General features: G+C 42.5%; 10 protein-coding genes, 1 long non-coding RNA gene and 1 pseudogene across 17 annotated transcripts; 4 read left to right on the forward strand and 8 right to left on the reverse strand.

Moving 5' to 3' along the window:
* Positions 1-31,387: 31,387 nt before the first annotated feature.
* On the reverse strand, positions 31,388-33,747 carry foxg1a (forkhead box G1a). The gene has a single exon (XM_029688676.2). It carries the CDS (start codon positions 33,579-33,581, stop codon positions 32,343-32,345), a length of 1,239 nt encoding a protein of 412 aa, XP_029544536.1. The 5' UTR covers positions 33,582-33,747; the 3' UTR covers positions 31,388-32,342.
* A 7,062-nt stretch (positions 33,748-40,809) lies between these two features.
* Positions 40,810-105,373, reverse strand: sptbn5 (spectrin, beta, non-erythrocytic 5). The gene is given in 72 exon segments (XM_029687779.2): positions 40,810-42,342; positions 42,595-42,866; positions 43,078-43,197; positions 43,387-43,478; positions 43,594-43,677; positions 43,841-43,909; positions 44,043-44,137; positions 44,140-44,782; positions 44,973-45,080; positions 45,347-45,523; positions 45,744-45,933; positions 46,167-46,384; positions 46,561-46,716; positions 46,936-47,112; positions 47,418-47,622; positions 47,869-48,065; positions 48,242-48,454; positions 48,641-48,827; positions 49,117-49,373; positions 50,896-51,033; positions 51,263-51,409; positions 52,848-52,938; positions 53,083-53,255; positions 53,380-53,457; positions 53,624-53,812; positions 53,990-54,152; positions 55,231-55,352; positions 55,484-55,597; positions 57,820-57,934; positions 58,147-58,265; positions 58,407-58,502; positions 58,871-59,062; positions 59,274-59,429; positions 60,101-60,292; positions 61,712-61,816; positions 61,994-62,143; positions 62,372-62,575; positions 62,832-63,011; positions 63,451-63,561; positions 65,548-65,662; positions 65,921-66,066; positions 66,246-66,378; positions 66,532-66,689; positions 69,655-69,771; positions 70,031-70,231; positions 70,451-70,637; positions 77,411-77,637; positions 77,994-78,158; positions 78,598-78,768; positions 78,855-78,954; positions 79,096-79,235; positions 79,402-79,648; positions 82,748-83,035; positions 83,179-83,433; positions 83,653-83,783; positions 83,977-84,129; positions 84,433-84,645; positions 85,010-85,146; positions 85,287-85,458; positions 86,119-86,325; positions 86,710-86,910; positions 87,240-87,393; positions 90,428-90,651; positions 90,743-90,881; positions 91,390-91,610; positions 91,853-92,266; positions 95,045-95,273; positions 95,502-95,659; positions 97,333-97,449; positions 97,861-98,028; positions 102,548-102,683; positions 105,294-105,373. Coding segments are annotated over 71 exon segments (12,246 nt in total). The 5' UTR covers positions 102,662-102,683; positions 105,294-105,373; the 3' UTR covers positions 40,810-42,193.
* Positions 105,374-110,071: 4,698 nt separating this feature from the next.
* On the reverse strand, positions 110,072-136,933 carry ehd4 (EH-domain containing 4). The gene is made up of 6 exons (XM_029687780.2): positions 136,632-136,933; positions 131,675-131,851; positions 121,389-121,486; positions 113,413-113,825; positions 112,306-112,470; positions 110,072-111,326 (listed from the first exon to the last, which is right to left on the reverse strand). The coding sequence occupies exons 1-6, from the start codon at positions 136,859-136,861 to the stop codon at positions 110,769-110,771; spliced, it is 1,641 nt and encodes a 546-aa protein (XP_029543640.1). The 5' UTR covers positions 136,862-136,933; the 3' UTR covers positions 110,072-110,768.
* Positions 136,651-137,012, forward strand: LOC115146029 (uncharacterized). Its single transcript, XR_003866084.2, has 2 exons — positions 136,651-136,738; positions 136,926-137,012. It is a non-coding gene; the product is annotated as an uncharacterized LOC115146029 (long non-coding RNA).
* Positions 137,013-140,072: 3,060 nt separating this feature from the next.
* traf3 (TNF receptor-associated factor 3) lies at positions 140,073-161,265 on the reverse strand. 2 transcript variants are annotated; one of them, XM_029687781.2, is made up of 12 exons: positions 161,151-161,264; positions 160,927-160,972; positions 157,932-158,206; positions 157,624-157,675; positions 156,882-156,986; positions 156,457-156,621; positions 154,368-154,448; positions 154,097-154,171; positions 153,757-153,849; positions 152,668-152,808; positions 145,032-145,206; positions 140,073-144,722 (listed from the first exon to the last, which is right to left on the reverse strand). In XM_029687781.2, the coding sequence occupies exons 3-12, from the start codon at positions 158,201-158,203 to the stop codon at positions 144,160-144,162; spliced, it is 1,722 nt and encodes a 573-aa protein (XP_029543641.1). In that variant the 5' UTR covers positions 158,204-158,206; positions 160,927-160,972; positions 161,151-161,264; the 3' UTR covers positions 140,073-144,159. The 2 variants fall into 2 exon arrangements, with proteins under 2 accessions (XP_029543641.1, XP_064860229.1); XM_065004157.1 differs by having other exon boundaries at positions 160,927-161,265.
* Positions 161,266-162,033: 768 nt separating this feature from the next.
* rcor1 (REST corepressor 1) lies at positions 162,034-172,379 on the reverse strand. Its single transcript, XM_065004158.1, has 12 exons — positions 171,514-172,379; positions 171,357-171,412; positions 170,564-170,644; positions 167,801-168,015; positions 167,483-167,601; positions 167,238-167,316; positions 167,103-167,156; positions 166,774-166,980; positions 166,490-166,567; positions 165,446-165,503; positions 165,006-165,253; positions 162,034-164,154 (listed from the first exon to the last, which is right to left on the reverse strand). The coding sequence occupies exons 1-12, from the start codon at positions 171,663-171,665 to the stop codon at positions 164,113-164,115; spliced, it is 1,389 nt and encodes a 462-aa protein (XP_064860230.1). The 5' UTR covers positions 171,666-172,379; the 3' UTR covers positions 162,034-164,112.
* A 3,740-nt stretch (positions 172,380-176,119) lies between these two features.
* Positions 176,120-177,650, forward strand: ankrd9 (ankyrin repeat domain 9). Its single transcript, XM_029687785.2, has one exon. It carries the CDS (start codon positions 176,486-176,488, stop codon positions 177,356-177,358), a length of 873 nt encoding a protein of 290 aa, XP_029543645.2. The 5' UTR covers positions 176,120-176,485; the 3' UTR covers positions 177,359-177,650.
* Positions 177,651-178,126: 476 nt separating this feature from the next.
* tecpr2 (tectonin beta-propeller repeat containing 2) lies at positions 178,127-211,759 on the reverse strand. 2 transcript variants are annotated; one of them, XM_029687784.2, is made up of 20 exons: positions 211,523-211,759; positions 208,272-208,517; positions 207,966-208,094; positions 207,532-207,663; positions 207,225-207,382; positions 206,675-206,981; positions 206,028-206,160; positions 205,358-205,834; positions 201,820-202,556; positions 201,389-201,572; positions 200,971-201,144; positions 198,689-198,869; positions 198,182-198,323; positions 194,476-194,716; positions 193,297-193,386; positions 192,860-193,093; positions 182,350-182,498; positions 181,077-181,218; positions 180,696-180,845; positions 178,127-180,179 (listed from the first exon to the last, which is right to left on the reverse strand). In XM_029687784.2, the coding sequence occupies exons 2-20, from the start codon at positions 208,491-208,493 to the stop codon at positions 180,028-180,030; spliced, it is 4,134 nt and encodes a 1,377-aa protein (XP_029543644.1). In that variant the 5' UTR covers positions 208,494-208,517; positions 211,523-211,759; the 3' UTR covers positions 178,127-180,027. The 2 variants fall into 2 exon arrangements, with proteins under 2 accessions (XP_029543644.1, XP_029543643.1); XM_029687783.2 differs by lacking the exon at positions 211,523-211,759 and adding an exon at positions 209,656-209,834.
* Positions 211,760-217,861: 6,102 nt separating this feature from the next.
* LOC115146036 (uncharacterized) lies at positions 217,862-223,453 on the forward strand. 2 transcript variants are annotated; one of them, XM_029687786.2, is made up of 8 exons: positions 217,862-218,982; positions 219,158-220,090; positions 220,372-220,614; positions 220,824-220,916; positions 221,105-221,254; positions 221,496-221,606; positions 221,742-221,835; positions 221,940-223,453. In XM_029687786.2, exons 1-8 carry the CDS (start codon positions 218,143-218,145, stop codon positions 222,998-223,000), a joined length of 3,525 nt encoding a protein of 1,174 aa, XP_029543646.1. In that variant the 5' UTR covers positions 217,862-218,142; the 3' UTR covers positions 223,001-223,453. The 2 variants fall into 2 exon arrangements, with proteins under 2 accessions (XP_029543646.1, XP_029543647.1); XM_029687787.1 differs by having other exon boundaries at positions 217,865-218,982; positions 219,161-220,090.
* A 5,122-nt stretch (positions 223,454-228,575) lies between these two features.
* On the reverse strand, positions 228,576-236,274 carry LOC115146771 (ADP-ribosylhydrolase ARH3-like; annotated as a pseudogene).
* A 5,444-nt stretch (positions 236,275-241,718) lies between these two features.
* LOC115146037 (zinc finger MYM-type protein 4-like) lies at positions 241,719-257,561 on the forward strand. 3 transcript variants are annotated; one of them, XM_029687790.2, is made up of 26 exons: positions 241,725-242,015; positions 243,437-243,923; positions 244,223-244,306; positions 244,458-244,507; positions 244,690-244,854; positions 244,991-245,358; positions 245,531-245,708; positions 245,840-246,052; positions 246,335-246,482; positions 246,795-246,910; positions 248,820-249,185; positions 249,357-249,507; positions 249,643-249,803; positions 250,096-250,258; positions 250,402-250,518; positions 250,638-250,829; positions 251,186-251,331; positions 251,593-251,722; positions 251,983-252,159; positions 253,131-253,225; positions 253,470-253,626; positions 254,163-254,314; positions 254,604-254,718; positions 256,030-256,263; positions 256,419-256,551; positions 256,733-257,561. In XM_029687790.2, exons 1-26 carry the CDS (start codon positions 241,980-241,982, stop codon positions 256,962-256,964), a joined length of 4,566 nt encoding a protein of 1,521 aa, XP_029543650.1. In that variant the 5' UTR covers positions 241,725-241,979; the 3' UTR covers positions 256,965-257,561. The 3 variants fall into 3 exon arrangements, with proteins under 3 accessions (XP_029543652.1, XP_029543650.1, XP_029543651.1); XM_029687791.2 differs by lacking the exon at positions 243,437-243,923 and having other exon boundaries at positions 241,727-242,015; XM_029687792.2 differs by lacking the exons at positions 254,163-254,314; positions 254,604-254,718; positions 256,030-256,263; positions 256,419-256,551; positions 256,733-257,561 and adding an exon at positions 253,943-254,156 and having other exon boundaries at positions 241,719-242,015.
* Positions 257,562-269,254: 11,693 nt separating this feature from the next.
* On the reverse strand, positions 269,255-273,576 carry LOC115146038 (gap junction beta-4 protein-like). Of its 2 annotated transcripts, none has more exons than XM_029687793.2 (2): positions 272,244-272,517; positions 269,255-270,912 (listed from the first exon to the last, which is right to left on the reverse strand). In XM_029687793.2, exons 1-2 carry the CDS (start codon positions 272,319-272,321, stop codon positions 270,094-270,096), a joined length of 897 nt encoding a protein of 298 aa, XP_029543653.2. In that variant the 5' UTR covers positions 272,322-272,517; the 3' UTR covers positions 269,255-270,093. The 2 variants fall into 2 exon arrangements, with proteins under 2 accessions (XP_029543653.2, XP_029543654.2); XM_029687794.2 differs by lacking the exon at positions 272,244-272,517 and adding an exon at positions 273,477-273,576 and having other exon boundaries at positions 269,284-270,912.
* Between the last annotated feature and the right edge of the window lie 13,105 nt (positions 273,577-286,681).

Here is a 286,681-nt window from a genome sequence, read left to right on the forward strand (position 1 = left end):
GGTCACCAGGCTGCTCGTTATGGCGCACACCTGTCCCCATCGTTACGGCACCTGCTCGTCATCAGACTCACCTGGACTCCATCACCTCCCTGATTCCCTTCCTTATACAGTATATGTCACTCCCTTTGGTTCCTTCCTCAAGCGTTATTGTTTCCGTTCCTTTGTCATGTCTGTGCATTCGTGGTTTCTTGTTTTGTATTATGTTGTGTTTGTTTATTTATTTAAACACTCACTCCCTGAACTTGCTTCCCGACTCTCAGCGCACATCGTTACAGGTATTAAAAAATATTCTGCTAATTTGTAAAATTATGTAGAATTGCATGAAATGTTTATGAAAGGCTTTTTTTTTCTTGGATCTGCAAATATGATGATAGATTCATGCAATTATTTAACTGTAAAGGAGATCTTTCCACCCCTACTCTTGTCCACGGTGGTCTGCGAACCCACAACCTTCTGGCCCGCAGCCCTGTGCGCAATCAAAATCCCTGCATTGCTATGTAATGCTTACAGGACAAATAACAGTTACGAAAACTGCTTATTTAAGGCTCTGTACTGTCAAAGAAGTGAGGTGTTCTCTGCTATCCAGTTTGTTTATATTATTATTTTGGGTAAAGGGGAGGGTCATTTGTTATTTTTGTTTTTTTTGTTTTTTTCCCAAGTGTTCAGTGAGGATTTAGGTCAAATATATTTTGCTGAAGGGAGGGCCATTCATTTTCATTTCAGAGAGATTACATTTTCTCCATGTAATCCTTATTATAAATAACGTTCACTCCCGTATGGATATAATTAGCCTAATTAGTCATTTCACCGGTCATCCACAACAGTTCTCCATATCAAAACAGCTACGCATCTACTGACCAACAGATTTAAACAGTTCTCGTAAACTGTAAAACAAGGTCTATTACCTCTCTCTCTATTTCTCTCTTCTTTCTCTCACTCACTTTTTCCCCCTCTTTTTAATCCCCTTCTCTTTCTCTCTTTTCCATTGAGACGAGCTCCCTCTCTCTATGTAGGAAGAGAGAGGGAGAAGGAGCGGGGACTTACATGTTTCTGCTAATGAGCGAGAGCAGGGAGAAATAAAAGAAAGACATCTCAGATAGGGCTGTTGCCCTCAGGCCGTTTCACTCAGACCCTGGAGGAAGTGTGCTTTCATTTGAATGCATCCATCCTCAGATCACACTATCCTTTCACCTTCCCGGGTTGAGGGTGGAAAGGCTGAGGCTATGGATGCTCTGTGCCCCAAACGGCTAGAGTCCCCTCTCCCCTCTCCTTCCCCCCCCAAACAAAGCAGACAAAGCTCCCGGCTGCACTTCCCCACCCCTCTCTGACCCAGACAATGCAGGTAGATGAAACGTCACACATTCACAGTCCCAACCTTTACCACTTGAAGGTCAAGCCCTCCTAAGCCATTCATTCCCTGAAGTTAACAGCAATTACCTAGTAATGAACAGATTTACCAACAAAACCAATTAATCGCATAGGAAATGCCCTAACAGAGCATGAAAGGCCAGCAGTTAGACTCACACAATCAACAGCCATTGCTGGCTTTGCACTCCGACAGAGAAAGGAATACTGGAGTCGTGGAAGAGTGTAAATTAGCTCTCTTCTTCTTTCCCCTGCTTTTCTCAAAAAGCCGATGGAACACCTTTCTAGTTTACACTACAGATAATGAGCTAGTCTATACAAGGCTCTCAAACGTAGAATAAATAGGTTTGTTTTTTAATGCCGTATGACTCGTAAAAATAACATAGAACCTTTAAATGTCAAATATATGGGTGAGTTCCCTCAAACAATAGAAAATATGGAATGTATAAACAATTCTCTTTTACACAGAACAAAAATGTAAACGCAACATGTAACGTGTTGGTCCCATGTTTCATGAGCTGACATAAAAGATCCAGGAAATGTTCCATTCGCACAAAAAGAGTATTATCTCAAATTTTGTGGACAAATTTGTTTACATCCCTGTTAGAGACCATTTCTTCTTGGCCAAGACAATCCATCCACCTGGCAGGTGTAGGCCACTCTAAAATGTGCAGTTTTGTCACATAACACAATGCCACAGATGTCTCATGTTTTGAGGGAGCGTTAAATTTAAATTTTGACTGCAGGAATGTCCACCAGAACTGTTGCCAGAGAATCGAATGTTAATTTCTCTACCATAAGCCGCCTTCAACGTTGTTTTAGAGAATTTGGCAATATGTCCAACCGGCCTCACAACCTCAGACCATGTATATGGCATTGTGTGGGTGAGTGGCTTGCTAATGTCAATGTTGTGAACAGAGTGCCCTACAGTATGGTGGCGGTGGGGTTATGGTATAGGCAGGCATAAGGTACGGACAACGAGCACAATTGCATTTTATCCATGGCATTTTCAATGCTCAGAGATACCATGACGAGATCCTGAGGTCCATTCTTGTGCTATTCATCCATCAACTCATGTTTCAGCATGATAATGCACGGCCCCAATGATCTGTACACAGTTCCTGGAAGCTGAAAATGTCCCAGTTGTTCCATGGCCTTTATACTCACCAGACATGCCACCACCCATTGAGCATGTTTGGGATGCTCTGGATTGACGTGTACGACAGCGCGTTCCAGTTCCTGCCAATATCCAGCAACTTCGCACAGCCATTGAAGAGGAGTGGGACAACATTCTACAGGCCAAAAGCCTGATGCAAAGGAGATGTGTCACACTGCGTGAGACAAATGGTGGTCACACTAGATACTGACTGGATTTCTGATCCACACCCCTACCTATTCTTTAAGCTATCTGTGAATAACAGATGCATATCTGTATTCCCAGTCATGTGAAATCCATAGATTAGGGCCTAATAAATGTATTTCAATTGAATGATTTCCTTATATGAACTGTAACTCAGTAAACATATTTTGCTCATTTTTGGAGCAAAAAAGAGTTTACAATGTCTGATCAACAGTGTGATTTGTGTTTTATATTTTTATGTTTCACCTTTATTTAGTCAGGGGAGTCCCATTGAGACCAAGGTTTCTTTTTTGAGGGAGTCCTGTATTACAAGACCAAACAATTACACAGGCCCTAGGAAATACACAAAGAAAGATATGCAAATATATATATATATATATATATATTCATTTACATTTACATTTAAGTCATTTAGCAGACGCTCTTATCCAGAGCGACTTACAATAATTACTCTAGACATCAAATATATTTTAGTCAGATAAAAAAGAAAACTATTCATGAGGATTTCTCTTTGTAACCATTAAGATATTTCCTAAAATACAGGGGCAGGTAGTTTTAGATAGTGGCTAGACAAGATCCACCACAGATGTGAGTCAATATTTGCTGATATCTTTAACTCGTTGACAATTATGGCTCCCTTCTCCAGTAATCTAAATGGGGTATCCTGATGGTGATAACATGTTTTATATTCATGACAAATGTATTTTCCTAATAAGTACTGCTTATTGTCTTCTTTTAGGTAAAGTACATCTAGCAGGCAAAACAACATTTTTTCTTCACATTCTTGGTTTTATTTGAAGATTTAAAAAAATAAAAACAACATCAGAAAGCAAAACGGTGTGACTTGCAGTTTTAAACTCCTGTTTCTATCTCTATTGTCTCTGCCACAGAGCTCAGTCCATCCTCTCCCTGTAGAATCACCAGGTTGCTGTGTGTTTTGTGCTCCCTTACCACAATGCACTTATCATTAGAATCTGAGACAACTATCTCAATGACATTCTCATTTAGCTGGATCTGGCCCAAATCCTGTTCCAACCCTTCCTCTATTACCACAGAAGATATGGCATTATCATGATACGAGTCATAGGTGCTGACAACAACCTCCCCTGAGTTAGGCATGGCTAAGTCTTCGATGGCCTGAACATACACAACTGTCTGACTCTCCATGTTCTCTTCAGTGACATCAACCCATGGCTTGACCTCTGTCTTGCGAGGGGTCTTTCTAGGTCTGCCTCTAGCAGGGGCAGAGTGGCTAGACTCCAGAGCTGCCAGAGCGTCAGCTAGCTCCCCAGATGTCCGATCTTCTCTCTTTTTATGGGAGAGCTGGTGGCGAACCAAGCTCTGCATTAGCGTGTAGCTAGCACCACATGCCTGACATTTGTAGGGCTTCTCCTCTAGGTGGGACTTCATGTGCCGTCGTAGCTTGGTGGCCATGGTGTAGGCCTTCCCACACACCTCACACTTGTGAGGTCTCTCCCCTGTGTGTAAACGTTCGTGGGCCCGCAAGGTGTGGGGGTCCCGCAAGGCTTTGCCACATATAGGGCAGAGGTAGACTTCCCCTGTGTGTGATATGAGGTGTCTGCGGAGTTCAGGCACCTGTGAGAAGTACTGATTACAATGGTTACACTTGTAAGGCTTTTCCCCCTCAGTGAAGATGTATTAACAGCCCCAAACCATGATGCTCCCTCCACCATACTTTACAGTAGGGATGAGGTTTTGATGTTGGTATGCTGTGCCTCTTTTTCTCCACGCTTACTGTTGTGTGTTCCTTCCAAACAACTCGACTGTAGTTTCATCTGTCCACAGAATATTTTGCAAGTAGCACTGTGGAACATCCAGGTGCACTTTTTGCAAACTTCAGACGTGCAGCAATGTTTTTTTTGGACAGCAGTGGCTTCTTCCGTGCTGTCCTCCCATGAACACCATTCTTGTTTAGTGTTTTACGTATCGTAGACTCGTCAACAGAGATGTTAGTATGTTCCAGAGATTTCTGTAAGTCTTTAGCTGACACTCTAGGATTCTTCTTAACCTCATTGAGCATTCTGCGCTGTGCTCTTGCATTTATCTTTGCAGAACGGCCACTCCAAGGGAGAGTAGCAACAGTACTGAACTCTCCGTTTATAGACAATTTCTCTTACAGTGGGCTGATGAACATCAAGGCTTTTAGAGATACTTATGTATCCCTTTCCAGCTTTATGCAAGGCAACAATTCTTAATTTAAGGTCTTCTGAGATCTGTTTTGTTCGAGGCATGGTTCTTGTGAATAGCAAACTCAAATTTTGTGAGTGTTTTTTATAGGGCAATGCAGCTCTAACCAACATCTCCAATATCGTCTCATTGATTGAACTCCAGGTTAGCTGCCTCCTGACTCCAATTAGCTTTTGGAGAAGTCATTAGCCTCGGGGTTCACATAGTTTTTCCAACCTACACTGTGAATGTTTCAATTATGTATTCAATATTGACAAGAAAAATACAATATTAGTGTGTTATTAGTTTAAGCACACTATGTTTGTCTATTGTTGTGACTTTTAAAATTTCATGACCAATTTATTCAGAAATCCAGGTAATTCCAAAGGGTTCACATACTTTATCTTGCCACTGTATCTATGGCAGATCTAAGGCAGAATACTCTGGTTATCTTCCACCATATGCCCGGTACCTAAAAATTTGAACCCCACATTAAAAGGCTGATTATTTCCCAGCTAAAAAAGGAGGTGTGCTCTTACACAGAAACCCCTCCAGTTTCCGTACAAGTAGCACAGGGGTGTTAATCACTACTGCACTGTGCCTACCACCCACGTGAAGAATCCCAGGACATAATGACAAAGCAAAAACAGGTTTTTAGAATTGTAGCAAATGTATTAAAAATGAAAAAATGAAATAACTTATTTACATAAGTATTCAGACCCTTTGCTATGAGCCTCGAAATTGAGTTAGGGTGCATCCTGTTTCCATTGATCATCCTTGAGATGTTTCTACAACTTGATTGGAGTCCACCTGCGGTAAATTACATTTTAATAAACAATTATTATTATTATTATTATTATTGTTTCTTTTTTCTTTATTTTTTTCCTAACCCTACTATGCCTCCCCTAATTGGAGTAAAATAATGGACAACAATACTTAGGCCTATACAAACTATATACATTTTACAGACACTGTATATTTTACATTAGTTGTCTTTTTTTATTTGTTTTTATTTGTTGTTAGTCTCACCCTTCAGCTACACATCTATATCTGAAAACCATCCCGTTTTTATTTCTAATTGCCATATATTTTTTAAATGTGCTGTAACGTTTCACAAAAGTTCTGAACCTTTGTTTTCTCATAGTTTCTACAGATTCATCTATGATCTATGCTTCCTATTCTTAAGTTTCATTTGTTGCATCTTTTACTTTTGGATTTGTACACCAGCTTCAAACAGCTGAAAATACAATATTTTTGATTATATTTCACAGCGGTTTAGATGGTACAATGATTCTCTACACAATGACTGCTTGTTCTGTCACATTAACTGAAATTAGGTAAATTATTAGAATTTTTGCAAGCTGGCAAAGGTCGGAGCGTTTTCTGCATATTGCACCTTTAAACCAGAGGCAACAGTCACATAATACAATTTGCTTAAAGGGATACTGCGTGATTTTGCCAATGTGGCCCTTTACTTACTTTCCCAGAGTCAGATGAACTCATTGAAATGCCATTTTTATGTCTCTGTGTCCAGTATGAAGGACGTTGGAGGTAGTTTTATGAGCCAATACTAACTAGCTAACATGTTAGCAGATGCCAATAGACTTCCAGTCAGGAAACCCATAGACTGCCAGTCATTGTGCTAACGTTAGTTAGCAATTGCGCTAGCCCTAGTTAGCAAATTCTTTCAAACTGCATGCAGAGACATGCAAATGGTGTCGACGAGTTCATCAGACCTAAAGTATTCCTTTAATAGCCAATGTGTATTATCTAACATTACTATTAAAATAGCACTCACTTAGAAGATTGGTCATTGTTTTCAAGTTGCAAGCTCTATCCCATAAAACCATCACTGAAAAACAGATATTTACATCATCTTCTGTGGTTTGGTAACTTTCCTCGACGGAGTCTGGCTGGATGGAAGACGACGCAAAGTTTGGAAAATGTCTAAATATACGGGGGGCCATCTCGCGACTCCGCCTTCAACTGCAAGGGGGCGATGCTATTCCACTGCGTTGTGGACGTCCCCATTGAAATGCATGTAATCCGGCGCACCGTAATGGAGTGATTATGGGTAATGTGAACGAGGCTTGAAGCGGCAGCACCCACAGTGGATCAGCACATATGTTTTTATTGATTACTACACCAAGGGATGGTACACTTCATGCTAACATCATGCTTTCATTTGTATTTGGAGCTCATTCCTCGTTTTTAAGTTAGAATGTTAGCAAGCTAAATGTCCCTTACCTTTTATTTGTCCAGTGCATTCGGAAAGTATTCAGACACCTTCGCTTTTTCCAAATCTTGTTATATTACAGCTTTATTCTAAAATGGAATACTTTTTCCCCACATCAATCTACACACAAAACCCCATAATGACAAAGCGAAAACAGGTGTTTAGAAATTGTTGATTTTTTTTTATATATACCTTTTTAGATAAGTATTCAGACCCTTCGCTATGATATTCGAAATTGAGCTCAGGTGCATCCTGTTTCTATTGACCATACTTGAGATGTTTCTACAACTTCGTCCATATGTGCTAAATTCAATTGATTGGACATGATTTGGAAAGGCACAAACCTGTCTATATAAGGTCCCACAGTTGACAGTGCATGTCAGAGCAAAAACCAAGTAATGAGGTTGAAGGAACTGTCCGCAGAGCTCCGAGACAGGATTTTGTCGAGGCACAGATCTGGGGAAGAGAATGACAAACATCTCTGCAGCACTCCATCAATAAGGCCTTTATGGTAGAGTGGCCAGACAGAAGCCACTCCTCAGTAAAAAGCACATGACAGCCCACTTGGAGTTTGCCAAAAGGCACCTAAAGGACTCTCAGAGCATGAGAAACAAGATTCTCTAGTTTGATGAAACTAAGATTGAACTCTTTGGCCTGAATGCCAAGCGTCACGTCTGGAGGAACCTGGCACCGTCCGTACGGTGAAGCATGGTGGTGGCAGCATCATGCTGTGGGATGTTTTTCAGCGGCAGGGACTGGGAGACTAGTCAGGATCGAATGATAGATGAACGGAGCAAAGTACAGAGAGATCCTTGATGAAAACCTGCTCCAGAGTGCTCAGGACCTCAGACTGGGGCGAAGATTCTCCTTCCTTTAGGACAACAACCCTAAGCACACAGCCAAGACAACGCAGGAGTGGCTTTGGGACAAGTCTCTGAATGAGTGGCCCAGCCAGAGCCCGGACTTGAACCCGATCTAACATTTATGGAGAGACCTGAAAATAGCTGTGCAGCAACGGTCCCCTTCCAACCTGACAGAGCTTGAGGTGTGCCAGCTTGTAGCGTCATACCTAAGAAGACCTGAGACGTTAATCGCTGCCAAAGGTGCTTCAACAAAGTACTGAGGGTCTGAATAAAGTACAAAGTAAAGGGTCTGAATACTTATGTGATATTTCAGTTTGACATTTTTTTTATAACTTTGCAAACATTTCTAAAAAACGGTTTTTGCTTTGTCATTATGGGCTATTGTGTGTGGATTGAAGAGGGGGAAAAAACAATTTAAGCAATTTTAGAATAAGGCTGTAACGTCACAAAATGTGAAAAGAGTTAAGGGGTCTGAATACTTTCCGAATGCACTGTATTCCAGAGGAGGCTGGTGGTAGGAACTATAGGAGGACAGATTCTTTGTAATGGCTGGAATGGAATCAATGGAACGGTACCAAACACATCAAACATATGGAAACCACATGTTTTACTACTTTCCATGTATTCCATTCCAGTCATTGCAATGAGCCCATACTCCTATAGTTCCTCCCACCAGCCTCCTCTGTTGTGTACATATGTGTGTATATTCCCTGTGATTGCATAGAATGCTTCTTTAATCCTTTGTACTGTAACCGACAAGTTTGACAACATGCACCACTGTGTAAAAGAAACTGTTAATTTTTCAAGCCTCACACACAAGTCAAATTGAGTTTCAAACAGTAGTGTAAAATACTACTTAAGTATTTTTTGGGGTATCTGTACTTTATTATTTATATTTTTGACTACTTTTACTTTACTACATTCTAAAGAAAATATTGTACATTTTCCTCCCTACATTGTCCCTACATTTTCCCTGACCAAAAGTACTTGTTACATTTTGAATGCTTAGCAGGACCGAACATTTTTTATTTTTTATTTTACCTTTATTTTACTAGGCAAGTCAGTTAAGAACACATTCTTATTTTCAATGACGGCCTAGGAACAGTGGGTTAACTGCCAGTTCAGGGGCAGAACGACTGATTTGTACCTTGTCAGCTCGGGGATTCAAACTTGCAACCTTTCGGTTACTAGTCCAACGCTCTAACCACTAGGCTACCCTGCCGCCCCAAAATGGTCAAATTCACAAACTTATCAGAGAACACAGGTCATCCCTACTGCTGCTGGCCTGGCGGACTCACTTAACACAAATGCATCTTTTGTTAATAATGTCGGAGTGTGTTGGAGTGTGCCCTGGCTATCCATACATTTTTTTTTTAAGAAAATGGTGCCGTCTGCTTTACTTAATATAAGGAATTTTTAATTATTTATATTTTTACTTTTGATATTTAAGTATATTTGAGCAATTCCATTTACTTTTTATACTTTTAAGTATATTTAAAACCAAATACTTTTAGACTTTTACTCAAGTAGTATTTTTCTAGCTGACTTTCACTTTTACTTGAGTAAGTTTCTATGAGGGTACATATACTTTTACTCAAGTATGACAATTGAGGATTTTTTCCACCACTGGTTTCAAAGCTCCTGCTTGCAATATCTACCAGAGTGGGAGGTTCTTCAGTGATTCAATGTGGTCATATATTTCCCAGGAGACGACAGTCTCCACAATACTTTGCTAGCATCACCGATGTTGCCAAAACACCTGTCTACAGTGCAGGACGAACAAGTGAGACAAGTGACTAATTGATGTTGTGTGGTTAAGTGACCTGAAAGACAACATGTGTTTGAATGACTGAGAGGTAAGCTCTGTCTGTGGTCTTCAATGAAATTGAGAATGTGTTGTTACGGTTCAACTCAGTCTCGATAAGCACTCCAGTATGTATAGTCAGAGCACATACAGTACAGTTTGTCTGCCTATATAGTGTAGCTAAGGATAGTATCAACAAAACATCTCCAACAGAATAGTATATACCTTGTTGGTTCCCAGTCATTTTGTAGGAGGATGAGGGGCACAGTGAGGGCATGACATACTGTTAATATGCAGCATGGCTGATCCTCAGTCGAGAGAGAGAGAGAGAGAGAGAGAGAGAGAGAGAGAGAGAGAGAGAGAGAGAGATTAGAGTGAGAGAGGGATAGGGGGAAGATGGTAAAGCACAGGGGATTGTGTGCAAAGAGAAAAATGTGTGCAAATATCAAAAATGGAAAGTAGCACACACTCATATCCTCAGCTCCCATGGGGGGGGGGGGGGGGGGCTCTGTTCACCAGTGTCAATTTATTCAGACGTTGCTTCTGTTGCCTCAATTCATAAAGGAGATTGGTGCTGCAGAAATATAGTGAGAAAAGAAGAAGGAAGCATTGAGAAGACGCATCATCCACTTTAACCAAAACACACAACCAGAAACCAGACAGGCGACAGAAAAGAATCCTTGAATGTGGTGAACGTTGCTTTGTTGTAGCTACAATGAAATACCATAGGCATTATCAGATTGTATTCAAACAGAAAACAGTTGTCCAGTTGAGGGAACTATTTATAGGTTTTTACATGTATAATCCTGATTTAATCCTGATTTGAAGTTCAGTTTACTGGTTGGGATTCAAATGTGAACTAGCTGTGAAGAGAACAACGAATCCTGATATTGCCAACCACAGAAAGTTCACGTGGATCACGGCCAAGAGGTAAGGATCACACGGTAAGTACATAGGTCACACATTTAAAACTCTCACACTGACGTTAACCAACAGTCTGTTGTGAGATTGTTGTCAGTATGCGGTGCGGTTTGGTTAAATAAAGAGTTTAACCATAACTCTAATATCAGCTTGGTTAAGGAGATTGATTGAAAATACTCTGATTCTGGGTTAAATTTGAGGAGAAATATGAAGTGAAATGTGTATAAATGTAAACCGTTCACTGGGGACAGAAAGAAGCTTAAGGGAAAAGAACACAAAGGTTGATGAGAACAGGTGCTAAATATATACAGTATATTTTATATTGTCATACACCAGTCTTATCCTAACTTTTTATGGCAGTGTTACTGTTTAAGCAGGAACGTCATGTCCTGATGAAATGTATTTGATGATCCCCATTTCACACATTCCAATTAGATGGAATGTTTGAAATCACTTACGTTGTGTTTAGGGAAGATACGTTATGTTCAACTGCTAATAGTATTTTCATATCAAGTTGATGGCTGGCTGCATACGAATTGTGTCACGAATGACGAACTTCTGGCTTTTAAAACTGAAATAACAACATCAACATTTGTCTCTTCCTGGAGAACAGATCATGAAATTGACTCCTCTCCTGGTATGGTGAACTTTCCTCCTATCATTACCTAATCTCTAACATACAAACGTTTTGTATCACACTTCACCCAGTGTAAGATTCCCTCACCATGTCCCTTACGTATCCTCCTCCTGGGGATCTCTCCCATTCATCTCTTTCTTAACACACATCTCTTACCAACATTCTGTTCCCTTCTATCAACAGCCACTTGTTCAACCAATTATGAAAGCAATATGTCACTGATTGCTCAGTGCACCCTAGCCTCCCATATCTCTTTCAACCCCTGCACTGCCACACACACACACACACGCACACGCACACGCACACGCACACGCACACACACACGCACACACACACACACACACACATACAGAAACCTTGGCTTGACCCGAGGTGTGCCCTGTTGGCAATATCCAACTGTGTTTACATGGAAAGTTCAAGTTGAGGAGTCTAAATCTGTTGGAGCTGGGGGTTCGGTTGACGTTTGTTCGCTGGTTTAAACTCTAATGCCCAGCAGTTATCCTCACTGAAAAGCAATTGGAATTTCAGTTTACTTCCTAAATTGACTGAACTGAAATGGAATTGACGCCAACCCTGATGCTCACCAGTGTTTGAAGTCAGGAAGATACCATTTTAAGCCCCCTTGAAAGAGATCCTGGCGAGGGGTGTGACTTCTGATCTCTTAGTCAAGACATTAGGCTGACCTCATCACCTCTACCTCGACTAAGCTTCAGGATGCACCCTGACCCAATCCTCTTCAGTGGACCACGGTAGCTCACACAAAGGCCTTTAAATCTACAAGGGAGGGACACCCCTGTGTTATGGTATAGCAGTAATTCTTAGGTGACTTTATCAGAGTCACTCTCTAAGCAAACACTTACAGTACACTTAAGGGTAAAGGAAGTGAGATAAAGTAGATGGAAATGAATGAGACATACAGTCTGTAGTGTAGCTAGCTTATGTCAGTCTGAAAGGGGATATGCCTGGCTAATGAAAAGCTATGTAAAGGTGCTGTCTTTATCCACAGCCCAGCTGGGTTTTGTCTATCCCTCTATTAGCTCCCTTGACTTCCTCCACTCTCTGCACTTCGCAATAAAATAATTCCCTAGCTGCGTAATTCTTCGTCGTCTTCCATTCATCATTTAGGTTGCTAACCCTTGAAAATGCTAAAATAGTTGTCCAGTCAAACACATGATCAGTTCTGCAGCTAGCTAACTTCCAGGAACTTGGTTGTGATCTGTACATGTTTAAAGAAGGGAGGAATAGGCCCTATAGCCTTCAAGGTAGAATGAACACCAGCTGGTTAACTGCAATTTCAACACTTCACAGGGAGGTTCACAAGGGGCTTATCATATATTTACAGACTGACAATCCACAGTTATCAACCTTAAACTACATATTTACAACAATTAAAACAATTTGATGCCTTTCGGGAAAGACGGTTGATAAAATATTTTGAGATGTTTTGTCAGGTTCAAAGCTTCATCATATACTTTCACTGACAGGTACACTATATAAACAAAAGTATGTGGACACCCCTTTAAATTAGTGGATTCGGCTACTTCAGCCACACCTGTTGCTGACAGGTGTATAAAATCAATAACACCGCCATGCAATCTCCATAGACAAACATTAGCAGTAGAGTGGCCTTACTGAGGAGCTCAGTGACTTTCAACGTGGCACTGTCATAGGATGCCACCTTTCCAACAAGTCAGTTCGTCAAATTTCTTCCTGCTGGAGCTTCCCCGGTCAACTATAAGAGCTGTTATTGTGAAGTGGAACGTCTAGGAACAACAACGACTCAGCCGCGAAATAGTAGGCCACACAAGCTCACAGAACGGGACCACCGAGTTCTGAAGTGTGTAGCGCGTAAAAATTGTCTGTCCTCAGTTGCAACACTTACTACCGAGTTCCAAACTGCATCTGGAAGCAACGTCAGCACAAAAACTACTCATCGGGAGCTTCATGAAATGGGTTTCCATGGCCGAGCAGCTGCACACAAGCCTAAGATCACCATGTGCAATGCCAAGCGATGGCTGGAGTGGTGTAAAGCTCGCAGCCATTGGACACTGGAGCAGCATAAATGCATTCTCTGGAGTGATGAATCACGCTTCACCATCTGGCAATCAGACGGACAAGTATGGGTTGGATGGATGCCAGGAGAACGCTACCTGCCCGAATGCATAGTGTCGTTTTCATCGTGCGGGCTATGCCCCTTATTTCCAGTGAAGGGAAATCTTTACATACAATGACATTCTAGAAGATTCTGTACTTCCAACTTGGTGGCATCAGCTTTGGGAAGGCCCTTTCCTGTTTCTGCATGACAATGCCCCTGTGCACAAAGTGAGGTCCATACAGTTTGTTGAGATCAGTGTGGAAGAACTGGCCTGCACAGAGCCTGACCTCAACCCCATTGAACACCTATGGGATGAATTGGAACACCGACTGCAAACCAATCTTTATCGCCCAACATAAGTGCCCAACCTCACTAATGCTCTTCTGGCTGAATGGAAGCAAGTCCCCAAAGTAATGTTCCAACATCTAGTGGAAAGCCTTCACAGAAGAAGGCTGTTATAGAAGCAATGGGGGGGACCAACTCCCTATTAATGCACGTGATTTTGGAATGACATCTTCGACAAGCAAACTTTTGGTCATGTAGTGTATTTCCATTGTGGTGAGGGCCCTCGTGATTGGTGCCTACTCTGGATGAGAGAGGGATTTGTGAGAGGAGGAGGAGGAGCAGAGTCATAGGTCAATCTCCCAGCCACCAAAAGCCTCTTAGTTAAGTAAAAGCTGAGCCGCTGTAGCCGGTACAGTAACCGGATCACTGGGAACGTGGGCAAATGTGTGAAGGCAGCACAAGAAAATGAACACACTACAAGATTGAAATTAAGTTCCACTTACAACTAGAATATTGTCTAGTTGCATAAATGAAATTCTACTACGAACCTGCATATTTTCTTGCTCCATAGTTCCTCAGAGGGACTATATTTGTATTTTAAAAATCGACTCCAAAGCATTTCCATGTGCTAAAATGCCCTTCAACCGGTTATAAACAATCCTAAAGTACTTCAAAGAATTAGAGGGGAAAAATCTACTCAACATCCCTTGACAAAGTCCCCAGTTGTTCCGGAATTGGTATTGTCCTAATACTTACAAGCCAATTGTAGCACCCAGTTAACAATTTCACAGGATAGATAACTCCCGAAACATGATAAAATTACAGATTTTCAACAATGGCATGTAAGACATTTCTCTGCAGCAATTTCATGACAGCTGAAAGCCTAAAATGATGTTAATGTGTGCTCCACTCTGCCCTCTTCACTCACACAGAGATGTATAAAATGGAGCGTAACAATACAAAATGTCTCTAATGGCGTTCTGAAATAGCACAACATATTTATCTTTAAAAAGATATTTCATGTCAGATGTACTGCTCTGTTCAATCTCCATAGATGTCAAAGCCTTCAGAACGGCATCAGCATTCTCCATATGGGTTACCTACTACCAGAGTCAAGTGAATTTTCAAGAAATACCTAATAACCCCAAGTAGATGGAATGTATTAATGTGATAGAAGGACATTCTGCACCTGATCAATCATGTAGTTTGTGTAGAAGTATTGCTGTTTGTTACTCTACTAAAGAATAAACCATGAAGACAAAAAAAGGTTATTTGGCATATTCTTTATTCCTCATCTGTCAAGAACACTACCTGTACAAGCGACCTTTCGATAGAGGTCATACAAAGTCTACAATGCACATCATAATCACGAGGAAGGATAATGATACTGTGCATGTCCCAGACTGGTACATTGGCTCCTCACTCACTGCTCAACAATAAAACAAAGTCAAACATTGTATTGAAGAAAGGAATTTTACATAAGGTCAAACGAAAGTGAGTATCATTCCTAATTTTGGTTGCTTCACAAATAGTACCCTATTCCCTATACGGAGCACTATTTCTGACCAGGGCCTTTAGGGGAAAAAGGTGCCATTTGGGACACGTCTATCTGTTGAGAACATGTGTGGTGGTCTTCTCTACACAATGACTTTTCCATGACCTCAAAGGTGGACCCTGTTGAGTTTCCCTTTAAACACAGATTAGTCTGAAAACATACACACGTGGCTGAAGCTGTATATCTAATCACATCTGGTTCAGATAAAGATCCTTCCTGTTCTGTTCCCCGCTCCTCTCCTTTCCTCCTTCTAGCTGTGTGAACCACTGGGAAGCTTTGCCCCCAGTCAGAAGTGATAGCTCAATGCAGCCAGGAGGTTGACATATGAGAACATTCCAGGTTGCGCTGCACTGCAAGTGAAAGGAACAGATTAAGATAGTGAGATGACTATGGTGTGACTTGCTGTGCCGCAAGAGCCTCGTGTTTTCAGGGGGGAAATAATTGTACCACGGAGGGTGGAAGAATTATGTATTATAGTAGTACAATACGAAAACTTTTGTGTTTTTATCTTAGATCGTGACAGATAGGGAAAGGCTGCATGGTTGTCAAATGGAATCAAGGCCTCGGTGTTGATACAGGAATTAAGTTTTGACAGAGTTGGCCTGTAGTGTAGCTGAAGAGAGACATACTTTTATCACAGTATTGTGTTACTGCACAGCATGAACACACACGCACACATGCACGCACACACACACGCACACATGCACACACGCACGCACGCACACACACACACACGCGTACACACACACACACAAGCACACACGCACACACGCACGCACGCACGCACACACACACACGCACACACACACACGCACACATGCACACACACACGCACACACGCACACACGCACACACGTACACACGCACACACACACACAGGCCTACTGATAGACCAAGGAAATTCATGCTCTCCCTCTCCTCGCTGTATGGGATCTGAAATCAAATCACCATGGTGTTTGTCAGGGCTATTTGTACTCCAGCCAGACCAAGACAAATCATTGGGGTACTGAGTAGCCATGCGTATTGTAGAGACCTGTTTTCCCCTCTCTTTTCCCTCTCTTTTTTACGAGTCGTCAATCACGGAAGCAGCACAACTCTGTAAGTGTGGGGCTGCCAGCTACCACAACGGGCAAGAGCAGGTTGCCATGGCAGCCACAGTTGGAGGAAGGCTGTAGATTGGCAGGAAAAGCGTGTCAACAATTGCCCTGTTGCAGCGCGAGAGAGAGTGAGAGCGAGAGAGAGCGAGAGAGAGAGCTAGAGAGAGCGAGAGAGAGAGAGAGAGAGAGAGAGAGAGAGAGAGAGATGAGCCTCTTTCTAACCTAGCGCTCCATGCAGCCCCATGCTGTTTAATAATATCCATTTACTGCTCACAGATTGATCTGGAGATGTGGAGTAGAAAAAAACAACATTCTCCTTTCTCTTTCTCCGAGCTTCTCACAACAAATGTAACTGCTGCAATTTATGCACAAAGGCAGTCTCGTCTCAGATATAAAGGAGACTGCGGGCACCGGCATCGACGGCACTCAAAGGGTTGGTGGGAGGCTGGAGAAATGTTGCAGTGTTGAGTTTGAAAACAAATGAAGCAGCATCAAAGTAAACATCTCAACATTATGTTGGAGGCAAGGTAGTGAGAATAAATTAGAAGTATATGATTACTGTACAGTAATACACGGGCTTCCTATTATGGGCACCGTAGAAAATGGGCCTATATCTAAGTCTGACGCTAATAGGCCTTTATTGTCAGCAATAAAACACTAACACTCATGACCAGAGAGAGTAAATGAAATGGAGATTAGTATGCAAGTTTAATGAATGATTAAAAAGGAATTAGCATGAATAGTCTAACAACAATGCACACTTGGTCACGGCAGATTCAATATCACCGTAATCAATATATAATCAACCCATTGTCTATCCATCACATTATCCCAGCCTTTTACTAAGACAGATGGGAGAAATTTGTTTGTCAGAATATTCAGGTAATAATAATAACAGCGGCATTGTGTGACTCTAGTCCATGGTGCACAATTAAATTCAAATTGCTGGCAAGAAAAGAAAAACAGATCAGTGCTGAAATGTTGGAGCTAAAAAAACGGAAATGTCCCTATTGGAGAATAACAACTGAAATGTCCCTATTGGAGAATAACAACTGAAATGTCCCTATTGGAGAATAACAACTGAAATGTCCCTATTCGCAGCAATCATTCCAAATCTTTACACCTGATAACCAAAGTGGGTGGATTTTCTTTGTATGCAGACAAGTAGAGCTTATTTTCTGTACAACTCGCCTCTGTCTGGACACTCCCGCCTGAAACTGTGAATTTGCTGTCATCAGTCTAATCAGGATGCCATTGATTTTACTCTGCAGTAGTGCTGCTGTGGCTGACTAATAGCTAGCTGTCTGTGCTGCTGCCTGCTGCAATTGACCATTGTCACTGTCACAGTCAGCCTACAACCACGCTTTGCTGATGCACTCAGTCTCTATCTCTCCAAAACAAACAAAAAAGAAAAGAGAAAATATTTATTCACAGACTAAACAAAACAGGACTTTATTTGAGCATCATTACAAACCCCAGTTTGTGGTAAGTATATCATTAAAAACTGTGATACTGTAAATAAATACATGCATAGATTTCCCAGGTCTTCCTTCCTTCACGATGATGACACAGAGGTGATCAATGAATGAAAAGTGGTTGGTGGTTGGCGTGGAGCCCATGCGACTGGGTGGGTGGATGAGCAGGGAGAATCATGGCTGGCGCTGGCTCTGCTTTGTGATGAGGAATTGATCTGGTGTAAAAGCCCCGTGAGAGGCTCAGAGGTCTCCCACCAGCCAGAGACCTGCCAGCGCTCAGCAGGGCTGCTGTTTGTTTGTTCAACTCCCACCATTCCAAGTAGATAATTGGCCTGTAAAATTGGTGGCAGGGGCATCCCAGGTTCCATGTTCAACTCAGCTGGTGGGGTCTACATCCCTTTTGATTTTCACAAATTTCAGAAACCTTCACAGCGAGACCACCAACCCTAAAAAAAAAAATGTTTCTGTTGTTGCGTTTTCAGGTGGCAGTACCTGGCAGTACCTGGGGAGCAAGGGAGATGGGGGAGATGGAGGGGACTCCAGAAAAGCTCATTATTGACAAGAAAGTAACATTGGGAGCTGTACTGGAGGACTGGCAGACATGACAACAGTGACAAGGCTTAATGTGTTGCACTGGGTATTGGGGAAAACAGCAAATGTCATCCCATGTGAATTTGATCATCCTCTACACAACATGTTCACTAATTTCACAATCAGCTATGAGTTGTTGTGAGCTGCAGCTGGGGGTCTCATCCTTGGACTATTACCACCTGGCCTCGTTGTATTCTGCCTTACTGATATGAAGTAGTAGTAATGCATCATTTGCATTACAGTTGAAATAATCCACCATGGAATAAATACTGAAACAAACATGACAACATTAAAGAAACATAGCACATGTATTTAGGTCAAACACGTTTGAGAAAACAAACACAAAATTAAATTACCCCAAAAGGAGTGTTTGGATTCACCCACTGTAAATAAAATAAAAAAGAGAAGAAGGTGTATTAAATGTTTATTGAATCTGTTATCAACATTCAAAATGAGACAGTCCTGGCAAGGTGTCAAAAGGCACAGAGCAAGACAAAAAAAAGCAGAGGGGATTTTTGACCCTAAAAAAACACAGACAGATCCATCTGGAACAAAGGGCTGGAACCTGAATCCGCACAAACTTCAACTCCACAGACCCACCTTGACCTTAGGAAAAGATTGTATGCAAAATGTTAACTACAATACCAGCAACACTGTTCATAATCAAGTGTTTGTCAATGTTTATTCCCCTTAGTCCTCTGAACATGTTTGGAAAGGTCTCAGACAGCTCAAACCACTGTTCGGGGATCCCAGGGGCTGAGAGCTTTTAAGCACACAGAGGAGTCTGTTTATAGCCACAGTCTCTTTTCTGTCAGCAAACTTGAGGAAAAGTTGGGGAAACACAGCTAGTAACCCAGGAGCTCCATGCGATGTCTCCGAGGGGTTACATCATCATCTAAATACCATATAGTGACATCACATATGTTTGAAGCTCTGTATGCAACATGGTATCATTAGAAAACGTACAAATTCTAATAGCTACTCATTTTATTACTGTCAGAAGCTGGCATATTGTTATTGATGTGCAATTATTTATAGAAGCTGACGTATAATGTTAATGAATGTAAATAATAGATAGCTTCTTGAATCAAAAATGAAACAGAATAGAGAAATCATCTGTAAGTCACATTAAACAATCACGCGTTTCATTATGTATCCATAATATTCCTTTAAATATGAATATAAATGGCACCTACGAAAATACACGTTCGCACTCTCACATTTGCTGAATATTAGATCAGCTTGTCTTCGGAAGCAGGAAATTCCTTTATTCTCAAACACATCTCCACTTTGTAGAACGCTTCTTTTGTTTTCTTTTTTTTGCAGACAGCAATTTAATCAAACTGTGACTTCGTGCCCCACTATTTGCAAATTATATAGCACCTCTAAAACATAAAGGCAAAACATTTCACAAACAAGTTACATGGACCTTGATTACAACAGTAAACATTCTCAGCATGGGTGAGCAACACATCATGGGGCGGATGCAGTCTACTGCTGCTCCCACTGCTAGAGAGGCTGGGAGGAAGACAATAACAAACCTAAGGAGTTGTATTGGCTCTGCACTAGACTACTGTCAAAACCATAAAACCTCCTTTGATTGTTTTGGAAGGGGAGAGGTAAATAGAATCACAGGATGATGATGTTGATGTTTAAAGTGACTTTGAATTGCAGTGTTTTGTAAAGGGCAGTACAGTAGCACATCCAGCAGCACAATGTTGGTGGATGAATGGTAATTCAAATTGGCAAGACATTATTTGAAGAATTAGGTGAAGTTTTTTTTTTTTTCAACGACAAAAAGAGATTGTCATGTTTAGAGATGGTTATCTTTATTTTTATGGGAATCATGGCTGGAAGGACCCAACTGATAACCTAGCTCTGTTGTTATTGTTGTCAAGGTAACATTAGTGTATGTTTAGGATACCCTCAGGAGCCTCATGTGTGTAAAGTTACCAAAACTAACAGACCTGCACATCTGTGGATTTCTTGTCGTTTTCCCAACAGTGCAGATCTAGTTAGCGACTAGCCTGACTGACAGGGGAGAAGGTAACATTAAAACAAAGCTCAGGGGGATGGCATTGTTAGAGCACAGGGCCACTATTCTGTTTAAATAGAAGAAGAAAATACCACCCATATAAGGCATTCTAACAGTATACTGATGGCATACAAACCTACTTGTCATTTGCAGAGAATGTATTAATGTTGTTAACGGACATGCATTATGGATAGCAGCAGGAAACATTTTTACCACTAATATTGGCAAAACATGTCTCACCAGATTGGACTGTCAGAGAGATGCAGTGGATGCCAAAATATTCTTATGCCCAAGACAACATATAAGGCAGACTACAAACCGGGCATACATACTCTCAATAGGACAGAAGCTGTACATTTGGGGATTCAGTGTACAGTCATCTTCAAATATATTGGAACCCTTGATAAAGATGAGCAAAAAAGACTGTATAAAATAAATAATACAAATACCACGCTATATCATATGCAACAACAAAACATAACAATTATATCCTTTTATACTAATAAAATAGCTCAGAGAAATATATTTTATTTAACAAGTACAACAACAACAAAAAATCTGAATTATTGGGAACTCCAAATACTTAATAAAATCTGACAAAATTATATGAGCATTTAACATTCTACTTTGTAAAAAATGTATCTCAGCTTAGGGAACTGTCTTGTGGACTTCCATGGTGTCCTGTTTCACAGGGGTATAAAAATGAGGTAACATTCATGTAAAATCCCTTTGTCATCCATCACCATGGGGAAAGGCAAAGAACTCACAAATAAAAAGAGACAAATGGTTGTTGACGTTCATAAATCAGACAATGGGTACAAAAAAAACGATTGAAAAAAAACAAATATGCACTTACCACTATTCAGGCAACAATTAAGACGTTTAAAACCGGTATTGGACGCAAGTGTATCTAGTCCCCACGCATAGTGAGGATGGTTGTTTCAAGATGCAAAGAAAAGTCCAAGGGCCACAGTGAGAGAATTACAGAACTTGGTCGTATCTTGGGGTCATCTTGGTTGCCATAAAAAAAAAGCCTTTAATTGAGAGCAACAAACAAATATAAAAGACTGGAGTTTGCTAAATGGCATTGGCAGGTTGTATTGGAACTGGGTGCTATAGTCAGATGAGACAAAAATAGAGCTATTTGGCCACGTACACCAGCGGTGGGTTTGGCCTCAAAAGAAGCATGAATATACAGAATAGAACCTCATACCTACTATGCAATATGGTGGTGGATCTTTGATGTTATGGGGCTGATTTGCTTCCACTGGCCCTGCGGCCCTTGTTAAGGTCAACGGCATCATGAACTCAACCAAGTACCAGGACAGGGTAGCCTAGTGGTTAGAGCGTTGGACTAGTAACCGGAAGGTTGCGAGTTCAAACCCCCGAGCTGACAAGGTACAAATCTGTTGTTCTGCCCCTGAACAGGCAGTTAACCCACTGTTCCCAGGCCGTCATTGAAAATAAGAATGTGTTCTTAACTGACTTGCCTGGTTAAATAAAGGTAAAAAAAAGTACCAGGACTATTTAGCCAAAACCTGGTTGCTTTTGCCAGGAGGCTGAAACTTGGCTGCAAGTGGATCTTCTTTAGGGGTGCCAACAAGCAACAAAATCCACAAAGAAATGGTTAATTGACCACAAAATCAACATTTTGCAATGGCCATCTCTGGACTTGAACACCATTGAAAACTAGTGATTTGAATTGAAGAGGGCATGAGTGCAGACAAAGGATATTAAGGATCTGGAAAGATGGAGGAATGGTCTAAGATCTCTCCCAGTGTGTTTTTAAATCTCATAAAACATTTTGGGAAAAGGTTAAATGCAGTAATCCTAGATAGGGGCGGGTGCTGGAGTATTGAAACAGTGTGCCTATATGTTTGTTGTTGTATTACTTGTTAAAATAAAATAATAAAAATTTCAGTTGACGTTTTTATTTCATACAGTGTTTTTTCATCCAAAACAAAAGTCCTAATGATGTTAACAATGACATAGATGTTCTATGAAGTGACTTGTTTTGATTATAGCCTACATCCCAAATGTACAGACAATTATACCATATTCTTTGCATAATTGCTTGTTTATTGTTTGTATAAGTGCATGTATTACTTTAATGCTTTTAATTGAACATGAAATCCAAAATATATCTCTCTCAAGCACGCACTCAGTCAGGCAGGGAGGGATGAGTAGTGAAAACTATGCTGAGAGTCACGGGCTCATGCACAGACTATTAGAGCGCCAGGGGCTCAGGTCAGGAAGAGGGCACCCCAAACACCCCTGTTTCCACATAACACAACTTATGCCCATGCACAGCACAGCAGCCCCTTACACGCACTTACACGTACACACTCCCACTATAACTCTACCCAGAGTGCATACTACTTAATCAAGATGCAGCCATCAGTATACTTCATGCCGTGTATTGATGAGAATATTAATTACGGTTCAAATCCACTTACGAAATAATAATTTAGTGTGTTTGGTGGAGAGGGTTTTCCCTCATTCCCTCACCATTGGCACTAATAGGCTACATGTGATATCCACTTTACCGATCTATAATGCTGGCTTATAGATCACCAGAGCACGCAATGACCCAACCTGTTAAAACACAGCAGCTAAAGAAGTTAGCCCGCTATTACTCCGGTGTGGGAGTGCAAAATGTCAGCAGGATATGCCAGGTCTGCATAACACAGGGGTTAATTCAATCTGTCATGCAATTACAACGTTTGTCATAACGCTGAAATTAAAATAGAAATCGAGATTTTTTGACTCCCCGCATCATGTTGTTGGAGTGGGTCTTTGAGTCCGAGCGTAATGATGCGTAAGAGAGTGGATATCCGCATTTCAATTTATAGACGTGATTTCTGTAATGGCTTCAGGTGGGAATGCGATCTCCCAATATATTTTATGATTTTTTTTGAAAGTATAGACTCATATTTGAGACTAGAGACTCACATGTATCGTCTTGGTAGGCCTATACTACCAAGAGGCATGTCTCCTCATAAAAACGCACTATCGACCGTTTTTGATCATCTTTCAATCTCTAACGGTTTGGAAACGCAATATCCTTGCTTTATGGAGCATCGCTGACTGTTGGTTATTTATTTAAAGATGAAATTCAGAACAAACACTCCACCACAACACATAACACTGTCATATTGTAACTGGTTTAAAGGAGTGGTCAATGGTGAATGGAGGGATCTGCGCGCCACTACTGGGGCTGAATAGTCATACAAGCCCCAGAAACTAATCTTGATATGTTTAACAAGCAGCTCAAGGAGAAGGGTGATAAATAATAAACGACCCCTTTAGTGGATCCAATTTATGAAACATTAACTGGAGGCCATAATGGAGTAGTTAGTTGTATCTCACGTTGGATGTTATTGGACACTAATTCGGCTGAATGAAAACTTTTATGCCCAACCTGATTCGAAATTCAACGAAGAGTAATTTTCTGTTCCGGTCTATGAGTGGGTGAGGCTGGCGAGAGAAAAGACGAGAGAGAGAGAGAGAGAGAGAGAGAGAGAAGGAGAGCGAGCGAGAGATAGAGCGAGGGGGGGGGGGGGGGGGTTCTTGACTTTCAACCACCGGAGCTCCACGGGAGATGGGGATGTCCAGGTACAACACGGTGTTTATGTACTCCCAAAAGTGTATCAAAGCTCAGATCCATGGAAATAAAAGAAAAGTCAAACAAAACAAGCATTAGACTGCATAAAATAAAGTATGAACAAGGCAAACAGGTGAGTCTTTGTTTAGGCGGTTGAGGTAGATCGATATCTCGACTTGCAAGCCCGGAATCTTGCCCGTTTTCCTCCAGCACTCTCCAGATCAGCTTACGGCTTGTAGACAGACTGTCGCCTACACCTCACTGACAGACAACCTACCTCACCCCTAAAAGACGGGATAAAAAAAAAATCTTCATTCTTTTTTCAGGGGTCAAACGAAAAGTGGGTGAGAAGCAGAGAACTGAGTCCAATGTGTGAAAAATATTTTAGAACTTAATACAGCAGCAATCTAATTATGTTTGTTTGCGGATTTAATCCCTGCCATTACGCGCAGACTGTTTTGTCATCGGAGAATAATCCATTCCACTATCTCTCTACACGCAACAAGGGAGGAAATTAGGCAGTGCTGAACATGTGGAAGGGATATGAATAATTGTATGCAATCTAATTTCCAACTAATTAGCACAAGCGATCTGAACAAAAAATGTGCGAACGCTAGGGCCTATATTTGAATTCCTGTAGATTCATATGACATTGTTTAAATGTCCAACAAAATCATGGAAGTGTTTAACAAATTACATCTATTTGAACACACATACAAGAGGAAATTCAACCGAATGTATTGATTTTTCTTAAATATCGATAATGAAGAGCAAAAATCTTTTCTCACATCCTGTCTTGATATCAATTCGAAATGTATTGTAGCTCATAGAGAATGCATCAAAGCGCCAGTCCCTCGAATATAGGCCATGAAGTAGCCTAGTCGTTATAATGGGCCAGTGGCAATAGATATAGTAGGTTTAATAGTCATCTTAATAGCCATCTTGTATATATATATATATATAACGCTGTCATATATATATGTGTGTGTGTGTGTGAGATATATCAAACGTTTTTACTTTAAAGAAAAAAAAATTGAGACACTTTCAAACTTGAATGGTTTTAGCTAGCCTGTTCAGCAGTAGAGACCGACACCCGCTACCCCATTAAAGGTGCAGTCAGTAGGCTATGATTTTCACACAAGACCTATGGATCTAATGGTTCAAAATACCGTAATAAAAAAACGAGAAATATGTTTATTAAACCTTTTTACTGTATGAAATAAAATATTTGTTCAAAGTAGGCCTATAAAGCCGGCTGCAGACCTACCCTTCAGAAGCATCTTCACCAATTGGACCTCTTGTTCTCGGAAGCTGAGGAGGTTAGTAGTAGTAGTTGTATTGTGTAAAGGTGTGGTTGTACTGAGCTCATTCAGGCATTTATAACAATGCATATATAGACAGAAATGTCCGTAAATTGTAGGCATATCAACTATCCGGTGGTTGGGGTAGCATATGAACCGGTTTAGTTGCTATTCGTTTCCAAATATCATCTTACAACGCATGAGGAACCGAAACCAGACAAAACGTGCGAGTGCTTCAGTCACAACTTCTGTCAAGATACTACTACTGTATACTATTACACGTATAGGGCTAGTCTACTACCAGTACCACTAGGAATATGTATACTATTACACTACTACTAGGCCTAATAATAATAATCATCATCATGTGCTATATTATTAGATTGTTTTAAATATTAATTTAAAAAGTCTACAGAGTATAAATAAACATGGCATGGCAAATCATTCTCTCTCACGGAAGTTGACAAAACGAACATATAAAATATACACAACTAAAGTTAAGATATTGAAATTAAAACTACAAATTGAATTATAAAGTGAATATATTTCATACTATCGCTATTACTATGCCTCTAATAAATCGACGATATCTTTCATGTTTTTTTCTGTAGCCTATATTCTTGGAAACATCCATGCTAACCACAACGCTTTGCGGCTCTGAGTGTATAGATGTAGTTTGATACATGAAACCATCAGAGGTGTGAATCCAAGCCATCGCTTGAATATGCTACACTTCTGATGGTTAGGCTATATACCCAGGTGTCTTCAAAGGAAATGTATGTGTGAACGCGTAGCCTATTGCACGGGTTAAACAAAAATAATAGTTACATTTAGCGAGAAGAGAAATGGCCCACTATCAACATTAGTATTATATTTAGTAGTGAAGTAATAACAATACAATACCGCAAAATAAAATGAAACAATATCCCAATAATAACAAATATTTGATTATTTAAAAAATATTCTGTCCTTATCATTGATCATTCCAAAAGCTATTACAATTATGATGATTATTATTATACACAATCATCACCTGGTTGCCTTCACCCAGGTGGTGCCCCCTTCTGTGACCACGTTCAACAGACAAATGTTGGTTTTAACCATGCCGTATATGTAGAAAGAAAACTCTGAAATAGTCTTTGGGCCTCTATTGAATGAATACCACTCTGCGGGATTATGTCAAAGGACAAGCTTTGCCAAGTTGTAAAAATAACAGTTCTCCAAAATCGCTCTCATGCTTCGTATGCTTAATTGTTCTTAAAATCTGTCCATCATTGTATTCGCTGTCAGTTAGACGAGCACCAATGTTTCAGACTATGGTTAGAATTTGGTCGCACTGCTAAAAATGTTTAGGTTTAGTCTATTGTATATGCCTGGGTATAGGGCAGCGTTATAAACAAAAGCAACAACGGACGTTAGTATAGCTTAATATATAAAAGTTGCGATGATGCACCTCCTACGCCAAATTTAAGCTAAACAATCAACTTTGAGCACCAGGTCAGCAACATGCGCATGAGTGTGACAAGTTGCCTCAGGTGAGCGCCCGGCGTGATCAATCAAAGGACATAATAATGTCTCAATATCGACAATAAGTACGCTTCCAACAGTCTTCAACCGTGAATCAACTTGAAGTAAATTCGTCTAAAGACCTACACATTTTTATTCCTTTCTTATTTATTTTTTCTCATGTTTCCATTTTATTTGTCTGATTATTTTGATATTGAATAGGCTACTGCATTGTTGGGAAAGGCTTGCAAGTTACGCATTTCACTCTACTTGTGCATGTGACAAATACAACTTGAATCTTACCATAAAATCAGGAATGTTGGTACTCTGTAGGCTTATGAATCTGTCAAGTAGGCCCTAGTCTAAACGTGAAGCTTGATCGAGGATACATATAGCCTAGCCAAAACACGAACCCTCCCATTGTTCTAATTTCCACAAGGCAGAAGCGAAGCAATCATTCATTGTTTGTGGATGAATCTGCTTTGTTGACAAATTCATAAAACTGGGTTGTATGCAACAGCATTATGTTCCCCAACATGTGCATACCAATACAGTGTGCACAAACATATTGGTCACAGGATACTAACCTACCCGCGGCGATCACACACACGAAGTTTTGCCACTTTCTGTCACCGTCACCTATCAATATCCCTAATAATGTTTCGCATGATTGTAGGCATCTGCAGTTATATAGGCCTATAGCTAAAACTTTAATATTTGCTCGAGGCAGATAATAAGAGCCGTCTATAATAATACAAATATTAGCAATTGAGATATGCTATGCCAGCATTTCACTGGTCAATTACACAAGCAGATAATTACTTTGCAAAACCACACACACACACACACACACGATCCTTTATTTAGTCAACTTTATGGAATAAGTTCCAGCGCAATTTATGTATTTTGATGTAACCTATAACTAACTTGTAGCCTGCGGGAACAAAAGGATATCACAAGTTTTTTTCGTTAATTATTATTGAGTGAATATGCAAGATGAAGAGTTCATCTTTATACAAAAAAAAGCTATACGAAAACAAGTTTTTTTTAATGCAGAGATGCACTCTCAAAGCACACTCGAATAATGGTATCCTAATTAAATGCATTATAAAATCTAAATCGGGCCAGTAGCCCTTTGACGAGGCCAGCTATTTGTTTTGTATCGATAGGTTATTGAAAGAAAGTGTTCGAGCATGAATAGGGCTACAAATAACAATAAATAGAGATCATATCGGTTGAAGAAATAGTTGTTATTTCATACGATTGGAGCCCCGTGTAGGATCTGTAGTTTTACGGAAAGAATACGTCAATTGAAATGACACAATCGGATTTCGTCAGGGTACGGGGGCTGTTTGTTTAACCCGACACCTCCGTGCACAAAGTCGCACGCTTTACACACTCATTAAAACGATTATTCACGATCTGTCGAATGTTTTCTACTTCGTTCACACGAACCTCTAGCCAAGCAATACAGTCAGAGACTACAACAAATATTTTATTATTGCTTGTGTGGCTAGTTGTTTGATGGAAGCCTGTTGCTTCTCACAAGCTGGGGACAAGTTTGCCAGACTACCGCAAAAAATAAGTGCCTTGTTGAACCAGCTTTCCGCAACATTTAATCACACTGGTGTGGTGTGGGCCTTGGCATGACATGCTTGAACAAACTAACCGCGACCTGTACACCCCCCCCCCCCCACACACACACACACACAAACAATAATACTATTACAACTAATTACTTCATCAATGTGTTGTAAATATGTTACAGGTCTACATATAATGGACAGATGTTTACTTAATATTGAGACATTTTACATCAACGTCTCTGACCAGCACCTTACTACTTTGTTTATTACTGGGAGGGAATCATAAATAACTGAAAATATCTTTGCCTGCACTTTTTCCAGCCTTGCTCTTCCCTATCATAACCCTAACGCTTCTCTCCACATCACAGCACGCATTGTTAGCCATGCAGGGTTAAGGTGGCTATCAAAAAAGACACCCAGAGCATGATATATTATATCTGCTCTAGCCTTCGAAAAGATTCTAGCGCCCTCAATCTGCGAGTCGTAGACCTACACCGTATTCTAGACAATGGCCAATGCGAGCTTTCCTCTCACACACAGACAATGAATTAATTCAATTAAAGTAAGTATTATTATTATTATTGCTGCTGACGCAGCAGCACCAATGGCTGTTGTTGCTCTTGTTGTTCATGTTGATGACGTTAATGTTTGTGGTCAGAGAGTTGGGTGTCTGTTTAGGCCCGTGCGCGCTGAGCCTCGGGATTGCTCCTCTACGTGTATACTGAAGCCGGTTAGGATCAAGTATGTGAACTGCACGTGCCCTGCCACACAGCTGTTAGTTACATGCAGTAAAACAGGATTTGGTGCATGCAGCGTCTTATTGGACAACAAATAGACATGATATGCCCGCTATACCCATCAGTGCGTAAACGTGCGTATAAATGCCCAGTCAATTGTTATCATTACGTGACTGCGTCAACATTTATTCGTAAATATGTATATTTGTTAACTACCTTAAGCGGCGGGTTTCTATGTCTTGAGGTCCATGTCATTCCGTGTGATATGGCGTTATTCTAAAATCAGTGGTATCATTAATTTGAAGAAAAACATGTGTGTTTGTCGTAGGCTGTTTAGTTGATTGTGCATAGGCCAATGTGGGTTACTTCAAAATGTTTATTTTGTCTAACACGGCCTAAAGGTCGAGATTTTGGTCTAGATATGTAATCGATTTGGTCACTTCCGGTGGTAATATGCTTTGTAGTAGACCTAGGCCTCTTCAGTAGCCGGTGGCTGGGTTGAACCATAGCCTATATATATATAGATTACAAGGCAGGAGGATGTCCTCAAATCGCTATGCTATCGCTATGAGGTACAACCACGCCCTTACCCAATCCCTTGAAGTTCTTCACTTTAAAAATAGCTACTATTTTGCTGACAGACAGTAACCTATAGCCTATATTTCCGCCTTGATTAGCTGTTACATCATCCACACAGTACAGCATAAAGCAACCCAGTCATAAAAGACCAACGCTTGGCACGCAATCCTTCAGTTGATGCTTTGTTCTAAATATAATACATAAATATGAGTCCTCTGTGGTTCAGGTATATTGATTACTAATTGTTGTGGCTGAAACTCAGGCAGGGGCAAGCGAAAAACTCGCATATTGATATGTAAACAAATACTGTACTCTACTGACTAGCCGAGCTAAATAAAGGTTAAATACAAAATAATAATCCTAGTGATAATCATAAGCATAAAAATCATATTAAATTTAAACCTAACAAGTATAATTTTGCCAGTTGCAATTTATTTTATTCTAAATATTCCCTGTGGGCATAGCCTAAACTTGAAATAAGAATATTAACAGAATTCGCTGTTTTAAATGTCTTATTAATCTACGAATACATCTAAATACTATTTTAGAAATGGGTGAGAAACGACATTTTCTGCTTCAAATGTATCATTATTTCTAGTAGCACCTATATATTTCCGTAGTTTAGGAAGATATATTTCTTCAAGATTTAACCCTACCTCATTCGGTCTTTGTCTTTTGAGTGGTCACCCCATTTAACATCTGAACGATAACATCTAGCGAGGAGATATTGAGTTGCACTAGTCCATTGTGAAAAGCAGTAAGGTTATTGCATTACATTCAGACTCATTTAACACGATGGTCTTTAGGAAATGAACAAATTACTGACCGCACAGTATTGAAAGTTATACGCTTATGTTGTGTTTCATATGCATTAGGCCTTACTATCATTTGGAATTTTAAAAAACAAAAACAAAGAAACCAGGAAGTGGAAAGTATTCCACAGGTCGTAGTAGACATGTCATGCATTTCCTTATTATTTATGTAGGCTACATTAAAACACAGTGCCTCTAGGAAACCATGTATGACCTGGTCTGCATTGCAATCCATAACACTTCACTTTTAAACAAGTCATGCCCCCGAAGCTAATACATCATTACTCATCAAATAGAAGATATGAGATGGGAGGAGGCCAAATACAAGACCACACAAACAACAGCGGTTAAAGCGTTCAAACCGTATCCAAAACCTTAAGCAGCCTGCACGAGACCATGATTAGTCTCGGCATTATGCAGGCCTACAACTAGATGTGTCAACTTTTACGCATCACTTTAGAACACTATTTGTCATTTGTGGTTGTAGTTTATTTAACATGGGTAGGACTGGTTTGTTTTTAACTAACAAATATTAAGTACCAAGTGGTCAAAATAAGGGAGGCAAAGGAAGCTGAAACATTTCTGTGCCAGTTGGTTCTCAAAGCCAAAAGCTGAACGAAAAAGGCCTAGGTCCTATACCCGCACAATGTTGCCTGCGCAGCCATCCAATTAACAACCACATACAACATAACAACCGAAACGTACTACTATTGTAATACGAATGGAAAAAAAGACAAAGTTTTCATCAGATATGGACGTAACCTATTATTTTATTTTGTTCGATAAACAGTTTTAGCGACAAACACGGGAATAAGACCACAATATCACAACCATGAAATTTAAAGACGACATAAACAATCACTCCATATTTTTATGAGGCATTTGCTCAACACGGGTTACACGTTCGCAAAGTTAACCTATAATTACAATAGGTATATTGACATTTGACTAATTACAAAATGGATGTGACCAGGTGGTGACCACATACAGTACAATATGCACAACACAAGTTAAAAGGCATTCGTTCATTTTGTCCCCTTCTGAATCTGTTCTGGTGTTGAATAGTGAAATTCTCGAGTATTTTTTCTAAACCCATTCTTTGGTCTATAAAGTATAACATTGTGAAAATATTAGCCTATATATAAATGAATGTCAGTATAAAGTAGCCTACTACTTTGTTCATTATGGGAGAGGACAAAATAACAAACAGCCATTGGTTGGTATGGTTATTCTGCATTTTAAAAACACATTTATTTGAAAAGAAACAATTAAAATTAGTGTTGAATTGCTTTGCAACAATCATACTCCACCAGCGCACTCATGATACGTGATAATACTGCAAACATGGAGACTGGTGGTTCATGTGATGGTATTAGATCACAAGATTCTTAATATTAAAATTAGGCAAATCTGCAGACACTATTTAAATACACATTCTAAGGTAATGCCTCAGTCCAAAAACTACGTTCTCTTCGTTTTTTTTCCGTATCACATTGCACGTTGCTGACAGTGGAATAATAAACAACTCCCCGACACATTACATTATGTACAGAGAAATAAATGCAGAATATTAATAAAAAATACCTGGGCTTCAGTTCGGGCTGCTTTCATTTTGTTTTCTCTTTGTTTAATTTCGCTTTTCTTTATATATTTTACAATGTAAATGGGTGTAAAATGTTCACTTACAGTCTTTCTCCCGTGGGATGTTTTGTTAGTGTATAAGTGGATTTGAAGTTGACCCTTGATTATGATGTGTGAAGTAATCAGAAAGTCCTCCAGAAAGTCCAGAAGAGAAACTTGGTAGAGAAGACCTTAAGGACTCACAGGGAAGAGATGAGGGCGCCTGCGGGGAGGAGGAGGAGGAGGCAACCCTGGCCGCCATCGAAGCGCTGCTCTGGGAGGTCATTGATGGATGCGGGACATGGGGGAAAAAGTAACTTGTCTGTCCTGCAAGGAGGTTTATGGACGAACATGGGTTTAAAGAGTAAGTCCCGGAGCAGGGCACCGATAGACCACATGGCACAGAGGCCGCCAACGCCGCCGCCGTTAGGTGATGAGTGGCATAGGGAATGTCTCCATTCACAAGTCTGTCAACACTCAGGCCATTGGAAGAAGGGAAAGAATGGTTGTTCCCCAAACTGTTTTGAGTCAACATTGTACTGTAGGACATAGGATGACTAGGGTATGGCGATGATGTCCCATTGTAGCTCAACGCGCTGCTGGCCCTCGGATGGTGAAGCGAAAGAAACGGTGACATTGGCCAATATAGAGAGCCGGCTCTATCCATAAAGGTCAACCCGGTGGAAGTAAGGCGAGCGCCTCGCTTAAAAGCCAACTTTGCCCTGGATGTGGTCGATCTCCTACGAAGTTTGCCGGTTGTCCCACCGATAAACACATCGTCACTCGAGGGGTCAAGCATCCAGTAGTTCCCCTTACCCGGGTCATCATAGTGCCGCGGGACTTTAACAAAACATTTGTTTAGGCTGAGGTTATGCCTGATGGAATTCTGCCAACCCTGCTTGTTCTCCCGGTAATAGGGGAAATTCTTCATAATGAACTCGTAAATACCGTTCAGAGTTAGTCGTTTCTCCGGACTCTGCCGAATAGCCATCATAATTAAAGCATTATAGCTAAATGGTGGTTTCTCGTACTTGCCGTTTTTCTTTTCACCATCTTTCCCACCGCTCTCCCCCTCTTTGCTATCCTTCTTCTCTTCCTGTTTTTCCTTCTCGTCAGTGCAAGTCGTTTCATTGGACGAATTTTCGATTTTGGTGCAAATGTTCTCCGACTTTGGGTCCTGCACCAGGGTAGGTAAAGGGATCTTCTCCTCTTCCTCGTGGACGGTTCTGTGGTGGTTGTCACTTTGGACGGCTTCAGGCACCAGACTGTTTATACTGAACGATGATTTAGGAATCATTTTCACTTCTTTCCGTTCTCCCATATCCAACATCACACGCAAGGTAAAATGACAACAAGCAGCAGCACAGTTGTGTCTCAATCTCTTACGCCTGCAACTCTGCTAATAAAAAACAACTATTTCATGTTCTTTACGGCACATCGATAGGAGACAGATAGCTACAATTAATTATGGAGCCACAGACACTAAGATGTAAACAAAAAATGGTTGAACCTTTACAGTTGAGAGCCAACCACAGCACCATAAGTATTAACGCGTCCTCCCTCCTTCCAGCCAATCACAGAGCAGTTCTTAGCTGTTGCTGAAGTGCGCAAGGATACACATCCACCAATGCAACGCAGAATGGGCTCATCCCCATCAACAAAGGTTTTCTTTCTCGGACAAAAATCATACCAAGAAAATATACCACATATGGCTAACCTTAATCCATTTCACTGCTCTTGATATTTCCAGATTGCTGATTCAACATATCTCTGCGTCTTCAAAAGTTTGTGTACATTCCCATGGAAGTAAACACAAAAGGGACACATAAATGTAGCGACCGAGGAGAGGTACTACTTTATGTCTCAAGCATAAGTAGCCTACTATTAAAATGTTGATATTAGATTAGACGTTAAAGAATGGACATTAATTTGTGTTTTTTATATGGAGATCTCCACAGTAGCACAGTGGTCCTTATTAAATGTTCAGGTAGTATTTAAAGATACTTAATTAATAATTAATCATGTTTGTTTACGGTCCATCTTTTTAGAGCTCAAGTAAATTCAACCCTCGGCCCACGGCTACTTGGAGCCCAAGATCTCCATCGTGCGCTCGTGCGTAATGGTTTGGAGTTACCGTTTTGAGAAGTAATCCATATATTTTTTTCCAATAGGCTATGCCGCGTTGCAAACATCACAAACATATCATTATTAGTATAATTGTTAGGCTTACTTTAACTCGCCTACCAGTTGTAGTAGGCTTTCCTGCTAATAGTTGTATGCCTAGTATAGTAGCCTATAGGCCTAGTATTCATATTGGTGGTAGGCTACTACATAATACCTAGGCCTATAATGAGAATAATTATCACCATACTAGTAAATCACGATGACGGGTAACAAGGTAACAAGGGATGTTGCAATTTAGAGAGCAAGGGTGAGCCGTTATTACCAAAAACTGTTTAAACCTTTTTTTTTTACGAAGGGTTCTCAGTCATAGTGGGAATTTATCGATAGGGGAGAACTGTACTAGTATATTTAGCCTACAAATATGTGTCCCCAGTGGTCATAACGCTCCAAGAAACAAGCTTTGCACCTTCGAGTCAATTGTCATAACCCATCCTCCATTGTCTTCATCTGAAATATTACATTCAAACACAAATGTATTACTTTAGTCCATGTGCGTAACAGCCTTGCGAGAACGAGTAGCCTAAATGTTGAACATCATAGGTTTTCACATAGCTCAGCTCAGACCAGCTCCAGGTCAGGCCAGTTTATTATATTATAGCTGTCTATTTGTGTTGTTGTATTTGTGTGTTAAGGTAAACTCATATGGATATTTGTCAGGATGAGCGACACACACACGCACGCGCGCGCACACACACATACACACACACACACACACACACACACACGCACACACACACGCGCAGAGACAAATTCACCAAGCAGAGAGCGCACAAGCGCACAGGAGATAAATAACTGATGGGAAGGAGAGATACAAACAGAGAGCCTCGTGAATTCCCACAAGGTGACTTTTTTTGGCTCGACCTACTGTTGATGCACACTCATGTAAATATTAGTGGCATTTGTTAAAAATGTCAAGCCAACATCATGTGTTTTAAGAAATGTTAAAATAGTGATTACATATACGCATAGATATCCAAAAATAACACATAGTTGTATAACAGTCATAGTTCGTTTTCCTTTAACAACACAATGAAACAAAAAACAGCATGTTATTTAGCCTATTTTGGTCATTTCATTATGTTGTTATGATATACAATATGTCGTCTTGTGGTTAGTCACGGATGATTCAAGACAGTGCTATGACGAATGGCTACCATGGATACTTGTGGCTGCTATTATTACCACAATAATAATAACCACAACAATAGCCTAGGTAATAATAATAATAACAACAATAGTGATGCTAACGCACTTAATTTTTATCACATTTCTGGAGAGACATGTAATAGTTTGTCAATGGAGAAACACTGGCCAAAAACATGGGACAAAGCATGATGAGTATATTTGAGTAGGCCCATTTTTCCAAATATAATCGGTAAGTTAAATTTCAACAACACCCTTGGTAAGATATATATAATTGTCAAGTGCAAACGATTTATTTGGTCCTGGAATTTCATTTCCGGTTTGCAAAAAGACTGTGTAGGCCTACAAGCACTAGCAACGCTCATATCTCATCTATGCGCAATCTGATGGTTTGTCTTGCATTCTCATGGTGGTCATGAGTCCAACTATCCCAGAGATTAGCTGTTGTACAAAGAATGTGATACTCCTGAATAGCCTTATCGCATCACTTAAAAGGAATGGACTGGTTGTCAACGCTTTCTTTCAGCAAGTTAACAAACAAGGTCATGAGCGCCTGGTATTATCTCTGCATTTTGTATCCTCTATTTTGTTCTAGCAAATTAGTTTGCACTCCACCAATAAATGATTTAATAAATGTAACGAATAAATGCCATTTATATGAGTAGAAAACTACCAGTAGTAGCCTATACTTTAAATATATTTGAAATATAGGATGAAAGACAATTATAGTCATGTGCTGTGCCCATGGTGTGCAAGCACGTGCATCCGATTGCATCACAAATCAAAATTCTACACTTTACAAATTAGGTGCCGAATCGTTTGTGTACGTTTGAAGGCCATTTGTTTTAATAAACACAATCATAGGGTTTAGCACAGTTGGAGATGTTGCAGCTACTGATGACGACGTTTGGGAGTGCAACTGAAAGTGAATAATACAAGTCTGAATCATAAGATGTATAAATATAGCACCTTCTAACCTAGCATACTACAATAACCCATGCACAGGGCCGATGCACAGCAAATCTCTGTTGAGGATTAATAGCCAAGAGTAGGAAAGTAGCATTTCTTGCGACTAATGCATGATAAAACACTTTTATTACTCTCTGATTTACAATGGTTGCCTACACTGTAAATCCGGATAAGTTCTGGCTACACAAACATTTTGAGGAAACCGATTACCTAAAACAAATTCAGTTAAGAAACTTAAATAGCTGACGTGAGCAGTACTAGCTTCATATGAGTAATACAAATGCATTTTATTTGTAAGGGACTCTTACATTTCCCGCCCCCACTAAGCCACGCCTTCAATAATTTCCCGGTATACAGTGGCCTGAAAGTCATAGTTTACAAGCCACATCAGGCCTACACGTAGGCTTGCAAAATTCCACAAACTTTCCTAAAATATATATATATATTAATCTTCCAACCAGGATTTCTGGAAAACCTGGGAAATTTACCAGAAACTGTAGATCACATTCTGCTGGCATGCAAAGTGATGTGTAATTCCTATTGGAATCTAGCCAGTGTTGGGTAGTTCAACTGTTGGATAGCCTAAACCATTTAAACTGGAACACCCATTTCAGTAACAGGCGCAAAAATGAAATGACTGGATTAGTTTAGAATTGTTTTATCTTTGTGTAGTATAAAATTTTATCAATCAATCACTAAATGTACATACAAAAATACAGATATTAATAACAATTCCAGAAATGTTGTTGTTGTTATATCTTTAAAAAAATAATGTTGGTGTGACTTCTCATTTAGTTTTGAGTTTGTGATACTAACGTTTTAAGTAATAATTACTTTTCATTGACTTTGAGTACAACTTACAAGAAGTATTTAAGTTAAAACATGCCTTGGGGTTTACAGTGATATAGGCCTATCTTAAATAAAACGTTATTCTTATACTATAGAAACCGTATTTCCATAAGGGAACCTACATTAAACAAATGGTAGAATGATAACAATGGTTTAGAACAGGGATGGGCAACTGGCAGCGAACCTTTTTGTAGGCCAGAGGATCAATTTCCAAAAACGGAAATAAATAAAGAAATATGTATATATCACACACATATCATTTCGAAATTGCACCTTATATATTCTACTATTTCAACTCTCAACAGTAAGTTGAGACACCGACAGAGTTCCTAATATATATAATATGCTGAATGTACTGTATTAGGAACTCAGTTGGGGTCTGAATTTACTGTTGAGAGTTAGAATAGTAGAATACGCAAGGTACAATTTGGTTGTGCATCAGAAGTTTTTCTCTTGTTATGTCAGTCAGTAGCTAGGTTTCCATCCAATTGGCGGCAGATTTTCATGCAAATATTCAAAAATCTACATAAATAAAATATTTATACATCAGAGATGTTTCCATCAAATTGACTTGTTGCCGGTCAATGTCTTTGCGTGAAGACATAGTGCACATAAAAATAACTTTTGCTGTTCAGTTCCCATGTAGCAAAAAATAAATACATGCCATCGTATTTTCAACTCTACTGATGGTTTGTCACTAAGAATTTATCTTAATATAGCGAGTGTGCCCACTCTGGTATTGGCATATGTGCTCTAGCCACTGATTTAATCTGTAGCCTAATAGAGGGTATGCTTTCCCAAATGGTAGTGGGAGGACCACACAACATGTCATCGTGTGACTTCAAGTTTTACTTCAATATGATTGTTATTATATCAATATTTGCGCATAAAACAGTTGACACCACCCTTTCTTGCATAATTCCTTTTACCTACACAAAAAGATCCCACCTTATCTAGTATATTTAGTTTTGTCGATATTTGGAAAGTTTACCAAGAAGGTATAGCCTACACGATGAGATTATTATGGACAAAATAGCGAGATTATTTTTATTTGTCAAAAGGCAGCCAAGCATTTCTCATATAATTAATTTTACACTCATAAAGAGAACCTACCTTGTCTAGTGTATTTAGTATCTTTTTTTACATTTGAAAAGTTTACCGGCACAAATTTCCAATTTCCATCAGGTCTGTCGTGTCGTTTTTGAATCCTACATGTAGCCTACTTTACAGGCATAAAAAGGTTGCATGTAAACCTGGTGACTGACAGTCACTCAATTAGCCCATGTCCGCTAAGATTGGTAAATTAGTCTAGCGGCCAGCTATCTAAACTTGTAATCATCAACTAAATGTGGCTTAGGGCCCCCAAAAGTCTAGGGCCGGCCCTGACTGAGTGTGTGTTTTTTTGTGGCCCCCAAAGTTGCCCATCCTTGATTTAGAACACAACTACGGCCATAAAACTAGAATTATATCAATAATTCCAATCATGTTATGTTTCACGTATAAAAAAAGATTCAAACCTAAAACAAAACGCTTACAATTTCATCTCAGACTGACAACCATAATTTATTGAAAGTACTAGTTTAATCGTTATAATAAATTGAGTGTAGGCATGGATTTGTTTGAATACAATGACAGGGCTGCTCGACACATAGGCTACTGCAAAATATTTATAAACACGCCGTTGATGTAAACACATTATTATTCACTTTAGGGCACAAATAAATAGTGGCAAGCAGACATACCGCAAAACTCCGTTATAAAACTGATGGAAACTGGCGCACATCTGTGAGAGCAGAGAGCCCCCTAGCGGTAGAGGAGCGAATGGCTTTTGGTTTAAAAAGAAGGCGTATCCCGGAGAGGGAATCTTATTGTTTATTGGAGAAAGGAATGTTGATTAAATTGATTCAATGAAAATTCAATGTTTGATCGGGACTTTAAATAAAATTAACCTAAAACTATTGTCTGCATGTGTTTTAATGGAACATTAAAACAAGTTCACCCTGCAGTTTATAAGCAACTTAGAAGAATTTGCTAATTGAGGTATGAAGATAAAGTATCTGTACACCTGTTGTCACAGCAATCCGTCTATATTTATTTATAAACGTGATAAATAATAATGAATCATTATTCGATATTATTTGATCATACATTTGATTATCACATTGGTCTGGTTGTGGGTTCATTTTATGGACCTAACCTACCGGCAACCTTTACAATGCTGTTTGTCGTTTAGAGGTGCTGCTGTGTTACGGTATTGTGAATCTGTATGACTATATAACGGACAAGTCTACAGTATTTTGACTGTTGTGTTCTGTAGTAATGTGTGGATATTTGAACCATACTTCAAAAGGTGAATAGAGACTATTTGCCTTTCGTTTTCCCTAAATGTACACTCGGCTATTTTATGAACTTATTGGTTTACTCAAGGAGTGGGAGCACAATTTAACCAGGCTTAAATTGGGTATGTGTGTGAGGCATACATTTGTATCCTGCAATAAATCTTAAAGATGAGAAGTAACGGTAAATATAAAGCCAATTTTAATACATATCAGGGTTTTTTAATTTACTATCGTGTATAGGTCTATTGAATTAATTAGAAACAAAACACAAAATTGAGGATAAGAGATGTGTCCCTTTTACAATCTTGTCATTTTGGGAAATAGCCTATTATTTGGAGTTTTAAAATTAGTTTCTCAAGAATAATGTATTTCCGATTTATTTGACTGATTTTACTGGCCGAGAACAACATTGTTAAATCTTTGAGCTGTGTGGTGATTCATTAAATCAGCTGCAGCTGCTTTGGGAGACGCGTGATCCGAATAACAACTAGGGACTGGCTTCTGATCAAATAACCTATCGAATGAATACAATTCTATTGGCTTGGGGTTACCAACATAGTTTACAATTAAATATTTTTGCAAGCAAGCCGAATGATGCGATTTTGTAGAACAGGGAATACAGGCACATATATTCTGTGTTAATATTCAATAGAATTTGTAAGACTACATCTGGTGCTTTGACAAATAAACAATTTTCCACCCTGTAACCTGGTAGAGCATGACATTTGCTTATGAATGATTTCTAAAGAATCTCTGTATAGGCCTTCTTAAGCCTTAAATTGTTGAACATGTCAAATGTGTTATTATTACTATACAGTTGGGCTGTTTTTTCTTTCTTTTTCTTTTCGATTACAATTCAAACGCAAGGCTACCGTGTTCAAAACACGATGTCCTTTAATTAGGCCTACTGAAAAACCTCAAACTAATGTAAACGTAATAAATAAACCTACTATAAATACTAACCACCGCACAGAAATGATCCAGAAATAAACTACCAAAATAAATTATCTTGCCCATAACCTCTATATATTACAATCATTGTGTTTGAGGCAATAAAAGAGCCCACATATGAAATCCCTTTATGATTTTTATTCTACCCACACGTCTAGTCTAATGACACCAAATGAGTAATCAAACCCATGACCTGAAATATCATGGCACATTACCCAAATTGTTTAACAAGTTAAATGCAATAATCACAAATAGACAAAGCTCAAGATGTTAAATCAATGGCAACATCTCGAATTAACTTTTGAACTGCAAGGGATAAGACTGTCTTGTTGCTTTAATTGTCTCTGACGCCATCAAGCGGTAGCAAATGTTGCTGACTCATGAAGGCATATAGTCCGGAAGGCCTAGGATCGAAAATGCTGAAAGATCATACATTTGTGGCATGTACTTTGCTGACACTTATTGTAGGGTTGTATATTGTGGTCCAATTCTTTACGCATTTCTCAATTCCAGTGAAATTGAACATTTCCATCAAAGACATGTATTTTTACAGAATCCGCAAAACACACATAACCGTTTAATCAGATGATCAAAAGTGAAGGTATTTTGACTACTAGCCTACACAAAAAAAGCGTAATACATGTGGAATATTGGATGACAAAAATTGTCCCCTAATTTTATCTGAATGCAGGCTTTTATTATACTAACACATTCTCAATCTAAAATATGTCATTTAGTTGATTCTTAGTTGCAGTCTAAACCGAAAGTAATTAAAATACGAATGACATTTGCAAAATGTATAATGTAAAAGTTGTAAAAGAACACCCATCATAATCACAAGGTCATTAAGTTATGGCATGAAAATGAATTGCAAAAATGATACTAACTTTGAAAAATGTCCTCTCATTTCATTTGACTAAAATATTTAAAGAATACACTTCATATCATGTATTTCTTTCTCACTCAATATGCTGTTAAAAATATTTTCACATTTTCAAAACAAGATTGGCAGCCTATAATCCATACAATTAAATATCGGTGACATATTTACTTAAAATAGACATGTATAATTCTAATATCGGCAAATATGTCATTGACATAATGCATAATTAACGTGAAACTTCGTTTGAGCATGGTAAGGATGATCTATTTATACGTTTCTACACAAGAGATATTAGTTCAATTACCAAATGTGGTGATTCGAAAATGATTGTGGTTTGAAATGTGTAAAATGAAATAGGCCAAACTGAATGTAATTATTTCTATTGAATAAATAAATTCGCTTTTTATATAGGCACTGGCATAAAATCTCATGAGCATGCAGCCATCTTGAGTAGATCAACACAAGGAGAAAATGAACATACAAATGGTTGCTAACATATCATAAACCAATGCTAATGGTTAACAACAGAAAGATTGTGGCATTTGATTTGACCATTGTAAAGGTAACATTAAGATATAAATTGTTAAGATGACTCTATTCTAATAACACAGGAAATATCCCAAATCACTTTCCGAAGAGCTTCTTGAAGACACTCTTGTTCTTGGGTTTGTCTTTGGTCTCAGGGTCATTGAGGCTTTGTGGAGGTAGAGGAGGTTGGGCGGTGGAGGGATGCCTCCCCTGTAAGGAACTCAGGCTCTGAGTTATTACAGTCCCTGGAACAAGACCGCACATTATGTTATGAGGCATCAAAGTATTTCAGAGTACTTTATAAGGATTTATTAATATAATTACAATGTTAACATGCCAAAAAATGTAGTGAAGAATTTAATTTCTTTGTGTACCAAAATGGTTGTTTGTAACCATTGTGTTGGTTACGCAGTCTCACCTGGAATTTATTTCAGTTTCAAAATGGCTGTTTTTGTAATATTTCAAGTTGTGGGAAACTAATGCATGTGTAGTCTCACCTTCATCTTTGGTCCCCCCTCCTGTAGGGTAGCGGTGCTTGTTGTAATAGGTATGGGGGGGCTTTGGTGGTGGCCCTATATCGCTCTCAAAACTTTCATTGGAAACCACACTTTCTCTTGAGCCAACTCTAGAACCAAAACTTTCACTGGAGCCAACTCTAGAACCAACACTTTCACTGGAGCCAACTCTGAGAAACCCTTTGTTCTCAGAAGCATCATTGATGTTGACCTGTTTGGAGTACTGATGATCTACTGTGTCCTTTGAGGAGTTCCTGAAAGAAATGGGAATTGGCAAATGTTTCAAATATCAAGATACTATATTCACTCAATTTTATAATGAGAACTACACTCAAAAACACCAGGATTCAAATAAATTGTTTATTAGGCAAACTATTCAGGTAAAGGCACTGGTAAAAGATGTGTTATTCATTTATTAATAACAACATTTTAAGAAATTGACCTTCTGTTTGACAGTTGCCTTACCCAGAATCCTCAGAGTCAGAGGAGCTTCCAGACTTGGTGCAGTTCTGAAGTTCCTCTACCCATTTGAGCTGCTGCTCTCGGCTAAAGGCAGCGAACAGGTACTGACTTCCATCATCCAGACTAACGGACATACACAGACAGCAGAACAGACGGTCACATGCAATTACATTTTGTCAGAGGAGGTAGTCTTTGTATACTTTATCTACAAGTCCTCAAACTTCTAACATGGCATGTTTTATACAGTACTTAGAAATAGCTTGATTTTCCACTTTAAGCATGGATTCTCTTTCAGTAATGTTTAAGGCTCACGTTAGTTTGAAGGTATGGTCTTTTCTCCTATAGTATGGGTTTTCCTTACACACTGCTCCAACCATATTGATGGGGGGCCATAGGGAAGACCTCTGTAAAAGAAAAAGCAGTGACATACTGTACGTTCAAAAGTCATTATTCTCTCTAAAAGCACCTGTGAATTTAACTTTCAAATATTGTTCTGTAGACTTCATGAATAAGCAGTACCTCTGTAGCTGCGTCTCTGTCTTTGAAAAGATTGAGTGTCTCCCTCTCCAGTAATGCATAGACAGTATCCCAGTTCTCCAACCCCTGCAAACCAATACAGTTTCACAGTTTTACTGCTTTATCTTACTGTAAATCATGAATGATTTGATCATAAAAAAAAAAACACTGGAGATGACCTAGCATCAACAATTGTTTTAGGTCAGAATGTTTCGGTCCTCCACATTGAGAAAGTAAAACAGGGTCTTACTTTGTTTCCGCTTTGTTTCACCTTGATCTCCAACATCCCATCCATTCTGGCAGGCACTTGACCACTGACCTACACAGATGTAAACAACACAGTTCTCAAGATGGAAAACAGTAGACATAGTGTAAAACGTAAACAAACATGTGCTATCCACTCGGATTCAGAGTGTAGTTTGTTCATTAGTTAGTTAGTGATCTGATCTCACATCAGATGTTGAGTCTGAGAGCGTAGCCATCTTCTCTGGTAGGTCCTCTAGTTTCCTGTGGTGTAGCAGTAGAGGGGAAGGGGGCAGGTCTCTGGAGGGGGAGGGACATCTCCGGAGAGGGGAGGGAGTTTAGAGGGTGTGGTGGGTTCGTTATCTGGCTGCTCAGGATTTTCAGAGAGGACAGGTGCAGATACAGGTGAGGGTAGGGGAGATGCATGTGAGGCTGGCTCAGGTGAGGTTGGGGCCGACACAGGTGTTTCTGGGGCCAGCTCCTCATGCCTGGCTAACGTCTTTTTGAGGGAGAGCCTTGGCTTGGGGGCGATAGATGGTCTATCTGTGGGAGGCAACTCTTCTTCCTTCACTGACAATCTATGGGGTCTGTAGCAGGAGTGGCTACTGCTCTCTGTAGCGGGAGAGGATGGAGGGGATGGAGGAGGGTTGACTGGAGGGGCGAAGCGTGGGGATCTAGAGGGGGCCACAGAGGCAAGGTTCTGGGTGGTCAGGGCCCTAGGGGCGGGGCTGGGAGGGGGGCCGCTGGAGATGGAGGGAGATGAATCTGGATCAGGTGTTTTGCCGGTGCTGGTTCTGCGGACCCAGTCTGTGGGTTTTAGGGGTTTAGGGCCAGTGTATCGGGGGGTCAGACGGTCAGACGGTTTCCTCTTCAGGGAGGTCACCCTGGAAAGCTTCTTCCTGGAATTGTCTCCATCATCACCATGGAAGCTTTGTAATCTCTGCTCTCTCTAAAAAAATATAGAATAAAACTATGTGTGAGAGTAATCTACTGTATCCATGCCAAAGCCATCTTTTGGGTTGTCATTGTTCAGAGAAAACCAAAAGGAGTTTTATGGTTTAATGGAGTTAGCCAAAATTCAACAGCCATAACATCAGTTGTCAGGAAAGGTGAATATCGTCCTCTCATATTTCACTCACCTGTGTTTTCTTCTTCTGTAAGGTGCTAAACCTGTCACTCTGGGCTTGAATCATAGCCTCCAAGTCCTCCTGTTTCTTCATCAACTCCAGAACGTCTGACACAGAGTCCTGGGAAAGGAGACATCACTGAGCATCTTAACCAGACTTAACCAACTTTCACTTAGTGGGTCAAAAAGGAAATTATATAGAACTAAAACCAATGACCAGTATCATCAAAAATATGGAATTCAAGAAAATATTCACTATTTCATACTATTGTCAGAAAGCATGATGATTTATATAAGTGACAAGGTTCAAACCCTGGTCTCCTGCGCCACAATCCTATGTTAACACCTAGGCTTTTAATTGGGCTGTCCACCAGTTAAAAGACTCACCCCGTACTCCTCTACCCTCAGAGTAGCTTCGTAGGTACTGAGCCAGTGCTCTGCCTGCTCCAGCTCCCTCTGTAGATGTAGGATCTCCAGTTCCTCCTGGTACAACACCCTCCTCTCCTCCCAGACCTCCTGCACCCGCGTCTCCAGCTCCTGCAGCTCCAGAAGACGCTCCTCCAACTGCAATTTGGCAGCAATAGATAGCTTTATTCAATGTTCCTATAACAATATTTAACATTGTGGCACAAGACATATTAATAGAAACAAGGACAATAATGCTTAAAATAATGAAAAAAATTCAATAGCAAAAGAGAAACGTAACATTTACGTATCTTAGCATTACATTGATGTTTAGGTTTCTTTGACATTATGTCTTAATTGTTAAGTACTGTGTCATTACCTCTTGGCACATGAAGTTGCCTTCCTCCACGAGGTATCTGCCCTCATCTTTCACAGCCTGTGATTTGTTGAGCTGCTTGTCAATCTGAACATGGTACTCTTCGTGTCTTTTGATTAGCTGCTCCAGGTCAGCACCCTCCCCTCCTGACCCCTCCCCTCTCACCAGGGACAGGGTCTCTTTCAGCCATGCCCTGGGCAACACAGGGAAAAATAAAATAACCTCATGATTGAAAACGTAATCGCACTTAAATGTACTTTAAAATGATCAAATTAGATCCAGGTCACACCTCAATAATTATACGTTCATAAAGCATACATTACACATCTATAAGCACATCATAAATGTGACATTATAGAATTGGGTCTCATCTTGGGTCTTAGCTTATCAAACCTAATGACATGAAATCAAAAGAAGTAGACCTACATGAGTTCTGTCCACTCTGTGAGGTATCTCTGCATAGCCTCAGCCTGCCCCAGTCTCTTCCTGCGTTGGATGGCCTTGGCATGCAGACTAGCCCAGCTAGCCTCCACTTCCTGTAGTCTCTCACCCAGACTGGCCTGCACCTGGGGGTACTTCCTGGTTAGGCCCCGTCCCTCCTCTTTAGTCCGAGACACCTCTCCCTCGATGACCGCCAAGTCTCTCTGGAAACAAACAGTTATTTGATGGGTGAGTTAGTGTAACCGGCTGTTAGCCCACCGAGGTAAAGGCATTCGTGTCATCATCAGGCCTTGGATGGCTAATGGAGTCTGCCTCAATGAAACTGCTCTGCTCCCATCTCAGTCAAACATGTTGAATAAACTTGGGTTGTGTACTGTACCTCCAGTCCTTCATGTTGTCTGATGAGTGCCTGGATACTGAGTAGATCGTGATCGTGGTCGTCAGAGTCCAACACCACCTCCTTCTCACTCATCCAACCCTTCAGCTCGTCCACGTCATGGTCAAACTGGTGCACCTCTCGGGCAGACTTCAGGTTCTGTCACACAAAATGGCTGCTAAATCACCATGGCTCAGGTCAATTACCCACAGTAATATATAAACAATACTTAGAAGGAGAGTGTTTAATGCACATCAAGCTTGGTACAGGAGCTATAGAATTGTGAGTAGACGTTGCCTTTCTGCCCTACCGTTTAATGTCCCACTTAAGTAGCGACTTATAATATTATTGATAGAAGAACTGGACTTAGACTTTTACCTCCGCTCTAATCTTCACATTCTGGTTGAGGTCGTCCCATAATTTGTGCAGCGCTGCCTCTCGTTTCGGGCCTTCAGCAGACTTCACCTCCCGTCGTAGTTGTTGAACAGTGTTGAGTTTACTCTGGCCCAGCGTGTTCACCTCAGCCACAAAGTCTTCAAACTTCTTCTGCAACATCTGGAAGACAGTAACTTTATTATGAAAAGTGTGGCCTGCCTCTAAACTCAAATGCATTCGATATCGATCATCACATGTCTGATTACAGTACTTTACCAAGACTGTAAAGACTGTGTTTCACTACAGCAATATATAAACGATACATACACCCAACAGCTGAAACAAACTGTCCAGTACTTGGCGTATCCATACTGGCCCTATTCCCATCCTCCAAAACATGGGTCAAAACTTTTAAAAACACTTGAGCTGCACCTAATTTGCTCTGTATAATGGAACCAATAGAATAGTCCACTCTGCATCTATACCTCCACATCCTCCAGGTCTTGTCCAAAGTCTTCTGACTCAGCCAGGGTCTTGCGGGAGCACAGCCAGTTCTGCAGCTCCCGGGCCTCTCTCTCAAACACATAAAGGTTCAGCTGATCCTCCAGAGCTGCCCGTCGCGAGCCAGAGACACGCAGCAGACTCTCATACTCACCCAGCACGTCTGGAAGACTCTTACTCACTAAATGGCTGACGTGAAATGAGAGAAATGGTATCATGTCAATGGGCTTACAACATTTGGAATGAGAGACAAACATTAAGAAATGAACTAAATGCATTTAGAAATCACTAAATGTACATATTTCAAATATGCGAATGTAGTTAAATATGTGAATATATAATATGAATATATCTGTGAGACCACATATGTTCATTCCTGACATTGATAACAGATAAAGTGAATAATGTACATACTGTAAGGTTTGTATGCTGTACCTGTTGGGGTGGCCACAGTGCTCCAGTTTAGCGCCAGTCTCCTGAAGAGACTCTACTTTCAGCCGCTGGTTCTCCATGTCCAGGTCTATAGAGTCCAGCTTCCTCAGGAGGACCTCGGTGGCCTCCTCACTCTTCCCAAAATCTTTTGACTCTAACATTGGTCTCTGCTCATCCATCCACAGTTCTAGTTCTGAAACCTAAAGAGAAATGTAAGCATATAAAAGGTTCTTCAGTGGGCATCATATCTGGGTGGCACATAAGTCCCTCACTGTAGAAAGATGTATTAGGAGAGAGTTTTTGTGGATTGTGGAACCTGTGTTTGTGTCCAAAGAGAATGTATAGAGACTATACAGTTGTGGTCACAGTTATCTACCTCAGAGAGGAAGGTCTGTATTTTCAGAGCCTCCTGTAGCAGTCGGCCCTTGTTTTCTGACTCTCTCGTCAGGCTCTCAAAAATCTTCTTGAGCTCAGCCAGCTTCTCGCTGATCTCATGCGAGGCAAAGTGTCTGCCCCTCACCAGGTTCTGCCCTGCATTCTGGACAGCCTGCACCAGAGGGGTACGGCTCGCTATCTCTTGCACCAGAGCCTGCACACACACACACACACACACACACACACACACATAGGTTCAATCAATCAACCAATGGAATCTTACATGCATAACACTTTTTACAAATACATTTCTCACAAAGTTCTTGACAGAACCACAAGCCCAACGTTGTTGTTAGTATCTTAACTGCAAACTGGAACATTGACCATCCCTGTCTCTGACCTGATGTTTTTTGACCACAGACTGAGTACTCTGTAGGGAGGTTCCCCAGTCTTTGGCGGAGGCAGAGGGCAGTTTGTCCTGGACCCAGACCAGCTCATCCTCCATGTCACGGTAGAACTGGAACAACAGCTGCCAGGATTCTAAGGTCTCCTGTCGGTTCTGCAATGGCTCAGCCAGACTGTTATACCTGCAATAACGAAAGTTGGTTCAAATCAGTCTTGAAGGATCATGTAAAAAAAAAAAAAGGTCCCAAAACTTACTACTGTGCAAAACCCTTACAATTCCTTTCACAAGCGCAGTCTCACAGCCATGCAGTATTGGTGTGTGTGTGCTCTGTTACATAGTAATAAACATGTGTTTTGTTAATCTGTGTTTTGTTACTCTGACTAATATTTGAATGTAGTTGGGGAGAATCAAAGACATAATATGCTTTGCCAGTATTATTTATATATCTTTGACAAAAAACAACAACTTACCTATTGACAGTTTGGCCTACTCGTTGCTGGATCTCCTGGGCCAGGAAGTTGCCCTTGGAGCTGAAGTCCTTGGCTGTATCCACCAGGCCCTGGACCCTCTCCAGATAGCCATCCACTACCTCCTCCAGGTCCTGTAGAGCCTTCAGCAGCCTGCTGACTGACGGGAGGTCAGTGCCACAGTCCTCGTTGGTTACTTCAACTTCTACGGACCCAAGCCACTCCTCGATGTCGTCCAGAGAACGTTGGAACTGTAAAGCCTGGTGGTAGAAAATGACAAATTCATAGAATAATTATAGCTTAACACTTTACTTAAAGACCAAGCGCAGTCAAAATGTGTTTTATATCATATTGTACAACAGCTGATGAAACTAACACTGTAAAAGTATGAAGGCATTTGATCAGTGTTATTTCCTAATAGTTGCTGGTACAATCTACACAAGACCTTCTATTCAGCAGGTTTTGCATGGGTGGAGTTTTGGCTTACCTCGTGACACCAGCAGCCGATATAAGTTAATATAGACCAATAACAAAAGAGAGTCTAACTCCGACCACTCCCAGACAGTCCTAGCTAAATTCCTGTTTGAGATTTTTTTGTTGTTAAAAAGCTATTTTTGTTTCTTTTCAACCAAAATTATAAAAGTCAGGTATTTAATTGTTGCCCAGAAATTATTTGATATTGAAATAAAAACAGCTGCATTCGGCCTTTAAAGCAGAATGCTTTATTACTTGATTATTTTACCTGGAGGGGATGTTGTCTCTGCAAATACACTACATGACCAAAATTATGTGGACACATGCTCATCGAACATCTCATTCCAAAATCATGGACATTAAAATGGAGTTGGATCCCCCTTTGCTGCTATAACAAACTCCACTTTTCTGGGAAGGCTTTCCACTAGACGTTGGAACATTTCTTCAGGAACATTGCTGCAGAGACTTGCTTCCATTCAGCCACAAGAGCATTAGTGAGGTCGGGCACTGATGTTGGGCGGTTAGGCCTGGCTCGCAGTTGATAGTGTTCTCCTGGCATCAGCTAAACCCAGATTCATCCGTCGGATTGTCAGATGGTGAAGCGTGATTCATCACTCCAGAGAATGTGTGTCCACTGCTCCAGAGTCCAATGGCGGCGAGCTTTACACCACTCCAGCCAACGCTTGGTATTGCACATGGTGATCTTAGGCTTGTGCGGGGCTGCTCGGCCATGGAAACCCATTTCACGAAGCTCCGGAAAAACAGTTATTGTGCTGACAATGCTTGCAGAGGCAGTATTGCAACCCGAGCACAGACGATTTCTACCTGTTTACATGCATCAGCACTCGCCGGTCTCGTTCAGCACTCGCCGGTCCCGTTCTGTGAGCTTGTGTAGCCTACCACAAGCGGAGCTGCTGTTGCTCCTAGACATTTCCACTTCACAATAACAGGATTTACACGTGACAGGGGCAGCTCTAACTGCGCAGAACTTTCACGAACTGACTTGTTGGAAAGGTGACATCCTATGACGGGGCCACATTAAAAGTCACTGAGCTCTTCAGTAAGATCATTCTATTACCAATGTTTCGCTAAGGAGATTGCATGGGTGTGTGCCCGATTTTATACACCTGTCAGCAACGGCGCGTGTGGCTGAAATAGCCGAATCCACATACTTTTGTATGTGTAGGCGACAAATAAAATCAGATTTTTAGTTTATCATCTCATAAAAGTTACATTCTCTTTTTCACAGTATCATCTACTGTATCTATCATCAAAGATGAGTACAATACATCTATGAGGTGCAAATACCTGGTAGGCCTGCTGCAGACGAGATTTCTTCTCTTTACAGTTGTTGAGGAGCAGGTCCCAGCCATGGTTAAGGTCCTTCAGCCACGGTTTGATCTTCCCAGGAGTGGAGTGACCCGCTGCTATCATTCTCTCCCCCTCCTGGTGGTGAACATTGACTCAATAACACTTGCCTAGACCATTCACTGCTAACTAACTGTACTGTGGATAACATCTGCCGAGACACTGGTCTCAGAGCTTGCAGATTCTATGAAGGACAGAGAGCTATGTTATTCTATCTTAAGGTGTATTGAGCTGTCATAAGCCATAGGAAAGTACTGAGATACTACTCTGTGATTAATGTGCACTGAAAGCAATTCTTCACACATACCTTAGTAAGAGTGTCAACTCGGTTACGGTTGGCTAAGATCTCAGCCTCAAAGCTCTGGTGTTTCAGCAGTTTGGCCTGGAGGTTGATGGGGTCTCTCCAGCTTTCATCCAGGGCCACTGCATTCCTCTCATTGAGCCACGAGCACACCTGCAGGTTCCAGTTATCACACATTACTTTACAGGTTCAAGGTACTACACATTACTTACAGTGCCTTCAGAATGTATTCATACACCTTGACTTATTTCACATTTTGTGTTACAGCCTAAATTAAGAATTGATTAAATAGATTAGTTCTCAACCATCTGCACACAATACTCCATAATGACAAAGTGAAAATGAAACACAGAAATATCTAATTTACATAAGTATTCACACACCCGATGCTATGAACCTCCAAATTAAGCTCAGGAAGCATCCAATTTTCTTTGATAATCCATGTCACTACAACTTGATTGGAGTTGACCTGTGGCCAATTCAACTGTTTGGACATGATTTAGAAAGACACACAACTGTCTATATAAGGTCCCACAGTTGACAGAACATGTCAGAGCTGAAAATATACTATGAAGTCCAAGGGCGTGTCCGTAGATCTCTGAGATAGAAATGTGATGAAACATATATCTGGGGAAGGGTATAAAACCATTTCTAGAGTGTTTAAAGTTTCCAATACCACAGTGGTCTCCATCATTGGGAAATGGAAAAAATATTGAACTACCCAGACTCTGCCTTGAGCTAGCCGTCCAACCAAACCGAGCAACCGGGCCAAAAAGACCTTGGTCAAGGAGATGATCAAGAACCCAATGAACACACAGAACTGCATAGTTCCTTGGCTGAGATGGGAGAACCTGCCAGGACAACAGTCTCTCTACAGCACATCAGTTTGGAAAAAGACATGTAAAAGACTGAGATCATAAGGCAAAAGGTTTAGTGGTCTGATGAGACAAAAAGTTTTGGCATGAATGCAAAAGCGCTATGTCTGGAGAACACGGCACAGCTCATCACCCATTTAACCGTAAAGCATGGTGGTGGGAACATCATGCTATGGGGATGCTTTTCAGTGGCAGGGACTGAGAGACTGGAAAGAATAGAGGGAATAATGAAAGGAGGAAAATACAGACAAATCCTTGATGAGAACCTACTTCATAATGCAAACAACCTTAGACTGGGACGAAGATTTTATGTTCCAACAGGACAATGACCCCAAGCGTACAGCCAAAGCAACACCAAGATGGCTTCAGAACAAGAATGTGAAAATCCTTGAGGGGCCCAGCCAAAGCCCAGATTTGAATCCCACTTTCTGTGAAAAGACTTAAAGATTGCTGTTCACTGCCGCTCCCCATCTAATTTAACAGAACTTGAGAAAATCTGCAGGGAAGAATGCGAGAAAATCCCCAAATCCAGAAGTGCAAAGCTAATAGAGAAATACCCAAGACGACTCAAAGCTGTAATTGCCGCCAAAGGTGCTTCTGCAAAGTATTGACTCAGGGGTATACTTATGTTTTAGTCTTGCATACCAACCTCATATACCCACACTAACATTGAGTTGGTTAAAGTGGACTCATCAAGCAGACCCAACTTCTCATACCTCATAGCTGCTACCCAGGAACTTCTGGAGTTGTAGAGATTCTTCAAGAGCCTTCCGGCGAACCTTACTCATATCCAACAGTTTTCCTTTTCTGGAGAGAGGCATGTTTTTTGAGTCAGGTATAGCAAACAAAGTCAAGAAGAAATCATTGCATACACCAAACAATATCTTTGTATTATGGGCAGTCTTTGAAAACAGGGAAATATTTGGCTCATAGTTCATTGTTGGCTTCTACCTGAGCAGCACAGACTTGCTCTTGCACTTGATATTGTCCGAGTCAAAGTGTTTCCGCTGGATCAGCTGTTGGGCGAACCGCTCCACTCCTTCCACCTGCTCCATCTGAGCATCCAGAGTGTTCTCAAACAGGGCTTGCTTTCTCTGGAGGGTCTCCACATCAGATAGAGAACTCTGCAATAATCAATCAATGTCACAATTTGAACAACACATCTGATGCAGCCTTCATAAGTCCTTTAAAAAGGCCTACATAAATTGTTCACACATAATTTACGAGCAAATACATTTGAGTTCCTACCCCAAGGTCTTCATTGGCCAGAAAGGCCTCCTTGTTGCTCAACCAGCTCTCACTTTGCTCCATGTAGCCAAGGAATATCTGAAATGAAAACAAGATTTATGTAACTTATTTAAATGTATTTTACCCTTATTGTATTAGGTGCGTTGACTGCCAATAAGCAATAAATAAGCAGGAAAACATGCCTAATGTTCGATGAGCTACATTCGCAACATAAATTGTACAAATGTCTCTAAGTTAGGGTTACCTGTAAGCCTAGAGCCTGATCCAGAGTCTTCTTCCTGTTCTGCCAGGTCTGGCTCAGACCCATCTTGGCCTCTTCCAGCTTGGTCAGAGACTTATTGATCTCTGATGATGAGCTGTGTCCAGACTTTACCAGACTCAGGCCAAAGTCTCTGACAGAGTCGATACGCTCCCCCCGTGCATCAATCTCAGTCTAGAACACATTAACACATTTCATCTCTTCCGGAAACATACGTTTGCAATTTAAATGGGTCTTATGGGAGGTTAAAATATTTGTAAACCTCCTTTTCTAGTGAGACCTAGAAAGATAAAGAGCAAGGAGACCTAGAAAGATAGCCAAGATAACTTGAATATCATAATCAGTCGTCACCTTCCAGTCTTGATGTTCTACTATGAATCGCTCTGCCTCGTTCTTGCTCTTGGGCAGGCCTTTCTCTCCCATCTCAGAGCTCTGCTTCAGGGTCCAGTCCAGTAGGAGGCGCTGGTTAGCCTTGAACAGCTGCAGCTGGTGGGCCTCCTGCAGCCTCTCCTTCCTGTAACATCACTTCCTATAAGTCTCTCTGCTGCTTCCCCATACCCCATAATAATACAAATGGAAGTAGATGGTGTCCTAACAGAGCACACACATCTATACTGTCATAATGACTTGAATAATGATTCCATTGTGTCATTTTTGCAAGATCAAAGTACACTAACTATATATACACATACGTATTTGGACAGCCCTTCAAATTAGAGGATTTGGCTATTTCAGCCACACACGTTGCTGACGGGTATATAAAATAAGGCACACGGCCATGCAATCTCCATAGACAAACATTGGCAGTAGAATGGCCTTATAGAAGAGCTCATTGACTTTCAACATGGTACCGTCACAGGATGCCACCTTTCCAACAAGTCAGTTTGTGAAATTTCTGCCCTGCTAGAGTTGTAAGTTGATGCCAAGCGTCGGCTGGAGTGGTGTAAAACTCGCCTCCATTGGACTGGAGCAATGGAAACGTGTTCTCTGGAGTGATGAATCACGCTTCACCATCTGACAGTCCCACGGTCTAATCTGGGTTTGGCAGATGCCAGGAGAACGCTACCTGCCCCAATGCATAGTGCCAAATGTAAAGTTTGGTGGACGAGAAATAATTGTCTGGGGCTGTTTTTCATGGTTCGGGCTAGGTTGCAGTGAAGGGAAATCTTAACGCTACAGCATACATTGACATTCTAGACGATTCTGAGCTTACAACTTTGTGAGATCATTGTGGAAGAACTTGATTGGCCTGCACAGAGCCCTGACCTCAACCCCATCGAAGACCTTTGGGATGAATTGGAACGCCAACTGCGAGCCATGCCTAATCTCCCACATCAGTGCCCGACCTCACTAATGCTCATGGCTGAATGGAAACAAGTCCTCACAGCAATGTTCCAACATCTTGTGGAAAGCCTTCCCAGAAGAGTGGAGGCTGTTATGGAAGCCAAAGGGGAACCAACTCCATATTAATGCCCATGATTTTGGAATGAGATGTTCGACAGGCTGGTGTCCACATACTTTGGTCGTGTAGTGTATCACGTTTGGAAAGAGTACATATTTTCAGGATATTTCAGTTATTATTTGCAACACACCTGAGTTTAATGTCCTTCTCCAGCTTCACAAGGCCGGTTTTGACCTCTTTCTGCTTTTTGCTCAGTTTGTCGGCCATCACAGACTGAGCTTTCAGGCGGTCAGCGGTGTCCTTTTCCAGTGCCTGGCAAATCAACACAAGACCAGGATGCAATTAGTTGGTCTTTCAAATATTCGATTCAATTCAACTATATTTTTCTGTTTCACTGTAAAACGTATTACAGTATATCGGGCCATGTTGTGGCTTCTTCTTACCTTGCCTCTTTCTTGTATGACTCCAGCCTCGCGTTCAGTCTCCTCGTGGCGTCGTATCAGATTCTCCACACTCTCCACATCCCAGCCACAGTCCTGGCCTTGCAGCAGATGCATCTACAATAGGAATCCCAGCAGATAGGAATTGATGTGGAGAGTACAATATGATGTGGACACACTGTCAAGACAACAAGGCTGTGTCATGACGTTGCCTTGTTGGTGAGGTTTATGACCCCCATAAATACCTTTCCCCCTTTCCTCTCTCTACTCTACAGACTTGACTTTTGGAAAAGCTAACATAGAGAGAGTCTGGTAACATCAAAAGGGTGGGGAACGGAACCATATGTCGGTAATCCAACCAGTTGAAAATATCCGTTGGTACTTAAAGAATATAATGTCAGATCAGTTGTCGTCTGAGACATTATTACTGATGATAGGATGACATAAACTGTATCTTGGAAAGTCTACACATTCTATCAGATTCACATGGAACTGTTGTGCAATTTAAATGTTTAAATATGAAGCTATTTGTGAAAAGATGAAATGTCATTTTAGCATCTAAATGAGAGAATTGTTTTCATAAGTGAACTATGCTCAACTCAGTGGCCCCGCCCATGTGAACAGACATTGGTTGTAAACTATGAAACATGCCCTTCTCTCCACCATTACAAAAGCCTGTTGACGAAAAGTCAACCTTGTGTTCCCGATGACGTGAGGACTGTCCATACATTTAAAAGGGCTAATACCAACTACAGAACTAAGCCAACCTCAGCGTGAGCTCTGGTTGCGAATGGTTGAACGACTACAACCTAACGAAATGAACATTGTGTTCCCGGTGAAGTGAGGACTGATGTCCATACGGTTAAAAGGGTGAATTTCAACGTGGAGGTGGCGATTGACACACTGGAAGGATGAATTTCGACTATACCAGCCAGAATATAGAATGAGCTTATAGTATGGAAACTTGGTATGAACTTTGAACTCTTATTCACTAAAGAAGTGATACATCCTAGACGTTAAGTTAACAGCAGCAGCTGTAAACGTGGGCTAGGAAAGAAAGGAAAATCTCTTCAGAAAGACAGGGTACTACAACGTATCCGTTCTACCACACAACATATTCTTCAAAGGACAAGAGGGATCTCTGCTGGGCAACCCTGCCTTCCATCTACGACTAATCTATCGAAGCGCAGCTCAGAGTAAATATTTCTTACATTTTCCTTTTCCAAAATGGGCGGTTATTTAGAATGCATAAGATTCTGTAATTACGATAGCATAGGTTCATAAGGTCCGATAGAGACCCAATCCCTTTGTTCCTCAGTCTTCCCGCGCTTTCATTCAAACCCAACCCCTTTTCTTTGTGTAACCAGCCGTCATATCGGTTCCATCCACTAGGGACGTTTTCTTGTATGACATAATTAGCAGTCAATATATGATCCATCCTGTGTATATGCAATTCTGTGTGATTATTTAGGTATTTAATAAATAAATAATTAAACCAATTTTTTATTGCTTATTCAACTTGTTAGCCAGGGTTCTTGAAGATAACCAAGAATTTTACGATGTTCAGATGAGACTGAATAAGGTGACGATTAATAATTGACTGCTAGGGCCTCCCGAGTGGCGCAGTGGTATAAGGCACTGGATTGCAGTGCTAGCTGTGCCACCAGAGATTCTGGGTTCGAGCCCAGGAGGCGGCGCACAATTGGCCCAGTGTCGTCCGGGTTAGGGAGGGTTTGGCCGGCAGAGATATCCTTGGCTCATCACGCACTAGCAACTCCTGTGGTGGGCTGGGCGCAGTGCATGCTGACACGGTTGCCAGGTGTAAGGTGTTTCCTCCGACACATTGGTGCGGCTGGCTTCCGGGTTGGATGGGCATTGTGTCAAGAAGCAGTTCGGCTTAGTTGGGTTGTGTTTCAGAGGACGCATGGCTCTCGACCTTCGCCTCTCCCGAGTCCATACGGGAGTTGCAGCGATGAGACAAGACTGTAACTACTACCAATTGGGGAGAAAAAAGGGGTGAAAAATAAATAATAATAATAATTGACTGCTATTGATATAAAAGATTAGCAGGTCTTTAGGAGTTTATTCGGAAGACAACAGCTCTATAAATATTCTTCCGTGGTGCCTCGACATTCTAGTTAATTACATTTACATGATTAGTTTAATCAGGTAATATTAATTACAGAGAAATTACTTTATAAAATAGCATGACAGCATGACACTCAAATACTGTACTCTGAAACTGAGATCTGTGATATTTTCTTATGACATATGTTACAATAAGAGACTTAATATTAAGTAGGTTTTATAGAGAAGGGTTAAGATGAAGCCATTCCAACCTTCTCATTGGCTCTCTCCCGGACTTCATCCAGTTCTCTGATGAGAGAGTGGATCACCAGCGCTGCCTCCAGCTTCTTCTTATAGCTGCTCAGGTTGCCATGGAACTTACTCCATCTGATGGAAGGTGTGGTGAAAAGAAAAGGTGTTAGAGCAGGTCCAAAAAATATATAATTATACTACAGTATGTGTACAGTACATTACAACTTTTCTGGTTGAATAAAGGCAATGGAACCTGTGAGCTGTAGAAATAGTTTTCCTCTTGAAGGACAAACATCACCACAGTCATCATCATTATCAACAAATTTTCTCAGTAGGTTGGGTGTCACCTGTCATTAAGCTGCTGTCTGCGCTGTTTCACTGTGGCCAGTTCGTCACTGTTCTGCCTCTCCAGCCGAGCAGCCAGGCTGTTGATGGCCTTGATGTGAGCATCGTCCACTGTGACTTCCTGAAATGAAACGCACTCAATTCAATTTTCCAATTCTCCTTCTTGATAAGTGTCACTAAACTCACCCAAAGTTCCAAGTCCAGCAGCGATGGAAAACGTTAGTACTGTCAATTCCGTATGTTCGTTCAGAAACAAACTCACCCCAGAGCCTGATCCTCTAAACTCATTCAGTTTCTTCAGCAGTTGGAGCCCATGCTCATAGTCAGTGCCAACATCCCCTATGTTTATCATCACCTCCTGAAAAATAACAGAAAACATATAACAAATCTATGTAAAAAAATCATTATTTCCATGTTTGTTTTTTATATGATCAATATGCGAGACATGCTGACAACTACTGGTATCGTGGTAGCTCCTGCATTCTTCTTGGAATCCAACGTTTTGTGGTTGCATTCTCATCTAAAAAGTCTCACATTGCCATACTGCCTCCTCTTGAAAGGTCCTTCATACATTGCTTTTCTAAGTGGTGTGCTCTGACAACAGATTGTTGTTGACTGAAGCTTTACACATTTCACACTGAAACTTGCATCTGATTCAAGTGTGCAGGGACTTCTTTTCATAGCTCTTCTAAGACTCCTTCGTCAATTGTTCTAGTCCATTCTTACCTTCTGTCTGATCCAGACCTCCACCTGGTCCACCTTCTGCAGAAACTCCAAGAAGTCTCTGTTGTCTTCTAGAACCTTCCCCCTGGCGGCCACCGCCAGCTTCAGCTCCTCCCAGTGTTTCTGCAGAGCTGCAACACTACGACGAACCTCCTGGGACTTAGGGTGATGCAGAGACACCAGCTCCTCACCAGCCTAGGCCAGCACAGGGGTCAGTTTGAGTCAGCTCAAACATTGATACATGAATCTCTATGACCTATTATGACTTATTATGAGACATTATAAAGGCTCATACATCCTTATAAGAAGTTGTAAAGGATTATAAGGATGAAGTGTTACTGAACTATGTACTGTAGTTATCGCTGACAAGAAACCCTCCCCAGTGTAGTTTAATAACAGCTCATACCAGCTGCACTGAGTCAATGATTCTGCTGTGGGCGAGAATCTCTGCCTCAAAGACTTGATGTTTTTGGAGCAGCTTCATCTTGGTCTGCAGGTTGCTCAGGTCCACCTTGGAGTCCTCCTGCATCTTCTGCATACGCTCCGACACCCACTCCTCAGCCTGGGCCAAAGACAGACAACATCACAACATCACTTCATCTACCACAGGCAGACCTTGGTTCAAATAGTCATTATTTTCCATAATTATTTATCTCTAAATACTCCATCTACACTTGATTGAGCTTTTCTGGTGCAAGAGAACTAAAGGACTAGTCTCGAAGTCCAAGCCAATCTGGCACTCCAGGTCAGCCAGGCTCAACGGGTGAAAGTAGTTGAAAGAAAACATAGTATTTGAATGATTGATGAATAAAAGAACTAGACTGCTTCCAAGATGGCCGACCGTAGTTTTCAACGTAATCTACTCACATTCGCATACACCGTTTCGTGGTTGTTTACATCTTTCTTTCTTTCTCAGTGCACACTAGCACTCAGTGCACACTGGACAGACAGCAGTATCGCGCGAACACGCTCTGGGAACTCTGTCAGAGCGTGCTAAGCACGTCAATGGATAGTTTGTACTCAAAGGTGATGACTAAAGTGTCTTCTTAGAAATGTTCAAATTGGACTTTTCCATGTCGACGTCTACGGGAATAGTCTTTTTGGGCCAGACATCAGTTAAACTGCAGTACCAAAGCAAAACTGTAAGTGCAGTCAAAAGCGTGCTTCTGGCCAGGAACCCTGGCCCCTGGATTGGAACCCATGTCTGACCACAGGTGATGTGGGGTACTGTACCTCGGCAGCATTGCGGTTGAAGATGCAGAGCAGCCTGGAGATGGCCAACTCCTCTCTGCGTTTGATTGACAGTCCCTTAATCCTGCTTCGCCTCTCCAGGAGGGCCTTCAGCTTGCTGTGGATGTGGCCGGCTTTCTCACGGCTGAAGTCTTCCTTCTTCAGTCTCTCAGCAAGGTCCTTCAACAATGATATCTAAAGAGCAATGACAGTGCTGTGGTTGAACAGGCTGAGACAGATACACAGAACACTTGACAGTGTATGTTATATCATAGATGATTAAATTTCCATGTCTTTTTATAAAAAATAAAAAAAGGTTTTATCCTACTGACATTTTAGGACTTTGTCAAGCAACTAGTTACCGACATTTTTTTTTACCATGATTTCTGTGTTAATATGGAGGAATTAAAAATAATCTTGTCTTTTGTATACTAGTGGTGTGTGGCAAACCTGAAAATGTTGACTCAATAGTAAACTTTGTAAACCAAATTTGGCACAAACGTAACATAAAAAGTGTTGGTCCCATGTTTCATGAGCTGAAAGATCCCAGAAATGTACACAAAAACCTTATTTCTCTCAAATGTTGTGCACAAATTTGTTTACATCCCTGTTACTTAACATTTCTCCTTTGTCAAGAAGCGGATTAAACAGCATGATCATTACACAGGTGCACCTTGTGCTGGGGACAATAAAAGGCCACTCTAAAATGTACAGTTTAGTCACATTACACAATGCCACTGAGGAATATTTCTGTCTGCAATAAAGCCCTGTTGTGAGGAAAAACTCATTCTGATTGGCTGGCTTCCCAGTCGGTGGAAAAACTCATTCTGATTGGCTGGCTTCCCAGTCGGTGGGCCTAGGCCCACCCATGTCTGTGCCCCTGCCCAGTCACATGAAATCCATAGATTAGGGCCTAATTCATTTATTTCAATTGACTGATATCCTTATATGAACTGTAACTCAGTAAAATCATTGAAATTGTTGCATGCTGCGTTTAAAGATATGGAGCAACCCCAGATTTGGCCCCTCAGGAGCGTAGCAGCCACTATAACACAATCTACATAACCAAGTTGTGGTTATCATCTTTCAGATGCAATTGGAACAGAGTTGATAGCCCATAATGTTCCAAAGTTAGAGTTAAAAGTGTGATGGCACCGGCACCTATATTACCTATATAGCCAATATCAGTTGCCATTTTACGTCGTACAGGTATGTCAGATTAGCTCAATCGCCACCTTTTTCAGCCTCCTAGTACCACAGAAACAACACTTTGAATGAATAACCGACAAATGTTCATAACAAGTGGCCATGGATGAAATTAATCAAAATATCTGTTCAAATCATGAAAAACATACAAACATGTCTATTTTGATACATCACATTCTGACCATAAATGTGTAATAAAACAATCTAATGCTTATTTAGGGGAATACTGCTTGACAGACAGTATCTCTCTGAAATGATTACCAATTGTATCTCTTTGAAATCATTACTAATGATCAAAAATGATCCCAGTTGGTGTTTTTAAGCTAAAATGATGTTGGCGCTTTCAGAGTTAAGGACAATAGGTTAGTGCCCTTCATAAAGATGGACAGCGGAGGATTGAATTCAGACCTTGTCCTCCTGAGTGCTGAGGAGTTTCTCAAAGGCTTCATGGCGTTTTATGAGTCCCTCTGTCTCATCAACTGACGTCCCCAGATCACTGTTCTTCAGAAGGATCTGGAAGGAAAAACAAGACGTTGGGGGCATTCAAAATATGAACATGTCCTGTAGCATAGGACAACATGTGTTTTGCTTCAAAATGGATGTAATTGCACCGTCAGAGGGGCTTGCACTGACAATGTGAGTCTTGAAACAGAGAATATATTATTTGATTGACCAGCTTTGACCTCTGACCTCTTGGGAGTTGGTGATCTTCTCCATGCTCTCTGTGTCCCTATAGAAGACCTGTTCCAGGTGGGTCCCCTCCAGGCCTCTCTGTTTCCTCTCCCAGTGGCCATGAAGTGAGTCCCTCTCCTCCTGTAGACCACTCAGCTTATCCTGGACCTGGTAGGAGGAAGACACCACACATTGCCAGCTTATTTAGGTACCATTTATGTAAAAACCAACTCTCTCATCTTGTATGTATTCAAGCCTATTTTCACAGAAAATATTGAGACATTTACAGGAATACAGAGTGTGTATATGCTCATACAGGGTGTGTATTCAATGTGTGTAATTCTGCTGCAACTGAATTGTGTTTCTGTGGCAATAAAGATCTCTTAAATTGAATACCTCTCTTGCGTTGTGTCTGTCCTGCACCTGCAGCTCCTGCCCCATGGCCACTGCCTGGTCGTAGGTCTCCTCCCGGGCCACGATCTCAGCCCACAGCTGCTGGTGCTGGGCCAGGTGCAGGTCACAGGTGGCCACGTCTCTAATAGACTCCTCTGCTGTCATCACATTCAGCACCTGGGCACACCACAGAGCATAGTCCTGGACCTAGAACACCAAAATAGATTGACGTTAAAACCAACATGCAATATATACATCATGTAATATCCAAATCAATCAGTGTAACAAGAACTAGGAAACTCTTAATTGCTGATTTCCTAGACTCAAATGAAGTCTACCCTGGACTAAAAGCACGTTCAATGTAGAATCGCCATTGACAATGCTTATTAGTCCTGGTAAAGGCTCAGAGAGAGAGTTTGCAAATGGAAATGGTGTCTCTAATGGTTAATATAGAGTCAGTTACCGTGTTAAGGAAGAGGTAGCGCTGGCGTGCCCGTTTGAGGTCTCCCTCCCTCTGGTCCATGTGGAGGCGCAGCTTCTCCCAGTGCTCCACTACCTTCTGTTGTTGATCCTGCAGGAGAACCCTCATCTCTGGGGAGCACAGGTCCAGGGTGGAGTCTGCCATATCCAGCAACTCCTGGAGCTAAGAACAACCCATATGACAGGAAGATTCATAGATGGACAATGAAGACATGCAGGCAACCCCCACAACTGGCCTGGATGGTCATTTGAGTGACCTGTGCGCCACAAGATTGTGTTAGCCCGCTGGGCTAAAACCTAGACAAGTCTAAGGCAAGGTTACTTATCATACAAGCGTGGCTCACAAAACCACCTCCATTACAGTAACCACGGAGTGAAATATCCTCAAAGAACAGCTTAGAAAGCCCTAGCTCAATCGTTAGATCAAGAAAATGGAAGAGTAAGTGACGGTTTTATACAATCTATAGTATAATACAGGGCAAAAACAAATCGGAATTCTGGGTGAGCGGATTATCATTGATTGTATTGTTGTTAAAGCGAGTCAATAAGAACATTTGTTCACAAAAGTTGTGGGTAAACTATTGATGTGTTGTGTTCAGTACCTGCTGCTCGTTCCCTGCTAGCACGTGGACTAGAGCCTCGTGTTTACGAAGCTGCAAAAGCACCCCTCGCAGGTCCCTGGCGATGTCATCGGGAATGCTCTTGTACCTCTCCTGTGGTGGTTGGAGAGTGAGCAAGAGAGGGGGGTGGGGGTGGATGGATGGATGGAGAGAGAGAGAGGACACAGACAGAGCATGAATCACACAAACTCAATAATAATTTATCAGCATGCATTTGCTAAGCAGTAGTGACTTTTATTTGCATTACACATCATTCAATTTTACCCTCACATTTAAATTACACAGTGTTCTTTCAGTGAGCATTACACAGCTGATTGTTTGCCTGAGTCAGATCAGTGCCTTAAATTAAGTTGACGTCCTGACACCACACGGATAAGGAGCACAGTAAACATTGTAGGTCAAGACTGATAATTTTACACAGAGATGAACTCTATATGAACTCTGAGCAACACTGAGCCTCTCAGCAAGGCACTGAGCTATTATACACTACCGTTCAAAAGTTTGGGGTCACTTAGAAATGTCCTTGTTTTTGAAAGAAAAACAAAAAATTTGTCCATTAAATTGATCAGAAATACAGTGTAGACATTGTTAATGTTGTAAATGACTATTGTATCTGGAATTGGCACATTTTTTTAATGGAATATCTACATAGGCGTAGAGGCCCATTATCAGCAACTATCACTCCTGTGTTCCAATGGCACGTTGTGTTAGCTAATCCAAGTTTATAATTTTAAAAGGCTAAGTGATCATTAGAAAACCCTTTTGCTATTATGTTAGCACAGCTGAAAACTGTTATTCTGATTAAAGAAGCAATAAAAATGGCCTTATTTAGACTAGTTGAGTATCTGGAGCATCAGCATTTGCGGGTTCGATTACAGGCTCAAAATGGCCAGAAACAAAGAACTTTCTCCTGAAACTCATCAGTCTATTCTTGTTCTGAGAAACGAAGGCTATTCCATGCGAGAAAAAAGCCATATCTCAGCCAATTTCAAAGAAAAAATCGAGATGGGCAAAAGAACACAGACACAGGAAGATTGGAAAAAAGTTCTATGGACAGACAAATCTAAGTTTGAGGTGTTCAGATCACAAAGAAGAACATTCGCGAGACGCAGAAAAAATTAAAAGATGCTGGAGGAGTGCTTGACGCCATCATCTGTCAAGCATGGTGGAGGCAATGTGATGGTCTGTGGGTGCTTTGGTGGTGGTAAAGTGGGAGATTTGTACAGGGTAAAAGGGATCTTGAAGAAGGAAGGCTACCACTCCATTTTGCAACGCCATGCCATACCCAGTGGACGGCGCTCAGTTGGAACCAATTTCCTCCTACAACAGGACAATGACCCAAGGCACAGCTCCAAACTATGCAACTATTTAGGGAAGAAGCAGTCAGCTGGTATTCTGTCTATAATGGAGTGGCCAGCACAGTCACCGGATCTCAACCCTATTGAGCTGTTGTTGGAGCAGCTTGACCGTATGGTACGTAAGAAGTGCCCATCAAGCCAATCCAACTTGTGGGAGGTGCTTCAGGAAGCACGGGGTGAAATCTCTTCAGATTACCTCAACAAATTGACAACTAGAATGCCAAAAGGTCTGCAAGGATTTAATTGCTGCAAGCGGAGGATTCTTTGACGAAAGCAAAGTTTGAAGGACACAATTATTATTTCAATTAAAATTCATTATTTATAACCATGTCAATGTCTTGACGATATTTCCTATTCATTTTGCAACTCGTGTTTTCATGGAAAACATTGACATTTCTAAGTGACCCTACATTTTTGAACGGTAGAGTATTTATTTAATTGAACCTTTATTTAACTAGACAAGTCAGTTAAGAACAAATTCTTATTTACAATAACGGCCTACACCGGCCAAATCCGGACGACGCTGGGCTATTTGTGCACCGCCCTATGGGACTACCAATCACGGCCGGTTGTGATGCAGCCTGGATTCGAACCAGGGTGTCTGTAGTGACGCCTCTACCACTGAGATGCAGTGCCTTAGACCGCTGCGCCGCTCACGAGCCCTACTTTCAAGACCATTTCTAATTCATCCAAAATATACTTATTTATGCTTAAACTGTACCTCAATATGTCCTAAGGCATCGGTGAGATCTCTGTAAAACTTGTGACACTCCTCGGCTTTGAGTAAACGGTCTTTGCGGTCTTTGGCCAAGTCCTGCAGTTCCTTCCATGACAATCTATCAAACAGGAGGGAAACAAGACAAAAACAACTGACTCAGGTCCTCAGGTAAGATCTCTTTAACATGACTTTCATCCCAGTAGACATAGCTGCTTGAAATGACATCATCATTGCAACAAGTTAAGAAGCATGTAATGATGTCATTTCAAGCAGATTTGAGTTGTATTTCGTCATTTGAATGTGGATACATGCATTGTTCATTTGTACAGTGGACTGGTAGTGTGAGCAATAAAGAGTATCGATTAGGTGCCCATACCTGAGCTGATGTTGTGTATCCCTGATGGTGGAAGCTTGAGGGTGGTTATGTTGAATGAGACTGTCAGCAAGCTCTTTGCAGCTCCGCATCCTATCAAAACCCACGTCCAAATTCTTCAGGAAGGCCTCAAATTTACCATTCAGTAGCTATCATGGGAAATCAAGAACATTTGTTGAAATTTTGTTTTCAATGACAAATGCCACATTTTGGAAGAAATAGGCATTAGTCACGCTCACAATCTGGATAATAATTTTCCAACTGAACATTTTGGAGATCTGTGCAAATATATACTGTATAGACAGTAGTGGTAGATGGTATTTCTCACCACTACATGTTCATAGTCATTTCCGTAGTCCTCAGAGGAGGCTATCTGTCTCTGCTGTGTGATCCAGTCGTCCAGCTCTGAAGACTCCCGTCTGAACTCATGGAGGTGGAGAGCCTCCCTCAGCTTTTGGCCCCTAAGAGAAGGTAGACAACTCCTCTGTTACACACAAGACACTCACCCATAACATATGTCTCCTCGTGGTGCCTGTTGTTTGGGGGGGGGCATCAAACCATGATCTCATGACATCTTTGTATCAAATGTCATGTGTTTGATTGCTTGAGCTTACCTGACTTGAGCTTGGTGTTGCAGCTGGCTCATCTGATTGCTGATGCGGCTGTATGGTCTGTTGACCTCGTCCAGGTTCCATTCATGGACGGCTGACGCCACACTATCCCCCAGCTCCTCCACCTGGGCCTTCAGCACCTCCATCTGCCCCTCCACCGCCTGCAGTACACACAACAGAAACAGCAGCATTACACAATCCATGTTCCTCATCGTGCAGCTGCATTAGACACCATGCTCCTCACAGTGCAACTGCATTAGACACCATGCTCCTCACCGTGCAGCTACATTAGACACCATGCTCCTCACAGTGCAGCTGCATTAGACACCATGCTCCTCACAGTGCAGCTGCGTTAGACACCATGCTCCTCACCGTGCAGCTGCATTAGACACCATGCTCCTCACCGTGCAGATTTATTAGACACCATGCTCCTCACAGTGCAGCTGCATTAGACACCATGCTCCTCACAGTGCAGCTGCATTAGACACCATGCTCCTCACAGTGCAGATGCATTAGACACCATGCTCCTCACAGTGCAGATGCATTAGACACCATGCTCCTCACCGTGCAGCTGCATTAGACACCATGCTCCTCACAGTGCAGCTGCATTAGACACCATGCTCCTCACCGTGCAGCTGCATTAGACACCATGCTCCTCACCGTGCAGCTGCATTAGACACCATGCTCCTCACCGTGCAGCTGCATTAGACACCATGCTCCTCACCGTGCAGCTGCATTAGACACCATGCTCCTCACAGTGCAGCTGCATTAGACACCATGCTCCTCACAGTGCAGATGCATTAGACACCATGCTCCTCACCGTGCAGCTGCATTAGACACCATGCTCCTCACCGTGCAGCTGCATTAGACACCATGCTCCTCAAGGTGCAGCTGCATTAGACACCATGCTCCTCACAGTGTAGCTGCATTAGACACCATGCTCCTCACAGTGCAGCTGCATTATACACCATGCTCCTCACAGTGCAGCTGCATTAGACACCATGCTCCTCACCGTGCAGCTGCATTAGACACCATGCTCCTCACCGTGCAGCTGCATTAGACACCATGCTCCTCACAGTGCAGCTGCATTAGACACCATGCTCCTCACCGTGCAGATTTATTAGACACCATGCTCCTCACAGTGCAGATGCATTAGACACCATGCTCCTCACAGTGCAGCTGCATTAGACACCATGCTCCTCACCATGCAGATGCATTAGACACCATGCTCCTCACAGTGCAGCTGCATTAGACACCATGCTCCTCACCGTGCAGCTGCATTAGACACCATGCTCCTCACAGTGCAGATGCATTAGACACCATGCTCCTCACAGTGCAGCTGCATTAGACACCATGCTCCTCACCGTGCAGCTGCATTAGACACCATGCTCCTCACCGTGCAGCTGCATTAGACACCATGCTCCTCACCGTGCAGCTGCATTAGACACCATGCTCCTCACCGTGCAGATGCATTAGACACCATGTTCCTCACAGTGCAGATGCATTAGACACCATGCTCCTCACAGTGCAGATGCATTAGACACCATGCTCCTCACCGTGCAGCTGCATTAGACACCATGCTCCTCACAGTGCAGCTGCATTAGACACCATGCTCCTCAAGGTGCAGCTGCATTAGACACCATGCTCCTCACAGTGCAGCTGCATTAGACACCATGCTCCTCACAGTGTAGCTGCATTAGACACCATGCTCCTCACCGTGCAGCTGCATTAGACACCATGCTCCTCACCGTGCAGCTGCATTAGACACCATGCTCCTCACCGTGCAGCTGCATTAGACACCATGATCCTCACCGTGCAGATTTAGACACCATGCTCCTCACCGTGCAGCTGCATTAGACACCATGCTCCTCACAGTGCAGATGCATTAGACACCATGCTCCTCACCGTGCAGCTGCATTAGACACCATGCTCCTCACAGTGCAGCTGCATTAGACACCATGCTCCTCAAGGTGCAGCTGCATTAGACACCATGCTCCTCACAGTGCAGCTGCATTAGACACCATGCTCCTCACAGTGTAGCTGCATTAGACACCATGCTCCTCACCGTGCAGCTGCATTAGACACCATGCTCCTCACCGTGCAGCTGCATTAGACACCATGCTCCTCACCGTGCAGCTGCATTAGACACCATGCTCCTCACCGTGCAGCTGCATTAGACACCATGCTCCTCACCGTGCAGATGCATTAGACACCATGTTCCTCACAGTGCAGATGCATTAGACACCATGCTCCTCACAGTGCAGATGCATTAGACACCATGCTCCTCACCGTGCAGCTGCATTAGACACCATGCTCCTCACAGTGCAGCTGCATTAGACACCATGCTCCTCAAGGTGCAGCTGCATTAGACACCATGCTCCTCACAGTGCAGCTGCATTAGACACCATGCTCCTCACAGTGTAGCTGCATTAGACACCATGCTCCTCACCGTGCAGCTGCATTAGACACCATGCTCCTCACCGTGCAGCTGCATTAGACACCATGCTCCTCACCGTGCAGCTGCATTAGACACCATGATCCTCACCGTGCAGATTTAGACACCATGCTCCTCACCGTGCAGCTGCATTAGACACCATGCTCCTCACAGTGCAGATGCATTAGACACCATGCTCCTCACAGTGTAGCTGCATTAGACACCATGCTCCTCACAGTGCAGATGCATTAGACACCATGCTCCTCACCGTGCAGCTGCATTAGACACCATGCTCCTCACAGTGCAGCTGCATTAGACACCATGCTCCTCAAGGTGCAGCTGCATTAGACACCATGCTCCTCACAGTGCAGCTGCATTAGACACCATGCTCCTCACAGTGTAGCTGCATTAGACACCATGCTCCTCACCGTGCAGCTGCATTAGACACCATGCTCCTCACCGTGCAGCTGCATTAGACACCATGCTCCTCACCGTGCAGATGCATTAGACAGTGGTCCCTAGATCTATAGATGCTTTAACCAACTCCTCTGATTATCACAGCATACTATGGCCATTCAGCAGATGGCTTTATCCATAACAACTATATCCAAACAACAGAACTGTTGACAGTGACGTATAGTTTGAATACAGCCAGTCAAACACAAGAGAACAGGAGAATGGGGTTACAGTACCTGATGTTGCTTGATAAGGCTCTGGGTGGCTAGATCGTTCTTGCCGTACTCATCAGTGCTGACCAAAGCTAGAGTCTCAGAAAGACGGGTTTCCAGCTCCGCACAGTCAAGCAAGATCTAGGAGCAAAAAAGTACAGTGATGAGGTATAATGATTATTGTCCTTCAGCTATTGTCCTTCATGCTTTTTATAGAGGAGATCGTGATTATAAATTGCCTGGCTGGACTGATGAGACAGTGGATTTCACCGTCAGATGGAACAGAGTAAATAGGTATTTTAACGTCACAGATTTAGTCGGTGGTAACTTGTGGAATAGACACCGGCTGGAATGCTTTGGATCCATCACAATCAGGATTCTGCTTTCCTGTTAGCCCTACCTGTTCTCTGGTGATGGCCCTGTTCAGGTGGATGGCCCTCTTGTCACAGGCTGCCTCTAGCTCCTCCCACTCTGTGGCCAGGTGTGTATTCCTCTGCTGGACTTCCTCTCCATCATATTGGCTGGACTTCTCCAAGCTCTGCCCCTTCTCCAGGACCCGGTCCAAGTGTTTACGGTGGGCGTTCACTTCTGCCTGCAGCTCCTGATCACAGAACACACATTTGATTTTTGTCAGGGACTATGCACAACACATATATTGCACCAGCTTTAACTCATTTACATCTGTCCACCCTGGGCAGGAAACAAACTAACCAAAAATACTGGATGAGAGTCACTCTGGATAAGAGAGACAAAAATGACTAGACATAAAATAAAATGTAAATCAAACTTTCTCATTCTTTTCTTGTTACCAGACTGATACCTTGTGTTTCTGCATGAGGTTGATAGCCCCTGCCAGGGACTTGTCATAGTTGGTGGAGCCAGTGGATGGGTAGTGTTCAGTTATCCAGGAGAGTTCTATGTCTACATCGTGATAGAAGCCAAACAGAGCCACGGACGCCTCCAGCTGGGCCCTGCGACGATCCAGAGGCTTCTGCAGCGACTTGAACCTGCATACAGAGATGATGTCTCAAAAATATCCACACGGATTATGAACAGGGGACAGATGTTTTTTCTGACTGTTACGGATACAGTTATCCTGTGTGTGTGTGTATCCTGTGTGTGTTTCTTTTCTCTCCTTCTCCCCTCACAGGTGAAAACCATCACTCCCCAATCAGTCAACAATCAATCATCAATCAGAAGACACACCTCCTCCTACTTCCTATCCTATCACAGTTCCTTCCCCATGGTTTAAAAACCCCATCATTTGTTTGTTCTGGAGCAATCTCTAGCTCAATCTCTAGCTCAATCTCTCTGTAAATGCCATGTCTGTAGGTCTCTGTGTTTCACTCTCGCTTTGTGTCTTAACCTCTCTTTTGTTTAAGCACCTCCATAGCACTTTGTCATCACCTGTGAGTATTGTTTTTGGGTTATGGTGTTTGTTTGTTTGCTGGTGGGAAAAGGGGAAACCAAGACAAGTCGCCCATGGGCATACACTACCCGTAGGTGAACTTTGTTAAATACACTAGGTAGAACTGGGCGGACCACCCACTGTATTTTTGGTTAGTTAGTTAGCTGTTGTTAAAGTAGGCTAGTCTAGCTTAGGGGTGTTTTTGAATACTTATTGTTTCTTTCCTTGGGTCCAGCTCAGCCCCTTTTCCTGCTCCCCCCATTACCGTGTGTTTATAAATAAACCTAGAGTTTGACGGTAGATTTCTGTTGTCGTGGTTATTTCGTGCACACTTTTACTTTGTCACAATAATAATTTGCATGAGTTATGTTACGGGTCTCATTACCATCCCCCCTAGACTGTCGGGCCAAAAGGGATTCGTAACATAAGTGGAGCCTCATCCGGGATCTGTCATAACTGACACCCATGCCGCTCATGTAGATTGTTGTAGTGGTATAGTTCAGTGTTGAGCGTCATAGCTGAAGTAGCATTAGTGTTTGCTATATTATTTTTTTGGCACTTGTGAAGTAGTGTAAAATGACTACTTTTGATTTGAGATCCTTTTTGGATAACCCTTCGTGGGAAGTTTTTGACAAATGTCGTAGAGTTGATTTAATGACCTTGGCTGACCATTATTCAGTATCGATTCCGCAGAGTTTAGTTAAGGCGGAGGTTAAACGGCTAGTATTAAATGTATTGTTGGAAGAGCAGGTGCTTGTGTTACCGCTGCCTGAGCCTACTACCCCTGTAGGGGATGTTGCTGCTCCTGTAAGCCCATTGGTGTCTGATAATGAGGGCGAGGCTAAAACACCAGCCACATTGTCCCGTTTTGATCCACTCTCCCCACTGTCAAATGGTGATGCCAGGAGGGATGTCCGTTTAGCACAGTTCCAACTGGAGGTGGAAGAGAGAGCACAAATTAGGCGAGAGACTCTCCAGTTGGAGATATGCAAAATAGAGGCAGAAAAAGAACGAGAACAACGGCATTTGGAGATGTGTAAAATTGAGGCAGACAGAGAACAAAGGCAGTTGGAGTTCAAAATGCGCCAGATGGAACTGGAGGCAGAGACAGCGAGGCTAGCCTCCGGTCCTACTGTGCCTGTTTGTGAGCCGTCCTCACCTGCTGTGTCCTCCAACACGTTTGACATTAGTAGGCAGATTGCCTTAGTACCTTTGTTCAGAGAGTCAGAGGTTGACTCCTATTTTTGTGTATTTGAGCGTATAGCCGTAGCATTGAAATGGCCTGAAGAGGTATGGTGCCTATTACTTCAGTGTAAATTAACTGGTAAAGCCCAAGAGGTTTTGTCAGCGCTACCTCTGGAGGACAGTTTGAATTATGAAGTGGTCAAAGCTACTGTTCTTCGTGCCTATGAGCTTGTGCCTGAGGCATACCGACAGAGATTTAGGTCTCATAGAAAGTCTTCTAGTAAGACTTATGTGGAATTTGCTAGAGACAAGGGAAATCTGTTTGATAAATGGCATGCTGCTAGTAAGGTAACTGATTTCAACTCTCTCCGGCAGTTAATCTTGTTGGAAAAGTTTAAAAATTGCTTACCCGAACGCATTGTAGTTTACCTAAACGAACAGAAAGTATCCTCCCTGGCAGAAGCGTCTGTGTTGGCAGACGAGTTTGTGTTGACGCACAAGAGTGTGTTTTCGGCTCAAACTGAGAGTAGAGCCACTGAGTTTCCTACCTTTAGCCCTAGTCGGCCAGCAGTAGTATATCAAGCACGCCAGAAGAATGAGCGTCCCTGTTTCTATTGTCATAAAGTAGGACATATCATTAATGATTGCTTCCTGCTTAAACGCAAACAAGGGATGCCTCTTCGTGCCAAGCCACCAACAGGTGTTGCTCTAATTCGTACGGTTGTGAGGTCTGCAACAAAACAGGTGCCTCAGGGTAACTGTAGTTTGAAAGTCTCAGTCCCCGACCACAGTTATGAACCATTCATTTTCGAGGGGTTTGTGTCCCTAACGAATGACGAAGCGTCTCAGCGACCGGTTAAAATCCTTAGAGATACTGGTGCGGCGCAGTCGTTTATATTGTCTGATGTGTTGCCCTTATCTGACGATACATATTGTGGTTCCAGTGTGTTAGTGCAGGGTATTGAAATGGGTTTTGTCCCAGTGCCATTGCACTTTGTGAACGTACACTCTGAGTTAATCAGTGGAATATTCAGAGTGGGGGTACGCCCTATGTTGCCAGTGAAAGGTGTGACCTTTATAATGGGTAACGATATTGCCGGAGGAAAGGTAGTACCCGTATTGGATAAAAGTGACCACTCTCTCTCGAATGAGCTGGCACAGAGTTATCCACATGTGTTCCCCGCTTGTGCTGTCACTCGTGCTCAGGCACGACAAGAGGGTGACGTGATAGATTTGTCGAACACTGTTCTGTTCAAAGAGGTTGATCAAGAAGATGGATTGTGTGATACCTCTGAGAAGCTGATCACCTCTGACAAACAGCCCAGGAAAGAAGCAAAGAACGTTGAACTTATTGCTGATGCAATACAGTCACTCGTGAGCAGCTGATTGCTAACCAAAAGGTTGACAACAAGCTTGCTAAATGTTTTTCTAGTGTTGTCTCATTGGAAGATGTGAAGAAGAAGAACGTGGCTTACTTCATTGATGGTAATCTCCTCATGCGTAAATGGAAATCCCATGTTGACGCGGATGGAGATTGGAATGCTGTTTACCAAATAGTGATTCCTACAGCCTTTCGACAAAATGTGTTATCCCTTGCTCATGATCACCAGTGGTCTGGTCATTTAGGAATCACAAAAACTTATGATCGGATCCTTCGACATTTCTTTTGGCCGGGTTTAAAACAAGATGTGGCTCAGTTCTGTCGGACATGCCACACATGTCAGATAACAGGAAAACCAAATCAGGTTATTCCTCCCGCTCCTCTTTGTCCCATACCTGTCATAGGTGAACCATTCGAGCATGTGGTGGTTGATTGTGTCGGACCGTTACCGAAGACAAAATCGGGTAACCAGTTTTTGTTAACGATAATGTGTATGGCTACAAGATACCCCGAGGCCATTCCTCTGAGAAGGATTACAGCCCCGGTAGTGAGTAAAGCCTTAATAAAATTCTTCACGACATTCGGGTTACCTAGGGTGGTACAAAGCGATCAAGGAACCAATTTCCTATCCAAGCTCTTCAGGCAGGTGGTAAAATCCTTGTCAATTACGCACCGTGTGTCAAGCGCCTATCACCCAGAGTCCCAGGGTGCACTTGAAAGATGGCATCAGACACTGAAGTCTATGCTACGTAAATATTGTTTGGAATCTGAGAAAGATTGGGATGAGGGAGTTCCTCTAGTTTTGTTTGCTGCTCGTGAAACTGTGCAGGAGTCCCTAGGTTTCAGCCCGGCTGAACTGGTGTTTGGTCACACAGTGAGAGGACCAATGAAAGTCCTTAAAGAACAGTTCTTGTCCCAAGAGTTGTGTACCAGAGATGAGAATGTGTTGGACTACGTTAGTCGCTTTCGTGAGCGCCTACACCAAGCTTGTGCTCTCGCAAAGGAAGCTCTGTCTTCCTCACAGAGGAGCATGAAAAGACACTATGATAAAGAGGCTGTTTCTCGTCCATTACAGCCAGGTGACCAAGTACTGGTGTTATTACCTGTTCCAGGATCTTCACTGTCAGCTCGTTTCTCGGGTCCTTATTTAAGTGAAACTGACTATGTGCTTCAAACTCCTGATAGACAACGCCAATCTCGTGTGTGTCACATTAACATGTTGAAAGCTTACCACACCCGACCCATCATACAGTTAGAGAGTTCAAAAACAGAGGAAGGTACTGCTGTCTCCTCTGCTACTACTGCTATGATAGTGGACTGTCATATTGATGATGTTGATGGCTTGGAGTTGCGCAATACTCAGCAGCAGTGTGTTAGATTGCCCAACTCAGAAATGCTGCTGTCTATCCAATCCGGTCTGGTTCATTTAACGGATGGACAGGCCAATGATATTGTGAGGCTACTACACAGTTTTCCATGTCTCTTTAATGACGTTCCTACTCGCACAAATGTGTTGGAACATGACATTAATGTTGGAAATGCTACACCTATCAAGCAACACCCATATCGTATCAACGCTTCCAAGAGGAAGATAATGAGGGATGAGGTGAGCTATTTGTTGGAGAATGACCTGGCTAAGCCAAGTTCAAGCCCTTGGAGTTCTCCTTGCATTTTGGTTCCTAAACCTGATGGTACGTCCAGGTTATGTACGGATTATCGAAAGGTAAATTCTGTCACAATGCCAGATTCGTTCCCGTTACCCCGACTGGACGACTGTATCGACACTATTGGTGCTGCTAAGTATGTAACCAAGTTAGACCTCTTAAAAGGTTACTGGCAGGTTCCGTTAACTTCACGTGCTTCTGAGATTTCTGCCTTTGTGACCCCAGACAACTTCCTACAGTACTCAGTCATGGCTTTTGGGATGCGAAATGCACCAGCCACCTTCCAACGACTGGTTAACTCCGTATTAGCTGGCGTTCCTAATTGTAGTGCATACCTTGATGACCTAGTGATTTATTCTTCTGAGTGGTCAGATCATGTTGACTCTCTAAGGGTAGTATGTGAACGGTTGGCAGCTGCTTCTCTAACCCTGAACTTGGCAAAGTGTGAGTTTGGGAAGGCTACTGTTACCTATCTCGGTAAAGAGGTTGGCCATGGACAGGTGCGCCCTGTTGATGCCAAGGTCTTGGCTATAACTGCATTCCCTGCACCTACCACCAGACGAGAGCTACGCCGCTTTTTAGGGATGGTTGGCTACTACCGTAGCTTCTGTAAGAATTTCTCTGCGGTAGTTGCTCCATTGACCGATTTGCTTAGTCCGGCTAGATCATTTGTGTGGTCCGCTGATTGTAAGAGAGCTTTTGAATCAGCGAAAGCACTCTTATGTAGTACACCTGTACTTGCTGCTCCAGATTTTGAACAACCGTTCAAACTTGAGGTAGATGCTAGTGCCAGAGGTGCTGGTGCTGTTCTACTGCAGCAGGACAAGTGTGGAGTGGATCATCCCGTTTGTTATTTTTCACGTAAATTTAATAAATGTCAAACAAACTATGCGACAATAGAACAAGAAGCTCTTGCTTTGTTGTTGGCTCTGCAATACTTTGAAGTATATATTGGTTCCAGTGCCCTACCCGTGATTGTATATACTGACCATAACCCCTTAGTTTTTCTCCACCGAATGTACAACCAGAACCAGCGCCTTATGCGTTGGGCGCTGATTGTACAAAATTATAATTTGGAGATCCGCCACAAAAAGGGTTCTGATAATGTGTTGGCAGATGCTTTGTCTCGTGTGTGAAATTGATTTCTGTATGTTTTGCAAGGTTGTGAGTATTCATTGAAATACTGTAGTCGCAACCCCTAGGGTTGCTCTTTTAAGGGTGGGAGTGTTACGGATACAGTTATCCTGTGTGTGTGTGTGTATCCTGTGTGTGTTTCTTTTCTCTCCTTCTCCCCTCACAGGTGAAAACCATCACTCCCCAATCAGTCAACAATCAATCATCAATCAGAAGACACATCTCCTCCTACTTCCTATCCTATCACAGTTCCTTCCCCATGGTTTAAAAACCCCATCATTTGTTTGTTCTGGAGCATTCTCTAGCTCAATCTCTCTGTAAATGCCATGTCTGTAGGTCTCTGTGTTTCACTCTCGCTTTGTGTCTTAACCTCTCTTTTGTTTAAGCACCTCCATAGCACTTTGTCATCACCTGTGAGTATTGTTTTTGGGTTATGGTGTTTGTTTGTTTGCTGGTGGGAAAAGGGGAAACCAAGACAAGTCGCCCATGGGCATACACTACCCGTAGGTGAACTTTGTTAAATACACTAGGTAGAACTGGGCGGACCACCCACTGTATTTTTGGTTAGTTAGTTAGCTGTTGTTAAAGTAGGCTAGTCTAGCTTAGGGGTGTTTTTGAATACTTATTGTTTCTTTCCTTGGGTCCAGCTCAGCCCCTTTTCCTGCTCCCCCCATTACCGTGTGTTTATAAATAAACCTAGAGTTTGACGGTAGATTTCTGTTGTCGTGGTTATTTCGTGCACACTTTTACTTTGTCACAATAATAATTTGCATGAGTTATGTTACGGGTCTCATTACCATCCCCCCTAGACTGTCGGGCCAAAAGGGATTCGTAACACTGACCATGTTTCCTGAACCGGAAAAACTCTGGGCCCTAGATACAGAACTAGGTTAGCTAATTCAATGCATAAATGAATGGATCATTCAATTGGATCAATCAATGGATCGATCCGTGGATTGCTTTACTGCTACTAATTACAGATCACATTAATCGGTCCTTACTACTTACAGCTTCATGTACGTATCTGTCTCCTGAAGGATCCTCTGGGAGTCAAAGTGGTTAGTGGCCAGGTGCTTGGCCCGGGTCACGATGGTGTTAATCTTGTCAGCCAGTTCCTGGGCCTCTGCCTCTAGCTGCTGGTGCTCCTTCAACAGCTGGCGGCTGGAGCGAAGGTCGTGACCTTTGGCTGCATTCTGCAACATCCTCTGTATGGCCTCGATCTTCAGCTTGGCATCCTGGGAACAATGTGATTACAATTTACCCCGGTCCTCAGGTTCAATTGCTAGCTCATATAGACAGAGAGAGAGGGAGCTGGCTGGTGGACGAGACCAAATTATGATCGGCATCATAAGCATCATCAACACATTTCAATTTATGGTCAAGAAATAACTAGGTATATACTGAAAAATTACTTTGTAAAATAGTAATAACATCCTAGTAATAACCTATGATTGACCTATTTATTTTATACCAGTGGAAACAGTACTGTAAAATGAAGCGTGCTACCCACATTTATCTACAGCATTCTTACCCACAAATCGATTACCAAACTAGATCCAGGTAGGTAGTGTAGAGGTTGTTAGTGTGTTACCTGCAGTAGCTCCATGAGCTGCTCCTGCTGCCCAGCCTGTCTCAGCTTGTCACCTCTCTCAGTCATCTTCCCCTGGAGCCTGACCCAGCGACTGTTAACCTGGGTCGACTTCCTCCTGATGTTCTGGCTCTCGTAGTGCTCCTCCGACAGCATCTCCTCTCCCAACTGATGGAACCAGACAACAGGTTAACTTACAAGTACAATATAGCAGTACAGTAACAGTAGCATTTGCTCCCCAAACGAATGGAAAGCAACTAGGCTTACCGTACAATATTTAACAGTACAGTACAGTAGGAGGCCTTCATCCTAAAGCTTTGGCTCTGGTAGTGCTCATCCACAAGCATCTCCTCCCCCAACTGGTTTAGTGGTCCAGTTTTACTGAACGTTTGACAAGTTTTCTATCATGTTGGTCGAAACTTGGCATCTGTATCACCAATAGCATTATTAAGAAGTGGGAGCAACAAACAGTGAAGACTTTTTTTCCTTCTCTATAAGTGCTTTTTTGTTGTTGTAGTTTTGCCACGATTCGTGGCGAAGATGAGAGAAGGTGTCATTATGAGCCATTAGGTATAGAAAGGATAGGATGGCGAAAGCCCTGTGATACCTGTGTGAGTCTGTCTAGCCACACTTGGTTAGCTTGCATCTCTTTCTCAGCTGCTTCATGTCTCTTCAGCTTGCGGAGGATATTGGTAGGGTCCCGGTACGACTCGTCTTCAGCTATCTTGGACTTCTCCTCCATCCACATGAGCATTTCTTCAGCATCTCTCTGGAACTCCTGATGACAAACACATGAGAAATGTTCAAGCGCTTAACTGCCATTGTAAAAGGTACACAGAAGGTGGGTTTCTATATCAAGTGTACCTGATACTTATGTGAATCGAGCAGGAGGGTCCGTCTTCGTTTGCAGCTCTCTCCAAGCTTCTTATTGCGCTCTTGAATAGTCTGTGACCTCTCCTGTATTCTAAAAAGTCATTAAAAAATGATTTGATTATTTCAATGTTTAAAAAAAAATAATTTGAACAATACATTGTTCACTGCTACACATTTCCTATACATTTGGGGGAAATGTCTCCAAACTGGTCATCAACATAATAAGCCTTACTGTTTGGCAGCAAAGTGTCGTTTGTTGACGAGTTCCTTGCTCTTGTCTTGGAAGAGGCTGATCTGTTGGTTGAGAGAATTCAGTAGGCCCTCCAGTTCCTCCTGTCTGCCCAACAGACTGTGGACATTGTCTACAGAGTCCTGAGCACAGAGAGGGAGAGACAAACACACTGGATGAGAACAGAAGTGGTCTTACCTGAACAAACACACATACATACACAAAGACACATCCATCGCCACATACCCATAAGGCTTATTATTATATTCCCATTCATTGTATAACAGTGTACAGTATATGTTATCTTACCCCCAGGTCTTTGACCTTCAGCCTGGCCTCATGCCCAGACAAGGCTGCCTCGATACGATCAGCCTCCTGATTCAGCTTCTGTAGCTCCAACCCCTGTTCCAGCCTCCTGTTCCTACTGCCCCAGAGTTTGTCCAGCTTGGTCCACTCCTGGCTCAGCTTTCCCAGCGTCTGCTGGACGTCCTTCACACCTCGGTTTCCCCTCGATTGTTCCTCAAGAGACTTTCCAAGTTTCTCCATGTCTTTCACCCTTTTAGTTAGACGAACACAAGTACATTACAGTGACATTTACAAAAAAAATGTGTCACACATACAGTGCCTTAAAAAACGTATTCACCCCCCAACACTTTTACCGTGTTTCGTTGTCTCAGATTGATCCACAAAGCCTAGGGCACCATGTCAAATCAAAAGAAAAATTCCAAAAGCTTTCAACAATGTACTAAAAATGAAAAACAGAAATGATCAGAGTAAAAAGGTATTCCTACCCTTTGTAATTGCGAGTCTAAATTTGCTCAGGTGTAATAGTCACACAATTTGTTGATGGACTCCACCTGTGTAAGAAATTAGTGGATCACCTGCTTTTAAATGAATATGTGAGGATAAATCCGGCTCTCTCTGTATGGTCCCAAAGTATGGTAGAGACTTTCACGAACGCTAAGCGGTATGTGTGGCACAAGTCAAACACTGCACACCAGCCAGGTAACACCATCCCCACCGTAAAGTATGGTGGTGGAAGCGTCATGTTATTGGGATGCTTTTCAGCAGCAGGGACTGGCAATATTGTCAGGAGTGATGGGAGGATGAATGGCGCACAATACAGAGACATACTAGATAAAAACCTGCGCCCCTCTACCACAACAATCAAACTGCAGAAGAAGTTGGTCTTTCAACATGACAATGATCCAAAACACAGTTCTCCATCACTGTGTGCAAAGTTAAGAGACTTGTGTGTATCTGATAGCAGGGGTTATAAGAGAGAGCTTTCAATTTTGTGCAGATATGGGATATACATTTTGAAATAAATTCTAAATATAGTTGATTTATTTATTGTCCTATCATGATGGAACAGTCTCCAACCCTATACCCTAGACACCGATCTGAACGACCCTCACACTAAGGAGAAGTCCTAATCTGTTTTATGGGCCTACTGCAAGTAGCCGATAGGCAGCCAAAACAGAAAGATAAATGAGATCAGAGACCTACTAAAGCAGCACCGCCCCTTCAAGATTCTGAGCCTGCCTGGCAAAGCACCCTGATGGGTGAGCATAACATACAAGGATTGTCTCAAAGCTGCTAATGAGAACCTTGATGACCTGGTACCTAGCCGGTGGGGATTCCGGTGGGGTGCTCCCACCCAGGTAGTGGCAGTGCTGGCAACACTGCCTGCAGTAATCCATAGGAAGGGGGTCACACTCAGATAATCAGAGAGTGGGAAAAGTATTGTGGCCCTGGTGGCATGGAATGATCAAAGGTCTGACTGCTCAGAGACACGTGGGAAAATGGTCACAACGGGGGAAGAGCATGTGTGTGTTTCAGGGGAAGGGGGTGTACCTGAGGTCCACCAGCTAGGACTTGACATTGGAAACAAAGATCTTTCTTCTGAAACTTGTCAGTCTATTCTTGTTCTGAGAAATGAAGGCTATTCCATGCGAGAAATTGCCAAGAAACTGAAGATCTCGTACAGCGCTGTGTACTACTCCCTTCACAGAAGAGCGCAAACTGGCTCTAACTTAAAGCATTGTTGTATAAAGGCTTGTAAGTAAGCATTTCACTGTTGTATTCGGTGCATGTTACAAATACAATTTGATTTGAAAAACCATTGAGCACTATGATGAAACTGGCATTCATGAGGATCACTACAGGAAAGGAAGACCCAGAGTTACCTCTGCTGCAGAGGATAAGTTCATTAGTTAACTGCACCTCAGATGGACACCAATAATAAGAAGAGACTTGCTTGGGCCAAGTAACACGAGCAATGTACATTAGACCGGTGGAAATCTGTCCTTTGTTCTGATGAGTCCAAATTTGAGATTTTGGGTTCCAAAAGGTGTGTCTTTGTTCCCACCATGAAGCATGGAGGAGGAGGTGTGATGGTGTGGGGGTGCTTTGCTGGTGACACTGTCAGTGGTTTATTTAGAATTCATGGAACACTTAACCAGCATGGCTACCACAGCATTCTGCAGCGATATACGCCATCCCATCTGGTTTGCACTTAGTGGGACTATCATTTATATTTCAACAGGACAATGATCCAACACACCTCCAGGCTGTGTAAGGGCTATTTGACCAAGAAGGAGAGTGATGGAGTGCTGCATCAGATGACCTGGACTCCACAATCACCCGACCTCAACCCAATTGAGATGGTTTGGGATGAGTTGGATCACAGAGTGAAGGAAAAGCAGCCAACAAGTACTCAGCATATGTGGGAACTCCTCCAAGACTGTTGGGAAAGCATTCCAGGTGAAGCTGGTTGAGAGAATTCCAAGAGTGTGCAAAGCTGTCATCAAGGCAAAGGGTGGCTTAATACGGATTGGTTTAACACGTTTTTGGTTACTACATGATTCCATATGTGTTATTTCATAGTTTTGATGTATTCCCTATTATTCTACAATGTAGAAAATAGTTACATTTGTATTCTTTTTTTATTTTTATTAAAAAAAACTTGAATGAGTAGGCGTCCAAACTTTTGACTGGTTCTGTGTGTTTTGATAACTATATATAATACAAATCGAGGTGAGGGCATTGGAAATGCTTTTGGCGGTTGATCTGCTTCTGTTCTGTGTGCTCTTTTCAAAAGATGGGTCTCTCAGGGGCCCTGGAATCCGGGGGCAGGGGTGGTCTGCCGGTCACTGGGATGACAACCCAACTTCGGATGGGGGGAGGGAAACTCAAAGAGACTTAATAACTGCCAGAGGTGGTTCAACCAAGTACTGAGCCAGGGGGATGAATACTTATAAAATGATGACATTTCAGTTTTTTATTTGTATTATTTTATTGTTTACTATTTTCTTTATGGGGTTTTGTGGCTGGGGGACTACTTGAAGAACTTGTGGCCGGCTGAATACTTTTTCAAGGCACTGTATGTTTTCCCAGCGTCATGACTCATGAATATGTCTGTAAGAAACTAAATAAAGGACAGTACAAAAAAACCACTGTGTATGCTTTCCTATTGTCTCATCACAAACTATCCTTCTCCTACTAAATTACCTTAGAAACACTGCTTACCTGAGAAATAGTTGCACTGAATACATCATCAGATACCTCCATGTCCCAGCATGCAGCACATAGCATATTATTATAAACATATGTACATTTTCCAGAAAGGAAAGAACCCAAAATTCTGTTTCACCTCTCCCTTTGCGCGTCGATCTCTATCCTCAGATCCTGGTTGTCATTCAGGAGGGTCTGAGCGGAGGTCACGTCCGAGGCTGTGTCATCCTCCAGTAGGCGGTCCTGGGCGGCCCCGGCCCACAGCAGCAGGTCCCTGGTCTCCTGCTGAAACAGCTGCAGCCGCTTGGCCTCCTCCAGAAGCCTCTGTCTCTCTGATGCCTGGCCCTTCACCTGCTCCAGCAGAGCCTCCAGGCCCCGCACCTCCTCCATGATGGCTGCGGCCTCTGCTGGGCTGCAGTCCTGCTTCCTGGTTCACACAGATATGTAGAACGTGAATGAATGGATGGATGAAATAACTAACTGGCATTACACTCAAAACCATCAACAGTAACAGTATAAAGTATTGGACTAGTGGTCTGACACATATAGAGGTTTACAATTGTGCCTTACATTTTAGCCACACTCTTGAGGTATGATATCTTCCTCTCCAGGGCCTGTATGTCTCTTTGTGCTTGAGCCTGGGCCCTCTCCTCAGTGTCCAGGGCTGTAGAGGTAGTACCCACACCGTCCACAGTGTCCAGCTGGGTGAACTGCTCCATGAGCTGGGCACGGGCCTCCTCACAGCTCTGGAGGAAGGATTGCACATCCGCCGTGCTCAGCAGCTCATGGCCTTTCTCATCCTTCAGCTTCTGCATGCGCTCCCACCTAGCAACAACAACAATAACAACATGGACAGCTCTCTTCAATGATTAAACATTGTGTGTGCGTCTCAGTAAAACGCAGTGCATTTTCTGTACGCAATAAACATTTCTGTGAACAACAGACAATCAAGAACTATCTAATCTGAAAAACTGTGTTGATCATGTTATTCTTAGTAGATGTCAGTAGTACTATTACGAAATAGTTTTCTGCAAGTCCACCTACCTGCGTGTGACTTGTCCTTGCTTGGCCTGTATCTCTCTGTATTTACTGTGTCTGCTCTTCACTAGCTCCTCCCCCAGTCTGGTGATGTCATCGAGCTGGCCCTTCCCACTTGCCAGCTCGGTCAGAAAGTTCTGGAACATGGGGAATTCATGAGAAGGTGAGTTCCAACTATTATATCAAGTAAATAATAGCACTAGAGACAAAAGCTGATGTACTGCTAATTATTTTGTTGTGTGTGTTATGAATGTGTTATGAAGTCCTTATGTAGGTGGCCTTGAAATAAATTGCTACGGAATAATCTCAGTGATGAGGCTGGTTTATTACCTCATATTTGGCCTGCACCACACCCACGTTGTCGGAGTTAGGACTGAAGGTGTTAAGGATGTTCTCCTTGTCCTCCATCCAGGACTCAAACTCCTCACAGGTGTTGTAGAAGCGGTGCAACCGAACCGTCTCCTCCAGAGTTTTCCTCCTGGACTGTATGGTGGAGAAATCAGACACAAATACACAATTTGGGTGCCAGTGTGTGACAACTTACATGTGTGCTACAGGATGATCACTCTAGGTCCTATTCTCTGTACTGGGCGCTGCCACTACATCATCAAAGATGTCTTCACAAAGATGTCAAAGCATAAAACAAAACGTAGCGTTATAACGTAGATAACTTAGATGTAGTGTAATGATTTGTATTGCTGTACTGCTTATGTGATGCAATGGGAAACCATTTTTCACCCCAAAAAAAGTAGAGGAGAATCTGAAATACCGGGTCTTATTTCTCACATTAGCCAGGTTGTGCAGGCTGTTGAAGTCCCGGTCTAGACTGCTCTGGGCGCTCTCTATGGTTTCTCTCTGGTAATGTGGATCAGGAATCGAAGAAGACTGGATCTCAGCGGTCCCCCGGCGCATGGAACGTCTGCGACGCGCCCGGTTCACCCTCTTAGTGGGGCTTTCAGTAACCCCATTGGTGGATGGAGGTGGTGTAGAGGGAGTGTTCTATTTCAAATGGAAAATTATGAAGTTTAAACTGTGTAGACCAGGGGTATTCAAATCTTACCCTGCAAGGTCCGGAGTACTGCTGGTGTTATGTTTTAACTGATAATTCATTTCACACACCTGGTGTTCCAGGTCTAAATCAGTCCCTGACTAGAGGGGAATAATACAGGGGGGAAAACAGTGGAACTGGTTTTGAGGTGCAGATTTGGATTTGAGGGGTGTAGATCGTTGATCTCAACCTGGGATTATGCGGGCCGGTTAATGAGTTAATGTAGGCACACAATTGTACTTGCGATGATTCAAATGGGTAAAGTGCCATAAAGCTCTTCACTAGGCCACAGAGACAGCTAATAGGGAGGCTTACTGTAGATGATGGGAGCTCTGTGAGGTACGTCTTTGGCACCAGCTGTTCGTTGCCTTTGCTGTCCCTCACTAGAAACGTATCCTCATTGTCTCTGTTGAGGATAGTCACAATTTCCCCACGGTCCCACACCGTCACACCTGGAAAACAGAGACTATTTACCTTAGAAACTGGACTAAGTCTATTGGTGGAAAAGTAACATGAAAAACATTTCACAATTTTTTTCCTACAATTTGTTTCTATAAATAATCCATATTCTATTGAAGTTGAGAATCTGTACCTCTTGTGTATTTAAACCTGATCTTGGCATTAGCCTCCTGTGTATGGGTCTGGGTAGATGTCTGAGTGATCTTTGCTCCTCTGAGGGAGGTCACTCTCCCAGGTGTGGTCAATCCCTCCTCGTCACCAGAGGAATCACTGTACTGTGGCATCTTGTTCTGCTGGGCCTCAGCCTGCGGAAAAATACGAAAGTCCTCAGCAACTCTTGGAAGTCAATGGGGGTGGATTTTAATAATAAGCTATTTCTTTATTATTAAAACCAATGTGTTTGAGGATGTATTCATGACACAATGACATTAAAAAGCTGCGGTTTAGTTACAGTGTCTTCAGAAAGTATTCACATCCCTTTACCTTTTCCACATTTTGTTGTTACAAAGTGGGATTAAAATGGATTTAATTGAATTGTTTTTGTCAATGATCTTCACAAAATACTCTAAATGTCAAAGTGGAAGAAAAATTCTAAAATTAGTAAAACTTGTATTATTATTTTTTAATAAAAAGGGACCTTACAGATACAGTATTTTATGTGTGGGGTACAGAGACTATGCAACTTATTATGTGACTTGTTAAGCACATTTTAAGTCCTGAATTAATTAGTCTTGCCATAACAAAGGGGTTGAATATTTATTGACTCACATTTCAGCTTTTCCTTTTTAATGAATTTGTAAAAATGTCAAAACATAATTCCACTTTGACATTATGGGGTATTGTGTGTATGCCAGTGAAAGAAAATCTTTATTTAATCCATTTTAAATTCAGGCTGTAACACAACACAATTAGGAAAAAGCGGTGTGAATACTTTCTGAAGGCACTGTGATTGATGGGGAACTTACTGTGAGCGGGGCCAGCTGGGAGGCTCCCTTGGCCTGTTCTCCCAAGCGTTTCACCTCCACGACGTACGCTCCCATCTCCTTTTCCAGCCGTAGGTGGCGCTGCAGCAGGGCGCTGGTGGAGGACTCATCCTTCCCATAATCCTCGCTGATCAGGAGGGGCTTCCTGTCGCTCAGCCACGAGTTGGCCTCGGTCACATCAGCAAAGTACTGAAGAGGAAAATAACAGATAATAAATAATATAATACAATTTAAACAAAACTTTCCCTGACCAAGATGGCTGTCCTGTAGTTGTTGCCAGGTTGCTAATGTCCAATCTAGTGTTCTATCTAATTCTTTGGAAAGGAGAATATTGCATGTCAGAGTCTGGCGTAGTGGTTAGCCCCCCAGACTCTGGAACACCCTAGTGACGTGGGTACAAATCCCGTCTCAGTCCTTCCTCTCTGTCTCCCTTTGTATCTGTCTCCCCTCTACATTCAAACTATCACGGTCTATAAAATAAATAGAGAATGTCAATGACCTAGCTATGGTAGCTTTCTCCAGCCTATTACGTACATAAGCTTACATATATGTATATGTTTTAATAGTTGTAACCTGTTTGATAACGATGGCTGCATGCAGTCTGTTTTTGCGATTGACCACATCATCCTTCAGGTGCTCCCACTGTTTCTTCAGCGTCCGGACCGACTTCTGGATGTCCTCCTCACTGGGGTGTTTCCCTCTGCACATCTCCTGACCTCTACTCACGACCCCTGAGCACAGAGACTCATGAGACTGCACCTCGGCTTCAAGAACCTGCCAAAACAGCGATGGGTCAACAAACACATAAAAGTGAGGGTTTGGTTCACATTATGACATGACATATTTTTATTTGTTTAAATGCCAATGTATTTAGATAGGCTTATGCCAAAGTATTTATCATGCCATGTGTTTAAGTTTATATTGACTGCTATGTAAGCTTAATTAAACTTGAAGTTGAATAATCACTGTTTGTGTGACTGAAGAAGGCCTGACCCAAATAGCACCCTGTTCCCTATATAGTGTGCTACTTGGATGAGGGCCCTGGTCAAAAGTAGTGCACTATAGGGAATAGGGTGTCATTTGTGATGCAACCAAGGTCTGACCTTGTGTTTCTGAATTGCCAGCTGGATCTGGCTGAGATCTCTGCCCAGACTGGCAGACTGAAGGGGAAGCCACCTCTCATAGATCCACGCCTCCACCTCCTCACAGTCGTGGAAAAACTCAAACAGCTTCAGCTGGCCCTCTAGCATTTTCCTCCTGTTGATTCATTAAGACAATAACCAACATAATAAATTGGGTGGTTTGAGTCTTAAATGCTGATTGTCTGATAGCCGTGGTATATCAGACCGTATACCACAGGTAAGACAAACATTTATTTGTAATGCTCTAATTATGTTGGTAACCAGTCTATAATACCAATAAGGCACCTTGGGGGTTTGTGGTGTATGGCCAATACAAAGCTAACAGGCTGACTACACCGCTCGTGTCATGTGCGCGAGCGTTACAAAATAAATTTAGAAATCTATATTATTCAATTATTGCACCCACACTGCTTGTGCACGCCAACAAGTGCATTGCCAAGGGCTAAAATAGAAGTCAGTTCTATTTCTGACACAGATCACGCTGCAAGTCCTGCCTCTCCCATCTCATCATTGGTTTATAGAAGCAGGTACCCACGTGCCATCTCTTCATTGGTTATACCCACGTGGGTGACTGAAAGACGAACGAGGCCAGTGGCACTAATGCACCTAATTTATGAAAGTTGCCAATCGCAATATAATCAAGAGAAGAAAAAGCCTGGAAGGAGAGATGACTAAAAACGATTCGGTTGACCGTTTTATTTATGGATTAATTGGTGGAGTAGAGGACCTTGTGCATTTCAGGTAAAATAACAACTCAATGTTTATATCCCAGGACAAATTAGCTAGCAACAACAAGCAAGCTAAATAGGACAAATTAGCTAGCAAGTGCAAACTAGCTAGCTAAATGTTGATATTTTAACCTGCGTGTGGAGATCGCGTTTGGTGTGGGGGGATAAAATATATTTATGCACGATAGAGCTGCGCTTAAACCGTTGTATATATGCCATATACCACACCCCTCAGGCTTTATTGCTTAATTATACAACGGGTGGGTCTAATGCTGAATGCTGATTGGTTAGAAGCGCATTCCACAGCCTATTCCACAAGTTACCACTGGCTAAATCTATGAAGTTAAAATGCCTATTTACTCTGTTCCAATCCTCTGTCTCATCAGCCCAGGCAGGGAAGTTATCAACTTGATCTCCACTATCTCACATTTATTTTAGACTAACATTTCGTTTTCAACAGCGGAGACTTGTATAAACCTTGCTGTCTGTCTCTCCCACATTTGCAACATTGTTTCCATATTCAAGTTCGATCTCCAACTGTCCCATGGTAATGAACCTGTAGGGGTCGGAGTAGAGACGAGAGAGAAGCAGGCAGCGATTCTCAGCCATTCGAAATCATGAATCAGCTGGCATCATTTTTATGGATAAATACAAAGAACTATCAATTGAAAAAAAGGTAACAAAACGAAGTGTAGCTAGTTTGCAGTCTTTCCAGCTTCAGTTTGAAGTTATTGTGTTAGCTGTGTTGTTGGCTAGCTCCTTTGACAACAGTGTCCTAACGAGAGTGCCTCTTCAGCTCATTGTTATGCATGTATCCAAATAAATGTCACTACAAAACAGCTTAAACAAATGCAGCTACTGTTGTTATTCTGTCTGCACTGTTTGATGTGACTGTAAATTAGCCGTGGTTGGCTAGCTAGCAAGCAAGGGATAAGAAAGTGAATTTTATCAAAGGAACATTTAGAACAAACGACTAGGTCGCGTCCATAGATACAGAATAAAAAGACTGAAAGACCGAGCCGCGTCTCTGGCAACCGAACCAATAGAGCGAATAGCCGGCTTGGGTAGCATCCCTAGATTTGTTTAGGGACTATCTTGTGGAAGGATGAAATAATATGAAAAATTAATCAAAATAACGTTTTTGATTAAAATATGTAAATCATTATTTGAATATGTTGGTAACCCGTTGTATAAAAATGATAATGCCCTCGAAACCAATGTTTGGCGGACATATTGGCACGGTTTGCCAGTGTTGTGCCGAAAATCTACCCCCTTTCAGAATCACCCCCTTCTAATTTCCTTAATTAATGTTGTGGCAACAGTCAAATACTTTCTATAGAACAAACTTCACATCAGAATAGGCAACCGAAATGAATAATTCATGTATGTGTGTTATATTAAACATAGAGGAGGGAGTAAAATCTCAAATAACCGGCGTCCGCACATCGACTCTGTACCAGCACCCCCCTGGTATATGTTATTTTTTACTGCTGCTCTTTATTTACCTGATACTTTTATCTCTTATTCTTATCCGTATTTTTTAAAACTGCACTGTTGGTTAGGAGCTCTCAAGTAAGCATTCCACTGTAAGGTCTACTACACCTGTTTTATTTGGCGCACGTGACGAATAAAATTTGATTTGAAAAGATAAATAAAAATGTTGGAAAGTAATACACATTTCAGAACAACTATGGCTGAATTATTATCCTTACACTTTCAAAATACTAGTTGAATAAGACATGGGAGAGATGACAAATGTTGGCAAAGATATTTATTTAATAGACTAATACAAAATCAGTAGCGGATTTAGGTACGAGCGACATGGGCAGCGGCCCAGTTCATCATCTTGCCGGGGGCGGGCGCGGGTGCTGTTCTAGCGCCATACAAGCTAGAACCGCCGCATACACTTGATACAAATAGCCAAACCGAAAACTGCAGACAAAAATGCTTTCTGCTACTTAGATCAGTGAAATGTAGGCTAAATTGACAACGGAGTGAAGAGCAGAAATCTCAACTCGCAAGCAAGTGGCAGCAATTAAGAACGCGAAGGGGGTGGGGGAATTCTGGCAGGAGGGGAGATTTTCGGCACAACACCAAACACCAGCTTCTCGGGCATTAGACCCACATCAATCAACAGTTACCATTCCTGTGGATCTAGATTTGACAAAGCACTACACTACTAATAGGTCTCAATTATCAGTAAGTTCCAACTAAGAACCAATTCAATCAATTGCAGATTGTGTTTACACTGTGTAAACCACTCTGAAACAAACACACCATGAAAGCCGTTTGTCACACAAATATTGTCATTGCTAAGGTACAACCACACTTATACTTAAAATAGTTGTATAAATAAACCTGGGGTTTGCCATTATCTACAATGTATTAAATGTGGGCCTAAGTTGTTGTGTGTGTGCTCACCTGTTCTTACTAAGGGCCACCAGAGAGTTGTACTGAACATTGAGTGATTTGACCCTGGTCTGGATCTGCTGTGCAACTCGGTGTGTCCCCTTTAAGGCACTGTTACTGATGGCACTCAGAGTCTCTCCATGAGCAGAGATCTGGGTTTCCAGCAGGTCCTGTTTCTGAAGCAGGGTCTCCACCTCCGGGAGCTGCTTCCCAATGTCAGAGGACCCTGCTAAAACCTACATTAAGTATGAAAATTGAAGGATGAAGCATTAAGCGTATTACTGTTATACATTATACTGTGTTGTTTGCTGTCCATCAGTTGTGTACCTGTAGATCTCTGAGCTCCTGGGCAACCAGTTCGATGTCCCTGAGGACACTCAGTGTGTTCACAATGTCCCCCAGCTGCTCTCTCTTCTGCTGCAACTGAACCAGGATGTCTTTCCAGCGCTTTGTGATGCTCACCTCTCTGAAACGACGGACGGAAAACACCAGTGCAGATATGCTTCCTACATGCTCACAGTTCCCATTCAATCATGTAGGCTTTATTTCATTTTTGATGAATTATTTGGACCAATGGGAAACAAACATACTGATTGTTGGGGTATTTACTATGTATTTACCTTCACTGACTTACAGCACTGAATCTTACTGTACCTCCGGATGACTTGGAACTTGCTGTGGTAACTGACCCTTAACTCTGGATGACTTGAGTCTTGCTGTGGTAACTGACCCTTAACTCTGGATGACTTGAGTCTTGCTGTGGTAACTGACCCTTAACTCTGGATGACTTGAGTCTTGCTGTGGTAACTGACCCTTAACTCTGGATGACTTGAGTCTTGCTGTGGTCATTTAGTTCTAAGCCTTACCTCCAGGTGACTTTGATTTATTAGGATCCCCATTAGCCAACACCAATGGCAACTGCTAGTCTCCAGGTGACTTGGTCCTTACCGTGGTAATTTAGTTATAAGCCTTACCTCCGGATGACTTGTGCCTTGCTGTGATAGTTCCCCTTCTCGATGACAGCTGCCATGTCGCTGATGGCTCTGAAGCGAGGCTCCCTAGCCAGGGTGTCTGTCCCCAGGGCCTCCAGTCTCCGGGCAGCAGCATGGGCCTCCTCCAGGCTGTTTAACCCCCTCAGGTCCTGTCTGCTGATCAGCTGGGCTGTGTCCTCCAGATAGCCCTCCCTCAGCCCTGCCTGAATGGATGGATGGAATAGAATTTTAGTCAGTGTCATAACCCATTATAAGTGTACTATAAGGCATTATAAAGGATGTTATAGAGCATTATATGCATGTGCTTTATAGAAAGTGTAACCAAAGACCAAGACATACAAGCATTATTATTAAATAAAACACTTCTTTCCGAAGTGGTCCTCAATGATAAATCAAATAACACCTAATAATAAAAAACAATAAGTTACAAAACAAAAAACATTACCTTCCTGCCAAACTTCTGGGCCAGCTGCTCCAGTTGCTCCAGCCTTAGCAGCGCCCTCTGGAGGGCGTCCTCTCTCTCATGCTCCGCCCGCTCCAGTAAGGCCCAGTTCTTCTCGATGTCCCCCAGGGTCTTTCCTTCTGGGGGAACATAGGCCCACTGGTTGTTGGCTATGAGCTTGGTACGCAGGCTGAAGAAGTTTTCCTCAATTGCCCCTCGCTCCTGGTACTTGGGGGGTTTCTCCACGGTGCGGTAGGTCTTGAAGGAGGCCACCAGCTGCTGCATGTCCCTCAGGGAGTTGGGAAAGGAGCGATCGTTGAGCTCCACCACTTTGGTCTTGATCCACCGCAGGAGGTCAGACACCATTCTCTCATACAGGATCTTCTGATCATCTAGCTCCTTCAGGAGACCCACGATCTGGAAGAAGAAGGGAGGGAGTTATTAAACTAACGAATCAGAAAGATACACATGAAACATACAGTAGAACCTCCTATGGATAATGACATATTGAAATGAAGTTCATGTAATTTCCTTTCAATCTGAAGGCTAGAGGGCACTGCATTCTGCATAATTTAGAGTTTGTGGCTGCTTGGGAGCAATCAGTCATTCTTTACTCTCTATTCAATGATGGCAAACAATGTTTACTACATACACTGCAGTTGCAAAAAGAGTTTTAAAAGGGTTAAGATTGATTGAATTTATTTGACAACAAAAAAATTAAAAAATTCATACACAAGGGCGCTCGCCGGTGACGCCTCCACATGCAATTTAAGAAAAATCATCAAGGATAACACAATAAGCTTAAAAGCCTATTTCCATTGTGGTCCTTTTGAAGAGGGAAGGGGAAATGCAACTAAGTTAAGTGTCAATAGAAGTGGCAACAGACAATGAGACCAAATTGTTGTTTGATTCATAACATCAGATAATTAGTACAATTCCCTTTCATGATTAACAACTATGGGCAGGTACATCTCTCTTGTTTCACACACCATTAATATATAAAACAATCAATCAATCCCTAATATATTCAAGACAATCACAACATGATAAGCAATAGGCACCAAAAGGCAGAATATATGCTATCCCGGGCATTTTCCTTCTCAGCCACATACAACACACTTTTGAGACATGCTACTATTTAATTTTTTTTTTAGTGAGAACTCGAAACTACCTATGGAGGTAATACATTTCACATTTTTTCAGAAGATTATTCCAAAGAAAGGCAGTATAAAGGAGTATAAAAAAACAGTTTATTTCCCCATACCACTTTCAAAGTGGGAATGGTCAAAATGGTTAACTGCTGGAAGTTTTAAAATAATCCTAATTTGTTCTGAGATGTCTGCTATTTATTTTGCATTATCTTGGGGGCACTATTGTACCAGGAAGAGCACGCATAGTCAAAGTGGCATTGAACAAGAGCCCCTGACTATGCCCCCATTGCATTCGTATCCAGATATTTGGAGGTTCTAGCCAGGAACCTAATTTTATGGTTCACTTTGGAGATAAGGTTTTCTGCCATGGTCTCCCCTGTCTGATGGTTATCTAGCACAGATCCAAGATACTTAACAGAGTCTTTTGCTGTGGCAAAACTACCACTTTAAAATCAGGGGATTTCCTCAGTTTCACTTTGGATCCGAACAAGATGGACTCTGTTTTTCCAGGGTGAAGTAACAGCTTATTGTCACATAGCCATTTACTGACATTCAGAAGTTCAGCACTGAGGGCTTTCTCAACCACATTTTTGTCTTTGTGGGAAACCCACAGTGCAGAAGGCCAAATCTCTAAGCCAAACTAAGTCCAGGCATAGCTACACACCTTGCTCACTACACCAGTACATACACACTACACAAGTGGGCTACATACACACGCACTACACCTGTACACACCTCACCCACTATACTTGTACATACACACTAGGCCTACACATACACTACACCAGTACACACCGTGCTCAGTTTCTCCATTCGGGGTCCAATGGTGGACTCCCTCCTGTGTTGCCATCTAAACCATTGGTTACTCAAACTGCCACCGAAGGACATGTTATGCCTGTCAGCTCCACTGCTCTTTGTAAATTCTCATAGTGTCTAGTTCTCACTGCCGCCTTTATCCCCGACGCAACCTGCCAGTCATCCTTTACTGTACTGTAATACACCTTTATGATCACACCACAGAGGCTCTCGCTCTCCCCCTCAGCACTGCAGAAACACGTTGCTCTGTCTGTTTCCACGTGTTAGCATGGTGGTGATGATGAGAGGATGATGATGTGTCACCCGGCTTGGCTCAGTCCTCAGGCTCAGTATTATTCAAAACAAACAGCACTCCACTCGGTCCTGCAGCAGCTCAGGTCACTCTGGCCACTGTGCTAACATAAACGACGCTAGCGTACTGTCCTTCGATAGAGCTCCCTGTCTCTCTCTCGACCTCAGATCCACTACAGAGCAACTAACTGCACAGTCTCTCTCACTCACTGGGTCAGATTAAGCCCTTCCTTCCAAGTTGTCAGTCCTGCTGGCTGGGCCCAATCTTGCAGGAGTTGTCAGTCAGTGAGTATTAGGTTAAACTCAGGTTATGCCCCTAGCTTCCGGCTACAGTGTGTCTCAGTGTCTGTTTCTCCCCACAACGGACAGTCATTGGTCTGCATTACAGGATCGGTGTTTGTACTGATCTGATTAGCTCTAGCAGTAGCACCATCCGTCCTCCCATTGCTCCACAGTGAAATCCCCGGCCTAATCCACAGGTCAGTCAGAGGAGGCGTTGCCTTCATTTAGAAATTACAGTACATTCAAGATTAGGAGAGGTGCAGTTCAACTAATGGCCTACAGAGGGCACCTGAATCCTAGGTCTGGATATGAAAATGTGGTGTGTGTGTGTGTGTGTGTGTGTGTGTGCGTGTGTGTGTGTGTGTGTGTGTGTGTGTGCGTGCGTGTGTGTTGTGTACACTGCACAGTGGCCTCGCCTATTGTTTTGTCAACATTGAAGAGAGAATAGATGTTATCATCATCCCAACTGAGCCACCAGGCCAGACAGGCCCATCCCTGACTAGATCTGATGTGGATATGACACAAGGATAAGCTTTCCTCACACATCTTACTATAGATAACCATAGACAGGATGGATTAGGACTGTGGATGCCTGTATGTACATCACCAAGAGAAATTCCTAGTAACAAAGTATTTGGATTCTGATTCTACTGACCTTGGCCAGTCTCTTCTGGATGGTCTGTCCCTGCTTCATCTTAGAGAAGTAGTGGTAGTAGAGAGAGACGTAGGTCATGACGGACTTCTCATCTGGGTGTTTAACATCGATGTCCTCCACATCCAGCAACTGTAGGATGCCAAACTCATTCTCGGCCAGAGAGAAGGCATGGCCCAGGTTCCTCTTAGGGTCCTCCTCACGAAGACGAATATAATCAAACAAGTCAGGTCTGCGACAAAATGTTTTTCCATTAAAAAAAATATGATGGGTACAGTAAACAAAAACTATACATCTGTAAACTCCTAGGGGAGTTTCTCAGACCCGGATTAAGCAAATGTACTTCTGGATGATTAAAAATCAGTTTTAAATGGAGATTCTCCATTAAAATAGGCTTAATCTGAATCTTAGAAACTGCCGCTCGGAACTATCCTGCCATTTTCCCCTTGCTGCTCTGTACCGGTGGGCATGAATGAGGGCGTTGAATGCCAGCCCATTCCTCCAGCTTCCTGAGAAGTCCTGCACATTGACGTTGGAGTATCCTGCTGTCTTACGCTGGCACCAGATCAGAAGAGCTTCCCTGGCAGAACGACGGGCGTTGCTGGCACCACCACTTGCCTGAAACCGGTAGACCAGACTTAGTAGGCAGTCTGCATTTCTGGCACTTACTTGATGAGAACAATATACTGTATCACATCTTGTCATTTTAATTAACATTTTCACATTTCTTTGAGCCACATGAAGTTCAGATTTCAAATATAGTATGACATATAATACAATATACACTGAGTGTACAAAACATTAAGGACACCTTCCTAATATTGAGTTGAACCCACCCCCTTTTGCCATCTGAACAGCCTCAATTCGTTGGGGCATGGACTCTATAAGCCGTCGAAAGCGTTCTACAGGGATGCTGACCGATGTTGACTATAATGCTTCCCACAGTTGTGTCAAGTTGGTTAGATGTCCTTTGGGTGGTGGACCATTCATACACACGGGAAACTGTTGAGCGCGAAAAAACCCAGCAGCATTGAAGTTCTTGAAACAAACTACTGCAACTGGCACCTACTACCATACCCCGTTCAAAAAGGAACATACATCTTTTGTCTTGTCCATTCACCCTCTGAACGGCACATATACAATCCATGTCTCAATTGTCTCAAGGCTTAAAAATAATTGTTTAACTTGTCCCGCCCCCTTCATCTACACAGATTGAAGTGGATTGAACAAGTGACATCAATAAGGGATCATAGCTTTCACCTGGATTCACCTAAATTCCCCTGGTCAGTCTATGTCATGGAAAGATCAGGTGTCCTTAATGTTCTGTACACTCAGTGTAGAATCTCTATTCATTCAGTGAGGTGCATTCCAGGTCACGCCCAGGACAGAGGAAATACACTACACACAGATAGGTGTATACAATTTAGCACACAGCCATGCAATCTCCATAGACAAATATTGGCAGTAGAATGGCCTTAGTGAAGAGCTCAGTGACTTTCAATGTGGCGCCGTGATAGGATGCCCTCTTTCCAACAAGTCAGCTCGTCAAATGTCTGCCCTGCTAAAGCTGCCTCAGTCAACCGTAAGTGCTGATATTGTGGTAGGCCAAACAAGGTCACAGAATGAGACTGCAAAGTGCTGAAGCACATAGCGCGTAAAAATCATCTGTCCTCGGTTGCAACACTCACTACCGAGTTCCAAACTGCCTCTGGAAGCAACGTCAGCATAATAACTGTTCGCCTAGAGCTTCATGAAATGGATTTCCATGGCCGAGCAGCCCCACACAAGCCTTAGATCACCATGCAATGTCATGCATCAGCTGGAGTGGTGTATAGCTTGCCGCCATTGGAAACACATTCTCTGGAGTGATGAATCACGCTTCACCATCTGGCAGTCCGACGGCAGTCCATCTGGCAGTCCGAACTTGACTGGCCTGCACACAGCCCTGACCTCAACTCCATGGAACACCTTTGGGATGAATTGGAACGCCGACTTCGAGCAAGGCCTAATCGCCATACATCAGTGCCCGACCTCACTAATGCTCGTGGCTGAATGGAAGCACGTCCCTGCAGCAATGTTTCAACATCAGTGGAAAGCCTTCCCAGAAGAGTAGAGTCTGTTATATCAGCAAAGGGGGGAACCAACTCCATTTTAATGCCTATGATTTGGAATGAGATGTTTGACGAGCAGGTGTCCACATTCTTTTGGTCATGTAGTGTATTATAGAAATGTAACTTTTCTGGCCAGAGGTTCCAAGCCTGTTCTACTCTTTAAAATGATATGGGAAATACCTCATCGAGATTGATGGCTCCGATCTGGAAGCGTAGGATGATGATCCACAGCAGGCCCAAGATCAGGGTCCGATCTCCATCCACAACATTCTCAGGGCCAATCAGATCCACACGGATCTGAAAGGTCAGCAGGTACTGGTTGATAACTACTCAGAAGAAATCCAAAACGTACAGTCGTAAAAGGGGTACATGAGAACATCAAATAAATATGGCTATCGACTAGTCTAGATGGAATAATCCAATTTTTAGTTTCTGATATTGCAAAACAAAAGTAGGCATACTTGTTCATGTGAGCTACTGTCAGAGGCAAAACAATACCTCCAACAACTCAGAAACAACCACAGAACTGTAAAACCAAAAAAAAACGTCTTACCCCATGACACTTCACATAAAACGTAGGCCTGTTTCCCTAAAAATGTACCTCAAAGACCCTTGCAGAATTAGTTATCATGCGAAGTGTCCCGGGGTAAGATATTTTGGGGGATTTCTAAATCCTTCCTTTCACTAAACTGTGTATTGTGAATGTACCTTAGTCTTGAGGAAGTTGATAGCGATGCTGTTGTTCTCCAGGCAGTGGACCCGCAGGGTGCGTCGGCTGGGAGTGGGCAGCTTCTCCCTGGAGATGAACTCTAACAGACGGACAAGGGGGACCCCTGTCTTCAGCTCTGTGTACACATCACTAAGGGACAGCTTCTCCTGGAGAGGGACAGACAACATGTGTGTGTAAATGGGGGGGGTTGTCAAACTCTGATGAAGGTCCATTAAAAAAATACATTGGTGTGAAGTCCATTAAATTGTTGTATGCTGTAAGTACAGTACCAGTCAAAAGTTTGGACACAAATCAAATGTTATTTGTCACATGCGCCGAATACAACAGGTGTAGGTAGACCTTACAGTGAAATGCTTATTTTACAAGCCCTTAACCAACAATGCAGTTTTAAGAAAAATACGTTAAAAAAAATAAGTAATTCAAGAGCAGCAGTAAAATAACAATAGCGATACTACTGTATATACAGGAGGGTACCGGAACAGAGTCAAAGTGCAGGGGCACCGGTTAGTCGATGTAATATGTACATGTAGGTAGTAGAGTTATTAGAGTGACTATGCATAGATAATAACAGAGAGTAGCAGCAGCGTACATTTTTAGGGCCTTCCTCTGACACCTACTCATTCAAGAGTTTTTCTATTTTTACTTCTATTTTTACTAGTTTCCACTTTTTATTATTTTCTACATTGTAGAATAACAGTGAATACATCAACACTATGAAATAACACATATGGAATAATTTGGCGACCAAAAAATATTGGTTGCTAAACCATCAAATATTCAGCATATGTGGGAACTCCTTCAAGGCTGTTGGAAAAGCATTCCAGGTGAAGATAGCTGAAAGAATGCCGGGCGTGTGCAAAGCTCTCATCAAGGTAAAGGGTGGCTATTTGAAGAATCTTGATTCGTTAACACTTTTCTGGCTACTACATGATTCCATATGTGTTATTTCATAGTTTTGATGTCTTCACTATTATTCTACAATGTAGAAAATAGTCAAAATGAAGAAAAACCCTTGAATGAGTAGGTGTGTTAAAACATTTGACTCGTACTGTATGTGGAGCATCCATGATCCCCAGAGTGCTGGAGGTTCTTCCTTTTTTGTCATTTGCTTTCTGCATGCACTCAGAAACATGATATGTGTGCATAGTTTCTTCTATTCAGTCACATGTTCCAGCCAAGTAATTCCGTACTATTAGTTTTAGTTGACAGCACAGAATGGCTATACTGGACTGTTGAATATATGATCATGCTTCATCCAGCTAGCCAATTTCCTGCTATTGTAGTCGTAGTTTCAGTTGGAAGCATAGCATGATAGAAGATTTGTAACATGATTTGTAACATGATAGAAGATGTACTGACATAGGTGATAAACAATCACTTCCTGTTTAACAGAACACCTGTATGACTGACCCGTGTTACGAAACTTGTCATGAGACTGCACCTCTGTGACGTCACCTGATCACCCAGCTAACGCGGCTAGTTAGAGTAAAGCTCTAAACCTGCTCATCTCTTCCTTAGAAATATGCTTATGTGATGAAACGTTTTATTCACAGATTGTGCAAGTCAGGAAGGAAACTATGATCAAGTCGTCATCACCTTCACTTCTGCAAAAATCCAATTCACTTTCTCATACATACTGTGGTGTCTATTTTCAGTGACCTGTGTAAATTTGAGACATTGGGTTAGGAGGTGCAGGAAATGTTAGATTGGCTCCGGCACAGTCAGCCAGCTGCAGCCAGGGCTATGAGGCTCTGACATCGGGGCCTGTTAGTTAGGCCTGCTGCCACTGTGCTCCATTAAAGTGTGACTCAGACAAGCACCCTTCCCCTCCCTCCCTCCCTCCCTCCCTCCCCCGACCTCTCTTTTCTCCTTCCCGCCCTTTCCTGCACCTATCCTCTTGGACCAGTGTGACAGCCACTCCCTAATCCAGACGCCAGGAAATCATGTCTCAGAACAGATTGCTTTACCTCCTGACAGCCACACCTGGGTTCAAATACTATTCTAATTCATTTCAAATACTTTCTGTGCTTGATTGAGCTTGCCTGGCTTAATGGACCAATACATTAGTCCCAAAACGGCAAAACCCACCACTCCAGGCAGGCAAGAACAATTGCTCAAAGAATTTGATCGAATTCAAATAGTATTTGAACTCAGGTCTGCTGACTGCCTCTCTCCTAGGGGGGCAATTATGGGAGCGCCTAAGTAGGCCTGGTCTGCCCTGGTCTTTCTGGATCCACGGTGGTGGGAGGCTGGGAGGAGTACCAGGCCAGTGCTCATCCATTACATCATTACACTGGATATTATACATCACTGTTGCAGTAGGCACGCCTGCTGGCTCAGGTCTTCATAGATTTTTACAGTACAGCATAGAGCACTTTAGCCTGATCCCAGATCTGTTTGTGCTTTATAGCCAACTCCTCTTTTTTTATATAAGAAACAATGTGTTGAAAATTCCAAATTGTTTGCATAGTTAACTTACACACAGCTCTGACACACACACACACTTACCCCACCAGACATGTCACCAGGGTTATTTTCACAGTCCCCAAATCCAGAACAAATTCAAGAAAACGTACAGTATTATATATAGCCGTTATTGCATGGAACTTCATTCCATCTCATATTGCTCAAATAAACAGCAAACCTGGTTTTAAAAAACAGATAAAGCAACACCTCACAGCACAACACCTCTCCCTTATTTGACCTATTAGATAGTTTGTGAATGCATTGATATGTAAGCTACGTGTGCCTTTTTAAAAATGTATGTATGGACAAAATAATGTTTGTCCTTGAGCTGTTCTTGTCTGTATTATGTCATTATGTTTCATGTTTTGTGTGGACCCCAGGAAGAGTAGCTGCTGCTTTTGCAACAGCTAATGGGGATCCTAATAAAATACCTAAAATACCTCTGGCCATGTCATGACGATGACCATAGGAGTTGGCAATGCGTGATGCTGTACTGTAAATACAGATCCAGGTTGACTTGGTGTGTTTGTGATCCGGGTTTTCTTTGTAGTCACATGCTCCGAATACAACCTTACAGTGAAATGTTTATGTATGGGTAATTCCAGAAAAGTGGTGTCCAGTCAAAGGATTATATACAGGCCTCTGCCTGCCTGCCATGCAACATTTCCACTACTGTGATATGCAACGCAAATGTTACTTATGGGCTGATTTCGACAGAACAACACTCAGGGGGAGAGAGACAGAGAGAGGAGGAGGGAAGGGCATTTCAAATACATGTGGTGAACCATGCATCTGACTCACATGGTGTGGGTGTGAACAACCGTAATATGCCTTGTTCCCATGCAGGAAAAAGAGGGACATAAAAGAAAGAATAGTGCCCATATTCTGACCAATTATGTTACCTTCAGTTCCTCGGAGAGATCTGACGTGATGGGATCGGAATAACAATGTTATCTTACCCTAGAAATGGAACATTAAACAAAAGCTAATGCTATAAAAAGAGACTCTTTCCTTCCTGTGTGTCTGGCTGGTGCAATATTTATGCCAGATCTTGGATTCTCTCTGTCTCTCCCCCCCTCCCTGCCATAGATGATAAAGTGAGGTTACATATTAACCAAGCGTCAGCACTGTTGCCTGTCTAGAGTCCATAAAGCATGATGGTCCCCTCAGCTAGTTCAATCCTCAGTTCTGGCCCTACATGTCCTCTCTAACTGATCTGAGATAAGAAGCCATAGCCCTACCCATCTAAATTGCCCATGAGGGGATGAATAAAGGTGTATTGAATTGAATAACTTGAGCTTCTTGCCAATTACATTCAGTTTTGCACCATCGGGCTCATATTGAGTACATCTCAGAGGAATGGATAGAATGTAATGTAGCGAAATGGAACATATTTCACAGTTGAATCTTAATCTAATTTTGGATTCATCAAATATTGCTGCCATTGATCTACCACAGATCTATTTCCTTATTACATTGCTATTAGCCAATATTACCTCAGAGCCAACAGCTGATTAGTGTCTGGGAGATAATTATGATTTTGTCAAGCTTCAACATGTTGTTACAGCTTTCACAGATAGTGGCTAATCAGATACTTTGAGGTCTCCTTTATGAAAAACAGATTGCAGAGAGAGTGTAGAATACCCGCAGTATGCTGTAAATACTGCATCCAAAATTACACCTTTTTTTTTACTGCAGTTACAGTGCAGTTCCACTGCAGTACACCGAGGTTATTCTGCAATTACAGCCTTTAAAATACCAGAGTCGACTGCAGTTCGTGGACTTTCACTGCAGTTTAAAAACTAAAAACCTTTTTTGCAAGGGCTGACTCCGAGGTCAGCCAGCTGCTAAGGAGAGGTTATCAGGCACACTTGTGAAGTGTTGTCTTTGGTCTTTTTCAAGTTGAACCTTTCGACCAGCACCAAGAGTATGTGATTTAGTGTATGACATTACTTTGAGACACTTGATAAGCGCGGTACTTAAAAGGCATGACAGTTAAAAAGCTGATACGCATGAAGAACAATGACTGAGCAAAACATTTACCCCAAAACAGTTACAAAAGGCGTTTTCCACAAAGACAGCAGGACTGGGCACTGAGCCAGGCCGTTGTTTAAACCCTAAACAGTTGAGGGAGAAGCAGTGGGTGTTGCCACCCACTATAGCCTCAGAGGGCCATTTGCTTTCCTCCATTCCTCTTACCCCGTTCTTGGTGAAGACACTGTTCATCCATTTGGTGTAGGTCTTCTTCTGGACAGCCATACGCTGCTCCTGAAGCACCTGGATACGGCCTGTCTCGAACTCCTCCCCGTCCATCCTGACGGTTATATATATTCACCTGTAGGGAGAGAGTAATATCAACCTCACTACCATTACTTGTCAAATCAGCCTACAGTACCCTGCTCAATGCAAAGTTTTGAGTATTCGTTCCAATCTCCATATTTTGTGTCACTTCAAAACAAACTATTTGTTGGTTGGAACACTAAACAGTACTCGCAATTGCTGTAAGGTAGTCCGTTTGCAAATCAGCCTAAATAGCGACGTCTATGTCCGGTGGCTGAACATGATTTTCCCGATTCCCATGGTTTGAGTACAGAGTGAAAAAAGTTCTGTCTTTGGACTGTGTCAATACGGTGAATCTGAAGAAATGATCACACAGTTAGTCCAACCTAACCCTGCTGATCATATAGTTTTATACCTCCTCATTTCTTTTACTGGCCTATTCAACAGGACTGTAAAAATGATTGGCTTTATAGATAATATCATCCGGATCATGCCATGCTCTTTGTGGTCACAGGGCAATGCCAGCTCATATCCTGGACTGGGAACTGTGTTTGAAGTCTGCTATTTCCAACATATTTACAGTTGAAGTTGTACATTTACATACACTTTAGGTTGGAGTCAATAAAATTCATTTTCCAACCACTCCACAAATTTTTCTTGTTGTCTTGTTTCTTGTTAACAAACTATAGTTTTGGCAAGTCGGTTAGGACATCTACTTTGTGCATGACAAGTAATTTTTCCAACAATTGTTTACAGACAGATTATTTCACTTGGAGGTGTACCTGTGGATTTATTTCAAGGCCTACCTTCCAACTCAGTGACTCTTTGCTTGACATCATGGGAAAATAAAAATAAATCAGCCAAGACCTCAGAAAAAGAATTGTAGACCTCCACAAGTCTGGTTCATCCTTGGGAGCAATATTCAAACGCCTGAAGGTACCATGTTCATCTGTACAAACAATAGTACGCAAGCATAAACACCAAGGGACCACGCAGCTATCAGGAAGGAGACACGTTCTGTCTCCTAGAGATGAACATACTATGGTGCGAAAAGTGCAAATCAATCGCAGAACAGCAGCAAAGGACCTTGTGAAGATGCTGGAGGAAACAGGTACAAAAGTATCTATATCCACAGTAAAACGAGTCCTATATCAACATAACCTGAAAGGCCGCTCAGCAAGGAAGAAGCCACTGCTCCAAAACCACCATAAAAGCTAGACTACGGTTTGCAACTGCACATGGGGACAAACATCGTACTTTTTGCAGAAATGTCCTCTGGTCTGATGAAACACAAATGGAACTGTTTGAACATAATGACCATTGTTATGTTTGGAGGATAAAGGGGAAGGCTTGGATGCCGAAGAAAACCATCCCGGGTGTGAAGCACGGGGGTGGCAGCATCATGTTGTGGGGGTGCTTTACTGCAGGAGGGACTGGTGCACTTCACAAAATAAATGGCATCACGAGGAAAGAAAATTATATATTGGATATATTGAAGCAACATCTCAAGACATCAGTCAGGAAGTTAAAGCTTGGTTGCAAATGGGTCTTCCAAATGGACAATGACCCCAAGCATACTTCCAAAGTTGTGTCAAAATGGCTTAAGGACAACAAAGTAAAGGTATTGGAGTGGCCCTGACCTCAATCCCATAGAAAATTTGTGGGCAGAACTGAAAAGTGTGTGTGAGCAAGGAGGCCTACAAACCTGACTCAGTTACACCAGTTACACCAGCTCAATTTGAAGGCAATGCTACCAAATACTAATTGAGTGTATGTAAACTTCTGACCCACTGGGAATGTGATGAAAGAAATAAAAGCTGAAACAAATCATTCTCTCTACTATTATTCTGATATTTCACATTCTTAAAATAAAGTGGTGATCCTAACTGATCTAAGACAGGGAATTTTTTACTAGGATTAAATGTCAGGAATTGTGAAAAACCGAGTTGAAATGTATTTGGCTAAGGTGTATGTAAACTTCTGACTTCAACTGTACTTTTTGGACTAAGATAAACTAAATCCATATTTTTTTGTAGTAGGTTTTAGCTGGTGCTTACTTATACTTTACAGTAACAATACAGGCTATTATTCCCACATACATTCAAACTGGACACTATTAGCAGACAAACCATTCCTTCTCTCCGTCCTCTGAGATGAAAACATTTCAGTGTTAAAACTGTCTCAACTCAACATCGGAATCCTTCATCTGAGCCAAGTCATGTGACAGCCGTTTTTAATTTTTTTTTTAAGAAACCTTACTCAGTAACTAGCTAAGACACTGGTGTCTGGTCATACTAAACTACTGTAGTTACAACAACGAGCAGTATCTCATAAAAGATATGTTGAACATGCAACGAGGTTAAAAACAACATACATACTGAAGTACACAGGACGTACTAAATACTGGCATGACAAGAAGACTCTAGGTAACACAGTATCGGTACTGTAGCAGTATTATGTGGCCTTGTTTTGGAAAAGAGAGCTTTTGTAAGGTAAACTACAGTGTTCATCATGAACCTGTTGTCAACACATACAGTACATACAGTATAACAAGCATGATCTCTTGAATAATGTAGATAAATCACGGAAGACAACTCTGGAGATACACAGTAAACACGAGAGAATCGTAAACCCATAGGAGGAAAGATATGGCTTCTTTGCTTACCTTCCTTCTAAAGTATCCTTATCAATTGAGATTGTGAAGCACAATGTGAATAAATCTCAGACTCTCATCTACCCATCTCGCAGATTTTAGGGGGGTCCTTCTCCTGTCCAGTAATGCGGAAGTGAACTTTGAAACCATTGGAGTAAGGGATTTACAGCATGAACACTTGACTCACCTGACTGCATGGGAGGCAAAGGGCTAGCGTTATAGGGCAATTTGGCAGACAGAGTAATATGCTGAATAGGCAACTTACATTGCAGAAAGGGGGCGTGAGAAGGAAGTAGATGTGGATTCTGATTTGATCTAAAGCACAGTCGGGGCAGGATTACCGACCACGCTTTTGGGGGATTTTAGGGTCGTGGCCCCCCAGAGAGCATATTAACATGTAATAATCAATGGCAAAATTAGTTGAATTGCAGGAAATTAGCTTTAAAACTGCAACATTTTGTCTCAAGCTCATGGAAAAATGTGTAGAATAACAGGAAGTTTAGCAGGTTTTCCAATAATAATAATTCTGAGTGGGGGGCCCCTGGTAGTTGGGACCACATGTCCCGGATTGTGCGGAACAATCCTGCATTTTGACCCTCGTCCTGGAACCAAACAACCTGGTCCCGCATTGTAACAACAAATTCAAACACCACTAATTTATTTTAAAAAGTAGATTTGTCCCGTATTTCAGTCAGACATTTGAACCAGTCTCTCCAATCGTTGTTGAGATCTTGTATTCTGCACAGTGGAAGACGAGACGTAGGCCAATATCATAGGCCTATCGGTCAAACAATCATATTTCTCAAATCCTTTCGGTATAAGTTCCAGCTAAACTTGGAGAGGACAGTTAGGCCAAACAACTTACAAAAAACGTGCTTCTGATGAAGAGCTTCAAAAATAAATAGCCGTATTAGACTGAAATATAAGGTAATTTAAACAAATTTGTGAGGCTCTCCATGCTCATTCCACATATTCGCTACAACTTCACTCAACCCCTGTTTTAGAAGTCTCCTTTCCTAATGGTTTCACATTCCCTGAGACCAACCAGAAATGTTTCCTTGGCAAAATATTCACAGATTTTCATAAAAACAGCCACACATGGGCTCTCTCGTTTCTGGATTATCAAATTTTGCATGAGGAAAAAGAGTAGCCTAGGCTAGGTGTGCTTCAATTTCTGGTTAAAGTTAGATCAAATCTGAATCAATTTCTTGGAAGATCAAATAATCATTCATTAGTATTCAACATAACCAAATATAATAGCATAGTATAACATTACTGCTACACCAAATACACCACCTCATTCCTTGAGATTTTTGGATTGGTTCGCTGAATATTCCCCAAACAAAATGAATGCAGCCAAAACTCAACACGTACCACTAGGCAGAATGTGCTTTGATTGAAACAAAATACAGGAAGGCTATATATACACAACAGTCGTGGCCAAAAGGATGTTATGAAGAGTGATCAGATGAATTGCAATTAATTGCAAAGTCCCTATTTGCCATGCAAATGAACTGAAAACTCCCAAAAAAACATTTGCACTGCATTTCAGCACTGCCACAAAAGGACCAGCTGACATGTCAGTGATTCTCTGGTTAACACAGGTGTGAGTGTTGACGAGGACAAGGCTGGAGATCACTCTGTCATGCTGATTGAGTTCGAATAAAAGACTGGAAGCTTCAAAAGGAGGGTGGTGTTTGGAATCATTGTTCTTCCTCTGTCAGCCATGGTTACCTGCAAGGAAACACGTGCCGTCATCATTGCTTTACACAAAAAGGGCTTCACAGGCAAGGATATTACTGCCAGTAAGATTGCACCTAAATCAACCATTTATCGGATCATGAAGAACTTCAAGGAGAGTGGTTCAATTGTTGTGAAGAAGGCTTCAGGGCGCCCAAGAAAGTCCAGCAAGCGCCAGGATCGTCTCCTAAAGTTGATTCAGCTGCGGGATCGGGGCACCACCAGTACAGAGCTTGCTCAGGAATGGCAGCAGGCAAGTGTGAGTGCATCTGCACGCACAGTGAGTCGAAGACTTTTGGAGGATGGCCTGGTGTCAAGAAGGGCAGCAAAGAAGCCACTTCTCTGCAGGAAAAACATCAGGGACAGACTGATATTCTGCAAAAGGTACAGGGATGGACTGCTGAGGACTGGTTGATATTCTGCAAAAGGTACAGGGATTGGACTGCTGAGGACTGGGGTAAAGTAATTTTCTCTGATGAATCCCCTTTCCGATTGTTTGGGGCATCCGGAAAAAAAGCTTGTCCGGAGAAGACAAGGTGAGCTCTACCATGAGTCCTGTGTCATGCCAACAGTAAAGTATCCTGAGACCATTCATGTGTGGGGTTGCTTCTCAGCTAAGGGAGTGGGCTCACTCACAATTTTGCCTAAGAACACAGCCATGAATAAAGAATGGTAACAACACATCCTCGGAGATCAACTCCTCCCAACCATCCAGGAACAGTTTGGTGACAAACAATGCCGTTTCCAGCATGATGGAGCACCTTGCCATAAGGCAAAAGTGATAACTAAGCGGCTCGGGGATAAAACATTCATTTTTTGGGTCCATGGCCAGGAAACTCCCCAGACCTTAATCCCATTGAGAACTTGTGGTTCTCAAGAGGCGGGTGGACAAACAAAACCCCACAAATTCTGACAAACTCCCAAGCATTGATTATGCAAGAATGGGCTGCCATCAGTCAGGATGTGGCCCAGAAGTTAATTGACAGCATGACAGGGTGGATTGCAGAGGTCTTGAAAAAGAAGGGTCAACACTGCAAATATTGACTTTTTGCATCAACTTCATGTAATTGTCAATAAAAGCCTTTGACACATATGAAATGCTTGTAATTATACTTCAGCATTCCATAGTAACATCTGACAAAAATATCTAAAGACACTGAAGCAGCAAACATTGTGGAAATCAATATTTGTGTCATTCTCAAAACTTTTGGCTACGACTATACACTGAACAAAAATATAAATGTAACATGCAAAAAATGTAATGGTTTTACTGAGTTTACAGCTCCTATTAGGAAATCAGTCCATTGAAATAAATTCATTAGGCCATAATCTATGGATTTCACATGACTGGGATACCTTTAAAAAAAAGTAAGGGGTGTGGATCAGAAAACCAGTCAGAATATTGTGTTTACCTCATGCAGCGCGATATCTCCTTTGCAAAGAGTTTCAGGCTGATGATTGTGGCCTGTGGCCTTTTCAAATGGCTGTGCGAAGTTGCTGTGTATTGGCGGAAACTGGAACACTGCAGTCGTACTCATTGACCCAGGGCATCCCTAACATGCTCAATGGGTGAAATGCCTGGTGAGAACGCAGGCCAGGGAAGAACTGGGGCACTCAGCTACCAGGAATTGTGTACAGATCATTGCGACATGGGGCCATGCATTATCATGCTGAAACATGAGGTGATGGCGGCGGATAAATGGCACGACCATGGGCCTCAGGATCTCATCACGGTATCGCTGTGCATTAAAATTTCCATCGATAAAAAAGCAAATGTGTTAGTTGTCCACAGCTTATGCTTGCCCATATCATAACCCCACCGCGGGCACTTTGTTGACAACGTTGACGTCAGCAACCCGCTCGCCAACACGACGCCATACACGTGGTCTGCCGTTGTGGGGCCGGTTGGACATACTGCCAAATTCCCGAAAACAACATTGGAGGCGGCTTATGGTAAAGAAATTAACATTCAATTCTCTGGTAACGCCTCTGGTGGACATTTCTGCAGTCAGCATGCCAATTGCACGCTCTCTCAAAACTTGGGACATCTGTGGCATAGAGTTGAGTGACAAAACTCCACATTTTAGAGTGGCCTTTTATTGTCCCCAGCACAAGGTGCACCTGTGTTATGATCATGCTGTTTAATCAGCTTATTGATATGCCACACCTGTTAGGAGGATGGATTATCTTGACAAAGGAGAAATCAAAAATGTTTCAGATGGGTTTCAGTGCATCACGTGTGGTTTGACCCATATGATATAGAGTTTCCTGTATATTCATAACTCACCTCCCTTTCCAGCTAATTTGGACATGTTTAGTGAGCCAAAAATAAATCATTAGAATGAGTAAATCACTAGAATGCGCAACACATTTCTACAACACAAGCAAAAAGAGCCTCCACCTCCCAAGAGAGGAAATTATACAATATCATTTTTTTTCCTTCAATGTTGACAGGCAGGAATTTACACTCAAGCACATCTCCCAAGAGCGACAGACAGTGTTGAATGCATGAGATCTTAGGTTGACTATTTTGCCCCGCCCTGCAAACTATGTTCTGAAAACATGAATTCTGCCTCAGGACAGGTCTGTTTTGGGTGAATAATACGGAAATTTCTCCGATCATAAATACCTGGATAAAGTGAAATAAAACAGGATTTGCATAGAAGTTTTAAAGGGACAGCGCAACATTTTTTCTACTTACAGAGAGGAGGAAGTTGAAGGTAGCTAACAAGCTGTTCCTGTGGACTTCCAGTCATAGCACTAACACTAGTTAACAATGGCTCCAGAAACTACCTTCAACAGCCTTCAAACTGCACACACAGACATACAAATTGTATCTATAAGTTCATCTGACTCTGGGTAAGTAGAAAAAAAAGGGGTTAAATTGCCTAAATGTCAGACTGTGGCTTTAAGGCTGAAGAGATGAACATGCATATCACTTAAACTATTTCAATAACAATGTTACAAACATTCATAAACTTGTTGCGAGTATCAATGACGTGTCCTCAAGGAATCCACTCCTGTCCTAAGCACACAAACATGGGACAACATTGATTTTGTTATCCAAACTGTTTATTTTTTTGCAAAAAGACCACCATTGCCTCAATGCTTGATTTTTCAAAACCAGACTGTGCTCTCTGAAAATAGAAATCTCTTTCCGGTAGGTAAAATGGCCAAGCCGCTTAAAACGAGAGGAGATGCACTCTAACCTTTGTCAAGTCTATGACATCAACCTCTCCATGTGAAAACTTCCTCTGTATCTCACCCAGACAGCTTCCCAGGATGTATTTGTTCAAGAATACAATTCCGCATATTTTCTCTCTATATTTTGACTACAGACTAAACATATTTGAGACAATTGTGAAATTGTGTGGCAGAATGGTACTGTAGGCATTGTATGGTAAGCACCGTTCCTGGATACTTATACAACTAACCTTCACTAATTAACTAAAGTGCAGTGTCAATCTTTTAAATAAATCCTTCATTGATGAAAATAAAAGCTTTGGGTCAAAAAAAGACATTTTTAATTCCAACTTTAGTAAGGTCACTGCTTGTTTTTGAGTCAAATTTCCCCCCCGCTTTATTTCCTGTTAAGACTGGATCACTGCCTATTTCCCAATATTCACACTAGCACACTACTTAGTATGCATGGCCAAAACATCACATCATACTACATAATGTATGAGTTTGGGCATTGGGACACAACAGAGTTGGAGTGTCCTCCACTGGTGTTTCTTTTGCTCGTCCTTAGTCCGCATCGTGGTTGTAGAGGATGTCAGCGACCTCGTTCTTCCTGTGAGCGGGAGGCACCAGGTGCTGAGGTAGTTCAGAGGGCAGCTCGTACCCCTCCAGCTTCACCTTGATCAGGTGCTGCGCCAGGGCAAACTCCTCGTCATCCAGCATGCCGTCTTTATCACAGTCCGCCAGCTTCCAGATCTTCCCCAGGACTGTGTTGGGCAGACGGGAGCTCATCATCTCCTTCTTGGCGTTGACTCCACTAATTTTCCCGTTGATGGGATTCAAGGAGTAGAAGATCTCGTCGTACTTGTGCTTGTCATGGCTCACGATCCAGTCGTCACAGTCAGACCCGGCGCTGATGCCCTCTCCGTAGCCCTGGCCAAAGGGCCCATCCTGGGAGCCCTCAAAGGCCCCGCCGCTCACCATAGCTGGTGGCGCCTTGCTCTCCTCATCGCGGATCATGGTCATCAGGCCGGAGATCTTGTTGGCCAGCATCTTGTCCACAGACTCGATCAGCTTCATCTTCAGGGAGGGGAACTTGCTGAAGTCATAGTGCTGGAGCTGCTCCTGTATAAACAAAAGATATAAACAAAAAGACACAAAGAACGTTCAGAGATCAATGTAATTTGTTGTGGCCTAAAATCACACATTACAGGCTTCCTGCATACAACCAATAAGTAGGGTGCAGGTAGGATCTGGATTAAAGGGACCCTAAAATCATATCAGGGTTAAGATAACGGTGGGTTGACCAAAGGGTATGTTACGGTTACATTTCATTGTTTGACTGTTTCTGATTGACAGGTCTCTGAGGTGCTGTGTAGAACATTTTGTTAAGTAAAACTCCCATGACTAAAATGCAGAGAAATTTGAGACTATGGCGGGTGGTCCCTCTCCTCAACACACAACAACAGGACCGGGCATAACACTGCTCCTCGGGGATCCATACATACTAGAACATGCTCAATGTGGAGCATTCTCTCTAGACAATGTCTCATAACCAGCTGCAATGCTCTCGTGTCCAAGTGTTGTGATGATTTTCTAGGTTCAACGAGTTGAGCTACTCCCTTCCAAATCCAAAGCCAGGCTCAGTCTACCTCTGAGGCCTAGCTCTCGCTCTCCTGTGTAGCTGACAGAAAACAGCTGCGTTCACACAGAGCTGGGGAAGTGCCAGGGGTGTGGCCGTCTCTCGCTTTCAACTGGATGGAAACGTCCGGCAACGATGACGTTCTGATTCATTGTTGACGATCTATCCCCTTTACTTGAATCTACACGTACGGCCTCACAACTCCCTTGAGGTGTTCAAGTTAACTAAACCGATTAAGGGTAAATATTTGACAATACTCTGCATTTTCAGATGAGCCATTGAGTTGCACCTAGATGATAACCTATCATGCGTCCCAAATGGGCACGCTATTCCCTTTATAGTGCACTACTCTTGACTAGGGCACAGATAGCACTGGTCAAAAGTAGTGCACTATATAGGAAATAGGGTGCCATTTGGGACATAACCACGTTCATTCTCTGGAGCCATGGTAACCCAGCTGACCTGCATCTTGACGACGTTGGGGAAGTCTCCAGCGGATATGTGGTGCTCTCTCTGCAGTATGGTGTAGATCTCAGGAAGTCGCATGATCAGTTCCTCCTTCTTCTTCTCCTTCCCAAACAACGACGGCATCTCTTTCTTCAGGTAGCTGATGATGTAAGCATGCACCTATGAAAGAGAGAGAGAGAGAGAGGTAATGTATTAGTATGTTTTAGCATGAACCACTTGTCTTTTGAATTCATTTGCAGATTTCAGCTTTCTACATATTCAAATAAAGTTCCTATTAAACTGTAGGTATGGGGTCATGCTGCTGTCGAGCAAACTCAGTCTACATCTGTGTGGTTCCCTTCCTTCTCCATGCTTTGATATTTTCATCTGATTTCATAATGAGACTTGCACAGTATGTGTGAACTCAAATTGTATGAGGGGAAATGATAAGGTGGGTTAAAAATAGAACACATCGGAAAGAAGTTGATTGCATTCATTCAGCAGGGTCCTTCAACCTCTCCAAGCATTGTTGGACCAGCAGGGTTATCAATGTGTTCGCAAGTGCAACTCCACCTTTTAAGATGTCCTTGCCAGGGGAACATTCACACCAATGTTTACACTAACATGTCCTCAATAAAGGGAAGGAAGTTCGCTCCAGGGGACAAGGTAAGGTTTTGCCTTTAGTTTCCATATTATGTTTATTCCTCTCGGAAGCAGGCAGGCATTGTGGGATGGACAAACAGACAGACAAAGACAGACAAGGTCGGCGTAAACATGGCAGACAGACTGGCAGGGACAGGGTGGGAGAGGTTGAGAGGGTGGGTAAGCAGGGTCTTAGTTTTTTGTTAGGACGTCATACATTCTCCACTGACCAGGGAATATGGCCAACCTGGGGGTACAGAGTGCTTTACTACATCACATGGTCTCACACTCACACACTCTCAGCATAGAAGGAAGAAATACAGAGAGCTGTGGGATTCCTGTTTTTGTTTGTTTGTTTGTTTATTTATTTAGATCCCTGTTAGCTTTTTCAGAAGCAGCTGATTTGGGCAGAAAGCACAGGATTTGGCAGGGCAGAGTGGGGAGAACAGTAACGGTAGAGTTACCGTAGCAGCTTATTACCTTAGCAAGTCGAGCCCGTTTGATGAGGTCATTGAGTTTGCGTAAGGCAGCATTCCGAGGCAGGCCCTGAATGTCCTTGAAGAGGTCTTGCGTCTCTGCCTCAAAGAGCCTACGGTTTTCCGTGTTCCGCAGGGGTTTGGCCCAGAACGAACCCAGGTAGACCCTCACCACCTCGGGTGTGTTGATCACCTTCCCCAGGGACCACATCAGAGCTCCATAGACCCTCATCAGCTGCTGGCTGTCCACCTGGTCAGCCTTGTTCAGCACCACGCGGATCTTGTCGTCCTGGCCACGGAAGGCCTTGATGGCCTCAGAGAACTCGTCTGATATGTCCAGTTTGTGAGCGTCAAAGAGGAGGATGATGCGGTCCACCCGCTCCCCGAACCATCGCAGCACCTCTGAGAAATCATAGCCTGTTGAGTGAAAAAAATAAAAAATACAATCATGACGCTCAGCTAACATTGAAGAGGTATCACTCTTCGATAAACATCAATTATAACTGATATACAGTGGGGCAAAAAAGTATTTAGTCAGCCACCAATTGTACAAGTTCTGCTACTTAAAAAGATGAGAGGCCTGTAATTTTCATCATAGGTACACTTCAACTATGACAGACAAAATGAGAAAAAAAAATCCTGAAAATCACATTGTAGGATTTTTAATGAATTTATTTGCAAATTATGGTGAAAAATAAGTATTTGGTCAATAACAAAAGTTTCTCAATACTTTGTTATATACCCTTTGTTGGCAATGACAGAGGTCAAACGTTTTCACAAGGTTTTCACACACTGTTGCTGGTATTTTGGCCCATTCCTCCATGCAGATCTCCTCTAGAGCAGTGATGTTTTAGGGCTGTTGCTGGGCAACACGGACTTTCAACTCCCTCCAAAGATTTTCTATGGGGCTGAGATCTGGAGACTGGCTAGGCCACTCCAGGACCTTGAAATGCTTCTTACGAAGCCACTCCTTCGTTGCCCGGGCGGTGTGTTTGGGATCATTGTCATGCTGAAAGACCCAGCCATGTTTAATCTTCAATGCCCTTGCTAATGGAAGGAGGTTTTCACTCAAAATCTCACGATACATGGCCCCATTCATTCTTTCCTTTACACGGATCAGTCGTCCTGGTCCCTTTGCAGAAAAACAGCCCCAAAGCATGATGTTTCCACCCCCATGCTTCATAGTAGGTATGGTGTTCTTTGGATGCAACTCAGCATTCTTTGTCCTCCAAACACCACGAGTTGAGTTTTACCAAAAAATTATATTTTGGTTTCATCTGACCATATGACATTCTCCCAATCTTCTTCTGGATCATCCAAATGCTCTCTAGCAAACTTCCGACGAGCCTGGACATGTATTGGCTTAAGCAGGGGGACACATCTGGCACTGCAGGATTTGAGTCCCCGGCAGCGTAGTGTGTTACTGATGGTAGGCTTTGTTACTTTGGTCCCAGCTCTCTGCAGGTCATTCACTAGGTCCCCCCGTGTGGTTCTGGGATTTTTGCTCACTGTTCTTGTGATCATTTTGACCCCACGGGGTGAGATCTTGCGTGGAGCCCCAGATCGAGGGAGATTATCAGTGGTCTTGTATGTCTTCCGTTTCCTAATAATTGCTCCCACAGTGGATTTCTTCAAACCAAGCTGCTTACCTATTGCAGATTCAGTCTTCCCAGCCTGGTGCAGGTCTACAATTTTGTTTCTGGTGTCCTTTGACAGCTCTTTGGTCTTGGCCATAATGGAGTTTGGAGTATGACTGTTTTGAGGTTGTGGACAGGTGTCTTTTATACTGATAACAAGTTCAAACAGGTGCCATTAATACAGGTAACGAGTGGAGGACAGAGGAGCCTCTTAAAGAAGAAGTTACAGGTCTGTGAGAGCCAGAAATCTTGCTTGTTTGTAGGTGACCAAATACTTATTTTCCACCATAATTTGCAAATAAATAAATTAAAAATCCTACAATGTGATTTTCTGGATTTTTTCTCTCTCATTTTGTCTGTCATTAGTTGAAGTGTACCTACGATGAAAATTACAGGCCTCTCATCTTTAAGTGGGAGAACTTGCACAATTGGTGGCTGACTAAATACTTTTTTTGCCCCACTGTAGCTGTACTGCTATTGGTTACAGTCTTGTCTGCAGAACATCTGATTTACAATCTATTGCAATGTGACGATTTCCTGCACTTGAAAAGATAGATGGAACACAAACAAATAATCAGACAGTCCGATTTTTATACATCCTCTAACTAAGATCTCTACAGTGGGCCAAGGGTGGAAGCACCATCTTTTATTTATTTTCCCAGGTAAGTTGACTGAGAACACATTCTCATTTACAGCAACGACCTGGGGAATAGTTACAGGGGAGAGGAGGGGGATGAATGAGCCAATTGTAAACTAGGGATTATTAGGTGACCATGAGGGTTTGAGGGCCAGATTGGGAATTTAGCTAGGACACCGGGGTTAACACCCCTACTCCTACAATAAGTGCCATGGGATCTTTAATGACCTCAGAGAGTCAGGACTCCCTGCTTAGCTTCAGAAGCAAGCCAGCAGTGGTATGCAGGGTGGCATGCTGCTGGCTTAAAAGGGATAGTGCAAGATTTTGGCAATTAAGCTCTTTTTCTACTTCTAGTCAGATTAACTCATAGATACCAATTGTATTTCTCCGCTACCAGTTTTATGTCTCTGCAGCTATGCTAGCTGTTCCGGTAGACTTCCAATCATTGGGCTAAATGCTAGTGAAACTACCTTCAAACTGGACACTGAGCCATACAAATAGTATCCAAGAGTTCATCTGACTGGGTAAGTAGAAAAAGAGCGCACCATCTCTTTAAAAGGTCACCACTAATGTTTATACAACAGCCAACCAATGACTACACTCTGGGCCTCCTGAAATAGAATGAGGCTTGACATATGAATGACAGATATATATCCTTTATGTTTCTGTTGACTAAATACACACTATTGGAGGTTCAAACACTAGCCTACAGGGACAGGTACAACAAAATGTGCATGTGGCAGCTGTGGCACTCCTTTTCTAAATAAACCATGTCAGGGTGTAATGAAAATGGGTCCACAAAGACAGACACCTAGATCGTCTTACAGATTTCAGGAGGCGTATCATATGCTGGCCCATTGACAAGTATCGTTAGACGGTCCCCAGTAAAAGTGTGCATACATGCATTTGCAAAGGACGTTACAATCAAATGATTGCCTGGAAGACGACGCATATTGTGATTTTCTTGAATGAGCAATAATCCTCAAATAATTGTGCTTCAATTTCAAAAGGAAAATGTAAAAAGTTGCCTTCGAGCAGCAATCAATTTCCCTTTAATGCTGTGTTGCTAACACACACAAATGGCAGGGATTACAAGGCTATTAAAAATGAGAGCAGCCTAAAAGGGCCAAGCCATTTAGGAGGAGTTCTGAGAGAGAGGATAGTGTGGGAACTGTCAACGATGTAATGACGTGAGAGAGTACTCAGAGGACATTGGTATAGACGGACACTCATGAAACAAACTTGAAAACTAATTTGAATCAATTGGAACTTGGAAATATATCAATACCACTTCTTATTCTGATAACTACTCCGAGTTCACCAAGTCCAGTAATCATGAATGACTTAATTTGGCCATGATGTTTAAGTCATATTCAAAAACGCCCACTCTGTGATTTTGAGGAGTGGGCCTTTAAAAATGTACAATATAATTCAACATGAAAACTACCGATGTTGTGATGCTATGATGAGTCATTGAAAGAATGTTTAAATGGCTAGAGCTTGAGGAATGCAACCTCAGCTGTACACAGAGAGCAACCAACAACAGATGTAGAAGAACGCCCATATCCCCATGGTATGTGTCCCAAATGGCACCCTATTCGCTACATAGTGCATTACTTTTGACCAGAGTAGTGCACTACATACCGTTGAAGTCAGAAGATAACATACACCTTAGCCAAATACATTTAAACTCAGCTTTTCACAATTCCAGACATGTAATCCTAGCACAAATTCCCTGTTTTAGGTCAGTTAGGATCACCACTTTATTTTCAGAATGTGCAATGTCAGAATAAGAGTAGAGAGAATGATTTATTTCAGCTTTTATTTCTTTCATCACATTCCCAGAAGTTCACATACACTAAATTAGTATTTGGTAGCATTGCCTTTATTTAGTTTATCTTGGGTCAAACATTTCAGGTAGCCTTCCACAAGCTTCCCACAATAAGTTGGGTGAATTTTGGCCCATTCCTCCTGACAGAGCTGGTGTAACTGAGGCAGGTTTGTAGGCCTCCTTGCTCGCACACGCTTTTCAGTCCTGCCCACAGATTTTCTATAGGATTGAGGTCTGAGCTTTGTGATGGCCACTCCAATACCTTGACTTCGTTGTCCTTAAGCCATTTTGCCACAACTTTGGAAGTATGCTTGGGGTCATTGTCCATTTGGAAAACCCATTTGCGACCAAGCTTTAACTTCCTGACTGATGTCTTGAGATGTTGCTTCAATATATCCACATAATTTTATTTCCTCGTGAAGCCATCTATTTTGTGAAGTGCACCAGTCCCTCCTGCAGCAAAGCACCCCCACAACATGATGCTGCCACCCCCGTGCTTCACGGTTGGGATGGTATTCTTTGGCTTGCAAGCCTCCCCCTTTATCCTCCAAACATAACGATGGTCATTATGGCCAAACTGTTCTATTTTTGTTTCATCAGACCAGAGGACATTCCTCCAAAAAGTATGATGTTTGTTCCCATGTGCAGTTGCAAACCGTAGTCTGACTTTTTTATGGCGGTTTTGGAGCAGTGGCTTCTTCCTTGCTGCGCGGCCTTTCAGGTTATGTCGATATAGGACTCGTTTTACTATGGATATATATACTTTTGTACCGGTTTCCTCCAGCATCTTCACAAGGTCCTTTGCTGTTGTTCTGGGATTGATTTGCACTTTTTAAAATTGCTACCAAGAATGAACCAGACTTGTGGAGGTCTACATTTTTTTCTGAGGTCTTGGCTGATTTCTTTTGATTTTCCCATGATGTCAAGCAAAGAGGCACTGAGATTGAAGGTAGGCCTTGAAATACATCCACAGGTACACCTCCAATGGACTCAAATGATGTAAATTTGCCTATTAAAAGCTTCTAAAGCCATGACATCATTTTCTGGAACTTTCCAAGCTGTTTAAAGGCACAGTCAACTTAGTGTATGTAAACTTCTGACACACTGATATTGTCAATTACAAATGAAATAATCTGTCTGTAAACAATTGTTGGAAAAATGACTTGTGTCATGCACAAAGTAGATGTCCTAACCGACTTGCCAAAACTAGACTCCAACCTAAGTGTACTTAAACTTCCGACTTCAACTGTAGGTCTATAATCAATAGCCTAACTGTTAAATGTGCCTGGCTTTGTAAATCATCCATACAATCCATTCGGAAAGTATTCAGACTCCTTCCCCTTTTCAACATTTTGTTGCATTAGAGCCTTATTCTAAAATGGACAAAAAAACAAACATTTTCCTTATCAATCTACACACAATGCCCCATAATGACAAAGTGAAAATCAATTTTAGAATACGGTTGTAATGTAACAAAATGTGGAAAAAGTCAAGGGGTCTGTATTCCTTCCAAATGCACTGTAGATCTTGTCATGACATGGCCCTTTCTGGGTGTAGATCATGGCTACCTCCCCTCTCCTACACCCAGGTTCTGTTATCTCAGGTTATAAATTCCTGGCGGAGACTCTTTCCCCCTGGTCATGCAGAAAAAGAGAGCACAGAGAGAGAACAATGGACACTTGGAGACACCTAATTCACCAAAATGGTAGAATTAAACATTGTTTCTGCTTTTGAGAATGATCCCTGGACACTTAAGGGACAGTCATGTTGAGTGTGTTTCATTTGGTGATCTCATGAGGTACAGGAAACACACATATTGGTACATTCCCCAGCTATCAAGTTTACATCTAAATATTGTGAAATATATTGTGAAAAGTACATGACTAAACATGAAACTATTTGTGAAAAGATGTAATGTGATATTAACCTTCACACCCCCGTGAGCCCAGACCCAGATTAGGTGTCATGGACCGCCCTTTTCTACTGTTACATATAAAACCCACTCATGACCCAATTCACGTCAGACTAAGCAAACCCCAGTGTGAGCTGTGGTCATGAATAGTTAGGACTAAGCTAACCCCAGTGTGAGCGGTGGTTGCATATGGTTGAATTTCTGAGACCAAAACATGCCAGGTGACGCTGGTGTGTGAAGTGGTTTTGCCACCGTACTATGGTCTAAAGGCCAGTTTTATTGCTTCTTTAAATCAGAACAACAGTTTTCAGCTGTGCTAATGTAACAGTATAACTTCCGTCCCTCTCCTCACCCCAACCTGGGCTCGAACCAGGGACCCTCTGCACACATCAACCAGTCACTCACGAAGCATCGTTACCCATCGCGCCACAAAAGCTGCAGCCCTTGCAGAGCAAGGGGAACAACTACTTCAAGGTCTCAGAGCGAGTGACGTCATCGATTGAAACGCTATTAGCGCGCACCACCGCTAACTAGCTAGCCATTTCACATCAGTTACACTAACATAATAGCAAAAGGGGTTTTCTAATGATCACTTAGCCTTTTAAAAATGATAAACTTGGATTAGCTAACACAACATGCCATTGGAACACAGGAGTGATGGTTGCTGATAATGGGCCTCTGTATGCCTATGTAGATATAAAAAAAAATAAATGTAATCAGCTGTTTCCAGCTACAATAGTCATTTACAACATTAACATTGTCTACACTGTATTTATGATCAATTTAAGGATATATTTTTTTAAATGGACAAAAAAGTGCGTTTCTTTACAAAACAAGGGCATTTCTAAGTGACCCCAAACGTTTGAACGGTAGTGTATATATAAAACATTGTTAGAACAGACTCTCTGATTCACTTAGGGTTGTTTACATTGTTCCAAATGGTCAGAAAAAAATATAACATTGTAATCTAACAGTAACGGTTTGGCTCACATAATACTCACACAATGGTTGCTCCTATACCCTCCAGTAGTTTCCACAAGTAAGTCAAATGTCTCCCACAGATCTGACTTCCCTTTTCCCTCCTGAGCAACCAGTAAACACTTGCTCGTTTTGAGTTACTATTAACATTCTGTATTGACATGTTTCCTGTTTTGTGTGGACCCCAGGAAGAGCGGCTGCTGCTTTCGCAACAGCTAATGGATATCCAAATAAGATAAGCAGCCAAAATCAAGTTTTTTTTCACAATTTCAATTCACAAGATAGAATGAATGCAGGCATCAAGAATTGAACCTCGATTATTGAGCTTGGATGCTGTCATTGGACGCGACGCAACATGAGCGCAACATGGGCAGTAGAGCAGCTTTCATTGATTTTTAAAGGAAGCATTCCCTCCATGGCTGATGTCTGACTGCAACGCCAGTTGCCCAATGGTTGCAGCGTAGCAGGGTCATAAGACCTACTTCAGTATGACTTCATATCTCAGGGTCTCCAGTGGAGGCTTGGAAAGCCAATGTTGGATTCTAATTATGGAGAAAACATAACTACAGCACTGGAGGCATTGCATCATGTTGTGATATTATCAGATGTAATATTGGTACAATTAGGACAAACAGCTGGCATAGAGTGACCTATCCGTTGACAAGAACTACACAACACACTTAACACAGCCATACAACCCATGCTTTGACACTTTAAAAATCGCACTTGATTACTACCCATTTACCATTAGTTTTATCAAATTAGTGCACTGTTGAATAAAAAGCCAGTATGTTAAATATCTGCACCTGTGAAATGTATACAAACAAGCATAGACTTGTTCAATTGATTCATCATAAACAAAACAACTTTGATTTCTTAAAGCAATGTACAACCATAGCTCTCCCAAGTTGGGTAGTTTGATTGATACAGACCTTCCTCCTGTACCAATCAATGCCACATCTCAGCTCGATAGCTAGCTACTGACCTCGGCTAATGCGTTGCTTCTCTCCAGACAGGATTCCTGGTGTGTCAATTATACTAATACCCCGGAGGACCTGGTTAGGGATCTGGGAACAGATTAACCTACAGGAGAAGAGAAAACACAATACAAGGTTACAGACATGAATTGAAGAGCAGCTCCAGAAAAACACCCTGCTAAACTCAGGTTGTCAAAACATATTAAGGATGTTTTCTTCCTATTTTTTTTACCCCCTTTCTTCCCCATTTTTAAGCTGGTATGTTTTGGGAAGAGCAGTGATTCAGCCATTCAGATCAGATCGCGTGTGATGGTAACAGAGATGGCTTTAGTGATCGCCGTAAATCTGGCTTGTTGGCAGATTCAGGCCAACACCGGTGATGTCTATTATTTTTGTCTGGGCACTTGGGCAGGAAGGATTCAACTGCAAAAATAAAACATGATGTAGGTCTAGTATGCAACCAGTGTGCCTTCTTAAGCTCTATAAATTCCGCTATGTAAAATAACTGATACTCCAAGTGACATCTTGTGTGACGCACATTAACGTCCACTGGAAACAATGTGCATTGTCAGAGGTTCCTCTGGAAAGGAGGAGATGTCCTCTGTCCTGTCAGGAATGTCTTTGACCTTAACTTGGCCAAGTGTCATATAAGTACTTAACCATTTCCCATGGATTACAAACATCTGGAAATAGGAAACATGCTTCCGACAAGTGTTGTTTGTTTAAAGTTAAAGCTAAGAGAACCTCTTGACTGAGCCAACAACAGACATCAAAGATATTGTGGTTGCAGCATGCACTAAAGGAAAAGTGACAGTCACTTCCCTCTCCTAACTGTTTTCAGAAAAAAAATGACAGCTATGTCAAAAGGGCTGGGCTGACAGGAAGAAATGGGACGACAATACCAAAATAAAATCGCTAACTTCTGCTTTTTTAAAACATGATTACATTAAAAAAATGGATCCAACCAAACCTTCTAACCACAGAGAGAGAAAAGCAAATTCTTTTTTTGTTTGTTTGCACTGCAGGAATGCAGGATTGGACAAATGTAGTCAACAAAACATATTTAGAATGTGAAAAAAAAACAATTTCAAATATGTTGTTTTCTCGTTGCACACGAATGAATTATACAGGATGTTATAATGAATAGGGACCCCCATGTCACTAACGTCTGATTTATTAGGACAAGTGAGAGAGGGAGGTAAACGTAGAGAAGATAATAGATCATGGGGCAGTGGGAGGTGGTGTCTGGTTGTAATCAATCCTCATATCAAGGAAAATGTCTTCACCTTGAGGTATCAGCTAGGGGGGGATGTTGGCAATTCCACATATATCTCTGCTCAAAGCCTCCGCCAAGGCTCAGCTGCCTATTTATGTAATGGAAAGTTCCACATGCCACAGCATTTCAGTAATAATTGTAACTATGTGGGTAACCCCTGACATTGAGTTGCTCTTATACCCACGGATCCTTCAAATTAAAGTAATGTAATTCTATGCTTCTACCTGTGTGTAACACTAATTACTTGTTACAATATTGTTGTTACATAAATGTGAAAGCAGCTTTGTGAGAGCAACATAAAAAACAGCTGCCCCTAAAAACGAACTAATCAAAGGGGGGGGGGGGGGGGGGCAAAGCACGTCCCACCGGGCAATTCAATCCAGCTAGAGCGCAATGGGACAAGGACATGTCGGCCAACCAAGCCCTCTTCTAACCCGGACGACGCTGGGCCAAATTGTGCGCCGCGTCATGGGTCTCCCAGTCACGGCCAGCTGTGACACAGCCTGAGATCAAACCCGGGTCTGTAGTGAAGGCCTGCGCCACTCGGAAAGCCCCCACAAATGGATTTTAACAAACAATTGGTCCCCGGGAAAAATGCATCCCTCCGTTGAATTTCAAAATCCGGATGTGGCCCTCGAGCCAAAAAGTTTGCCCACCCCTGAACTAATCTCTTTGAAAAAGGCCTGTCGCATCGATATGAGTCAGCAACATATATTCTAGTATTGACTACAACGTGTAGGAATTTGTCATCATAAATTCAGCCTCGTCTAAAACTGAGTTTTAACAAGTAAATGAAGGTGTCAATAATTCATGCCCCCTTTTGCTAAACTACACGTGCAAATCGCCCCTCCGCCCACTTTTCCCCCTTCATTAAATGGGGCTCCGTTGATTCGTCTCCCCGAATGGGCTCAAAGGATCATGGCCATTGAGACTGAAAAGCCCCATATGGAATGACCATGCCTCCGGCTCAGCAATGCATGCTTCCAGCAGGATGCACAACTATGGTTTGCATGCCCTGCTGAAGGACCCTACCATACAGAATACGTGGTTGGAGTTTGTTAGTCCCTGGGGCGGCAGCGTAGCCTAGTGGTTAGAGCGTAACCGGAAGGTTGCAAGTTCAAACCCCCGAACTGACAAGGTACAAATCTGTCATTCTGCCCCACTGTTCCTAGGCCGTCATTGAAAATAAGAATTTGTTCTTAACTGACTTGCCTAGTTAAATAAAGGTAAAAAAAAATATTTAAAAAAGGTCACTAGCACAGCTACCCAGCTAGCTGGCTAATGTTAGCCTACCTCAACACAACTCGGATTTGGCTTGAAAACACGATAACCTTTCAGAAGTAGGCAAATAATTAGTCATGATTGTGATGTCGCCAGATTGACCTAAGATGCAGTCAGTTAAAACCTGTTGAATTGGCATTATTTACATTTTTGGAAAAATAACATTCCCAAAGTAAAACGGGCTATTTTGTCAGGACAAGATGCTAGAATATGCATATAATTGACAGCTTATGATAGAAAACACAAAAGTTTCCAAAACTGTAAAATATTGTCTGTGAGTATAACAGAACTGATATTGCAGGCGAAAGCCTGAGAACAATCCAATCAGGAAGGGATTCTTATTTAGAAAGCTCTGTGTTCCTATGCGTCCCTATTGAGCAGTGAATGAGATATCAACCAGATTCCTTTTTCTATGGCTTCCCTAATGTGTCTAGTGTCACAATACATAGTTTCAGGCTTTTATTTTGAGAAATGAGCCTGAACGTCAACATTGCGTCAGTGGTCAGCTGGAGGCTCTCAGAGTGATGTGCGTAAAAGACAAATGCGGCCATTGTTTCTCTCTTTCCTACTAAGAAGCCACCTGTCCCGGTGGATATATTATCGAATAGATATATAACACCTTGAGGATTGATTATAAACAACGTTTGCCATGTTTCTGTCGATATTATGGAGCTAATTTGGAATATTTTGTCGTGACCACAATTTCCGGTTGAATTCTCAGCCAAACGTGAAGAACTAACGGAGTTATTTCGGCTACAAAAGTAATATTTTGGGGAAAAAGGAACATTTGCTATCTAACTGGGAGTCTCGTGAGTGAAAACATCCGAAGCTCATCAAAGGTAAACGATTTAATTTGATTGCTTTTCTGATTTTCGTGACCAGGTTGCCTGCTGCTAGCTAGGCATAATGCTAGCTAGGCATAATGCTATGCTAGGCTATCGATAAACTTACACAAATGCTTGTCTTGCTTTGGCTGTAAAGCATAATTTAAAAATCTGAGATGACAGGGTGATTAGCAAAAGGCTAAGCTGTGTTTCATATATTTCACTTGTGATTACATTTTCTAGCAATATTTGTGTCCGTTGCGTTATGATAATTAGTGCCAGTTGATGACAATTCTCCCGGATCTGGGATGGGTAGATCCAAGAACAAATTCTTATTTACAATGACAGCCTCCCGGGGAATAGTGGGTATACCTTGTTCAGGGTCAGAATTACAGATTTTTACCTTGTCAGCTCGGGGATTCGATCCAGCAACCTTTCGGTTACTGGCCCAACGCTCTAACCACTAAGCTACCTCCCGCCCCGTGTGACTACAACAGTGTTCGAACTCGCAGCAACAAACTCAAACCAACCCAGGGCCATAACAAAACATGTCGCATTTGGTTGCATAGTGTAACGGTGTCACCGGCCTGAATCCAATTTGGAGCCAGTCAGTCTACATTGGTAAAGCATAGAATTAGCTTCCAAACGTGATCACGTTATTTCCGTAACTATATGCATAAGTGAGGGATGATCACAATCGTTGACCCTGTTGTTCTGTTAGACAAAGTGCAGTTGGGTGCAGACTGATCCCCTGGTTATGAACGGATGCCAGGACGTACCATAAGGAGCAAAGGTAGGCATATTAACATGTCCAGAAATATGATTGCAATTGACCTCGAAAAATCATTTCATTCACTGTTCACTTGCTATTTTCACAGCTTGTCAGGGAAGACCTCCAAATAAATGTGCGTCATGGATTAATTACCCTTGTGACACCTCCTCCATTGTTGCCAAAATCTCCCTCGACTCTTATGAAAAGGACACGCCATCATGAGGCCTCTGATATTGACCCGAGTTACTGCCCTGATGACAAAGATGGCTCCATCAACAATGACAGGTAAGGTATGTTGTGAATTGTAGTATAAAAAAATACCTGGCTTAATAAACTAGTAGGCTTATTCCCCAGCCAAGCAGTTATAACTAGTCGTCATTTTGGTCATGAACTGCACTAGCAAAAAACGTTGTTCTTTCTTTAGAAGAAAATGCAATTTACCACTCGGCCGTCAATTATATCACCCTTTCACAGGCCCTCCCAGGCAACACCACCTCATAAGATTGCACGCTGCAGGTGCTTGAGGGATGTCCAGCTTGCAGCCTAGAGAAGACCAGCAAGGAGGCCCTCATCAGCATCATGCAGAAATGCTCTCGCTTTGAGCATTCCTATGAATGGAACAGTTAGACACATTTTGGTAAGTATCCGGCCATCAACCTTCACCTGTCAGCGGAAACAGCTTTCACAGGCTCATCATTTGTACAAATACAGAAGGTAACCCACTTTATTACTTTGATACAGTGGGGCAAAAAAGTATTTAGACAGCCACCAATTGTGCAAGGTCTCCCACTTAAAAAGATGAGAGAGGCCCGTAATTTTCATCATAGGTACACTTCAACTATGACAGACAAAATGAGAAGAAAAAAAATCTAGAAAATCACATTGTAGGATTTTTAATGAATTTATTTGCAAATTATGGTGGAAAATAAGTATTCGGTCACCTACAAACAAGCAAGATATCTGGCTCTCACAGACCTGTAACTTCTTTAAGAGGCTCCTCTGTCCTCCACTCGTTACCTGTATTAATGCCACCTGTTTGAACTTGTTATCAGTATAAAAGACACCTGTCCACAACCTCAAACAGTCACACTCCAAACTCCACTATGGCCAAGACCAAAGAGCTGTCAAAGGACACCAGAAACAAAATTGTAGACCTGCACCAGGCTGGGAAGACTGAATCTGCAATAGGTAAGCAGCTTGGTTTGAAGAAATCAACTGTGGGAGCAATTATTTACATTTACATTTAAGTCATTTAGCAGATGCTCTTATCCAGAGCGACTTACAAATTGGTGCATTCACCTTATGACATCCAGTGGAACAGTAGTGCATCTAAATCTTTTAAGGGGGGGTGAGAGGGATTACTTTATCCTATCCTAGGTATTCCTTGAAGAGGTGGGGTTTCAGGTGTCTCCGGAAGGTGGTGATTGACTCCGCTGTCCTGGCGTCGTGAGGGAGTTTGTTCCACCATTGGGGGGCCAGAGCAGCGAACAGTTTTGACTGGGCTGAGCGGGAACTGTACTTCCTCAGTGGTAGGGAGGCGAGCAGGGCAGAGGTGGATGAACGCAGTGCCCTTGTTTGGGTGTAGGGCCTGATCAGAGCCTGGAGGTACTGAGGTGCCGTTCCCCTCACAGCTCCGTAGGCAAGCACCATGGTCTTGTAGCGGATGCGAGCTTCAACTGGAAGCCAGTGGAGAGAGCGGAGGAGCGGGGTGACGTGAGAGAACTTGGGAAGGTTGAACACCAGACGGGCTGCGGCGTTCTGGATGAGTTGTAGGGGTTTAATGGCACAGGCAGGAGCCCAGCCAACAGCGAGTTGCAGTAATCCAGACGGGAGATGACAAGTGCCTGGATTAGGACCTGCGCCGCTTCCTGTGTGAGGCAGGGTCGTACTCTGCGGATGTTGTAGAGCATGAACCTACAGGAACGGGCCACCGCCTTGATGTTAGTTGAGAACGACAGGGTGTTGTCCAGGATCACGCCAAGGTTCTTAGCGCTCTGGGAGGAGGACACAATGGAGTTGTCAACCGTGATGGCGAGATCATGGAACGGGCAGTCCTTCCCCGGGAGGAAGAGCAGCTCCGTCTTGCCGAGGTTCAGCTTGAGGTGGTGATCCGTCATCCACACTGATATGTCTGCCAGACATGCAGAGATGCGATTCGCCACCTGGTCATCAGAAGGGGGAAAGGAGAAGATTAATTGTGTGTCGTCTGCATAGCAATGATAGGAGAGACCATGTGAGGTTATGACAGAGCCAAGTGACTTGGTGTATAGCGAGAATAGGAGAGGGCCTAGAACAGAGCCCTGGGGGACACCAGTGGTGAGAGCACGTGGTGTGGAGACGGATTCTCGCCACGCCACCTGGTAGGAGCGACCTGTCAGGTAGGACGCAATCCAAGCGTGGGCCGCGCCGGAGATGCCCAACTCGGAGAGGGTGGAGAGGAGGATCTGATGGTTCACAGTACCGAAGGCAGCCGATAGGTCTAGAAGGATGAGAGCAGAGGAGAGGGAGTTAGCTTTAGCAGTGCGGAGCGCCTCCGTGATACCGAGAAGAGCAGTCTCAGTTGAATGACTAGTCTTGAAACCTGACTGATATGGATCAAGAAGGTCATTCTGAGAGAGATAGCGGCAGAGCTGGCCAAGGACGGCACTTTCAAGAGTTTTGGAGAGAAAAGAAAGAAGGGATACTGGTCTGTAGTTGTTGACATCGGAGGGATCGAGTGTAGGTTTTTTCAGAAGGGGTGCAACTCTCGCTCTCTTGAAGACGGAAGGGACGTAGCCAGCGGTCAGGGATGAGTTGATGAGCGAGGTGAGGTAAGGGAGAAGGTCTCCGGAAATGGTCTGGAGAAGAGAGGAGGGGATAGGGTCAAGTGGGCAGGTTGTTGGGCGGCCGGCCGTCACAAGACGCGAGATATCATCTGGAGAGAGAGGGGAGAAAGAGGTCAGAGCACAGGGTAGGGCAGTGTGAGCAGAACCAGCGGTGTCGTTTGACTTAGCAAACGAGGATCGGATGTTGTCGACCTTATTTTCAAAATGGTTGACGAAGTCATCTGCAGAGAGGGAGGAGGGGGGAGGGGGAGGAGGATTCAGGAGGGAGGAGAAGGTGGCAAAGAGCTTCCTAGGGTTAGAGGCAGATGCTTGGAATTTAGAGTGGTAGAAAGTGGCTTTAGCAGCAGAGAGAGAAGAGGAAAATGTAGAGAGGAGGGAGTGAAAGGATGCCAGGTCCGCAGGGAGGCGAGTTTTCCTCCATTTCCATTTCCTCCAATTATTAGGAAATGGAAGACATACAAGACCACTGATAATCTCCCTCGATCTGGGGCTCCACGCAAGATCTCACCCCATGGGGTCAAAATGATCACAAGAATCCCAGAACCACACGGGGGGGACCTAGTGAATGACCTGCAGAGAGCTGGGACCAAAGTAACAAAGCCTACCATCAGTAACACACTACGCCGCCAGGGACTCAAATCCTGCAGTGCCAGACGTGTCCCCCTGCTTAAGCCAGTACATGTCCAGGCCCGTCGGAAGTTTGCTAGAGAGCATTTGGATGATCCAGAAGAAGATTGGGAGAATGTCATTTGGTCAGATCAAACCAAAATATAACTTTTTGGTAAAAACTCAATTCGTCGTGTTTGGAGGACAAAGAATGCCGAGTTGCACCCAAAGAACACCATACCTACTGTGAAGCATGGGGGTGGAAACAACATGCTTTGGGGCTGTTTTTCTGCAAAGGGACCAGGACGACTGATCCGTGTAAAGGGAAGAATGAATGGGGCCATGTATCGTGAGATTTTGATTGAAAACCTCCTTCCATCAGCAAGGGCATTGAAGATGAAACAGGGCTGGGTCATTCAGGATGACAATGATCCCAAACACACCGCCCGGCCATGAAGGAGTGGCTTCGTAAGAAGCATTTCAAGGTCCTGGAGTGGCCTAGCCAGTCTCCAGATCTCAACCCCATAGAAAATCTTTGGAGGGAGTTGAAAGTCCGTGTTACCCAGCAACAGCCCCAAAACATCACTGCTCTAGAGGAGATCTGCATGGAGGAATGGGCCAAAATACCAGCAACAGTGTGTGAAAACCTTGTGAAGACTTACAGAAAACGTTTGACCTCTGTCATTGCCAACAAAGGGTATATAACAAAGTATTGAGATAAACTTTTGTTATTGACCAAATACTTATTTTCCACCATAATTTGCAAATAAATTCATTACAAATCCTACAATGTGATTTTCTGGATTTTTTTTCTCATTTTGTCTGTCATAGTTGAAGTGTACCTATGATGAAAATTACAGGCCTCTCATCTTTTTAAGTGGGAGAACTTGCACAATCGGTGGCTGACTAAATACTTTTTTGCCCCACTGTACATTTGATAACCCAATAGTGAAACATAAATGATTTAAACTGATATTATTTGTTGCTTATTTTCTACTTCCTAGATCCATATAATGTCTAGGGCATAGCCTAAACTGATCGCTGTGTTCACTATTCCATTTCACATCATATGATATCTGAAGTGAAATAGAAAGGTGAACACAGCGATCAGGTTGGTTGCACCAGGCTAATCATAACAACCATTGACAATGTAATCGTGTGTGTGTGTGTGTGTGTGGTGTGTGTAACCAGTATATTTGATGAGGGGCCAGGAGCTTATCTACGCTGCCATGCCAACCAATGTGGAGCTGGCAAAGACCTTACCTCCAGCCACCTCGTCTGCTCACCAACGGTTGTTGATGGATAGACCAGAATTAGGTAGGTTTTAGTCTGACCTGTTCAAACTTCAACATAGTATGTTTGTTTGTAAAATATAACCTATCCTAACTGCCATTGGTATTAGAACAGTGACTATGTGTGCATGTGTTCACAGATGGATCAAATGAGCCAGCACTTGGAGACTTGCAAGATGATGTGATGGAGTCCTGATCGACAGACAGGCTTGGTACAGACGTCTCTGAATGGAGAGAGACCTGCCACTCAACACATCCACAATGTGCGGCTGAAGGTGATTACTAATAATACAGTACAGCAGAAATGTCCCGTATTTGCAACACCCTTTTCATTCCATGTGTCACAAATGAACTCTGCATGAACTCTGCCTATTTCTACAGATGGAGAGTACTGTAGATGCTATTGCCAGAAGCCAGCCTCAGTCGTCTGATGGCGAGACCAGAATTAGGTAGGTTTAGTCTGACCTGTTCAAACTTCAACATAGTATGTTTGTTGGTCAGATATCACCTATCCTAACCGCCATTGGTAATAGTACAATGACTATGAGTGTATGTGTTCACAAAAACATGTATGGAGCCAGAACATGGAGACTTGCAAAATGATGTGATGAAGTCCAGACTGACAAACAGGCTTGATACTGATGTCTCTGAATGAAGAGACCTGGAACTCAGCATTAAAAGTTTACTAGACAAATTTGACTTGTATTGTCTTTTTTTATTATTTAATTGAATGGCTTCAGTCAAAATGGGGAGGGAGAAACCCTGTGTATTCTGCACCAGGATCAGGGAACTCCTGTTGTATACGGGACACCGCACAGGAAGGTATGACCAATAAATTGTTTGCCAAGTTTACGATTACCACCAGACAAAATGCAGATAGGCACAGTATCTGTATTGGCTGGGAATGACAATGAAAGGTACACATTGTTAGTTATATTAGCAGAACACTGCGTCTATGGTGTTATGTAAAGTTTTGTTTATTCTACATGGACCTGATACTACATTTAAAATTTAACAAAAAAACATTTAGAATATCTACATAAAATCAGCAAATGCATTATCATATTAATCTGTAGGCTACTGACCTATTCAAAGATTCTTCAGGCATCTCACCATACATTTGCCTGTAGTTATTGAACTCAACCTGCAGGAGGTTTGTTTGTTGTGATTGGATGGGGGGAAACAGCTGCAAGCAAGGTTCTGACGATGGGTGTGTCTTGGTGGTGGCAAGGACACACCCAAAAAACACCCACATCAAAACCACACCCCCAAGCCATCACGTTTGGCTTCGGGCATGGCCACAAAGCATTTCTTGAGCAAGCCAAAAAACGAGGCCAAATCAGCGGGTGCAGTTCCCCTTTAATGTAAAGTGTTAGCCGTAATAATAAATAAAAACAGAAAAAAACTGTCCACTTTACCTATTGAGGAAGGAGTTACCAAAGGCGTTGAGTTTACGGAAGGGTTTCTTGGGGTCAACCACCAGAGCGTTACCAGGGACAACCCCCTCGTTCTCCCCATACATGACAGCGATGAAGCCATCCGTTGTGGGCTCTGGGCCAATCCGCATGCCTGGGAAGTCCTGCTCCAGCAGGTACCTGAAACAGAACAGAGTAAAACACTACTGTGGACATTTATATTTTGAGATCTGCAAAACATTACATCAATACAACACAGGACTTGGCATGATGGTTGATGAAGATGAAGTAATATAACAAGTGAAACGAGTGAAACATCCGACTGAAACATCTGCACAAACACCAGGCCAACGCCTACTATTACTAGGCCTTTCTGTTTAGGCAGAACGACTAAAGAATACTTGCATATGCACATTTATATGAATGCCACATACTATACTACACTACTATGGGAGTGCTAGGCCATCTGCCTAGTCGAAATCACACAGACGCAGTCAATGGCATCAAAATCTGCGTGCGAGAGGAGACTGTCAATTCACATAAACAGCACAGCATATGCCAACTTAATTGCCATGAGAATCCATAATAAAACAGTTATTTGTTATGTTCACCGGCCTGCCACAGGAGTCGCTAGAGCGCGATGGGACAAGGACATCTCGGCCTGCCAAACCCTCTACTAACCCGGACGACTCTGGGCAAATTGTGCGCCGACTCATGGGTCTCCCAGTCACAGCCAGCTGTGACACAGCCTGGGATTGAACCCAGGTCTGTAGTGACGCCTTAGACCACTGCACCACTCGGGAAGACCCTGCAAATTGATTTTAACAAACAATTGGTCCCTCCATTGAATTTCAAAATCCTGACGTGGCCCTTGAGCCCAAAAAAAAGTTTGCCCACCCCTGCTCTAAGGCCAAGGGAGAGGGGGGGGTTGACCGGGTAGGGAGAGTAGGTGTGGAGGCCTGGAGGTCTATAGTTCCAGGGAGTAAGCTATATACTCTCAGGCCCAGGGAGAGGGCAGGTAGGCGGGCAGGGAGTGTACGGCTAGAGGCCTGGAGTCAGAGGTCACCAGGTCAATGGGGGACTGCCTGGGGGTCAGGAAATCCCCAGGGAGAAGGCCAAGTGAATAGGTGTGTGAGTGACACTGTCCTTCAGGGGAGCGGAGCAGGCAATTAATGTAAAATCGTGTGGGATGAAAATTGACGAACAGAAGGGTGTGCTGTGTAGAAGGCTAGTCAGTGGATATTCTGAAAGTAGTTTGAGGGTTGTAGGTCATATGACCACAAAACTATTGAAATTAAAAACATTTTAAAATTCATGTAAAAACATGCAAGATGAAATTGGACACACTAAAGGGTGTGCAACGTGTAGACCCACTGAGTGTACATTCTGAACCTTGTTTGAAGTCAGTAGGTCACATGACCAAGGAGCTATTGTCATTTTAAATTTCGAAAAAAACTCATGTAAATTCACTTGAGATGAAAATGGACAAAGTAAAGAGTGTGCAGTATACAAGGGTAGTCAGTGGACATTCTTAACCTTGGTTGAGGTCAGTAGGTCACATGACCAATGAGCAATTGAAATCTAACATTTTGAAACATTAATGTAAAATTGTGTGAGATAAATTAAAAAACTAAAGGGTGTGCAATATAGAAGGGTAGTTAGTGGACAATCTGAACCTAGGTTGAAGTCAGTTGGTCACATGACCAGGGAGCTATTGCAATTCTAAAGTTGACAAAATTCATCTAAAAACATGCGAGATGAAAATGGACCAACTAAAGGGTGTGCAATGTGTACACCCACTGAGTGTACATTCTGAACCTTGTTTGAGTCCAGCAGGTCACATGACCAAGGAGCTATTGAAATTAGAAACAGTGAAACAGACACATTTATGTAAAATCCCCTGAGATAAAAATAGACAAACTAAAGGGTGTGCAATATATAAGCCTAGTAACTGTGAGTTCTGAAAGTAGTTTGAGGGTTGTAGGTCACATGACCAAGGAGCTGTTGAAATTAGAAACATTGAAAAACATTGACAATGAATGTAAAATTGTGTGAGATGAAGATGGACAAACAAAAGGTTGTGCTACATATAAGGCTAATCAGTGGATATTCTGAAAGTAGTTAGTAGTAGGTCATAAGACAAAAGGTGCTATTGAAATTTGAATCTTTTAAAAATGATCGTAACATCTCATGTGATGCAAATGGGCAAACGAAAGGGTGTGCAATGTCTAAGCCCACAGTGTACATTAGGAACCTTGTTTGAGGTGTGTGGGTCACATGACCAGGGTGCAATTGAATTTCAAAAATTACAATAAATAAATGTAAAATAATGTGAGATGTAAACCGACAAAAAAAGAAAGTGTGCGCAATGTGCGTCTATGCCATCGGATTAGCTAGAAGTTTTAGGACCAATGATTAAAGAGCTATTGAAATTTGAAAAATGTGATTTGTCACTACGTTGATGGTCCCCAACTGCTGTTTGTGGACATAAGGAAAACTACAGGTGAATATCCAACCTGAATCTGTCTTTACCTCGGTGAACGTGAGGAGAGTTGTAGCTAGTAAATTCGGGCAAGTTTAGAAAGAATTCAGCTGTTCTTGTTCGTCTTCATAAGAGTATTCTCTCTTGAAATCGGGGTTCCTCGAGTTTCCCAGCCATAGCCTGCCTAGGCTATATGCCTATGATCGAAATCAACACAGGTAACCTGCAATTGTTTTCAAATATGTTGCACCCTCGACAACTACTGTGATTATTATTACTTCTGTTATAATCTCCACCCGGCACAGCCAGAAGAGGACTGGCCACCCCTCATAGCCTGGTTCCTCTCTAGGTTTCTTCCTAGGTTTTGGCCTTTCTAGGGAGTTTTTCCTAGCCACCGTGCTTCTACACCTGCATTGCTTGCTGTTTGTGGTTTTAGGCTGGGTTTCTGTACAGCACTTTGAGATATCAGCTGATGTAAGAAGGGCTATATAAATACATTTGATTTGTAGCCTATTTGACTGACTTTATTTACCTAGGCAAGTCAGTTAAGAACAAATGGTTATTTTTCAATGACGGCCTAGGAACAGTGGGTTAACTGCCTTGTTCACGGGCAGAACGACTGATTTCTACCTTATCAGCTCAGGGATTTGATCTTGCAACCTTTCGGTTACAAGTCCAACGCTCTAACCACTAGGATGATAAACCTTACAGCCCAATACATCTTTAGTCTGGCATAGGGAAGATCATAATTCCTCGAATTCCTTTTCCACAAAACGACCCACGCAATCTATCTGCTTATTTGACCAGCATTACTCTGCATAGACACCAGAAAAATAGACTTGCTTTCTAATTTGAAGAGCTATGACGCCGTAGATGCTCGCGTCCCATCTGTTCTCTCATTCGCTCATGTGCATTCTAAATTCAGCGTGTAGAAGCGTGTTTTAAAAAAACACTTCATTTGATATGGGCTTAACTGGATTGCACATTTTCAACTGCCAAGGCAGTTGAAAATGTCTGGCGGAGTGCTTGATATATGCCCCCCAAGACAAAAAAAACATTGTTTTTCCTGCAAAGTTCTGGCCATGCTACAGGTACTCAGCCCTTCCTGTGAGAGGATGACATTGTGTCAAAGGTCTTGAAAAAGAGGAACGCCAGCTTGCCTTGGCCACATCCACTCAAAAGGAGAAGACATGTCTTTAGGAGGACTGTTCATGGTTTTCTACCCTAGTCTCGTCCCATATCATTGTGTGCAGTCTTGCCAACTCCTGTGGTCATTGTTCCACCAAACACATCACGTTCAGCTTGACAATGACCATAGCAGTTGACAAGACAGCACAAACAGATCTGGGATCAGGCAATGATCAACTCCCCTGATTCATCATTACATTCCTTAGAATTGGGTGGGATTCTGTCTGATGTAACTGAGCGCTGCAAGAATGAAATCCGCTATTGTGTAGGAGCAGTACAAACACCAAGTAATTGTGTAGTCTACATAGGATAAGAAACTATTTTCACTCAAGTTTCTTTTTTAAAAACTTTTTTTTTAAACTTTAAGGTCAAGTAATAAAAGGGATTTGACTAAATTGAAACCATTTTTCTTCTTGTGTGCACATAATCTGCAATGTGAGATGTGACCCCTGCGACAAAAAGGGGTGTGTTGACCTAATTCTCAGTATTGTGCATCTACTTTCCGCAGGCTGGCAGCCCACCAGAGGCTCCTTTCCTAAAGATAGTGAAGCTGCATGTCCCATCTTGATGCAGAACCTGCCGCTCACCTAGTTACTAAACTGACAGTGTTTGCTCTAGGCCTGGTGAGTCAAAAATAACGTGTTCAAAATTGTCATTGAAACTGAGAAGTTAGACGTTTATAATGGTTCTATTATTTGTCACCTATTGTGGTTGGTTGTTCGGAGACCTGGAGTGCACAAAAGACTTAAGTTTCAATGGTCACCAGACGTGTCATTGATATTAATGGGGGAAACTGGAAAGCAACCAATCAAGAACAGGCTGGTGGATTAACTTGTTCTCGCTAAGCAATGTTCCCCAACTCCAGTCCTTGAGTACACCCATCAGCACACATTTAATGTCACTACGTCTTGACATTTAAAAAAAAAAACATATCTAAGAAGCAGTTAGTGTGGCACCTCCCTCCCCTGATCTAAGGACAATGGGAAGTCTAATGCATGTTGTATTGAATGTGAACATGGAATATTGGTAAAGATATATTTTTTTAAACAAACCATCTACAACCTCAACATAATGTTAGATCATTTTCTAACACTACATATTAGGTTGCAGAGGGCAACAACCTTCATCTGTGGTTGTTTCCTCATTTACATTTTGACAGCTCAACTTGTCAAAGTACTTGCCTCGGGATTATTTAACAACTCAATAATTTGGCATGCAGGCCCTGTAGGTAAAATACAGTTGTCACAAAAATGAGGCTGCATAACTGTTGCAGATGTCTGGATGGACTACCTTATGAACGTCGTCTTCCCCGTAGAATACTGTCCAACCAGTAGAACCATTGGCTTGCTCTGAAAATCTGCTGCCTCCAACGCCGGTGAATGGAAATCATGAAAAAGGTACGTTTCTTCCAATGGTAATATTTTTTTGGTGTAAAGTTGTTGAAGACCCTCCGTTACAGTTTGGTACATCTCGCCGTCCTTGTTTCTGCCTCCTTGTTCATTATTCACCCAACTAAACATGATGCTGTTGTTCTTCTATGTTCCCAAACCAAGAACTAACGTTTGATTTCCTTATTTTTCACAGCTTTCAAGATTTGCGCAACGATCTACTTTGCATCCGAATGTCTCACTTGTTACTTCCAATAAAATATGTTCTTCTTTGGCACATGTATTCCACGGTTGTTTTCCAACTGATTACTGGTCGCTCACAGTAGTTCCTCTGCGTGGCGCAGTGGTACAGTGTTGACTCTGCCTTACCTGAACGGCACCGCCCTTCCTGTAAATAACATAGGGGCATGACAGAATTCAAGAGCGAAAAATACTCTAGCATGCCCAATCCTGGTCTTGGAGGGTAAAATCACTTGTGTTTTTTTTTCTACCTGGTAGTTAATTTTACTAACCTGGTGTCCCAGGACTAAATAAATCCCCGATTAAAAGGAGATCGATTAGAAGATGATGAACACCAGAAATGTTTCAGCCCTTCGGGAGCTGGGAACTCCCTAAAAAAAATCCCGCTTCGACCGGCAGTGACTTTTTGTGTCAGGTTAGGAGAGCATTTTCGCTAAACCCTAACCTTATCTAATTACCCTTTCTCCTAACCTCCTACAAAAAAATGGCATGTTTTTACGGAATCTCATGACCAGGATTTGGCAGCCCTGCTCTACACCAAGCAGGGCAATATAGTTTTCGAAGTCTTCACTGCAAACTTGTATGGACAATACAGGAGTTTTATATTGTCTAATTATTACACACACACAATTTAATCGATATTCAGCGACAATCAGACCTGGGTTAAACAAATACATAATTTGTTATTTAAATACTTATTTTCTGATTGAGTATTTTCAAACGATGTGGCCTGAATCAACTACTTCCTTTGGATGTATTTTAAAGTATTTTCATTATTTCAAATACCAAATAGACCCCTGTATCCACAAAGCATCTCAGAGTAGGAGTACTGATCGATAAATTGATCGATGAGATGCTTTGTGGACACGGGCCCTGGGTTCACATGCATGGGAGTATTTCAATATTTGTATTTGAAAATACACTTGTCTGTGTATTTGAGCATTCTCAAATACTTGCCTATACTTTCCAAGTGTATTTCCAAATACATTCCAATAGTTAACAACTTGTATTTTCAAAGAAAAAATTTCCAAATCCTTACTTTGAAAGTAAAATACTAAATAGTATTGAACCCAGGTCTGATAAGAATACATGTACTACATACAGTATGTAGGCGTCTACATTTATGTTGCTTAGATGCAAATATCAGAAAGAAGTGTGGTATCATACAATATCTTCACATACTAACATGATTTATACAGTGAGCTCCAAAAGTATTGGGACAGTGAGTGCTTTGGATTTGAAATGATACAATGACTAAGATTAAAGTGCAGACTGTCAGCTTTAATTTGAGGGTATTTTCATCCATATCGGGTGAACCGTTTAGAAATTACAGCACTTTCCATAGTCCCCCCATTTTAGGGGACCAAAAGTATTGGGACAAACTCACGCATGTGTATCAAAGTTGTCAAAAGGAGGCAATGATTACATCAAACTTGTGTCACTACAAACTTGTTGGATGCTTTTGCTGTTTGTTTTGTTTTTGTTTCAGATTATTTTGTGCCCAATAGAAATTAATGCTAAATAATGTATGGTGTCATTTTGGAGTCGCTTATTGTAATTAAGAATGTGTTTCTAAACACCTCTACATTAATATGTGGATGCTACCATGATTACAGATAATCCTGAATGAATTGTGAATGAGTGAGAAAGCTAGGGGCATAAATATCATACCCCCCCAAAAATGCTAACCTCCCGTTATTGTAATGGTGAGAGGTTAGCATGTCTTGGGGATATGATATGTGTCTGATTTTCTCACTCATTCAGGACTAGCTGTAATCATGGTAGCATAGCACAGTCTGCACTTTAAACGTAGTCATTGGATCATTTCAAATTCAAAGTGCTGGAGTACAGAGCCAAAACAACAAAAATTGTGTCACAGTCCCAATACTTTCAGAGCTCAATATATGTATACACTGAATAACATTACCAGACAGCGGCTAATGCCAGGGGTTTTAATATCCAGATGGGTGCAACTTAACAGAAATGGCTCCCGAGTGGCGCAGTGGTCTAAGACACTGCAACTCAGTGCTTGAGGCGTCACCACAGACACCCTGGTTTGAATCATGGGTGTATCACAACCGTCCGTGATTGTGTCGTCCGGGTTCGGCCGGTGAAGGCCACCATTGTAAATAAAAATGTGTTCTTAACCGACTTGCCTAGTTAAATCAAGGTTACGTAATACATGACCTGAATGTACTCGATCAGACCGGTCGTACAGAATGTGGAATTGTGTCTACATGACACGTTTCTACCTGCAACTATCTAAACACTACAGTTCACCGAGGGTGTCTGGTCTTGTAACTGTGGTTGGCAGGTTTTCTTGAAAAGTCATGTGGCGGTTGTCGCCTACCCTTGGTGGAAAATATACAGTAGTAGATACTATGCTTCTGTACTATCCTGACATCTAGTGGAAGGAGAAGATAGACTTTTTCCTATGAAGCAGTGGTCACCATATCCTGGAGAGCTAGCTACAGTCTGCGCAGACCTCCCCCCCCCATCACTAAACATATCATCAAGACATCAATTAACCAACTTCACTGTAGTTTTCTTGATTCAAAAGAGGCAAGTGTGGCAGACCAGTGTCAGTCATATAATGAAATTAGACAAAGTAGGTATTACGCAGTGGTCTAATGCACTGTACCACAGTGCTAGAGGTGTTAAAACAGACCTTGGTTCAATCCCGGGCTGTATCACAACCGGCCACGATTGGGCGTCTCATAGGGCTCATGTAGACAGTCATTGTAAATAAGAATTTGTTCTTAACTGACTTGCCTAATTAAATAAAGGTTACATAAAAAAAAAATATATATATATATATATTATGATTAGAACTTTAAGCAGCCATTCCATCTACACCTCCACATTTTAGCTCCCATTGCTGTCTTGTCAATCTCATTCCATCCCGTGCCTGATCCTTTGGGGTCTGCTTCAAGCTCCCACCACAAGATGTTTCTCTGGTGCCCACTTTTCAGTTTCCATTGTGTGTTCCAGGATAGAGCTTGCCTGGTGATGTTGGAGGAGGCTTTCAGAGTGTGTAGCCAATCCATCTTCTCCTTTGGATCTCCTCCGCCACAGGAACCAAACATCACAGCCAAGAGACAAATTCAAGTTCTTTTTAACAATTTTAATATTACACATTCAAAACATAACTTGTGCAAATAACATTCTCCACCAACCATCACGAAAACAAGTCCACTTTATGTCTCAGCTCAATCAACATGGTTGGAGTTTGAGGCATTTTGCTTTCCCAACTGTTAAAAAATAATAATTAGCATGATGCACAGCATCCGTTTTGAACATTACAAAAACAATGTGTAAGGTATTGGTACAAAAAGCGGTATAGAAGTAATTTACAGATCTATATAGATCTTCAGAAATGAAAGGCTATTCCTGTTGACTCCACGTAGCAGTGGCATTTCTATACCAGTGTGTATCCATTCCTTTGTGCCATATGCGTCTGAAATAGCACCTGAATCACCATGTAGTGCACTACTTTTGGCCAGCTCTGGCCAAAAGTAGTGCACTATATAGGGAATAGGGTGCCGTTTCAGATGCAGACTTTGCACACTGCCTAAGTACCAGGTCCACTAAAACCAAATCTGAAATAAGAGCCTGCACACAAAACACTACTACTCACACAACGACTGTTAATAAAAGCTTGTCAATCAACAACGTTCTCCAACACCATCACAACACTGGAAACATACATACTATACGTTACATTCTGTACTTTAACAATGCAATAATACGACCAAACTTCACCATCAATGCAAACACAACAAGGTAAAGTATTGTATCTCCTTATCCAACATGTCATGTGGGATTGTCTCTTCCAGCTTTAATTTAGAAATGTTTCATCAAACAAAGTCAAGTCGGAGTTCTCCTTAGTGATATTTGATGTCTCCTGTAATATTTGTCTGTACCTCGACTTGCGTTGGATGATGCGTTGTCCCACTCATGTTCTTCAAGGCAGAAATGATTCATGCCGAAGTAAATTTATTCACTATCTCCATTCTATATGATCTTTAGTTTTGGTAGATTGCCATACATACATACATACATACATAATGGGTCCATGTAGTGGTTATGATGGTTACATCCTGATAACTTGGCTTAGAATGATCCACTCTCCATGCCATTTATACCTATCCCTGCTCTGAGTAGCATAGACATTTTTTAGACTTATACAACGGGTGGGTTTAATCCTGGACACTGATTGGTTAAAACCACATTCAAGCCGGTGTCTATCCCACAAGTTACCACCGGCTAAAACTAGGACATTAAAATGACTGTTTACTCTGTTCCATCTCACTGCGCAATCCACCGTCTCATCAGCCCAGCCAGACAATTTATTAACTTGTTCTCCACTGTAAAAAGCATCTAGACATTCTCCCATTTCTTTTAGACTAGCAATTGGTTTTCAATAGCAGAGATTTGTATAAACCTTGCGGTCTGTCTCTCTGACATTTGCAACATTGTTTCAATATTGAAATTCGATCTCCAGCTGTCCCATAGCAATGAACCTGTAGGGTCGGGATGAGACAGACAGGCAGACAGCTTTTATCAGCCAGTCGAAATCATGAACCACCATATTTTTTATGGATATATACAAATAAATGTCAACAGACAGGTCAAACAAAATGCTGCTAGTTCAGTCTTTCCAGTTTGAAGTGACTGGGTTAGTTGTGTTGTTGGCTAGCTCCTACGAGAGAGAGAGTACGAGAGAGCACATTTTCTATGCCAGTTGAAATTGAGCATCATTAGCTCATTGTTATGGATGTATCCAAATAACGTCACTAGAAAACAGCTTAAACAAATGCAAATGCAGCTACGTTGATGTTATTCTAGCTGCACTGTTTGACATGACTGCGTTAGTTGGCTAGCTAGCAAGGGATAAGAAAGTTGCCAGGCATCAACAAAATCCATAGATTTAGAACAAAAAGACTTAACTGGGTCGTGCGTCTGGCAACCGAACCAATAGAACGAAGGACCAGCTGGCTTAGGTAGCAACCCTAGATTTCTGTCGGGACTATATCTCATGGAAGAATGAAACAATATGAATAAATTAATCAAAATAACGTTTATGAAAATATGTCAATCATTATTTGAAAAATGTTGGTAACCCGTTGTATAAAAGTGATAAGGCCCTCGAAGACAGTGTTTGGAGGACATATTGGCACGGTTTGCCTAACAACACCCCCTGCAAAGATATCCTCCAAAAACCAGCTTCGAGGGCATTATCACTTATTAAACCACCGTGCTCACTGCTCTATTTAATATTCAGCCTGGTTGCCACTGGTGACCAGGGCTGGGGAGTAATGGATTACAAAAAAACGGTAACTGTAATCCATTACCAGCAAAAATATTGTAATCAGATTACATTACAGATACTTTTGAAAAACGCTATGATTATTTCGAGGATTACTTATAAATTCAGAAAGGATGTTTGCGAAAGGAAATCTTTGACACTTATTTTTTCAATGCTGATTTGAGCGTCATTGAGGAAACAGGTGCAAGTTTAAGTTTGTTCCACCTGAGCGAGTCTGACCACAAGTCAGAGACCACTATGATGACACATCAAATGTGTTCGCTGGATCACGGGAAAAGAGCAGGAATAGGCTTTTGTAGGCCACAGTCCAAGCCATGTCTTCCAATGGTGCGACTGCTGTCGGCATCCAAAGATTATACAACTTGAATAAAAGCTTGGAAGTACGGATGACAGCAGTGATGCTCATTGATGTAAATCACACTGCTTCTCTCTCATTTCGCTATTTGCGACTTACGGATTGTGGATGGCTGTTCACAAATATAAATGGGTATTTGACCCCAATAACGGTTGAATTCAAAAAGTTTAAGCTGCATATCAATCATTGCTTTTGAAACCAGTGGACAGCCAGTGAAAACAGCTGCTTAGTGCGGATCCCAGCCTATGGAATAAAAGTGGGGCTTTTATTGCTCAATCTAATTCATGCTGATAAAAAAAATATCCATTGCTTCTTGAGGAATTGAACTTATAAATGCCTCATAAATGTAAACATACACTGTATAGCCTCATAACATGGTTAAAACAATTTTCATATCATGGATGGTCAGTCCTTGCATCCATAGCGGTGTCTTAATCTGAGAGTGGTTACATTTCACCAGGCCCATCCCTCAGCTTTTTACCAAAACAGAGGCGGGTTGGCCATTTTGTTATCGTTTTGATCTGTGGATTTGCCCTTTAAACAGCTGCATATTATCGAGATATTAAAGTGTCACCAACAAAAAGGTGAAAACAATTGGCCTACAGCAAATGCCATTCATTTTTCTCATGTAAATAAGCACTTTTCAGTAGTGCTCAAAGCATGCCATTCCATGAGTGCAGCATTTATTTTTTAACTTGAATCAATGAGCCCAATAACAAAAATCAAACAACAGAGTAGGGCTGGCTAATAAGTCCTTAGTTTTGGGGTTGTGCTCAGGTAAAACAATTTGGCGAATCTATACTTCCATATTTCCACATCCTATTCTTGAAGATCAAGGGGTATAACATTTATTGGAATGACTGGAAATCTGACAGAGTTAGGTTTTTAATGTAAAGATATAATTTAAATCGTATTATTGTATGTAGTAGAAAGCGATGGGTTGGAAGAAGCCTACATAACCAACCCATAATGTAAAATGTAACATCCATATATGGCCAGCTATGTAAACTTTAACATTGATTTATCCTGCAATAGATGTAGTTCAATTGGTAACATACATTTCTGTCTTCTTCTAATGCCTCTTAAGGGGAAAATAATCTAAAAGTAACAAAGCGTTTGGGTAATCCAAAAGTTACGTTATTGATTACAATTTTGGAAAGGCAACTAGTAACTGTAACGGATGATATTTAGAAAGTAACCTACCCAACCCTGCTTGTGACATATCTCCCTTGTTGAAAAATAATCCTCACACCTCTCTGGTGAGCAACAAAGGGACCAAAGGCTACTGCTCGGAGGTCCACTCTGCTCTTTCTACGGGCTTAGGCTACACACTGAGATCTGCAAAGAAACCTTATTCTGCTAACTTCTTTGTTCTGTTCTTTTCTCGTTCTGCTTCCTTCTGTTTTTACTCCATTTCATCGCGCAATCTCTCTCACATAAGGGCACCTCTCCCTCTGACAGATAAAACTGACCTGGATACATCTGCTGTTCTCTACAGACCATAGGTCAGGGGTCAGGGAGGTCAGACGTATCTACTGTGACCTTAATGAAGATGGTATCGTCCTTGATGTAAGTACCGTTCTCCAGCACAGTCTGGGCCACGAACAGCGGGCAGCCTGAGGCTATGTTCATCTCTGCCGTGGGTCGTCTGAAGCTGCTGCTATTGGGGTCTGGTTTAAAGGCATCCCCTAAGTGCTTTCTGGCTGGGCCCTGATCCATCAGCATCAAGGTCACCTTCTGCTTAAAGGGCCAGAGCAGAAGGGCATCGTACTCGCCACGCATCACCACGAAGAACAGCGACAAGTGGGTTCCTTTCCCCATGCCGTCGCCGTTCAGGTAGACCCGGGCACACATCTTGTAGCCAAAGTAGCCAGTGTAGAAAGGCTGGCTGTAGAGAGACAGGGTCTTTGACGCCACGGCTTCTTGTTTCCGCCGCTTGTAGTCACGGATCTTCCAGATGAGCATCCCATTGAAGGAGGCCGTCTCTAGGACCTGGAAGCGCAGGTCCATGTCTGCTAGTCGGATCTCATGGACGCTCAGCATGTCGTCGTGACGGGAGAGCTGTGTCTCTAAAGAACATGCAGAGAAACAAAAGCAAGCCAATGGAATAAGAGCCCTGTATTGTCTGCACCACTCTGGAATGCTCTCTACTCTTGACTAAAAAGCTATTTCATTTTTTAAAATTGAAATGTTCAATGATTTCTTTGCTCATAATGTCGTTTCAGACTTTGAGCATAACAGATTGGTCCAATGTCACATTACACTTTGAGAAACTCCTAAAAGCGAGTTACACATGATTACAGGTTTTAGTGGCAGTGAAGTGCTAAAGAGCATTCACAAGACAAGTGTTGAGAACGAGAGAATTCAAGGCAACTCACCTAGTGTGTGTGTGGCTGGGTTGGCCCCGCCCCGCCCTCCTTCTAGAGTGGCGACTCTGGAGCGGATGCTCTCCACGGTTCCTCGGAGGGTCTCCACCTCCTCTCGGACAGACCTCAGAGACCTCAGCTCCAGCTCCATCTCCAGAAGCTTCTCAGAGTGGGAACTCATCAACTCCTACATGGAGGAACAACACACACACACACACACACACACACAGTTACACACACACACACACACACACACAGTTACACACACTTCCATATAGGGCTGCTCGATCAATCAAATTTTAATCAAAATTGCGATGTTGACATGTGCAATATCGCATGAGGCTTCGATATTTAGAAAGTGCCACATAGCCGTCCATAAAGACAATTTTTTAAAACAGATTTCTCTCGCAGCCTCTCCTCTTTTGTCCACTTCCCAATCACACACACACGCCAAGCCCCACCCCCTGTCACTCAAGCAGGCAGAGTTCCTCACACTCGAGATGCACTCTGCTAGGAGATATTAGAAAAGGAGATAAGAATCACTGCGGGAAATGAATGGAGAAACGCATAATGCGCCACCCAGCAGACTGTTGACCAATAACGTTCGTGTTGCCATGCTGTGTCTCGGCAGTTGCTAAACTAATCTTCACGCAATCCCTTAAAAGTCAGGGTAAATTACGTAATGTCACGATTTCAAGACCTGTTCTAACACTGCCAGAAATCTACAGAGTAAGGATAACTTGACTTTCAAGTGCAAGTGGGAGGGATTATGGAGATGTAGACGTGGCTCTGATTGGGCAATTATGACCCTGTAATAACCAATTAGATCAACTTGAGGATATATTTCAACCTAGGTCCACAACGTCTCGACCCTCCAACAATGAATTCTATACTAAAAATGTATACAGCAATACAATATTTCAGAGAATAAAGGAGCTTGAACTCTTGCTAGAACAAGAGAGAGGGAAGAGGAGGTGAATTATGTTTCTAATGAGGAAGAGGATAAACACGATGGAAGACAAATATGTCGCTTAATATACACTGTGTACAAAACATTAGGAACACCTTCTTAATATTAATTTACGCCCTCTCAACAGCATGGACTCTACAAGGTGTCAAAAGCGTTCCACAGGGATTCGGGCCCATGTTGACTCCAATGCCAAGTTGACTGGATGTCCTTTGGGTGGTGGACCATTCTTGATACACACGGGAAACTGTTGAGTGTGAAAAACCCAGCAGCGTTGCAGTTCTTGACACAAACCGTTACGCCTGGCACCTACTACCATACTCCGTTCAAAACACACTTCAAATATTTTGCCTTGCCAGCTCACCCTGTGAACGGCACACATACACAACCCATGTGTCAATTGTCTCAAGGCTTCAAAAATCCCCTCCCCTTCATCTACACTGACTGAAGTGGATTTAACAAGTGACGTCAATAAGGGATCATAGCTTTCACCTGGTCAGTTGGTCATGGAAAGAGCAGGTGTCCTTAATGTTTTGTACACTCAGTACTATTTGGCGTAGCCTATAGCCCTACTTTCCGAAACTGAACTGAGTGATATATTATTTGATATATTACTTCTTTCAAGGATGCAGAAGTTGAAGGAGTCTATTAAAGAGGCAGGAATGCAGGACTCCTTCGAACAGTTGAGCCCTGAGGCAAAGGCGTTCTGCAGGACTCAAGTGAAACATGCATTGCTCAAAAACAAGAGGGAGAAGATTCACAAAAGAGATTAAAAGGAGTTTTCCCTCCAATCACTACACCACAGCCCAAAGTGCTACAAAGAGCTGAGGAAGACATTCTCCCTTAGCAACCTTGCGTTTGTGTCCTCAGCCAAATGAAGAGGAGCACAGCGCATGACCACTGAAGAAAGAAGGTGCATACTTGTCCTTGATGAGATAACAGTTCAAAGATCATCTTGATTACGACAAGAGTTGATGGGGTCTGTTAAGACGACAACAAAAAAAGCCTGCCAGACAGGATCTATGAACACTAGCCTAACGGAAAAAGGGAAACAGGTAGGCCTATATCATGTCTTCTTTACTTTCCTATCATCAAGACAACAAAAAAAAGAGGACAACCACTTATACTAATGCACTCCTACTTTTACAGCCAATCGGTTATTTAGTTTCCAAATCTACCATGCCCAGTGACCGTATGTATAGTCTCCCTATAGGAGGGTGCAGTTCATCTCCTTGATGATGTTGGACTGAGTGGAAGGAACACTCTCTATAGCCTAGAGCTCTTGCTTGACCCGCTGTTTTTGACACCAGCTAATCACACCTTGACGCATATTCAGGAATCATTTGAGTGAAAAGCAGTAACTTGTGATCAGGGGGTCCAACAATGTGAAGGCCCACTGCATAAACATTGGTCGACTCGTCCCCATCATCTACCTCGTCTCTTTAAAATATGCCAGAGAGACTTTAAAAAGCATGGACTAGAAGTAATTACAGCTTAGTTCATGTAATAGATGATTACAAATGACTAATTATACTATCGCTTATTGAGGTTCAATAGGTTAATCACTATATTTCTGTCCCGATAGGAGTCTGGTCATCAGTTTTTGTGGCGGCACATCAAAATGTTTTACAACATTGATAAAACAAACAGCTTGAAGCTTAGCTCCTGAGCTAACAGACCGACACATCCACCTGCCAACATGAGGGTTCGGGCTGGCAACTCAAATCTTCAGCCATTCTGTTACTGCAGGTAGGCCTTCACATATCTCACTTATCAAACAATTCCAATGCACACTGTCAATATAATGCATAATGTTGCTGACTGGATCAACTGTATTACCTACCAATCTACACTGAACTAAAATAGAAATGCAACAATTTCAAACACTTTACTGAGTTTCAGTCACATATATCATTAAGCCGTAATCTATGGATTTCATATGACTGGGAATACGGATATGGATCTGTTGGTCTCATAACTTTAAAAAAAGGGGGCGTGGATCAGAAAACCATGCAGCGCGACACATCTCCTTCACATAGAGTTGATCAGGCTGTTTGATTGTGGCCTGTGGAATGTTGTCCCACTCCTCTTCAATGGCTGTGTGAAGTTGCTGGATTTTGGGGGGGGAACTGGAACACGCTGTTGTACACGTCGATCCAGAGCATCCCAAACGTGCTCAATGGGTGACATGTCTGGTAAGTATGCAGGCCATGGAAGAACTGGGACATTTTCAGCTTCCATGAATTATGTACAGACCCTTGTGACATGGGGGCTGTGGATCATCATACTGAAACCTGAGGTGATGACCGCGAATGAATGACATGACAACGGGCATCAGGATCACGTCATCTCTGTGCATTCAAATGGCCATCGATAAAATGCAATTGTGTTTGTTGTCTGTAGCTTATGCTTGCCCATATCATAACCCCACTGCGACCATGGGGCACTCCGTTCACATCAGCAAAACACTCTCCCACACGATGACATACACGTTTGTCTGCCATCTGCCCGGATCAGTTGAAACCGCGATTAATCCGTGAAGAGCACACTTCTCCAGCGTGCTAGTTGCCATTGAAGGTGAGGATTTGCCCAATGAAGTCAGTTACGATGCCGATCTGCAGTCAGGTCAAGACCCTGGTGAGGACGAGCACGCAGATGAGCTTCACAGACAGTTTGTGCAGAAATTCTTCGGTTGTGCAAATCCACAGATTCATCAGCTGTCCGGGTGGCTGGTCTCAGATAATCTCGCAAGTGAAGAAGCCAGACGTGGAGGTCCTGGGCTGGCGTGGTTACTCGTGGTCTGCGGTTGTGAGGCCGGTTGGACGTACTGCCAAATTCTCTAAAACAACATTGGAAAAGGGGATACCTACTCAGTTGTACAACTGAATGCATTCAACTGTAATGTGTCTTCCGCATTTAACCCAACCCCTCTGAACCGGAGAGGAGCGGGGGGCTGCCTTAAATCGACAGGAGGCGGCTTATGGTAGTGAAATTAAAATGATATTCTCTGGCAACAGCTCTGGTGGATATTCTTGCAGTCAGCATGCCAATTCCACACTCCCTCAAAACATGAGACATCTGTGACCTCCATCCCATACGGTCTCCCATCGACACCACTTGAACAGGTGTGTAAGAGTAGTTTATAGTGCAGGAGATACACAATTAATTTCACTCTGTGAAATTTAGTGACATAATTGATAACGAGAAACACGATTGGCCAAATTTTGTTGTGTAGCGTTGTTCTCATATGACTACGAATAATTCTATATGAATAACTACATAAATCTAAGTTAAAATTGTAAAAAAAGTGATTAATTTAGAGAATATGATCCTTTATCCCAACAATATACCAAAGCAATTGAGAAAAATGAATGTTACTAATATGGTTGATGTCACTCCTCTAAAAGGAAGAGATCAGTGACAGCGTCGAGGCAGAGGCGCAAGCGTATGTGGCTGGTTGGGTGGCCCGGAAGCTGTCCCTGGATGGAGACCTAGGGAATTGGGACAGGCGTGGTGACCTAGTCGACCAGAGGAGAGGACCACTCCCAGCAAGGAGCACATTCATACAGCACAAAAGATTCACGGACACAGCAAATCTAAATCAGGCCTTCAAATGTGTTATTCTGCACTATAGAAAAATAGAAAATCCAATCACACACATTTGTCAGAGAAAAACATAAAATAATAAAAAGCACACTTACAAAACCACAAAGACACATTCACTGCACAACACACAGACCAGCCAAAGCATGCCATCCTGCTTTCAGAGCAGTAGTGCGGCATGTGTCGAATCAGTGCAGAGCTGCGCAGACAACGCGAAACAATTCATAGGACAAGAGGCAGCCAAGAAAAACTCAAAACTGAAATGTTGAACAGTGTAGCTTAAAAACTAGAAACATTGATGAACCTCCGAACCTTGCTGCCTAGTACGGGTCTGGATTTAGACAGGGACATCGTACCATATCAGCTGCATCGCTCATATTGTATTACACTTATATTGTATGTTCTCTTGACAGGCATTGTTATTACATAGACTATCCTTTATATTTTGGTGATGTTGTATTTCTCGTGCTCCTGCCTTGTTTGTTGTAGCTAGAATCACGGGTTCCTCGTCACGCACGGTACTTTGTATCTGCAGCAGCAGCACTATTGCTGATGTCATTGGTCTCAAAGAGACGTCGGTCTCAACATATTACAGGTTACATATTCTAAGAACAACGTACCGACTCCCAACCTATCACCCGGTCTCCTATCATAGTATCAGAGTTCTGCAGTTCTCTTTAAAATTGCAGTACCACATTGGTACTTACTATGTTTAGATCGTTGTGTCCACTGAGAAAGTATGTGATGATTTTGCTGGCTACTGCTAAGCAGGTGCGGTTCCTTAATCCTTCCACTACCTCATCCTTCTAATATTACCCAACCATGTTGGCTTTGCCAGACCAAGAACAATGACACCTGAATAACGTTACATGATCTTCCTCAGGTCTGTTTTATTTACATTTCCAGCTAGCTAACTCATTTCGATACGAACACACAACTAACACAATTGACTGCTTTTGCAAAATAGCAGATGACAAACTTCAACAACTCTCCCCTTTTTATCAAATTAAATTATGACTCAGAAACTCATCATTGTTCAATTTAACAACATATTTCTACAATTTGATTGCTATGTTTCTGTTGATCAGATGGTCTTCTATGTCGGTCACCACTCAACCGAAAAACAAATCTTTGCGATTGCGCGAATATAGCGCTGATGACTGGTCGTGAGCCTGCTGGGCGGAGCGTTATAAGTTTCTCTTCATTTTCCGCTGGGATTCTTATCTCCTCCTTTCTCTAAAATCTCTGGCTAAATCCACTGATAGGGCAAATATTGCTAGCAAACTTTGGCTAATATACAGGCCGGTACCAGTGGTGGAGTATATCAGCATTGTACTCCCTGTTCACCCACGACTGCGTTGCCACGCACGCCTCCAACTCAATCATCAAGTTTGCGGACGACACAACAGTGGTAGGCTTGATTACCAACAACGATGAGAAGGCCTACCGGGAGGAGGTGAGGGCCCTCGGAGTGTGGTGTCAGGAAAATAACCTCACACTCAACGTCAACAAAACTAAGGAGATGATTGTGGACTTCAGGAAACAGCAGAGGGAACACCCCCCTATCCACATTGATGGAACAGTAGTGGAGAGGGTAGTAAGTTTTAAGTTCCTCGGCGTACACATCACAGACAAACTGAATTGGTCCACCCACACAGACAGCATCGTGAAGAAGGCGCAGCAGCGCCTCTTCAACCTCAGGAGGCTGAAGAAATTTGGCTTGTCACCAAAAGCACTCACAAACTTCTACAGATGCACAATCGAGAGCATCCTGTCGGGCTGTATCACCGCCTGGTACGGCAACTGCTCCGCCCACAACCGTAAGGCTCTCCAGAGGGTAGTGAGGTCTGCACAACGCATCACCGGCGGCAAACTACCTGCCCTCCAGGACACCTACACCACCCGATGTCACAGGAAGGCCATAAAGATCATCAAGGACAACAACCACCCGAGCCACTGCCTGTTCACCCCGCTATCATCCAGAAGGCGAGGTCAGTACAGGTGCATCAAAGCTGGGACCGAGAGACTGAAAAACAGCTTCTATCTCAAGGCCATCAGACTGTTAAACAGCCACCACTAACATTGAGTGGCTGCTGCCAACACACTGACTCAACTCCAGCCACTTTAATAATGGGAATTGATGGGAAATGATGTAAAATATATCACTAGCCACTTTAAACAATGCTACCTAATAAAATGTTTACATACCCTACATTATTCATCTCATATGTATACGTATGTACTGTACTCTATATCATCTACTGCATCCTTATGTAATACATGTATCACTAGCCACTTTGTTTACATACTCATCTCATATGTATATACTGCACTCAATACCATCTACTGTATCTTGCCTATGCCGCTCTGCACCATCACTCATTCATATATCTTTATGTACATATTCTTTATCCCCTTACACTTGTGTCTATAAGGTAGTAGTTTTGGAATTGTTAGCTAGATTACTTGTTGGTTATTACTGCATTGTCGGAACTAGAAGCACAAGCATTTCGCTACACTCGTACTAACATCTGCTAAATTTGATTTGATTTGTTTGTGCAATAGCTTGTTCTTAAAATCAGAGAAGAAAATGCAAAGAATATTCTAAAATCTTTGTCTGAATGTACCCATCCATTTCAATCGAATTAAGGTCCCCCGGAAACACTGACCAACACTTTGGTTCCTACTCTGTCACAACTATCTCCTCCCTTACTTCCGTTGTCATACCAAACAAAACTGCATTCCATGTTCCCACTGTATTCCAACCATAGCAATACAATGATCATTGTAATTTTACGATTCTAACAGTTCACCCAAATGTTTTGATCTATAATCGCAAGTAAAATCACAATTGCAATAATTGGTACAAAAATCGCAATTAATGTTTTGCATACATCGTGCAGCCCCACTTCCATACATGACAGGACTTTACCTGCAACTGAGAAATAAGTAAATGGGACTGAAGGACAGTGCATTATGTCATGATGCACGTCAAAGACAAGTATTATTATGTATGCCAAAGGCGAGTATTATGTCTTTATTACAAGGTTAGATAATGACACAGAATTGGACCTTTACCTGCATGGTATTGAGCTTCTGGTCCAGCTGTCTATTCTTCTCCCTCATCTCCTCGTAGTGAGACAATGTTTCAGACAGACGGCTGCTCAGGCCCGGCAGAACCTTGTACCGCTCCAGAAGCTCTCCTTTAACATCCTCCACCTAGACGATAAACAATAAAGATCATCAAGGACAACAACCACCCGAGCCACTGCCTGTTCACCCCGCTATCATCCAGAAGGCGAGGTCAGTACAGGTGCATCAAAGCTGGGACCGAGAGACTGAAAAACAGCTTCTATCTCAAGGCCATCAGACTGTTAAACAGCCACCACTAACATTGAGTGGCTGCTGCCAACACACTGACTCAACTCCAGCCACTTTAATAATGGGAATTGATGGGAAATATATCACTAGCCACTTTAAACAATGCTACATAATATAATGTTTACATACCCTACATTACTCATCTCATATGTATACATATATACTGTACTCTATATCATCTACTGCATCTTTATGTAATACATGTATCACTAGCCACTTTAAACTATGCCACTTTGTTTACATACTCATCTCATATGTATATACTGTACTCGATACCATCTACTGCATCTTGCCTATGCCGCTCTGTACCATCACTCATTCATATATCTTTATGTACATATTCTTTATCCCTTTACACTTGTGTGTATAAGGTAGTAGTTTTGGAATTGTTAGGTTGGATTACTCGTTGGTTACTGCATTGTCGGAACTAGAAGCACAAGCATTTCGCTACACTCGCATTAACATCTGCTAACCATGTGTATGTGACAAATACAATGGGATTTGATTTGTTGTTGTTATTACTGCTTCGTTACCCTGAACTACAGCAACCATTCAGCCCTAGGGTTAGTTGTTATGAAGTTAGCTGTGTGGTTCATTTAGTTTCAATTCTCCCAATTGATTTCTTTCGGGTACTTCCCAAAATATATTTTGTTGTTAGTGTGTTACATATAAATGCACGTACAAAAACGTGTGAATCAACAATTTCATTATGCTGATTCTATAAAATGTTTCCTCTAATTGTACACAGGGCAAATTGTTGTAAAAAATTCAAGGTAATTGCAGTACCTTGGCCTCCAGTGTAGTGTTTCTGGTTGCCATCAACCGCAGGTGTTCAGAGGCAAAGCTAGATTCATGGTCCCTCATGTCTTGGTTGAGACCCTACAGAGGAGCAACAGGGAACATCAGATCAGTAACATACCAGCTTAAAACTACTGTATGCTCTCCTAAATGTGGCCGAGTTGGTGTTCAGTGGGACAGTAGCACCACTTTCTTATGATCACAATAGCAAGACAAAGGAGTAGGAGAGGCATCACAGGGAGTTCATAGTGGCCATGTTATTAGAACTTCTATTAAGCATGTTATTATTAATAACATTTCTAACAGTCATAGTAACATGAAGGCTGACCTTGAAATTGCATCCAAAGCGGATAAAGGAGCAGGTGACATGAGCCTTGGGACACTCATGTTGATGACTCGTCAGCTGAGAGTAGAAACACACATTCAGGTTCAATCATTTCCTTCTGTGTCAAGCATTTTTCAGTGCAACGTGGTCTCAATGAAATGAGCAACACAACAACTAAAACGATGTTTATCCATCCGATGAGAAGTGGAAAGATGACCCTTCTTGTTTTGCATGAATACAACTTATATTACGAAAATGTAAATAAACTCCTTACTTTGCTCCGTAAGATGGAGGGGAAAGTACAATGATTGGGGCAGGCCACCGGAAATGAAGGACAAACGGTGTCTTTGTGTTTCTGAAAAAGTGATCAAGTAAAGAGAAATTGGCACTATGGAAAGAAAATACACCTAGTAAATATTCACACAAAAAACATTGAACACAAATACTGAACTGGCTCTACAACATCAATCAATGATATTGTTTAGGGAAGTAACAGTGTTGTTATAGTCAGTGATTAAGGTGGACTTAAATACATGCCAGTACCAGAACGACAGTGAGAAGGTCAATTCTGGTGACTTTTTAAAAATACATTCTACTCCAAAATTCATGAAAATGTAATGTTGTTAACATTTGAATATATAACTGATGTTCGCCACTGCACTGTAGGGAGATGATGAGGAGCAAGTAGTGGCTGTGCGCTCATGGCTCTCATTCACACCACTGTTTCCTTCAAAGATACCTTGTAACTTGTCACTGATCTTAAAGGGATAGTGCAACATTTGGCAATTAAGCCCCTTTTCTACTTACCCAGAGTCAGATGAACTCATGGATACCATGTGTATGTCTCTGCGTGCAGTTTGAACGGAGCTAGTTTCACTAGCATGCTAGCTGTTCCCATAGACTTCCAGTCATTGCGCTAATACTAGTTAGTAATTGTGCAAACGCTAGTCAGCAACTTCTTTCAAACTGCAGTCATATTTTTGGGCTGCCTCTGCTAAATGAATGTACGGGAAACGCTGCAGTACTTATTTTGGGTGCCGGTCCTCTTTATATCCTTTTATACAGTATGTTGTTGTCTTAGGTCTCTCTTGATGTAGTGTTGTCTCTCTTGGCGTGATGTGTGTTTTGTCCTATATTTATATGTTATTTATATTTTATTCCCAGCCCCCGTCCAGCCAGGAGGTCTTTTGCCTTTTGGTAGGCCGTCATTGTAAATAAGAATTTGTTCTTAACTGACTTGGTGCCAGTACTAATTCTATTTAAAGAGTGAAAGAAAAATATTGATTTATGCAGTACTGCCACTCAGGTAAAAAATAAATAAAAAATAATCATGTTCATGTTGTAAATGACAATGCGTTGTAAATGTTCATATATGTGCGCAGTGCTCAGCTGTTGGCTACAAATGTATGCTGGTGCTGTTATGTGCATCCCATCCTGCTGGGGTCTCTGTCCTCATCCTTCAGCCTTAGTCGATATGTAATATAGAATACGCTTATCCAGAGCGACTTAGGTAAGACAACCACATATCAGTCGCATATTGCTGAAATTATCTTCAATACTTCCTAAACAAACACAATAGCCTATAATTCTGTGCACAAACATTTGCACGGACTGGACAGGAGTGATTTTTATTGGGAAGGGACAAGAAAGTTCCCTGGGTGATATAACTGTTTTGAGATCAGGACAATTCAGGGGGGGAAAAAATGACAGGACAAGGGACAGGAATTAATTTTCACTCCGGTGTCAACCTCTAGTCTGTGGTAAACACAGGCATAGGAGATCTTATATGTTTTCTTCTATGAGATAAACTTCAGCAAACAACACTTTTTGTGAATTTTGAATAATTTATGTAATCACATAAAGGCTTCATAATTGATAAAGGTAATGTTAACGGACTGCTATTATCTCACATAACAAAACGTATAAGATCTCCAAAGCCTGTGTTGACCTCATTTTCGGCGATTATTCAAAAACCCTATTCTTTCACCATTCATATTTCCCATAGGGATGGCTGAACAAACCAGAGGCAACTCATTTACATTTCCGTGTTTTAGGACTACAATCTGATGAGCTCTATTATAATCAGATCACATTATGACGTCATGATGTGGACCAAAAGTTCCATACCACCTGAACAGGCTTAAATTCCAGGTATTTTTTTCTTTTACACAGAAAGGGCATTATCATTATTCAATCATTATTTCAAAATGTCAGGGTGTTATTTCGACCTCGTAGTGTGTAAATATATATTTTTTTAAAGCAGGAAACTCAGGTTTAAACTTCCCCCTTTAAAGACAAAAATATTCTATAGGAGGTGCAGGTTTGGTGAGCACCGGCCCAACTCCAGTAGTAGTTCTAGTTACCTGTAACTCAGTCATGGCCATCTTCTGCATGCAGAATTCACAGGTGGTCTCCCTGTGTTTACATTTCCAACTCAAATGTTCAGGAATGTCTTTGCGCATCATCTTCTCTTTGCACTTTCCCAAAGGGCATGGCACCTCAAAATACGGACACACATTTAAATGATCCTGGTAAAAAAAAAAAAAAAAACATTCAAGGAAAAGGAATCATGAGTGTAAAGAAAATGTTACGTATTATTATAGTAATTCATAACAGTTGATGGGAAATGTCCAACCAATGTGACGAGCATCAAGGAGAATTGTAGATAAACATTTTTCTAAAACGGTCATTCAAAAATGGGTGGATCTTTTGCAGTTCAGAGTTTGAATACCGACGGCGTGCACTGTGCAACAATGGGACGTTTTATTTCCCCCAGTCAGACTCTTACCATGATCTGCTGTAAACTGATCTGCTCCTTACAGCCATTCTTTTCACTCCTGCAGTACACTCTCAGAGCCATGATCTCTCTATGGCAGCATACGTCACGGAAGACCTGACAAAACACACACACACACAACACGATTGTCACTGATTATGTTCAAGGCCATTTAGAATGGGTATACAGCAGGGATGGGCAACTTTGATGGGAATGGGGCACACCAAAAAACTGAACTCATCATGAGGGGCTTCAGTGGCTCGTGGGTCTGCGTACCCACATCCATACCCACACACGCAGTCAGATGACGTTTTAAATGTTATTTAGTGCAATTCTACACATTCTGCCATGGGGCGTAGAGAAAATGTTGCTGTTTTTAAAGCAACTTTACCATGGGTGTAGAGAAGATCTTGCCACTTTTATAACTAATTTCCTGCAATTCTACTCATTTTGCCATAGGGTGGAGAGAAATGTTTGCAGATTTGAATTGATATCTGAATGAGTAACTAATAAACTGAATGGGTTTAGATCGCTCGCTAAACTAACTTATCAATTTAAAAAACCGTTAGCTGATATGGGCTAATTCAGTGCACAACCAAATTTTGAAATGTACCTTGTGTATTCTACTATTTTAACTCTCAACAGTTAGTTGAGACCCTGACTGAGTTAAAAATTAAAAATAACTTTCATTTTTCCCCCCTTGGGGCTGGTATATAGGGGTGATGATAGTGATGCAAATAATTTTCAGTCTTACCTTGTCTTTGAACAGAGGTTCCTTATCTTCTGGACATACTGGATTCGGTTTGCTGTAAAGTAGATTTAACTAATAATTTATGTCCAATCAAGCATCCTATTAACAACTAGTGGCCAATGACTTCATTATTCCTCCATCATCATCACATGATCATTGAATGACAAACCAATCTTACCAGAAAGACAGCTGACATATCAAACACACTGACAAGAAGACATTTCTGTAATTTCTCAACTGTAATTTCCTAAAATATAAACATAACCATTCATTCTCACACTCAGCATGAATATCAAATCTCTTCTCCTCACCTTAGCTGATCAGAGATACAGGTTTCACAGAACCTGTGTCCGCATTCTGTCTGCCTGGGGTTGCAGAGCACCAGCTTGCAGGACTCACAGCAGTACTTGGGTTCCGGGGTGGCTACGAAGTGGTCCCTGAAGCCCCCGTGCTGGGGTAGGAAGCCTGCCACGTGGTCGCTGGGCCAGGGGCGCTGGGCCAGGGAGAGAGCGGCCAGGGAGAGAGCGCATTGCTGGAGGGGGATCTGCAGCTCCCGCCCGTCCGCATTCCGCCCTGCTGACATGACCTGGGGGGCACACACACACACACACACACACACACACACACACACACACACACACACACACACACACACAGACATGAGGTGAGAGATGTTTCATAAAATGTACAGTTGCAACATACAGGACAAACACAACATGGTGTTTCAGCTGAGGCTGTGTGTGTTAATGCTGAGCATTCATTGCCACATCAACAGCTCACGACTGTCAGGCCAAGCCTTGGGAAACCCCTTTATAACAGGCATAGCTAACTGGGTCTAATTTTATCCCCGCTCTGACTCGGAGCAGAGTGGAGTGCACAAGCAGGAAGGCCTGGGACTGGAATAAAACATACCCAAAATTAGATAGAGAGGACAGAACTTAATCTAGACTGAACCAAGCCTTTATTATGGACTTTCCAAAACATTATTCACTTTAGGAGTGTAAGCAGTCTAGGCTAGAACATCCTTCAATTGACATCAATCCCATGTAAGTACAGCATACACCATCAACCCCCCCCCCAAAAAAAAAAAAGTTCTACTAGTAGGTTCTAGTTAAAATGGAGAACTGAGAAAGGTTCCCGAGAAGCTGGAAATCAACTCTGAACTAATGACTGAACCATCAGGTCTACATCCTGTTACACGTTGTTCAAATGACTCATTCATATAGTACAACTGAACCCATTCAGAATGACACTGGTTAGGATATCAAGACTGGCCACTTCTACAACTCTGCCCTCAACGTTGAAAGTCCATCCAACCATCATCACTGGACGAGCAAATGGACTAGGCCTAGACTACTCGCTGACCAGTTCATGTGGTTCGCAAGGGACTTCCTGGGATATTCAAGGGGCTTTTCCACATGCCTGTCCCTGTCCATCACCACTGACTGACTACACACACACACACACACACAACTTAGTACTCTCACACACACACACACGCGTAAGCCTACACAAACTCCAGACACAGCTAGATAAAAGCTGTCAGCAAAAGTTAGAAATTTTGATTGGTTAGGCTAGATAGATATCTTCGTTATCTCCTACCTATGGTAACGCATAGAGTACATTTGAGATTGTTTCGGGTACATTTGGTCCAGGGACGAGATTAGTCAGGTCTATCTTCCTTGACAGGAAATCTGTTTCTGATGAAATGCTGAGCATTATGTAAAATTGGGTATTTCCCCTGTTAAATACACTCACTGATAGGTTTACATGGAGAATGTCCGACATCTTTTGAGAAACAGGCTCATTATTCTACCGTATTTAAACCTGGTCATAATGCTTGATGCTGAAAGGACACATTGTGTCTAACAGTGAGTGGAGGGAGGAAAAAGACGAGGGAAATCAGTTACATGTCATAGTTTCTCAGGCGAGATCCTCTCATATGGCCATGAAATGCACAAGCTATCTGGTCTACTCAGACAATATCGGTACAGAGGGCAGTCTCTCCACTCCCATTATACAGATGTAGCCAAGTCTTGTTATGCTGGTTGAGTAACATGACATCACAAAACAAAAACGAAACAAGTAGGGGAATTCTCTGAGTGACCTTTCATTGCACTTAGGTTTGGCACAATTACCATAACCATGTAACTACTGGTATGGATAAAGACCATCATGAAAATAAAATAACAGCCATCATGACCATATATATATATATATATTTTTTTTTTTTAATTGTGTGGAATGAACAGCTAACTGAAGACCGGATGGCTGGGCATTCAGGTAGTTGAGTCGGTTAATGCTGTAACATGGACTATGCAACATGATTAAACATTGTTGCTCTTTGCTGAAACAAGCAAAATGTTGTAGCAAATGAGTCTTCAGTTGTCTAAGCAATACCCCCCTCCCAGCAGAAACACATGCAGTCAGGAGAGAAAATGTGCGTCTGTTATAACAGTAACCGCGATCATTTGGCCGATCAATTACCGTCATCCAAAATTCCTATGACCGTCACAGCCCTAATTGCTCTAAATCAGATCAGAGTGTGTTGGTCACATACACAGATTTGCAGATGTTATCGCAGGTGCAGCGAAATGTTCGTGTTTCTAGCTACATGGAACACTATAGCCTGAAAGCAAGAGAACTTGGAAACAGGTGAATCTTCCCAGAACAGATTAATGTTTTTCTGATCAGTGATCTGGCCAATCAGAAATGTGATTCTGTTAAAGAATGTTTTCAACGTTTCATATGCATACAGGCATACCGTTTGGCATGTCTCAAAGGCATTATTGACATATGATAAGCATATATTTCAATACAAATATATTTTTGCACCCAATATTTACTATTACCAGACTGTTCACCGTGTCTGATAATAGAAACCACCCTCCAAAATAGAAAATCATGCAAATGACTTGAGGTACATTTTTGGACAACCAATTTGTCATAACTGCAATTAATGTATTGCACATGCATTGGTGTAAAACGGAAGATCTTATAATATGTCATGTCAACGTAAAATGACATGACAATGTGATCATGTGGAATAATACATATTTAGAATATGCCATTATTGGTTCATCTTCACCATGGTTTAGATGGCTGAGTGTAGGCAATTCAGTGCACCACAATGGATGTTTTAAATGACCTCATACCCCAATTTGAAGCCTCCCTAGCTCCACACACATGTTTTGGCTCACAACTGCATGGCTACTCAACATGTTGCAATCTACAGACAGACATAGCTACATAAAAGTCCAATTCACTATAATATCATTAGCTTTCCCGTCTAGCAACAATACTTACATGAATCAGATATAACGTGGGCCAACTCAACGCCGTTTTCCAGGAGCTACAATGTTACAAATGGAGCTTCGATGAATGGCACGTTCATGAACACCACAATGTAACCGCTTACAATGAAAACGACCAAACACTGCCGGTTTTAAAACAGGCAGCTAGAGGCTTTTGATCGGTAGCTGACATTTTAAAAACAGAATGTTAAAAGGAAATGTACTAAAAATCCATACGGGAATATAGCAGAAAAAGCAGCCGCTGCTGACTTGCTCTTGTCTTGATGTCTAGTGGTTGGAAAGCCCCCTTTGCTTTGGTCTTACTTCCTCAGGAAATCCCCGTCAAGAAGAAAAAAATGGTAGTCAGCCAGTGGTAGAGGCCATGATGTGTTGTATGGCATTTCCGCTAGATGGCAGTGTCATCATCACCATCAAGTGTACTACGGGAATTGCTGTCAGATATACAAACGTGGGACATTTTACTGTTTGTAATGGTCTGTACCCATCACTTACAGCACATGAGTCATTTCCTCCTATTCAGTAAAACATTTATTTTCTCCTCCTGTCCTGAAACAATACTTGATCCTTCTTCAGCAAAGGCATTTATTTAAATATAACCTTTATTTAACCAATGTCAGTTAAGCACAAATTCTTATTTACGATGACGGCCTACCCCGGCCAAACCCTAACGATGCTGGGCCAATTGTGTGCCGCCCTATGGGACTCCCAATCACAGCCTGTTGTGATACAGCCTGGAATCGAACCAGGGTCTGTAGTTACACCTCTAACACAGTTGCAGTGCCTTACACCGCTGCACCACTGGGGAGCCCCATTCCTTGAACTGTTCATCACAAAATCAACAAGGTTTTCACTGTTGGTCTTTTATAGTATGGTGCATAACCCCACACCAGGCACAATATTGAAACAGCTTAAAACACACAATTGAAATATTTATGACAAAATGTGTGCTGAAAGACAGAACAAGAGTGCCTGTCTGTTTGTGCTATTATGCCAAACTGAATGTTGGACTTGATAATGAGCAATAGAGGTGGCAAAAGCACAAAACAGTTCTGGGAACAGGCTAAATACAAATAGCAGGAAAAGACAAATGAGCATCCAGTGAATGTCCCTATAAATCCTTCAAATTTATTGTCTAGTTAATTGATGCGCAAATTGAATACACAATGGTAAATGACAGCAATACACACAACCTCATTAAAACCCCACCTCAGGCATTCACAATTTCTTCATAAATATATAAAAAGATTTCAAAACAGTATGCTAAATCATGGTACCAGTACAGTAAAAACGGTAGAATAGCATAGGCCAGTTGTTGTGAAAGGGACAGGGTTTGAAATGACAAATAAAAACACTTCAGAACTCAAAAAAGGTTTAAATTAAAATGTAAAAATTGTTCCCCAAGATGAAAATCGGAGAGGGGACTGTGGATCTCTCTCAGTCTGTCCGTTAGTCACACGCAATATCTCGGACAGCACTGGTCCGATTTTGACGAAACTTGGGCGAACGATGAGTCTTGCCATAGATACCCGGCATTTACAAAATTACACTGATCAGCCCAAGGCAGGTGCTATAGTAATTAACTGAAATGTGTTAAGTCACAGGAATCTCATTTGGCCCGGGGGAGACATGTTTACTGTAGCCGTGCTCCCTAATCATCAACTTAAGGAACTTCTCACTCAACTCTCCTTCCAACTGAAAAGCATTCTTTAACATGATTGTTTGTCCTGAGGTTACTAGTAAACTGAAAATGGACATCCCTCAATGATGAACAGCTCCTATTTAAAGTTTTACATTATTTGTATGTCTCTTTAACCTGTCATCCAAACAATTAATGCATTATTTATAAATATGCACCAGAACATGTTAACTTTAGTTTAAATTGAGTAATATTGAACACTGAACACCAAAAGTGCACTACCGTTTAAAATTCAACACCTACTTTATTTCTTCAAAGGAAGCGCCTGTCGGGATTCTAAGTTCTACACTTACTATATGTAATGTCAGTTTTCAATAAGTCTGTACAGTCTTTTCAGTACGGTGGGGGGGGGCAACATTCATCATGCCAAGGATATGGCAATTTCAAGATCCCAGAATCCTACTTGGATTATGCTGGAGGCACATCCATTCCGTAAGAGCAACCTTTTATGACAAACATTGCGTGTATATCAGTAGGGGAGGGCTGAGGTTCAGCCGTAAGTAACGCATAGAAGCAGAGGGAAGGGAGATTGTAGTGTTTACTTTGTACCAAATGGTGATTGGAGTTTGTAGAATACTGCAAGGCAATTTCTGCATTCCGATTTCCTATCTCACTCCCACACTGTGCACCCGTCTCGCTAACTCCCCCTCCTGGATTTAAAGCCTTCATACACCAGTCTGTTCCTTGTAAATCCATGGGGGGACAAGTACCCATTAGGGGGTAAAGTTAGTTAGGGGGTAAAGGAAACAGCTGCAGACAAGAGTTTTGGAAGGAAGAATATAAATAGATTTGGTTGTGTGGTATTAACTTGCATTGGGTCTCAGTATGAAATGGCTCTGTGGAAATGCCATCATCTTGTTCTGCACTGTGTGTATCAGGGGGCAAATCACCTGACTCACATTTTCTCCATCTCCAACACCGCAATGGTATTTCCTTGGGTTGTTTTTCTTTATGGCTGTCTGGTGTACAAAGACAGCTTCCTCACGTTGGGCACAATACAAAATCATTGTAGTCGACAGGGTCAGTTCATACCGAGACCTACTGTGATTAAATACTACACAACAAAAACCAGTCTTTACAAAGTAAAGAGGGTTGCAGAAGGATAAGATGACAAAGGGATATTGTGGGCTGGATAACAGGGATAATCTGTAATGTTGAGTGACCGAGGCAGGGTAAAAGGCGCCAGATGCATAAACAAGTTACATTTGATACAGAAGATTTTTCTGGGATGAGATAAAGTGCAGTCAGATAATTCTGGTTACTTTGACTGTCAGTCCGGCTGAAGACTGGTGCTGTAAGTTAATTGGTGGGCAGCTGCAAAACATCCTTGAATCGGGGATGAGGTAACAGGAATGACCTTCTTGAACAGGCCCGCAAAGACAGGGAGTAACCTGTGCAGATTCATCATCGCCTCTTCAGAACAGACGTAAAATCTCAGAGGGAGGAGTTCTGCCGACAGAATTATCCAAAATGGCTGGCCACTCAGGATGCTAGAGGTTGTTGTGCTTCCACTAGTGAGGATTCCTGTAAAGAGACAAAATTGGGGAGTATTTGCACTTAGTACATCTGCAAAAAAACTCAAATAAAAGACTGGAATCCTTAATTTCTTATAGACATAATGATATAGCACCATTGATTCATAAAGATTATAAATTGGTGGTTTGAGCCCTGAAAGCTGATTGGCTGACAGCCGTGGCATATCAGGCCGTATACCACAGGTATGACAAAACCTAAAACATTTTTACTGCTCTAATTACATTGGTAACCAGTTTATAATAGCAATAAGGCACCTTGGGGGTTTGTTGTATATGGCCAATATACTGTACCACAGCTAAGGGCTGTACCAGGCACTCCGCGTTGTGTTGCTAAGAACAGCCCTTAGCCGTGGTATATTGGCAATATACCACACCCCCTCAGGCCTAATTGCTTAAATATAACTTTTTAAATGCCTCATGAGCTAAGTTCAACTGTCATACTCCATCAGGACCCACAATAGAAGATTGTTTTACTCCAACGTTTGTAAACAATGTAAATGTAACAAACATTGTATAGCCTCAAAACACAGTTAAAACTATCATTTTCATATTATGGATGGTCAGTCCTTGCATCCATAGCTCGGTCTATGATTTTGAGAGTGGTTACATTTGTCAAGGCCCATCCCTCAGCTTTTTACCAAAACACAGGCAGGGTGACCGCCTTGCTATGGTTTCAATTAAGGCTCTTTAAAGCAGGGTTTCTTAAAAACTATGGGTCCGAACCTGGGCATGTGAGAGGTGGGTCTCGAGTTATTAGAATACATCTGTAATTACACACTCTTTCTTCTTAATATGGGTCGTTGGAGGACGATTTGCAATACAAAGAGTGGAGTCACATACCTCTTTTTGGTCCTCTGGCGGCACTGGGTTGGTGGCTCCATCCTCAGTGGGAGATGGTGATGTGTCCATTTTCTCCTCTCCTCCCTTGGCTGCTCCCTCCATCCCGTGCTCGGCCTCCCACTCCTGCAGCACCTCATCCAAGTTGAAGCGTCGGCGGTAGTTTACAAAGAAGTTCTTCACCTGCACCACAGACTTGTTGCCAATCACATCCGAGATAGCCTGGAAGTCCCGCCCATATTTTCTGATGGCTGGAAGAGGTTACAAAGGAGGGAAAATACATTTTGAACAAATTGAGATTGTTATGTGCCAGGCCCCCCCAGTGAAACAGAATTCAAGATATTTTTTTATCATCTGACTTTTCACATGGCCCCACTTCAGTTGGTTCCACTTTCTACCCTTTCTCAAATCCCAACCCATCTGTTGCACTTGCAATCTATTACCTTGTACAGCAAGCAGTTGCTCCTCTGTTGTCCAGCGAGTGTTAAACTTCTGGTTCACCTGAGACATAAAATGGTCAAACATACAAGCAACAAGACAGTTCAAAATGTATTACAAGACTAGTGATGTTACATTTACCGTAACAATGGATACCGGAGCATGCATTGAAACCGCAAAGCAGTTTGCTTCAAAGCAGTGTGCCGATACCCATATCACTTTATCCGAAGCATGTCATCAACGACATCCGAAACGTTGTTTTGTCGCAAACCACCTGATTGGTTTGGCATTGGTTGAAGACAAAAAGGAAGCGAAACGCATTTCATTTCGAGGGTTGGTTGCCGAAAGTTGTGTGTAGGTGGATTTTGAGAGCCGCTAGCGTCTATTGAGCTGGGAAATGGGACCCAATTTCAAACATACGCTAGAATGTAGATTTAAAATACATATTATTTGAAAACATTACAACTGCTAGACATCTCAGCGCTGTCTCTGCGCTACGGCATGTGTGACGTAATCTATAATCATTTGGCAGCTCTAAATTCTTTTGACCAGCAGACACCACTAGGGTGATCAACCTATTTTTCCACATTTGGCTGGAAAGCGTCCATGCTTCAGAAAGCTTTGTTTTCCCATCACTTTGCAAAAACAATAGTAACATTTAAGCTGCAATATGTCACTTTTTGGGGCGATCTGACCAAATGTATGTTATAGATCTGTCACTCATTGAAAGCAAGTCTAAGCAGTAGTAGATATATTCTATGCGCATGCACTATTCCTATGCTTCCCGTTATGTTTCGTTATTGCATCTTTTACCTTTTTTTTTTTTGCACACCAGCTTCAAACAGCTAAAAAATACAATATTTTTGGTTCTGAAAAATATATTTCACAGCAGTTTAGATGGTACAATGGTTCTCCACAGTATACTTGCTTGTTTTGTCACAAACTGAAATTAGGCTAACTGTTACGAGCCATTTCTGCATAATGCACCTTTAATTCTATGGAGATAGTAAAATGAGATGGTCAGAACTTTAGGTCAGCAATAGCATTACCTCAGGTACTCTGAAGTTGTCTACTCCCACATCAAGCTTCTCTTTCAGGGCACTGTTATTCTGTTTGATGCTCTGGATCTAGAAGGGGATAAAACCCATTAAGGAAAAATGGTCAGGTTAACTCGTCACCCTTAAAGACACTCTAGGTACACAGGCTTAGTTCTTCGTTTCCACACAAATCTCCCATTGACATGAATACATGATCGACACAAAATGGACTCATCAATGGATAGGAAATGCGGTCACAGAAGATGAATGTATTAACGTTAAGACAGTGCACTAACCTGGCGTTTGATGCCAACCAGCTCCATGTCCATTTGCCGCAGCACACCGACTGCAGCGGGGGTGCTGGTGGACATTGCAGCTACGTCTCCCTGGCTCAGATGCATTCCTTTAGGAGGCTTCTTTTTAGCACGGTGCAGGTTCTTCCCTGGGGGACCCTGTGGTTCTTTTTTGACGTGGGTCAGTTTCTCTGCCACGCCAGTAGCCGGCTAGACGTGAAGGAATAGATTTAGGTTAAAAAGCCAAACCATCAAAAGTAGTGTCAATTTAATATGAATGTTGTAGGTTTCTATTGAAATGGTAATGCAAATATGTGCAATTCGAAAGCTACCTTCTGTACCACTGCTAGTGGTTTTGGCTCCTGTTTCTCAGGTGCTGCGCCCAGCTAAAACACAAAATTACCTTGTTAGTTGGCTTCAATAAACAACATTTATTAAAACTGACAAAAGCCTCTGAAAAGATCCACCTCTTTCTTCTCCTCCTTATTTGGGTCGTACTCTACATCGCTTGGAGCATTTCCATTGGTCTCCTCAGCCTCATCCTCACTGAAACATAAAGCAAAAACTTAACACATAGAAAACAAATTATGGTATTCTTGGCCTAACTTTCCAATACATTTTTTTTGTCTAATTTGGACTAGTTTTTCCAAAAGGGAGTGGAAGTTGAGAGAATGCGGTTCATGCTTTTAAAACAAAAGAACACACTTCATACCTCTGCTCTCGTTCCCTCTTCTGCTTGCGTGCGTGGCGATCCATGACACTGGTTTTGCTCCGTGTCTTCTTCCATGAATAGTAGAATCTAACCAAGCTAGCAATGGACTTGTCTGGTAGCTAGCACACGAACAAGAATAACTTGTAAATAACAAACGAAAGCACAGTTTTGTGCATTATTTGTGTTTTAGAGACTTCACACAATGAACACCCCAAATTAGAATTCAATGTCTCATGTCATTGTGTGTTCCATGTTAGCCAATGGAGTAGTCTGCTGTTAACCAACAAAAATGATACAATTCGGAGGCGTTAGTCTCACCATCTGCTGTATACGGTGGAACGTTTTTCCGTGGAAGCTGAAGCCCTGTTCAAACAGGACCTTGTCCTCCACTGTCCACTCATCTGGGAAAGGTGTGAAGTTGGGCAAATCTGCCAGGGACTTCTCAATGTTGTGCTTGTGCCAGAAGAGCATCCCCAGTGCCTGTTCCATGTTGTACCCATGCTTCTCTTTGGCAATTGCAATGTATTCATCCACTGTACAAAAAAATATTTACACACACACAGTGCATTCGAAAAGTATTCAGACCAGTTGACTTTTTCCACATTTTGCTACAGCCTTATTCTAAAATGTATTAAATAAAATGTTTTTCATCAATCTACACACAATACTCCATAATGACAAAAGACAAATTTGGTGAAGAAATTTGGCAAATATATGAAAAATAAAAACAAATACCTTATTTTACATACAGTACCAGTCAAATGTGTGGACACACCTACTCATTCAATGGTTTTTCTTTATTTCTACATTGTAGAATAATAGGGAAGACATCAACACTATGAAATGACACATATGGAATCATGTAGTAACACAAATAAATGCATCACAGAGTTCAAGTAACAGACACATCAACTGTTCAGAGGAGACTGCGTGAATCAGGCCTTCATGGTCGAATTGCTGCAAAGAACCAACCACTAAAGGACACCAATAAGAAGAAGCCACTTGCTTGGGCCAAGGAACACGAGCAATGGATATTAGACTGGTGGAAATCTGTCCTTTGGTCGGATGAGTCCAAATTTGAGATTTTTGGTTCCAACCGCCGTGTCTTTGTGAGTCACAGAGTATGTGAACGGATGATCTCTGCATGTGTGGTTCCCATGGAGGTGCTGGTGTAATGGTGCTTTGCTGGTGACACCGTCAGATTGATTTATTCAACCAGCTTCACCTGGAATGCTTTTCCAACCGTCTTGAAGGAGTTCCCACATATGCTGAGCACTTGTTGGCTGCTTTTCCGTCACTCTGCGGTCCAACTCGTCTCAATTGGGTTGAGGTGGGGGGGATTGTGGAGGCCAGGTCATCTGATGCAGCACTCCATCACTCTCCTTCTTGGTCAAATAGCCCTTACACAGCCTGGAGGTGTGTTGGGTCATGGTCCTGTTCTAAAACAAATAATAGTCCCACTAAGCGCAAACCAGATCGGATGGCATATTGCTGCAGAATGCTGTGGTAGCCATGCTGGTTAAGTGTGCCTTGAACTCTAAATAAATCACTGACAGTGACACCAGCAAAGCACCACCACACCTCCACGGTGGGAACCACACATGCAGAGATCATCCGTTCACCTTAGCTGCGTCTCAAAGACACTGCGGTTGGAACCAAAAATCTCAAATTTGGACTCATCCAACCAAAGGACAGATTTCCACCAGTCTAATGTCTAATTACTCACGTTTCTTGGCCCAAGCAAGTATTTTCTTATTGTGTCCTTTGTGCGAATCAGGTCGAATTCATGGTCAAATTGCTGAAGTCTCCTCTGAACAGTTGATGTTGAGATGTGTCTGTTACTTGAACTGAAACATTTATTTGGGCTGCAATTTATGAGGCTGGTAATTCTAATGAGGTATATCTGTGTCTTCCTTTCCTGTGGCGGTCCTCATGAAATTTTCCGGATTGACTGACCTCCATGTCTTAATTAATTAATTAAAGTAATTAATACGGATTGACTGTCGTTTCTCTTTATTTATTTGAGCTGTTCTTGCCATAATATGGACTTGTTCTTTTCTGTATACCAACACAACTGATTGGTTCAAATGCATTAGGAAGGAAAGAAACACCACAAATGAACTTTTAACAAGACACACCTGGGGGTTTTTTTGTTTTGAATTTGACCCCTTTTTCTCCCCAATTTCGTGGTATCCAATTGTTGTAGTAGCTACTATCTTGTCTCATCGCTACAACTCCCGTACGGGCTCGGGAGAGACTGTACGGTTGAAGGTCATGCGTCCTCCGATACACAACCCAGCCAGCCGTACTGCTTCTTAACACAGCGCGCATCCAACCCGGAAGCCAGCCGCACCAATGTGTCGGAGGCCACACCGTGCACCTGGCAACCTTGGTTAGCGCGCACTGCGCCCGGCCCGCCACAGGAGTCGCTGGTGCGCGATGAGACAAGGACATCCCTACCGACCAAGCCCTCCCTAACCCGGACGACGCTAGGCCAATTGTGCGGACCTTCCGGTCGCGGCCTGTTACGACAGACCCTGGGCGCAAACCCAGGGACTCTGATGGCACAGCTGGTGGTACAGCGCCCTTAACCACTGCGCCACCCGGGAGGCCATAAGACACACCTGTTAATTGAAATGCATTCCAGGTGACTACTTGAGATAATGCCAAGAGTGTGCCAATCTGTAATCAAAGCAAAGGGTGGCTACTTTGATGAATCTCAAATGTAAAATATATTTAGATTTGTTTAACACTTTTTTGGTTCCATATGAGCCATTTCATAGTTTTGATGTCTTCACTATTATTTTACAATGTAGAAAATAGTAAAAATAAAGAAAAACCCTTGAATGAGTAGGTGTCCAAACTTTTGACTGGTTCTCTGTGTGTGTGTAAATATATAGAGCCGAAAGACTATGGCATAACACTCACTTGCACAACACTCAGCTACCCATTTCTGTTATTGCATAGCTATTACAATAACTAAATACTTTGCTTCGGATAAACATAAGATTTGTAAAAGTAAAATGGACAAGTAGTTTACATTTGGTACATAATGAGGAAAATGGCTTGAATGGCTCTCACATTTAGCTTCAGCCAGGTTCGGGCTGGGGAGCCACACCAGCATGCCCAGGTTGTCCCTCTCCTCGGCTGCCTTGGCAATCTCTGTCACGGGGGGATAAAGGATCGAATAAGGACCAGTGACTTAATTACTCAAAACTACTCATTGCCTTCATCCTAAATGCTTTTATGTTGAAAGTGAAACTCTGGTGAAAGTGAAACCAATTTCCCACAATACAAGTTTAGCGAGAATGAAATGTTATGTTCCATTGGAAAATACAAGATGTATTATTAGCAGCACAAGCCTATCAATTCTCGCATGGAGACCAAATTGAAAAGGAAAAAAATATGGACCATTAGAAGTCAGGGCTTAATCAAATAGGCTAGTGAAAGCAACTACAATTTATTCAGTTCATGTTACAAATAATACATTTCATAATGATTAATCAACACCATTCTCACTCCAGATAGTTTAATTAAACGTTTATAACCATGGTCGTTCGACCAACAATTAGGGCCTAGCTATAACAGATGTAAATCTGAACAAACTTTTTAATTAGCTCATCTCAGATTTGTTATATGCTAAATATGCTGAAATATATTGGATACATTGACAATTAGTTCCGCAGTTAAATCGGTTCAAACATGAAACAATGTAGCCGTGGACAGGAGTCGGAATGTCAAAATAATAAAGATGTAGTTAGCAGTAGCCCGCTTAGTCAAGGCTCGTGGAATAGACGACCAGGAATTGTTCGAGGCTATCATGTCTGGTAACCTGTTCCATCTTCTTGACTGTCTGAACAGTAAAATGACTCACCTGGATCATAGTCTGGCACGAGTGCTTGATACTGAGTCCCAACTCTCATACCACCACTACCTAAACATATAACAAAACACAGGATTAACATTTTTAAATCACTGTACAAGTGTATGAACTAGTTTAGAGTGACCGAGGCTACCACCGTCGTGTTGACCTACCATGCTCATCATCACTGGAGGAGCCCGAACTTCCTTCCTCCCATGAATTGTTGCTATTTCCATTCGTAGCTAAACTTTTGTTAGGATTATTAACTGTATTCCTACCCCTTCTTTTCCCTGACATTTCCGAACCACTCTTTTCCATCATTGCGGGGATTTGTTAACGGAGAAAGAGCAACAAAAGTACTCGGATTTTGGCTAGCTAGCTACTGTAACGTTACTGTCTGTCTGTAGTCAGCAGCACCTTGCTAGATGCCTGGCGCTAGTTTGCTAGCTAGCGAACAAAGTAACGTTAGCAGGTTGGCTAGCAAAGCTATTGTGGCTAGCTAGACGAAGCGATGACCAACTGATTAAACTGTTCAACTAGCCAGCAATCTCAATTAAGACGGCTATGTTATAAAAGTTGTTAAGATAGCTGGCTCCAAAAATATAACGGGTGGCCAAATAACTGTGTTGTATGGGTCTTTCAATATTAACCAGCCACCCCAGTTAGCGAGCAAAAATACCCCAAGTTCGCGAGGATGCTTGACTGCTAGCTCGCTGCTACTTGGATAAAAGTTGCGGTAGCAACTAGCTAGCTAGCTTGATTTATGAAATCAATTAGCATAGCTAGAGCTACGTGGCTTTAACACAAGCATTTGTCGACGATATTCTACAGATTTTGACTAGTTAGCTGGCTACTTTTGTCCATTACAATCGTTACTAGCTAGGTGTCGAGAATCTTGCCAGGTGGGTCGGTTGCTAGTTGACACTCCACGGGGTCTTGGTAAAGTGCCTGGCTGCATCAGATGGAACTGAATTTTTCAAGGCTTGCCCTGAAGAGGCCTCCCTCAAGCTAATAATGATGAGTGGACCAACTCTCTTCTTGCCTGGAAACTAGAGGCTACAATTAATTAATTAATTGGGTAGATGGGAACTTATGCAATTAAACAAAATAAGTTTTCCTACGTTCTACAGCCAATTAATGGAATTAATTTACATCCAAAAAGGTGAATTAAAATAATCTAATTCAACAATGGACACATTCCTCAAATCATATGGACTGCATTTAATTTATATTTTCTTTATATGTCAGGGACCATGCACAAATTATACATAGGCCTATCAGAATATCCCAAATATGTGCCCCCATGGCCTAACCTCAGGGCCGTGTTCTTCAACCTTAGAAGCCGTATAAGGGAGCAGTGTCTAGCATTCGCACTGTCACAATCAAGCTACTTCTGGGCTCCTTGAAAATGAGGAGGCTAGAGGCTATTTAAACTCCTCCCTGTATTTATTTGGAGTGAAGCTAAAACATTTGAATTTGTCTCTATACTGCAGCAGTTAGATTTTGAAATGTTTCATATGAGACGACAGTACAGAATGTCCCCTTTTATTTTAAGGTATTTTCATACATATCTGTTTTAGAACAAAAGGAACTTTATGTATCTAGTCCCCAGTGGTGTAAAGTACTTAAGTAAAACTACTTTAAAGTTCTACTTAAGTCGTTTTTTGGGATATCTGTACTTTACTTGACTATTTATATTTTTGGCAACTTCTACTTTACTACATTTCTAAAGAAAATAATGTACTTTTTACTCCATACATTTTCCCTGACACCCAAAAGTACTCATTACATGTTGACAGGAAAATGGTTCAATTCACACACTTATCAAGAGAACATCCCTCATCAAGAGAACATCTGACAGACTCACTAAACACAAATGCTTTGTTTGTAAAATATGTCTGTGTTGGAGTGTGCCCCTGGCTATCCATCAATTAAAAAAAACAAGAAAATTGTGCCATCTGGTTTGGTTAATATAATGAACTTGAAATGATTTATACTTCTACTTTTTAATACTTAAGTACATTTTAGCAATTCCATTTACTTTTGATACTTAAGTATATTTAAAACCAAATACTTTTAGACTTACTCAAGTAGTATTTTACTGGGTGACTTTCACTTTTATTTAAGTCATTTTCTATTAAGGTATCTTTACTTTTACTCAAGTATGACGATTGAATACTTTTTCCACCACTGCTAGTCCCCCCTATTTGGACAAATTCACTTATAAATCAAAACAAATTTTATCGGTCAAATACACATGGTTAGCAGATGTTATTGCGAGTGTAGCGAAATGCTTGTGCTACTAGTTCTGACAGTGCAGTAATATCAACAAGTAATCTAACAATTCCACAACAACTACCTAATACAGACAAATCTAAGTAAACGGATGGAATAAGAATATGTACATTTAAATATATGGAAGAGCAATGACTGAGCGGCATAGGCAAGATGCAACAGATGGTATAAAAGCAGTATTTACATATGGGATGAGTAATGCAAGATATGTAAACATCATCATTGAAATGGCATTAATAAAGTGACTAGTGATCCATTTGTTAAAGTGACCAAAGATTTCATTTCTGTATGTATGCAGCAGCCTCTCTGTGTTAGTGATGGCAAACTGTCTGATGGCCTTGAGATAGGAGCTGTTTTTCAGTCTCTCGGTCCCAGCTTCGATCCACCTGTACTGATCTCGCCTTCTGGATGGTAGCGGGGTGAACAGGCAGCAGCTCCTGGTTGTTGTCCTTGATGATCTTTTTGGCCTTCCTGTAACATCTGGTTCTGTAGGTGTCCTGGGGGGCAGTTAGTTTGCCCCCAGTAGACTACCCTGCAGTTGCCATACCAGGTGGTGATACAGCCTGACAAGATGCTCTCAATTGTGCATCTGTAAAAGTTTATGAGGGTTTTAGGTGACAAGCCACATTTATTCAGCCTCCTGAGGTTGTATTAAAGTAGTGTGCCTAGCACACAATGATTAAATCAAGCTTGTGACTCTACAAACTTTCTGGATGCATTTGCAGTTTGTTTTGGTTGTGTTTCGGTTTGTTTTGGCCAATATGAACTGAATCGTGAACAATGTATTGTGTCTTTTGAGGTACTTTTATTGTGAATAGGAATAGAAGATGTTTCTGAACACTTCTACATTAAATGTGGATGCTACCATGATTAGGAATAATCAGGAATGAATGAATAACGATGAGTGAGAAGCTTACAGAGGCTCAAAGATCATACCTCCAAAAAATTGCACTTGAGCTAGACTCATTTCTTGCTAAATCGGGGGGTCCTCCCATAGGCATTGGGAATACTTTCTATAGGCTACTATTGCCTGATGTTAATGTATCTGGTCTTTTTACTACACTGGAAAAATACATCTGGAAGGCACCGTATCTGTGCAGATACATGAATAAGATACAAGACTATTATTCCGTTTTCCAATGTCGTTCCCACAGAGATGTGGTTGTTTCAGATTGTGATGGATTTCATTCTTCACTTAACATTCATTTAATCAAAAAGACTCATCCATCATGCTTCTTTTGAACTGTAAAGTGGCCTATTTTATACAGTATAGTCCCACCCTACCTATCTAGCTGCAGCAGGCATGCTCACGTCATGTTGATATACACTAAATCTAAATATTATCTTTTGTGATCATCTATTTCTCATGACATAGGCTACACAGATTACCCAGGCCATAACGCAGGGTTAGGGTTGGGGTTTATGACTGTGAAACATCACCGTGTCTGTTTGCATCATAGTCACTGGGACATGAGAGTGCCACCTGCAGCTGGATCATGCTTCTCTCAATTGCTATTACTCACAACCATGCTCAATGAGGATATGAATAAGTCCATGCAACTCCATACCAGGATGTCACTTTCCCCAAAATGTTTTATTGATACCAGTCTGTCTTTCCTAACTAGACATTTTTAATTAGCAGATTCCTAACCATTTTACATTGCATTTCCACTTCATGGCTCATAAGAAATCATTTCAATACATCAGATTTGATCATGATGTGGGGACATACTGTTTGCAGTAAATTTGAAAATGAGTGGTGAAGATAGGCTACTTTGTCAATTCAAGGTTATGCATGACATGTAATGACACGTATTCACCAAACAGATGGCGTGGTCGACTATCTAAAATCCGATTATGGTCAGCCCTATACTGAAGCTACTAAAACCAATAGCCTAGATTTGATTTTGCATGAACTCACAAACTGTTTCATAATTTGAGGTTACATTTTAATGTTAAAGTTAGTGTTTTTGCAATGCATATGTCACCGCTTTTCAAATGTCTATAGTTGCTTGACCATTGTAATGTGGTGTAAATATACGTTTTTATTCTATCCTTAAAATAGATTTTACACTTGATAGGTTTAGCATAATCCTGATGAGACATTACGACCCAAACGAGAAACAGTTATAACGCGTAAAACAGACATGTCTGTCAGAATTTAGCAGTGGGGGGTGTTGGTAGCAGCACGTTGCACCAGACGCGCAATTATATAACTTGCACTGGCGACCCACAACCCAACATACATCCTCTACACCGGACTGTTCTGAATGTACTGTATGCAGTGGGGACACTCGATAGGGGGGCGATAGCGCGTCTCCCAAACAAATCACTCACATGACACACAACAAATATGGAAAAGTTAGGGACACTTGAACTGACGTCACATTTAATCTCACTTTGAAGTCGTCATCAGCCAATGGGGATATTTGTTGACGCAGTCAGCGGCCAACGAGGGCAGTCGTGAAGGGAGTTCCACTACGGTTCGCCACCAGCAAGGATATATAAACTGCCGATGGAGTTCGAAAAGGGGTTTGAAGCAAGTCAAGAATAGCGGTGCTGAACAGACTCAGGCAGGGTCCTTGCTACTGAACACAGACTCAGAGAGCAGCGAGACCGAAGAGCTCTAAACGATTGCTATCGGCTTTTATTTCTTATTTTGAAAACACATTTTCCAGTGTGTCATGCAACTTTTCTAAATTCAGTTATTGATTATTTTTGTCTTCTAAAAAAATCACTTCTGTTGACATCCTGTCTTGATGTAAACAAACCTGGCACAGAGGTGCTTATACCTTGCAAAAAAAGGTATATTCCGAAATTAAACGTATCTGCAGAACAAAGTGGCCATGCCTTACGATCTAGCGGGTGTGTTTGACAACCGGGCGGATTATAAATCCGAGAAACAGTGCCAAAGAACCTCCTTTGCCTTCTACCAAGCAGTGCGGGACCTGCTACCAGTATGGGTACTCGAGGACATGCGGACAATGGAGGTGTTTCACTGGGAAGATGACGGGCGGGCGTGCACTTTTACTCCATCCGAGGCTTTTCTGTATGCACTTGTGCACGATCATCAACAATACGCCAGATACCTGCTCAACAGATACTCTGTCGGCGCACTGGAGATGCCCAGTCGAAGCTTCTGCTGCTGCCAAGCATCTGCAACACCACATCTCACAGTAGCTGTCCGCTATAACCGTATTACTATCCTGAAAATGATTCTGGACTCTCTGAAAGACCTCTCCAATAGCGAGCGCGTGAGCTACATTAACAGTCGTGGATGTTTTCACGTGGAGGGAGGCAAAGGCGCATTGCATCTGGCGTGCGAACTGGTTCGCCCTGAGTGTTTGATTCTGTTACTAGGACACGGTGCATGTCCTTATGTCACAGATCGAGATGGGAACACCCCCTTGGACTGCCTCTTAAATCAGATACGCCGGGGTGAGCCTGACATGCGCCGGAAGCACGTCTGCCTTGGTTATCTCATTCTCTTCATGCCAAAATTCCATTTTCAAATGAAGGGAAAGTTGGAGAAGAATCCAGGGCTGTGGCAGGGTCTTATTGGAGAGCAGGCGTTCCAGTGGCTATCAGGACTATCTCCCCCCTCTCTCTTTGTTCAGGCTATGCAGAAGTTGACCCAGTCCATACCTGTTGAACAGCTGGACCCTCTGCCAGACTTTCTGAAACCACTGGACTTCAGACTACACCAGTATGCCAGTTAAACATTCTCTCAGACCTCTCAGATTAAACTACTGTACTGACTTCTGGAATCAAATAGTTATTTTTGGCTATGGTGTGAACACTTCGACAACAGTGTCAATAAAAGTGAATTAAATGCAGCATGTGGCTTTGTAAATAGCAACTCAAAATGTTCTTTACATTTTGATGTTTAAAAACAATGCACTTTAGAATAAATGTTGAGTTGTCATATTTGACACTCAAGAGTGAATTTAATGGTGTTAATGTTGCAATGTGTAAATAAAATACTATTATTGTCTATAAAATATATGAACCTGTTGTTTTCTTTTATCTATAATGTGCTTCACCTATAGGGCCATTATCTGGAGTTATCTGGAGGTTGTGGGCTGAAGGGGTGCAGATAACATGTTAATACAATGCTACTACTACAGTAATTACACAGTTACTACACAGGAAATGGAACAACAATGTAGTTACAGAACTACAGAATAAACTATAGAATAGGTCCAAAACTACATGGCAGCATGAACATATGTTTTACATCATGGTATCACCCACCCATAAAATGGCACAATGGTTTGAATGAGCTCTTTACACACATTCATGGTTTTGTTTTCTCTGACAAATGCTTGGCTCGTGGTCAGAAGGAGAACATTCTCAACTCCAGCTCCCACATTTGTGTTCCAGCTCAGCACTGTGTTAGTGCTGGGCTAGAGCAAAAAATGTGCAGTCCTATAGAGTTGAGAAACGCTGCTTTATGGTCGTCATACAGTATCATCACGTAGAGTCAATAACTGTAAACATCTTTATTAAGGAAGTCATACTGAGGAGAGGCATGGATTCATACAGTGGACTTACAGTACTGTGCATCCCATGAAAGACGCACAGAGGGGCTACAGTACTTCAACTTGTCCAGTATATTCCAAAACATTGGTCATTTGATGACCCATCAGATTTTCTTTACATCTCAAATGGCACCCTATTCCCCTACAAAGTGCACTACGTCTGACCAGGGTGCGGGCTCTGGTCAAAAGTTTTTACTACTTTTTTATTAAGGATCCCCCACTGTTGAAACAATAGAGTAGTGCACTACATAGGGAATAATAGGTTGCCATTTGGGATGCACTCTTTGTCAAAGTGAATTGAACTGGCAAGCCCCTAATGACTAAGTAGCACTGATGTAGAGTACAGTATTCAGAAGCAGCATTATGATACCATGTAGTATGCCTAATGTCAATGTGTAACCCTGGTTTCTATATGTTAATATTATAGCTAGATAATTCAGCATTGTAATACAGTACTAGTTAAGCCACACTTATAGCTTTTCACAAACACAACCAACTAATTCACAAAGCTATGAGATGTACTAGTCAGTGATTGCGTTATATTTCCAACGCTGTTTAGCTGTTGTTAATATGTTTGATTAAAGTATCTGTCAACCATTAAATGCATGATTCCCATATTTAGCTGTATTAAGACTGGATAAATTAATTGGTTAGTTTCCCTTTCTGGTAGTTATACAAAATACGAGTTAGAAATCTCCCAGCTCAAAATCCTGCAAAGTAATATCCCTTCCTTAGTGAGCACACATCATTCCACAGTAAAAAAGGAAGCAATCAATCAATCTGTGCACAGTAAGCACCTACAGAGATGAACTTAAGGTACCCTTGCAAGGTGACTAACGTAATCAATTTCTCCATTCAAGTACTTACATTCACATGTTACAACTGTGTTATTATATACAGTAAAAATAACAATAAATAATGGATCTCCTTCCTACTACAGTCGTAGTTCCCTTTAAAACAATATACAAACATCATTTCACAGACCATGGCCCTATCTAACTCCTGTGGCATTGAGTTGGGTGACAATGGTTAAACTGGACTAAAGGTCTAACAGTTTGAAGTCTTTAATTGAAGGTACCCTATTGGAAGGCTCTTGAGTGTGCTGTGGTAAATACAGTATTCAACGGAATTGATCAATGAATTGATCAATGTGTAAAAAATAACACCAGAGTAAGTTCCTTTGGGAGAGGGTGTTTCCTAAGAAAACAAAAATAAACTGTCTCAGGGCAGCAAGTCTAGACTAGTGCTGTGTACTTGAGTGGGGTTACCTTCTCACTTACAACTAAAGTGCAGACTAACTAAAAATGAATAAATATAACAAAATTGCCTTCCTACAATGTCATCAGATAAAAATAACAAATAAAATAACTAATATATCAATAAATTAATTAATTCAAATTGAATAGGGATTGGTTGGGTTAGGTTAAACGTAAACACTGGTCGGACACTTAATAATGCTTGAAAACAGCATAAGGAGGGCTGGGCGACACACCCCATTCCCTTGGTAACACAAAATCATCCCGTCCTGTCTGTCTACAGAGCCATTGTGCACTCAGTTCTGATTCATAACCATATAGCAGTTGCCATAAAATCTTAGATATTATGTACATAGGAGGTTAACATAAAAAATACACAGTAAGTAAAGTACAGACTAATAAATGAAATGCAGCCCATTTCAGTAGTGAAAGAGAATAATAATAGTGGTTGTTTCGGTTGGGAAGAGACATGGCAAATGGCACCCTATTCCCTACATTGTGCACTACTTTTGACAAGAGCCCTATGCACCCTGTGGTTCCTAGTCAAAAGTAGTACACTGTATAGAGAATAGAATGCAAATTCTGTCTTCTTTAGATGACCTCCCACTCCTCCTCCAGGTCCTCTCCACTCAGGGAGCCTGTGTTGACGTGGCACTTGACAACGGTGTGCACCATGGTCTTGGTGAGCCGGTGACTCAGACCTCCAGACAAACTCACAGCCCACAGTTCGTCCATGGGTGTCACTGTGGGACAATCAGCGGGTTGGAGGGATCAGATTGAGCAAAGCAAGGAGCAGAATCGCTAATCTTGATCACTTAATGAGGACTTATTTGGGACGCAAGGTGATTTGTAGATCAGTGATTCTGGCTGTGGAGTCGATCTCAAACATGCACAAAGGAACAGCAAGCCAAACATTAACAATGCCTGAGAGTGTATTAACTCTAAGCTACAGTAAGCCCCTGACCTGTGTACAAAACATGCTTGAATTGTGGACCAAGATATGTGGGAATGAGCGGAAGCCAACACTTTGTTGTTGCTACTGTACTAGAACACAGTTGTGTTCTTACTGTAACATGTTCTTCTTATTTTTTATTTGTATATCTTGTTCTACCTTGTTATTGATTATTGTATTGTTGGGGTTAGAGCTAGCAAGAAAGGCATTTCACTGTACTTGTTCATTTGACATTAAAACTTGAAACGTGTTGTTCCACAACTGGAACACTCTCTCTGTCTCTCTCTGTCTCCATCTCATCACTCACCTGTTAGCCAGTTGAGCAGGCCTGGTATCTTCTTCCAGTAGTCCCCTGCTGGGTTCTTGTCAGTGATACCGTAGCGCCTCGCCACCTCCCCGTTGGGGCAACGCACCCAAACTGTCTTCACACTCAGCACCAGCTGACTGGCCTGAAGACCTGGGAACACATTGGATATAGAACACCGAGGTTGATTGTCTCGTCTTCGGACGAAGGTTTTATGAATGGGTGTCTGATCTTCCGCTTATGGAAACGTGGTTGTCTAACTTAAACAAAGAGACAATGACGCACTGGGTAAAAATCGAAAATGGATGACAGGTGTAGGGATAGGGAACAAAAGGTGTTATATCATTGGGTGTCTGATTGACGGTCAATCGTCAGGTCATTTACCTGGAATGTGTTCCCAGTCTGTGCCGACAGGCATCTCGTCTGTGATTCCTGTGCGGACATGTACGTTCCCTCTGTTGTCCATGGCCCACAGCATGCGGTCGTTGGGACTGGTGTGGATCCTTATCAAGTGCACTCCTACTGGCTGATGGAGCAGGAAACCATGACGATGTGAACAACACAGCACAACTCAAAATATAATGGGCTGAACAAGGGCCCCAGGACCAGCAGAGGCAAAATAACCCCATAACTGAGATCCACCACCATATTGTACAGTAGGTATGTTTTTTTCCCCCTCATACATTCTCATTTTGATGCCAAAAGCACCACTGGTGTGTGTGGCCAAAGAGCTTTATTTTATGTCATCCAACAAATGTGAACGTCTGGAGTTTGCAAAACGGCATTGGCACTTGGATTCGAACCAGTGCTATGGTCAGATGACATGTTCATAGAGCTGTTTAGTCACACACACCAGTTGTGTGTTTGGCGTCGAAATGAGAATACATAAGCAGAAAAGAGCCCCATGCCTACTGTAAAATATGGGCGTGGATCTTTGATGTTATGGGGCTATATTGCTTCCACTGGTCCTGGGGCCCTAGTTATGGTCAACGGCATCATGAACTTTACCCAGTACCAGGACATTTTAGCTAAAAACCTGTTTGCCTCTGCGAGGAGGCTAAAACTTGGCTGCAAGTGGTCTTCCAGCAAGACAATAACCCCAAGCACACATCAAAATCCACAATGAAATGGTTAAATGGCCACAAAACCAACATTTTGCAATGTCCATCTCAGTCTCCGGAAATGAAACCCATTGAAAACCTGTGTATTGAATTGAAGAGGGCAGTCCATAAGTGCAGACGAAGGATATCAAGGATCAGAAAATATTCTGTATGGAGGAATGGTCTAAGATCCCTCCCAAAGTGTTCTCCAACTCATAAAACATGTTAGAAAAGGCTCAGTGCCGTTATCCTCGCATGGTGAGGTATTGAAAACAGGGGTGTCCAATAATTATAACCCCTACCATTGAGAAAAAAAAGTATTACTTGTCAAATATATATATATTTCTCTTAGCAATTGTATTAGTATAAAATAATATAATTTCCCAATTATTTGCAGCATACAATATAGCTCAGTATTTTAATTCCTTATTTTATACAGCCATTTTGCTCATCTTTATCAAGGGTGTCAATAATTTTGGACTCCACCGTATAAGCAACTATCACTGTACCAATCAAATGGTATTCATAATCTAAGCAGATGCACTCTGTGGATTTACCTGCTCTGGTGGTTCAATGCAGATCCAGGCAGGAAGCATCATGCTGGGGTTGAGGGGTTGCGTGCCCACGCGGAAATAGACCATCCCATAGCCATCACACGCCCACACATTCTGACTGCCACATGATATGCTGATCAGCCTTACCTGACCTGCAAGACAAAGCAAACCAAACCAATGTCAGTTCTTCAGCTTCTGTGAAGTCTTTCTTCATGACACTGAAGAAACGAGTGTGCAGGAACATTGGTTCAGACATATAGGCCTAATAATAACAGAGATCTTTTACATAATATTGTAACAGACTTTGATAATAGGCTAATTTTAACTGGGAGTATACGTATGTACGACTTCCTCTTACTATTGTTCAGTAAGAAAAACAGAAACCACAGCCATTGATATTGCTTTGTGCGGCACAATATAACACAGCACACTAGAGGCCCATGTGACAAAACACTATTACGTCACAGTAATCTCACACATTATATAATCTGACTATTGGGCTGACCTCTAAACAAACAATGACCTCCAAATAGAGCAATCCCATTCGCCTGCAATATTCTTGACTTTATGTTAATGACTTTGTATTATTTGTATATCTGTCATCGGTTTCTTGTGCTGTTGTGTTTATTATCTAATCCAAATGACAAGTTCGCTCAGGGAAAAATGAAGTCAATCTATTCTATTCTAATAAAGACTGCATACATATACGTCCACTTCAAAATGTTCAGTGAGTGGCGTATGCATGGTCTCGTGCGTGCGTAAAAAACTGACACTGTAGAAGCTTGGTATGTTATACCTTTTCCAAACTAAACCATAGGACATGTGATATCAGGACAGAGAATACGGATGGACAACGACCACCGGGAGAGGATAAGTTTAAATGCCTGGATGTCCTCACAGACACATCAGGGCAAGGTGTTGATAAAGTGAATTGGTTTGTCCTGCTAACCTTGACGCTCCTCTATCCCATGATTGCATTGATGTGATGACAGTCCCTTTAATCTAAGCCAGATAAGGAAAAGCACATCGCCCAGAACAGGAGATGGCATGTTTAAATAAAAGGTTAAATGAAAATAAAATAAAATAAAAATGTTGATGATGCAAAGAGTTCTCTGAGCTTCTGTTTAACAAATGAATGAAGGCCGAGGGGTTGTAAGCCAATCAGGCAAAAAAGACAAGTTATTATTTCATGTGAAACATTACAACACTTACTGTGTTTTCAAAGGCTTCATCACTTAAAAACAAATACTTATTTCAGTCTTTAGAAGAGGTTTCCGACTGAATGACGTGAAGACTTTCATGAAATATGAGGACCGACACACCAAAACATAGCGTATTACTTAGTATTTTCTTGTCAAAGGGTTAAAGATGCAGTCTGGGATCTTAAGTACTTACAATTTCGTAACAGATTGTACAAATTGGATGTTTTTTTGTTGTTGCAGGGTGTAACATATTATACGAAATGGATGGCGTAGTACACAATTGTGCAACATTTTCAAGGAACTATTTTTTGCTTGTGAGCAATACTTTTAAAACTACTGGCTGAAATGCTTGGGAGCATCCCTTTAATGGTCAACCCTTCCAAAATCATTGTTCTCTGCATTCATCACATTATCACTATTAGATTAAGCTATTGACATTCTGTAACAAACTTTGTTTGGGGAGAGACAGGGTCAGGGACAGTGAAACCACCCTACTGTTGATAAGGTGGCTGTCATTGTAGCCTGGCGGGTAGGAGCACTGGGCCAGTCACCAAAAGGTTGCTGGATTGAATTCCCAAGCTGACAAGGTAAAACTCTGGAACATATCGACTTGATGAATTCCACCTATCCCTAAAAAATGAAAACCCGGACCTCTATATAAATAACCTATAATCTATAGGGATCGCTAAAGGGATCGGTTGCAATTCAGGATTACTCCTGGAGTTTCTGGGCAAGATACATTCTTAGAAAAGATTAGCCTAGTCCTAAATGTTGCCTGAGACTTGGGTGTGGAGCCCATAGACGCCATAGGGGTCTACAGTCATGTCTAGCCTAAACAAGTATTTGTATTTATTTTTCTGAATAGTGTATATGGTACTAGAGCCAACATGCTTTGGTGTTCAGAGACATTGGATATACTGTTTTAACCCTTTGACATCCCCCTTTCACCTCTGACCTCACTGGGAAATCCTCTGGTGGTAAAAGTAGCCACCCTTTGCCTTGAAGACAGCTTTCCACACTCTAGGCATTCGCTCAACCAGCTTCATGAGGAATGCTTTCCCAACAGTCTTGAAGGACTTCCCACATATGCTGAGCTCTTGTTGGCTGCTTTTCCTTCACTCTGCGGTCCAACTCATCCCAAACCATCTCAATTGGGTTGAGGTTGGGTGATTGCCGAGGCCAGGTCATCTGATGCAGCACCTTCTTGGTCAAAAAGCCCTTACACAGCCTGGAGGTGTGTTGGATCATTGTCCTGTTGAAAAACAAATAATAGTCCCACTAAGCGCAAACAGAATGCTGTGGTAGCCATGCTGGTTAATTGTGCCTTGAATTCTAAATAAATCACAGACAGTGTCACCAGCAAAGCACCCCCCACACCATCACACCTCGTCCTTTCATGGTGGTAATCACACATGTAGAGATCATCCATTCGCCTACTCTGCATCTCACAAAGACACAGCAGTTGGAACAAAGCAAAACAAATTTGGACTCATCAGACCAAAGGATAGATTTACACCGGTCTAATGTCCATTGCTCGTGTTTCAAGCAAGTCTCTTCTTCTTATTGGTATCCTTTAGTAGTGGTTTCTTTGCAGAAATTTGACCATGAAGGCCTGATTCACACAGTCTCCTCTGAACAGTTGATGTTGATATGTGTCTGCATTTATTCGAGCTGCAATTTCTGAGGCTGGTAACTCTAATGAACTTATCCTCTGCAGCAGAGGTAACTCTGGGTCTTCCTTTCTTGTGGTGGTCCTCATGAGAGCCAGTTTCATCATAACGCTTTATGTTTTTTGCGACTGAACTTGAAGAAAAGTTCAAAGTTTTTGAAATGTTCTGGATTGTCTGACCCTCGTGTTTTAAAGTCTCTTTGCTTATTTGAGCTGTTCTTGCCATAATATGGACTTGGTCTTTCACCAAATAGGGCTATCTTCTGTATACCACCCCGACCTTGTCACAACACAACTGATTGGCTCAAACGTATTAAGAAGGAAAGAAATTCCACAACTTTCAACAAGGCACACCTGTTAATTGAAATGCATTCCAGCTGACTAGAATATGGTTGAGAGAATACCAAGAGTGTGCAAAGCTGTCATCAAGTCAAAGGGTGGCTACTTTGAAGAATCTCAAATCTAAAATATTTAGATTTATTTAACACATTTTTGGTTACTACATGATTCCATATGTGTTATTTCATAGTTTGATGTCTTCACTATTATTTTATGATGTAGAAAATAGTAAAATAAAAGAAAAACCCTTAAATGAGTAGGTGTGTCCAAACTTTTGACTGGTCCTGTATATCAGGTGATCTATGAGCCAAACAATTTTCCTGGCAAGGTCACCAGGTCAGGACGAATACACTAAAAGCCCTATTTAGGCCTACTCTAGGACCAAAGATGGTCACAGGGCAAGCAGTAAGACACGAGCACACATTACTAGTGTACTATGCCTTCAAGCAGCAACTGATGCTCACATGAAAGCGGAGAAAATATGTGTTCATACAGACAATTGACATTGGCTTACATATTCACATCAAATACTTATCATCAAATCAGAAGGCCTACCTTACTTTTAAAACTCACCTCACTGTGATGATCAATTTGAAGAATGAACTTCAACAGCAGGTTGAAACAGTGTAGTTAGTCTTTGTTTCAAAGACTAACACAACGAAATGGACATTGCTTTCTAAGGTGATGATTCATTCAAAACTCCCATAAGCATATTAAAGCTTATGCATATGCATAAGCTTATGAGCCCAAGCCCATAAAAAAAAACTGAATTAAAATTATGATTGTGCCGTAATACAATACATAGCCTAAGGCATATCACGCATGGTAGAAAAACATCAAATAAAACTGATATGTCTTTGGTACATAATTGGTCTAGCCTATACTCCAAAATTAAACAAATATGAGTAATGGCCTTTGAGTGTGGACAGTATTATAATGCATACAGAATGGACTGGTTACCATATGCTACGCTCCAAAATGTCTATCCATGAGCCTTTGGTTCATTGATTGTGCAGGGTGGCTTACAGTTAGCTTACAATCAGTGCATTTGTATTTTAATAGCCTAGTAATAGGGATTGTTTTATATTTTCACAATTAATTGGGTTACACATTACATTTAGCTATACAGAATATCTCACCACCATGCGTTTCCATCTCCTGCTCTCAACAGTTTAGTGAAATATGATTTGTTTTGCGAAAAACATGTCACTATCGGTGTTCCGGAACAGATTTCAAAAAAAGTTTCCCAAATTAAGCACTGGGTAGCTGGGACAGGCCATGGCTTACAGAGTTTGGGCGGAATATTACCTACAGGGCAGCAAGAGCTTGCTCATCAAGCAGTGGTTGATGCTTGGAGTGAAATAAGTGTTCTTAGATGTATTTCTCAGCTGCTCATATTAAGGACATGCTCCGATATAAACCCGAAGTAGCCTACAAAACGGACACGTGGAAAAGCGCGAGGCCTCCATTCGCTATTTGAGTGCATACAGATGACATGTCTTTTCCCCCCCTGTTCCTGCCTATTTTCATATTAGTTAAGACAAGGTTAATTTGAATATAGTGTGATGGGTGAAAATATGATCACTTGATGAGAGAACAACTGTGCAGCCTGAGGCAAGGAACAGAGCACAAGCTTTTTTTGTTGCTACTTTCTCAATCAATAGCCTATAGTCGCACCATGCAGCCCATATACTGTATGTCTTGATTTCTAAGACATTCTAAGGTTTGTATCATTCACAACTAAAGTTCCCAAATAACTCCAAATCTAGTGTATAGGACCTGTTTCAAAATGTTCACTTTTACACTCAACATAGCTGAGTAAAATAGAAAGGATATGAAGTGGCTAAGTCCAATTATATTATGTTTACTATAAGATCATATAAACTAATACCACAGGACTATATGGTATTATTTTGTCAGCTAAACAAACAAGCCTACAGCCTATAGCATGGCGCATAGCCAGATAACATTTGCCTACAGTAGGCCAATTCATATTCTGTTCTTCTGAAATACATTTTCTTCATTTAATGTTTCTTTAGACCTGACTAAAAATAAATAATGGGTTTATTCTGTACATTAAATTGATTTATTATACTTTTTAAATGTCGATGTTCCAAAGTGGCGCATCAGCAACTTGTATGTGTGGAGGCCTGGAGATGCTAAACATATTTATGTTAATTAGCGTTCAATTACTGTGAGCCTGGAAGTCTTGTGCATGACAACAACTGGCTGACAACATTTCATGACCGCCACAGCCCTAAGCTTACTAGTAGTTTTATCAGGGACAAGATGCCAATTGAGAAACAAATGATAAAACATTGTTAAATGTTTCTTTATGTCAAACATGGAGAACCCACACAAGGCAGACCAATGCTTTGTGATTTATTTCCCCAGTCTTGATTATTTCCCTTCCAATTTTTTTTAATTATATAGTAAATCAATATTTTATAACAAATTACCTAAATGTTCGAACGTCTTAAAATGAAATGAGTTTCACTGAAAAATGTATTTTCATTATGCGATAACTTTCAAATCTTCCTTCATGAACTATAATGAACTGTGAAAGGTGTCAAACACTCTTGTCCCTGTCCTGATTCCTGTGCAGTGCTCTAGCACGGAGACTTAGTGTCAATGACCACATGATCTAACAGAACACGGCTAAAAATGTGTGTACTCTCAGCTCCCTCCCCTCTCATGTTACATTGTGATGCACACATAGCCCAATACGGCCTGGCTACAGCTGTCTGCTGTCGTCACATGGCTGTCTATTTGCATCCAGCCACTTTCCAGCAGCAGAACATATACAACCTGAACCTCTTCAATAAACAAACACTGAAGCTTCTACCAAGACCCTGGTGCATCTATCGAAGGGTTGAAATCTATCTGCTGTTAGATAACTTACTTTCCATGAATTTTAAATGACACCAACCTCTTGGAATGGAGGGTAGGGACTCATTGCCAAATGACGGTAATACATAGACCTAATATCTCTTTAGAATCATGTGTTTTCTACAGGCATGTCAGCTTACTGCTTGAGACGTGGTACAGCCCAAAAAAGTCTAAAAGGCAATGTAAACAGTTCACTCCAAAAAAATATAAGGATTTCTTTGGAGAACTTATCAGACACTCCTTCATGGAGTATTGAAAGGTCTTGACTTGTAGTAGGAGGAACTGCTCTGATAATTTCCCTGCCTGGCATGAACTTTGACACCTTGCTCAAGGAGGACGTTATTACAAAAAAAGTCTTATGTAAGTACCACCTGCCTATACATAAGTAAAAAAAACTCCCTAGTAAAACTGAGGAAGCGAGTGACGTCTGCCTGTTGAATCTGTGTCAGCAGCCAACTCAAGACAATGCCTCTATATCCAGATCCTCTGTTTCAGGAGTGCTAGTTTATTGCTCTCCCTGTATTCCTAAGGGGCGTAACTAGGACTAGAAAGACAACCTCACATGAACTATGTCAAAGTCAGACTGCAGTTTGGAGGTGCGAGTACCATTGCCGACCACTGGGACATGAAACGTAAGCTGGTGGGGACACTACGATGGGTGTGCGAAAGTATGCAGCTACATGGAACTGACACCAAAAGACAGGCTGACATTTGACAGACTAGACATACAGCATGTGCTAGATAAGTATGTCACACTGGGAATAAATGTTCAGCTCTAATCAGTTATGAAATGGCCATTTAATTTTTAAGAATGCTTATTGCCTATATATAAAATGTTCCTTTAACATCTGCAAACAAAATGGCTTAGTTACTACAGTATAATGAAATGTGGAAAACATTTACACTGAACAAAAATATATATGCATAATGTAACAATTTCATACAGTTACAGTTCATATAAGGAAATAAGTCCAAATAAATAACTTAATTTGGCCCTAATCTATGGATTTCACATGAATGGAATACAGATTTGCATCTGTTGGTCACCACAGATACCTTTAAAAAAAAAAAAAAACGGTCAAAAAAACAAGTCAGTATCTGGTGTGACCACCATTTGCATCATGCAGCGCGACACATCTCCTTTGCATAGAGTTGATCAGGCTGTTGATTGTGGCCTCTGGAATGTTGTCCCTCTCCTCTTCAATGGCTGTGTGAAGTTGATGGATATTGGTGGGAAGTGGAAAACGCTGTCATAAACGTTGATCTAGAGCATCCCAAACATGCTCTATGGGTGTGTCTGGTGTGTATACAGGCCATGCAAGAGCTGGGACATTTTTAGGCTACCAGGAATTGTGTACAGATCCTTTGAAACATGGGACGGTACATTATCATGCTGAAACATGAGGTGATGGCGGCAGATGAATGGCATGACAATAGCCTCTTGATCTCTGTGCATTAACATTGCCATCAATAAAATGCAATTGTGTTGGTTGTCTGTAGCTTATGTCTGCCCATACCATAACCCCACCATGGGGCACTCTGTTCACAACGCTGACATCAGCAAACCCGCAAGCCCACAAGACACCATACACACTGTCTGCCATCTGCCCAGTACAGTTGAAACCGGCATTCACCGTGAATACCAAACTTTTCCAGCATGCTAGTGGCCATTGAAGGTTAACATTAACCCACTGATGTCGGTTACGATGCCGAACTGCAATCAGGTCAAGACCCTAGTGAGGACAACGAGCATGCAGATGAGCTTCTCTGCGGCGGTTTCTGACGGTTTGTAAAGAAATTCTTTGGTTGTGCAAACCCACAGTTTCATCACCTGTACGGGTGCCTGGTCTCAGATGATCTCGCAGGGGAAGAAGCAGGATGTGGAGGTCCTGGCTGGCGTGGTTACACGTGATCTGTGGTTGTGAGGCCGGTTGGACATACTGCCAAATTCTCTAAAACTACGTTTGAGGTGGCTTATAGTAGACTAATTAAATCAAATCAAATTATATTTGTCACATGCGCAGAATACAACATGTGTAAACCTTACAGTGAAATGCTAACTTACAAGCCCTAACAAAATGCAGTTAAGAAAAAATACCCCCCAAAAAAGTAAGAGATAAGAATAACAAATGATTAAAGAGCAGCAGTGAATAACAATAGTGGGGCTATATACAGGGGGTACCGGTACAGAGTCAATGTGCAGGGGGGACAATGCAAATAGTCTGGGTAGCCATTTGATTAGCAGTTCAGGAGCCTCTTGGACCTGCGCTCCGGTACCACTTGCCATGCAGTAGCAGAGAGAACAGACTATGACTAGGACGGCTGGAGTCCTTGACAATTTTTAGGGCCTTCCTGTGACACCGCCTGGTATAGAGGTCCTGGATGGCAGGAAGCTTGGCCCCGGAGATGTACTGGGCCGTACACACTACCCTCTGTAGTGCCTTGCTGTCGGAGGCCGAGCAGTTGCCATACCAGGCAGTGATGCCACCTGTCAGGATACTCTCAAAGGTACAGCTGTAAAACATTTTGAGGATCTGCCATGCCAAATCTTTTCAATCTCCTGAGGGGGGATAGGTTTTGTCGTGCCCTCTTCACGACTGTCTTGGTGTGCTTGGACCATGTTAGTTTGTTGGTGATGTGGACGCCAAGGAACTTGAAGCTCTCAAACTGCTCCACTACAGTCCCATCAATGAGAATGGGGGCGTGCCCGGTCCTCCTTTTCCTGTAGTCAACAATCACCTCTTTAGTCTTGATCACGTTGAGGGAGAGGTTGTTGTCCTTGCACCACACGGTCAGGTCTCTGACCTCCTCCCTATAGGCTGTCTCATCGTTGTCAGTGATCAGGCTTACCATTGTTCTGTCATCAGCAAACTTAATGATGGTGTTGGTGTCGTGCCTGGCCGTGCAGTCGTGAGTGAACAGGGAGTACAGGAGGGGACTGAGCACGCACCCCTGAGGGGCCCCCGTGTTGAAGATCAGCGTGGCGGATGTGTTGTTACCTACCTTACTACCTGGGGGCGGTCCTTCAGGAAGTCCAGGATCCAGTTGCAGATGGAGGTGTTTAGTCCCAGAGTCCTTAACTTAGTGATGAGCTTTGAGGGCACTATGGTGTTGAACGCTGAGCTGTAGTCAATGAATAGCATTCTCACAAAGGTGTTCCTTTTGTCCAGGTGTGAAAGGGCAGTGTGGAGTATAATAGAGATTGCATCATCTGTGGATCTGTTCCATGTATGCAAATTGGAGTGGGTCTAGGGTTTCTGGGATAATGGTGTTGATGTGAGCCATGAAAAGCCTTTCAAAGCATTTCATGGCGACAGACGTGAGTGCTATGAGTCAGTAGTCATTTAGGCAGGTTACCTTAGTGTTCTTGGGCACAGGGACTATGGTGGTCTGCTTGAAACATGTTGGTATTACAGACTCAGACAGGGAGAGGTTGAAAATGTGAGTGAAGATACTTGCCAGCTGGTCAGCGCATGCTCGGAGTACACGTCCTGGTAATCCATCTGGCCCTGCGGCCTTGTGAATATTGACCTGTTTGAAGGTCTTACATCGGCTGCAGAGAGTGTGATCACACAGTCTTCCGGAACAGCAGATGCTCTCATGCATGTTTCAGTGTTACTTGCCTCGAAGCGAGCATAGACGTTATTTAGCACATCTGGTAGGCTTGTGTCACTGGGCAGCTCTCGGCTGCGCTTCCCTTTGTAGTCTGTAATAGTTTGCAGGACATGCCACATCCGACAAGTGCCGGAGCCGGTGTAGTATGATTCGATCTTAGTCCTGCATTAAAGTCCCCGTTCACTAGGAGCGCCGCCTCTGTATGAACATTGAAATCTCTGGCAAGAGCTCCGGTGGACAGCCCTGCAGTCAGCATGCCAATTGCATGCTCCCTCAAAACTTGAGACATCTGTGACATTGTGTTGTGTGACAAGATTGCTCATTTTAGAGTGGCCTTTTATTGTCCACAGGACAAGGTGCACCTGTGTAATGATCATGCCGTTTAATCAGCTTCTTGATATGCCACACCTGTCAGGTGGATGGATTATCTTGGCAAAGGAGAAATGCTCACGAACAGGGATGTAAACAGATTTGTGCACAACATTTGAGAGAAATATGTTTTTTGTGCATATGGAAAATTTCAGGGATCTTTTATTTCAGCTCATGAAACCAACACTTTACATGTTGCGTTTATATTTTTGTTCAGTATAGTTTTCCTACAAAACAGAGAGAAAATACCACAAAACTACTGCAATCAATCTCCCAGTGAGGCCACTAAATCACCAATTTAGCAAACAAAATCAACGTTATTTTTGCATTTAGCCTAAACTTAAACTTAGCCTAAACTTAGCTACCTAGCTTGTGATCTGTCTGATGAGGCAACCAATGTTATTTCTATGTGTGAACAGTATGGTCTCACCGAGCTGGCTGAGGTCCAACAGATTCCAGTGCATGCCAGTGGGGCAGCTAGTGGAGAGGGTGCGGATGTGGACACGGCCGTGGTGGTCCAGTCCCCACAGGGCATCGCGGCAGGCAGTGAGCTGCACCATCTCTATGTCCTGGGGCAGCTGGACCGTGGTGGGGTGCATCTGACCATCCTGGTCCCAAACACAGAACAGGTCTTTCCTGCTCTGGCCTAGCCACAGGAAGCTCCCTGCAGAGACAGAGAGATACAAACACAGTCACATGTTGGTGATGTAATACACAGAGAGACACAGATAACATGTAATGTAAATGTAATGTCAAAGGAGTGGTCTTCTTTATTTCTGTACATTTATTTGAAATGGGTTGTTGCCATAAGGTGGAGGGATGATAGTAATAATGTTATGTGTTCACAAAGAGTGGTCATCAATCTACCTTCTTTACTGAGTAAAGCCGAGGAGTAGACGAAGGCCCACTTCGTGGCAGAGACGGTTCCTCTGGGTACGACACCCTGCCAGAAAGTGCCTGTGGTGTCACAAAACATCACTGTCACACTAAACACCCTGCAGTATTATCACAAAAGTCACTGTCCATCTCACTGCCTTAACACACGTTGACCAAATAGTTTTTGCCTTAAAGCCCGTTCAGATTGAACAGCCGACATGAGGAGAGAAAAGATTACATTTGTGTTGTATAACAGCTGACCAAAGACGGGGAATTCAGATCAAAAATATAGGACGCACGGTTGAGACCGTATCTACGGTACAGGTGCCTCTTTACAAGGATGTGATGAAACTTTGAGAAAAAGTTGCCGCTTGTTGTAGCAAATGAATTTGTTCTTAATTGACTTGCCTAGTTAAATAAAGGTTCAATAGAAATTATATTTTAAAAAACGTGTTGAAGAAAATAGTGCTGTAGAAAACGAGTATTATGAAATATATGCACCAGAAACCAGGCACACTTTGCAACTTGTCAGAGAAATATCAGCAAGCTAGGGTATCTAACTGCAGCAAAATAGCTAGTTAGCCTGCTTGGCTAAACACAGAACATCAGCTCACTGTACATATATTTATGTTAATATTATTCATTCCTTTACACTTGTGTGTATAAGGTAGTTGTTGTGAAATTGTTCGATTACTTGTTAGATATTACTGCACGGTCGGAACTAGAAGCACAAGCATTTCGGTACACTCGCATTAACATCTGCTAACCATGTGTATGTGACCAATAAAATTTGATTTGATTTCTTATTTAAACGGACCCGTCTCGTTTCAAGTAGTTTGCTAAGATTTGACATGTGGAATATTGAAAACTCCAGCAGCTGACATGACACATTCTAAAACTACACCACTCAGAGTTCTAAAACTGCTTAAAACCATCTAGTCTCGTCTTGACTGGCTGTTGTACCTGAACTGGGCTGAAGGCTTAGCTGATGAAGTTCCGTGTTTCTATGGAATGTGGTTATGTCATCAAGGGCTCTCCATAAATGGCATTTTAATGCAGAAAACAACAATTAAAATGGCTCCTGACTGAACATCTGTGTTAACCCACCAAGCTTAAGCCTAGGCATTAGCTTGGTGAGTTAACAAAAAGTATTGAGGTCTAATTACAAACCGCTGAGGCTGCCCTTGGCGACATGGAAGTCGTTCCTGCCAGATGCAATCCAGACGCCAGTGGTGTTGGAAGAGACCAGGCTGGGCTGGCACTGGGACTGCTGGGAGAGGAAGGCCACGCGGAGGCATTCTGCCACCCGCTCCACCGGGGCCTTGGTGGCCGTCGCCACGTTTTGAGTGGCCTGGATCAGCGTCTGGAACAGACTGCCCTGGTCAAACACCACATAGTCTGTGATGCTCACCTGAGGGAGGGAACAAAAGGCCAGAAATAGATAAGCATTAGAAGGTGTGCCAGTCATCTTGGGGTGAAGTCTGTAATGCAACCCCTTTGACTTAAAAAAAAATAGACATTCTTAAAAAACGATCGAAGTGAAAAATAGAGGACTGATGGAAATTATGGGTGTGAGTAGGGCTGTTGCGGTGACTGTATTCACGAGTCATGAAGGCAGTCAAATTCCACATGACCATTTAGTCGCGGTAATTAGGCTTCTCCAAGCTCTGATGCTGCTGCTGGTCATTAGTAGCCTACCAAACTTGCTAACTGCCTGGTACTCAGCACTTTATTGTTCCTCTAATCACTCTGACATCAATGAAAATGCATTTGATAATCTAACCAAACACACTTCATGAGAGCCCATGAGCTCATTTCAATAGGTTATGCAACAGTGCAAGAAAAAAGGGTGATGGCCTCTACTAAAAATAGCAGAATCAGCTTTCTATAGGCTAGGCCTCCTATATTTATTTCTCAACTCTATAAAGCATATTGCTTATATTTACAACAGGTGTTGGCTGGCATGAAAATAAACCATGGGGAAAAGCATCCTCCATTCGCTATTTAAGTACATACATGTTTTCCCGATGCCCCTGTTTCGAGACATGTACATGATAATGGTCCATTCCAAATCAAAACAAATGTCACACATACATTTGAAATCGGATGTTTATATACACCTTGACCAAATACATTTAAACTCAGTTTTTCACAATTCCTGACATTTAATCCTAGTAAACATTCCCTGTCTTAGGTCAGTTACGATCACCACTTTATTTTAAGAATGTGAAATGTCAGAATAATTAGAAGAGAGAATTAATTATTTCAGCTTTTATTTCTTTCATCACATTCCCAGTGGGTCAGAAGTTTACATACAACTCAATTAGTATTTGGTCGCATTGTCTTTAAATAGTTTAACTTGGGTAAAACGTTTTGGATAGCCTTCCACAACCTTCCCACAATAAGTTGGGTGAATTTTGTCCCATTCCTCCTGACAGAGTTGGTGTAACTGAGTCAGGTTTGTTGGCCTCCTTGCTAGCACACACTTTTTCAGTTCTGCCCACAAAGTTTCTATAGGATTGAGGTTAGGGCTTTGTGATGGCCACTCCAATACCTTGACTTTGTTGTCCTTAAGCCATTTTGACGCAACTTTGGAAGTATGCTTGGGGTCATTGTCCATTTGGAAGACCCATTTGTAACCAAGCTTTAACTTCCTGACTGATGTCTTCAGATGTTGCTTCAATATATCCACATCATTTTCTTTCCCCATGATGACATCTATTTTGTGAAGTGCACCAGTCCCTCCTGCAGCAAAGCACCCCCACAACATGATGCTGCCACCCCCGTGCTTCACGGTTGGGATGGTTTTCTTCAGCTTGGAAGCCTCCCCCTTTTCCCTCCAAACATAACGACGGTCATTAAGGCCAAACAGTTCTATTTTTGTTTCATCAGACCAGAGGACATTTCTCTAAAAAGTATGATCTTTGTCCCCATGTGCAGTTGCAAACCGTAGTCTGGCTTTTTAATGGCAGTTTTGGAGCAGTGGCTTCTTCCTTGTTGAGTGGCCTTTCAGGTTATGTCGATATAGGACTCGTTTTACTGGATATAGACACGTTTGTACCCATTTCCTCCAGCATCTTCACAAGGTCCTTTGCTGTTGTTCTGGGATTGATTTGCACTTTTCGCACCAAAGTACGTTCATCTCTAGGAGACAGGATGCGTCTCCTTCCTGTGCAGTATGATGGCTGTCTGGTCCCATGGTGTTTATACTTGCTTACTATTGTTAGCACAGATTAAAGTGGTACCTTCAGGTGTTTGGAAATTGCTCCCAAGGATGAACCAGACTTGTGGAGGTCTACAATTTTTTTTCTGAGGTCTTGGCTGATTTCTTTTGATTTTCCCATGATGTCAAGCAAAGGGGCACTGAGTTTGAAGATAGGCCTTGAAATACATCCACAGGTATACCTCCAATTGACTCGAATGATGTCAATTAGCCTATCAGAAGCTTCTAAAGCCATGACATCATTTTCTGGAACTTTCCAAGCTGGCACAGTCAATTTAGTGTATATAAACTTCTGATACACTGGAATTGTGATACAGTGAATTATAAGTGAAATAATCTGTCTGTAAACAATTGTTGGAAAAATGTATTGTGTAATGCTCAAAGTAGATGTCCTAACCGACTTGCCAAAACTATAGTTTGTTAACAAGAAATTTGTGGAGAGGTTGAAAAACTAGTTTTAATGACTCCAACCTAAGTGTATGGAAACTTCCGACTTCAACTGTATATTATTTAGTATATGTAAAGACAAGATTAAACCAATAATAGTCTGATGGGTGACAATATTAGCCTACCACTTGTGAATGATATATTATCACTTGTGAATGACGCCCAGCATCATGCCCATAGAAACAAAGCTTTTTTTGCGACTTGTTTGAAACATAGTAGCACACCTCATGTAGCCTAGCCCAGAGGCCTAGATGTTTTAAAAGGTTTGTATCACAACTAAAATATTGGCCAATTAAGCACATTCATCCGCTTCACATGGGGTGTAGAACCTAACTGGCATATATAAGCAGCGTGTGAGTTTCAAGATTGGGGAAGATCATTTTCACCATAAAAAACACAGCTTTATAATAAAAGCATTATAGCCTACTACCATGTGGGCATTGCTGCGCTTATAATGTGAAGAAATAGCCTAACATGCATTGCAAAAATAATTGTACAAATACATGTTATTCAATTATTGCGCACACACACTGCTCGCGAGTGTCTGCGTAGCCAAGCGCTAAAATAGAACTTGGATGTGTACAGCCTGTGCAAAAAACAAAGCAGAGCTCATGCCTTTCAAGCGACTCAATTCATCATTAGAGTCTCGTCCCGCAGCCATACAATGTATTAAAAATCAAAACTTAGCCCAACATTTATAGAACTATAGTTACATGAATAACTCTATAAAGTAAGCATATTTCCGCTCAAAACACAGAATATCCCTCAAATCGTTTGGGGAAAATATTTATATTTGTTCAATTGGATTCTTCATACTATAAAATAATGCCACGGAATTATAAGTAAATCTTGTCTGCTACAGCCATTTGACATAGCCACATCAGTACCTAACATAAGGACAACTCAAGAGTATGCTATTCTGTTCTTCTGAAATAGACTACATGTTCTTCATATCATGTTTCTATAGACCTGTCTACAATAAATAATGGATTTATTGTGAAGGTGTAGGCTATATTACATGAATTTATTAGACTTTTTTAAATGGCTTGTAGGCTATGTGTGGAAGCCAGGAGATGCTAAATGTGTTTATGTTAATTAACAGTCAATTACCGTGAGACCGACAGTTATTTGCTTGACAATCGCCGGCTGACAAAGTTTCGTGACCGCCACAGCCCTAGCACTGTGTGGGTAACATTGGATACCAACCTGCCACCAGTGGTCATCGTCCCCCTGGGGCTTTTTGGCAGTGACTCCAGTCCTGAACCACAGACTTCCACCGGTGTCCAGAGCCCAGGCTGTGTTGTTCTCTCCCAGGGCTATACAGATGGGCTCCAGACCTTGACTCTCACTTTGAAAGGAGGAAAAACACACACACAAATATGTGATGATTAGCAAAGAAAGCATAGCCAACATTGCCTGAGTCCTGAAGACGTGCATTAGCTCCCTTTAACTCAGCAGGCTAACGCAGTCTTCTGGTGTGCAGGAGAGCTGGATTTTAACCCAGGTTGGTCATACTAACTCAACTTTCACTGTTACTAGGCCTGTATGACACACATCTTCCTTCCTCTTTTCAAAAGAGGTGAAAGAGTCATTGTTGGATTACAATTCAATAGAACAAACACATGACAACCCGTATGAGTTTCACGAGAAGCAAGCATAGCTAACTCAACTATCACTGTTACTGGGGTCTATGACACACAGAAAAGGTTCTACCTGATTTTGTCGTACTTCCACATTTCCCCCTCAGAGCAGTAGCTGCTGAGGCCTTCTCTGTAGAAGACGGCCCTGTGTTCACTGAGGGCCCATACCACCCCGCCCCGTGCTGCGATCTGGGTCATTGGGCACGGGCAGTCCACCTTCACAGCCCGTGCACATGGACGGTCCACACTCAACCCTGCAGGATGGGACCACGACCACAATCAGGGATTAGTCTGTGAGTTAGTGCATTTGTTGTGTTTTTTTGTGAGTAAGTGAGTGAGTGTCTGTATGTAAACAAAATGGTAATCATGCCAAGTCTAGACTACTATTTTTCTATTTTATTTAACCTATATTTAACTAGGCAAGTCAGTTAAGAACAAATTCTTATTTACAATGACAGCCTACCAAAAGGCAAAAGGCCTCATGCGGGAACTGGGATTAAAAATAAATATATATAAATATAGGACAAAACACACATAACGACAACACAACACTACATAAAGAGAGACCTAAGACAACAACATATCAAGGCAGCAACACATGACAACACAGGATAGTAGCAACACAACATGGTAGCAGCACAAAACATGGTACAAACAATATTGGGCAGACAACAGCACAAAGGGCAAGAAGGTAGAGACAACAATACATCACGCAAAGCAGCCACAACTGTCAGTAAGAGTGTCCATGATTGAGTCTTTGAATGAAGAGATTGAGATAAAACTGTCCAGTTTGAGTGATTGTTGCAGCTCATTCCAATCGCTAGATGCAGCAAACTGAAAAGACGAGCGACCCAGGGATGTGTGTTCTTTGGGGCCCTTTAACAGAATGTGACTGGCAAAACGGGTGTTGTATGTAGAGGATGAGGGCTGCAGTAGATCTCAGATGGGGGGGGGGGGGGGGTGAGGCCTAAGAGGGTTTTATAAATAAGCATCAACCAGTTGGTCTTGCAACAGGTATACAGAGATGACCAGTTTACAGAGGAGTATAGAGTGCAGTGATGTGTCCTATAAGGAGCATTGGTGGCAAATCTGATGACCGAATAGTAAAGAACATCTAGCCATATTACCAGTCTCCCATTAGTTTCTTAGTTTATCATATCCAATTGAAATTAAATGTGCCACTTGAAATTACAAGCCTGCAGCAACACTATGCCCACTAATCACTAATCTTCAATTTCTTTGATGTCGGTCTCCAAAGTGTATATTTATCTCGTTGCCACCACCCAATTTCTGTGACAAATCCTGCCCATTTCAGAGGGTTTCTCTGAGGCTAGACAGAGGCAGACATACACAGCATGTAATTTAATGAACAGGCCTCTGTGTCTGTTGGCTCTGGATGTGTCAGAACAGCTGCTAGAGTCATGCTTCATGTACAACTGACATCCTTACACAACCAGGGAAATAATATTACTCGTCTTGACCAGCAGGGTTAACGGTGTTTTTCACAAGCCATCACAATACAAGGGACAGATATTATTTTGTAATGTTTGGGATTTATTCGTCTTCATTATTCTCATCCCAAATATGGCATCTATACAGCACTATGATTACCTCTAAACTATTTTAGCCAGTGACTGATGATACTTTTTATTATGGAGCCTAAACAGCTCCATCTAATGGCCAATTGGTTAATTGCAGGAACTTATTTGCCGGCTTGAGACTGCCAATGAACAGGGTCATGATGTAATATTCTTTATGCCCTGAGGCCACCTGCTGCTGAAACCCAGAAGTCTTGTTTCAAATGGAGGAGTGAATTGAATAGTCCAAATAGCTTACATGAACAAATCTTACATTTAAAATAAAGTTAAATGGTTTGTAACAAAAACCATATTATAGAAACTTCCTGTGAGCACCTTTTCTATGCAGCAATGAATTTGCTAAATGTAGTGGCAGATTTCTTCATCTTTACTCCATAGCGGAATGAGCAAGGGGGTGTCAGGTAGCCCAGCGGTTAGAGAGGCAAGACAGCAAGCGGAGGGTCGAATCCCGGTTTCGATTGGAAAAGTCTGTCGAGAGTTGAGCTGGCAACTGAAGGGTTTCTGGTTTCAAACCCTAGATGTCATTGCCTGCCGTTGTAACCCCCGGACGCCCAGCGTGGTAGCTCCCCGCACCTCTCCAAAAACATGTATGTGTGTCTTTCGGGGGGGGTTGGGTTAAAAGAGGAGGTCAAATTTCAGATGAACCCTGTAATGTGGTTTGACCAATAAAGTGATCTTATTCTTAAAGCAGATAGTAAAGAACAACAAGACTCATGAGTATAATCACAAACTCAATCCCTGTGGTTAACTATCTCACCTGTCTGCAGGTAGAGGTCTCCGCTGGTATGGATGATCCAGGCTGTGTCTTCACTAAGCGCCACAAAGGCAGAATCCTCCAGGGCTTTGTACCAGTGCCTCTTGCCTTTGATGGTGACTTTACCACATGCATACGCTGTCATGGTCTTCTGTTCCACCTTCCATAGCAGGGACCCTGAAATGAAATCAGACTTCAATGTAACAGCCATGACAAACCACTAGTATTTACATCCAAAGGAGAAATCTTGGGTAATGAACTTACCAACTCCCAAAAGTACCAACACATTGAATGCTCATCTTAAATAGAGGCAACAACGATGTAGACCAGGTACCACAGTACCTTCTATCTATAACGCATAATACAGATACTGTGAATAAAAGTGTCTGGCGCTAAATTATCATATTTTAGACATCCTCACCTGAAGGTGACAGTGCCACCTGCTGCACGTTCTCCTCAAACTTCTGCCAGCTCAGCCCCCCATCTGGGAGAGCACTGCAGTACAGGCCTCCTTTAAAGTCCAGGCACCAGATGTATCGGTCAGTCACCACCAGGTTCAGAATGCCACAGCCTGGCCCTGTGTAGCCCATCCAGCTCTCTGCTAACTACAGAGGAGACAAGAGGAGAGAGGGTTCAACCAGGGGCAGAACTGTTGGTATTGGTGATGAACAACATTCTATGGTGAAAACTATCCAACCGTTTAACAAAAATCAAATGAGTCAATGCTTCTATTTTGATGTGACACTACTAGTCATATAGTGTAAGAATGAAACTGAATGCAATGTACTGTAGCAGCACACACACTGAGGAAGGAAGCAGAAACATCACACAACATGTTGTGTGTTATATTACTGTCTTGTCTTGGTCCTGCTGTCCGATGTTGGAGCCCTGGAGGTTGAGGGCGTTGAGGCCGTCTCCAAGGCTGACACTGGAGGCTGAGTACGGGACTCCCTGGGCAGCATAGATGTCCTCCTCGTCACTGGAGGGGCACTGCTCAGGCTCCCGGGAATAACACATCTGATCAACACAGCTAGGAGGCTCCAGATGGTGCGGGTCGTCCTGGTCCTCAGAGTCATCCGGTCCAATGAGGGGGCTCAGGAAGTCATCCTCCTGCTCCTCAGTGGGGTCCTGGTCCTCTGAGGTCTGCATGTAGGCAAAGGTGCACTCCAGTAGAAGGTCTACATCTGGGGTAGGGGCCTCTCCCTGTTTGTTCGTGGCCGAGGGGCCGTGGCCGTTCTCTGGGTAGGACTGACACTCCATGTCCTGGAAAGGCAGGGACGCGGGGCAGGAAGGAGGCCGAGTCCCAGGGGGTTGAGTCTGAGGGTCCTGTCCCTGGCCACCACCCTGGCTCTGAGCTCCAGAGTTATTTAGTTCTGGGGAACCGCCACTGACGGATCCCTCCTGGTCTGGGGATCCGCTGCTCCTGCTCTGTAGGTCCAGACTGCTGCACATGAGACTGGTGTGGTCGGAGGCGGATGGGGGCTCACTCATAGGAGTGCTGGCCCCCCCGTCGCTGCCCCCTCCTCCATCCTGACTGCAAATGCTCTCGGACCAGCTGTTGTGCTGCTCACAGATGCGGTTTCCACTTTCTGTAGAGAGAAAAAGATAGAGAGAACATAGCCGAAATTAAGTTTCAACATTAATTAACTTTAATTAATTAACTTTAACTTTAACTTTGACTCATTCCTCTCTGCCTCCTTCTTTCCACTCCTCTCCTCTTTTGACCTCACCCTCTCACCTTCCCCCTCTACTCACAAGGCAGGCAATACGCTCGACCTCATCTTTACTAGATGCTGTTCTTCCACTAACCTCACTGCAACTCCCCTCCAAATCTCCGACCACTACCTTGTATCCTTTTCCCTCTTGCTCTCATCCAACACTTCCCACACTGCCCCTACTCGGATGGTATCGCGCCGTCCCAATCTTCGCTCTCTCTCCCCCCGCTACTCTCTCCTCTTCCATCCTATCATCTCTTCCCTCTGCTCAAACCTTCTCCAACCTATCTCCTGATTCTGCCTCCTCAACCCTCCTCTCCTCCCTTTCTGCATCCCTTGATTCTCTATGTCCCCTATCCTCCAGGCCGGCTCGGTCCTCCCCTCCTGCTCCGTGGCTCGACGACTCATTGCGAGCTCACAGAACAGGGCTCCGGGCAGCCGAGCGGAAATGGAGGAAAACTCGCCTCCCTGCGGACCTGGCATCCTTTCACTCCCTCCTCTCTACATTTTCCTCTTCTGTCTCTGCTGCTAAAGCCACTTTCTACCACTCTAAATTCCAAGCATCTGCCTCTAACCCTAGGAAGCTCTTTGCCACCTTCTCCTCCCTCCTGAATCCTCCTCCCCCTCCCCCCTCCTCCCTCTCTGCAGATGACTTCGTCAACCATTTTGAAAAGAAGGTCGACGACATCCGATCCTCGTTTGCTAAGTCAAACGACACCGCTGGTTCTGCTCACACTGCCCTACCCTGTGCTCTGACCTCTTTCTCCCCTCTCTCTCCAGATGAAATCTCGCGTCTTGTGACGGCCGGCCGCCCAACAACCTGCCCGCTTGACCCTATTCCCTCCTCTCTTCTCCAGACCATTTCCGGAGACCTTCTCCCTTACCTCACCTCGCTCATCAACTCATCCCTGACCGCTGGCTACGTCCCTTCTGTCTTCAAGAGAGCGAGAGTTGCACCCCTTCTGAAAAAACCTACACTCGATCCCTCCGATGTCAACAACTACAGACCAGTATCCCTTCTTTCTTTTCTCTCCAAAACTCTCGAACGTGCCGTCCTTGGCCAGCTCTCCCGCTATCTCTCTCAGAATGACCTTCTTGATCCAAATCAGTCAGGTTTCAAGACTAGTCATTCAACTGAGACTGCTCTTCTCTGTATCACGGAGGCCCTCCGCACTGCTAAAGCTAACTCTCTCTCCTCTGCTCTCATCCTTCTAGACCTATCGGCTGCCTTCGATACTGTGAACCATCAGATCCTCCTCTCCACCCTCTCCGAGTTGGGCATCTCCGGCGCGGCCCACGCTTGGATTGCGCCCTACCTGACAGGTCGCTCCTACCAGGTGGCGTGGCGAGAATCTGTCTCCTCACCACGCGCTCTCACCACTGGCGTCCCCAGGGCTCTGTTCTAGGCCCTCTCCTATTCTCGCTATACACCAAGTCACTTGGCTCTGTCATAACCTCACATGGTCTCTCCTATCATTGCTATGCAGACGACACACAATTAATCTTCTCCTTTCCCCCTTCTGATGACCAGGTGGCAAATCGCATCTCTGCATGTCTGGCAGACATATCAGTGTGGATGACGGATCACCACCTCAAGCTGAACCTCGGCAAGACGGAGCTGCTCTTCCTCCCGGGGAAGGACTGCCCATTCCATGATCTCGCCATCACGGTTGACAACTCCATTGTGTCCTCCTCCCAGAGCGCTAAGAACCTTGGCGTGATCCTGGACAACACCCTGTCGTTCTCAACTAACATCAAGGCGGTGGCCCGTTCCTGTAGGTTCATGCTCTACAACATCCGCAGAGTACGACCCTGCCTCACACAGGAAGCGTCGCAGGTCCTAATCCAGGCACTTGTCATCTCCCGTCTGGATTACTGCAACTCGCTGTTGGCTGGGCTCCCTGCCTGTGCCATTAAACCCCTACAACTCATCCAGAACGCAGCAGCCCGTCTGGTGTTCAACCTTCCCAAGTTCTCTCACGTCACCCCGCTCCTCCGCTCTCTCCACTGGCTTCCAGTTGAAGCTCGCATCCGCTACAAGACCATGGTGCTTGCCTACGGAGCTGTGAGGGGAACGGCACCTCAGTACCTCCAGGCTCTGATCAGGCCCTACACCCAAACAAGGGCACTGCGTTCATCCACCTCTGGCCTGCTCGCCTCCCTACCACTGAGGAAGTACAGTTCCCGCGCAGCCCAGTCAAAACTGTTCGCTGCTCTGGCCCCCCAATGGTGGAACAAACTCCCTCACGACGCCAGGACAGCGGAGTCAATCACCACCTTCCGGAGACACCTGAAACCCCACCTCTTTCAGGAATACCTAGGATAGGATAAAGTAATCCTTCTCACCCCCTTAAAAGATTTAGATGCACTATTGTAAAGTGGCTGTTCCACTGGATGTCTTAAGGTGAACGCACCAATTTGTAAGTCGCTCTGGATAAGAGCGTCTGCTAAATGACTTAAATGTAATGTAAATGTAATGTATTGAATCCAGACTCGTATGGAAAAGGTCAATTCTAAGACAAGCAATGAACTTTTTTAAAGCTATCAAAATGCTACTTAGAGCCATTTTGGAACATTTTGTGATCAACCAGAGCAAAGAACACTAGACCTCAAAGTTTTCTTGGCCCTTTGTTGAAAATCAGAGCCTTACCAAATTGGTTACTACTGCCACTCACCTTGTCTCCTCCTCTTTGCCTTTTTCTTGACTTTAATGGCCTTGACCACCAGCTCCTGCTGGAAGTCCTCCTGGTTGATGGCACTGTAGCGGCTGGAGGAGAGGTCCGACTGCTCCGTGGTGGTTGGGGTGGAGAGCATCATGCCCTGAACGCTATCCCAGGACGTTATGGAGCTGCTGCGGCTACGAGACTCACTGGTGCCCCCTACACTGGCCCCTCTCTGGTGGCTCAGTCGCTCCCCCACCTCAGGCCTCTCCACCAGGGCTACGGTCTCCCCCGCCTCGGGGTTGTCACTCAGCTGGTCCTGCTCTAGAACTTCCTCTACCTCTTCCACCTCCTCATCCACCAGCCTCTCCCCATGCTCTGTGATGATGGCCATGGTCCTGATAGGCTGGGCTGTCTCCACGGAGCCGGTGGGCGGGAGCAGGATGGTGGGAGTGGTCAGGGGAGAGGTCAAACGGAGGGACAACTCAGAAACTGGACGGGAAGAAGAAGGTTAAGAGGGAATGACTTTTCAGGGAATGACTATAGAGATAGAAGAAATTAAAGGACTAAAGAAAGTTATCTGTAGATTGTGATTGTCTCTCTTTCCACCGTCTGGTTGGTTTGAACTGTAGTCCAAAGTGGTTTCAATGTATTCAAGCAAACAAAATACAATATGACATCTTACTGTTGGAAGCTAGGCCCTCGGGAGTATTGGAGATGCGAACGATGTCTCGATCTCCTTTCAAGATGAAGATCTCATTTTCAGTGCATGACACAGAGACAATGTCCCCGCAGCTTTCCAGTGCACCGATGATCACCTTGAAAGTCAAAGACAAAATAACATTGACAGATCGACTTCCCGTAAGGGCTCGAACACACCAATAGCGTTTGCCTGCCGAGAGTACTTGCGAACCGAGTGAAAAACGATTTTAAATGTAGAATCACACGAAAATGTCAGCAGCCAGACGTCAACGGGAGATCCACATTCGATGCGATGTGTGCGACCTTTAGAAAGAATAAACACTCTGACAGGACACAAAGATGGCTTCAATTACAGGTACCTGTATTCTCTAAGCTGATTCACTTACCCGACTATCTTTCATTATTCTCCATCAATATATAATTTGTAACACATGCAATTCACACTTGATTACCTTGTGGTTGAGGCAATCCAATTTAAGATGGCTTAAATTACTACATTCTTTGCAGTCTCAACTGATCCACTTCTAACCACCTCTCGCCATTACTCTCTAACAAAACATTGTAACAAGCGCTAAATAAAATACATGTATTATTAGTTTAGTATCCATTCCTGCCTGAGGACATCTTTACCTGGTTGAGGCAGTCCAACACGTAGACACTGTATTCGTTCCAGCTGAGGACCCAGCCCTCTCTGAGGAAGCAGCTCACCAGGCCCAGCTGCCTCTCCTGGGGCCGATAACCCCCTGTGGGGGCTGGCCTGGGGAACAGCTCAAACTGGGGCACCTGCTGGTTGAACAGAGGCTTCAGGACCCGCGTGTCCTCCACCAGTCCTCGCACGTCCGTCCGCCACAACCTAAGACCAGGCCTCGCTGCATAGACCAGCAGGCCACTCTGCTTACACAGGCCTGGCTGGAAGCACGCACCAAACCTCCCATTGCTTCGAGGAAAAGAATAACGCAAGAGACATATATAAGATATACACATAGAGTCAGAGCTTAGATTGTTGCACCGTCTATTCCTCTCTTGTTTAATACATCAGAAAAATATGAAGAAGCTCAGCTGAGAAAATGTAAATGTCTCAATAAATTGTCTGAAGGGGACATACTTCATTTGTTGCTGAAAAGTCACTGATGTAGAAGTTGTGGTACTTTTTAATGAATAAGTACAACATGTAGGTTACCTCTTCCTGGGCTTGGTGCCCAACTGCTGCAGGGCCTGCTCCTGAGTGTAGAAGAGCAAGGATCTCTGATGAGAGGAGATGAGCAGGACTTTCTGACTGTACTCCAGCTGGACTATGGCTGAGGGCTCCTCAAACAGCAGCACTGGGTTACACACACCCTAAGTATATGAGCATACAACACAGGTCAAAGCTCCAACCACAATACTGGGTTACATACACCCTGAGTGTATAAGGGTACAACAAATATGTGAGAGAAGATGGTTAGAAAACAAACAGCACATAACTGAAAGAATAAAAACTGCTATACCTGATCCAGGTCCACAGCAGAGTACACAACCTTTCCTTTGTCATCACCAGAGAAAAGCTTCATTCCATTGGCACTCCAGGCCAAAGCAGTGACTGTGCTTTTATGCAAACCGACCACATCGAATCGCCTTAGCTACAGAAAAGAGAGAGGCCTCAGTGTTTCGCTACACAAAGGGATACATTTACTTAGCACATAATATGATAAGATGTACTTTAATCCATATGAGATGGACATTTGTCTTGTGCTTTCCCCCCCCTCTCGAACCCCTCCGATATACACACAGACACACACACTAAAGGCTTGAGCAGTGCATGTGCTAAGCTTGCACCTTTCCAGTTTAAAAGGGAATAAAATACAACAACAACAAAAAAGCTCAAAACATGACACTATCTTTACTCGTATCAACAGATCAGTTGATTGGTTGGTTGGCATACCTGTTTATTCCTGCCTGGAAGTTGAGACACCAGTTGAAAGAGAGCAACCCGACCAGACGCTGTGCCCACTGCCACCAAGTCATCAAAACAACTGAGCAGCTTCACTGTTGTGATAGCTTCGGATTTCCCCTGGGAAGATACAGTAACATGTTAACAGTTAAACATAATGACAAACTTACTTATTGGGGGAACAACGTGGTTCATAGAATCACTAATAATTTGATGTTTGTTATCAAATTTGGTTTAGGGTAAAAGTGCTAAATTATTTAATAAAATAAGCAATGCATGAAACAGTGGCATACTCACCTCTATGTTGTACTTGTTCATCTGGCAGACCCGCCTGCAGTACAGATAGAGCATCCCAATACTGCTCCCCACAGCAATGTAATCACTGTTGGTGTCCAGAGCAGTCAGGTAGACCACTACAGAGCGGAAGCCTTTCTGAACCTTGGCAGGTATTGCATTGAGCAGGTAGTACATGGGACAGAACTCCCTTAAGGCGCTCTGTGGAGGGGTTTGGGCTGCCATGGTGGACAGGCAATGTTCTGCTCTCTGTGGAATAGGAAAAGAAGGCATGGCAATCATAAACATGGGAACACATGAATGATAGACATTACTTTTTTCACCTTTATTTAACTAAGCAAGTCGATGAAGAACAAATTCAAATTTTCAATGATGGCCTAGGAACAGTGGGTTAACTGCCGTGTTCAGGGGCAGAACGACAGATTTTTACCTTGTCAGCTCGGTTATTCGATCTTGCAACCTTTCGGTTACAAGTCCAACGCTCTAACCCTGGCTATCTGAGCATCTTACCAATCCCTGCAGCTGTACATACCCATCTGTAAATAGCCTATCCAACAACCTACCTCATCCACATATCGTTTTGATTTACTTTTTTGCACACCAGTATTTCTACTTGCAAATCATCATCTGCACATCTATCAGTTCAGTGTTAATTTGCTAAATTGTAATTACTTCACTACTATGGCCTATTTATTGCCTTACCTCCTTACTCCATTTGCACACACCTTACAAAGATTTTTCTATTGTGTTATTGACTGTACTTTTGTTTATCTCATGTGTAACTAATGTGTTGTTGTATTTTGGAGCACTGCTTTGCTTCATCTTGGCCAGGTCCCAGTTGTAAATGAGAACCTGTTCTCAACTGGCCTACCTGGTTAAATAAAGGTTAAATAAATACAATTTGAAAAAACTAGGCTACCTGCCGACATGTATGGCATACAATGATTATAGAATATTTGGCTACGGTAAATACAGTGTGGGACCAGGCAAGGTAGGTACCTAGCTAGTTGCTACTGTGAGGTTATCCTCAATGGTTATCCTCCAATTTTCACACCTTGCTTCTACTTCTAACTAGCACAAACACAGTTAGCGCTAACTCCACGTCAACTGAAACTAACCTTACCAAATATCTCTCCATAGTGGCCCTAACTAGCTAGCTAACTATAGTAAATAGATAGTGACATCACTTGGAGATCCAAGATGAAATCGTATGAAACCGAAAATACTGGGTAGCTAACGATCTTGGACTAAGGCACAACCAGTCCAACAGCAGTTTAAGTAATGTTGACGTTTCAGACATGACAAGCTAGCTAGCTAACGTTAGCTAGCCTAGCTAACGTTAGCTAGCTACAAAAACAAAATACAAGACTTGTTTACACAGACTTACATTCGATTGTGTCCCTATATCCTATTATCATATAGATGACAAATAAGTTACGCTAAAAGCATGTATAAAAGAGAGAGCTGACGACATTGCTGTCGCACACTTCTATGAATTATTATTCGAGAACATCTCTTATCATGCAGATGTTTCCGTCTCGAGCTATGGAGTATGAACGTCAACAAACCCCACCACACCACTTCCTTGTCTCGCGGGAAAACACAATCATGCATGACTGCAGCCTGCTGTGCCAGATGAGACGTTTATTGACAGGTTTATCAATATTGTTTATTTTCTCTGTTATTGTGTCAAAGGCACCTTTATTATTACCAATATTTGTGTATTTATGGACACAGTCTGTGAACAACATCCATATGTGTATGTGCAAGGGGAAATAGTTGAATTTCAATAGAATACGTGAAGCAAAGATATGTTGGGTCCATAGACTTAACGTTAGATACACATCGCCTTGTACATTTACATGCACGCTAATAATTCGATATTAAACGGATTATGGCAGTAGTCATGGAAACACCTTACTCCGTTATTTTAATCGGCGTAAGGTAACAATCGAAGAAAGCAAATGCTTGCTTTCGAATTTTTCGAATTATTAGGATTTGTACAGTTATAGCGGTGTATCTTCGCATGTTCTAGCACAAGCAGCGCGAGCTTCTTTCTTTTGCGCGAGTGAAGTGAGTTCGGAAAAACTGAACGTATGCGTTTGAAGAAAAAAAAACACATACCAGCGTTATATGTCCGAACTCAGAATGTTGGAAACTTTATTTTGGTTTACGATTTTCAGCATTTATCAAAGTCCCATCAGGTAGCCTGATTTCAGATGTGTCCATGTAAACAGGGTTATTAGGGAAATCATTTTTCTTGCAAAGCATGTCAACGTTTAAATCTAACTATCATATTAATCTGACTATTCACAATGATCATATTATTTGTAGCTTTCCCATTATGGCGTCCGTGAGAGCATGTGCAGCGCCATTGTGGCCCATATCCATTTTTACGTGAGATTCCATGAAAACACACCACTTCTATACAGTTATGACTTTTTCGCAACAGGTTAGGAGAATTCGGTTACGGTTAATGAAAATGGTCTCCTATCATGCAACGAAAAGGCACTTGTATTGAAGTGACGTGTTTTTAGGGATTCCCATTTTGAAGTAGTCAATTTTCTTCTTCTACTACTTCTATGAGTTGGCAAAATAACTTTAAGGGTGCACACTGCCTGTTTGTACAGGTATAAAGCCAGTGTTTGCGATTTACTGCCACTTGCAGTTGTGGAATGTATCCTCACGAGTATAATTCATTTGGTGATCCGTCCTTGTGACCTGGATGAAATTATGTGACACTTCCTTAAACCATGTCCCACCCAGTTGACTACTTCAACATGGTGAAAATCCTCAATGACGCTGCCCATGCTAAAACTGGCTTTTGAGCACAAGCCTTCTATCTAGCTCTATGGTTGGAGTCAATTCCTCTGGTTGCCCAGGTTTTTAGCTGTCATCTCATAATAAGTTGTTATTGAAATCTACGCCTACACCTCTAGCATTGCTGAGCATATTTCAATGCATGAAATGCACTTATGAGTATATTTTTGCAAACAAATACACAGAAATATCGAACGCCGTTTGGGTCTTTTCGTGTCAAAAAGATACACATCAAATAACACTATTTGACGCGTCAAATAAGCTTGTTGACCAATCGGGATCTGAATATGACTACACGTCACATAATAATTTAACATGTTCATACATTTTTACGTAGTTATTACAGATTGATTACACTGTCACTCGTATTTCACATGTCACCACGATTCACCGATACTTATGCTATGATGCTGGTCAAGTTTTGTTTCCCGCACCTGCCGCTGCCAGACGACCGCAGGAACACTTCCCGAGCTCTGGACAGCTGGTCATGAACAAGCTAGCTAGCTGATGGATGCAAACAATGTTCTTCCCCAAAAGCACAGCAAAACGATTTAATCCGTTTCAGTAGCTATAGTTAGCTAGTTAACGATCTAGCTGGGTGTCATAATCTAAAATATCCCTAATTTATAAAACAGTTCTTATTTGATAAATGGTGGTCGGACCCACCTATGCGAAGCTAGCCACAATAAGGATTTAGCTACATTAGTGGAATTTGCGGTTCGCCTTTAAAATAAAAGTCTAACAGAAAGTGATGCAAATGAATACAAAAAGTTTAATCATGCCATAATCGAATAGATCATGCTAAACGAGGTTGGAATGTTCTTATATAAATCCAACAAAAGACAATAATTAGTTAAATCTGTTGAAATCCCACTGGATGTATTAGACTTTAGAATTGCATTGGGGGCATACTTATTTCACTGTACAGCCTTATGGAATGTGGATCAATGACATTGGGTATCAGTCTACTCAGTGACACCCAGAGAAGATTAGCTTCGTAGCTCTTATTGCAGGACTCTGAAACCACTGTGAATTGAGACACAATTATTGTACCAGTCAACCTGCTATGTATATTGAACACTATTCCAGAGGAAAAACAATACAATGTGGATGTTTTGGAGCCTGATAACTCTTGAGGAGGACTTTGGGGGAAAAGCACTTGGGTACTGAGTAGGCTGATGCCCCATTGCATTGATAGCCAATCCTTAGGTCAGGCTGTACAGTGCAATATGAATGTCAATACACACAATAGGATGACTGAGGTGGTGATTTCCCACAGTCAGAGTCCCACAATAAGAGCTATGATGCTAATATTTGCATAAACTATTCACAATTGTGATCCGTGGGTGTCACCGAGTAGAATGATACCCCAGTTCATAGCTCCAAATTCCAACACTCCAACCTTGTTTAACATTATTTTAGTCTAAATATGGCATGATTCCACCAATTAACCTTCTGCATCACTTTCAAAGATGGACTTTTCTTTTGAAGGCGAAACGCAAATTCCACTATTGTGGCTAATCCTTATTGTGGTTAGCTTCACAACACATAACGGTCCGGTGAAGCCATGCTAGCCAGATGACACTAGCTGGCTGCTTATAACGGTAGTTTTGGGAAGTGAAGTGAAGTGAAGTGGTTGGCTAGATAGTTATTTCAATAGGGGAACAACAAGTGGATACCTAGCAAATACTACCTAATACTAAATCATTGTTAAGAATATTGAAAATGACAGTATCTACTGGTCATTGTTTTCAGACTGGTTGCATTGGTGCTAGCTAGGTAACGTTACCAAGCTAGAGAGATAGCTAGCTACCCCAGAAGTTGCTAATTACATCTGTATCAAAGATATTTGCAAACATTTTTGATCCTGTTCGTTTGATCCTGATCTAATTTCAAATGCTCACACATACATTTTACTATTTGGCCGTCAATGGCTTGCACGTGCAAATTCAGCACACACAACATTCTATATTTTTTGTTGTTGATTTTTTTTAAACCTTTATTTAACTAGGCAAGTCAGTTAAGAATAAATTCTTACTTACAATGACGGCCTACCAAAAGGCCTCCTGTGAGGTTGGGGGCTAGGATTAAAAATGAAATATAATATAGGACTAAACACACATCATGACGAGACAACACAACATTACATAAATAGAGACTTAAGACAACAACATAGCAAGGCAGCAACACATGACAACACAGCATTGTAGCAACACAACATGACCAAAACATGGTAGCAACACAAAACATGGTACAAACTTTATTGGGCACAGACAACAGCACAAAGGGCATTGTGTTGTATGTGGAGGATGAGGGCTGCAGTAGAAATCTCAGATAGGGGGGAGTGAGGCCTAAGAGGGTTTTATAAATAAGCATCAACCAGTGGGTCTTGCGACGGGTATACAGAGATGACCAGTTTACAGAGTATAGAGTGCAATGATGTGTCCTATAAGGAGCATTGGTGGCAAATATGATTGCCGAATGGTAAAGATCATCTAGCCGGTCGAGAGCACCCTTACCTGATGCTCTATAAATTATGTCTCTGTAATCTTGCATGGGTAGGGTGGTAATCGGAATCAGGGTTAGTTTGGCAGCTCAGGTGAAAGAGGAGTTATTACGATAGAGGAAACCAAGTCTAGATTTAACTTTAGCCTGCAGCTTTGATATGTGCTGAGAGAAGAACAGTGTTCCATTTAGCCATATTCTCAAGTACTTGTATGAGGTGACTACCTCAAGCTCTAAACGCCTCAGAGGTAGTAATCACACCTGTGGGGAGAGCGGCATTCTTCTTATCAAATCACATTACCTTTGTTTTGGAGGTGTTCAGAACGAGGTTAAGGGTAGAGAAAGCTAGTTGGACATTAAGAAAGCTTTGTTGTAGAGCATTTAACACAATCCGGGGAGAGGCCAGCTGTATAAGACTGTATCATCTGCATATAAATGGATGAGAGAGCATCCTACTGCCTGAGCTATGTAGTTGATGTAAATTGAGAAGAGCGTGGGGGCCTAGGATTGAGCCTTGGGGTACTTCCTTGGTGACAGGCAGTGGCTGAGACAGCAGATTTTCTGACTTTATACACTGCACTCTTTGAGAGAGGTAGTTAGCAAACCAGGCCAAAGACCCCTCAGAGACACCAATACTCCTTAGCCGGCCCACAAGAATGGAATGGTCTACAAGTCAATATAAATAGCAGCACAACATTGCTTAAAATCAAGGGCAATGGTGACGTCATTGAGGACCTTTTAAAAGGTTGCAGTGACACATCCATAACCAGAGCGGAAACCAGATTGCATACCAGAGAGAATACTATAGACATCAAGAAAGCGAGTCTGTTTATTATTGACAAGTTTTTCCAACACTTTTGATAAACAGGCCAAATAGTACTAGGCCTATAACAATTAGGATCAGCTTGATCTCCCCCTTTTAATAAAGGACTAACCGTGACTTCCTTCCAAGCAATGGGAAACTCCCCAGAAAGGAGAGCTAGGTTAAAAAGGTTGGAGATAGGCTTGGCGATGATAGGGGCAGCAACCTTAAAGAAGAAAGGGTCTAAATGATCTGACCCAGATGGTTTTTTGAGGTCTAGTTTCAGGAGCTCCTTTAGCACCTCGGACTCAGTGACTGCCTGCAAGGAGAAATTTGGTTTCGGGCAGGGGAAAAAGAGGAAGAAGCATCGGGGATAGTAGCATTAGAAGGGGAGGGAAAGAAGGCATGGCTGAGTCAAATAGGAATCCTGACTTAATGAAGTGGTGATTAAAGAGGTCAGCCATATGCTTCATGTCAGTAACAACCACATCGTCAACTTTAAGGGACATGGGCAGCTGTGAGGAGGAGGGTTTATTCTCCAGGTCTTTAACCATTTTCCAGAACTTCTTGGGGTTAGACCCACAGAGAGAGAACTGCTCCTTAAAGTAACAAACTTTGGCCTTCCGGATAGCCTGAGTGCACTTATATCTAATTTGCCTGAATGAGAGCCAGTCAACCTCAGTATGCATGTGCCGAGCCTTTCGCCAAATGCAATTCTTGAGATGGAGTAACTCTGAAAGATAGCGGTCGAACCAGGGGCTGAACCTGTTTTTAATTCAAATGTTATTTTCTATAATAGAATTATGTTATTTGACGTGTCAAATTAAAAGCTTATTTAACCTGTCAAATAGTATTATTTGACGTGTATCTTTTTTGACACGCAAAGACCCAAACGGTGCTCCATACAGAAAAACCAAAGACAGTACAGTATGAAGATGGGCTAAAACTGCTTCTCCAGATAACGCTTGTAGACAATGTCATGACGACAATGGCTAGCTAAGTGCATGCGCAGAATCACTTCATCTGGGTTCACACACTCCTTCGATATAAAGTTGTTCTTGACAAAAATTCCAACATGTCCGTTTGTCACTTTTATGAGGTTAGAGTAATAACATTGCCTCGATTCTAGTTTGTGCATTTAGATTTAGAGAAAATGAACAACTAAGGAAGAATTTTTCACTTCTCTCATTGACTTTTCAAAACCCCAAACCCCAGCCCGATCTGCTTGGTCTGTTTCACATGCGTTCCCAGAAAATCTTGCGATGTTAAGCCTCTGAGTTTATAAACTTTGTGGAACGACCATAGATGGTCTAATAAAGTCACCGGGTGTAGTTATTTGCTCTGACTCATGTGCAGTGTTGATGAGTTTAGCTTTAGCTCACGTAGCAGACAAGACCTGCGGTATGATGTACTACAAACCCATGGCAGGGTTAGACAGATGGGTATTCAGACAAGATTTACTTGGGTCCTAGTCCATGTGGGGGTAGAGGGGGAACTAGGCAGCTGATGTACTGGCTAAACAAGCACTTAGTAGTGGGGATGTGGATGTTGTAGTTTCAATGAGCAAGGCAAATGCAAAAAGCCTGATATGGACAGTGATGGTGCAGACCACCCAATTTGCATATCGCCCAAACAGATCTACAGATGATGCAATTATTGCACTCCACACTGCCCTTTCCCACCTGGACAAAAGGAACACCTATGTGAGAATGATATTCATTGACTACAGCTCAGCGTTCAACACCATAGTGCCCTCAAAGCTCATCACTAAGCTAAGGACTCTGGGACTAAACACCTCGCTCTGCAACTGGATCCTGAACTTCCTGATGGGCTGCCCCCAGGTGGAACGGGTAGGTAACAACACATCCGCCACGTGGATCCTCAACATGGGGGCCCCTCAGGGAGTATGTGCTCAGTCCCCTCCCTCTACTCCCCGTTCACTCATGACTGCACGACCAGGCACGACTCCAACACCATCATTAATAAAGGTTAAATAAAAAATGTTAAAATAAAAAGATTGCTGATGACACAACGATGAGACAGCTTATAGGGAGGAGGTCAGAGACCTGACCGTGTGGTGCAAGGACAACAACCACTCCCTCAACGTTATCAAGACACAGGAGATGATTGTGGACTATAGGAAAAGGAGGACCGAGCACGCCTCCATTCTCATGGACGGGGCTGTAGTGGAGCAGGTTGAGAGCTTCAAGTTCCTTGGTGTCTACATCACCAACAAACTAACATGGTCCAAGCTCACCAAGACAGTCGTGAAGAGGGCACAACAAAAACTATTCCCCCTCAAGAGACTGAAAATATTTGGCATGGGACCTCAGATCCTCAAAAGGTTTAACAGCTGCACCATCGAGAGTATCTTAACGGGTAGCATCACTGCCTGGTATGGAAACTGCTCGGCCTCTGATCGCAAGATACTACAGAGGGTAGTGCGTACGGCGCAGTACATCACCAGGGCCAAGCTTCTTGCCATCCAGGACCTCTACACCAGGCGGTGTCAGAGGAAGACCCGAAAAATTGTCAAAGACTCCAGCCAACCTAGTCATAGACTGTTCTCTCTGCTACCGCACGGCGAGCGGTACCGGAGCACCAAGGTCCAAGAGGCTTCTAAACAGCTTCTACCCCCAAGCCATAAGACTGCTGAACATCTAATCAAATGGATACCCAGACTATTTGCATTGACCCACCTCTTCTATGCTGCTGCTACTCTCTGTTATGATCTATGCATAGTCACTTGAATAACTCTAACATGTACATTGACTCTGTACCGGTACCACCTGTATATAGTCCCGCTATTGTTATTTACTGCTGCTCTTTAATTATTTAAAAATAATAATAATTATCATACTTTTTTAAACATATTTTTCTTAAAACTGCATTGTTTGTTAAGGGCTTGTAAATAAGCATTTCACTGTAAGGTCTACACCTGTTTTTTTTCACCTGATTTGATTTGATATGGCAGCAGCAGTGGAATAGAGACACTAAAGGCAGGCATCTATTCCAAGTACATAGGAAAGTCGGGGAGAGGAGGACGGCAGGAAGAGACAGAAGAGAGGCTATTTTTACACGACTAAGAGTGGGTCACAGACAGTTGAATAATACTTTAAATGTGATAGGAAATCATCAGACAGGAATGTGTGATTATTGCCAGGAAACAAGCAGTGGAGCATGTACTGATACTGTGTGGGCAGTATGAGAGGGAAAGAGAGCGGCTGAGATCCAGTATGAGGGAGAAGGGGATTCAGGAAATGAATTTCAAAGCATACTGAGTAGAACGTCATTAGATACCGGCTCAAATATTTTGTTATCTTTTTTTAAGAGAAACGGGGTTGGCTTTAGTTTGTCAGTCTCTGGCCCACAGTCAACTACAGTAGGTGGCGGTAATGCACCACAACGTTGGATGCCAACTGCCGATAAACCCCACCGAAGAAGAAAATGACCGGCTACGGAAATGACACACGCTGGAGAAAAAAAATCTAGCCAGCAGCCACTCTGCTCACGTCTCTCTTTGCCGTTAGCTACCTTCTGTAGCGTTTAATGATTGCATCGTTTCACAGTATCCTCAACATATATATATTTTTTTTACAATTGCAGTAACCTCTGTGTCGTTTTTATTACTAACTCATAGGGTTGTAAAAAAATATCGAAATTCAAGTTACCTAATCTATCGATTGTTTCGGGTATTGCACATGAATATCTAGCTAGCTAGCTAGCCTGCTAGCTACAACAGTCAAAATGGCGGACAACGAGGATGAGAGCGATGTGTCAAGTACAACAACAGGGGCAGATCATGGTACAATATATCAAGTTCAATGTGTTTCTGGATTGCCAGAAAATGAAACCTCTACAGAATTGGAAAACCAGAACCAAGTCGGCGATAAATGTATTGAAGCGCAGGGCTTGACAGATTTCCTGCAAAGCTGCACAAAAGAGGATACATTCGTTGCAAAGGACTCCCAAGTGGTTGTCGGCCAAACTGATGGAAATGAACAACAACCTGAACAAAACATAACGTCTATTGTTGAGACTTCAGGTATTGCAAATGGTGCAGAGTATTCTACAGTCAGTGCTGACTTTGTAAACGCTCTGGCACCTGGAACCACCATTATTTATGTGCAACCAGACGGTAGTTTTGTTGAGGGATCAGGTCTGACTGCAGAGGAGCAGCAACAGCTAGTGGAGCAGTTGGCCAAACAGCAGCTTGTCACAGTGACAGAGAGTGAGGCTGTTCGCCTGTTTGAACAAAATCAAGTAATCAAAACACTCCCTACTACTTCATCACAGACACAGTATACGATTCCAAGTACAGCACTGGCTCCCAATGAGCTGCAACAAGTGCTAGAGCAAGTGATCAAATCTCAGCAATCTATGGCCCAGACACCCAAGGAATCGGAGCAGGTTGTGACCACTCTGGACCCCACAACTGGCTTGTTCACGACTGTTGCAGCTTCAGAGATTACAGTAGGAAGCCCACATCCACTGGTCACTATGCAGAATGCATCACAGCAGCTGAAGAAGGTCGCGAAACAAGTGGCACTTCAGTCCCACAATGGTACGCGCCTGGTCCCGAAAAAGGTAACTACTTTTTGGATTCGTTTTTTCTATTAAATTATTGCACATATGACTTTCACTGATATTTAATATGCTCAATTGTCTAATTCTGTGTTTGAAAAGATAACATTTGATCATAGCACTTTAATCCGATGCTATGAAATCTACTATCCAGATGTTATTGTTTATATTTTACCAGCAGGAAACCATCCGAATCCAAGTCCAGATGCCCTCTGGAAAGCAGGAGGTGAAAGGACCTACGCAGGCTACCATTTCAATTCCCCAACAGAAGAACTTGGCTTTGACGAGTCAAGGCCAGCAGGTCAAAGTGTCTACAAATGGCAGTGTGAGCAGCAGCCCCCAGATCATCCACATCACACCCATGGTTGGACAGCAACAGTACTTCCTACAGCAGAACCCTGGAGACCCTCCCATTCAGCTGCTTCTGCAGAGTTCAACCCCTGTGGTTGGCAGCCTGGTTCCCATTGTGCACAAACTGCCCATACCTGTTCAGACCCCAGTCCAGCAGCCTTCTGGTAAGGCCCCGGTCAACGGCACAGCAGTTAAACCTGCCACCGCTGCTGCCACCACGTCTGTCTCTGTCCCAGCCTCCACAGTGGAAAAAGTTAAAAGGGTCAAAGCCAGAGTGAAGAAGGCACCGAATATCAAAACCCGTTCCGGGAGGGTGTCCAGACCGCCCAAGTACAAGGTGAAGGACTATAAGTTCATCAAGACAGAGGATTTGGCCGAGGGCCATCAGTCAGATTCTGATGATTACTCTGAGATCAGTGTGGAGGAAGATGAGGATGGCGGGGATAGTAAAAAGGGAGCAGCATCTATGAGTTACAGTCACAAGCGGAAGGCCTTTCAATGTGAAACGTGCGATAAAGCTTACATAGGCCACGGAGGTCTGTCCAGACACTACAGGCTGAATCCCTCTCACGGTGAACTGAAGTCCCCTCCTGAAGGGACCCCAAAAACTGACAGCCCTGGTAAGAGAGTAGGCACTGGGGCTGAACATAAGAAGCCAACTGAAGAGAGTAATGCCTACAGTGTTAAAAATACATCAGGTCCTGAGAAAAGTGATGCCACAGAGAAAACGGCTGCTGCAACTTCAACCACTCAACAAAAAGTAAGTCGCTAGAAAGTTACCTTGTGTATAATCAAATGTTGACAAACGAATACCATTGGAATGTTGACAACCTGCAGCTAATTTAGCCGAAAGCTAATATTATGGTGATGTCTGTCTGTTATAGTGTTGGTTTTCCGGACACAGATTAAACCTGGTCCAAGACAACAAAAAAATCAAGCACAATGGAGAATCTCCATTGAACTAGCTTTTAGCCCGTGACTAGGCTTAATCTGTGTCTGGGAAACCAGTCCATAATGTTTTTACGGATTGTACCTTCACAGGTGGATACCACGGCAGCCCAAGGAGTAGCAGCTTCTACCAGACAGGCAGTGGGCCAGGTAGTGGTCCAGGCTCGGGGACCAGGGAGGCCCAGAGGACGGGGCAGACCACCTACCAAAGGCCTGCCGATGGTGGCAGCACACCCAGCAGTGAGACGGGGGCGACGGGGCCGACCCCCAAAGCTAGGAGGGGGTGTAGCCAGTGTGGAGCAGCAGGCCCAGCGAAGGAAAGCACGGCTGAAAGAGGTACATCAAATTAGGAGTCAGAACACTTTCAACAAACGGTTGCTGCTAGGAATGTTTCTACATGAAGTTAAAAACAAGTGTTAAATATACAAACAAAATGTAGTTGTTATAATGCAAAACACATGAGTATTTAGCAATGTTGTGAGTATAACATGAATCTCTGAACACATAAGTTGTTTGACTGTTTATGTCACTTGTTCCCTTGCTAGGTGACACACGAGTGTGATAATGAAGAACTGATGGAGACTGTGCTCCCTCGCCTGGCTAAGGTCATGACTGTCTGGGAGTTCCTCTTGATGAAGGTAAGGTCACCACGCTAACCACCTGAACAAACAGTTGCACGCCAATAAAACAATTTACACAATACATTGTTTTTGCTACACAATGTTTGAATGCACTTTATCATACATTTTTAGCAACAGGCAAATATCGAATAAGACACAGTTGTAGTTTTTGGTTTACTGAATAATTGTATTCCATGAACCGTCAGGTGGAGAAGGGGCGGCAACCCAAAGCCCAGTTTTCGGATGTCTACCGGGAGTTTGAGCAGCTCCACAGCCAGGTGAAGAAGATGGCCCGGGACTATATCAGTAACCCTCAGCAGGGTGTCCACACAGCCTTGGAGGTCCACAATGTAGATGTAAGAAGTACAGCTATATTATTCAATTCAATGAAACTATACATTTGGGGGGAATTAATAACGTCATAGCCAGATTACAAATAAAGAACTTCCATGCATATAATACTATACAGACATCTCATTATTAGTATCACTACACTGGGAGTTGAAATGTATTCAAATGCATTGAGCAAATTGATTCTGTCTCGGAAACAAAATGTACAGAGTAAAATTGTTCATTAATGCAAATCCTGTTGCTTAGGTTGCCAAATCTCTTGGCATCGTCGATGAGGTGAACAGGTTGAAAGTCCTCAACCCTCCAACGCAGCAGAATGTCACCAACATGGCAACCAAGAATGTCCGCTACATGGAGGTAAGCACCATTTAATTTAGACTGCACACTAACTCTACTCTTGCTGTTATGGAATTATATATATTTTTCATAGTAATTCATTGTTATGAGATGCAAAAATGTAAAGGTAATTCTTAGGTTATTTTTTTTACCCAGAATTCTAAAATGTTACCTCCAACGAAGAGATTTAAAATGGAAAACCGGGTTGGTGTTCAAATTCATCAGAACGGTGTTGAGACTTCCAAAATAGGTACGTTGTATATTTTACCTACTAACAACCTGTGGATAGATATTTCATATATGTCCTAACCAAAACATGGAAGATCACACATTTTTTTCCCTGTATACTCTCAGAATCCAGTGAGGCCAAAGTAGAGAACACCGCATCAACAAGCATGAAGAACAATTCACCACAAACTCAGGCGCCCACCAAGAGCCCCGCGGACCCTCAAGCCACTCAGACTGCTATCGTCAAACCACAGGTTGTCTCATCTAACCCAGAGACAAATGTAACACCCATGGAACTGATCCAGGATCACTTATCCAACAGCATGACAGAGTCAATTGACTCAGCGGGAGGAGAGGAAACCATGGAGACAGGTCAGGATGCGTCTGGTACGGAACCAACCGAGGTCCTGAGCACCAGTGACATGGGCCCTCAAGCCACTCAGACTGCTATCGTCAAACCACAGGTTGTCTCATCTAACCCAGAGACAAATGTAACACCCATGGAACTGATCCAGGATCACTTATCCAACAGCATGACAGAGTCAATTGACTCAGCGGGAGGAGAGGAGACCATGGAGACAGGTCAGGATGCGTCTGGTACGGAACCAACCGAGGTCCTGAGCACCAGTGACATGGGCCCTCAAGCCACTCAGACTGCTATCGTCAAACCACAGGTTGTCTCATCTAACCCAGAGACTAACGTAACACCCATGGAACTGATCCAGGATCACTTATCCAACAGCATGACAGAGACCGTTGACTCAGCGGGAGAGGCCATGGAGACTTGTCAGGGTGTGTCTGGTACAGAACCAACTGAGGTCCTGAGCACCACTGACATAGCAGATCAAATGAAAGAGTTAGAGAAGGCCTTGGCCACCGACCCAGTCCCAGTAGATCAGCAGCCCAACTGTACCCTGGTCCAGGAGAGTGGCCTGACCCAGGCTGTCTCCAGCGGAGGCCAGGTAGTGGTTCAGGAGACCCAGGAAGGCCAGGAGATCTACATCCAGACCGAGGGGCTCACCATGCACCTAGCAGAGGGCCAGGAGGGCGACATGGCCTCTGAGCGCATCGTCATCGTCAACGGGCCTGACGGCACCACCATGCACATCCGCGCCCCTGAAGGAGTCCCTCTGGAAGCAGTCCATGCCCTGCTTGGTATTGAGGCTGAGGGGAAAACACAGCAGTGATTTGTTGTTTCTCCATATTCAACCCCCTCAACTTCACCCATATTGATTTCTTACTTCTGGTGGATTTTATTGTATTCCAAGTGTTCTTTATGAATTTGTAAACATTATTTTCGATGTGGTGTTTTCCTATTTAGACAAATTAATAGCCCTTCCTTAAAAGTGTTTAGTTGTTTGTGATATGTTTATATGTAGATAAATATCAAAAGCAGTTTAAAAAAAGTTGCACTATTTTATTACTTTTTATATATTTGGGTGTAACATTTTCCAAACATAAAATAGGTTTGTAATACCATGGGACATTTATTCAATGGAGGGGAAACTTTAAAAGAAATCGTAAAAGTTGTGGTTTTATTCATTTCCATGTTTCATTTGTGATTCATTGTTGCAGTACAACCATTTCATATACTGTACAGTTTAGCTCATTTCTCTCTTAATAAAGAATGTGAGAACAAATCATTATTTTATTTAACGGAAAGTTGAAACCAGCAGCATTGCTGTGCTTCATTCAGTGCATGTGAGTTCCTTTGTAACATCCATACAGTAGTTGTATGGCTACTGTACTTACAAGTCCATACACAGAATATAATCCCATTCCAATATGAAAAGAATGTTCCAATTTATGTTTGTTAGATTCGTCAATGCGCTGTCTCTAAAAGAAGACCCTCTAACAGTAGCCTTGCACTGTTGTCTATGTACGGCTGATACAGCCTGCAGGAGAGGTGCACCATTGAGAGGTTGTTGTGTGAGCTAGTTCCTGAAGAATGGCCCGCTTCAGAGTCCGGTCACGCTTGTAGGCTTCGTAGCGCTTGGAGGGGACCTCAGCTGAAATAAACATGGTGACATTTCACAAAACCTACTTGTCTTGGAACATACAGTGCGTTCAGAATGTATTCATTCCCCTTGACTTATTCCACATTTTGTTGTTTTACAGCCTGAATTCAAAATAGATTAAAGTATGAATACTTTCTGAAGGCACTAGATGATTCGTAATAAAAACACCTCAAGGATCGGTTTCCCAGAAAAAACGTAAGCCTACACCTGAACTAAAAAGCAATTCATAAAAAAAAAATGTCCAGAATTATGTGTATTCTGGATCCTACATGTATTTTCAAAGCACAAGGCATCTTAAATTGATGGAAAGTCTCATCGAACTGTGATGTAAGGCCAGGTCTGAAACAAAGGAGTTTGTCTTCCTCTTCCATATTGGAATTTCTCCAGATCGATGGTCCCCTTTTCAGATTAAACTAATTTATCAATTTTTGTATTCAATACGTGTCTAATGGAAAGAGAAAATGGTCAGTAATGACGCTGACAGCACAATTGTATACTGGTCTCAGATCTGTTTTTGTTGTTGTGATAATTAACATTAAGTTGGCAAAATAGTACGAACAGATCTGGAATCAGGCTACAATTGTTAGTGTTGCCAGAGAGAAAGGTGGAACAATCCTTAATCAAGATTTGGCTGATTGTTCCACAGTCTTTGATACTGTTCAATCATGGCACAAATTATGTATTCACCATTTTGACCATGACACTTAGCAACTCTTGTAGTTCACTACTGTTTCCAAATGCATTCTCTGAATTAGATGTGTCCTGATCCTCCATCGTGACTTCCATCTCTTTATGTTAAACAGATTTTTTTTAAAGTGATGAGGAAGATTGCCATTTAACATTAGCATGACTTTCCTCCCAATTCCATTTATTGTCAAGCAAGACATTGCAAAACATTGTCAACCCTAGATTGACAATTTTATTTGCAATGGTGGATCCTTCATCATTCAGTCAGTCCCATTTCAGAATCAGATTGTGCCAGTCAGCTACATTGTCTTAAACTTTTCTTGCACTTCCAGTCACTGAAGACTGAGACTTTCTGCCAAGAGTGGTCATCTCAGAGCCTTGTACTGGGGAAAATACATTTTTATGTTTGGCCAAAGAGTGTGCCTGCCAAGTATGCATCTGATGTGGCCAAATATATGGGAAGTGGTAGTTTATTAACAACCAGGTAATGGATAGTAGATTAGAATTTTATATTAAGATAGATAAAAGATACAACAAAACATAGCAAATTATTCACCAGCTGACATAGGAAGGCTTTTTACTAGCTATCATTTTGGTTCTATTGATGTATAGGCAGAGCCATATATTTAGAAATATATGGCTCTGGATGTAGCTAGCTACCTCTGGGTCAATGATGTCATTTGAAGCTGGACCAGAGCTAGTAGCTAGTTTGCTAGGTCATCAGTAGCCTCATTGAGAACCAGGCTTTCCTAAACGGGAAGTCCATGGCACAAAATCTGCTAAAAAGGGGTAAGAACCCGGTGTAAATCAGTGACGACTCGCAACACGTCAAACCAATCAAATGCCTTGCTTGGGCGGACTCACTAGATTAGTGTTGTAGGTGCAACAGTGCGTGAGGATGGCCGTGAAACAGCTGATTAAAACCCATCAAAATATGTTGATGTATGCCGTGTTTGTGGTAAACCGTACGACTAACAGGGACAAAACATAACCTTCTACAAGGTAAATCGTCTTCATTGCGACTGGACTGCACACGGGCTTTAGAAGAAATAACGGGACCTGTCACGCTGAGTGATGGGTTTTCAATATAAAAGAAGTGCCAATGACGTGGAAAGAATTGTATGTTTTGTGAGGGAAAGAGCAAATTCCAGAGTTAGAACGGAAAGATGTGCCAAAAGAGTGTCTGTTCAGGAAAGCACTGAGAGTCTGGCGAGACGAGGCCTATTCAGGGAGCCATCCCCAGCGACATGACCAGCCGCCAGATATAGGAATTCAACTGCTACAAGCATCGGTTTATGGTGCATTTCTGGTGCTCGCTATCGTGTGGCGATGCTGCTGGAGTCGGCATTGGCTGCCTGAGCCGGGGAGAGGGTTTCCCCAGCATCGCTACATGTTGCTGATCAGACCCTGTTCCTCACCGCCACCAGATCAACACCAGCTAGAGCTACTTGACGAGCTGTTGCCAGTGACCCTGCGTGCCTCTGACTCCCTGCCTGTCCCTGCACTAGGGGACCCTCCAGCAGCACCGGACCTGTCTGCTGCTACCTATAATGACCGGTCCAGCCCTGACATGGGCCCATGAATCCCTGGAAACTTCAAACTGTCTCACTCGTACAGGACATTTCTGATCCCCAGCTATATGGCCACCCCCCACAAATGAAACTGAAACTACACACTCCTTTGTCCCATGCCCTCTTCTCACATGTTGGAATCTCCCTCCTACATACTGATGCAAATGACCATAAATTTGCCACCTGAAACTTGGCCCACAACTGCGTGGCCACGCATGACTCCAACACCCTCATTAGGTTTGCTGACGACACGATGTGGGAGGCCTGATCACCGACGACGATGAGACAGCCTATAGGTATGAGGTCAGTGACCTGGCAGTGTGGTGCCATGACAACAACCTTTCCCTCAATGTCAGCAATACAAAGGTGATCCTGGACTACAGGAAACGAAGGGCCGAGCACGCCCCCATCCACATCGACGTGGATGTAGCGGAGTGGGTCGAGAGCTACATCCACATCACTAAGGAATTAACATGGTCCACACACATCAGCACAGTCGTAAAGAAGGCACGACAACGCCTCTTCCACCTCAAGAGGCTGAAAATATTTGCATTGGCCCTCAGATCCTCAAAAGGTTCTACAGCTGCAGAGCATCTTGTTTGGCTGCATCACCACTTGGTATGGCAACTGCTTGGCATCCGACTGCAAGGCACTTAACCCTAATTTGCTCCAGGGGCGCCATACTACTATGGCTAACCCTGTCAATCATAGCTTAGCTAAGTGGTATAGTTGTTCGGGTGCGTTTGTAAATTCGCTCTGGCTATCTACTCCGATTTCAGAGCACTTGTCTGACTGTGCCAGAGGCAGAGCGCAGAATAAGGGATGGATTTACTAACGCTCAACAGCCGTTGAATGTGGCCAGTGTCAGTAAACGTCAGCAGAAAAGTGTAATTAAATTGTTGACAGCAGCACAGTTACAGTCACCAACACTCTGGATAACATGAAAACTGCCTAACCAGCTCTGCTAGGGCGAGTAAAATGGTCAGAGTGAGGTGTTCTCTCATTTGTGACTGGAAGTAGCTAGCAAGTTAGCTTAGGTGCTTGACTGCAGTTGGGAGGTCAGAACGCTTGGATCAACCCTACTCCTCAGCCAGAGCATCCAGTGTGCGTTCTGAACGCTCCGAGAGAGAAACGCACTTTGGCATTCCAGATTGAATTTAGCAACACACCCAAAGTCTTGGTATTAATTTGTTATGCTAACAAGCTAGCAAGAGGTTGCATTACAACAGCATCAACTTCCGGCAGACAGGCGAAGCGCTAGTACGCTCAACTGAAAGGATACCGTTTGTTTACTAAAATGAACTAACAGTATATAGTATGGGTATTCGAACACAGCTCAGGTCAAAATAAATTTAGAAATCTATGTTATTCAATTATTGCACCCACACTGCTCACGCATGTAAAATAGAAATCAGTTCTATTCTGGCGCAGATCGCGGTGCAAGTCCTGCCTCTCCCATCTCCTTATTGGTTTATAGAAGCAGGTACCTACGTGCCATCTCCTCAATGGTTTTACCCACGTGGGTGACTGAAAGACGAACGAGGTCAGTGGCTGTAATGCACCTAATTTATGAAAGTTGCCAATCGCAATATAAAGTCAAGAGAAGAAAAAGTCTGGAAGGAAGAGAGATGACTAGAAACAATTCGGTTGACCGTTTTATATGTGGATTAATTGGCTGAGTAGAGGACCTTGTACATTTCAGGTAAAATAACAACTCAATGTTTTATATCCCAGGACGAATTAGCTAGCAACAGCAAGCTAGCTAAATAGGACAAATTAGCTAGCAAGTGCACGCTAACTAGCTAAATTGCCATAAATGTATAATGCTTTTCGGCCTGTCCCCAAATTAATATAATTGGTTCAGAGTTGGTTTGATATTTTAACCTGCCTGTCGTGATCGCTTTTGGTGTGGGGGACTAAATAGATTTATGCACGATGGCGCACGCGCGCAGACGGTTTGGGTTCCGTGTTACACGATTTCTAAATGTATTTTGCAACGCTCGCGCACGCGACACAAGCGGCGTGGTCAGCCTGTAAGAGTTCAATTCTGATTTACGGGCCCTTCCCAACAATGCAGAGAGAGAAAAAATGGAATAATAGAAAAATAACACAATGAATAAATAATACACTTGGAAATATACAGGGTACTGGCCAAAAATGTTACTCCCACTGAGCCAGAATCATCCCTGGCATGTTCGTGATCATTGCGTTCGAGAGTCGGAAGCCTTCACCTCACCTGTCCGCGCAGGTTCTTCCTGTTCTGTCACATTCAATATCTGAAAGTTCGACTGCTGAGGATTGTCAGAAGAGGAACATCTAATTATCTCTCCTGTACTTTAACTCAAAGAAAGTACTCGGCTTGTATTTCGCAGATGTTGATTTACATTGTCAGTAACAAACACACAAATACATCATACAATTTTTTACTTTACTTTTTTTTTTTAAATTCAATTATTTTCTCTATCAAAAAGAAGACATATAGTAACTCATGTTAAATTCAGAAATTAGGTTTTTCGTGACAGACTAAGGTACGCTAACCACATTCCGTACAAATGTGCGCAACCGCGACATTCAAACGAGGCTGCAAAGAAAACAAATGGGATTGTAGCGACACTGTTGACATCAACATCTGGGGTGTGAACTACGTTTCTATTCAAGCGTGACGTGTCATGGCGTAACGTACAGTGCGCATAAATCAACTAATTATGTCTTACTGCCTCTCTCCACCAGGTGTAGCACTGCTCTCACCGTTTAAAAACAAGAAAGGGACAGGGTAAAGGGGATACCTAGTCATTTTTTGCATCATCACTGCAAGATTTCATGACTCTCAAAAGCTGCTGGTTACTTCTGAAGATCACTTTTAGCACCAGCACCGCCCTAAAAACCCGATTCAAATTTGACACAAACCTTCAAATAGGTATGTAATGACACATTATATAAACTCTTTATAGTGTTTTATTTACATTTTAGAGGCGATAAGCTGATAAATTGGACAGATCGAGTGAAAAAAGCTGTTTCCCCACACAACATCTCTCCTTCTCACTATCACGCAATAGGTTTAGCTCCCCACCCGTCATTTAAAAAAAGACCCGACGGAGCTCATTGTCTTCTTGAATTATGCAGGTCTCGTCATTGATTTTGTTAGAAAGGGGAGAAATTGTGCTTTACATTGGTATTGATATTACAGTTGATCTGGAAGTATTGTGTTTTTTGGGCACTAAAATAAGGTCAATTGTACAGACCAGGGCGATGTACAAAAGTGAGTGAGTTTACGTTAATTGTTCAACAGATGGCAAAAGGAGGACCACGGAATAAAAGGATGTATGAAATAGCTTTCTGTAACGTCGACGATGGGTGTCGAGAAACAGGTGGTCAATTGAATATAACAAATAACGATACAACACAGGAGTAGCATCTAGACATGAACAACAGAAACAGCTGCCTGGGGAAGGAACTTAAGGGAGTGCCAGATAAGGGGAGGTAATGAGTGAGGTAATGGAGGCCAGGTGTGCGTAATGATGAAAGCCAGGTGCCGTAATGATGGATCCCTGGACAGGTGATTAGTAAACCGACAACGTCGAATGCCGGAGGGGAGGAGCGGAAGTAGACGTGACACTATCAATGTACCCTTGATAAAGATGAGCAAAAAAGACAGTATAAAATTAACCTGAAACAAATACTGAGCTATATTGCATGCAAAAAAAATGAAATGATATGTCTTTATACTAATACAATTACTCAGAGAAAGATTTAGTTTAACAAGTTTTTTAAAAATCCCTCAAAAGGATTTGGGCTCGAAATTATTAGCACCCCTGTTTTCCCCTTCCGAGGACAACGACACAGCCCTTCTAGATTTTTTATGAGATTGGAGAACATATTGGGAGGGACTGTAGACCATTCCTCCATATAGAATCTTTCCAGATCCTTGAAATCCTAGGTATGTTTTTTTTCTGCATATGCATCCTTCCTTCGATTATAAACCCACCACAGGTGCGAGGCCAAAGAGCTCTATTTTCATGTCACCTGACCATGGCCCTGGTTTCAATCCAAGTGACATTGCCATTTAGAAAACTCCAAGCATTTACATTTGTTAGATGACATGAAAATAAAGCTCTTTGGCCAGGCACACCAGTGGTAGGTTTGGTGTGGAACGAAGGATGCATATACAGAAAATAATACCTACTGTAAAATATGGTGGTGGATCTTATGGGGATATTTAACTTCGACTGGTCCTGGGCCCCTTGTTAAGGTCAACCCGGTACCAGGAAATTTTAGCCAAAAGCCTGGTTGCCTCTGCAAGCTGAAACTTGGCCACTAGTGGATCTTCAAGAAATACAACGGCAGGGTAGCCTAGTGGTTAGAGTGTTGGACTAGTAACCGGAAGGTTGCGAGTTCAAACCCCCGAGCTGACAAGGTACAAATCTGTCGTTCTGCCCCTGAACAGGCAGTTTAACCCACTGTTCCCAGGCTGTCATTGAAAATAAGAATGTGTTCTTAACTGACTTGCCTGGTTAAATAAAGGTAAAAAAAACAACAACCCCAAGTACACATCAAAATCCACAAAGAAATGGTTAATTGACCATTTTGCAATGGCCATCTCAGTCTCCAGACTTGAACCACATTAAAAACCTGTGGTTTCAATTGAAGAGGGCTTTTTTGCTAATAATTTATCTAGGGTGCTAATATTTTCAGTCATGACTGTATGTTTATCTCGGTCAAAGTCCCTTTGTGTAAGTAGGGGGCTGTGTGCTGCTGTGTTTGGCAGACTGTCGGTCCTAGAGTCTCCTTCAGTCGATGCCTAGTGGTACAGAGTTTGTAGGTACTAAGTATTCATATCAGCATCCTCTGCCCCTTCACAGCACCTCTGCTAGATTTGGGGATAGTATCAATTCCATAACGTGACCCTGCAATGGCCCCTGGCATGCAGGTGATAGTGTCTGTGCCTCCCCCAAGGCCAGATTGTCCTCTCCAGGCCAACGTAGCGATTGGGCAGACCATCCTGGGGCTCCAGGCAGTGCAGTACACAGAACATGGCAGTGGGGACAGAAAAACACAGAAAGAAGCCGATCTTTAGAGTTAACAAAAATCTTAGAGGGTGTCACACCCTGACCATAGAGAGCCTTTTATTCTCCATTTTGGTTAGGTCGGGGTGTGACTAGGGTGGGTAATCTAGTGTGTATTTCTTTGTTGGCCTGGTATGGTTCCCAATCAGACGCAGCTGTTTAGTGTTGTCTCTGATTGTGGATCATATTTAGGCAGCCATTTCCCCACAGGGTTTTGTGGGATCTTGTTTCTGTGTAGTTGCCTGTGAGCACTGTTTGAGCTTCACATATAGTTTATTCTATATTCTTTTTTATGCGTTTGACTATCAATAAAATATGTTGAAGCGATTCCACGCTGTGATTTGGTCTGAGTGTATTTATGATGATTGTGACAGAGGGATAATGGCACCACTGAATATTGTCACGCCCTGATCTGTTTCACCTGTCCTTGTGCTTGTCTCCACCCCCCTCCAGGTGTCGTTCATCTTCCCCATTACACTTATACCTGTGTTTTCTGTTTGTCTGTTGCCAGTTCGTCTTGCTTGTCAAATCAACCAGTGGTTTGTCTCAGCTCCTGCTTTTCCCTAGTCGCTCTTTCCCACCCTCCTGGTCTTGACCCTTGCCTGTCCTGACTCTGAGCCCTCCTGCCTGACCACTCTGCCGGACGTCCTGTACCTTTGCCCCTACTCTGGATTACCTACCTCTGCCTGATCTAACCCTGAGCCTGCCTGCCGTTTTGTACCTTTGACCTTGACCTTGACCTGTCATTCCCCTGTTGCTGTAATAAACATTGTTACTTCAACACAGTCTGCATTTGGGTCTTACCTGAAACGTGATAAATATAGTATGTATTTACTCCATGAGTCAATACTGACCTAGATCAGATATGACCTCCTCAATACTGACGCTATTCCTTTCCATCACGTCCTTGACTCTGTGCAGACGAAACAGAATGGGAACTCTGGCTCGTTGAGGCTGGATGCAAAACAGAAAAGAAAGATGTTTGTTAGAACAAGAGGAAAGAAAAGTTGAGAACCAAAAACTCTCCTCCATGCATCAGTTATTTCTTCAAGCACCCTCAAAAAGGCATCCCCTTATGTTTGAAGTTCTCATTCTCTAACTGCACATTAGTACTGCATGTCAAATTCTCAGCCTCTAAACTAAAATTGTATGCTGAAGCCAAATCCCAATGATGTACTATCTGTGTAAGTATCATTGACGGCCAACTGTCGTACACGGTGAGGCGCCTCCTGAAGGTTCGACCACGGGGCAGGGGATTCCAGTACCTGGTTGATTGGGAGTGTTATGGCCCGGAGGAGAGGTGCTGGGTCCCTGCTAGGGACATCCTGGACCCAGGCCTCATCACTGAGTTCCAATGCCAGCACCCCAGTCAACCAGGTACTGGAATCCCCTGCCCCGCGGTCGAAACTTCAGGAGGCTCCTCACTGTGTATGTCGGTTGGCCCTTCGATGAGACAGGGGAGAGGGGTGGGCCTGGAAACAGGAGACAAAAGGGCTGTAAGACACAGGTTTAATCCTAGACACATGAAAGGTGGGATGTATACGGAGGGTACAGTGCAACAGAAGACAAACAGCAGAGGGGCTAATGATCATCAGATGTCCAGGACCATAGTAGGCCAACAAAAGCGTTGCCGCACAGGTCAGAGTCCGATGGGAGCCCGGGTGGCAAGCAAGCCTGGAGGAGTGGGCCCACTCCAGGACCGAGGGGCAGACAGCATCAGGCACAAACATACGGTTATCTGGGCCCCCCCGGGGTTCGGTTGGGAACACTGCGCCTCACGGACCTGTTTCCCTATTCCCCAGCTGAGTGCCTTCGCCAGACATGAGATGGAAAGGATGGTCTCGGGGTCCGAGGGGGTAGCCACGGGGCTATAGCAGCGTGACAGCGCATCTGGCTTGATATTCTTGGATCCTTGTTGGTAGGAGAGGGAGATGTTAAACCAGGTGAAAAGCAGGTCCCACACCTAGCTTGCCTGGAATTGAGACGCTTGGCGGTGCAGAGATACTCCAGGTTCTTGTGCTCTGTCCACACAATAAACGGATGTTCCGCCCCCTCCAACCAGTGTCTCCACTCCTCCAACGCCATCTTCACCGCGAGAAGCTTACGATTCCCCACATCGTAGTTCCTCTCCGTGGCATTGAGGTGATGGGAGAAGAAGGCACAGGGATGTAACTTGAGGTCCAGGGCAGAACGCTGGGACAGGACATCCCCCACTCTCACATTCCGAAGCATCAGCCTCCACTACAAACTGACTGAACGGGTCAGGATGAACCAATATGGGAGCAGTGGTGAAACAGTGCTTGAGGTCCCGGAACGCCCGATCAGCAGCTGGGGACCATGTGAATGGAATCTTGGGAGAGGTGAGTGCAGACAGGGGGGGAAGCCAGGGTGCTGTAACCCCACATAAAGCGGTGATAGAAGTTGGCAAATCCCAAGAAACATTGCAGCTGCACTCTGGATGTAGGCTGGGGTCAATCCACCACCGCTCTCACCTTCCTGGGATCCATCTGTATATTCCTGCAGCGATGATGTAACCAAGGAAGGGGATGGTGGAGCGATGGAATTAGCATTTCTCTCCGCTTTCACAAAAAGCTGGTGTTCCAGTAGGCGATTGAGGACCTGTCGGATGTGGAGCATGTGTTCTTGGGCTGAGTGGGAGAAAACGAGGATGTCATCGAGGTAGACGAAAATTAACCAGTTCAACATGTCGCGAAGAATGTTTCTAACCAGGGCCTGGAACACAGCAGGGGCATTGGTGAATCCAAATGGCATGACCAGGTATTCGTAATGGCCGCATTGAAGGCAGTCTTCCACTCGTCCCCTTCCCGTATCCGCACCAGATGGTAGGCGTTCTACAGATCCAACTTGGAAAAAACGGTGGCCCCCTGGAGCGGTTCGAAGGCCGAGGCAATGAGTGGTAGTGGATAGCGGTTCTTCACCGTGAAGTCATTGAGCTCCCGGTAGTCAATGCATGGGCGTAGTGTTTTGTCCTTCTTCTCCACAAAGAAGAACACTGCCCCAGTGTGGGAGGCAGAAGGACGGATACACCCGGCAGCTAGGGAGTCCTCGATGTAGGTCTCCATGGCCTTGGTCTCCGGACCCAACAAAGAGTACAGTCGTCCCCGGGGTGGTGTGGTTCCTGGGAGAAGGTTGATCACGAAATCATAGTGTCGGTGCGGAGGAAGTGAAGTGATCTGGGCCTTACTGAAAACCTCCCGGAGGTCCTGGTACTCTGTGGGAATGGCAGAGAGGTCCGGGGCAACTTCCGAGCCCACACAAAGACGTCCCGGGGCAGGCTGCGCTGACTTCAGACAATGGGCGGGGCTCCTGGTCAGGGCAGGCAGAATGGTCAGAACCGGGGAAACTAGGAAACAGAACTTGAGAAAGCAGGGAGATGGGAAAACACGCTGGTAAGACCTGACAAGACGAACTGGAAACAGACAAACAGAGAACACAGGTATAAATACACTGGGGATAACGAGGAAGATGGCCCGACCTCTGGAGGAGGGTGGAGACGTGCACAAAGACAGGTGATACAGATCAGGGTGTGACAGAAAGTAATTACACTCTGCATCACTGTGAGCAGCATCTTCTCCTTCCACCTCCTCCATCTATAAAATGAGTTTGTTGATCAACTTATGTGGCAGTTCCAAAGCCCCTGTAAGCGCAGGTGGACCGTGAGGGCCTGGAGTACTGCTCCATTGTAACACAGAGAACAAGAGTGGGTCAGCGTCGCACCAAGCCTGGAGTACTGGGAGCAGAAAGAGAGGGAGAGAAAGAGAGAGAGGATATACAGAAGTACAGCTGTACTTATTGAGCCGCTAACCTCATTGCACCACCATTCCCAAATGAGCCACGACCACTGAACTGAGCCAGTCCTGGCTGGAAGATCATTCAAGTATGGAGATTCAAGCTTCCTCAACACCTGGATTACACCTGCCCCGTACCCCTGCCCTGCAGAATGGCTGTATTACTTTGCAAACCTGCAGAGAAAAGCAATATTGTTTTTAAATATAATTTATAGATGCTTAATAGGTGCATATTAACAGTACTGAAACTGTAATGCAGACAGACCTCTGTCTTCTTTACCTGCTTGCCATGTCTTGCTTGTCGAACCCTGCCCTGGTCAAAAGAGACTGGACCAAACAGCGTGTCGTGGCAGTGTCATCACGTAATGTAAAATACCTGAGGGGAAACCACAACGACGATATGATGACGACATGAGAATGTGTGGTGATGGGTGTGTGATATTGGGCTTAGGGGCACATTCACAGAAGACAGCTATAAATGTGTAGCCTTTTTCTATTCAATAAATTGCTTAATGTTGCTCTGAGCAATGCACATATTTGATAGGGCTTAGGGGAGGTAGATGCATGGTGATAAATGTGAGTATTTGTACTGTAGACCTACACATTAGGGGGCTTTCACACCGAATTGGTTTGGAGCGTTTGTTTTCCAAACTCTGGTGCGTTTTCTCCCTTTGTTGATGAGTTTGGGCTGGTGTGATCACTGTCCGCACTCGGGAGCGCACAGTGGTTCGCTCAAAAAGGGTCGTCTCGGTCAGATTCAATTTGTACCATGGTGCGGTTCCCTGCAGGTAAGAATGCAGTCCGGACCAGACACAGGAAAATAACCCGCTGGGCCAATAACCGAAAGGCTGCTGATTCGAAAACGCTACCCGACAATGTGAAAAATCGGTCGATAGGCCCTTTACAAGGCACTTAACCCTAATTTACTCCAGGGACACTGTACTACTATGCCTGACAATGTAAAACAACACATTTTACCGCACCTATCTGGTGTGTAACAATAAAACATAATATAGGCTACTGAATATAGCCTATTCACGTCGCAGGAAGAGAGGTTATTGCGCTGTTTCCTCGTGCTTGTTGTTGGAAGCGAAAGTAATATGAAAATTGGGACACACAGTGATGCTTTGTGATAATCGTAGATTTAACCTGAGCATTTTTTTTCAATAAACAAATGACTTGCATGGACACATGGCACATTGAAATTATCCGCCAACGCAGTCTCCCAGCACCACAGCAACCAGTGCACCGCTGAACCAGGACAAAGAGGCTGGTTCTCCAGCTCCCACTGACCGCACCTCCATGACGGCCATGTTGTGCAGAGCTTTTCAGACAACCAGCGGAGCGTAGCCTTCCACACCGAGTACACAACGCCCCTCTATTCAAAGCGGCTAGTGCCTCAACATTCTAAGATCTAATTTAACAGCGCAATATTAATATGTATACACTACATGTCAAAAGTTTTAGACACCTACTCATTCAAGGGTTTTTCTTTATTTGTACTATTATCTACATTGTAGAATAATAGTGAAGGCATCAAAACTATGAAATAACACATATGGAATCATGTGGTAACCAAAAAAGTGTTAAACAAATCAAAATATATTTTATGTTTGAGATTCTTCCAATAGCCACTCCTTGCCTTCATGACAGCTTTACACACTCTTGGCATTCTCAAATGATTGCCTCGCCTGGTTCACCAACTACTTCTCTGATAGAGTTCAGTGTGTCAAATCGGAGGGTCTGCTGTCCGGACCTCTGGCAGTCTCTATGGCGGTGCCTCAGGGTTCAATTCTTGGACCGACTCTCTTCTCTGTATACATCAATGAGGTGGCTCTTGCTGCTGGTGAGTCTCTGATCCACCTCTACGCAGACGACACCATTCTGTATACTGGCCCTTCTTTGGACACTGTGTTAACAACCCTCCAGGCAAGCTTCAATGCCATACAACTCTCCTTCCGTGGCCTCCAATTGCTCTTAAATACAAGTAAAACTAAATGCATGCTCTTCAACCGATCGCTACCTGCACCTGCCCGCCTGTCCAACATCACTACTCTGGACGGCTCTGACTTAGAATACGTGGACAACTACAAATACTTAGGTGTCTGGTTAGACTGTAAACTCTCCTTCCAGACCCATATCAAACATCTCCAATCCAAAGTTAAATCTAGAATTGGCTTCCTATTTCGCAACAAAGCATCCTTCACTCATGCTGCCAAACATACCCTTGTAAAACTGACCATCCTACCAATCCTCGACTTTGGCGATGTCATTTACAAAATAGCCTCCAATACCCTACTCAACAAATTGGATGCAGTCTATCACAGTGCAATCCGTTTTGTCACCAAAGCCCCATATACTACCCACCATTGCGACCTGTACGCTCTCGTTGGCTGGCCCTCGCTTCATACTCGTCACCAAACCCACTGGCTCCATGTCATCTACAAGACCCTGCTAGGTAAAGTCCCCCCTTATCTCAGCTCGCTGGTCACCATAGCATCTCCTACCTGTAGCACACGCTCCAGCAGGTATATCTCTCTAGTCACCCCCAAAACCAATTCTTTCTTTGGCTGCCTCTCCTTCCAGTTCTCTACTGCCATTGACTGGAACGAACTGCAAAAATCACCAAAGCTGGAGACTCTTACCTCACTCACTAGCTTTAAACACCAGCTGTCAGAGCAGCTCACTGATTACTGCACCTGTAGCTCATCTGTAAAAATCCCATCCAATCTACTTCATCCCCATACTGTATTTATTTATTTATCTTGCTCCTTTGCACCCCAGTATCTCTACTTGCACATTCATCTTCTGCACATTCTACCATTCCAGTGTTTAATTCCAATATTGTAATTACTTCGCCACCATGGCCAATTTATTGCCTTTACCTCTCTTATCCTACCTCATTTGCACATGCTGTATATAGATTTTTCTACTGTACTATTGATTGTATGTTTGTTTATTCCATGTGTAGCTCTGTGTTGTTGTATGTGTCGAACTGCTTTGCTTTATCTTGGCCAATGACTATAATGCAAATGATAACTTTTTCTCAACTAGCTTACCTGGTTAAATAAAGGTGAAATCAATTTAAAAATGTAAAAATATATTAATATTGTTATGAACGTTCTCAAGCCGCCCTCTACCGGAGGCGCCATACTAGTGGTGATAAACCCAGTCATTCTGGTCAGAAGCTAACTACTTTTTGCCTAAATTACACTATATTGCCTGGAAATACGATGACATTGCTAAAGTAGTCAAATATTTAGTACGAAACAACTTTGCCAGCGTTATCATGTCGTCAAAGTTACTTTAGACAGATGGCAATGTTGTCATTAGCTAGAATGTTCATCAAAAATAGCTAGAAATGCTAACGTTATCTAGCTAAAGTCCGGTGGCCTCCCCTCAATTTTAGCTAGGTAGCGTACACTGCATCTAAAGTCAATCTGGCAACATCAACATGATGACAAAAGATCTTCCTACTAATTATTTGCCTCCTTTTGAATATCATTGTATTTCCAAGCCACTTTAAAACACAAATGTCGCTCTACAAATAACACTATCCATAATTTAAACATTGATGGTGTTATTACAGATGACCAAAAATGAATCACTAACTACTGTAGCAATTTTTATAGGAAATTGTATAGATCTACCTTCTCTCAGGAATCGACAGATATGTTTTTTGACTCACTGAATAATGTTCACTATATCAGTGATATAGAATCTAAACAGTGTGATGAACCCATCATAGTTGAAGAGATTATCGAGTCTATCAAACATCTAAAAAAACAATAAATCACCAGGTGTCTAGTTAAATAAAGGTTAAAAAAATTAAAAGTATTGATGGAATTACGGCAGAACTGTACAAGTTATTTTCTTAAAAAGTAGCACCCTTCCTACTTGAAGTATTTTTAGAGAGTATTAAAAACAATGTTCTTCCTCTTACAATGAGTCGGGGTTAATAACATTGATACCTAAACCTAAAGAAGAGGTGCTGCTCATCAATAACTGGCGTCCAACGCGTCTTCTTAATAATGACTATAAGATATTAGCCTTACTACTTGCAAAAATAATTAAAGAAGTCCTGGGACGCAATCATTGATGAAACCCAGTCTGGCTTTATGAGGAACAGACATATTTCTAACAATATCCGACTAGTATTAGACATACTTGACTACTCAGACCTAATAACCATGGATAGCTTCATATTATATTTAGATTTTTATAAAGCATTTGACACAGTGGAACATCAGTTCCTCCTTCCACTTCTTTGATAAATTTGGCTTTGGGGATTTTTCTGTAAGGCTATTAAGACTATTCGAATAGTAACAGCTCTATCAAACTCAAACATGGCACCTCACCTAGATTTGAGTTGAAGAGAGGAATTAGGCAAGGTTGTCCTATCTCACCGTATCTATTTTTATTAATCACCTAATTTCTTACAAATTATTTAAATAATAGTCCTGTACAAGGTATTTCCATAGCTAGTAAAGAAAGTATTATAAGCCAGCTGGCTGACGATACTACACTTTTCTGAAAGACGCTAGTCAGATTCCCATATCGATCAATGTAATAGAATCCTTTTCCAAAGCATCTGGTCAATGTCTTAACATTAATAAATGTGAACTCATGGCTGTCAACGATTGTGTGACACCCTCATATTATGATTTTCCAGTGAAAGAAGAACTTACATATTTATGCATAACCATTACAAAGGATCAGAAGTCTAGATGCTTACTAAATGTTAACCCTCATATTAAAAAAAACCCAGAAGAAGTTAAATCAATGGCTACAGAGGGACTTATCTTTATAAGGAAGAATCCTAATAACCAAGGCTGAAGGTATCTCTAGACTAACATATGCCACTCTATCTTTATATCTTGACGGTAAAATAAGCAAAGAGATAGACCAAGTGCTTTTCAACTTTCTGTGGAGAAACCGTACCCATTACATTAGGAAAACTGTTGTAATGAACACTTATGAGTATGGTGGGCTGAATTTTCTGGACGTTACTACCTTAAATAATACTTTTAAGATCAATTGGATAAAACAATTGCTAAGAAGACACACTTCTATGTGGAACTTTATTCCTCATCATGTCTTCTATACTTTTGGTGGCCTTAATTTCATGTTGGTTTGCAATTATATTATTGCTAATTGTGAGGCTTATTTGATCTAATATATATTTCGTAACGGTTAGGTTGTTACAAATGTACTGATATAAGGGGACACGTGCAATTTCGTCAACTTTACAAAAAATGACTTTATATCGAAGTTGTGCCTGTTGTGATAGAGATAGACAGAGTACTCATCATGGATATACCCTGTTTTAGCATGGAAATGGAGGGAATACCTAGTCAGTTGTCCAACTGAAAGTATTCAACTGAAATGTGTCTTCCGCATTTAACCCTTAACCCAACACCTCTGACTCAGAGGTGCGGAGACTGCCATAATCGACATCCATGTCTTCAGCGCCCGGAGAACAGTGGGTTAACTGCCTTGATCAAGGGCAGAACAACAGATTTGTACCTTGTCAGCTCCGGGATTCAATCCACCCCCAATCCAACGTTCTTATAGACGTGGTCATTGGGGGCTTCCCTATTTTAAAGTAGTCACTGGGTGGTGCAATCAGCTGATGAAGAAGGAGAAAATGTACTACTTTAAAATGGAGATAGCCACAATGACGCTGCCTATGCTGCCACAGACGGTATAATGCACAGATACAAAGTTGAGTCCTCTATATATCTCGATGGCCTGTTGGTCATGCCCCTATCTGCCATCTCATTGGCTAGAATGGTCCCACCTGATCTTTCCTCCTCCCTCCTGCTTTCCATATTTGATGACATGTTTTTCCATTGTTAGAGCAGTAACTCAAATATATTGTCAATATAATAGACAATCTTTGACAATGTCGAGTATCCTTTCCGGAATCTTCTTGACTATTTGATCCTTGTCATTTGACCTGTATGAAACGTTGAACGATGCAGCTAGAAATAAACGACATAGTACAACTGACACGCAATAAACCCCGGCCCTAGTGCGAACGAACGGCTCTTTTTGAACGGATATTTTTGGTGAACATCGGGAACCGAATCGCATCGGCGAAAAAGCCGCTCATTTGTCTCCCCGATTTGCATAGTGCTTCTACGGCTTTTTGAGTTTTAACGTTTTTCTGCAAATAAATTACAAAATCATTCTCTAAAGAGGGCGAATCCTCACTGCAGAAAGTATAAACATTGAGGAGAGCACGTCAATCTGGTCAACAATTATTCCATAATCTGACAATGGCAGCCTCTATTTTGGGTTTTACACTAGATATTAGAAAAATGTTCATGGTTTTATGTCGATTTTTAAGCATTTTGAACGAAGAGCCATTTGGGAGCCAAATGAGCCGTCTCTATTACGTCAACGGAGCCAAATGAGCAGGCTCACCAAAAACACTCGGAATGTTCATCACTACCCAGACCCACTGGGTTTGCCAATCTACTGTACATTTCTATATGCAACGTTCAAACTAGAAGGGTACCGAACTAATCGAAATATGGGCGAGAGATTAGAATTGATCTTAACTGGGAAAACGTAATGAGGTGTCAACATTGGCTATCTACCTATATAAAAGAGAACTAATTCAGATATGTACAATGTGTATATACTGCTTTGTTACATCTAATGTGTTGCGTTACTGAATCAAATTACCCACGAACACAGACAGAGAATGCGCCTATCTATGGAACTTTACGGTACAGCCATACCAGCAGAAAGGGATAGTTCGATGTGCATGCATTTCCCATTGAAAAGCTTGCAGCTACTTAAATCACAAATGAGAATGCCCCGTCAATGACAATTATTTCATACACATTCTGCAAATCATATATTTTCATGCACATCGTGAAGTCGCTTTTGCACTGTCTTTAACAATAGCATTGTGTGCAGTGCATCCTAGCTAGTTGTCTAGCTAGCTAACGTTAGTTGCAAAATAAACCCACCCCCCCTTCCGAGAAGAACAGCGCGCGACCAAAACATGGCGGAGTCAGAGGAGGCTAAACAAAAATCTCAGGTGAAAATATGTTTGCAAATAATGAAGGCATTATTGTCTTATTAACTAGCGACCCATATGTTTCTGCTCAGCCTTGTTGCAGCTAGCTTCCTGGCTATCTTGCTAGATTTTCCTCAAGTGCATGACTATGTCGCTTAACGTTACAGTAGTTAGAGCTAGCTAGCCATGTAGCTAGGTTAGCTATTTTAAGCTAGCTAGATAGTAGTGCTCGTAGAATAATCAACCCTCATATCAATACGGGGTTCCAGTGAAGATGATATATCACAGTTCTGTCAAAAGTATTATGAGTTTGCATCCCTGTGTGAGTGTAACGGCTTATGTCATGAGGTCCGAAACGGTATGGCAGGCCAGGGTCGCTGGTTCAACCAAGGCCCATTGCGGCTGTTTGTGTAGCTACTACAGCACTGTCCAGAGGTGTGGGTCCTCATGACACAGGCAGGAGTGTGCTTACTCTGTATGAAATATGGTTTCTGGTTCAAATCCCAACCAGACGATTCCCCCTCTATTGCTGCCCTAGTACGAATAATGTCATAGCTTTCTACGCTTTCTATATCAGACCGTATACCACAGGTCTGACAAAACATTTCTGTTTAGTGTTATAATTACGTTGGTAACCAATGTATAATAGCAATAAGGAACCTCGAGGGGTTGTGGTAGATGGCCAATATACCACGGCTAAGGGCTGAATCCAGGCGGTCTGCGTTCAGTCGTGCATAAAGACCAGCCATTAACTGTAGTATATTGGCCTTAAACCACACCCCCTTGGGCCATATTGCATGAATATATGGTATTTAGCAGAAGCTTTTATCCAAAGTGACTGCCATGCATGCAAAAAAAATTCCCTTATGGGTGGTCCCAGGAATCTATCCTGGCGTTGCAAGTGCCATGCTTTACCAACTGGGCTAGAGAAGACCACACATTTTTATTACTATTATTATTTTTTATACCCTATTTTCTCCCCAATTTCATGGTATCCAATTGGTAGTTAGTCTTGTCCCATCGCTGCAACTCCCGTACGGACTCAGGAGAGGCGAAGGTTGAGAGCCGTGCGTCCCCCGAAACACAACCCAGCCAAGCTGCACTGCTTCTTGACACAACGCCCCTTAACCCGGAAGCCGGCCGCACCAATGTGTCGGAGGAAACACAGTACACCTGGCGAGTGTGCATTGCGCCTGGCCCGCCACTGGAGTCGCTATTGTGTGATGGGACAAGAACATCCCTGCCGGCCAAACCCTCCCCTAACACCGGGCGACGCTGGGCCAATTGTGCACCGCCCCATGGGTCTCCTGGTCGCGGCCGGCTACGACAGAGCCTGGACTCGAACCAGGATCTCTAGTGGCACAGCTAGCGCTGCCTTAGACCACTGCGCCTCTCGGGAGGCCCCAAGACCACACTTTTTAACCAGTTGTCTCCTCCCACAGCATGAACTCCGGCTGTCCAAGGCTTTTGATGAGGCGGTGAAGCTCTCAGCCCCCACGGCTGGTGAGTCCCAGCGACAACACACTCCCCTGTCAACAAGATCTCTTTGGAGCAGCATCTCAACCGGACCAGTCTTTGGAGCACCCGAACCAGTCGGACGGCCTGACGTCGACCATGATTTTAGCAGTGACGATGAAGGGAATGTATTCCCTCACATCTCTCATCCTACCAGTACCACCTTCTCCCTAGCTGGTCTGGGGGTGGGCCAGCCAGAGGATGAGCTGGATGGGGTCCCTGTGTTTGGGGCAGATGAGGAGGAGGAGTGGGACATAGCCCTGCCCAAGGTGGCACTGGGTGATGTGGAGTCTGACAGAGAGTCAGGCGGACGGCCGGCTGGATCGCCTGACACACAACGTGCAGAGACTCAGGATGATAAAAATTCCACTGACAGATTCCTTGATGCAGTCTCACTTTCCAATATTAGAACAGGTTAGAATGAAAACATGATGCCTAGTCTGACTTGGCCTGTGACGTTACTCCTCATGCATTTCTTACTTCTCATCACCAATATAACTTTTCTTACTTACATTTCTTAGGACAATTCCACTCAAAAACGTGGTATTTGTTTCATTAGTCCACTGTTGATACATTCCCAAAATGTTTTATGCAAACTGTATCAACAGTGGACCAATGAAACAAATAACAAAAATCGTTTTTTTTTGTGGCATTTTCCTTGAACTTAGGCCTACTTCTTGTGCATTGCTTAACAACAATCATTCTTTTGGCAGCTTCTGAGGTGGCTAGTCAAATGCAAGGAGAAAGCCATCTTTCAACTAACCTATCTCAGTCCCCTTCACCAGATAACAGCTTGGGTAAGACTGCAAGCAAACTTGCCCTGCTAGTTATAACTATAGTTTCAATAAAGAACGTGATTTAGGACATTTCCACGCTCCATTCACATGGTATGCACATTATTAGAGCTGTGATGATTATATTAAATGGCATTTTCTCCATTTCTGTCAGATGGAGTAAGACAGAATCGGTCTATTGCTGGGGGATCCAGCCGTCAAGAGGTCTGTATAGTGTATGACCTTAGTATACCGGTAGTGTAAGTGGTGAGGGGCAGCAAGAAAGAACTGGCGGAGAGCGCGAGAGATTTCAGCATAATTCCCTTTTGCGGAATGCTGTTATGAACATTTTTGTTTTTTTTTGTCACCTTTATTCATCTATTTCGTCCCTTTGCCCTGACCTCCAGAGGTCAGAGAGTGTGTTCCAGAACCCAGTGGTAGGGGACAGAGAACGGCCACCCATCTCTCCCCCCATGAACATCAAGGATGAGCCCATAGATGAAGGATATGACTGCGCCCTTCTACCCTCAACACGGGGTATCAAGGAGGAGCTGGACAACACAGCTCCTGAGGTCAGCAAAGGCTCCCATGCCCTGCCTTAATGTCCCCTTTTACAACATATGGATATGATGATTCTGTTATGCTATATTATTGCTGCTATATTATTATTATCATAAATTCTTTGTTCTTATTTGTTGTATGTTACAGGAGGTGCTGAGGATCAGTTCTGTCTTTTCTGTTAGTGGAGGAAATGCGTATGGCTCGCCCACTGCTGCTCCCCAGACCCCCACCTCCATATTTGCACCAGGAAGAAGTCTAGTTCAACAGGGGCCAACGATGACCCTCAGGAGCCTGGCTCCAGTGCCCCAGCCACCCCCTCCCCAGCCCCAGCCCCCTAGTGGCTCCAACCCAGCCAACGCAGTGCGTGTGTCCTGCTCGGGCTGCTCTAAGATCCTGCTGCGCGGTCAGACTGCCTTCCAACGGAAAGGATCCACCCAGCTCTTCTGCTCCACTGTCTGCCTCACTGGGTTCACCCTGCCTCCCATCAAACTGAGAACCTGCTACCAGTGCCTAAAGTGAGTCACTCGGCTACTGACTCACTTCAACTTTCAATCATTCTGCTATCATCTGAATCCCGGAGTTACTGTGGGGGTGCACCAAATAACTTCCCCCTTTGCTCATAGCTGTATTGATGTTTATAACTCTTTAATCTGTCTATAACTCGTTTATAACTTTTAATTTCTTCAGGGAGATCGAGGACCCCAAGGATGTAATCAGTGTGATTACAGACAATAACCTGAAGGATTTCTGTAGTCAGTTCTGCCTCTCTGTGTTCAACCGCAAGAGGAAACCAGGGACTATTTCCATGCCTTCTTTTCAAGAGCCCACCGCCCCGACGTGCAGTATGTGCAAGAAGAGCGACATGGTAAGTGACAAAACAGACAACCACTGGTTTGACTAGTTCACTCTCATTTCTAAGTCAACCTCAGGTGAGGTTACATGAAGGAAATGTTTGATTTGACCATCCTGCCTGATTTGATAACCCCCCCATCTCAGATTCAGCACGAAGTGACTCACCAGGGCTCCTTGCACAAATTGTGTAGCGATGAGTGTTTCATGCGCTTTCGCTCCTCCCACAACCTGGTCATAAATGTGTGTGAGAGCTGTGGCGAGTACTGCGCCAGTACTGACAGGAACTGCCGGTCGCTCCGAGTAGAGGGTGTCACCATGAAGTTCTGCAGTCGAACCTGCATTAGCACTTTTAAACGAGTAAGTACGCACAGTCAGGTAGTACACACAGACAGTCCTCCATAGAAACCGGAGTCCACTTTAAAAAAAATGTCTGGCCTTGGTCATATGTACTCTTAACTTCTATAAGGTATATTCAGTGGAGGATGGGCCTCCCCTTCGAGTCTGGTTTCTCTCAATGAGTCTCTATGAATACATTATTGATATTATACACTTTTGTCTCACTGAGTTCCCCTGTCCCATCTCCGCCATCATCAAATGTCTTCTTCTTATCAACTCTTTCCCATTGTTCCTGTATGGCAGACGACCACCAAGGTAATGCCGTGCGGTCACTGTCGTGATCTAAGACTCATGTCTGACATGGTGGAGAGCACTGATACGGATGGCAAGGTGGACCTCTTCTGCAATTCCGTCTGTGTCAATAACAGCCGGCCGCAGAACGACCTGTCAGGTAGCATTGACTTTACCATTGAATAAGCGGAAGTCTATAAATGTGTTTTCATTTATCAATATTGTAGGCCATATGTTGTCTGAAATAGTCTGAAATATGTTTTTGACTGGTATAATTTTTTCTGGGATGCATCTGCATGTCGATTTAGTCCAATAATTATTATTCAGAGAGTGGAAAAAACCCTGCAGTGGATTCGGTCGGGATTTATTTTCCACTAGCCAGCAAACAATTTCGTGTTTCAACCAATATTTTGCCATGAAATTGTTTTTACATTTCATTTGCAGTGGTATTAAAAAAAGTTGTCACACACAGGAACGGCATTCCCTTGTACCTACTGCAAAGTGAAGGCCGTCTCTCAGTACCACCTGGCCATGGTAGACGGCAGCATCCGCAACTTCTGCTCTTACACCTGCGTCAAGACTTTCCGGGTATTCGTTGATTAATTGTCTAAATGGATCAAACAGACTATGTTACATATGATCTGTGCTTTCTGTGTGTGCATATTAGAGACGGTTCAGTCTCAGTCAGGTAGATTTGAGAGGGATTTTGTGTTTTTCAGCATGCATTTAGGTTCAGGTTTATTTGACAATTGTACCAAACATAAAAAACGCAGTGCATACAATACAGGTCAAATTGAAAAGATACCAATCAGCCTATATACAGTGGGGCAAAAACGTATTTAGTCAGCCACCAATTGTGCAAGTTCTCCCACTTAAAAAGATGAGAGGCCTGTAATTTTCATCGTAGGTACACTTCAACTGTGGAGGAAAATAAAATCCCGAAAATCACATTGTAGGATTTTTAATGATTTATTTGCAAATTATGGTGGAAAATAAGTATTTGGTCACCTACAAACAAGCAAGATTTCTGGCTCTCACAGACCTGTAACTTCTTTTTTTAAGAGGCTCCTCTGTCCTCCACTCGTTACCTGTATTAATGGCACCTGTTTGAACTTGTTATCAGTATAAAAGACACCTGTCCACAACCTCAAAACCGTCACACTCCAACCTCCACAATGGCCAAGACCAAAGAGCTGTCAAAGGACACCAGAAACAAAATTGTATACATGCACCAGGCTGGGAAGACTAAATCTGCAATAGGTAAGCAGCTTGGTTTGAAGAAATCAACTGTGGGAACAATTATTAGGAAATGGAAGACATACAAGACCACTGATAATCTCCCTCGATCTGAGGCTCCACGCAAGATCTCACCCCGTGGGGTCAAAATGATCACAAGAACGGTGAGCAAAAATCACAGAACCACACGGGGGGACCTAGTGAATGATCTGCAGAGAGCTGGGACCTTAGTAACAAAGCCTACCATCAGTAACACACTACGCCGCCAGGGACTCAAATCCTGCGGTGCCAGACGTGTCTCCCTGCTTAAGCCAGTACATGTCCAGGCCCGTCTGAAGTTTGCTAGAGAGCATTTGGATGATCCAGAAGAAGATTGGGAGAATGTCATATAGTCAGATGAAACCAAAATAGAACTTTTTGGTAAAAACTCAACTCGTCGTGTTTGGAGGACAAAGAATGCTGAGTTGCATCCAAAGAACACCATACCTATTGCATCCAAAGAACACCATACCTAAGCATGGGGGTGGAAACATCATGCTTTGGGGCTGTTTTTCTGCAAAGGGACCAGGACGACTAATCCGTGTTAAGGAAAGAATGAATGGGGCCATGTATCGTGAGATTTTGAGTGAAAACCTCCTTCCATCAGCAAGGGCATTGAAGATGAAACGTGGCTGGGTCTTTCAGCATGACAATGATCCCAAACACACCGCCCGGGCAACGAAGGAGTGGCTTTGTAAGAAGCATTTCAAGGTCCTGGAGTGGCCTAGCCAGTCTCCAGATCTCAGCCCCATAGAAAATCTTTGGAGGGAGTTGAAAGTCCGTGTTGCCCAGCAACAGCCCCAAAACATCACTGCTCTAGAGGAGATCTGCATGGAGGAATGGGCCAAAATACCAGCAACAGTGTGTGAAAACCTTGTGAAGACTTACAGAAAACGTTTCACCTCTGTCATTGCCAACAAAGGATATATAACAAAGTATTGAGATAAACTTTTGTTATTGACCAAATACTTATTTTCCACCATAATTTGCAAATAAATTCATAAAAAATCCTACAATGTGATTTTCTGGATTTTTTTTCTTCTCATTTTGTCTGTCATTGTTGAAGTGTACCTATGATGAAAATTACAGGCCTCTCATCTTTTTAAGTGGGAGAACTTGCACAATTGGTGGCTGACTAAATACTTTTTTGCCCCATTGTATAATGGATTGTACAGAATACATAATGTTTTTGAATGTGTTCTCATTTGATGTAATGTGGTAGGAGGCCGAAGGCAGCCAGCTTCCCCCCCAACTGGGCCAGATGAACGGCGGCTCCTCATCCACTGCTCCTCCCATGGTGTCTCCGTACCTCCAGACCCCTCCAGCACCACCCCAGGGCTACTCCCATCCTTACCCCCCATCCTGGGTCCCCACCACTGGCCGCCCGTACACCCCAACCCAGACCTCTGCTCCACCTCTACCCTATCGAGCCGCCACAGGCTTGGCTTGGGCCTACGGGGTGGGGCAGCATCAACCAGGGCCACCCATGGCCCCCTCCTTTACCTCCGCCCCCAGTGGACCTGTGAAACTCTCCTGCCATCAGTGTCCTCAGCAGTTCCGCTGGAAACCTGAGCTCTATGAGTACAATGTAAGTACCTCTCTCTTGATCCTGTACCTTGTTTATTACATTTGAAGTGTTATGGGAATGGTCGTTTTGTGATAGGTATTGTAGTGTTGTCTAATAATGCTTTTGCGATTGGGGTTGTAGTTTTATCTCTAATGCTCTTTGTCCTCCTGGGCTTGTGTTGTGTTCCTTCAGGGTCGCACCATGCAGTTCTGTTGCAAACTGTGCTGTGTTGAGTTTAAGAAACGGAGTAATATCAAAGTGAGGTGTGAATACTGCAAACTGGAGAAGGTGGTCAAAGAAGTCATCAGATATGACCTCATCGACCGGCCCTTCTGCAGTGAGAGTGAGTACCAAAGACCCTTTCTCTCTTTCTCCTAGTCCTTTTTTGACAATTTATGCCATAAATATAACAATGATGTAATCATTTGTTTTGAGTATAATATTGTACATTAACCTGTCTGTGTGGGTGTTGTAACAGGCTGTAAGCTGCTCTTCAAGCACGACATGAAGGGGCCATGGCGGACGTGTGCCTATTGTGCCGACATCAGCCCCAAGATGATCCACAACCACTTTGGTGGAAGGATGCAAGAGTTCTGCAGGGACGCGTGCATGTCCAACTACACTGTTCTCTTCTATGAGGTCAGAGCCAGAATAATTTTTATGCATGTTGACCTCTGTATGTAGCAAGCATCTCAGAGTAGGAGTGCTGATTTGGGATCAGTTTTGCCTTAAGACGACAATGAATAAGACTGCAGGGACCTGATTCCAGATTAGGACTCCTACTCTGAGTCGCTTTATGAATACATGCCCTGATCTCTCACTCTCTTGATTTGATTACCTTACAACCACTTCCCGGAACATATCTATGTAGTCCACAAATGGCTGAAGCCCTTTGAATTGCTGAACTGTTTGCTGTCCTTCTCCTACCCAGATGGCTAAGTGTGAGTGCTGCAGACGTCAAGGGAAGATGAGAGAGCAACTGAAGTGTTTTGGGGCAATTAGGCACTTCTGTAACCTGGAGTGTGTTATTCAGTACTGCTATCAGACCTTCCAGCTGCACCCTCGGACTAGCAACGGCACCACTACTACACAGGGTACTACTAAATCATATACACGTTTCTCTTGAAAACGTCTACCTGGTTGGATGACCTATCGCTGCATCTCAGTTTAATGACTGCCTTAGGCCTACTACTCAACATGTCTCCCCTCTTTCCTTCCCTTCTTTCTCCCCCTGTAGGCCCGTCCCAACCTCTGTTCTCCCTTTCCAAGCCAGCTCCTGTCATTGCTGATGTTGTCTCGTTGGCCACCTCTCCTGCTGGCCAGCCCCATGCTACGGCTGCCACTGCCCTGACTGGTAGCTAGTACACTCATTGAGAACACTGGCTAACACCGAACATGGTTAAGACATTTGTGAAGAAGTGGTCGATTAATATAAGCTTTTGTAGTTCAGACTGTTTTTTCTTTTGCTTGTAGGAGCTCTTCCGACGTCGAACTCTCACGGCAAGAGCCTTGGCGATGCCAGCACCCAGACGGACGCTATGAGGATCTCAGCCCGCCGTCGGATCATGAAGAACAAGGCCATCATCTGTAAACCCCTCATGCTGGACCAGGAAACCAGCTGCCCGATTCCGATGCAAACCGCAGAGAAACCAATGGCACCCATGGGTAAAACAACAGACCGACATCCAAAACATCAGAAATGCTAACCTAGTCGCTGATGCCTACTCTGCGATTTTTATATCTTGATTCTTTCAATTATTTTAATATTTTTGGAACAAACTAGCTACTTTTTAAGATGTCTCGTTCATAAAGGTATTAATAATATCTTCATTATATTTCTATGGCCCCACCCTTCCACTGAATTTGTAAATCAGACCTTCCACTACATGTTCATAGTACGACCACTTGGTTTAAAGCGTTAGTAAGGATCTCTGATTGTAGGCCGTCATTGTAAATAAGAATTTGTTTTTAACTGACTTTATTTAAAGGTTAAATAATAGCCTCTCTCGTTGTTGTTGTAGGGTTCACAGAGACTGGGTTCACGTACACAGAGAACGGGGAGAAAGTGCGGGTGGTTGTGATGCCCGTTCCTGTGCCAGTCTTCATCCCAGTGCCCATGAACCTGTACACCCAGTACACTCCTGTGCCCATGGCTATCCCCGTGCCTGTACGTTTGCTCTGCGTCCTCTTCTCATGCCTACATCCACTTCCTCTTTATATGCCTTTTAATAGATACTTTATTTTCCACTTTTCAAAGGGAATTACCAGGAAGTACCCATCCCTGGTGGCCTAAACACTCACATGCCCCCGTGTCTTGGATTGTTATTCTTCTGAGGACCCTACTAATACCCCCACCATGTGTGTTCTTTTAATGATTGGTTAACTTGGCTGGTTAAACCATGTTCTGTTCTCTGTGCCCTCTGTCCAGGTGCCAGTGCCCATGGTAATACCCTCCTCATTAAGCCGTTCAGAGCTCAAGGACAAGAAAGATTTTGTCGCATCTCAAACCATGGCCGAGCAGGAGGACGAGGAGAAAGACAAACCTGTCTCCCATGGAGGTGAAGAGAAAAGTTTGTACTCTGAGCTGCGGTAGTGTGTGTATGGGAACGTTACTGTCTAACTCTGTTGCTTGGCACATCAGCCGACTGCTGCTTTCTTGAACGGGTCTCTCTTGCATTTATCTCAATATTTAGACTAACCTGTATTAATAGATAAACACTGTTAGAAAAGCAACCTTTTAAATGAAAATCACTCTGGTGGAGGATCTTACTGAAGGGTTAGATAACATGGTGTCTGTCTGTGTGGTGTTTATCCACAGACCAAGGCAGCGCCTACAGTGGAGACCTGGAGTCTGAGGCTGTGTCCACCCCCCACAGCTGGGGTGGAGAGGATGAGTCTACATCCAACCCCCAGAGAGGGGCAGAGGGTCCTGTCGAACCCCCCAGCACAACATCCTCCCCCAGCATGTTGGACCTGGAGGCTGACTACCCCCCTGGTAAGAAAGGCTCTGAGAATAACAACATAGCTACATTTATGTTCCAAAGTTTTTTATTGGGTGAAAAATATTTATTCAACCTTTATTTATCCAGTTAAGAATCAGTTATATTTGCACTAGCTAGGTTTCCATCCAATTTGCGACAGATTTTCATGCGAATATTCTAGAAACTGCGCATAGGAAATATGTAAATTTTCCCACCAGTTGTATGTTTCTACCAAGTTGACTTGTTGTGGAAACAATTAGTGCATGATGACGTAGTGCACACGAAATGTATTTTTCGCTTAGGTTTTCATGTACTGAATAAAAATCAAACGTTTTTCTCATCCCATTTTCAACTCTACCGATAGTTTTGTCACAAATTGTTGAGTTAAATAGCAAATGTGTCTACTCTGGTCTTGGCACCTGCTCTCTAGCCAACATCTCTCAGATACAGTGCGGGTTGTCTAGTCTACATGAGATTATTATGGATAAACTGCAGTCAACCATCGATCATCATGTCACCAGAATAAAACCCTCAATATTTATTGGAAAGTGGCGTCAAGCTCATCACCGTGTACGTTCACCACCCTGTGAAGTTCATCATAACTTATTTCATCTGTAGCCTAACTGCATGGTTTCCCGAGTCGTAGTGGGAGGACCCTACACCATATCATGGCGTGACTCCAAGTTTACTTCGATATGACGGTTATTATATCAATATTTGTGCATAATGGAGTTTCCACCAACATTCCCCGCCAATTAATTTAACAGACGCAAAAAGATCCCACCATGTCGAACGAACAAATTATCTGTCGGGCATTTGGAAAATTACACCGGCACTTCCTGTTTCCTTCACAGCTGTCGTGATTTATTTTTATACGATACTCGCATAGAAACTGTAGATGGGAACGTGGTTATTGATGAACTTGCCAATTCCCACAGATCACATTTGTATCCCCTGTGTAACTGTGTATTCAATGCTGTTTCAGAGTCGTTTGATCGTGCTGCAGTGAAGGGACAGAGGCTGACTGTACAGGCCACAAGACAGAAGAGACCCAAAGATGGCTTCCCTCCCAGAAAACGGGTATGTCTATACTGTAGTCTGCATCCCAAACGCTACCCTATTTATTTTATAGCGGGGTTACTGGTCTAACGCTATAGGTAACATAACTAGTTAGGTCACATCAGCACCATTATTACTATTGACTGTAATAGGGTTTCATTATTACATAATGATATCAGAGATATTATACAGTAAAAGCAAGTTGTTTCTCCTTCCACTACGTTGTTTGTCCAAACCTTCATCCCTTTCCCTTTCTGTATTGCAGAGTCGTAAGCAAAGTGGGACTATGGACATGGTGGAGCAAACTGTTTCACTCCCTCCTGCCAGATCAAAACTCCACCACGAGTATGGGGTGAAAGCCTGGAAGAATTGGGTCCTGCAGAGGAACAAGCGGTTTGACTGTGAATTTGCCAAAGATCCCTGTGAGTCAGATTGATTGATTTTAATTGATTTGTTAATTAAAATGCCTTGCAACATCTCAGATGCCATGCCCAGATGAGTTTAAAATATGCTAGCAGTATTCATGTACAGTACCTCTGTGGTGTTCAGTGGCCATCTTTCTCGCTATGGCAGCTAAATCCATGGTTCTCTAATCTGGTTTTCTGTGCCCTTGTCTCTCCTACGGCAGCTCCATCCATGGTTCTCTAATCTGGTTTTCTGTGCCCTAGTCTCTCCTACGGCAGCTAAATCCATGGTTCTCTAATCTGGTTTTCTGTGCCCTTGTCTCTCTTACGGCAGCTAAGTCCATGGTTCTCTAATCTGGTTTTCTGTGCCCTAGTCTCTCCTACGGCAGCTCCATCCATGGTTCTCTAATCTGGTTTTCTGTGCCCTTGTCTCTCCTACGGCAGCTCCATCCATGGTTCTCTAATCTGGTTTTCTGTGCCCTAGTCTCTCCTACGGCAGCTAAATCCATGGTTCTCTAATCTGGTTTTCTGTGCCCTTGTCTCTCTTACGGCAGCTAAGTCCATGGTTTTGAAGGAGGACGTGTTGCAGTGTAACTCCTCTGAGCTTAGTTATGGCCTCTGTCGCTTCATCAGTGAGGTCCGTCGCCCCAACGGTCAGGCCTACCCTGCTGACAGCATCTTCTACCTCTGTCTGGGCATACAGCAGGTATTGAACCTCCATGTTTATCTTATTCCGTACTATGTTATTCACTGTGGTACCACTTTTTCTGTCTGTCAGTGGCCATACTTAAAATACGGTTCAGTCTAAAGCCCCAGTTATACTGATGTGATGGCAGCTAACACTGTTTGCAGACTATTACAATCGATATTATCTGGACTTTTCCTATAGCAACTTCCCTAGGGGCAGCAACATGAATTGTACTTGCCCCTCTGCCAAATATGATATACAGTGCCTAATGCCTCTCTCCCTCACCATCTCTCATTTGGCTCACCAGTATCTATTTGAGAATGGAAGGATAGAGAATATCTTCACTGACGTGCTCTACCACAAGTTCACCATGGAGATTACTATGATGCTACATTTCTGGAGACCTACCCTGCTGCCCAGCGGTAAGAATATTTCTAGTCTTCTATAAGTTTCTTCTTCTAAGCCTGTCGTATCCCTTTAAAATGTAGGAATAAGCGTCCCATCAACGGGGCAGTTGTAAATCATGCAGCGCCATGTGTCACGATCGAAGATTTTTAGAGAAACAACAAATGTCGGTACATATAAGTGTCTTATATCGGCTGAAAGCTTAAACTCTTGTTAATATAACTGCATTGTCCAATTTACAGTAGCTATTACTGCGAAAAAATGCCATGCTATTGTTTGAGGAGAGCTCCTAACAACTAAACACTTTTTTCACCACGATAGGTTTGATAAATTCACCTCTGAAGGTGAAATGTGTACTTACATTCTGAAATCTTGCTCTGATTTATTCCTCAGAGATCCTAGAACGTAACCAGACTTCACTATATCATTAGGAGTGTAGTATATCCTATAGGACACCAGATTTGGTCAGAAACCAACGCCTTCATGGCGCGCCGATGACGTGGGCGGTCTTCACTTGATTGACTGTAACTTTGTCAAATAAGCACCAATCGGGGTCAAACAAAGCTAGCTAGATAGCCAATGAGCTGTGCTTTACGGAAACCCCATATGTCGCAAAATGTTGCTGCTAACCTTGTGCAACAGCAAGCCTTTTCCTTTTATACAAAAATTACAAGAATATGGAGTGTTATAAAAACTGGGTGTTTTGCAAATGTTGAACTTGTAATATGGCTACTAATACTAGAAAAGCTAAATCAAAGTCCAAGTATAAAGATTTGACAATATTCTTGCAGAAAAATTTAATGTAAATGTCTCTTGTCACGATTTGCCCAAATGTACCTGGGTGACTTCACACTAAATGTCATGTAGTTTGCTCATACTTCAAGTTATCCGTCTGAAACGTTGCACATACACTGCTGTTATCTTGTGGACACCAAGATACCAACCAGAGTGATGGCTAGATTTGGGACCTTTCTGTTGCATTTCAAAGATGGTGGTAAAAAAAAAAAAGTTTTGTGTTTTTCCTTTGTATTTTCTTCTACCAGATCTATTATGTTATGTTCTCCTACATTCAATTCACATTTCCACAAACTTCGAAGTTTTTCCTTTCAAATGGTACCAAGAATATGCATATCCTTGCTTCAGGGCCTGAGCTACAGGCATTGAGATTTGGGTATGTCATTTTAGGCGAAAATTGAAAAGAAAAAAGAGGCCAACCCTACGTTTCTTCTTATATGCCTGTTGTATCCCTTTAATATCGCTGGGACATTTGAAATGCATAAAAAATGATGACCCATACCTCTGACCCTCCCTCCACTGTCGGTCTCTAGGCTACCTGCATTCCCGTGTGGAGGAGGAATACCTGTGGGACTGTAAGCAGCTGGGGGCCCACTCCCCCTTCGTGCTGCTCAACACCTTGCTCTTCTTTGGAACCAAGCTCTTCCAGTTCAAGACCCAGAGCCAACACAGACGTTTGTCCTTCGCCAACTTCACCCACTGTACCAGGCTCACGAAGAACGGCAAGAGCGCCTTCCTGAGGTTTAGGCCTTGTCAGGACACCGCCGGTGAGTTCCGACCTCAATGGTGTTGAAGGCTATCACATTTGATTCTACTTTATTTATCCCATTAGTAGCAATTAAGAAATGCATTGCCATATCCCAAGCAATAACAAGCTCCATAATGCGCTAGGTTGTAGGTTGATTTGTGTCACTTTGTGTAGTGTATCCAGAGCTGCTAGCTTTGCCTGCCAAGAGGAAGCTGGATGAACAGGATGGTGACATGGAGATGCCTGAGAACACTGAGAACCCACTACGCTGCCCTGTCAGACTCTACGAGTTCTACATCTCCAAATGGTGAGATTACATAAACATGTTTATTCCTGCTATATTTCACTCTGTTACTGTACATATGACATATTTTAGATATTGATAACATTTTAATGCCTCAATGTTTTGCAGTCTGATAAAGAGAAACGGATAACATTTCTGTAATGGCTGCCTATCGATTCATTATATAATCCTCTTTTTCCTCCAGCTCAGAGTCTGTGCAGAATAGGCCAGGCCTGTTCTACTTGCAGCCAGAGCTTTCATGCCTCTCCAACAGCTCGCTGTGGTACTCTGGCCAGCAACTAGAAGGCGCTGCACTGGAGAGCATGCTAACACGCATCCTGGCTGTACGGGAGGTCCATCTGGATGAGCCTCCACTGCATCATCACTCTACTGAAGCTTCATCAGCCTCCACAGACAACAACGATGATAGCTCGTAGTGGATATAACAGACTCATGGAATGGCTCCCTATATAGTGCAGTGCACTACTTTTGAACAGGGCCCATAGGGCTCTGGTCAAAAGTAGTGCACTATATAGGGGATAGGGTGCCATTTCAGACCAACCATGGACATATTGCAAAAATATCCACAATCATGTAAAGACACTACGATAAGATACTTTTTTGACACTTAATTTAGTCTTTCATAATGTCTTTGTTTCTAGATTCTAGTTTTAGAGGATGAATGGAATCATTGTTGACAAAACATAAAAATACTGTTAATGTTACATTAGTGTCCGTTTGTTTTTCTAAGTTGTTACTATAGCTGAACATTTTATTGTTACTTTCTACTAATCTGCCTTTTATTCTAAGGGCCCACACAACTAATTCCATAGTCTCGATCATCCACTCTACCTAACTAAACCAAGGTGATCACGTAATATTGTACATAGATGTTTTTTTTGTATGGATCCCTCTGTTATGGACTTGAATAAGCAACATGATTATGCAAAGGACATTTCTGTCTGCTCTGCTGTTTGTTCTCTGAAGGGATTAAAAGAAAACCTCTGACTCTGAGAATAAAACTCAGAAACCGATTGAAAATGTTCCTTCACTGTGAAAGTCATCAGCATTTAGATTTGAATAATGATATGTTAAATTGCACCTGGTCCTGAATGCAAATCTGAGTGGAGCTGAAGAGTCACTTTCATTTGCCTTAGTGTATGATTTACTGACTGATGGTTCAAGGTGGGGTTATGTATCTGTGTTGTGATGCTCCTGCTTTAGCAGTGCAGAGTCATGTTGTAGTACAGTACATGATGTATTGATGGACAAATAGAAAAGATAGTCAGACCACGTTCTCGTTGCATGTGCAAAAGGGCATGAGTGGGAGGAAAGGGGACTGTACTGAGAGAAGTGGTACTGAGGGATTGAGTGTGTTGCGCGAAGAAGAGTTTGTGTGGGAGAGAGGAGGCAGATGGATAAAAGATCAAACTGCAGGCTGAATTTTTATCCTCCTGCATCTCTCAGCCAAGCACATTGAAACTGGTTGTATAACAATGCGTTTTGTTTTCTATACCATTTTCTGATTGGTTTCAAGTGATGAAATTTGAAGGATATCATTCTGTCAGTGTCACATAAGATGGAGATCGCAAAGCTGTGACTGTCCTTTTCACCTCTTTAGAAACGTCGGTTTTTCCCCTGCTGATTTCTGTCTGGAGAGGAAATCAAAGCCCATGGCGGTCAAACCTAAATGGAGAGAATAGGGGACGGAGAGAAAGAAAGAAGAAGCAAAGTTAGTCTTTAACAGCTCCAAACCTCTTAAGCCCCGAAGCAGCCTTAGAAACATGGGGGAGGGGAATCTGTAATTGGGTGTGTGTGTGAGAGATGGAGAGCGTGAGAGAGAGGAGGGGGGCGGTTTGCGTTGGTGTTGAAATATTTGTCAAATAATCAGTGCCTGTGAGCAGACAAGGATGATTTACATGGTTTCCTAAACCTGAATATCTTCATTTCAGAAATGCTTTATTTTGGAGCGAAAGCAAGAAAGGGGATGTATTGATCAGCTGCTATGGCGATAACAAGTGTTTGACAACTGACTTCATTATTGATGGGCACAATGGAAGTTGATGACAGCAGAGACAAGTATGAGGAGAAACCAATGCAGAGATAGACGATGAGAAATGCTTTGGGGGTTCTGAATGGACCAGCACAGAGAGAGCAGTGAGTTACCCGGCATCATGATGTTGAAGTTGTGTTATTTTTTGAAGCTGCAACTATTAAATTCCTCTGTTTTTTTGTTGTTGGCTGCAGTCAGAGGAAGCGAGCAATATTGTTCTTTACTATTCCTGTATGTATGACTAAAAATAAATTCCCAAGCTCTACTGTTATTATTGAGAGGAGGCTGTTGACAGATTTTACAGATGACACTCCTCAATCTGAATATTTCTCATTTACAGTTGACTATTGCATGATCAAAAGGAATGAGCTGACATTTTTAAGTTGTCTCCCTGCAACTCGTGTATCTAGTATATTTTAATTACGATCTCTTATTGGACTATTAAGAAAATAAATAAAAAACACTTTTTTTGCTGGTAGTGGAAAGAACACTATGGGGAAGCCTCTTAGTCGACCGGGTTGCTGCAGGCAGAGCTCCTGCTGCCTGGAGAAGAGTGTAGACGGAGATGGCTATAATGAGGACGGTTACATCCCCCAGCGCTCCATCTACGACACAATGTGTATCAATGAACATATTGACCATGGCTCTGCTCAGAACACAATAACCTCCAGGGGAGGCCAGGACAACAACTTCTCCAGCAATGGCAACCTAGGGGTGGGAGCAGGTGCCTGCGTGGACATGATCACATTCGAGGCACGATCACGATCCACGACTCCCATACCTTCGGTAGGTAGAAGGCTGGATGAAAGGGTGATATTTGACCAGCTAAAGCTGGTTGAAGCTGGCCAGAGCAGCCGGTCCCCAGGGGGGTTTGGGGGCAGGTCAGTGTCCCCCAGTGTCTCCTTGATGTCAGCCCCTGAGGGAACTTCCTCTTCCAGTGGCAAGAGACATCAACACCAGCATGATAGCGGCAAGAGAGGGGACAACTGCCGGCAGTCCTGGAAAGTCCTGACACCCCCCAAGAATCTTGAGCATCTAGAACTATCATCTGGTGATGTAATGGAGAAGAATTTCTTAAATCCTCTCTACCTACAACACAGCATGACCTCCCCTCTCATCTCACCCTTCTCTGGGTCACCCCTCTCCTCAGGCTGTCACACCCCTGTGTTCTTATCCCCAGCCAAACCCCTGCCGTTTCAGCAGCATAGCTTCATCTTCGAAGAATCACCCCCCTCTCAGCCTCGTCACCCGCCTCCCAAACCCCCTCTCTCCCAGCTCTCTGTGACGGCCCTCCAATGTGTTCAAGAGGATCTCAGAAGGATAGGAGAAAGAGATCGAGAAAGAGAAAGAAAGAAAGAGAATGGCGTAGAGATTGAGAAAAAAAGGGAGGTATCCCACTCAGTGGGCTCAATGTCTCAAGAGGAGAATGTTGGGGTTTTTGGGTTTACGCCCAGGACCAAGGCACTGGACTCAGCCATTGACAATGATTCTCCCTTCTCCCCAGAGCCAACCCGTGACACTACCCCCCTCATGCTCGATCAGATTTCCCCAGGACCTGCTCCTGCTCGTGCTGTGAGCCCCCAGCCTATGGAATCCACCTGGCCTCGCAGGCTGATTGTAAGGAAGAGAACTGTTAGACAAGGCGGTGCACTCCATAACCTCCCTATTCTTCCCCCTCTGCCCTCCCTGGTGGTTCTTAGTGCCATAGAGAGAAAAAATCTTCCTCGCCTCACCCCTTTTTCTGAGCACCAGGGTAAATTGGTAGGTAGGGTGGGTTACTCCTTGAAGGAGCAAAACCTGGAAAATTGGAGGGTCTACTCTGCAAAAAAAACTCTCCAGAAACAAGAGAAGGAAGGGGAAGAAGGAGAGGAGCCAGAATGTAAAAGCAGTGATGGTGCTGAGTCAAGTGTGAAGGAGGAAGATCCAGAAAGCAAGGAGGAGGAGGGTGGAGCAGGATGTGGTGGTGCAGAGGGGGAGGAGGTGGAGGAGTGGGACATAGTGCTCGGTATGGTGAACACACTGTGGGATGAAGGCTGGGGGGACACAGAGTCTTACACTGGCTCTCTGAGGCACTGGCCTCTGCTCAAACCCCCTTCTGGGTTTGGAGGATCTCACCCACCCTCTAGTGCTGCTTCTGAACTCTCCCTCCTGGAGCTGGAGAGAAGGGCCAAGGAAGTAGAGAGTGAACTTGTGGCACAACAATGTCTGACAGATTCTCTGAGAAAGAAAGCTTCACAGCTCACAGCGGAGCAATCTGTTGTTTCTGTAAGGGTCTCTGAACCTAAGCAGATCAGTACCCAACCCAGCCTGGAACTCCTTGCCATGGGGTGTTCAACAGGGACGACAAAAAATCTCAAGGAAGATGGTTCGCCTGATTCCAACCTGACCTTGGAGTCAGACTCAAGTGGAGTCTTCATGTCGAACCCCAGTCAGACCAGCCAGGAGGACAATGCCTCAGATGGTAGTGACAGACCCTTGACTGAGTCAGACTTGGGGAGCAACACATCTTTGGACCAGGATAAAGATGAGGTGGCATTTAAAGACTGGGGGAGGGAGGAGAGCACAGAGCTCCAGTGGTGCTACCCATCACTCTTAAAGAGCTCCTCTCACTGTGAGGGGCATGGGTTTGAGGAAGAATCACCTTTGATGAAAGAAACCGAAATGGGTGAGTTGCAGTCCACCAGCAATGAAGGGCCTGACCAGGCAGAATTGAAACCGAGGAACAAGAGTGTTCAAATCATTTCTGGCATTGACTCCCCACTCCCCTTATCCCCCTCCAGACATGAGATTCCACAGAATAAATCAGGCCTGGACAGCAGTGACCTGGATCCGTTCGTTACTACAGATAGTTTTGTATACCTGGCTGTGTCTGTGCCCCCTGCTGTCTCATCAGCACAGAAGGAGCACCCCTCTCTCCCTTCTCTGACTGAGTCTACACCCCCAACCTCCCTCTCCAAACACCTCTGCCCCAACATTGAGGAAAGTGACTTCCTCTCAACAGATAGCTTTGTTTACCTAGCAGGTCCTGAGTGTCACCGGCTCGCAACAGAAGGCCACTCTTCTTTCCTTGGTAGTTCCAAGGAGTCTGACTCCTCTGATGACAGCGGGTCCGGAGTGGACTTTGTACTCGGCTCCATGGTTGGAGACAGTGACTGGGATTCTGATGAGTCCGAGTCTGGTCCTAAGGCTAAATCTAAACCAATCAAACAACCAACATGGGATTTGTGGAAGGAGCTAGAGCAGGAGGTGTTGTCTTATCTATTCTGTGAGGAAGTGAAGCCAGTGACCGAGCTAGTGACGGAGGAAGTTCCAGTCCCTGTAACCGAGCAACCGAGGAAGGTTACCTGGCAGTTCAGGGCCGCTGAAGGTTCAACTCGTCAGACGAGTAAAAAAGACACGTTATCCTCTTCATCTTCCTCTTCATCCTCTTCACACTCCTCAACCCACACAGAGGTGTGAGAGGAGAGACACTGTCTGCATCTCAAATGGCGCCCTATTCCCCATTTTGGGATACAACCAGAGGCAGTCTGCCTCATAGTTGTTGATCTCACATTAATTATGACAGCCTTTGTTTTGATTAAATTACAAATTAGTTTTTAGGTTAACACAATTACCAATTTCTGTCATATACTATGGTATCCATGCTTAATTTCAGTAAAGATAGTCCCAGTAAATGCTACCTTAATAACAGCTTAATTCATCGATTTGTATTACCATATGAGCAAAATGTAAGAATTCTCCTTCTACAGTTTTTATTTAATATATTTTTTGTTGCATCAAATAAGTTACATATATATATGCTTTGTCAAGTTGATTGATATGGACATTATGTTGGATTTTCATCTACAGTATTTGTTTGTTCTGATTGTTTGAATGAAAGGTTCTGAATTTAAGAACACATTTGTTTATATATTTAATTCATGAAAAGTGTTGATTGGTTGTTGTATGAAAATGATGAGTGAATGTGGTATATTTGATCATTGCCAAATATATAGTAACGTGCTCTGAACTTAATTTAGCATTGTAAAGCTATGAAATCCTGAAGATGTCTTGATGAAATTAACTATTGATCTACAGTAGCCTACCTTGCTTAGTTTTTGATGGTGAATAATACTAAGTGATGCGTATGGAGGGATCTATTGTAAAGCTTTTGTGTGCAATTATGAGGACTTGTTGAAATGCATAAATGTGAAAATAAATATTTTAACTGTGTCACCTGCATTTTGTCTATTGGGAAAAGTAAGCCCCACAATATTTTTTTTCAAACATTTTTATTTTACTACTGTAACGGTTGGCCATCATCCCCTTACAGTAGATTTTCAGCATTTTGTCTGTTTCAATTTTTACTTGTGCTCTTCATCTGTCTCATATTTCTTATTTTCCTATAAAATAGAAACTGTGACTTCTGTGTATTACATCGTAGGTACATCCAAGGCCGAACTGTTTTTGCAGAAATGTAGGGCTCAGTCTATTTCTGTCCAAATTAATTAGATCATTGTGAACAAGGCCAGAGAGGTGGCAGTAGGTGTGTGTGTGGTGGGGGGCTGTCGTAATTGATAGCTAAATTGTCAGCTATATTTCACATGAGAATCAATACACACATTATCTGATGAGGCTGACAGACAAACTGTTGTGTTTGTGTCTGAGCATGATAGCACAAACAGACTAGTACCCAGGTTAGTAGTACATCAGTGGTCTTTCATCATCCCCACAGTGTGTCTGGGTGACTAATCTCCCAAAACCATTGCTGTGTCACTCACTATATGCGCCACAGTTTTTGTTGTTGTTGCAGAAATAAACAATTTTGCTGCTTACCCCAACCCAATTAAGTGTCACAGTTGATATTGAGCTCTGGAGCATTGAATGACACAGATGACATCTACCTTTCGTTTTAGCGGCTGGTTCATGCTATGACGATCTCTCAGAGGCATGCAGATTGTTTCTTCGGGGTACTTCAGACACACCAGACGAGGTTATTGCATAATTTATTGATTCCGCTGAAGATTATTATTGTGAATATTAATTATATATTAGCCTGGTCCCAGATCTGTTTGTGCTCTTGCCAACTCCATTGCCCCCACAAGGGTGCGCACTCAGCCCTATTCTGTACTCCCTGTTCACCCATGACTACATGGCCACGCACATCTCCAACTCAATCATCAAGTTTGCCTGCCCTCCAGGACATCTACAGAGCCCGGTGTCACAGGAAGGCCAAGACGATCATCAAGGACCTCAGCCACCCGAGCAATCGTCTGTTCACCCGCTACCATCTAGAAGATCATCAAGGACCTCAGCCACGTCCTGTTCACCCCGCTACCATCTAGAAGATCATCAAGGACCTCAGCCACCCGAGCCATGGTCTGTTCACCCCACTACCATCTAGAAGGCGGAAACCGTACAGGTGCATCAAAGCCTGGATAGAGAGACCGATAAACAGCTTCTATCGCCAGGCCATCAGACTGTGAAACAGTCACCACTAGCTGGCTTTCGCCCAGTACCCTGTCCTGAACTTAGTCACTGTTACTACCACCCGGTACTCTACCCTGCTGCCCTATGTATGTAGTCATTGAACACTTTGATATGTTTACATTCTGTTTTACCCACTTCATATGTATACAGTACATTCGGAAAGTATTCAGACCCCTTGACTTTTTCCACATGTTGTTACGTTACAGCCTTATTCTAAAATAGATTAAATTGTTGACAAAGCAAAAACATGTTTTTTTTCAAATGTATTAAAAATACAAAATAAAGTATTCAGACCCTTTACTTAATATTAATACTTTGTTGAAGCACCTTTGGCAGCGGTTACAGCCTCGAGTCTTCTTGGGTATGACGCTACAAATTTGGCACACCTGTATTTGGGAAGTTTCTCACATTCTTCTCTGCAGATCTTCTCACGCTCTGTCAGGTTGGATGGGGAGAGTTGCTGCACAGCTATTTTCAGGTCTCTCCAGAGATGTTAGATCGGGTTCAAGTCCGGGCTCCGGCTGGGCCACTCGAGGACATTCAGAGACTTGTCCCGAAGCCACTCCTGTGTTGTCTTGGCTGTGTGCTTAGCGTCATCTTGTTGGAAGGTGAACCTAAGCCCCAGTCTGAGGTCCTGAGCACACTGGAGCAGGTTTTTATCAAGGATCTCTCTGTATTTTCTCCATTCATCTTTCGCTCGATCCTGATTAGTCTCCCAGTCCCTGCCGCTGAAAAAGATTCCCTCAGCATGATGCTGCCACCAACATGCTTCACTGTAGGGATGGTGCCAGGTTTCCTCCAGACGTGACGCTTGGCATTCAGGCCAAAGAGTTCAATCTTGGTTTCATTAGACGAGATAATCTTGTTTCTCATGGTCTGAGAGTCTTTAAGTGTCTTTTGGGAAACTCCAATCGGGCTGTCCTTTTACTGAGGAGTGACTTTCGTCTGGTCACGCTACTTTAAATGCCTGATTGGTGGAGTGCTGCAGATATGGTTGTCCTTCTGGAAGGTTCTCCCATCTCCAAAGAGGAACTCTAGAGTTCTGTCAGAATGAACATCGGGTTTTTGGTCACCTCCCTGACCAAGGCCCTTCTCCCCCGATTGCTCAGTTTGGCCAGACGGCCAGCTCAAGGAAGAGTCTTGGTGGTTCCAAACTTCTTTCAATTAAGTTTGATGGAGGCCACTGTGTTATTAGGGACCTTCAATGCTGCAGACATTTTTTGGTACCCTTCCCCAGATCTGTGCCTTGACACAATCCTGTCTTGGAGCTCTAAAGACAATTCCTTCGACCTCATGGCTTGGTTTTTGCTCTGATAAGCACTGTCAACTGTGGGACCTTATATAGACAGGTGTGTGTCTTTCCAAATGTCCAATCAATTGAATTTTCCACAGGTGGACTGCGATCAAGTTGTGGAAACATCTCAAGGATGATCAACAGAAACAGGATGCACCTGAGCTCAATTTTGAGTCTCATAACAAAGTGTCTGAATACTTATGTAAATAAGGTATTTCTGTTCTGTTTTTGCTTTGTCATTGTGTGGTATTGTGTGTAGATTGCTGAGGAAAAAAATACATGTTATCCATTTTAGAATAAGAATATGTGGAAAAAGTCAAGCGGTCTGTATGCTGTATTCAAGTCAAGGCTCATCCTATATAACTTCTGCTGTACACATTTTTCCTATTCATATACTAGCCATACTGTCTATACACACGATTATATACATATACAGTATATTTATAGTCTGAACTTTGACATTGCTCGTTCTGATATTTCAAAGTTTCTTTCTTTACATTTTTGGGGGGATTTGTGTGTATTGTTTTGTATTGTTAGGTACACTACTAGATGGCCGGAAGTATGCTCGTTGAACATCTCATTCCAAATTCATGGGCATTAATATCAAGTTGGTCGCCCCTTTGCTGCTATAACAGCCTCCACTCTTCTAGGAAGGCTTTCCACTAGATGTTGGAACATTGCTGTGGGGACTTGCTTCCATTCAGCCACAAGAGCATAAGTGAGGTCGGGCACTGATGTTGGGCGATTAGCCCTGGCCCGCAGTCGGTGTTCCAATTCATCCCAAAGGTGTTCGATGTAGTTTAGGTCAGGGCTCTGTGCAGGCCAGTCAAGTTCTTCCACACCGAACCAAGAAAAACAGCCGTTTCCACTTCACAATAACAGCACTTACAGTTGACCGGGGCAACTCTAGCAGGGCAGAAATTTGACAAACGGACTTGTTGGAAAGGTGATATCCTATGACTGTGTCTTGTTGAAAGTCACTGAGCTCTTCAATAAGGCCATTCTGATGCCAATGTTTGTCTATCGAGATTGCATGGCTGTGTGCTCGATTGTATGCAACGGTCAGCAACGGGTGTGGCTGAAATAGCCGAATCCTCTAACTTGAAGGGGCGTCCACATACTTTCGTATATACAGTTGAAGCCGGAAGTTTACACACACCTTAGCCAAATACATTTAAACTCAGTTTTTCACAATTCCTGACATTTCATCCAAGTAAAAATTTCCTGTCTTAGGTCAGTTAGGATCACCACTTTATTTTAAGAATGTGAAATGTCAGAATAATAGTAGAGAGAATGATTTAATTCAGCTTTTATTTCTTTCATCACATTCCCAGTGGGTCAGAAGTTTACATACACTCAATTAGTATTTGGTAGCATTGCCTTTAAATGGTTTAACTTGGGTCAAATGTTTTGGGTAGCCTTCCACAAGCTTCCCACAATAAGTTGGGTTTATTTTGGCCCATTCCTCATGACAGAGCTGGTGTAACTGAGTCAGGTTTGTAGGCCTCCTCGGTCCCACATGCTTTTTCAGTTCTGCCCACAAATTTCTATAGGATTGAGGTCAGGGCTTTGTGATGGCCACTCCAATACCTTGACTTTGTTGTCCTTAAGCCATTTTGCCACAACTTTGGAAGTAGCCTTGGGGTCATTGTCCATTTGGAAGACCCATTTTCGACCAAGCTTTAACCTCCTGACTGATGTCTTGAGATGTTGCTTCAATATATCCACATAATTTTCCTACCTCATGATGCCATCTATTTTGTGAAGTGCACCAGTCCCTCCTGCAGCAAAACACCCCCACAACATGATGCTGCCACCTCCATGGTTCACGGTTGGGATGGTGTTCTTTGGCTTTCTCCAAACATAACAAATTTTCATTATGGCCAAACAGTTCTATTTTTGTTTCAGCAGACCAGAGGACATTCCTCCAAAAAGTGCAAACTTTGTCCTCATGTGCATTTGCAAACCGTAGTCTGGCTTTTTTATGGCGGTTTTGGAGCAGTGGCTTCTTCCTTGCTGAGTGCCCTTTCAGGTTATGTCGATATAGGACTTGTTTTACTGTGGATATAGATACTATTATACCTGTTTCCTCCAGCATCTTCATAAGGTCCTTTGCTGTTGTTCTGGGATCGATTTGCACTTGTCGCACCAAAGTACTTTCATCTCTAGGAGACAGAACTCATCTCCTTCCTGAGCAGTATGATGGCTGCGTGGTCCCATGGTGTTTATACTTGCGTACTATTGTTTGTACAGATGAACGTGGTACCTTCAGGCATTTGGAAATTGCTCCCAATGATGAACCAGACTTGTGGAGGTCTACAATACACTAAGTTGACTTGTGGAGGTCTTGGCTGATTTATTTTGATTTTCCCATGATGTCAAGCAGTGAGTTTGAAGGTAGGCCTTGAAATACATCCACAGGTACACCTCCAATTGACTCAAATGATGTCAATTAACCTATCAGAAGCTTCTAAAGCCATTCAATAATTTTCGGGAATTTTCTAAGCTGTTTAAAGGCACAGTCAACTTAGTGTATATAAACTTTTGACCCACTGAAATTGTAATACAGTGTTAAGTGAAATAATCTATCTGTAACAATTGTTGTAAAAATGACTTGTGTCATGCACAAAGAAACCTACTTGCCAAAACTATAGTTCGTTAACAAGAAATTTGTGGAGTGGTTGAAAAATGAGTTTTAATGACTCCAACCTACGTGTATGTAAACTTCTGACTTCAACTGTATAGTGTATACTGCACTGTTGGAGCTACAAACATAAGCATTTCACTGCACCTGCGATTACATCTGTAAAATATATGTACACGACCAATACAATTTGATTTGTTGTTACTGTCAAGCCAAACATGTTTGGCATGACAGGGAGTCGGCATTTTAGCACAAACAAACTGACACTCACCACATCTATGTCTCATCATCGTTATTATCATTGGAGAATACAGATGTGAACATATTTCAGACTAAACATATTTATCTTTTCTGTAGATTTTGCTCAAATAAAATATGTGGTCCTGCATTGTTTGACAGGGGAGTGTGTGGGAGTGCATGCTGTCTGTGTTCTTGATTGTACTGTATGTATGTGTGAAATGTAGCCAGCTAGGACGCTGCATGCGTGGGTGTAGCTGAGTGGGTGAATCATGCAGCAGAATATCTGCCATTACTAGCTGGTCAGATTGACTGAGAAGAAAAGCAAAAAACACTGATATTATGCCACATCTGACATCCTCGCTCTTATCAGCTGATGTCAATTGATGTCTGAATAATAGGAAGATTCCGTCATAAATGAATGAGGGACAATAAGCTGTGTAAGTCATGGCAACGAGAAAGCACAAGAGGAAAGTGTTATTGTGGTTAGATGACAAAGGGAAGAATATAACTCGAGAGTGAGGGAGAGGGGCTGAGGATAATGGATAGATAGAATGGTAGGAGGGAAGTACAAGTAAAAGTTCAAGAGGTGCCGCTTATGTATAACGTTATGTAAATGCTAATGTTCTGGGCAGGCAGGCACTATGCTGTGCTGCGGATGGAGTGTGCTATTTTAAAAGGTGCTTTAGCTGAGCGAGAAAGCGAGAGAGACAGAAGCAGTGTGGAATGTGGCTTCAGAACACAGACGGGGGGATAGAACCTGCAAGAGAGAAAGAGAGAGAGAGAGTAAAAAGACGGGTTCAGAAAAAGTAGAGCTTTTTAATTTATATTTCTAACGATTGTTGTTGTAACCTTTGAATGTGTAAAAATTGCGGTAGCTTTGTGAATTGTATAAAGGTTGTTGTCTTTGAATCATGTTCGCGTGCAGTAAGAAAAGTAGTCGTGAGTTGTTTGTGGTGGCAATGTAAATACTGTTTGGTTGAAGAGTTAGAAGTGATTTAAATAGTGTTCTGAGTGAGTGAGGTGAGCGTTGCACATTTCAGAATAACAGAGTAGGAGTCGTGGCTTTTGTTATGGCCATCGGACTCTGAGTCATGAACATAATAAATATTCAATTGAATATTAATATTCTGATATTCTATACTGTGATTTTCATTGGGGACTAGACCTGACCTAGCCTACTACTAATGCCTGGTCCCAAATCAAATCCTAGCACTCTACATAGAGGTTCTGGACAGTGCCTTAATATATTGAAAATGTATATGTTCAATCTTTAAAAATACAATAATTTATTTCACGCATACAGACTTTTACTTCCCGAAATACAAGATCGATAAGTGATCTGTAAAGAATTGAAAGAAAAGACAAAAATTCACACGGTTCTTGAATATTAAACATTTATAAAACATTACTGTGCAAAAAGTCTGTATTTGATTTAGCCATTTGACTATAAACCCTTAAATATCTGGATGTTAAATATTGGGAAAGCTATTTAAAATGTACGTTGATGTTCTGTAATATAATTCTATCTTGACTAGGTTGGGGATTTGAAATACTCTTCAAGTCAAGGAAGTGGCTAAAACAAAAAATATGAATAAGACATAATATCATGTAAGTACTAAATAATTAGTGCTACAGTGCTGAAACATAAAAAATAGATGAACAATTGTAAGCTATGTAAACAAACGGCAACAGAAGTAAACAAACAAAAGTAAACAAAAAACACAACGAACCACAAGCAGACACACACCACAGTTATCTGTACATGTAGGAGTCCATTTATAAAGCTTCTTATTCCTGTGTAAGGTCCTTCTGTTCTTCATGATTCTTGCACAGTCCCAATATGCACCAAAACCATACAGATCAGGGCTACAGGCCTGTGGCAGCAGCCTCCTCTGCCTTCTTCTGTCTGTTGATGTTCTGCTGGCTCCCAATAGTTGGATCTACCCTGATGTACGATGACCTCGGCAGAGCAATGTTGGTGACCTTATGGCGCTCAGCAAAGAGCAGTCTCTCGTTGGCCTTCCATACTTTGAGCACCTTCTGTAAGCGCATGCCCACCAGATAGAACATCTCCAGTATGCACATGAAGACGCAGAGTACTGAGGAGACCACCATGAAGATGGTGAAGATCTTCTTCTCCATGGGCCTGGAGATGTAGCAGTCCACTGTGTTGGGGCAAGGCTCCAGGGCACACTTGGAGAGACGTGGCATGTCATACCCGTGGTAGATATAGTAGAGAATGTAGAGGAAGGCTACATCAAACCCGGCCTTGAAGATCAGGCTGACCAGGTAGGTCCACCACAGGCCTCCACGTTTCTTCCCTGGGTTGGCGTACAGGTGAGAGCCCTGGTGTTGGGCAGTATACTTTGAATCCTTCCCCTCGCGGTACTTGACGTGCGCCACCACCATGAGAGAGGGACAGGTGACGAAAATGAGCTGTAGGGCCCACAGGCGGATGTGTGAGATGGGGAAGATGCTGTCATAGCAGACGTTGGTGCAGCCGGGCTGCCTGGTATTGCACACAAAGTCCTTGTTCTCGTCTCCCCACACGGGCTGGGCGGCCACCACGAACACCATGACACGAAACACAAATACCATGGACAGCCACACACGGCCGAACACTGTGGAGTACTTGTTGACCCCACTAAGGAGGCTCTCTAGTGCTGACCAGTTCATCCCTGCGGACTGTCAACACAGGCACCATGAACACAGAGAGAGTCAGAAGTCAGTCACAAGGCAAAATGGTCAAACACAGGGTTACAATCCGTCTATCATCAATTAGATATATAGACTTAACCTGGCCACAAAGACACTGACACAGCCAATCGTCTATCCTTTTCAGTGCTGTAAAATAGACTATGATGGCATTGGTGATGACATTAGCTCTCGCTTGCTACTTTGTGACTCTACCACAAAGCAGTCTAGGAAACAAGGTTACTAAATGAAGAAACCACACCCCATTTACAATACAGGAAGTATATTTAATCTAAAACTCTTGATGAAAAGAAATGAGTGAATTGTATTCTTGACACATCATTTCATCCATCATGAATTGGAAGCCTAAATAAAACTAGATCTAAATGGGATATGGTATGTGTATCAGTTTTTGTGTTACATCAAAAATAATTAGTCCATGGAGATTAAACTAATCTACCTTCTGATAGGATTTATCAGCTCTAGATGCTTTTAGCGCTCCGAAGCACAGCAATCAATTTTGAAACTATAGACCTTAGAGAAATGTAAAATGGAACGCCTACTTTTCCATAATGTCAGTAATGATGTACAACTATTCCACTGTATTGTATGCCTCCAACATCCACTCAGACTATTAACTGTTAGAGACTATTTGACAAGTATTCAGTATTCCAGATCATGATTATATTTGATTGAATGATTTATTATTACTGAAGTCTTTGCAACAACAGTACTTGCCAGTAAATTGTCATTTAAATGTGTAGAAAGCAAAAGTATGTTCTCTCTACATTCAAAACACATCACCGGGCTCTAATCAACATTAGTCTAAACAAGCAACATTCACTGAACAGACGGTGTAACAATAGAACAAATGTCAATTTTTTTTTACAAAGTGTTCAAGTTAACACTCCGACCATAGTTATTGTAGCATCTTTACTCTTGTAAGACATGTATTAGTCAGTGTAAGTGTTAACGAGTGTTAAACCGTATTACTTTAAATTACACTATTGATTGATGTATTTGATTTTATGTACTGCTAAAGGATGGTATCCTCGAGTGTCCTGAAAGGCATCTCTCAAATAAAATGTATTATTATTGTTAAAGACATGTTAAGCACCTTGAGTATAGAACACCTAATGTGTAGAGATTATAAACATACTTGGGTGACAGGTATGGAAACAGGAGTGGTTATATTGTACAGAGCGTATACTGTGGTAGGCCTACCTCCAGTTTTCAGAATTGTAAAGTTTATTTACCCCAATTTCCCTAAGATAATATAGTTAAGGCATGTGTTTCTTAAAGTAGGCTCAAAATGACCTTACCTGGAATATGAATATGGAAATATTACAGCAGAACAAACACAGCAGGAAGATTCTATCAAGTAGCTTCCTGCTCCACATCAGAAATCCTGTCAAACCTGATCAAGGGCTTAGCCTGTTGTCACCTGGAAAACTACAGAGTGCAAACAGCCTAGCCTACCTGCCCCCAGGTGTGTGAGGAGTGAGTGATGAGGAGTGTATGCTATTGCCAGTGATATAGTTTTTCTACCTGTTGATCAGAGGGTGTGTGTGTGTGTGTTTATCTATTCATGAGGAAACCACACAAGACCAGACATGTTGTTACAAGCCCACCCAACCTCAATGAGAGAGTATGGCTGTGGGCTGTAGGCTTACTGTAAGAAGTAAGAGTAATAGTAGGATTTCACACCTGTGGTATCCATGTTAATGAAACTGCAATTACTTTATGTAGGCCTAACATATAACACTGAATGAGGACTGAATAACCTCTATGGCAATTAATGCGTCTACTAGGTTTCTTGTCAAGGCAAAATGTTTTCTTTTTAAATGGGTGTCTGTCGTCAGAATTGGGCAAACATTCAATATCATGTTTCATCACCAATGTCTATCATTGAAATAACATGAAATAATAAAAAACGATGTATTTTCCCCCAAAATCAATGTTACTAAACTGTGGGTCAAGGACTCCCTCTGGTGCTGAGAATATGAATGAAAATGCTCACAGTATTGTTTTACCATCGCAAACATTGACCGTGACGTGGTATACACCAAGCCCCTAGAAGCTAAAACTGTTTAGCACCGCTGTCAACGAACGGAAACGTTGCTTTTGTCAACCTGTCTTTCACCGAATTGTCATTGCAATACTTTATTCAACAGCTTTTTGTAAGTAACTAGCTAGTTAACTACAAATATATTTACTAGCTAGATTTGCTGCGTTTCTAACGTGTTAGCTTGACTCCCAAATACTTTATGTCAAATACTAGCTTATAGCTAGATAATTATGGTGGTTAAATGCAAGTACTTCTGCAATAGTTAGTTACGTATATCAATATTATTGCATGAACTGTATTGTACTATTATGTTATGTTTGTACAGACGGAGAGACAAAGAGTGGGTATAATTTGTGTTACGTTCCAACAGGAATCTGTTCCAAAAACTTCGTAAATAACAAGGTTGCCAACAAACGCATACAAAGTTGTATAGCGGCCGAATAAGATACCGGGTAGGAAGTGTGCTATTTCAAAGTGTTTCACTCACCACGTTTATTCCGAAAAATGTCTGTCCTCACTCTGGTAGCCTATGGACTGATATTAAGAACAAGCTACGTGGTGGGTTGATGCCTTTTCTGCAGCTAGTTAGCTAGGTGAATTGATCGTGCTAACGTTACTTGTATGCGTTTGGCAACGTTGTACTTTACTAAGTTCTTGGAACAGATTCCTGTTGGAACGTAACACAAATTATACCTACCCTAAAGTATTGGTTTTGTGAACTGTAATTAAAGGTCCCAGAAATGTTCCATATGCACAGAAAGCTTTTTTTTTTTTTCTCATGTTTTGTGCACACATTCATTTTCATCCCTGTTAGTGAGCATTTCTCTTTTGCCCAGATAAACAATCCACCAGGTGTGGCATATCAAGAAACTGATTAAACCACATGATCATTACACAGGTGCGCCTTGTGCTGCGGACAATAAAGGGCCACTCTAAAATGTGCAGTTTGATCACACAACACAATGCCACAGATGTCCCAAGTTTTGACGGAGTGTGTCATTGACATGTTGACTGCAGGAATGTCCACCAGAGCTGTTGCCAGAGAATTGAATGTCCATAAGCCGCCTCCAATGTAATTTTAGAGAATTTGTGTAGTACGTCCAACCGGCCTAACAACCGCAGACCACGTGTAACCACGGCATCCGGCTTCTTCACCTGCAGGATCGTCTGAGACCAGCCACCCGGACAGCTGATTTAATTTTTTTTTAAATTTCCCCTTTATTTAACCAGGTAAGCTAGTTGAGAACAAGTTCTCATTTGCAACTGCGACCTGGCCAAGATAAAGCATAGCATTTCGACACATACAACAACACAGAGTTACACATGGAATGAACAAAACATACAGTCAATAATACAGTAGGAAAAAAAGTCTATATACAGTGAGTGCAAATAAGGTCAAATAAGGGAGTTAAGGCAATAAATAGGCCATGGTGGTGAAGTAATTACAATATGGCAATTAAACACTGGAATGGTAGATGTGCAAGTAGAGATACTGTGGTGCAAAAGGAGCAAAATAAATAAATACAGTATGGGAAGGAGGTAGATAGATGGGCTGTATACAGATGGGCTATGAACAGGTGCAGTGAGTGAGCTGCTCTGACAGCTGGTTCTTAAAGCTAGTGAGGGAGATGGGAATCTCCAGCTTCAGTGATTTTTGCAGTTTGTTCCAGTCAGTGGCAGCAGAGAACTGGAAGGAAAGGCGACCAAAGGAGGAATTGGCTTTGGGGGTGACCAGTGAGATTTACCTGCTGGAGTGTGTGTTAAGAGTGGGTGCTGCTATGGTGACCAGCGAGCTGAGATAGGGCGAGGCTTTACCTAGCAGAGACTTGTAGATAACCTGTAGCCAGTGGGTTTGGTGACGAGTATGAAGCGAGGGCCAGCCAACGAGAGCGTACAGGTCGCAGTGGTGGGTAGTATATGAGGCTTTGGTGGCAAAACGGATGGCACTGTGATAGACTACATCCAGTTTGCTGAGTACAGTGTTGGAGGCTATTTTATAGATGACATCGCCGAAGTCAAGGATCGGTAGGATGGTCAGTTTTACGAGGGTATCTTTGGCAGCATGAGTGAAGGAAGTTTTGTTGCGAAATAGGAAGCCAATTCTAGATTTAATTTTTTGATTGGAGATGCTTAATGTGAGTCTGGAAGGAGAGTTTACAGTCTAGCCAGACACCTAGATATTTGTAGTTATCCACGTATTCTAAGTCAGAGCCGTCCAGAGTAGTGATGCTGGATGGGTGGGCAGGTGTGGGCAATGATCGGTTGAATAGCATGCATTTAGTTTTATTTGCGTTTAAGAGCAGTTGGAGGCCACGAAAGGAGAGTTGTATGGCATTGAAGCTCGTCTGGAGGTAAGTTAACACAGTGTCCAAAGAAGGGCCAGAAGTATACAGAATGGTGTCGTCTGCGTAGAGGTGGATTAGAGAATCACCAGCAGCAAAAGCGACATCATTGATGTATACAGAGAAGAGAGTCGGCCCGAGAATTGAACCCTGTGGCACCCCCATAGAGACTGCCAGAGGTCCGGACAACAAGCCCTCCGATTTGACACACTGAACTCTATTAGATAAGTAGTTGGTGAACCAGGCGAGGCAATCATTTGAGAAACCAAGGCTGCTGAGTCTGCCAATAAGAATGTGGTGATTGACAGAGTCGAAAGCCTTGGCCAGGTCGATGAATACAGCTGCACAATAATGTCTCTTATCGATGGCGGTTATGATATCGTTAAGGACCTTGAGCCTTAACGATGAAACTGGGTTTGCACAATTGAATAATTTCTGCATAAATTGTCAAAACCATCTCAGGGAAGCTCATCTGCGTACTCGTCATCGTAACCAGGGTCTTGATCTGACTGCAGTTTGGCATCGTAACCGACTTAAGTGGGAAATGTTCTTCTTCGATAGCCACTGGCATGCTGGAGAAGTGTGCTCTTCACGGATGAATTCTGGTTTCAACTGTACCTGGCAGATGGCAGACAGTGTGTATGGTGTTGTGTGGGCGAGCAGGTTTGCTGATGTCTTTGTTGTGAACAGAGTGCCCCATGGTGGGGTTATGATATGGGCAGGCATAACCTACGGACAATGAACACAATTGCATTTTATCTATGGAAATTTGAATGAGCAGAGATACCGTGAAGAGATTCTGAGACCCATTGTCGTGCCATTCTTCCGCCACCATCACCTCATGTTTCAGCATTATAATTCACGGCACATGTCGCAAGGATCTGTACACAATTCCAGTTCTTTCATGGCCTGCATCCTCACCAGACATGTCAGCCATTGAGCATGTGTGGGATGCTCTGGATCGACGTGTACGACAGCATGTTCCAGTTCCCGTCAATATCCAGGAACTTCGCACAGCCATTGAAGAGGAGTGGGACAACATTCCACAGGCCACAGTTAACCGCCTGATCAACTCTATGCGAAGGAAATGTGTTGTGCTGCATGAGGCAAATGGTGGTCACACCAGATACTGATTGGTTTTCTGATCCATGCCCCTACCTTTTTTTTAAGGTGTCTGTGACCAACAGATGCGTATCTGTATTCCCAGTCATGAAATCCGTAGATTAGGGACAAATTAATTTATATCAATTGACTGATTTCGTTGCATGTTGCATTTTATTTTTCTTCTTCCGTGTAAATAAATTGTATTGTACCTCTTCTATGAGCTGAATGAAACATTCATGGAATGTAAAATGTATTATATTCTTACTAGGCTAATCTTGCACAGCATTTTTCCTTAACTGGTCTTTTTTAAGCTATGTTTTAGCCAGGTCAGGAGCCCTTTGTGACCAGCAGGAGCCCTAGGCTGAGCCACTGTAGAGAGAAGAATCAATGGTGTGCAGAGTTGTCACACCGCCTGGATGAACTCAACGTTACTCAGCACACAACGGTTGGTTTGTTTCACTCATAGATTTTCTCAGTGTTTTTTTTAATTGTTTTTTTTACCATGTAGGCCTATTTTATTGTTGCAAATCAATGTTACATGACACATGTAATACCACGTGACACACAACCTCTGTTGGACTTATATAGCCTTAATCGCTTGTGCTGTATTCTATCTGATTTAGTTCTAGAGCTAGTCTATATGTTTTACTTGGGTTGTGTTGCTGCTAAAGCCATGTCTCCCTGTGACTGTTATCTTCCTGTGATCAATGTGTTTTCTAGGCTGCACATTTATGGAATTTGTGAGGGTGAGGAACTGTGGAGACTTCTGCCAGGCACAGCGCCAGCACCTGGTCATTGTGGACAAGTAAGCTGCCTTTAGCCAAACATATGAAGAAATACCCCACCTGAAGTCGATCAGTGCTCCTGGAGAGAGAGAGAGAGGCGGATATTTCTCCAAGTATATGGCTTCGATTGAGTTAATCCAGCCGTTTAGCAACCACTAAACCATTTCTGAATGTTTTATTTCCTTTTCATATTCCACTTTTTTATTTACTTCCACCTCGTTCTCCATAGCCTATATATTTCAATAACCACCTTTATACCCAATCTATCACAGATTTTGGAGTATTTTTCTCTACTGCTGGACTGTTCACCCTCTCCTGGAAGACTGCCTTCTCCAACTGTCTGTCAAGATGAATCGCCCCGCCCCTGTTGAGTTCACCTATGAGTGTATGAAGTTTCTGATCACCCACAACCCCACCAACTCCCAGCTGGTGAAATTTATAGAGGTACAGTATTAACTCCTATAATACATATCCCCATATGCTTTGTAATCACATGAAGCATTGTGTTATTTGTGTTTATAGCATTTTCTTTTGTCAAGCCAGATTGGAATGTACTGAAAAACAGACAGTGTCTTGATTACTAACATAAAACACTTCATTTAATTTATAATCAGGACCTCAATGCTTTTGGTGTGCAGACACTAGTCAGAGTATGTAATGCCACTTATGACAAAACCCCTGTGGTGCAGGAAGGCATCACTGTTGTGGTAAGACAACTTTTGTTCTCTTCTGCCATGATGTTAACCCATCAGAGACCTTCAGATTTGGTTGGAGCTTCAGGCATTCTGGTTCCAATCGTCCACTGTATCTACATGATATCTAGGTCTATCTTTTTCCTAATGATGGAGGTTGCATGAAAGCGTTAGGCCTATCAATTACGCTACCTAATAAATTCATCCATTAATGGAGCCTAAAACCAACCATATGTTTTCCTCAAACAGGATTGGCCCTTTGACGGTGGTTCTCCCCCCACCTGAACCTCCTCAAGTGTAAATTCCGAGACGAACACGGTTGTTGCATTGCAGTGCATTGTGTGGCGGGGTTGGGTTGGTGAGTTGTCTGCCTACATGTTCAATCTATTTGCCTATTGTATCTTCTTCCTTAGAATGTCTGCTAGCCACCAACACATTGGGACTCAGAGCAAAAGCAGTGTGTACTGAATAGTTTATGAATAATGATCATTTAATTCTCAAATTTGTTGTGTTTTATATTACACATTAGCTTTCCCATCTCTACAGTACACTTGCTATAATTGCTATAATTTCTCTCCAGAGCCCCAGTCCTGGTAGCGTTGGCGTTGATTGAGTGTGGGATGGAATATGAAGATGCCGTTCACTTTATAATCAGTAAATTCTCTCAATTGATCATATTGTGACATTTCAACCATTGTCATCACTACTTTAGATCAAATCTTCTTGCTAGTGTGATTTAAAAATAAGTTATGATGAGCTGATTCCAGAATAGTCTTTCAATATGACATTCAAAGTGCCATCAGAAAGCCAAATCATTCAAATACACAATGATTGCCATCAAAATGCCTTCCTTTTTTCTTCTCTCAGAAAGAGATGTGGGGCCTTCAACTCAAAACAACTAATGTACCTCGAAAACTACAAACCCAAGATGTGTCTCCGCTTCAAAGATGCTAATGGGCAAAATTGCTGCATCCAGTAAGAAGATAAGCGGTATTGTCAAGATTTACTCAAAAAGGAAACCGATTACTATAAGAACAGTTATTGGTTATACTCAAAGCAACAAAAAAAATACTCAAGAAAACTAGTCTAAATAGTAAAATTGAATTTGATTAAAGTTAACATTCTAAAAAGATCAGCTAGAGATTCAACTCAGTTGTTAGCACTGATATTTTCCTCAACTACTGTAGTTGTGAATCATTGAAGAAACATTTTTAAATTGTTACTAGTTGTTGGTGGTAGGGTCATGTATAAGTTTAGCAAAGGCTAAAATAAGTGTATTTAATAAGTCTAACAGTCTTTATTGTTATTCAAAACATTATCATGAAGGCATGAGCACAAATCTGCACATATACTGTATTTACCACATACGTTCTATGAAATTGTGTATTCTATTTTCTGGTAAATATTTCAAAAAGTCAATTATCTCAACATATTTGGGTAACTGCCTGGTAACAAATGGTGCCCAGTCGGGATTATTTGAATGAATCCTGAATCAAATGTAATTTAGGCCTATAGTTATTATCATGATATTACCATTTTACCATGTCATTTCAGAGTAAATACTGTAACGACCCTTGGTTATTGACTCTGCCATATGAGCATGCTTTTGTGGCATAGTCGATGGCGCGCATGGCTACGGGCTAGAAGGTTGAGGACTTGAGCGCTCTCCCTGCCTGTTTCATTACATTGTAGTAGACCAGCCAACCTGGAAAAAGTGCTTGCTTTTTTTTTGCTTGTTGAAGGCTGTCATCCATGCTAGATCAAACAATGATGGGATGATACACAAAAGTAGGCCTGATGACATGTTACATTTGGATTTTTAAGGCAATTTTCAAGGGTTAAAGGTCAAATCTGGTGAAAAAGGGCATAATGAAAATAGTAATTTTTATTGTACACAGTGAGTCCATGCAACTTATTTGACTTGTTATTTACATTTTTTACTCCTGAACATATTTTGGAATGCCATAACAAAGAGATCTTGTTTCTCATGGTCTGAGAGTCTTAGGTGCCTTTTGGCCAACTCCAAGTGGGCTGTCATGTGCCTTTTACTGAGTGGCTTCCGTCTGGCCACTCTACCATAAATGCCTGATTGGTGGAGTGCTGCAGAGATGAGAGAACCTTCCAGAAGGACAACCATCTCCACAGAGGAACTCTGGAGCTCTGTCATTATGGGATATTGCTTGTAGATTGCTGAGAATTAAAAAAAAATGTAATCCATTTTAGAGAAGGCTGTAATGTAACAATGTGAAACAAGTTAAGGGGTCTGAATAATTTCTGATGACACTGTTTATATCATTTCATGGAAGCTTTTAAAATTGTCCATTGCTTTGTTGTTTCTAATGACCTCCTTTGTATCTTAATCTTTTTAAATTATAACTGGCAGTAGCATGTATTCGTTTTGTGAGCGCTGTGAGATATTTAACAGGTTTATTTGCCATTAAGTAGTATACTTTATTTGAGTTTAACCTGTAGTTTTTGGTTCTCTTCAAAAGTAAAATATTGTATTCCTGCTTAAGTTTCTTTTCCTTGTAGAGATTGTTGTGGAAATTACCACCAGAGACACCTGAAGTAAATCTTAAAATGAACCATTCTTTTTTAACAGCAATCTGAAGTGGTCACAGTCAAACTTAGATGCATAAAGTACCGGTCTGAAGTGAGCGCCACCGGGGCAGTTCTGTTAGTTCTCTCATATACTGTTTACACAAGTTGCATTTGCATGATTTAGCTTATTCAATGAATTCATCACTAACATTTGGTTCATGCATGAGACCGACCAATACCTCATGAAGCTTCTTCTCTCCAAGCGAAGACCTTGAAACTGAGATATCCCTTTCCATTCTCAAAACAATGTTCTGGGTGTACTGCCAAATTGAAGATACTGATCATGAGGATCCCTCCCTGGCACGATCAACCAGTCACTTGCCTGAACCCATTCAAATTGGTTATTAGAAAAGCACAAACATAAAATGTACCTTCACATTCCCTCTGTGATAATAATTACATTTTAAGGTAAGCATTAGATTATAGCTTATTTTCTTCAGCTCACCACTCATTACAATGGCTGAGAATGGGAATATAAAAGGAATACCTCCCAGATTACAGTTCCTAGGGCTTCCACTAGATGTTAACAGTCTTTAGAAAGAGTTTCAGGCTTGTTTTTTGAAAAATGAGCTAGAATTTGTAGTTTTAGTAAGTCGCTCCCATTTTGGCTGTAGTGTTTGTTGCGCGTTCCGGTGAGGGCGTGTACTTCGTTATTTATCTCCACTAATGGTCTCCGGTATTCTCCGTCTATTGTAAAGTGGCTGTTCCACTGGATGTCATAAGGTGAAAGCACCAATTTGTAAGTCGCTCTGGATAAGAGCGTCTGCTAAATGACTTAAATGTAAATGTAAATGTCTTAAATTTGATCGTTTATTTACATATTAGGGTACCTGAGGATTGATTAGGAACGTTGTTTGATATGTTTGGAAAAAGTTTATTGGTAACATACATTCCTTCATTTGTATGCATTTTGAACGAGGGATACCGGTGGATTACTGATTCAAGCTCGCCAATGAAACAGACGTTTTTGGGATATAAAGGACTTTATCAAACAAAAGGACCATTTGTTATGTAGCTGGGACCCTTGTGATTGCAACCAGATGAAGATCTTCAAAGGTAAGTGATTTATTTTATCGCTATTTCTGACATTCGTGACGCCTCTGCTTGGTTGGAAATATATATGCTTTTGTATGCGTGGCACTGTCCTCATATAATCGCATGGTGTGCTTTCGCCGTAAAGCCCTTTTGAAATCTAATAAATCGGCTGGATTAACAAGAAGTTAAGCTTTTAAATGATGTATGACACTTGTATTTTCATGAATGTTTAATATTACGATTTTTGTCATTTGAATTTCGCGCTCTGCAATTTCACCGGATGTTGTCGAGGTGGGACGCTAGCGTCCCAATGATCCGTAAGAAGTGAATTATCTTAGTCAGATAGCTTTACAGTTTGTCCTCCCAATGGCACATATTCAAAGAGGATGGCCCTTGATAATATCCCGATTTCAATATCTGAGTAATAATCAGATTTTCCCAAGCAGACGAATTGCTCACCTGTCATTTACGGTCCATTATGTCTTGTCCATTTTCTTACTAGTACACCAGCAGCATGAGAGAAGTTTGGACGGGATCTCTCCATGCTCACTCCACGTGGACTTATGTCGCACTCCTGAGAGAAAAGGCAGATGATAGCTTCGACTGTATGCTGTGTACAGGTTGCTGTCTCGGACTCAGTTGAAGGACCATAGTGAACACCATTGTCGCCATTACTTCAGCCGGTTAGATGGGGTGAGGCTCACACTGTTCTCGGTCAAATGATCCCTTCCTATTACTTCTAGATACCGTCTGTGGTCACCTTCGCCATAACCTCGAGAGAGGACAGACCAGAACAACAGTTTAGTTTAGGGCATTTCTGATTCAACAAATCCAGATAAATTATTCACTGTATGATAAACAACATTCTTAATACAGATTTCTAAGACAAATGTCAAAGAGAATAACAACACACAGCTGAAACCATTTTTCCCTTCAAATTTGCTTGTACTCCCCTATAATCTTCTCACTGCAGGGTTACAGGGTCAGGGAGATAGAGGGCTAATCCTTAGGGAGAAATAGAGACCATCCAGCAGACCAAATCTGGTGAGATTTGTATTGAAGCAAGACAAAAACAACAATACACTTCTTCCCTTTTGACACAACTCACATGCGTAAAAAAACAACACTGCCGGTTAAATTAAAATAACATAAAATTTGAATGTATCCCATAAGTTAATTAAAGGAATAGTAAAATAGACTAGAGACAGGTGTCCCTCATTCAGGTGCAGCGCTCTCTCCTTCTCTCTGGTTCGAATCACACATAGAAGTTTATAATTTAGTCCTATCTAATTATCAGTGTTCACATGTTATATTTAAATCTCACCCAATGTCTGTAGCCTTTCTAGTGAGGGTGATCAGAAAGTCAGAACAGAAGTCTGAGATCATTCCACCCCATTAAGTGAGTGTTTCTTTCCCTGTACCTAACAGGTGGGTTGTGTGGGTGTTGGCGTTTGTGGTAAAATGTAGGGTAAAAATAAACAAAATGGCCAGGACTTACTTAATTTGGGAGGTCCCTTAACTGGGTACCTTTATACTAGCTGTTCTCCTAAGGCACCATTGGTAATACAGATTCATTGATAAACTTAGTCAGTACTAAAAGTTCTTAATCTTAATTGAGTTTACTGCATCTTGGGCAGGAAGCCTTGGTGAAACCATGCATATCCAGAATTATACTTCAGACAAATCAGATGATACAGTGTCCCATTAAGCGGAATAGGCACCTTCTAAAGTAAACAATCCTAGAGTCCTCCTCTTGTTGTCTTATCATTTTGACCTGTTGCATTGACGTATGTCCATGTGACATTGTCAAAATATGAAGCCTGTTATTTAACAAATCTGATGGGACCTTCAAAAAGTTGGTGCTGGCTTATCAGCTCAATATTTGGAACTAAAACCATTTACTTGAATTCTGGACACAGTTCTACTTAATGGAAACAGATTACTGTTTTAGATTACATTACCTTCTTACTTAAATCACTGGTGCTACCCAAAGTATAGAATTGAGTAATATTAATTGGAAATGATCAAAAACATATTTTATTCAATTATTTATACCTCTGTCCCACTACAGCCTGTTTGAGTGCAGTAAGTACTGGTGAATATCTATTTGTCCACAGGAAGCTTATCTCTAACTCAAACAACAGATGGCAGCCTTTAATTTAATATCAGTCCCATTGCTCAATCCCTCTGTTCGTCGTGACCTTGTATTGAAACATTTACTTCAAATTACGAAGATATTGCATTATTAGAGTGCTATCTGAAAGCCACTAATATTATGTATGTAATGCGCTGAATTTATAAAATACATCGGCCCATTCAGAAGTGAAGAAATACATTTTGGAGGGAGCTTCCTTTTCTAATGTAGTTCTCGAGACTGGAGTCTCTTTCTGGGATCAACTTTTCCTATAACTGGGCTGGCACTGTCTATCAGTCCCATATAGATGGTGTGCTCTGTCCATAATAAGTCTCTACCTAGCAAGTTAAACTTTAGTAACCCATTATACATTCATACATTGTTACTTTATCAAATCTAGTAACCCATTATACTATTCATTTCTGTATTTTACCCCCTTTTGTTCTCCCCAATTTCGATCTTGTCTCATTGCTGCAACTCCCCAACGGGATCGGAAGAGGCAAAGGTCGAGTCATGTGTCCATGACCCGCCAAACCGAGTTTCTTAACACCTGCCCGCTTAACCCAGAAGCACCAATGTGTTCGAGGAAACACTGTTCAACCTCTGACCGACGTCAGACTGCAGGCGCCTGGCCTGCCACAAGGAGTTTCTAGAGCGTGATGAGCCAAGTAAAGCCCCCTCGGCCAAACCCTCCCCTAACCCGGACGATGCTGGGCCAATTGTGCACCGCCCTATGGGACTCCCGGTCACTGCCGGTTGTGACACAGCCTGGGATCGAACCCGGGTCTATAGTGATGCCTCAGACAGCTGGGCCACTCAGGAGGCCAATCTCTTAATAGTTTTTACACCACTTACATATGTCTACGTGTGGGTGTGCAAGTTGTATATTATTATTATTTTCCATAGTTACTTTATCAAATCTCTAGTAACCCATTATACTCTTCTTCACAAATTCCTCCTTTACACTAGTGTTCTTTCATTACAGGGGTTTAAATATTTACACTAGTGTTCTATTTAACAGAAATAGTACTCTCTCCTTTCACATACAGAATCCCTATATAACATTATAGATTAAAAAAAACTCAGCTCACACAGAAGTGGTTGGGATATTCATTCAGACACACACCTCTTTCACACCGGAGCTAGTCCCCTGACAGCTCCCATTCACTCAGTACTTAATAGTAATAATATCTATTATTATCTCAATTTCAATCCACTTATTATCCAAATTTCAATCAGCTTATTATACAAATTTAAACTCTTTGTTGAACTCAGCTTACCACTTATTATCCAAATTTCAATCTCTTAACACTAATATCGCTTATTATCCAAATTTCAATCAGCTTAACACGTCCTTTCCACACTCACACAACTCTCACATCCACATTCACTTAATACTATTCCCAAATACACTCAGTAATCTCTCTTGTTTCTTAGTAATCAACCTTATTACTCCATCTTCAATGATCCTCTTGTCGTTACATCCTATGCACCATGTGTATCTTCAACAGTTCTCTTGCCGTTACTTCCTATACATGTAAAATAACAGAAACATGGCAAACGTTGTTTATAATCAATCCTCAAGGTGTTTTTCAAATATCTATTCGATAATATATCAACTGGGACAGTTGGCTTTTCAGTAAGACCGAGAGGAAAAATGGCTACCTCTGTATTTTACGCAAGAATCACTCTGAGTCATCAGGTGACCACTTATGCAATATAGTCGCTTACGCTCATTCTTCAACATAAATGCGTGAAACTGCGTCAAAATGCTGTAGACACCTTGGGGAATACGTAGAAAAAGGAATCTGGTTGATAGCCCATTCACTGCTCAATAGGGACGCATCGGAACGCAGAGCTTTCAAAACATGAGTCACTTCCGGATTGGATTTTTCTCAGGCTTTCGCCTGCAATATCAGTTTTGTTATACTCACAGACAATATTTTTTACAGTTTTGGAAACTTTAGAGTGTTTTCTATCCTAAGCTGTCAATTATATGCATATTCTAGCATCTTGTCCTGACAAAATAGCCTGTTTACTCTGGGAACGTTATTTTTCCAAAAATGAAAATACTGCCCCCCTGCCCCCTTGTGTATCTTCAACAGTTCTCTTGCCGTTACTTCCTATACATATAAAATAACACCTCATGCTCGATAACACCTTGTGCTATTACCTGTGGCTCCCGCTTCTCCTCTTAAGGATCAGACCCTTTTTTTCAATTTATGCCTAAAATGACATACCCAAACCGAACTGCCTGTGGCTCAAGACCTGAAACAAGGAAACACTTTGAAGTTTGTGGAAATGTGAAATTAATGTAGGCAAATATAACACATTAGATCTGGTAAAAGATAATACAAACAAAAAAAGCGTTTTCTATTTTTTTTGCATCTTTGAAATGCAAGAGAATGGCCAGACAGTGATGTAGGATTCTAGGTGTAATATAGATGTTGTCCACAAGATGGCAGCAGTGTGCGTGCAAATCTTCAGTCTGAGTCATTGAAGAATTACATCACTACACAATATTTTGTATCAAGTCTGCCAGGAGTTTGCCCAAATGTGCCGAATTGGTCAATTTATACATTTTCAAGTACATAGGTGTAGAGAACATACAAAAATGTAATGGCACTAAAACATTAAAGGTTACACACTCCCAGGAATTCCATACATGATGGATCATTAGCTTCCTTACAGAAAATACATTAACCTTCACACATCTAGATGGCCGGGCGGGGTGGGGGTGGAGCCAGAGACAGCAGTGGGATCAAACTGTAGAACCCAGTTCCCACATTTGAATATAAACATGGATTTTATCAAACAAAACTACAATACATTTTTATCTCTGGGACCCTCAAGATGACAAATCATAGCACGATTACTGAATGTAAGTACATTATTTACCTTCAGAGGTGAATGTATCAAACCAGTTGCCGTGATAAGTGTTTTGTTGTTGTGCACTATCCTCAAACAATAGCATGGTATTTGTTTGCTGTAATAGCTAC

This window comes from Oncorhynchus nerka, linkage group LG18 (genome assembly GCF_034236695.1).
Source record: "Oncorhynchus nerka isolate Pitt River linkage group LG18, Oner_Uvic_2.0, whole genome shotgun sequence".
Taxonomy (NCBI): Eukaryota; Metazoa; Chordata; class Actinopteri; order Salmoniformes; family Salmonidae; genus Oncorhynchus; species Oncorhynchus nerka.

Bases quoted from the DNA above. Each gene is read 5' to 3' on its own strand.
- rcor1 (XM_065004158.1), bottom strand. From the start codon at position 171,665: ATGATGGAAAAGAGTGGTTCGGAAATGTCAGGGAAAAGAAGGGGTAGG. The intron at 167,157-167,237 runs GTGGATCTTTTC...TTTGTGTTTTAG, and splicing joins ATAAGGAGGAGAAGAAAGAG to CTGGGCGCAGCACCTGAGAA. The intron at 165,504-166,489 runs GTAATGCTATTG...TTTATGTCTCAG, and splicing joins ACAACTTCAGAGTACCTGAG to GTGAACCAGAAGTTTAACAC.
- foxg1a (XM_029688676.2), bottom strand. From the start codon at position 33,581: ATGTTGGATATGGGAGAACGGAAAGAAGTGAAAATGATTCCTAAATCA.
- ehd4 (XM_029687780.2), bottom strand. From the start codon at position 136,861: ATGTTTAGTTGGGTGAATAATGAACAAGGAGGCAGAAACAAGGACGGC. The intron at 113,826-121,388 runs GTCAGTAGCTAG...TTCACTCAACAG, and splicing joins GAAGCAACGCATTAGCCGAG to GCTATGATTTCTCAGAGGTG. The intron at 112,471-113,412 runs GTAATAAGCTGC...TCTCTTTCATAG, and splicing joins AACGGGCTCGACTTGCTAAG to GTGCATGCTTACATCATCAG.
- LOC115146038 (XM_029687793.2), bottom strand. From the start codon at position 272,321: ATGTGGAGCAGGAAGCTACTTGATAGAATCTTCCTGCTGTGTTTGTTC. The intron at 270,913-272,243 runs GTAAGGTCATTT...CTGTGTTGACAG, and splicing joins TTTCCATATTCATATTCCAG to TCCGCAGGGATGAACTGGTC.
- ankrd9 (XM_029687785.2), top strand. From the start codon at position 176,486: ATGCCTTACGATCTAGCGGGTGTGTTTGACAACCGGGCGGATTATAAA.
- traf3 (XM_065004157.1), bottom strand. From the start codon at position 158,203: ATGTCAGCAGGGCGGAATGCGGACGGGCGGGAGCTGCAGATCCCCCTC. The intron at 156,987-157,623 runs GTAAGACTGAAA...GTGTTTTGTCAG, and splicing joins AACCTCTGTTCAAAGACAAG to GTCTTCCGTGACGTATGCTG. The intron at 154,172-154,367 runs GTAAGGAGTTTA...TTCTACTCTCAG, and splicing joins CCTCCATCTTACGGAGCAAA to CTGACGAGTCATCAACATGA.
- LOC115146037 (XM_029687790.2), top strand. From the start codon at position 241,980: ATGGCGGAGTCAGAGGAGGCTAAACAAAAATCTCAG. The intron at 244,307-244,457 runs GTAAGACTGCAA...CATTTCTGTCAG, and splicing joins TTCACCAGATAACAGCTTGG to ATGGAGTAAGACAGAATCGG. The intron at 251,332-251,592 runs GTACGTTTGCTC...CCCTCTGTCCAG, and splicing joins CCATGGCTATCCCCGTGCCT to GTGCCAGTGCCCATGGTAAT.
- tecpr2 (XM_029687784.2), bottom strand. From the start codon at position 208,493: ATGGCAGCCCAAACCCCTCCACAGAGCGCCTTAAGGGAGTTCTGTCCC. The intron at 201,573-201,819 runs GTAATATAACAC...TCTCCTCTGTAG, and splicing joins AGCAGGACCAAGACAAGACA to TTAGCAGAGAGCTGGATGGG. The intron at 193,094-193,296 runs GTAGATTGATGA...CTGTCTCTGCAG, and splicing joins GGCTTTACTCAGTAAAGAAG to GGAGCTTCCTGTGGCTAGGC.
- LOC115146036 (XM_029687786.2), top strand. From the start codon at position 218,143: ATGGCGGACAACGAGGATGAGAGCGATGTGTCAAGTACAACAACAGGG. The intron at 220,917-221,104 runs GTAAGGTCACCA...ATGAACCGTCAG, and splicing joins GGGAGTTCCTCTTGATGAAG to GTGGAGAAGGGGCGGCAACC. The intron at 221,607-221,741 runs GTAAGCACCATT...TTTTTTACCCAG, and splicing joins AGAATGTCCGCTACATGGAG to AATTCTAAAATGTTACCTCC.